This window comes from Phocoena phocoena, chromosome 19 (assembly GCF_963924675.1).
Source record: "Phocoena phocoena chromosome 19, mPhoPho1.1, whole genome shotgun sequence".
Taxonomy (NCBI): Eukaryota; Metazoa; Chordata; class Mammalia; order Artiodactyla; family Phocoenidae; genus Phocoena; species Phocoena phocoena.
The window spans coordinates 49,860,606-50,148,963 of NC_089237.1; the positions used below are offsets into that span (position 1 = coordinate 49,860,606).

At 42.0% G+C, this 288,358-nt stretch overlaps 9 protein-coding genes and 2 non-coding genes across 14 annotated transcripts in view; 8 read left to right on the top strand and 3 right to left on the bottom strand.

Moving 5' to 3' along the window:
- Positions 1–8,401: 8,401 nt before the first annotated feature.
- Positions 8,402–9,022, bottom strand: MIS12 (MIS12 kinetochore complex component). The gene has a single exon (XM_065897847.1). The coding sequence runs from the start codon at positions 9,020–9,022 to the stop codon at positions 8,402–8,404; it is 621 nt and encodes a 206-aa protein (XP_065753919.1).
- A 3,940-nt stretch (positions 9,023–12,962) lies between these two features.
- Positions 12,963–24,790, top strand: DERL2 (derlin 2). Of its 2 annotated transcripts, none has more exons than XM_065897306.1 (7): positions 12,963–13,332; positions 14,201–14,266; positions 16,633–16,706; positions 18,062–18,155; positions 19,091–19,286; positions 19,553–19,643; positions 24,287–24,790. In XM_065897306.1, exons 1-7 carry the CDS (start codon positions 13,240–13,242, stop codon positions 24,390–24,392), a joined length of 720 nt encoding a protein of 239 aa, XP_065753378.1. In that variant the 5' UTR covers positions 12,963–13,239; the 3' UTR covers positions 24,393–24,790. The 2 variants fall into 2 exon arrangements, with proteins under 2 accessions (XP_065753378.1, XP_065753379.1); XM_065897307.1 differs by having other exon boundaries at positions 13,240–13,332; positions 14,204–14,266; positions 24,287–24,392.
- A 5,222-nt stretch (positions 24,791–30,012) lies between these two features.
- DHX33 (DEAH-box helicase 33) lies at positions 30,013–51,904 on the top strand. Of its 2 annotated transcripts, XM_065897252.1 has the most exons (12): positions 30,013–30,301; positions 33,040–33,200; positions 34,082–34,309; positions 34,454–34,624; positions 37,985–38,170; positions 38,916–39,027; positions 40,183–40,342; positions 40,501–40,589; positions 43,708–43,835; positions 44,220–44,423; positions 46,087–46,173; positions 51,596–51,904. In XM_065897252.1, the coding sequence occupies exons 1-12, from the start codon at positions 30,013–30,015 to the stop codon at positions 51,902–51,904; spliced, it is 2,124 nt and encodes a 707-aa protein (XP_065753324.1). The 2 variants fall into 2 exon arrangements, with proteins under 2 accessions (XP_065753324.1, XP_065753325.1); XM_065897253.1 differs by lacking the exon at positions 33,040–33,200 and having other exon boundaries at positions 30,137–30,301.
- A 2,955-nt stretch (positions 51,905–54,859) lies between these two features.
- C1QBP (complement C1q binding protein) lies at positions 54,860–59,884 on the top strand. Its single transcript, XM_065896399.1, has 6 exons — positions 54,860–55,201; positions 55,815–55,965; positions 57,649–57,742; positions 58,906–59,001; positions 59,247–59,369; positions 59,504–59,884. The coding sequence occupies exons 1-6, from the start codon at positions 54,979–54,981 to the stop codon at positions 59,651–59,653; spliced, it is 837 nt and encodes a 278-aa protein (XP_065752471.1). The 5' UTR covers positions 54,860–54,978; the 3' UTR covers positions 59,654–59,884.
- Positions 59,885–59,947: 63 nt separating this feature from the next.
- On the bottom strand, positions 59,948–66,930 carry RPAIN (RPA interacting protein). Of its 2 annotated transcripts, XM_065896400.1 has the most exons (7): positions 66,828–66,930; positions 65,041–65,211; positions 63,957–64,017; positions 61,783–61,894; positions 61,570–61,633; positions 60,411–60,551; positions 59,948–60,095 (listed from the first exon to the last, which is right to left on the bottom strand). In XM_065896400.1, the coding sequence occupies exons 1-7, from the start codon at positions 66,906–66,908 to the stop codon at positions 60,066–60,068; spliced, it is 660 nt and encodes a 219-aa protein (XP_065752472.1). In that variant the 5' UTR covers positions 66,909–66,930; the 3' UTR covers positions 59,948–60,065. The 2 variants fall into 2 exon arrangements, with proteins under 2 accessions (XP_065752472.1, XP_065752473.1); XM_065896401.1 differs by lacking the exon at positions 60,411–60,551 and having other exon boundaries at positions 60,066–60,095; positions 66,828–66,908.
- Positions 66,931–67,739: 809 nt separating this feature from the next.
- Positions 67,740–97,503, top strand: NUP88 (nucleoporin 88). The gene is made up of 17 exons (XM_065896806.1): positions 67,740–68,030; positions 70,607–70,776; positions 71,539–71,664; positions 74,506–74,592; positions 77,322–77,498; positions 81,995–82,181; positions 82,674–82,821; positions 85,385–85,483; positions 91,310–91,400; positions 93,653–93,754; positions 95,229–95,387; positions 95,661–95,786; positions 95,890–95,955; positions 96,092–96,172; positions 96,432–96,558; positions 96,710–96,828; positions 97,264–97,503. The coding sequence occupies exons 1-17, from the start codon at positions 67,740–67,742 to the stop codon at positions 97,325–97,327; spliced, it is 2,220 nt and encodes a 739-aa protein (XP_065752878.1). The 3' UTR covers positions 97,328–97,503.
- Positions 97,504–99,497: 1,994 nt separating this feature from the next.
- On the bottom strand, positions 99,498–204,827 carry RABEP1 (rabaptin, RAB GTPase binding effector protein 1). Its single transcript, XM_065896572.1, has 18 exons — positions 204,591–204,827; positions 165,913–166,041; positions 145,213–145,416; positions 143,232–143,392; positions 139,921–140,040; positions 133,992–134,127; positions 130,758–130,936; positions 128,612–128,743; positions 123,544–124,011; positions 122,183–122,287; positions 120,270–120,386; positions 114,793–114,891; positions 111,087–111,227; positions 105,831–106,020; positions 105,154–105,209; positions 102,538–102,636; positions 101,224–101,340; positions 99,498–100,465 (listed from the first exon to the last, which is right to left on the bottom strand). Exons 1-18 carry the CDS (start codon positions 204,622–204,624, stop codon positions 100,364–100,366), a joined length of 2,589 nt encoding a protein of 862 aa, XP_065752644.1. The 5' UTR covers positions 204,625–204,827; the 3' UTR covers positions 99,498–100,363.
- Positions 178,931–179,065, top strand: LOC136139572 (small nucleolar RNA SNORA70). Its single transcript, XR_010657093.1, has one exon. It is a non-coding gene; the product is annotated as a small nucleolar RNA SNORA70 (small nucleolar RNA).
- A 40,844-nt stretch (positions 204,828–245,671) lies between the features above and the next one.
- LOC136139606 (U6atac minor spliceosomal RNA) lies at positions 245,672–245,797 on the top strand. The gene has a single exon (XR_010657126.1). It is a non-coding gene; the product is annotated as a U6atac minor spliceosomal RNA (small nuclear RNA).
- A 6,186-nt stretch (positions 245,798–251,983) lies between these two features.
- On the top strand, positions 251,984–271,045 carry SCIMP (SLP adaptor and CSK interacting membrane protein). The gene is made up of 6 exons (XM_065898052.1): positions 251,984–252,021; positions 252,823–252,913; positions 263,880–263,982; positions 265,998–266,061; positions 268,876–268,949; positions 270,870–271,045. The coding sequence occupies exons 1-6, from the start codon at positions 251,984–251,986 to the stop codon at positions 271,043–271,045; spliced, it is 546 nt and encodes a 181-aa protein (XP_065754124.1).
- Positions 271,046–285,582: 14,537 nt separating this feature from the next.
- Positions 285,583–288,358, top strand: part of ZNF594 (zinc finger protein 594) — a 10,806-nt gene continuing 8,030 nt past the window's right edge. Inside the window, exon 1 of the mRNA XM_065898054.1 lies at positions 285,583–285,651. Coding sequence (XP_065754126.1) covers positions 285,583–285,651 — 69 coding nt within the window. The remainder of the gene's footprint in view (positions 285,652–288,358) is intronic.

The following is a 288,358-nucleotide window of genomic DNA, read 5'->3' on the forward strand; positions in this document are numbered from 1 at the left end:
GATGGGCTCAGGGCTGAGGTGGGAGGGAAGGGAAAAGAAGGGCTCGGCATTTTGTGTCTGGAGACGCGCCGCACCCCCTTCATCTAGCTTTTGATGCTTCTTTTCTTCTCTGCTTGTCACTACCTTTGTCTAACTATCCATCAGTAGGAACGTCCAAAGCAGCTACCGCTAATGAAATAAGCACCTGGGGATTAGGGGCGGGAACACAGACAGACTCCAACGTTTAGAATCTCGCGGTGCGATTGAACCCCATTTATAATGAGGATAATGTCCTTGGACCCTACCGCTTTGTGAGGTGGGGGCACGCAGAGGAAGCCTGTCATTTTGTGTCTGGGGCGCGCACAGCGAGCCCAACCTCTGTTCTTTAAGGGATGAGCCAGACCTGGGGCCGCCGCCTTCCAGAGACAGGGCCCCGCGGGGTGGGGGTCGGCGCCCTGGCCTGGGATAAGCCGAAGCCCTGTGATGCTGCATCGCCCCCGGAGGAGCCAGGAGTGACCCCCGAGCTGGCGCAGTGCCCGGAGCGTGGGAACCGGCGGACCTGAGAGCGCAGGACACAGTGAGTTTGTCGGGGTAGCGCGCCACCTGCCCAGAGGCTTGAGCCCACCCAGACTGTGCGTTTCCCTGCCTTAGGGTTTGATGCCGCTACCGATGTCGGGCCGAGCCGAGACACAGCCGAAGGAGCTGTCCTGCCAGGAAGCCACAGTCTCGTCGTGTCCTGGACGGCTTGGGACCAACGGCTGTAGACCTCCAGAGACGCACGCCCAGAGCTTGCACGCTGCGCGGGATGAGGCGCTGGGGTCTACAGGGGGCTGTCATTGCTGTCTTTGGGGACCTGGGGGGGCTTCATCCTGGCCCAGAGCCCTTCCAGAGCTATGGGGCCCAAGATGAAGAAGGGGGTGAGGGAGTCTCTCATTGATAAGAATTCGTGCTAGGAAACTACCCAACCCCTAGGGGTTTGTCGTCTCATACCCAAAAGACCTAATACCAGAACGCACCTTGGCAGGCTATTTACCCACCTGCCATCTCTGTTTACACATGAATGTTAAATGTCAGAACATAACGCTCTAATACTGCATATACTTTACTTGGAAATATCTGTAATTATGGTACCTCTGATGGAATAAATGCTCCTTTTCCAGTCTCCTTTATATTCTGTTCTTTATTAATTTCCAACTATTCAGTGGGCCCACCAGACTTCCTAGTCTGCTCCAAGTTTCATCCCATAATCTTCACAACATCTCTACTGTCCCTCCGAAACAAATTTCATCCCATTATCCAGCATTCCAAGATACAGCATCTCTCTCCACTAAATAGCTATACAGGCCTCTAAATGACATCTTCTCCATATCACGTCCCGATAGCATACCAGTGTCCAGTTCTACTGTCCCCTAACAGCAGGTCTGTCACTATCCCATTGCGGCATTATTCACTGCCCCTCAGTATTTAGTCCCCACTTGCCTCCATTATCAGGACACTTCTGCCCCTGGACAGTCCTCCCACTGAGCTCTACAATTTGCACCCTAATTCACCCAGCTTGTATCTTTATAAGCTCAGTGTTTGCTAATGTCAGGGCCTTGTCATTTCCCAGTTCTGTTTTCCCATAATCCCATATCACTACATGCCTTAATATCTTGCCCCTTTATTTCAGTGCCAAAAGCATGACATCCACCATTTCCCAACGTCAGCCTGTGCTGTGCAGCCACACTTTACTACAATAATTTTCCCCCAATAAAAGGCACTATTCCCGGGCTTCCCTGGTGGCGCAGTGGTTGAGAGTCCGCCTGCCAATGCAGGGGACGCGGGTTCGTGCCCCGGTCCGGGAGGATCCCGCATGCTGCGGAGCGGCTGGGCCCGTGAGCCATGGCCTCTGAGCCTGCGCGTCCGGAGCCTGTGCTCCGCAGCGGGAGAGGCCACAACAGTGAGAGGCCTGCGTACAGCAAAAAAAAAAAAAAAAAGGCACTATTCCCCAGAATTAAGTCTCCAAGTTACCACAATATGTACCTCTCTCTGTTTTTCCAGTTTTCAATCTTGGATATTGGATTTTTACTGTCCTTTAATATTGACTAACCACTGAATCCCAATACGTGGCCCAGTGCTCTCCAAACATTTGGTCCCATTGTATCCCAGTCACACATCCCCTTTTTTTTTGTTTTTTTTGGCCGCACCACAGGGCATGTGGGATCTTAGTTTCCCACCTCACCCCCTGCAGTGGAAGCTTGGAGTCTTAACCACTGGACCGCCAGGGAAGTCCCTCACACAACCCCTCTTATCCCTCACACAGTCCTTCAGTGACTACTCAGGATATGATTCCCCAATATTTTGCCCTCAGTTAATCCCCTGATAGAACGCCCCCCCATTCCCAAAACCAAAGTTCCCTGTTCCTTGATATCTGACACATTGTTCCACAAATATCATGACTCTTTCTGTGCCACCAAATCTAGACCTCCATTTTCTTCCCCAAATTCCAATATCTGGTTCCCATGATTATACCATTATTAGATCCTATTGCTCTGCACTTTGAACATTGACTCCAATATTTTCCTAAATATCCAGCCCCATTTGATCCCTTTATTTCAGGATTCACTGTATTGTTCCTCAAATACTTGGATTATTACTGTCTCCCCAATATTGTGCTCCAGTCTTCCTTAACATTCACCTCGTCATTGCTATCCCTGATGTTAAGCTCACCCAAGCTCCAAAATCAACCTCTCTTCTCATACCCCCATATTCTCCCCTATTAGCCCTTACTTTTCCCCATACCTGTTTTTGTTGTTGTTGTTTTTAGGATGGCTACAATTTTTTTTTAATTTATTTTTGGCTGCTTTGGATCTTCATTGCTGCATGGGCTTTCTCTAGTTGTGGCGAGCAGGGGCCACCCTTCAGTGCAGTGTGTGGGCTTCTCATTGCGGTGGCTTCTCTTGTTGTGAAGAACGGGCTCTAGGCACGCGGGCTTCAGTAGTTGTGGCACACGGGCTCAGTAGTTGTGGCGCACGGGCTTAGTTGCTCCGCCACATGTGGGATCTTCCCAGACCAGGGCTCAAACCCGTGTCCCCTGCATTTAACCACTGCGCCACCAGGGAAGTTCCCTGCCCATCCTTCCCCCCCAGCCCCCATACCTTGACATTCCTGAAATACCTGAAATTCTCCATATCTCCTTGAAATTCCTGATTTCATTGAACTCCAATGCTTGGCCCATATTTTCTAACTAAATTAAATTTTCACTACCCTCACACCATCCATGTGTGTCTGACCTGGCCAATTTTCCTTTTCTATAGTTTAAGTGTCCCAGGATATTTGGTCACATATCCCCTCCACTGCCTCCCTATATAGAGCTCTCAATTGTTCCCCCGTTTCTGGAATTCCAATATATCCAAAATATCCAGCCTCTCCACGCAAGTACTAATGGACAGCCTTTCCAGAGTTTAACTATAAAAACAAAAGGGCACAATTTTTTTGGTCTTTGTGCCATGCTGCTCAAGAATCAAATTCTTTTTATTTATTTATGTTTTTGGCTGCGTTGGGTATTCTTTGCTGTGCGCGGGCTTTCTTTAGCTGCGGTGAGCGGGGGCTACTCTTTGTTGTGGTGCGCGGGCTTCTCACTGTGGTGGCTTCTCTTGTTGCAGAGCACGGGCTCTAGGCGCATAGGCTTCAGTAGTTGTGGCTCGCGGGCTCTAGAGCGCAAGCTCAGTAGCTGTGGCGCACGGGCTTAGTTGCTCCACGGCATGTGGGATCTTCCCGGACCAGGGCTCGAGCCCGTGTCCCCTGCATTGGCAGGCGGATTCTTAGCCACTGTGCCACCAGGGAAGCCCCAAGAATCAAATTCTTAAAAAAAAAAAAAAAGATCAAATTCTAGAGAGTCTTAGTGACCTAGCTAAGCTCACATGCCCACTTTTGGCCAGAAGGCAAAAGAAACATCTTAATAAGAAGCCCCCATGAAAACAGCACACTATAGGAAAGAGACAGCTTCCCAAAGGAAAACTGAAGTTATCAAGACCATGGATACTGGGCAGGCAAAAATAATAGACATCTAGTAAACTGACTTTTAGCAGATCACAAATGCTAAAGGGAGAAACAATTATTTTGGACATTTGTCCTATTATGTACTGGCTTCCCAAAGTGGCTACACCATTCTACCTTCCCACCACACTGTATGGTTCCAATTTCTCCACTTCTTTGCCAAAACTTACCTTTAAAAACAAAAGTTATAGTCGTCTTAGTGAGTATGAAGTGGTATCTCATTGTGCTTTTGATTTGCATTTCCCTGATGGCTAATGATGTTGGATTATCTTTTCATTTGCTTAGCCAAGTGTATATATTCTTTGAAGAAATGTCTATTCAGATCCTTTACCCATTTTTAAATCGGGCTGTTTGTCTTGAATTCTATGGGTTCTTTATATGTTCTAAACATGTCTATTATCAGATATAATTTGCAAAAATTTCCTCATTCTGTGGTTTGTCTTTTCACTTTCATGATGGTATCTTTGAAGTTCAAAAGTTTTTAATTTTGATGATGTCCATCTTACCTATTTTTTTCCTTTATTCCTTATGTTTTTGGTGTCATCTCTAAGAAACTGTTGCTTAATTCAAGAACACAAAGGTTTAAGCCTATGTTTTCTTCTAAGAGTTTTATAGTTTTAATGCTTATATTTAGCTCTCTGATCCATTTCTGAGTTTCATTTTTATACACGGTTTGAGTTAGAGATCCAATTTCAATCACCAATGGCCAATGATTTATGTAATGAAGCTTGCTTAAAACCCAAAAAGAGAGGGCTTGGAAAGCTTCCAGGTTGGGGAATCAGAATGTTTACATGTGCCACCATGCCAGACCCAAAGTCCACAGGGACAGAAGCTCCTTTGTTCAGGACCTTACCGTATATCTCTTCATCCGGTTCTTGACTCATATATCCTTTATAATAAAGCAGTAATCCAGTGAGTAAACGGGCTTCCTGAGTTCTGTGAGCTGCTCTAGAAAATTAATTGTACTCTAGGAGGGGGTCTTGGGAACCTCTGATTTATAGCCAGTCAGTCAGAAGCACAGGTAGCCTAGGCTTCTGATTGGCATCTGAAGTGGAGGACAGTCTTGTGGGACTGAACCCTTAATCTGTGCAATCTGATGCTATCTCCAGGTAGTGTCAGAATTGAGTTGAATTGCAGGACACTGACCTGGTGATGAAAAGTGCTTGGTGGTATGGGGAAACACCGTCCCCTTCCCAACATCAGAACTGAGTGCAGAATGTCTTAAATAGTATTTCCTTATAATTCTTTTTACTTCTGTAAGGGTGGTAGTGTGTCCACTCTTTACTTTCTATTAATACCATCCCAAACCCTGTCACTGCAGCAGCAGGATGAGAAAAGTCTATTTGGAAGTATACAGTGGGGAGCAGGCACGATAATGACGGAGAATAAATAAATGCAAGGGAAAGCTTGGGAATTGGCATCTAGGGAGACTGCTGTGTTTTTTTAAAATATTTATTTATTTGGCTGTGCCAGGTCTTGGTTGCCACACATGGAATCTTCGTTGTGGCATGTGAATTCTTAGTTGTAGCATGTGGGATCTAGTTCCCTGAGCAGGGACTGAACCCAGGCCCCCTGCACTGGGAGCACAGAGTCTTAGCCACTGGACCACCAGGGAAGTCCCGGGAAATTGAAGGTTTGATATTACAAAATCATAGGATCTAATGTAGAGGGAAGTAGGAAATTGGATAAGACTGATGCTGGATGGGAGATGAGGCAATGAAGCAGAGTGGGTAACCAAGTATTTGTTATCCTGATTTATTTCTGAAGTTTTGAGGGAGGAATTTAATTATTAGAGGACAATGGGGCCAAGTATATTAATTTATTCCTGCAGAGACACTACTATGACAAATAGTCACAGTATTAATATCCAACAAGTATTAAGCACTTACTCAACATGTAATGGACTCGAGTTCTAAATATTATGTATTTCACCCTTCTACCCAAGTCAGGTCCATATTTTAACCGTATCCAAACAAACCATATTATTGCATATATAATGAGGCCAAGCAGATCTCAGCTGTTGTTTCCTTAATAAGCAGCCTAGGGGGCTTCCTTGGTGGCGCAGTGGTTAAGAATCCACCTGCCAATGCCGGGGACACGAGTTCGAGCCCTGCTCCGGGAGGATCCCACATGCCGCAGAGCAACGAAGCCCGTATGCCACAACTACTGAGCCCGCGTGCCACAACTACTGAAGCCCACACGCCTAGAGCCCGTGCTCCGCAACAAGAGAAGCCACCGCAATGAGAATCCCGCGCACCGCAACAAAGAGTAGCCCCCGCTCGCCGCAACTAGAGAAAGCCGGCGTGCAGCAATGAAGACCCAATGCAGCCAAAAATAAATAAATTAAATAAATAAATTTAAAAAAATAAATAAGCAGCCTACATCATTATGAATACCTTAATTTCTAATTTCACTGGGTATGTTAGTTTCCTGCAGCTACTGTAACAAACTTAGTGACTTAGAACAGCAGCAATGTATTCTCTCACAGTTTTGGAAGCCAGAAATTTAAAAGAAGGGGGTCAGCAGGGCCACACTCCCTCTGGAGGCTCTAGGGAAGAACCTGTTCTTTGCCTCTTCCAGCTTACAGTGGCTCTTGGCATTCCTTGACTTGTGGCTGCATCACTCCAATCTCCCTCTGTGGTCACAAGGCCTGCTCCTTTTCTGTCTCAAATCTCCCTCTATAAAGTCACCTGTCATTGGATTTAGGGCCCAACCAGATAAATCAGGATGACTTCCGACTTCCTTATCTCCAGATCCTTAACATAATTTTACCTGTAAAACCATTTTTCCAAATAAGGCACAATCACAGATTCCAGGAATCAGGACATGGACATACCTTTTGGGGGATTACCATTCAACCCACTACACTAGGAGATTTTAAATAAGCTCCAAATGCAAAAATAAAAAATAAAAATAAATGATCATTTGGGTAAAAAGTCATACTGAAGGACGCATACCATGACATTATATACAGCAGAAAATCACAAATCAATGCTTTAAAAACATATATATTTAAGGTACAGGATTGGAAAAAAGGACTCTTTGATAATAAACATATTCCAGGTAAACACAGGCTTCCTAAACTGACGAATATTTAATTGCAAATATTAACACCCTAAGTTACACTTCTATATAAAGGAGAAACTCCAAATCCTGTTCTTTAGGAAGACGTGGAAGGCAAGTAATACCTTAAGAGCAACTATTGCTATCTCTCCCCTTTCCTTGGGTGATCTAACATTTTACATGGATTAGTTACAAAAGGAAATATTAGATTCCATTGAATTTAAGCACAAGACACAGCTAAAATTTATCACTGAGAGTACTAAATACTTGATGCTTATGAGTGTGAATAAATAATTAAATATTAGGTACAAGGCAGATTCCAAAACTAACTGAAGCATGAAAAAAAGGTATAAATACCTAATAGTCAGTTAATATAAATTTTGCTGTTGGATATGTTCCAAGCTTCCTTTTCTATGTCAGTGAAATCTGCTTCCTTTTTGTCCAATGTCTTCCATTGCTGGGCTCTAAGACAGTAAACTCTTTAACTTCACCAAGGCCTTGGTCATGGAAAGGATTTATTTTAGAAACAAAATAACTTCTTTCTTCTTTCTAAAGGTCATAGCTGTTTTTTCTGCTACTTGCTTCCTTCAACGAGTTATTAAAGTCCCCGTGTGAGAAAAGTTACTGGGCAAGAACAAGCAGTCTGTGTTGGCTGTCCCACAGTGCAGTGGCTGGTTAATAAAGAAGATGTCCGGGCTTCCCTGGTGGCGCAGTGGTTGAGAGTCCGCCTGCCGATGCAGCGGACACAGGTTCGTGCCCCGGTCCGGGAAGATCCCACATGCCACGGAGCGGCTGGGCCCGTGAGCCATGGCCGCTGAGCCTGCGCGTCCGGAGCCTGTGCTCCGCAACGGGAGAGGCCACAGCTGTGAGAGGCCCACGTACCACAAAAAATAATAATAATAATAAAAAAAATAAAGAAGATGTCCACTTAACCTTTTTCTCATTTGGTCTCATCCAAAGAGTAAGGCAAAAGGATCAAGGTTACAGAGGACTGATGACCAAGGTACAACTTTTACAAATATCTTTAAATGGCCAGGGAAAGCTTTACTTCTTCAGTCATGTCCCCAAATGAGTCGTTATTGAACCAAGAATCCCTTGCCACCCATTGGAGGCTGCTAGGCACAGATGCTTCAAAGATTAGTTCAAGGTAGTGCATAGATGCTTCAGGAGAGTGGACCAAAAGAGAGGAGGCCGTGGAATACAGGAAAGAGTGAACAAAGAAGACGCCCCCAAAGTACACAGTTCACTAGGATCAGAATGGTCATTGATATAAACCCCTTATCATTCCACATTCTGACAAACTCCTTTTATTATTTAGACATTAAGATATTTTCAGTCTTTTGCCTTCCTTTTCCACATTGTCTCTAATATTGTGTAGTTTTCTGGAGTTCTGGACCAGGAACAGCAAGCTCTCCCTAAAATCACTAGTCCCGTGGTCTCTGCCAACATTTTCAAGCTCATCAAACAAAGACAATGTCTGTTTGAGTTTGGCCTGAACAATTTTTTGCTCTTCTAATTCTGCAAGAAGGGCATGCTTAGTGCATAATTCAGTCTTATACTTCTCCTGTAACTGTTCAATTTCTTTTTGGAGAAGCTGGAATTCTTCCTCACTATAAGGATGCGTCTCCTGAGGTTTATCTTCCGGAAGCAAGACATTTGGGGGAATACGCAAAATCAACTGTAAAAACAGCTGCTCCATTTTGCCAAAAAGGTTATCAAAACGTCCTTTCATGAAGCAAAGAAACTTTTCCGTGCACTTACGAATCTGGACTGGGCTAATCGCACAGTCTGGGATGCCATCCAGCTTCTTCAGAATAACCTGTTCAACAGCCTGCATCACTTCAAATAGGTAGTCTTGAAATGCAATGTAGATCCTAAGCATGCAAGTTTGCGGTGTGAAGCCAAAGAACTGGGCCTCATAGGTCATCGGATCAACAGACATCTTGGCTTATTTTGCTTTGTTAATTTTGAATGTGAAAAATCTGCAAATGTAATAAGAAAAAATTTCATTTGTGTTCAAAAAAATCATCTGATGAAAGTAACAAGTGACATTACAGATAGCAAAGCAAACAAAAACAAAACAAAGAAGCAGACAAAAAAATAGGAAGTTTATGTTCCTTGATACCTGATGCTACTTCCAGCCTCACTCATCCGCAGCAGGATACAAACGCCGCCTCGCTGAGGCTCTTTCATCAGCCTGTAACCTCCCTCTTCCTCCTCATTGTCCATTTCCCTCACCTCTCAGTTACTGAGGCTTCTGGCCTATGGATCAGCCTTCGGAATTCTATCATCCCAGACAACTTTCAAGTTTACATGGATGATCTTACCAATGCCCTAGAGACTCAGTTTCTTGAGTTTCGATGATCTTCATCTCCACTCTTTTAGCCACATGGCGATTGGTATTTGTAACTTCTTTCCCCAGCTGCTCCTACTTTTTGACCACAACCTCATATGCTGGTCTTCCAACACTCATTCGCATATTTATATTATACCTTAATCGTCAAGACTTTCAGCCCTCTGATCTTCTTTTTCTAGCTCTCAGTCTCTCCCACCTCACTTCTTCCTCTCTCCATTTTAAGCTCCATGATCCATCACTTCAACGGCTCCCTTGCCAAGGTCCTCAACTCCCCTGTCCTTCCAACCTTGCCGTCTGAAAAATATCCCATTAGAAGCTGAGCAAGCCTGATGTTTTCTCAAGGGTCTGGGAGACATTCCTTTTAAATGTAAACATCTAGGAAAATAGCACTCTTATCTCCCTGTCACTGTGGGTGTTTAACCTAGGGACCTTTTTCTGAGCTGTAACCATATACTTGTCATAGAAATAAAAGTATTGATAGCTTCATTATTCCTGCAAAGTAATTAGCTAAAAAAAATGGCTACCTCGATTACCAGGTGAATTTAGGATGAACCTTATGAAATAATTTGAAGCAAGTGGTGCAGTCAAATCTTTTTATGGGACAAGATGCTGTTAATCTTGAGAACTTATGTAATGGCTAAAAACAGAATGGTTGTAATGGTTTAGCTGTATAAAATAGGGTAGAATTTCTTTCTGTCTTTGTCGTCTCATTCACAGATTACCTATAATGCATTGTAATCCAGATATGCTTATTCAGTAACTGCTTTCTCTTCTATGTCTTGTGGAGAGGATTCTGTGGATTAACAGGATTTTAATTTCAACACTACCCTATGCCTTCAGGATCAATTTCAAACTCTTTCATATGGCTTACAAGGACCTCCATCAACTGACCATTACTAACCACTCTGCCCTCCTTTTTAAGGACCTCACATATGCATAACTGAAGTGATAATACTTCCTATTTCATAGCACTCTATATTTGGTCCATGCTAGGTCCTCTCTTATTTATTTTCTTTCATCGCCCACAGGAACCTACTCCAGTGTTTTAATGTATGCCTTTTCAGTTCATCTTTAATTTTAATTCATCTTAAACAGGTTTTAGACATACAGTTGACCTTTGAACAACATGGGTTTGAACTGCCCAGGTCCAGTTATATGTGGATATTTTTCAGTAGTAAATACTAAAGTACTACATAACCCACAGTTGCTTGAAACTGTGAATGTAGAACTGCATATATGGAGAGCCAACTCTAAATTACACAAGGATTTTTGACTGCTGGGTGGACTGGCACCCCTAATCCCCACGTTGTTCAAGGGTCAACTGTATAGTCTTGAAAAATACAGTTTTCTTTATGTGTGGTTTGCTTTACATTATGTTTGCAATCACTTCATGTTATTACACTTCATTGTTATTTTACTTCATTGGTTCTTTTTTTATTTTTGGTTGCACTGGGTCTTCACTGCTGCGTGTGGCTTTCTCTAGTTGCAGCGAGCAGGGGCTACCCTTCGTTGACGTGCACAGGTTTCTCACTGAAGTGGCTTCTCTTGTTGTGGAGCTCGGGCTCTAGGCGTGTGGGCTTCAGTAGTTGTGGCTCATAGGCTCTAGAGTGCAGGCTCAGTAGTTGTGGCACATGGGCTTAGCTGCTCTGCGGCATGTGGGATCTTCCCGGACCAGGGATTGAACCTGTGTCCCTTGCATTGGCAGGTGGATTCTTAACCACTGTGCCTCCAGGGAAGCCCCACTTCATTGGTTCTAACTGAAGTATTCCATTAATTTTACCATATGCATATACCGTACTTCATGTGTCCACTGTCCATAGTTGCTGGGCCACAGAGTTTACTCATAGATAATTTCACTAAATACCACTAAAATGTTCTCCAGAACACTAGGGGTGGGAGTACAACTAGGCTGGTTTACCCTCCCATTTGCAGTATATGAGAATTTCTTTCTCATGTCTTTGCCTTCACTTGATATTACTCAAAATTCTTATTTTTGCCAATCTTGTAGAATTGTTTTACAGTGTTGCTTTTTGAAAACCAAAACCATCTAACCCCCACACAGGCTGGACACAGAGGACTGCAACTATCGACAGTCTCCTTGCCTCCCCAAACAGCTTACTGTTTACACTAGCATGACTCTACTATTCTAGGAGACCTGAGTAATATTTTCATTGTCCAAACGGCTTGATTGTTCATTATGAGCCCCCGGAAAGACTGATCAACTCTGAAATGCTAAGCACCAACAATCTGTACAGCAAGATTCTCTGAAACCCTTGCCTCAGCTGTTTCTACCAATGCTGGACTGCTTTTCATGAGCTCTACCCAATCCTAATCAAGCCTCCAAATTGAAAAATCCACCTTAAACCAAATTTGCGATTCTCAAACAACTCCAATCTTGCCTGTCATCCCTACAAGACATTGCCAAAGCTCCGTCAAGGTGTTTTGCTTACCAGGGTAGGCAAAACATTCAGCACTGATTTATCAATAGGCTGTGAGGGTGATGTTTGGGGTGCAGGTAAAAATATTTTCATGTGCGTTTCTCCAACTGCCAGTAAAGTTGAGCACCACTTGAAACGTATTAACTCTTAAGGTTTCTCCTTCTGTAAATTACCCATTCATATCCTTTTTAAAAACCACTCTCTCCAGCCTTTTACTTAATTCCTTCCTTATATACTACCAGACGAGGCCACTCCCTGTTCCAACAACCTTTAGTGCTTCCTTATAACCCACCGAATAAAGTATAATATTCTTAACTTTGCCTGCCATGATCTGACTACTCTTTGTTCCAACCAAACCAAGCTATGGCCTTTCCCTGTGATGTCTTTCCCTCAAGAGAAGATGCCGGGCCAAATATCTTCCAAGGGTCAGTTTAAATACACTTCCCTGGGGACCCACCCCCTCCTCTGAATTCCCATCAGGACTTCTCTTCTGGCACTGGCCAAGTCCTACTTTAGGATATTATTATCACGGGCCTATCTTCTCCGCAAGCCTTAGACTTCCTGAGGGCAGGATGAGTACGGTTTCTATAGATATTTACAGGTGAAACGCGGGAGGTGCCCAGGACACCTCAGCGAATAGAGCAACTAGAGCTCCAGAAACAACGGAGTAGGAACCACTTCCGGCCTGAGGACTGGCTCCCGGCAGGCCCCGCGCCCCCGCTGCATGCCGGAACCTTAAGGGTGGAGGTTCGCGGCCCACCGGAGACTTTGCTCCATCGGGCCGATGCAGGGCCCGGCGATGAGGCCTCAGCCAGTGCCACCCCTTCTCGCTCCTCTTCAGAGAAAATGCAGCCCCGTGGCACTTACCCAAGCGACCATGAGAGTGACGAATTCGACCAAACACCGGCTTCCCGCCACCTTCTTTAAACCACCGCCTGCTGCCAGAGATAGGCGGCACCACTAACTCCCTCAAATTCCGACCGCTAGCTGCCTTAGAGCGAGGGCAAGATGCTACCGCGCTCCTGATTGGCTGGCTGTCCGGGGGCAACCTATATTGCTGACGGAAAGGGGGCGAGCGAGAAAGCTAGCTGTGGCCTGCGGGGATTGGCGGAAGGAAGCGGTACTCACCCTCTTTCCCGTGACGTAGCTGGGTGGAGAAGCGAGGCTGGGCCGCCGCGGAGACACAACTCGTGATTGGCGAGTGTGCTTTCATTCGGGCTCTAGCGATTGGTGGCTGACCAACTGAGCAGCGCTGATTGGGCAGCAGTGTAAAGGGGAGGGCCCCGCCCTGATCCCGCCCCGCCGCTGGGACAGACTGGCGGAAGGGGAAGTGGGGGGGGTGGGGGGCCGGCGGCGGCGGGGAAGATGGCGTACCAGAGCCTCCGGTTGGAGTACCTGCAGATCCCACCGGTCAGCCGCGCCTACACCACCGCCTGCGTCCTCACCACCGCTGCTGTGGTGAGCAGCTACAGCGCCAGCTTCTCATTATCCGTGCTGGATATAACCGGGTCCTCAGGAAACTGGGGTTTGGGCCTCCGGGAAGCTCAGAGGGGTTGGTCTCAAGGGTGGGTGGAGGCGTACAGGGTTCACTTTGGGGTTCGGAGTGGCCTCGTGAGTGCTTACCCGGTGACCCTAGAAGGGAGTGCTGCTCCAAGAGGGCTGGGGGATCAGGACTGAGGGTCAGTTTTTGAGAAATAAAGGCAGGATCTGTACCAAGTCAGGGCTTGGGTGGGAGCCGCCCACCCAGGAAACGTGTCTGAGAACTCCTGCGGTGGCCAGATGATAATGTGGTGACTAGTGGAAGAAGGGTCCGCTTACTGGAGAAACGTAGATATTGAGGATAGAAAGCTGGAAGTTGTCGAGCGGAAAAGTCTTGAAATACAGAGAGTCTGTAATAGAGGTTGGCTGGAAGCACCCAGCCTTCACGGTGGCAGGGTATTGAGTCTTGGTTCTTTTGAGTGAATTCTGTTGCTTCACACAGTTGTTTCAGGTGGTGCCCATGTGTTGGACAGATTCGTAGCAGCTGCTCTTACTTGCCCTGTATCTAAGATATCACCACCTGCCTTCCATACCTTCACGTTACCCTTAACTATTGAAACATCAAGCAGACTTTTACTTTGTGTTAGGTATTGGGGAATACAAAGAATTGTATCAATTCTACACAATTCTTTACCATCCTTTTCCTCCAGCCTAAGAAGAAAGCCTTAAATGATTCAGTCTAAGTGACTGAGAGTGGGAAATTGCTGGCCCTATTAATCTTTTGTTGTAAATGATGATATTTTGTTTCTTGATTGACTTGCTTGAAGAAATTCTTTTTCTATTTCAGCAGTTGGAATTGATCACACCTTTTCAGTTGTACTTCAATCCCGAATTAATCTTTAAACACTTTCAAGTAAGTGGTCCATCACAACCGCCATTAATGCCTCAGTTTTTAAACTTGGTTTTCTTACATTTTAGTAGCTAATCCTGTCATATACTGTCTCAAAGAATTCAGTGGGAATACTTGATTATAAGGCGTATGGAGTTGGGGGGGCAGGGTACAAAGCAGTGATGCTTGCAGCCTGGAACTTTTAAGAGATTCTCAAGCTCCTCATCATGTACCAAATCAGAATCACCAAGTGTAGGAATTAAGAATCTGTATTTTATTTTTAAAGTTCCCTGCACGGTTTTGATTTGATGTGTCCAGTTCCTGTATTTAGGAATCACTGGTTCAAAGTTAATGTTACAGATTGAGAGGAGACTGATCAGCTGGCTGTCCAGGGAGAGTCTCACAGGATGCCCTTATTTTGTGCACTCACCACCATGTACCACACCTACCACCTTGGTGTTACTGTTATGGTCCTGTTCAGAAACTCAGTTCAGTTAGTGTTCTGATCCATCTTCCAGGGATCACATCATCCTAACAGAACTCCAGAAGACTGACATCGAAGACAACATGGCAGTGTATTAGATTACAGTGAGAGCTGGTCCTTTCCAGTAATTTGAGTGCTAAAAGAGAGATGTGTTTTCCTGTTCTAGAATGATCATATAGGTATAGTTGGAGTAAGAGAGAGACCCCAAAACCAGTAATTCTGTCTCTACACCTGCTGTTGCCTTTGTCCCAGATGTGTTTCATTCACTGTATACCCACTGAACTCCAGCTTGTCTTTCCAGATGCAGCTTTTGTGTAGCCTTCTCAGATTCATCCTCCCTTGTGTCCTTAGAGTATCTGTAAATACTTTTTTTATATCTCTCATCTCATACTTGCACTTATTTACATGCTTGTCTCCTCACTAGGTTGAGGACTCTAAAATCCTGGATGTAGTTAGTATGTAGTAAACAATCCTGAATTGTTTCAACTTTAATAGTTACAAATTCTTGGGGCTTCCCTGGTGGCGCAGTGGTTGAGAGTCTGCCTGCCGATGCAGGGGACACGGGTTCGTGCCCCGGTCCGGGAAGATCCCACATGCCGCGGAGCGGCTGGGCCCGTGAGCCATGGCCACTGAGCCTGCACGTCCGGAGCCTGTGCTCCACAACGGGAGAGGCCACAACAGTGAGAGGCCCGCGTACCAAAAAAAAAAAAAAGTTACCAATTCTTAAGAATTAAATGATGCATAAAGCAGACCTGTGGCCCTTATAACTGCATTCTTCCTCCTCTACTCACTTGGCCTTCGCTGGGAGCTATAGCTCCATCCAAACAAATGAGATTTGATTTTGCCTGGGGTTAAACTCTTGTTTTTTTGTTTTTGGGGGAGATTTTTTGGCCACCCATGTGGCATGCGGGATCTTAGTTCCCCAACTAGGGAATCAAACCCGCATCCTCTACAGTAGAAGCATGGAGTCTTAACCACTGGACCACCAAGGAAGCCCCTGAGGTTAAACGCTTGACACCAGTATCTGCAGTTGGAATTAGGATTTCTACGTTTGAGTTCAGTCTCCCTATACAAGCTGTGTGTCCTTGGGCAGGCCATTTTAAAATCATCCAGGTCTCTTACTTTCCTCCTATGTGAAATGGGGATGGTAGTGCCAACCTGCTCATCTCACAGGATAATTAAGATCACATGAGAGAACAGAATATTTTAAAACACTTTAAATGTTAAGTGTTCTGTCATTGTGAGTAGTTTTTATTGCAGGTGTGGATGGTTTGGGTGGGTAAGAGTATATCAGGGTTTGAAAATGAGTGTCTGTGTATCTACCAATTAGATACACAGATACACATTAGATACAATTAGACTCTAATTGTTAAAGTATTAGGTCTTTACTTACAGGGAGTTGGCTCTTTGTTCAGACTAGAACTTGAGTATTTGCTTTAGAATTACTCTTCACTCTGGATGTTTCTGACAACTGATATGGAAACATTTCTTAGCAATTGATATTAGATCCAGCAATTTTCCTTTCATATCTTGAGACTATTCATTAGATTGTGATACTACATATATGAAAGCACTATTCTGCAAATTAACCTAGTCTTTCCATCAAACTTTTCCCATAATTTGCCTGACCATATAGTATGGGTTTAAAAAAAAAAAAAGAATCACAATTTAAAGTTTTCTGTCCTACTATCCTTAGAAATTTCCTGGGGCAAGTGACATCTTTCACTGAAGCAGCACAAAAATTCAGTGTCAGATCGTGTACCTCCCTTTTGAGTTCAGACATAGTATCACCTATTCATGGCCTTCCAACCCTTGTAGTCATAGGATATCTCCTTCGTCTTAATATAAAAATGTTTTCGTATATTTTACTTAATCTATCTTTCTCTTGATTTTTTTCTTTTAACAGATATGGAGGCTAATCACCAATTTCTTATTTTTTGGGCCAGTTGGATTCAATTTTTTATTTAACATGATTTTTCTGTATCCTTTACTAAGTGGGGTTAGCATAAAAACTTTAGGTTTACTTAGGAAATACAATATTGTTTGAAACTATTAATCCTGTTATTTTTGTTACCATCTTAGCTGTAACTTCTGGCTACCGGTTCAGTGCAGTGATACACAGAATAGTTGGTCAGTTAGTAATGTTTTGAGGGTGTTTATAGGTCACTGTTTATTCGAATGGGAGGTATTTAACCGTAAAATGTTTACGTTTTTGCCCATAAGCCACTTACAGATCTGATCAAAGGAGAGCAGAAGTGATTTAATTGAGGCGTACTTACAAAATAACACTGACGGGCCCCAAGTGATAAAACACAACCTGGGAGTGGGTTCACGGGAGATGGAGAACTTGAGATCTCCTTGGATCTTGGTTGCTGGTTCCACTGGTTGGAAAGACAGTGCCGTGTCTCCTGGGCTCGCCATGTTCCAGTTCGTTGAAAGAGAGGAAGAGTTGTGCTCTGATCAGATGGTAGTTGGGGCCATTGAGCAGGGCATTTCTCCTGCACCCCGACCCTCTGGATTAAGAGGGGAGTTACAGCTCAGCTCATCTGCAGTAGACAAAGGGCCTTTTAGGGGTGACAGGATTCCTGCCCTAGGATGGATCCCTGTGTCTTCTGTATGGTGTATCATTCTGGTAAGTTTCTAATAATTAAATTTTTTCATTGTAATGCCTCCTTATTGACTGAGGTATAGCAATGCTTAACTCCCTGGCCTGAAAAAGCAGATTTTTCCATGAAGCTTCTTGATGGGGATTTCCTCCAAATTAGGTTGTGAAAAAGCAAGGATGGTGTAGATTATGGTGTGGCTGAACATGGGAAAGACAGTACAAATTTGAAAAGGTGTAGTTGGTGACGGGAAGCATGTTTATGTGGTGTCTGGCTTAGTTCCCCAATCAGGAACAGTTTTTGTAAAACATGGAGCCGGTCTTCTCTTCACCTTGCCTAAAATGCCTGGTAAAAGAGAGGCAACCATACTGCCACTCATAAATATTCTTATAGGAACAAAGGCTGACTTCTTACACATAAAGTGGAGTCCAAGTGTACTTAAGTGGTACATTAAATTTTACTTTCTTGGGCTTCCCTGGTGGCGCGGTGGTTGAGAGTCCGCCTGCCGATGCAGGGGACGCGGGTTCGTGCCCCGGTCCGGGAAGATCCCACATGCCACGGAGCGGCTGGGCCCGTGAGCCATGGCCGCTGAGCCTGTGCGTCCGGAGCCTGTGCTCCGCAACGGGAGAGGCCACAACAGTGAGAGGCCCGCGTACCGCAAAAAAAATTAAAAAAAAAAATTTACTTTCTTCATATTTGTGTGCTTAACATTTTCTTAACTTGGAACTTAAGATATCGTTACTGTCGAATGCTAGAAGAAGGCTCTTTCCGAGGTCGGACAGCAGACTTTGTATTTATGTTCCTTTTTGGTGGATTCTTAATGACTGTATCCTTCGACAAATAGAACAAATACAGGAAAATATTAAAGAACTCCCTCTCTCTTCCTAAAGCTTTTCATCTGTCTCCCAAAATTCACTAGATACTCGGAATGAACAGATAAAAGTAGACCCCCCAGATATTAGCTTCAGGCTCCTATTTATTTTACAGCGTACTTTATGTGGCAGCTTTTCTAAGCCTAGAGGTTGGACAGGATGCTTTTCTACTGTGAGCAAGTCAGAGGAACTGTTAACCCAGGTGGGTTACTATTAAGTATCTTAGATGTATTCTTGTTGATGGGTGTACTTTACTTTTAAGCTAAGTTGGTAAGACGTTTATTTGGTCAACATCAAAACTTTTTTTAAAATTTTTATTGGAGTATATTTGCTTTACAATGTTGTTAGTTTCTGCTGTACAGCAAAGTGAATCAGCTATACGTATACATATAGCCCCTCTTTTTTGGATTTCCTTCCCATTTTTTAGGTCACCACAGAGCATTGAGTAGAGTGCCCTTTGCTATACAATAGTTTCTTATTAGTTAAATAAATTACTTTTTTGAAAAAAGAATTGTCAACTGAGTACTGGACTTGAATGTAGCCCTGTCTGACAAGATGGTTTTGCTCCAGCTGGCTTGATTCATGTTTGTAAAGGTCCTCATGGTGATCACTGACCAAGGAATTAACACATACTCCAAAGAGGCAAGAACTTTATGAAAGCAGAATATTAATTTGAATTAGCAACACTTCAGATGATGTCACCTAAGCAGGTTTTTGCCTGATGGCTCTGGGTAATTATTTTCAGACTTCTTTTTTTTTTTTTCCTAAAGATGTAACTACTGCTCGCCTTTCCTAATTCAAATGTGTGTTAGAACACAATCCTTAGTTCCCTTGCCCAGTCTTCCCTATTATACTTAATGTTGCTGTTTTCCTTAATGCCAACCGCTAGCTTTTTGGTTTGTTTGTGAGCTTAGTTTTCTTGGGCCAGGCCTTTACAATAATGCTTGTCTACGTGTGGAGCCGAAGGAACCCGTATGTCCGCATGAACTTCTTCGGCCTTCTCAATTTCCAGGCCCCCTTTCTACCCTGGGTGCTCATGGGCTTTTCCTTGTTGTTGGGGAACTCAATCATTGTGGACCTCTTGGGTAAGATTCTTAGCACTACTTTTTCTGTTATTTTACTTGCAAACTTATTTTGTCACCATTTTTCATGTTAATCCTGCCTGGCCTTCATATACAGCTCTTATAGGATTATCTGATAGTTATATGCTCAAAGACTACAATATTAGTTTTCAAGATGTTAATAAGTATATTGACATTTCTTCCTAAAGAGAAGAAATTTTTGTTGGTAGAGCCTCCTGCCATCAAATTTCTAATCCTCTCCCTCATCCTTTATTTCTGGTTGACTCTAGGTATTGCAGTTGGACACATATATTTTTTCTTGGAAGATGTATTTCCCAATCAACCTGGTGGAATACGAATTTTGAAAACACCATCTATTCTGTGAGTATTTAACACCAGGTTACACGTTCCTTGCAGATAAACCGGGCCTCCCAGCACGCATCGTTCAGGCCAGTAAATATTTGGAGATTGAGCAATCTGGCTGCCGTTGAGGAGCAGTTGGATTGGGTAGGAACAGACCATGCCAGAGTTGTGGCAGGAGGCTCAAGGTGTCCTGAGGGTGATGTGGTAATTGCTGTCCCAGCTGACCACCAGCACTTCCTGTCCCAGGGAGGAGCCTGTTGGTTTCATGAAGGATGCTGTCTGAGTTTCGAGAGGTGAAGTAGCGAAATGGGCAAAACTGACTAGAGGGAGGTTTCTAAAGGTGGAATGTCTGGTCTTCCAAACAGGTGATAGAGATAAGCAGTGAAGTAGAGTGGAAATAGCTTTGGGCTGGAAACCAGGTACAGGCTGTTTGTTCTGCCAACCAGCCATGTGATTTTAAGCAAGTCCCTTCTGCTTTTTCACATCTCAGTTTCCTGAGGGTAGAGCTTTGATTTATAGGACCTCCTTCTATGCCAGAATTTTGTGTCCTTGGGACGTACTTCATTAAAAAGGGTTCACTTGAGGAATAAAATGTGAGTTTTTATTATTAAATGTTGATTGTAGAATAAGCAAAATCAAGAAAGTAAAATCCTGCATAATCCCACCATTTAGATATAACAGTGGCTACCACTGTTAACTTTTTAATATGTCTTCATGAGCCTTTTACTGTCTGTGTACTCTTTAAAAAATGCTATTTCATAAGCTTCTTTCTAATGTAATATATCATAATCATTTTTCCATCATAAATGTCCGACAGAACTGTAACAGCTGCATGATACCCCCGATACGAATGGAGCACGATTTACGAGTCTCTTAGGGATGGACACTGACATCCTTCTTGCTCTTCCTTCCATGATTGGAGTGGTGAACATTCCTGTAGCTACACATCCATATAGCATGTGTAGCAGCACATCCTTTGCACACATCCATGATTATTTTCAAAGGATAAATTCCTACAAGTAGAATAGCTGTTCAGTTTATTGCCAAACGGCCATGCAGAATGGATATTCAGGTTTACATTTCCACCAGCAACCTGTAAGTGTCCATTTCCCCACATCTTCATCAAATGTGGGAGAGCCCCATGACCCCCTTTAATGTGCACTTTCTGTAAACAAGGACAGTCTTTTACATAGTCAAAATCTGGAAATAAACATTAATTCTCAGACCCAATTCCACTTTTGGCAGTTGTCCTCAGAATATTCTTTATAGCAGAAGAATGCAGTTCAGATTCAGGTGTTTCACTTCGTTACCATGTCTCTTTAGTCTCCTTCAGTGTGGAGCAGTTCCTCAGCCTTACCTTGTCTTTCGTGACATTGATGTTTTTGAAGATTATAACCCCATTTTGTAGAATGTCTCTCAATTTGGGTTTGTCTGATGTTCCCTCACATTTAGGTTCAGGTTTTGCATCTGTGGCAGGAATATCAGAGAAGTGATACTGCGTTCTTCTGATTGCAGCCTATTGGCACAGGATTTCAATTGGTTGAATTTGCCAAAGTGGTGGTAATCACTTTGATTACTTGGTTAAGGTATCTGCAGGACTTCTCCACTACCAAAGTTACTTTTTTTCCCCTTTGTAATTAAGCGTTTTGTGGGGAGGTACTTTGAGACTACGTAAACATCCTTTTTCTTATCAAATTTCAATTCATTTATATCTGCAAGAATCCATGGTTTCATGTTTTATTCATGGATTATAATCCCTTATTATTGTTGTTTATTTTGATGCTTATATTGTCCCAGATTTGGCCAAGGGGAACCTCCTTAAACTGGCTTTGAAGTACTTTTCAACGTGCTCCCATCTTTTTTTTTTTTAAAAAAACAATTTATTACTTTCTGGCCTAGCAAGATATCCCAGGCTCATCTTGTGCTCTTCTTGACCCAGTTGTAGAATCAGCTATTTCTTTAAGAAGCCCTAGTTCCTTTTTAGTAGAGAATGGTATTTAGAAGCCAAGGTCTGGGCGGCAGATGTGCTTATTGCTTTTGGAGTATTACTACTCCCAAGTCCTCTCAGTGAACAGAGCAAGGCAATTATATACATATGCATATGAGTGTATATACATGTATGTTTTCAGATCTGTGTGTTTTTTAAACATGGGTTTATGCGGATACTCGCAGTTCTGGTACAACTCCACGTGATTCGTTCATTTTTTTTTCCTTTCTATATTTTTCCTCCAATATTTTATTATGAAAATTTCCAAACTTACAGAAAAGTGGAAAAAATTATACAGTCACATTTACCTACCACATAGATTCTACAATTAACAGTTTACTATTCTTGCTTTTTGTACATCTATCTGTCCCTCCATCCATCTTTCCATTCCAGTATACTTAATTCTCTAAATATTTTAGAATGTATATCACTAACTAGAATTCTTTTTTTAAATTAATTAATTAATTTATTTATTTAGTTGCACCAGGTCTTAGTTGCAGCAGGCGGGCTCCTTAGTTGTGGCATGTGAACTCTTAGTTGCAGCGTGCATGTGGGATCTAGTTCCCTGACCAAGGATCAAACCCGGGCTGCTTGCATTGGGAGTGTGGAGTCTTAACCACTGTGCCACCAGGGAAGTCCCTAACTAGAGTTCTTTGTTTATATGCAACAAAATACACAAATCGCAAGGGTTTCGACTAATGGGTTTTCATAAACGCACATACCTATGTAACCCAAACTCTTATCAAGAGAAAATTACCATTACCCAGAAAGTTCTCTCAAGCCCCTTTCCTGTCAACCTTGCCCCCTTCCCCCAAGAAACAATCACTATGCTGATTTTGTCGCTCCACAGATTAGTTTTGCATGTTCTACAGCTTCATGAGTGGAATCATATAGTATGTATATACTCCTTTGTATAAGGGCTCTTTCATTCAACATAATGTTTTTGAAACTCACATTGTTTTTCTTGTAACAGTAATTTGTTCCCTTTTTTGCTGAGTAGTTGTCTATTTTATGACAATCCACCCCTTTCCATATTTCCCCATTCTCACTGACAGTGAGAAACCCAATTCCTGTTATCATTAATGTTTTTACTTATTTAATTAATACCCCCATATGTAGCCAGTCTCTCATCACTGTGTCCCCCTGTTCCATATGGATGCCTTGCTCACCCTGCTCTACCTCACACTCCCTATGTCAGGCTGCCCTCTTATGGGGGTGCCCTCCTTACCCTACTCAGGCTCTTGACACCCTGCAGCAGGCCAGCTCCATGTGTGCATGTGTCAGTTGGGCTCTTGATTCCCTATGCAAGGCTGCTCCCCTAACCCCCACCCTGCTCTGGGCCACCATGGCTCCACCCCTCCCCACCCCCATCCCCCCCGCATGGACACCTGCTTTGTTCTGCCCTACCTAATGTTTGGGAAGTAGATGCGGGGGGGGGCCCTCAGTTTTTAACATGCTTTCCTTTAATTCTTGTGAGAGCAAACATTTTCATGTTTTTTAACCATTTGGATTTCCTTTTTGAATTGCTTGTTCAGCTCTTTATTTTTCTTTTAGTGCCTGTTTATTGTTAATTTGTAAGAATTAAAGGAGCTCGTATTGAAATATAGACGCTTTTTCTGACCCCAGTATAAAACAGGAGTTTTCAGATAATCTAATTTCATCAGCTGTGGGCAAGTACAATAAAAAACATGAATGCAAATAGAGGATGCTTCTTTAATGGTTAATTCTTTAAGGAAATTTTGAATGACCATATAGTAGTATTTTAAAAGTCTTTTGGACGTTTGCTATCCCTTCTTATGCTCCGTGTGATTTTTCTTGGAATAACTTGTTAGTTTTTTTTTAAAGTTTAATTACAATAAAGTATACATAAAATTTGTCATCTTATACATTTTGAGTGTACTGTTCAGTCGCATTAAGTACATTCACGTTGTGCTTCTATCAACACCTTCCATCCATAGAACTCTTCATATTACAAAAGTGAAACTCTGTATCCATTAAACATTAACTCCCCATTCCTTCTTTCCCCCGAGTCCTTGACAACCACCATTCTACTTTCTATCTCCATGAATTTGACAACTCTAGGTATCTCATATAATTGGAAACGTACAGTACTTGTCCTTTTCTGACTGGCTGATTTCACTTAGCACAGTGTCTTCAAGGTTCATCCATGTTGTAGCATGTGTCAGAATTTCCTTTCTTTTTAAGACTGAATAATATTCCATTGTATGTATATACCATTTTGTTTGTCTATTCATCTATCAGTGGATATTGGGTGATACCTTGGTTGTGGGGAGACATTCATGATCGATTTAGGGAAAGGTTACAAAACAGAAGTAGTGTCTAACTTTTGTAAAATTACATATATAAAAGTTCTGGAGGAATATTGAAAGTGTCAATACCTCTGGTGACTTAGGATGTTTTGCTCGTATATATTTCCTGTTTTCGCTACAATTACACGTGTTGCTTTTGTAGTAAAAATTAGTAAAGGAGGTAAAAGTTAATGTAAATGTGAAATAATTATGAATCCCTTCAAAATATGGTAACTGTTTCACTGGTAGGCAGACGTACTGCTTGTCCATTGGTGGAAACCTCATGGGATCTTTTTGATCTTGGAGAAGTATTGAGGACGTAAGATGACTCTGGGAATAAATTATATCTGTTGGCTGTCTTTTAGGAAGGCTATTTTTGATACACCAGATGAAGATCCAAATTACAATCCACTACCTGAAGAGCGGCCAGGAGGCTTTGCCTGGGGTGAGGGCCAGCGACTCGGTGGCTAAAGTGGCAGTGCCAATAACGAGACCCGGCTGGGAAGGACTCAGTGACATACCCATTGGGATTCTTTTATCCTTTGTGTTGCAAAAGTATGGACACTTTTGACAGCTTGACAAGATTTTGACTCCAGAAGCACTTTATGAAATGACACACTGATTAATCCAGAAGACATTTCCAGCAGTTTGCCAGTGGTTCCTCACTACACTGGTACTGAAAGTGTAATCTCTTGGAGCCAAACAACTGGAGAAAGAAATACCCTGCTGCCTCTAAGGAGCAAGTACCTGAGTACTTGAGTTCTGTGGTGACGGGCAGAGTTCTTCCTCTTCCTCCTCCTCTTTGATAGACGAGGCCATGGTGTAAGTGGAAGTTTCAGAGAGGACAAAATAAAACTGAATTCCATCTCGCTCTCTCTCTCTCACTGAATTAAAGCTTTTGTGTGTGATCTTTTAAATTATCACCATGTCTTCTAGCTCTCCTGCATAGGTCTGCACTCAGAGCAGTTTACGTGCCCGCTCTTCCTGTGTCTTCATGGCTTTCGACTGGATTTCATTTCAAGATTGGAAATACGTGGCTGAGACACCATGGCTGTGTACACAACTCACTAACCCAGAATGCCAGCTCCAGTGGGAAGATTTGTTTCTGTTGTCCAGATAGTTTGTTCTCCGTTTGGGTTTTACAAAACTTCAAGTTGTCAGACAGCGTGGTGGAGAAAAAGGGCAGGGTGGATCAAGTAGCAGCAGGAACTCTGTTGTAGGAGAGTCAGGTAGGCGTGAAGCTAACGTACCGTCTCATTTATTTACTCTGCATTTCTCTGCTCGGAAATATCCAGGGAAAGGCAGGTTATGGCCACATTTTTAGAAAACAACAGAAAGATCTTCTTTACACCTGGGAGACAGGTTAGAATGTTGACTCTAACTTGAGATGAGCGGGTACCAGTTAGGCAGGGATACATTTCTCCTGGGTCTTTGGCTGGCGAACATTTATCATTTGCTTCATGAAAAGCCAAGAAGCTTTCAGAGACAAGTACCTGGTTTACCTTCCCAACCAGGTAGAAACCAGACAGGTCCACAGAAGTTGGCACTTAAAGCCAGTGGTTCAATAAGGACTTACCCGATATGTTCGCTTCCTGGGGGCTCAGCAGGTTTACTATCGCACTGCCTAAGTAATGCAGAGAACTGGGAGAAATAGAATGAATACCCCCAGGAAAGAGATTAATTCAAATCATTCTAATAAATGGCATGCAGGCCCAGGAACATTTCCCAAATAGTTCCAGCTTGGCTAAGTGGTTGCTTTCTAGAGTGTGAGATGTCCCTCAGAAGGATGAACATGAGGTTTTGATTAAACATAATAAACATCTTAAATGGGAATTTGAAGATCATTTGCGAAGTGAAAAGTATTTTAATATCTTTAAATGGAATATACATAAGTAATGGAATTTAATATAAGTACTTTACATGCTGCTAGTCAGTAACTTTGATTGTCGCAATTTTATGGAACGTGGGTTAATGGGACTGCTTTTTTTCCTAAGTGGCTTTAAAAAAATCTTTAAATGCCAATCTTAGAATGTATAGTCCTTATGGGATTCTTAAATTTTGTCTTGTCTTTGTTAAAGAAAGCTTTTAATTAGAAGGTTGGTTTTGTTTTGTTTTTCATTGTTTTGGAGCTAGAAATAGGTTTCTCTAGTTAAATTTGTTCTCCCTTAGTTAACTTTGAGTTATCCAATTCATGGAATATCTGTGGTGAAATTTTAATCCTAAAATCTATTCACTGAGTGTTCATTTAAGTAAGGAATGTCTAAACATACTGATGACTGGGTAAAACAAGAAACATTTTGAGTTTATAGCCTAAACGCAGTCAGTTGTGGGATTTTGGTCTCTCCGATTTTATGGGATGAGAATTCCTAGTGGCAGGATGCCATGCTGTGCTACTACACTGTGTCCTATGCAGTTGGCATTCCAAGCACTGACCTCTTAATTTGAGTGGCCAGTCCCACTACCACCATCCCTGGCCTGGTGTTGCACATCCGGATACTTTGGCTCACCTGGACGTAAGGAAAAGTCCTCACTTCTTCCCCAGCTTACCTCTCAATCTTGGTTCTTCCAGAACACACTTCTTTTTCTTAATGCAAGTCAACTGAAAAGCGAGATTTGGTACATGGAATCTTGTGACCAATTTACCTGACATACATAGAATTTAAAAGATTCCTGAATTCCACCAGTAATACTGAAAAGCACACCTAAGGCATAGCTTTTTTGCTGTAGAAATACAGTATATGTTCATTTAAAAAAAAAAAAAATGGACGTGCAAATTGCATCTCCATAGGAGATACACTTCATACATTTTGCTGTTTCTTTCCACTATGGATTTCTCTTTGTTTCTCTCTTCCACTTGTTCTTTCTCTGTGTCACTGTAGTATGTCCTAGTATCTTTCATACCTCTTGTGTAGTCTCTAAGCAGAGAGCACCCAAGTCCTGGATTCTTGGTAATGAAACCCTCACTCTCTGGGGCCTATGAAATTAGGAAATATTGGCGCTATTGGCTTGTTGGGTAAAGGGCTTCCTAGAATTGTCATCTGTCCTTCATAGCCTGCATTTTATGTTGTGGCTGTGTTTTCCTTTGACAGGTAAGTGCCATCTGTGTTGCTAGTCATGATACTGCCATTGTTTTCAGTGTTCTGTAGGCTGTCCCCTAAGCTACTTATATATTTTACAAGTTTGCATTAAATTTGTTGAACTTTGTATAATCAAGTCACTTCTCTGCTCAGAAATGCACAGTAACTTCTTAGTAAGCCACCATATCAAATGCATACTTTGTCTTCCTCTGAACATTACTCCCACTTCTACCTAACAGGGACCTCAACTTAATTCTCTTCAGTTCTTCAAGGCCTTGCCCCATTCCTGGCTCCTCAAGCTACCTTGACTCTAGGGCCTATTTCATTGCCTCTGTTCTTTGAATCCCTATGACACTTTGTACAACATACTCTTAGACCAAATTATTGTATTGTTCTTAGTGGGTACATGTAAATTAGTCTTGTCTCCTTCATGAGAATGTAAAAGCTCCTTAAGAGCAGGAACCATGTCTTAAATTTTTGTATCCACCACAGTGCCTAGCATAGTGCTTGGCACATGGGTGCTGAATAAATACTTTGTTTATTGATCAGCAAACTATTATCTGGTATTTTTAATTATAGAGGGATTAATGTATGTGCATGCAAGCTTGTACCTAGTTGCTGAAGCTTATGACTGTCTCAAAGTGGGATGGAGCAAAACAACATGATCAACGGCAGGGGTTTGGTGGTCCGACCAGCCAGCCAACAACAATGACCACCAGCTGGTATGGTCATGGTAAGAACAGATAGTTAAATCCATGGACTATTGCAGAGCAGTTAAGAATGAGATGTGTCTGACAATTCACCTTTTAGAAGAAGAGCCCAGATATTTCTTGAATAGCTATTAGCTTATGACCATCTGCATATGAAAGCCACTTAACCACAAGAGACTCCTTTTGGAGGGACAGCAGATTTCAGACTAATATGAAGGATTGGGGGGAGGGGGCAATCAATGTGTGTAACACTGCTTAATGCCAATACAGGATTTTATTTTTCAACTCTGTTCCACTTAGCTTTGAAGCTGCAGAATAGTTGGGTCATTAGGCCAGAGATTATGAATGAATTACCTATGCATGTGGTTACTTTTGCCTGCACCATGGTTTTTGTGGGGGTTTTTGGTTTTTGAGCCAGTGTTTTAAACTGACAGATTTCCAATGAAAATCTTCATTTGGGGCTCTTCTTGAAAAAACAAAAAACTGGAAGATCTGGCAGTACCAGGCCTGCATGGCACCTGCTGCCGAGAGATAACTAGTGGCTGTTTCTAGAGACAGGGCACTTGCTCTATCAAGAGATTATTTCACTCATTTGTATTACCTACCTGGTACTCTTGTAATCATTTGGAGCATATGTCCCCTCCAATAGGTTACTCTGGAAAGCACACTGGGAAGAAGGACTGAGGTCTGTCTTTTACATACTCAGAATCCATAATTTGAGAGCTAACAGATTTTGCTATGGTCTGAATGTCTGTGTCCCCCCAAAATTCATGCTGAAATCCCAATGCCTGATGTGATGGTATTTAGGAAGTGACGCCTTTGGGAGGTGCTTAAGTCATGAAGTGGAAGCCTCATGAATGGGATTAATGCCTTATAAAATAGCTCCAGAGAGATTCCTAGCCCCTTCCATCACGTGAGGATGCAGCAAGAAGGCAGCAGCTATGAACCAGGAAGAGGGCCCTCACCAGAAAGTAACCATGCTGGCACCTCCAGAACTGCAAGCAATAACTTTCTGTTGTTGATAAACCACTCAGTCTGTGGTATCATAGCAGCCTGAAAAGACTAAGACAGTTGTTTCCATTTAATTTTGGGTTGACTTTCTAAATTAATACTTAGAAGGAAGTAGAATTTTGTCAGTTATTCTTAAATACGTATCTGCTATTAGTTCGACATGCACATTTTCAGTAAACCCTGGTCTCTATACTACCAGCAACTGGAGAAAAATTACCTCTGACCTGGAGGAAAGGGGAAGGAGGATTTTTAATAGGTTCATAAATAGGGCAAGTCTCATGGAAATGAACTTCAGAAGATGCCTGATGTCCTTCACATGGGTTGAAGCTTATGATGAATTCTCTGGAAATCACTTTTCCTGTATGCAGAGCAAACAGCTGCTTGCTGGTCTTTCTGTGGCGAATTAGCAAATTCTCTAAGAGCTTTGAATTTAGGAGGGGAAGGAGGAACTAATCATATCCTACTTTCCTGCTGGAGTTCTGAATCTTTTCATTGATTGGCGTGTGTATGATGGCGCTGGGAGCCCCGTAAAGAACTTGAGAGTCTGGCACGAATATTTTGGGAAAGGAAGGATAAAAGACAATTTTAGTTCCATCAGACTCCCTCTTTCCCTGCTTGTATTACAGGAGCAGACCATGTCCTTTGGGATAGCAACTTTCTGAGGAGAATGTATGATTGTCATAGACTATATATCTTTCTTTTTCTGTGACACAAGATGATCACCAGTATCCTTCTCAACATTCAGATTTTGTGACATCTGAATGACTCATCTCAGAGGCTCAGTTTCTTCATCTGTAAGTTGGGGATGATATCAGTATCTACTATATAACATCAGTTATTTGGAGGATTAAATAACCAATATTTGTGTGCACCTCATTAATTTTACAAAATTAAATACTTTACTTGAAGAGCGACTATTATTGTGGCAGAGGAAGGGAAACGCGTGTTTACTGGAAGGAAATACTGTTAGCAGGACAAGAAAACCATGGTTGTTATCCAAAGGACCCACGGAACCGTACACCCAGTCCTTCACTGTTGTCGCTCCGGACCTTTTTCCGGTTGTACCTCGGACCCTGCTCTCCCCGCCCTCGGGAAATGAAAGCCTGCTCACGCTGCCAGTGCATGCTGGGAGTTGGAGTCCCCTTTATAAAGGCTGCGGGTCGCGGTGATATCAGCGGCGTCGCTGGGAGCCACCAGCACGTGGCGGGAAGGGGCGGCGCGCGCTAGCTGTCGGCTCCCGGGAGCAGCAGGAGCTGCTTGCTTTCGCGCCTCCAGTCGTGTTGCCCTCCCGACATGCCCGAGGAGGCGGGCTTCCCGCCGGGCAAGAGATTCCGGCCGGGCGCCGGGCTTTTGAGGCGCGCCGGGTCCTGCCCTCACGGGCGGCGAGTGGTGATGCTGCTGACCGCGGGCGGCGGCGGCGGCGGAGGAGGAGGTGGCCGGAGGCAGCAGCCACCCCTGGCCCAGCCCTCGGTCAGCCCCTACCGTGAGGCCGTGGAGCTGCAGCGCCGGAGTCTGCCCATCTTCCAGGCGCGGGGGCAGCTGTTGGCCCAGCTCCGAAACCTGGACAGCGCCGTCCTCCTCGGTGGGTGGCCGCGCCGGCGCGTCCTTCCTCTCTCCCCGTTCGAGCTCCGCGAGAACAGCTTTTCTTAGGTGTTTCTCCCCGTCTTTCACTCGTTTCTACAACAAACCAGACTGCCTTTTCTGTTTGGGGCCAGGAGAGGGGCCTCGGAGTCAGACAAGCCCGTTCTGGAGGTGCTCACAGCCGGTGCGAGTGACTCGCGCCTTCGGCAAAGACTCGCCTTCTGTGCGGAAGGGTAGAGGGACGCAGCGGGAACTTTGGGAGCTTAGAAGAGTGGATCTGAGCCAGTCGGGGAGGGAAGCGTTGGACGCAGAGGAGAGAGCCTGCAGCATAAGAGACAAAGTGGAGGCGAGAGACGGTCCGGTCTGACGGAAGTAGCAGTTTCTGGTGCACGAATTAAGAGGCAGAGTTGAGGGCCGGGGACCAATTGCAAGGGGCTGTGATCCCCAACGTTTAAGTAAGAGGAGCTCCTGAAGGACCGAGAGGATGAGCCTCCAAAGAGGTGAAGGAGATCCAGGAGAGTTGATAACCTAAGGAACAGAGTTGTAAGAGGAAGGGAGTGAACAGATGCAGCAATGAAAATAGGGACCAGAAAATAGGGACCCAAAAAGTGCCCACTGGATTGGATGCGAAGTATCAATTGGAGATCGAGTTGAGCGCTGTTTCGGCAGAGCTCTGGGAGCTGATTTGTCACTGGGCTGAGAAATAGGTAGGAGGTGAGGGCGTGAAGGCAGTGGGAGCAGGCTTCTGTTTTGACAAAAAAGAGGGGGACCTAGAGGAACTTTCAGATATCATAGGTTCAGGGGAAGAACTCAGTAGAGAAGGAGGCTGAAGATGCAAAGCGGGCACTAATAGAGCAGAGACAGAGGGCATGGGGAACGGGGGCCCTTGGCAACAAGGGCTAGATGCAGAGCGGGCCTGGATATCCAAGAGGAGGATGGATATCCAAGAGGAGGATGGATATCCAAGAGGAGGATGGATATCCAAGAGGCTGGGGGGCTGGAGAAGGGAGGTAAGAATGGGGGTGACTGCAGAAAAGCTTGCAGGGGGAAGTGGCGAGAGATCACCTCTGAGGACTTCACTTTCCTGTGAAGAAGGCACGGGAGCTCTGATGAGGATGGGAATTACAGGGTCCTTGGGGAGGACGGGGACAAATGAAGGGCTGCAGAAACAAGGACAAGGATCAGCAGTGGTGCTCGTGCCCAGGTGCATTTAGCCCCACGGCAAACTCAGGTCAGTGTCAGCACAGTTGGGTTATTTTACTATAGCAACGCTCAGTTTCTTGGTGTAGGAGCAAAAAAGATGGACAGGGAGACATTGATCCCAGTTTGGATTTTGCCTGATGAACTCAGCAGGAGGAGTGTAGAATAATCAAATTCTTCGTCCATGATTCGTGTCCGGGTCAGGAAGGATGAGCAGTCAGAGAGGAGAAAATGGAAGAACCACGGGAATGTAGGACTCTGTGAGGTCAGGGCGGGGTACTGGTAACCGTGAGGGGAGGGTTGCACAGGTTTACAGTTCTTTGTTGTGACGGCACTAGGAAGGGAACACAGGAGGGTAGAAAATAAGGTTGGGTGCTTACTGTATGCAGGTGCTCAAGTACCTGGAAGACATGGACAGGCCATCTCTGCCCCCCAGGGGCCTCTGATATTGGAGGGGGACAGAAACGTTTAAATGCTTTCACACAGTGTAGGGTGATCAGTGATGGACGAGATGAACAAGGCCCTAAGGAACACAGAGGAGGCGGCGCAGCCCCTGGGGGGAGAGTTTGAGGTCTAACGCATCTTGTACAGTTTTGTCACGCAGGCAGCGTGAGGGCAGATGTTTCATAATAGTGTGGGCAAAGGCAGAGGGTTTAAAAGGAGGCGGCTGGCTGGGGAACGGTGAGGAGTTAGCTGTGGCTGCAGTGTAGGAGCAGATGTCTCTCTTCATGGCAGTGCATTTACATCTCGTTTATCCCTTTGAAAAGTAGGACATTTTTTTTTTTTTGCAGTACATGGGCCCCTCACTGTTGTGGCCTCTCCCATTGCAGAGCACAGGCTCAGCGAGCCCGCTCCGCGGCATGTGGGATCTTCCCTGACCGGGGCACGAACCCGTGTCCCCTGCATCGGCAGGCAGACTCTCAACCCCTGCGCCACTGGGGAAGCCCTGTAGAACATTTTTATATAACGTTTGTATTCCATTCTATGTTGTTACTATACTGGTTACTGTTGCTGACCACTTACATTGTTTCTAATTTTTGGCTGTCATGAACAAAGTTGACTAAAACTCTTTTGAAGCTGTATTTTTATACACGTCTTTATTTCCTTAGAATCAGTTCCTGCAAGTGGAATTGTGGGTCAGAGGATACAACATTTTAAAGATTTTCCTAGTATAATGTGGCCCTCCAAGAAACAATCTCAGTTAACATGCTGCTGGCAGTACATGTGGGTACACATTTTCCCGTGGCTTTATCAGCTTAGAGTATTTTCTTATCTTTTCCTTCTGACTTTGATCTGTTTTGTGAAGTATGTTTCAGTTTGCATTTTTTTAAAATTTTGATGTGGACCATTTTTTTTTTAGGCTGCATTGGGTCTTCCTTGAGGTGCTCGGGCTTCTCATTGCGGTGGCTTCTCTTGTTGCGGAGCACAGGCTGTAGGTGCGGGGGTGTCAGTAGTTGTGGCGTGCAGGCTCAGTAGTTGTGGCTCGTGGGCTCTGGGGCACGTCAGTTTGCATTTAAATGAGACTTTTTTCTTTCCTAGGGGAAACCGGCTCTGGGAAGACAACGCAGATCCCTCAGTACCTGTATGAAGGGGGGATTGGCCGCCAGGCCATCATTGCCGTGACCCAGCCTCGTCGAGTGGCTGCTATCTCTCTGGCTACCAGAGTCTCAGACGAGAAGAGAACCGAACTCGGGAAGCTGGTACCTAACTTCCTTCTTTACTGACAGTTCTTGATCCACTAACCCCCACTCCCGGCCCCCTGACTTATTTTTCTGAACAAGACTACTTATACATCTCAAGCTTCTTTCTTGCCACAATTGTTTCAGCCTCTCTCAGAGTTCTTTACCAGTTCCCAAGAGATCAGAGGGTCTGTCAGTCCCACTTGCTTTGCTTTCAAAATCTGTTGGCAACTTGGATAAATTAGCTGTTTTTTTCCTGAGCACTTTTTTTTTTTTTTGCGGTACGCGGGCCTCTCACTGTTATGGCCTCTCCCGTTGCGGAGCACAGGCTCCAGACGCACAGGCTCAGCGGCCATGGCTCACGGGCCCAGCCGCTCCACGGCATGTGGGATCTTCCCGGACCAGGGCACGAACCCGTGTCCCCTGCATCGGCAGGCGGACTCTCAACCACTGCGCCACCAGGGAAGCCCTTCCTGAGCACTTTCAAGGCTTCGGTAACATCTGCTAAGTCTTTTATCTACATATCTTTCTACAAACTTGTAAGCATTTTTCTAGTATATAGGTGGGTATTGAGAATGAGTCCCAGAACTGTATATAAGTCAGATTTATTCGTGTTTGTGTGGGTGTCTACCCATTTGACTTAAAAACATCTTGGACATCTTTTCATATGTGTACATAGCTTCACTTGAAACTATGAAGGAGCTGCGAGGAGGAGGCTAGTTTTAAATTCTTTGTAGTGTTTATCATCATTGCAGTTGAAGGCGTGTGTCCATTGCCTTGGGAGCAGGGCAGGGTCGGATTTGGTCCTGTTCGCTGCGATAGCACCAGTGCCCGGCACCGTGCTGGATACACTGGGTGCTGAACACACGTTTGCTGAGTGAATGAGTGATCTCTCCACACAGGTTGGCTACACGGTGCGCTTCGACGATGTCACCTCGGAGGACACCAAGATCAAGTTCCTGACGGATGGCATGCTTCTGCGCGAGGCCATTTCAGACTCCCTGCTTCGGAAGTACAGCTGCGTCATTTTGGATGAAGCCCATGAACGGACTGTCCACACGGATGTGCTCTTTGGGGTGGTGAAAGCTGCCCAGAAGAGGCGGAAGGAGCTGGGGAAGCTGCCTCTCAAAGTAGGTGCAGCCTGTGCTACTGAGGGACCCAGGGCAGTGGGCATGGGGGGGCGCGGGCCTCCTCGGCGGCCTTCAGGGCTCAGCAGGGGCACAGAAAGGCTGCTCCAAGCTTGTCCCCATCCTCCGCCCCTGTCTCGCACACAGGTGATTGTGATGTCGGCCACGATGGACGTGGACCTGTTCTCCCAGTATTTCAGCGGAGCCCCCGTCCTCTACCTGGAGGGCCGGCAGCACCCGATCCAGATTTTCTACACCAAGCAGCCCCAGCACGATTACCTGCACGCGGCCCTGGTCTCCGTCTTCCAGATCCACCAGGTAGGCACTGGGATGCAGATTCCTGGGAAGGCCTATTTGACCTCGAGCATTCAGCCTTGAAAAGAAAAGCTGCCGAACGAAACCATTTTGTGAGCTGTGTCCTGAAGTTGAATATGGAGTTCGTTTGCCATGTCCACATTTTTATCCTTTTTCTCAGTGTCTTTTTTTTTTTTTCTCTAAAAAACATAATTCAACCCTGACCAGCATCTTTCCTCAGCTGAGCCAGAAAACGTCCATATGTTAAAGCAGTGGCTTGCGAGCATATTTTGATTGGAACCCCCAGTAAGACACACATTTTATATTGCAACCCAGGACACAATGTGTAGAACTGAAGTGAGTCTTAGGAAACAGTCTCCTTTTACTACATGTGATGTCCTCTGGTATTTTCTGTCTCATTGGGAAAAAAAAAAAGTTGGTGTATTAACCAATAATGGGTTGCAATTTAGAGTTTTCTTTTTAAAAAAACAAAAAACTGTACAGAGAAACATTTCCATTTTTTTTTCATTTTATTAAACGTTTACTTAAAATTTCGAGTGATTAAATCTCATTTTTTTGTTTAATTTGTATGAAATCGACTGTTTTTACCTTTCCATTAACTTTCTGAAAAAATCTAGAAGCCAACTTTTGAAAGCTAATTTTTATTTTAAGCTCAGTGATGGGTGTATAGTTTAAAGCTTAAAAAGTCAGGTACTTAGTTCTAAAAAGCTCATAGGGCTTCCCTGGTGGCGCAGTGGTTGAGAGTCCGCCTGCCGATGCAGGGGACGTGGGTTCGTGCCCCAGTCCGGGAAGATCCCACATGCCGCGGAGTGGCTGGGCCCGTGAGCCATGGCCGGTGAGCGTGTGCGTCCGGAACCTGTGCTCCACAACGGGAGAGGCCACAACAGCGAGAGGCCCGCGTACCGCAAAAAAAAAAAAAAAAAAAAGCTACTATTAAAAAGCTCATAAAAGAACAGGAGCTGCTTTCACTTTCCCAGCCTGGATCCTGCTCTTGAAGGTACACCTTCAATTTCTTAACTGTTACCCTTGGATGTTACTTTCCTGTTTCTGAAACATCCTCTCAAAATGATTATATCAGGATGTCTTTTTTTTTTTTAAATTACTTATTTTTGGCTGCGTTCAGTCTTTTTTGCCACGTGCAGGCTTTCTCTAGTTGTGGCAAGCGGGGGCTACTCTTCATTGCAGTGTGCGGGCTTATTGAAGTGGCTTCTCTTGTTGTGGAGCGCGGGCACTAGGTGCACGGGCTTCAGTAGTTGTGTCTCGCAGGCTCTAGAGCGCAGGCTCAGTAGCTGTGGTGCACGGGCTTAGTTGCTCCGCAGCATGTGGGATCTTCCCGGACCAGGGCTTGAACCCGTGTTCCCTGCATTGGCAGGCAGATTCTTAACCACTGCGCCACCAGGGAAGCCCCAGGATGTCTTTTTAAATCAAGTGTCAGTCTTTACAATATGAAGACCCTACATTGTGCACCATCGCAGTGCCTTGTTCCTTGTTCCACACAGTCATACAAGTTTTCTATGTACGTACGGCCAATTTTTCCCCAAGGGTTCTAACATCTATCACGCGCCAATCATGAATACTTTTTATGTGTTGAAACACAATCCACTTTTTCCCGGGTCCTTTATTTATGCTGCTTTTCTGCTCCAAACAGGTTGCTCTCCTAGGCCTCCGCACAGCTGTCCTCTTGGCTCTTCCCTCTGCCACCCTCCTGTGTTGAATCCCACGACAGCACCCCGTGTCTGCCCAACCTCCTGGCCGCATCGGGTGGAGGAGGGGACTTGGGGGTTCAACCACACTGTACTCAGACTTCCAGCTGACACCTGGGTCCTCATGCCGGCACAAGCCCCCGAGGCTCGCTCTGATCCCGAGCCTTTGTGGCTTCTCCAGGGAAGTGGGCTCACCGCTTTCCCACCACCCCGTCTGCACGCTCCCCCGTCGGGACTCCCTCTGCCCGGCCAAGTCACTCACTTCCCGCCCCCCGTCTCTTTATCTTTCAAAAATGGGTTGAAACCCTGTCTTCCTGCGCTTATACCTTCACCGTCATTTTGATAGTATTTGGAGAAGGTCAGTCTGCCTTGTTTAGCTGCTAAAAGCAAACCTGACATGAGGATTTTTCATGAATAGTGCCTGCAGTGCCCTCAGGTTACATGATGGTTTTGATGAGTCCTCCCCTTGATGAAGCTTTGACTGTTGTAGATTTTATCCTGGGAATTCCCTGGCAGTCCAGTGGTTAGGACTCGGTGCTTTTTACTACCGGGGCCCGGGTTCAATCCCTGGTCAGGGAACTGAGATCCTACAAGCCACACCACCAAAAAAAATAATAATGATAAGATTTTATCCTTTCTGTGTGTGTGCACCTCTGAACGTTTGTCCTATTAATACCGGGCTAAAAAACGACATGCACACATATAAATACATAGATAATAAATATATGTATTCATACATAGACATATATATATAGACACATACACATGCACAGCATATAGGTAATTGTTAAACATTTTTCAATTATTTTGTCAAACAAGTACTCTACAAATTAATGTATCTGAACAGATGTCAAAGGAAGATTGGATCAGTGGGCGTGCAGTTAACGCTTACGTGTTCTTCCCTTTGCGAGGTGAAGGATCCAGTTAAGCCTGGGATCTCAATCCCTCGTCCACGTTCAGCGTGCTTTGGGGGTTTATGAAAGTACATTTGATGGCCTCATTCAATTAGGGCTCCTTTTCCAGCATGAGTGCTTCCAGCCATTTCGGTGGATCAGGATTTCCCCAAGTTGTCTCTTTTGTCAGCTCCATCTTTCAAGATGATTATGAAAGGAAGGCAGCTTCATGCAGATTTTAATTGCTTGCCTGATTGTGCTTTTCATGGCATTGTTCTCGCTGCAAAAGCAATCTGGCCATCTTTCTTCAAAATCTCCTTAATTCGTTTTTTTTTTTTTTTTTTTTTTTTTTTTTTTTTTTTGCGGTACGCGGGCCTCTCACCGCTGCGGCCTCTCCCCCTGCAGAGCACAGGCTCCGGATGCGCAGGCCCAGCGGCCATGGCTCACGGGCCCAGCCGCTCCGCGGCATGTGGGATCCCCCCGGACCGGGGCACGAACCCATGTCCCCCGCATCGGCAGGCGGACTCTCAACCACTGCGCCACCAGGGAAGCCCCTTAATTCGTTTTTAAACCTAGCTGGCTAACTCGAGTAAGTTGCAGCCGTGCATTCTCGGTGTGGGTTTTCTCCCAGGGGAGACACCGATGTTTAGGCTCATTTATGTCTCCAGAGTTAAGAAAAATAACTGGGAAAGTTCATCAGTGACCATTGTTCTGTGCAACCTGTGCTCCTGTCAAGGCCTAGTAATCCCACTCTCCCTTTTCTGTAGGAAGCCCCCTCCTCTCAGGACATCCTGGTGTTCCTCACTGGGCAGGAGGAGATCGAAGCCATGAGCAAGACCTGCCGGGACATTGCCAAACACCTCCCCGACGGCTGCCCCTCCATGCTGGTCCTTCCGCTCTATGCCTCCCTGCCCTACGCCCAGCAGCTGCGTGTCTTCCAGGGGGCCCCGAAGGTGAGTGCACCCCTTCTCCTGCCCAGCCCCATCCCTGGGTACCCAGCTGGATGCACCAGTGGGGCCTGTACTCCTGTCAGCAGGCTCCAGATAAGGTGTGTGGGACGGGATGTGCAGGGACCACACATGAACTGGAAAGACGCAGGAGGGTAATGCAGGGCTGCAGACACGACTGTCCCATGGTCAGAACAGGGAGACAGCTGTCCGGGGGTGAGGGAGAGGCAAAGGCAGAAGCCAGGGGCTCAGTGAGTGACTCTTCCAAGGTCCACCGTTAACAGAGCCTGTGTCCACAGTACGTTCCTTGGGTGCCCATGCTGTGCCAGGCACTGTGCCAGCACTTGACACATACTGTCTCTCATCCTCTCGAGAACCGCAAGGTGGGTCACCATCCCAGTTCCGAGGCCCCAAGGGGTGAAGTGACGGTTGCCCAAGGGGCACAGGAGGTAGCTGGCAGGGCCAGGACTCCAGCCCACATCTACCTGCTTCTGAATCTTGTGCCTCTCCCACCACATCTCATTGCCTCAAAATAAACTTTTAAGACTGAAACATTCCCCACACCCTACCCCGCCCCGCCCCGCCCCGCCCAATTTAGTGATCAGCCATTAATATTAATGACTGTCATAATAAAAAAGTCATCTCTTCTTGATCATGCGTGAGTTGTGACAATTCACGGTGAGGAATGTGTTTTAAAACTTCTGAATCATATGTGTGTCATATGGCTCTTTGGTTTTCTTCCTCCTTTTAGGGCTGTCGCAAAGTGATCATTTCAACCAACATCGCTGAAACCTCCATAACCATTACAGGAATAAAATATGTAGTTGACACGGGCATGGTTAAAGCAAAGAAGTATAACCCCGGTGAGAATTTGTAGCTCCTGATGTCTCTTCTCTGTGTAGTGAGCAGCCTGTGTCCCAGTTTCCCTCAGATGATTGTCTCATGTCCATAACTACCTGAGATTCGGGTGGCAGCACCACAGTCCAGCAGTCAGGGCCAGAAAGGCACGTGAGGCAGGAAAGAAGAGCCCAGAAGTGGCACACCTGGGGACAGATGGTCAGGGACCTGGGCAGAGGGCATGCAACCCCGTCAGAAGGTAGGCGAGGATGATGGCTCTCAGGCCAGGGACAGCCTGATACCACATCAGAGGCTTCTTCGGAAATGACATCTGAGCTAGGCTGGTTTGACCTCCAGTCTCCCAGGAAGGAAGCAGACCCCCCCAGGCTGGGGCGAGGCCCTAGCTGTTTCCTGAGTGTGTGCGGTGGGCAGCTTGCTTGAAGTCATTTTTATTCAGGTCTGTTTTCTACCTTGCTTTACTCCACAGAGGATTTGAGGCAGCTGAAATTATGGCTCCCGAACGTTTAATTGAAATGCACTGCTAAGCCTTCAAGGGTGCTGTCATTCATGTGTGTCTCTGGGGACCACGTATGTGAAAGGGCTTGGTTCTCCAGTGCCTGGCACAAAATACACCTTTATAAGAAAATCGGTCTCATTCACTCCTAGGCGTAACAGCATTACATTGTCTCTCTTTTATAATAGAGCAGGAGGGAGGATGCAACACACAGGGGACTGGAGGCATTTCATTTTGGGGTCATCGTTTGATGTGGGACCAACCATCCTGGTTTGCTGGAAACTGTCTCAGTTTTAGCACCGAGAGTCCCAAGTCCTGGGAGACCCCCTTAGTCCTGGGCAAACGGGGCTGTGGTCACCTGTGATCGAAGCCAAGGCCTCTGAGATCTACCCTCTTGGGTCCCTGCCCCAAGCACGAGGTCCTTCTGATGTTTTAGTCACAGGTTTCACACGGTGTTCACAGCAAAGGCCTTGCTTCACCACAGACCGGTCTGGTTTCGTGCTTTCTGACGCAGGCTGGAGCTCTTCTGGACTCGTGTGTCACAGAGAGAGTCCCCGTGTGTCACAGAGAGGGTCCCCGGCACTCTGAGCAGTGCCTCTCGTTGCCCACGCTGCAGAGTTTGTTCATGTGACGAGCAAAGCACTAACACAGGCCATTCTCCCACCAGACAGTGGCCTGGAGGTGTTAGCTGTGCAACGGGTGTCAAAGACCCAGGCCTGGCAACGCACAGGACGGGCTGGCAGAGAGGACAGTGGTATCTGTTACCGGCTCTACACGGAGGATGAGTTTGAGAAGTTTGAGAAGATGACGGTGCCAGAGATCCAAAGGCAGGCCCAAGGGGCTCCCACACCTGCCCTTTGTCCCAAGCCTCCTGTCCCTGTGGCCCATACCCTCCAACTGACTCTCCTTGGTGGGCGGCTCTTGCCTCGCCGGCTGGGGGGTCAGGAACACCTGCGTGAACCACCTGTGTCTCTCACACCTGCAGGTGTAACCTGGCGAGCGTGATGCTGCAGCTCCTCGCAATGAAAGTCCCAAACGTGCTCACCTTTGACTTCATGTCCAAACCATCTCCAGGTAAGTGGGGTCTTTGGGAAAGTGTACAAAATGGACAAAAACAACCAGTGGACTCCAAAAAAAACCAACCAGGTCTTCCAGCGGTCTCCTTTTGTTTAGTATAGTTTGGTGGATAACAACCTTAACTCTCAGAGAAGAAACTCAGAATCATGAAAGGAAAGATGCGGTGCCGTCAGCACCATCGCGGTACAGAATCGGCGGCTTCATGTAGGCATCACGGGCGGGTTCCGAGACCACAGGAACCAGTGAAGGTGGTCGAGGGGGTCCACAGGATACTGCAAACCTAACGAAATCGTACTTTTGCCAGCAAAAGCACTGAAAAGATTGTTTCTTTGCTTTTGACCGGAATTTGATGGGTCCCTGCCCTTCACTGATAATCTCTCCATGGTGAAAGAAAAAATAATGGGGAGTTTTAATGATGGTAGCTTAGTACTTGGCATCTCTTCAACATATACCATTTTCTTTTTTTTCCTCTCCTTTTTTTTTTTAAGTGAAGAAGCACAACTGGTTAAAAAAGTAAATAGTCGATGGGTGTACAGGGCCCCTCCGTGATCTCAGTTTCCCTCCTCTACAGCAACCACTGTGAACATTTCCCAGTGTCTTCTAGAGAAAATCTTTGCCAGTACATATAGTCTTTTATTCATTTATCATATGAATTTTATTTCATCAGTCCTTGGACACATGCATTCCATCCTCCTCCCAGACCGGGGTGCCTGCAGAAAGGGTTGTGATCGGGCATTTCCAGCCCCAGGTGCAACAGCACTTATGGGCCTTTCACTCAGCTTTCCAGCGCTTCTTCCAGAAACAGGCCAAGAGCAAAGGCACCAGCCTTCAAGACTGAGATCAACTTTGCTTTTTTTTTTTTTTTGGCTGCACAGCTTGCGGAATCTTGTTTCCCTGACTGGGGATCGAACCCCGGCCCTCCGCAGTGAGAGCGTGTAGTCCTAACCACTGGACCACCAGGGAATTCCATATAGTCTCTTTTTAAAACACAAATAGCAACACACATTGTGCACTGTTCTACACTTTTTTTTCTTTCTCTTGCTAAATCTCTACATACAAACGAGGCACATTCCTGTCAGGTGGAAATATCGAAGCCACACCTGTGCATCCGTTACCAGGGCTGCAAAGCCTCCAGAGGCTGCCACACTCCCCACCTCAAGTTAACCACCTCCCAGGTTTTGTCCGTGAATCCCTCGCTTTTCTTGAATATTTTATTCCATACACGTGCATTGTTTCGGTTGGCATGTTTATGCCTCGATTTCCCAGTGATCTTCCCTTTTCGTTCATCGTGTTTTGTAAGGTTTATGTCTGATGCATTTTCATTACTAAATACTGTTCTAGTCTATGAATAAACCAAAATGCATTTATCCTTCTCCTACTGATAGACATTGGCACATTGCTTTTTCTTTTTTTTTTTTGTCCCACGATCACTGTCCCCTGCCACTTTCCCCCCTTGGTGTCCATGTGTTTGTTCTCTGCACCTGTGCCTCTATTTCTGCCCTGCAAACCTGTTCATCTGTACCATTTTTCTAGATTCCACATATATGCGTTAATATACGATATTTGTTTTTCTCTTTCTGACTTACTTCGCTCTGTATGACAGTGTCTAGGTCCATCCATGTCTCTGCAAATGACCCAATTTCATTCCTTTTTATGGCTGAGTAATATTCCATTGTATATATGTACCACATCTTCTGTATCCATTCGTCTGGCATGGGCATTTAGGTTGCTTCCATGTCCTGGCTATTGTAAATAGTACTGCAATGAACATTGGGGTGCATGTGTCTTTTTGAATTATGGTTTTCTCAGGGTATATGCCCAGTAGTGGGGTTGCTGGGTTGTATGGTAGTTCTATTTTTAGTTTTTTAAGGAACCTGCATTCTGTTCTCCATAGTGGCTGTATCAATTTACATTCCCATCGACAGTGCAAGAGGGTTCCCTTTTCTCCACACCCTCTCCAGCATTTGTTGTTTGTAGATTTTCTGATGATGCCCATTCTAACTGGTGTGAGGTGATACCTCATTGTAGTTTTGATTTGCATTTCTGTAATAATTAGTGATGTTGAGCATCTTTTCATGTGCCTCTTGGCCATCTGTATGTCTTCTTTGGAGAAATGTCTATTTAGTTCTTCTGCCCATTTTTTTATTAGGTTGTTTGTTTTTTTAATATTGAGCTGCTTGAGCTGTTAATATATTTTAGAGATTAATCCTTTGTCCGTTGTTTCATTTGCAAATAGTTGCTCCCATTCTGAGGGTTGTCTTTTCGTCTTGTTTATAGTTTCCTTTGCTGTACAAAAGCTTTTAAGTGTCCCATTTGTTTATTTTTGGTTTTATTTCCATTACTGTAGGAGGTGGGTCAAAAAAGATCTTTCTGTGATTTATGTCAAAGAGTGTTCTTCCTATGTTTTCCTCTAAGTTTTATAATGTCTGGTCTTACGTTTAGGTCTCTAATCCATTTTGGGTTTATTTTTTGTGCATGGTGTTAGGGAGTGTTCTAATTTCATTCTTTTACATGTAGCTGTCCAGTTTTCCCAGCACACTTATTGAAGAGACTGTCTTCTCCATTGTATATCCTTGCGTCCTTTGTCATAGATTAGTTGACCATAGGTGTGTGGTACATTGCTTTTTTCACTTAATGTATTTTACAGATCATTCCCCTCTGTGTAGATATTTATTACATTCTTAGAATTGCATCTTTATTCTTTAATAGGCAATGCATTTTCATGGTTCAAATTTAAAAAGAATAAGATAGTAAATAGTGTCCTTCTCATCAGGGGCCTCTGAGGCACCTGGTATTTCCATTGTTGTGTGTGAGTGTCTGGAGATGCAGGTCCCTGTACGATGTCCGAGTATATCTGGGGGTGAAATTCATAGGTGTAACTTTGCTGGGTTTCAGATTTACACACATATTGCCAAATTGCAGGCCACTACTTAAAGAGAGTTGAGCTGAAGACAGTGTTGTGCCTAACAGCTTTGAAAAGCACCTCATGGGGACAGTGTGGCTGTGGTCTTCGCTGTGGTTTGACGTCGGCTTCTCAGAAGTGCCCTGAAGTAATGAACTAGCTCCAGCTTCGTCCTGTTCTGAATGTTCGACTCCTTTTTATGTCTTTCTTTAGATCACGTTCAGGCAGCCGTCGCCCAGCTGGAGCTGTTGGGTGCCCTTGAAAACAAAGACGGCCAGCTCACCCTGACTCCAATAGGAAGAAAGATGGCGGCTTTCCCGTTAGAACCCAAATTTGCCAAAGTAAATGATATCCTCTCCTCAGTCCCCTTTCTGTGTGTTATGGGTCAGCCATCCCAGAGGAGACTCCTTAACCCAGTGCTTCTAGATCAGTCTTCTCTTTTTCTCTTAAATAATTATTAACGCCTACTTATTAACGCCTAACTCTGACTTACGCTCAGTGTGGGATTCAAGCCATATTAAGTCATGAGCCCTACCCACATGGAATCACGCGGGGAAGGCAGCCCTCTGTTTTACAGAAAGTAAAATAACATACGTAGTCATGGTTTTAGAAACACCTGCCCCTTAAGGCCTTACAAGGGAAGCTGCAAAAGCAGTATATGGAAGTACTTTATTCAGAAGCCAGGAGAAAACTAGGCTTACACTGTTTTTAATTGTGATTTGCAGACCATCCTCCTGTCCCCCAAATTCCACTGCACGGAGGAGATACTGACCATCATCTCCCTGCTGTCAGTGGACAGCGTTCTCTACAACCCCCCCTCCCGGCGGGATGAAGTGCAGGCTGTGCGGAAGAAGTTCATATCCAGCGAGGGCGATCACATCACCCTGCTTAACATATACCGGGCCTTCAAGAACACAGGCGGAAACAAGGTAGGCCTTGTCTCTTTCCCCTTCTCAAACGATGCCTCCATTTGGGCCTGTGAATGGCAGATGTCATTTCAGAAATGTCTGTGCACAGGGAGGTTACCAGGGAAGGCATGATTCCCGTCTTACCCTCTGCTTATGTTTAACTCATACCTAACGCTGGCCAGTTCGTTAAGTATTTGTTGACCCAGTTTCTTAGCTACAAAATGATTTGTTTCCCCACCTGCCCCTAACTTTCTTCATAGCAGATTTTGCTTGTATTTCAGTTCCCTGGACCAAGATGGAAAATGGCAGTATTTTCTTTCACTTATCAGTAAAATAAAATAGAATAAAATCAGTCATGGTAAGGAGTTCCCTGGTGGCCCAGTGGTTAGGATTCTGGGCTCACTGCCAGGGCCCAGGTTCAATCCTTGGTCAGGGAACTGAGATCCCGCAAGCCGGGTGGCGCGGCCCACCAAAAAAAAAAAAAAAAAAAAAAATCAGTAATTGTGCTATAGCATGCATGCTTTATCTGTGCTTTAATGCAAAAAAAACCAAAAAAAATAGCCACCACCCAGTTTTAGTAGTTGTAAACATTTTGCTGTATTTGCCTCAATTTATTTTTAAGGAAATAAAATGATCTAGACACAACAAGAGCCCTGAGCTGCCCCTTTTGCAGTCCTTCCTCCCTTCTGTAACCCCTGTCAAGTCTGTCTGGGTCCTGGTGGGCAACCATGTGCTTTCACTTTGTATGCGCAGGCGTCGTATGCTGTAAATGCTTCTTCACACTACCTTTTTGCAACTTGTTTCCGTCTCCTCACCTGCAGTGCCCATCCCATCCAGGTCTCTTGTGCACAAGGGGGAGAGTTGCTCTGGGGTCGACACCCAGGAGTGGACCTGCCGGTCTTCGGGCAGCTGCATCAAGCTTTCCCGGCTGGCATGTGCGTCCACAGAGCTGTCAGCACCTCTTTATCCTCCCCGGAGTAGTGTAGAGGAGTTTCGATTTCCACCAGCCTCTCCAGCTCGTAGTTGAAATGACTTTTCATTTTTGCCACGTTGAGGGATGTGAAGTAGTATCTCAGTTATTTGAAACTGCACTGCCTTGATTCCTCAAGAGACCGAGAACCTTTGCTTAAGTTTATTGTCATTTGTAGTTAATCTTCTGTGAGTGGTCCATCCATGTCCTTTGTCGTTTTTCTGCTGGAGTATTGGTCATTTTCTCACTGATTTGTAGGAGTTTATTTATTTATTTTTTAATATATTCTGGAGGTAATCATTCTTTACTGGGTGTAGTGATGCAGATATCCCAGTCATTAGCTTTTTTCATCGTGACTTGACCTATGAAATTTTTTGGTTCTACTTTAGTTTAAATTTTTACTGTTTTCCTTTATGGTTCATGCTTTTTGCTATAAAGATATTTTCCTGTATTTATTTTTGGCAACTGAAGTTTTCCGTCTGAATTAGAACAGTGTTCTAAAAATTATGCTGGGACTTCCCTGGCGGTCCAGCAGTTAAGACTCCGTGCTTCCACTGCAGGGGGCACGGGTTCGATTCCTGGTTGGGGAGCTAAGATCCCGCATGCCGTGTGGTGCGGCCCCCAATTTCTTTTTAATTAAAAATAAAAATTGTGCTATGTTATTTTCTTTATAGAAATAAGAGGACTGTGATATCTCTTTTTTCTCCTATTCAGGATTGGTGCAAAGAGAATTTTGTCCACAGCAAGAATATGATGCTGGTAGCTGAAGTCAGATCACAGCTGAGGGATATCTGCCTAAAGGTATTCTTCCTCCTGGTGTTCACTGGGGGGCTAAGCTGTCACTTTTTTCTAGGTGAAAAATTTCAGGTTGCTTATTGCAAGTGATTGCAAAAAAACCTCTCATTGTAGGAAAATTTTTAAATAAGGAAGAAAGTAAAACTTACCCACAGCTCCACCTCTCCCCAGTTTGGTCTGTTTTTTCATAGCCCTGTTTTTATTTTATTTTATTTTATTTATTTATTTATTTTTTTTGGCGGTACGCGGGCCTCTCACTGCTGTGGCCTCTCCCGTTGCGGAGCACAGGCTCCGGACACGCAGGCTCAGCGGCCGTGGCTCACAGGCCCAGCCACTCCGCAGCATGTGAGATCTTCCCGGACCGGGGCACGAACCCATGTCCCCTGCATTGGCAGGTGGACTCCCAACCACTGCGCCACCAGGGAAGCCCATAGCCCTGTTTTTAAATGAATTTTTTACATCATTAGTTACACTGTATGTATAATTTATATTCAGCTTTTATAAACTTTAAAAGTGTTTTCCAATGTTATTAGAATTCTTCTTAAGGTTTGTTTTTTTAGTGGAAATATCTTTGTTATTTTTATTCAGATTACAAAAACCGTGCATAATTGTTACAGATTGATACATGCAGAAAATAGTGATATATAACGCAGAAAGTGTAAAAGTCTCCTTAATCCTGCCCCTCCAAAGATAAATAATAGTCTGGTGTAGGTCCTTCTAGAATTTTTTCCTGTATATGTATGTTTTTATATATGTGTGGGTATACACATATACGTGGATACATATATAAAATTTTCTCTTTTTTTCTTTATTTTAATAGATTTTTATTGGCGTATAATTGCTTCACAATACTGTGTTAGTTTCTGTTGTACACCAAAGTGGATCAGCCATATGCATACATATAACCCCATATCCTCTCCCTCTTGAGCCTCCCTCCCATCCTCTCTAACCCACCCCTCTAGGTCATTGCAAAGCACCAAGGTGATCTCCCTGTGCTATTCTGCTGCTTCCCACTAGCTGTCTATTTTACATCTGGTAGTGTAAATATGTCGATGCTACTCTAAATCACCCCAGCTTCCCCCTCCCACCCCATGTCCTCAAGTCCATTCTCTAGGTCTACATCTTTATTCCTGCCCTGCAGCTAGGTTCATCAGTACCATTTTTTTTAGATTCCATGTATATATGTTAGCATACGGTATTTTGTTTTTCTCTTTCTGACTTACTTCACTCTATGTGACAGACTCTAGGTCCATCCATCTCACTACAGATAACTCAATTTCATTTCTTTTATAGCTGAGTAATATTCCATTGTATATATCATACCACATCTTCTTATCCATTCATCTGTCGATGGACATTTAGGTTGGCTCTGTGTCCTGGCTATTGTAAATAGTGCTGCAATGAACATTGTGGTACATGTCTCTTTTTGAATTATGGTTTTCTCAGGGTATATGCCCAGTAGTGGGATTGCTGGGTCATATGGTAGTTCTATTTTTAGTTTTTTAAGGAAACTCCGTACTGTTTTCCATAGTGGTTGCATCAGTTTACATTCCCACCAACAGTGCAGAAGGGTTCCCTTTTCACCACACCCTTTCCAGCATTTATTGTTTCTAGATTTTTTGATGGCCATTCTAACCGGTGTGAGGTGATACCTCATTGTAGTTTTGATTTGCATTTCTCTAATAATTAGTGATGTTGAGCATCTTTTCATGTGTCTCTTGGCCATCTGTATGTCTTCCTTGGTGAAATGTCCATTTAGGTCTTCTGCCCTTTTTTTTTTTTTTAATTTATCTATTTATTTATTTTTGGCTGCATTGAGTCTTCGTTGCTGCGTGCGGGCTTTCTCTAGTTGCTGCGAGCGGGGGCTACTCTTCATGGCGGTGCGCAGGCTTCTCATTGCGGTGGCTTGTCTTTGTTGCAGAGCATAGGCTCTAGGCGCGTGGGCTCAGTAGTTGTGGCTTGCAGGCTCTAGAGTGCAGGCTCAGTAGTTGTGGTGCAGGGGCTTAGTTGCTCCACTGCATGTGGGATCTTCCCGGACCAGGGCTCAAACCCATATCCCCTGCATTGGCAGGTGGATTCTTTACCACTGAGCCACCAGGGAAGTCCTTCTGCCCATTTTTTAATTGGATTGTTTGGTTTTTTGATATTGAGCTCCATGAGCTGTTTGTATATTTTGGAGATTAATCCTTTGTTGTTTCATTTGAAAATATTTTCTCCCATTCTGAGGGTTGTCTTTTTGTCTTGTTTATGGTTTCCTTTGGTGTGCAAAAGCTTTTATGTTTAATTAAGTCCCATTTGTTTATTTTTGTTTTTATTTCCATTACTCTAGGAGGTACATCAAAAAAGATCTTGCTGTGATTTATGTCAAAGAGTTTTTTCCTATCTTTTCCTCTAAGAGTTTTATAGTGTCTGATATTACATTTAGGTCTTTTCCACTTGGAGTTTATTTTTGTGTATGGTGTTAGGGAGTGTTCTAATTTCATTCTTTTACATGTAGCTGTCCAGTTTTCCCATCACCACCTATTGAAGAGGCTATCTTTTCTCCATTTTATGTTCTTGCCTCCTTTGTCTTAAATTAGGTGACCATATGTGCGTGATTTTATCTCTGGGCTTTCTATCCTGTTCCATTGATATATATTTCTGTTTCTGTGCCAGTACCATACTGTCTTAATTACTGTAGCTTTGTGATATAGTTTGAACTCAGGGAGCCTGATTCCTCCAGCTCCATTTTTCTTTCTCAAGATTGCTTTGGCTATTCAGGGTCTTTTGTGTTTCCATACGAATTGTAAAATTTTTTGTTCTAATTCTGTGAAGAATGCCATTGGTAGTTCAATAGGGATTGCATTGAATATGTAGATTGCTTTGGGTAGTATAGTCATTTTCACGATATTTGTTCCTCCAATCCAAGAACGTGGTATATTTCTCCATCTGTTTATGTCATCTTTGATTTCTTTCATCAGTGTTTTATAGTTTTCTGAGTACAAGTCTTTCCCCTCCTTAGGCAGGTTTATTCCTGGGTATTTTATTCTTTTTGTTGCGATGGTAAATGGGATTGTTTCCTTAATTTCTCTCTCTGATTTTTTGTTGTTAGTGTATAGGAATGCCAGAGATTTCTGTGCATTAATTTTGCATCTTGCAACCTTACCAAATTCATTGATTAGTTGTAGTTTTCTGGTAGCATCTTTAGGATTTTCTATGTATAGTATCATGTCATCTGCAAACAGTGACAGTTTTACTTCTTCTTTTCCAATTTGTATTCCTTTTATTTCTTTTTCTTCCCTGATTGCCGTGGCTAGGACTTCCAAAACTATGTTGAATAAGAGTGGACATCGTTGTCTTGTTGCTGATCTTGGTGGAAATGCTTTCAGTTTTTCACCATTGAGTATGATGCTTGCTGTGGGTTTGTCATATATAGCCTTTATTATGCTGAGGTAGGTTCCCTCTATGCCCATTTTCTGGAGAGTTTTTGTCATAAACAGGTGTTGAATTTTGTCAAAAGCTTTTACTGTGTCTATTGAGATGATCATATGGTTTTTATTCCTTAATTTGTTAACGTGGTGTATCACATTGATTGATTTGCATATAGTGAAGAATCCTATGGGATGAAGCAAAAGCACTTCTAAGAGGGAAGTTTATAGCAATTCAATCTCACCTCAAGAAACAAGAAAAATCTCAAATAAGCAATCTAACCCTACACTTAAAACAACTAGAGAAAGGAGAACAAAGAAAACCCAAAGTCAGTAGAAGGAAAGAAATCATAACAATCAGAGGGGAAATAAATGAAATAAAAATGAAGAAAACAGGGCTTCCCTGGTGGCGCAGTGGTTGAGAGTCCACCTGCCGATGCAGGGGACACGGGTTCGTGCCCCGGTCCGGGAAGATCCCACATACCACGGAGCGGCTGGGCCCGTGAGCCATGGCTGCTGAGCCTGCGCATCCAGAGCCTGTGCTTCGCAATGGGAGAGGCCACAACAGTAAGAGGCCCGCGTACCGCAAAGAAAAAAAATGAAGAAAACAGTAGCAAAGATCAATAAAACTAAAAGCTGGTTCTTTGAGTAGATAAACAAAATTGATAAACCCTTAGCTAGATTCATCAAGAAAAAAAGGGAGAGGACACAAATCAATAAAATTAGAAATGAAAAAGGAGAAATCACAACTGACACCACAGAAATGCAAAGGATTACTATATGCCAATTGAAACTGTAATTAAAACTCTTCCAACAAACAAAAGTTCAGGACCAGATGGCTTCACAGGTGAATTCTATCGAACATTTAGAGAAGAGCTAACACCAGCCCTTCTCAAACTCTTCCAAAAAATTGCAGAGGGAGAAACACTCCCAAATTCATTCTACGAAGCCACCATCACCCTGATACCAAAACCAGACAAAGATATCACAAAAAAAGAAAATTATAATCCAATATCACTGATGAACACAGGTGCAAAAATCCTGAACAAAATACTAACAAACAGAATCCAACAACACATTCAAAGGATCATACACCATGATAAAATTTTCTTTTTAAAACAAAATGTATAACACTTTGTTTTGCAATTTGCTTTTTTCCACTTGGAGTACTTCTTGAATACTTTGTGTCTAGGCTGTCTTGCAGTGCTTGCATATGTCTATCTCGTTCTTCTTAGTGACTTCATAGCACTTCACTGTATTCACTACAGTTTATTTAGCCAAGCCCCTAATGGTGATGATTTAGGTTGTGCTGTAATGATCATCTTCCTACATAAATGTCTGTGCTCTGGTACACGTAGAATGAACTTTTAGATGGGGAGTTTAGATTTTCATAGACATTGCCAAATCATCAACCAACAAGTTTCCTACGCGCTTATATTCCCTCTTAGAGGACATAATGTTTATATATTCAATGGCTATGACGCGCCACATTTTACCTCAAAGGTGGGCTTGTCTGTGTTCGCGTTCTCCTGTGTTGAGCACTGAGAGAGTGTCTACTTTTTGCTGCTGTGAGCAACTCTGTGGTGACTGTCTTCATGTGTAAGGCGTCTTTTGAGACAGCCCGCGTCGCGGACCATCCGCACGTCCCTAGGGGACAGTTGTCACCCTTACCCAGGCCTGTGCCTGATGCCAGCGGCCCATTGTTAGCACTAGAGGGACTTCTCATAGTAGCGTGCTGTGTTCTGCATTATACCATTTTCGAACCCTTCTTGTACTTGAACAGCTCTCCTGCCACACCATCCCTTGGCTGCGTGAGTTCCCTCATTTTCTATTGACAGTAGACGTGGTGCTCCTCCAGCAGCGCTGATCTCAGGTGTCGCAGGCAGCCGCCCGGGTGTCAGCCTCCACCGTGGGCCCTGCACCCTGGACTGCGCTGGGGGCACGTGGCCCCACCCACCGCGGGTGGCGGCACAGTGCTCACGTCTGGGGTCTTCTCCATGTCTCGCTTCCTCCCAAACCAGATGTCCATGCCGATCCTGTCGTCGCGAGGGGACACAGAGAGCGTCCGCCGCTGCCTGGCGCACAGCCTCTTCATGAGCACCGCCGAGCTGCAGCCTGACGGGTCCTATGCCACCACGGACACCCACCAGCCCGTGGCCATCCACCCCTCGTCCGTCCTCTTCCACTGCAAGCCGGCCTGCGTCGTGTACACGGAGCTGCTCTTCACCAACAAGTGCTACATGCGCGACCTGTGCGTGGTGGACGCCGAGTGGCTGTACGAGGCTGCTCCCGACTTCTTCAGGAGGAAGCTGAGGGCCTCCAGGAACTGAGCCGCCCGGGGTGGGAGCTGGGCCGCAGCTGGCCTCGCCGCGGACTCTCAGGCCGGCACCCAGAGAGGCCGCGGTCGTATCGGGCGGATTATGCCCGGCCTCTGGGAGCTTGAAAGCATCTTTGTCTAAACTCCTCAGACTGAACCACACAGACATGCAGCGACCTTGGAGACTTCAAAATGATGCTTTCGGTTCTTGCTGGGCGACTTTGGGTGACTTAGTTAACTTCTGAGCCTCAGTTTCCCTATCTGCCAAGTGGGGGTGATAATAATAATACTTACAGGGTTGGGGTCATGAGGTTTAGAGCAAATGAAAGGAAAGTACCCAGAGCTGTGCCTGCCCACGATAAACACGCCGTGGATCGTGAGCCGTGGAGCTTGGTTGCTGTTACTGCTTTTCTACATGATGTGAATCAGGTACAACAAACCCCGCTGAGTTCCCAAGACTGAGGGGGATCATCTGGAAAGGGGACCACCAGATGTCACAGAGCTGTTGACCTTGGATCTATTTTAACTTCTATCTGCATATGGACTTTTATAACAGAAAACACAAGAGATGAACTTCTGTTTCAGGAGGGAGGTGCTTTGGGGCCGTAAACACTTGAGCCTAAGGTGCGTCTCTGAGCTGAGCTTACGGCATTTCTCCTCTGGCCCTGCGGTGGGCGGAGGTGAGAACACAGGCAGCTTTGGCTCATCCATCACCTCATCTAGTGTTTATGTTCTTTTATCTTATTTATTTCCTACGATCATTTTTTCCTTCTTAGGGACCTGGGGACAGCCTGGCTTTGCCACTCGCCCCTCTCTAGCCCTCATTTTCCATATTTGTCAGAGGGGATTAGAGGGTCTCCACAGTCTCTTCCTGTTTTCATATTTTGAGGAGGGAAAAGACACCAAAAGTCCTTCTTAGCTATTTAATTATCAAAAGCAGATAATCTTTCCCCAGAGAATGCTATGCCCTAGAAGACGCCAAGATTTAGCCCTTTTATTGTGCTTAATTGGTCAGAACACACATGTGCAGTATTTTTGGTTATTCCTTTACTTAATAGAGGCCTAGGATGTTTAGGGTTCAAAAGGTATTGGTAAAAGAAAATACAATTTTTAATGTTCAAAAGGTATTGGTAAAAGAAAATATTGTATTTTTAATAAAACGTTCATCATGCTGGTAAAAAATTGGGAGTGGGGTAATTTATTATGTCCCTCAGCAAATTATATAGAGGTATCCTCTGGGGCAAGTAAAATTTAGCTTTTACTCATTTATGTCCAGCTCAAGTACCTGAACCGTTTCAGGAAATGTATATTTTTTCTGAGCAGGAATAAGGGGTAAATAGAATCTATGTTTCTGTACAGAAATATATTTGTCACTAACATTCTGGTAGAGTTTTCATACAGTAGTTTTTTATTGGGCTTTTTAAAAAGTTAACTTTTAACATAGCTGCTCAGGGATTAAATCAGATTGGAAAAGCCGGTCTGACTCTCCGTATTACTACAAAGAAATACATGGTTGTTTACATTGAGCTGCAGGGGATAGATAAGTACACTTTAAACTTTCTTAAGAAAGTTAAATGTTTCACAGTGATGTTGCAATCTAACCTTGAGCTACTCTTTTCAATCCTACAATCTCCGGTGGTGTGCCACCTTTTTTCCAACCTGTGAAATCCATATCTAGGTGAATCACTAGCTCCCTTGAGCAGCTTCATGTAAATAGATGCACTCCAAGCAGATCACATGCCTCAGATGTTTGTCTTCTGCTTCTAGTAATCATGGAGTGTGAAACCCCCAGAGCAGCATAGATCTAAGAACTGTCAACACCCAGTTCTTGGTAAAAACCTTTGGTAAAGAGATGCCAGAATGGAGACAGGTTTTTGCTCTGTGGATAAGACGGATTATGTCCTGTGATGCATAAATCCATTTAATCCAGCTGTGAAGAAATGCTTAGAACTGTGGCAAGGCATCTAAGATACCATTCCTTGTGCATAGAAGGAAACACTGCACCTGTGGGGAAGCAAGAATTTTATGATATTTCATTTGATCAGAATATTATAACTTGCAGCAAAAAAAATCTAGTTGGTTCAGGTTTATGTTGTATTTTGAGAGTCTGTTCTTGTTCAAACAGAGATAGCTCTAAAGAAGCACTGGCTCTTGTATATAATGCTCAGATTTGCACATGACTATCAAATCCATTAAAAGTGAATCTTGTACATGTGTGAGGCTTCTTTCTTGGGTCTCCTTTCCCTTATTCACAGAATGCTGTTTAGAATATATTAAGTATATCTTATCTTTGCCACTTGATTTGGGAAGACTTACTTTCTTGCTACCTTATATATCTTATGTGTCCTGGTAAGGTAGGAACATTAGTTCTTAACCTAAATTTAATGTAAGCCGTGGCTTCTTGCTCCCAGAAAAATAATGTCCTATCAGAACCTGGGTGTAAGTTTGGAGGGTTGCAGGAGTTAACCAGGGCTCTTGCCTTTAGGAGCTCCGGGTCTGGTGGGGGTGAGGGTCAGCTGCCAGGTAAGCCAGCAGTGCCAGGAGGTTTCTGCTGAGAAAAGAATGAAGCACAGGGGCCGGGTCGCACAGGCATGAGTCTGTTTTTCAGGGAAGAGAGGAGGAAGTTCCAGGAAGGCCTCTTATGGGAGGTGATCCCGGAGGCTGGTCTTTGGGAGTTGGTGGTGGCAAGAGTGCATTCCACGAAGTCATAGAAAGCCTGGCCGTGCTTGAGAACAGTAGATGGAAATTTGGAGAGTGTAAGCAGCCACTGGAGAGAACGGATGCCGGCCAATTAAACAGCAAGCCTGGGACACCAGACTCAAGCCGAATCAGCTAAAGAAGTTCAGGAATCGGATTCCAGGCCTCCCCGGGAGGCCACACCGGAGGCCACCAGCAGAGGGCGCATTCCCGCCCGCTGTGCCTTCGGTCTGCAAAGCGGCGGCACGGAAGCACTTCCCGGGGAGGGAGCGGGGCTTCCGGCGGCGGCCCTAGATCTAGGGGGCGCAGTGGCGAAGAGTCGTCGCTCTTGCCGAGAGTTGTCTTTCGTATCCGCACGTGTCCGCCGCCGCCTCTGCCTCCGCTGCAGAAATGCTGCCGCTGCTGCGCTGCGTGCCCCGTGTCCTGTGCACCGCTGTCGCTGGCATCCGCGCCGCCGCGCCCTCCCTGCCGCTGCTGCAGCCCGCGTCTAGGCCGTGCGCCCGGCCCTTTGGGCTGCTGAGCGTGCGCGCGGGGTCGGTGCAGTTGCCCGGTCTCCTGCGGCCTTGGGGGCCCTGCGGCTGCGGCTGCGGCCGCGGCGGACTGCACACCGAAGGTAAGACTCGTGCACGTGGGCCGGGGGCGTGAGGGGCCAGGGCCTGGGTGGGGTGGGGAGTCCGGGACGAGGAAGTGTAGACCACGCGTGGACAGCCCGGAACCGCCCCTGAAGTCCAGAACATTCTCCCACTGATCGGCCACCAGCGGGTTAAACCCACGCGTGATCGCGTTTCCCGTCTTCCCCCACTTCTGTTTTACTCTGCGGGGAGAGATGCTGTAAAGCCCTGGAGGCCGACTGTATTCTCAGTCTCTCGAAAATGGAACTTTGCGAAAGCCCAAGGTCGCGGTTGGGAGTAGCGTGGTGTTGTCTGTTGGCAAGTGAAAGAGAGTAATGGCGAATTTTTCTTACTTTATTTTGAAACGTTTTAAGGAGTTCATTGTTGGGAATCACTTTACCAGAATGCGAGCTCAGCTTCCCACTGATAGCTTACAGCATTTTTACAGATGAGGAAACTGAGGCTTAATGGATATGAGTTGGGTTAAGTTCCCAGAGCCACCGTTAATAGCAGAAGTATTAGAAACAGCCCAAATACAGGTCTCTGGTTGTAGTAACCTGGGTCATTTCCCGTTTTAGACTGATTGGCTCTTTCTGTAACTTATTTCCATTGTAGGGGACAAAGCTTTTGTTCAATTCCTCAATGATGAGATTAAGGAGGAAAAGAAGATACAGAAGTATAAGTCTCTTCCCAAGATGTCTGGAGGTTGGGAGCTGGAGGTGAATGGGACAGAAGCCAAATTAGTGCAGAAAGTTGCTGGAGAAAGGTAAGTACCAGGGGCCTATGGACTCCAGGGAACCAAATCCATGACCCTGCAGGACCTGCCCTGACTTATCCACAAGAGCTTTTAGTTAAGGCAGGTACTTAACAGACATGTGGTTTCCGAGAGATCGTAGGATTCATTTGGATAATTTCGTAAGCTCCAGGTCGTTCATTCACTGCACACTTATGTGCTGTGGTAGTTCATACGGAGATGGTAAGCAAGTAGCACCGAAGCCAAGTCGCTGGGAGCCTACTGGACCAGTAGAGGCGTCAGTCACTTAAACCCTTGCTGGTGAGGGAGGGTATACCTTGCCTAAATCTATGCACGCAAATTCAGAAATTCTGACAGCACCGACAGAATCTCAGATTTGCAATGCTGACTTACTATACTACAGGCTCTGGCTGAGGAAAACAAAGCTCCTACTGTTTATAGTTGAGAAAGCAAGATAAGGGTGGGCTTGCCGTGTAGTAAGGGTCACGATGAGAAAGATGGGAAGACTTTGACCTGCGAAAGCTGTTTGTGATCTACCTTGAGTGAATTTTTGTATATGCTGTGAAGTAGGGTTCTGGGTTTTTTGTTTTGTTTTGGTGGTGTAGTGTTTTTCCCTTCATAGGTCAATCATGTATTCTGTATCGTGACCTAAACCACTTTCCTGGGGTAGGTCGTAGGCAGTTTGGGGCCATTATAAGTAATGTTCTAATGAACATAACTGCATTTCTGTGCCCAGGCGTCAGCTTGGTCCGCACTGTTGCAGATTAGACAGATTTTGTGGCTGAACCTCAAACCTCAAACCGGCAAGGCAGCCAGTTAGCACAGCTCCAGAGGGGAGTGGCTACAGTGCACTGTTGTCTGCAACCCAGCCGTGCTCGTTCCACATCTCTCAACTTTAGATTCAAATTTTGGAACGTGATACGTCAGGTGAAGGTTCTTGCAACTGAAGATCGTCATTAGTTGGTGTTTGTGGCCTGCTTTGTGATTATAAACTTCCCACAACTGCTCTGAGGAGTGAGCCTGTCCTGCAGCATGCTCTTTTATTTTTTTGGCGGTGCCCTGTGTGTCTTGCAGGATCCTAGTTCCCCATCCAGGGACTGAACCCAGGCCACGGCAGGGAAAGCGTTGAGTCCTAACCACCGGACCACCAGGGAGCTCCCCAGCAAGTGTTGCTCTTTGTGAGGCCCCCCTCCATGGGGCCGGGGCTGCTCCCCATCCTCAGCTGATGCCACAGCCCTCCAGCGCTCCTTCTTCCCTTCCTCTCGGGCAGATTTTCTTCTAATGGAGAAAAGCTTTTAAAGGAGGCTTCTGCCCCCTGCCCCCAGCTTCTCAGCTGCTCAGCACTGGAAGGTGCCCTGGAAAGACGAGGGTGGCAGTGTCAGTTGGCTGTGGCCAGGAGGTGGCCAGTGGACACAGGTTGGCAGTGAGCCCTGGATGCTGGCCTGGTGACAGGAGCCCACACATGACTGTTCGGCTGAGGAACAAGTGCCTAATTGACTTCCAGCAGCCAACACATAGTAGGCCCACGTCAGACCTGCTGAATCTATCTGTGGGTGGGATGCAGGCACCCGCATTTTGGAAGTTCTGCAGATCAGAGGTGCATTGTTTCAGCAGCGTCTTTAACTGTAGCAAGCCTCAGTATCTACTTCTCAGTTAAGAGGACATCCTCTGTTGTGTTTTCTCTTGCCTTTCTAGGGTCACCGTCACTTTCAACATTAACAACAGCATCCCACCCGCGTATGATGGGGAGGAGGGGCCCTCTGAAGGGCAGAAGGTTGAAGAACAGGAGGCAAGTCTGTAACACTGTGACCAGCCTGTGCCGCCGCCTTCCCACGGGCTGTTCTGGGGGCTTGCAGGAGGAGCATTGGTTTTTGTGTCGTTTAAATTCTCTTAGCACTAGGAGAGAAGGCGAAGGACAGCCATCCTCGGGCCTTTTCTTGTGGAGCACCAGAACTGTGTGGCCCCTTTTCTTTACCAGGGGCGAAGTAAATTGTTACCTTTAGGCTTAGGCTTTATAATTTGCCCTGTGTTCACTTAATAGGGAGGAATTGAAACTGTCTTAACCCTTCCCATGATCAGGGGGTAAATTATCATTTGGAGTGTTTCCAAGTGAGGAGTGCTCTCACACGTCCCAGGCTGGTGATAAACACCAGGCAGGGGCGTCAGAGACTTCACCTTAAGGTGCTGCCCTTCTTGCTTGGACCTGGATGGTGCTCAGTCTTCAGACATTTTAGGAAGCAGTGTGCCCAGCCTAGAAACCAGCCAGTGTGAGGGCCACAGGGTCCCCAGGCTTTCTGGCTGGGTTGGCATGGTATTGTCTCACGACCCAGCTCAGCTCCCTGGAGCGCTGGCCCAGCACTAGGACCGCCCCGCCCCCAACACACACACTGGCTGGCTCACCCTCAAAGCGGGGGTTGCTGTGCTTTAGCCAGAGGCACCAGCCTCTGGTCCTGGGCTGTAATAGAGGAAGATCCCGAAACAGCTGGGAAGGGATTTTGGAGCTTTAGGCCAGCTTTGTAGTGTATGGATGTAGAAAAAGGCCCAGGAAGATTTAAGTTAATTGGCACTCTCGCTGGGGCTGGAGTTCAGATTTCCTGATTCTAACCTTGTAGAATTAGGTTAGAACCTAGTACGTATTAGGTTCTAATATGTAACCTTGTATGTTCTTTAAACAAGTAGCGTGGCTAATACAAGTGAAATGCTGTACTAAATATATGATACTCTGCCATCCAAAACATAGTCTACAACTCTAGAAAGGATCCACAGGGTGGGTTCAGCCCAGTCTGTCTGAACAAGCTGGTACATGGCTTTAATACTCTGTGTTAAAAGATCCTAGGCTCCTTATTTGGGAACACCATAGCGTAGCAGTGGCCATCAGACCCCCTGAACTGAGACCTTCGGTCCAGACCCCTGCCAACAGAGACATTTACTGACTCGTTCTTGTTTCCCCAGCCTGAATTGACGTCCACTCCCAATTTTGTGGTTGAAGTTGTAAAGGATGGTAGCAACAAGGCCCTTGTGCTGGACTGTCACTTTCCAGAAGATGAGGTATGTAGAGTGGAGTGCTGGCAGCCCTGGGGACAAGGAGGGCCTCCGGGGACCTTCCTGGTCCCATTTAGCTGATCCTAACATTTTCTAGCTTAGACCAGCAAAACTGGGAAGACTGGGGTGGGGGTGGTGAGGGAGCAAGGTTAAAATCTGAGTTTCAAGCTATAAATAGTCCCTTTTCTTTGCACGAGTCTGGCTTGTCCTGGGAAACCTTTCAGTTTTCCCCAAATATTGTCTCTTGTCAGATTGGACAAGAAGAGGAGGACCAGAGTGACATTTTCTCCATCAAGGAAGTGAGCTTTCAGTCCACTGGCGATTCTGACTGGAAGGACACGAATTACACGCTCAGCACAGATTCCCTGGACTGGGTGAGTGCTCGATAAGGTGATGGTGCCCTTGGGCCTTGCAGGGGAGGGTCTAGTCCAAGGCCACACAAAGAAGCATCTTAATAAGTGTCTCGGGTGCCTTCTTTTTTTTTTTTAACCAATGTTTCTCCTTTTAGGGCTTATACGACCACCTAATGGATTTCCTTGCGGACCGAGGGGTGGACAACACTTTCGCTGATGAGTTGGTAGAGCTCAGCACAGCCTTGGAGCACCAGGAGTACATTACTTTTCTCGAAGACCTCAAAGGTTTTGTCAAAAGCCAATAGAGAAGACAAGCTGCCAAACACCTTAATTTGATGGCAGGCTTTGGCCAGTGAACAACACCTACTCTGAAGCCAGACCCACATGCTTTGAAATGGTTTTCATCCCAATATCATGGAAAATAATTCAATATTAACTTATTTCTGTTGCCTCTGATTTACCATTTATTCTCTACAAACCTGTTATTTCTAGATTTTTGTATAACAAAATGATGGACAATAAAATCTCCAAGGTGATTGGTCTTTTCTATTTCTACTCCTTCCCTTTCAACCAGCATTACGAAACACAAAGAGCAGAGAAAACTTTGAAACGTTTTAATACAAAATAAGTTATAAGTGAAAGATTTGTATTTACAAGGCCCCTTCTCAAGACAGAACTTGTTTCCAACCCAGTAGATCGTGTGCATCAGGGTTGGCTCTAGAGGATCACAGCCCAAGTATCACAAGCCTGAATTTAAATAGAAAAAAGTTAGCTTCAATTATATTCCAGTCACAAAAGCAATCTCAGTATGTGGTTAAAAGTGGCAACCAGTAATGACATTTATGCTGCTCCTTCCACGAGCTGGGCTGCCTCTGTCCCTCCCCTTTCGGGGAATGACTGGCCTTTTTAACTGAAGTGACTTCACTTTTCTATGCAAGTAAAGTTCCTCAGAGAATAAACTGCATTTTTAAACATTTACCTCTTTGTAAGCTATTTCTACCAGGGTGGGAATGAAACCAACCACCGACCCGCTTTTACCACTGGGTCCTGTGGGAGGCGTACCAGACAGCTCATGAGAAGACTGGGCTTTTCCTCTGTTCCTTCAGTGACCGAAAATGCCGGCATGTGGGGACAACATGCACCGTGCTCATTCACGCTGTCTTCTAAACAGGCGCGAAACTTCTGCTCTGTCACCTCTGGAGACTGAAAAACAGAAAAGTTAAACTACAGGCTAACCTTAGTCGTCTCATAGTCAACAGGCCGAAAATCCCGATTCCTCACACCATCCTGTAACTGGCTTGCTGTGATGCCCTGATCTCTCGGACCTTTAGAAACGCTCACGATCGTGCTGAGGGGATCTCTTAAATAACGTCCACCTGACCGCCTCTCCGATGGACCAGCGCTCTCCACTCCTGCCCTGAACACTGATTGATGCTCACCGCACCAGGAACGTCCAGGGCTGGGAGGCTTCCCAGCCAAGTGTATCCTTACCAAGAGCCAGTGCTGCTTGGTCCTACCTCTGTGCTAACTGAACTTGCTATTGTAACTGACTGACTTAATTATCTACTTTGTAAACCAATGAAATAAGAGAATGAAACAAAGTTATGTTTTTGTGATAAGTGGAATATTGAAGAAACAGTCAAAAAGATGAGTCCCTAAAAAGAAAAGGTGTTGAATTAGGTAAAAGATGGGGAGGAAAAATCCTGAAGTGCACTCAGCTTCTTGATGCACTTACAGAAACAAAACAGGAAATGCTAGACTATGCGCTTTAAGAGCAGTTTATAAGAAGCAAAAACAAAAAAAACCTCAGCTCTCCAATCAGCAGAGCCTCGCTCAAGGACTGGCAAATAAGTGTATATGTTTAAAACTTCCTATAAAATGTTTCATTTGTATAGCTTACCACTTCAACGAACTGGCAAACTTTTAGCCACATCATGTCAGGTAAGAGGGCTCCTATATTTTAAGACCACTGACACTTAAAATTCTGAATACAGCTGTGTCTTCATATATGGAAAAATTTTATGTAAATCAGATACAGGTGTTTCCAATTCTAAACTGGGCTTTCTATAAAGCTCTTAAGCAGCGGTACATTGATAAGTACCTCACGGATATGCTGTCTGTATTCTCACCATGGATGACTGCAAGCTACCAGTGTGAACTGAACATGAAGTTGGGAAGAGATGTGTGCAGAGGTGACACGATCTGTGTGAGGAACACTCACATGAGATGGGATGTACAGGCCACACTGACACATGACCACACCGCTTGCTATTCTCAGATTGTACCTGGAAGCAGAATTGGGATCCCAGAGCATTACGGCCAGCAGACCTGGATCCCCCAACCTTCCCAGATAATAGATTTGGGGGGAAATTCCACTCACCTTGGAGTGTGGGGTGGGAACAAATAATGCTGAAAAGGTTGTGAAAACTCTTACTTTGTACACACAGGACAGACGAGGGAGTTTGCTTCCCACTCAGCCAGCATGACGCTGAGACACTTTTCATCAAACTGCAAGCTCTTCTCGTACTCACTGATGATGGACTGTTCTGCAAGGCAAAGGACAGCCGGCGTGTTTCACCGCACGTCACCTGGGTCGCCCTGTCCTGAGTGCTAAGCTTCACTTTCAAAGGCACCATCCACACAAGAGAAAAATGCGGGCAAAATCACACAACCAATCACTAACTACTGCTCAGGCTTCATCTTGTTGGATCTTTCCCCTCCTGTCTGTCCTCTCCTTGTGAAGTGATGAGGCTAAGAGACAAAGAGACAACTTTCACACCCATCTCCAGAGGCCACAGGGGCAGAGATGAAGAGTGGCAGGGTCCCAGGGGTGGCTGGAGAACGCGGACGCTGACGGCTTCAGACGCCAGGCCCACCTGGCTGAGTCTAAGGTGAGCTGTTCGCCAGTGTCCACAGACTCAGGCTCTGGGTTGTTCAGAACGTGTGTAGCAAACATGCAACAAGCCCTAGTACTTAGTAGGCCTGGGGTACAAAGATGAAGAAGGCTGGTCCCTGCTCTTGATGAGCTCACCATCTAGGCTTCGGAGCAGGGGTCAGCAAACCACAGCCCACAGGCCATTCCAGCCCACCTAACGTTTTTAATTTTTAAAACATTTTTGGCCATGTCACAGGGCATGCAGGATCTTAGTTTCCCGACCAGGGATTGAACCCGTGCCCCTGCAGTGGAAGCATGGCGTCTTAACCACTGGACCGCCAGGGAAGTCCCCCACCTTCCATTTTTTAAGTAAAGTTGTAATGGAACAGCCACGCTCATTTGGTTTATGTGTGGGCTATAGCTGTTTTCACACTACAACAGCAGAACTAAGTAGCTGCAATAGTCTGAATGTTTACTATCTGGCCCCTCACAGAAAGTTTGCCAACCTCTATTCTAGAGGGTTCCTTATGACTGAGTATGGCAGAACACAGCAAATTCTTATCACTGCAGGTTTTTAAATTCAATATACCCCAAGAGAAATATTTAGTGAGTCCTGTGTTTCACCACTAAGATAGGTTTTGCAGGCGAGGGTAAAGAGAAAATCAATTAAAAAGAAAAAAAAGAATTAAAATCAAGGAATATACAGTCTAACTGGAGTCAACACACCAATCATAATAACTAACGTTTGCATAGCGCTATGTGTCAAATGCTGTTTTAAGTTCTTTATGTATATTAACTTCTTCACTACTACTTCCCTATTTTGAAGATGAAGAAACAGGCACAGGGAGATTAAGTGCTTTGCCCGGCGCCACACAAGTTAAAGTGGTAAAGCTGAGAAGTGAATCTTAGCAGTCTAGGCCAAGAGTTCACTCTCTTCTGTCTCACGCTACCTGGTAGGGGCATCATAAGGAGAGAACCATAGCATGGAAGGAGAGGTCTGAGCACAAGGTCTGGAAACAAGCTATTGTGTATTGAAAACTTCCTATATGCCAGGCACTGCTCGAAGTCTACACATATTATTTAAGCCTACAAATAGTTTTGTAGTTTTACAGAGTCGAGACTGTGATCTCTAACAGATGATAAAAACTAAGCCTAATCAAGATAGGGCTATGTGAGATAAATGACTTAATTATGTAAGGTGCTAAATTATGCACTCTGTGGTGCTACGATTCTGCAGGAAGGGGGCGCTCACAAGACCCTGGGGAGTCAGTCAAGAAAAGATACAAGAGAAGGTACTTAAATTAGGTAGCGCAAGAGATCTGATCATGCACTATCCTGTAAGGTGACAGGATTACTACTAATCTATTAACAGAGAGGTACTGTCGGATAGAATAGACACGGGAACTGGATTCACAACACTGATTTTACTTCCCAACTCCACCACCAGCTGTGCAACCTGTGTAAGACACCACTCTCTTCTGTCTCACGCTACCTGGTAGGGGCATCATAAGGAGAGAACCATAGCATGGAAGGAGAGGTCTGAGCACAAGGTCTGGAAACAATGACTATTATTATTGGGAAGACAGACAGCCAAGACCTTAGAGGAAAAACAGAGACTTCTAGACACTCGACTGAAGATGGAAATAATGAGTTAAAAACATTCTGTTCAGAAAAAAGCATCAGCATTAGAGCAGCTAGAGATATAGGCAGGAAGAACTATTCTTAGACTTCACCTTGATCAATCAGCTCCTGTTGGATTTCCTCCAGCACGGCCAGGTCCAGCGGCTCCTCCAACTGCAAGAGAAAGTAGGGTCAGCAGAGGTTTGAAGTTATGATCAGCTGACAAGACCCACAGTGATTCACACTTGGAGGCTGGCTTGAAGAACACAGATTTAACTGAGGAAATCAACCCAGTCCTTCTGTAGAATGTGCCGACAATGCGGTAATGTGGCCACGCTGAGAAAGGCATCAACAGATGATTAAACCAGCCAGTGACAAAATAATGGTACCACATTTGGGGGAGACGGTATAGGGTAGCAGCTAAGTATATGGCTCTGCTAAAGCTCTGTGACCATTAGAAAGTTCCTAACCTCTGTCAACCTCATTTCAGGCCTCTGTAAAGTGGGAATAAAAGCCACCTGAGAGGGTTATTGTACGCACTCACTGTGATTATGTAACTCAGACATTTGGCACAATGTGGGACACATAGAAGGCACCAAATAACGCCTCTTTATTACAGAGAGGCTCGATGTTCTCAAAGCAGTTTCCCACATGTTTCTTATACTGTCCTCACAATACCGACAACATTATCTTCTTCATCTTACAAATGGGAAAACCAGAGCTCAAAGAGGCAGAGTTAAGAGTCAACAGCAAAACCAGGATCAGAATTCCAGAACTACTGACTTCCAATCCAGTGCTCTTCCTGATACGTGGTAAATGGTCTCCTATCCACACCCAGTTCCTAACCCTGCCTGAGATTAGAACAAGAAAGTTCCTGGAGACCTTTTTAAAAAGAGAGATTCCTGGCTCAGGCCTACTGAATCAAAAGCTCCAGGGGTGCAGCCAATGAGTGAAATTTCTTTCTTTTCAGTTTCAGAAGTGATTATGATGCAATGATGCAGCAGGTCGACAGCCTGGTATTTATGAACCATTAATTAATCTAGAAGAGTCTAACGTTAAAGGTAGAAGAACCTGGGTGAGAGGCCGTTAGAATCCTGATTGGGGGCTGGAGGGTGGATGGGTTTAGAGGACTTGGGGAAATAGGCAGAGAGAGGACACTGGCATCCTTGGTGCTAAAAACACATATCCCAGCCTGACCTGAGCCAAGGCCTCTGGCCGGCTCTCCACTGACCGCAAAGCATTCCACTCTTCTTCCATCACCTCCTGCACTAGAAAGGTGTTCTGAGCTCCTCCTGACATACTGCCTCCAGCCTGGCGATATTTGTTTAGGAGCCTGTCCCGGCTGTTTCTCATTCTCTCCAGGCATCCCTTGGAAGAAGGAGAAAGAGGTGAGGGGGCAGAAAAGGCAATTCAGTCAAAAACAAACAAACAAAAAACACCTCTTAGATTAGTTGTTAAAACATTAAAGGAATTTTATAGACACAAAATTTCAACTCTAATCCCAACTATTGTTATTTTGGCACCTTCCTCTCCAGCCCTTATCCACGTGTAGATGGGTGAAATTACAATGCTTGGGTCACGTATTTCCAGATTGACATATTTCATAGTCTATCTTTAATGCTAGCTTGCTTAATGGTTGGGTGATAATAGCGCAGCATCCACCGTGCTAACAGGACACTTAGGTTGCTTCCTAATTCTTTTTTTTGTGTTTTGTTTTTGTTTTTAAATAAACTTATTTATTTAATTTATTTATTTTTGGCTGCATTGGGTCTTCGTTGCTGCACACTGGCTTTCTCTAGTTGTGGCGAGCGGGGGCTACTCTTCGTTGCGGTGCATGGGCTTCCCATTGTGGTGGCTTCTCTGGTTGCAGAGCATGGGCTCTAGGCACATGGGCTTCAGTAGTTGTGGCACGTGTGCTCAGTAGTTGTGTCTCAAGGGCTCTAGTGTGTAGGCTCAGTAGTTGTGGTCCACGGGCTTAGCTGCTCTGTGGCATCTTCCAGGACCAGGGCTTGAACCCATGTCCCCTGCAGTGGCAAGCGGATTCTTAACCACTGCGCCACCAGGAAGTCCCGCTTCCTAATTCTTGCTATTCTCGATATGATGCTGGTAGCCGCCATTCTGTACGATGTTTCTCAACTTCAGGCAATCTTGTCCCCTAGGGGACATGTGGCAATGACTGGAGACATTTTTGGTTGTCACAGCTCTAGCTGTAGGATTATTGACATCTAGTAAGTAGAGGCCAGGGAGGCTGCTAAACATTCTACAATCCTAGAACAGCACCCCAAAACAAAGAACTATCGTCTTCAAAATGTCAAGAACCAGGATTGAGAAATCCTGCTGTCGACAGTCATTTCTAGCATCAGATTATTTTCCTGGGATATATCCACTACTTCAGAGATTACTGGAAAGACAGGCCATAGTACTTACAGGAACCAGACTGAGCTCTGGATAGGTCAGAACTGACCGTAGGCTACAACCCTGCTAAGACTTAGTGACGGAGGCTCAGAAGAAATAGTTTGGAATAGGAAGAGAAATAATTTCCGGGATTAGAAATAATGTCTAATTATTCTATTCCTCTGTGGAATAGACATAACGTCTCTCTCACTTGCGGTGAGTGTACAAGGTGCCTCTCTGGTGTCCACCAACCCGACATCAGCGGGTGATGGTGGTGCCACCGTAGAGATGTAGCGGTGCGGTCGCGATCACACTTCACACTGAAAGCAAACCCGAGTCCAAAAGGAAGGCTTCCTGGGCCCGGGCCGGCCCGGGCAATGCCACACCCAAAGGCACAGAAACTCCAGGAAGTGGCCGGGCGGTGGCCGAGGCCCGGACCTACAGGCGAGAGGCTCAGGTTCCAGGTCCACCTCCACGGACACCTGCTTCACCCGGCTGGGCTGAGAGAAAAGCACGGAGGAGAGCGGTTGCCGGGACGGACTAGGGGAGTGACGACAGCCCGGCCAAGGCTTTCCAAACCCCACACTCACCTGCCTGAAAGCCTCTTTCCAAGGCGGCGAGCCCAGCAGTTTATACAGGGAGCGACGCCGAGACCCTGATCCCTCTGCCATCTCCTTTTCGCGGGAGTCGCCGCCAGAAGGCCCCGCCCCCGGGGCGCGTGCAGAATCCTGGGACTTGTAGTTCCTGGGTGCTGGTCGCACCAGATCGTAGGGAATTCTGGGAAGCGTTGTCCTTCCGGCCGGCCCCACTCGGAGACAGGCTTGGGCAATCCCAGAATGGGTGACTAAAGAAATGACGTTTATGGGCTTCTCTGGTGGCGCAGTGGTTGAGAGTCCGCCTGCCGATGCAGGGGACACGGGTTCGTGCCCCGGTCCGGGAGGGTCCCACATGCCGCGGAACGGCTGGGCCCGTGAGCCATGGCCGCTGAGCGTGTGCGTCCGGAGCCTGTGCTTCACTACAGGAGAGGCCACAACAGTGAGGGGCCCGCGTACCGCAAAAAAACAAACAAAAAGAAGTGACATTTGTGAGGTCTGCCCAACCTGGATTGGGGGAGGTAAGTTTTGAGGGAAGGTTTTAGATGTTTAGGTTTATCCAGGTGGAGGTGTCCAATAAGCAATTTGATACACAGGTCTCAGGCGGTTTACCCCCAGCTACTAGACTTCCCGCAACCCCAAAGCTTTCTCTAAGCAGGCACTGGCATGTTGAACTTCTCGTCCCGCCCCCTTTGGCTTCAGAATAGGCTTGACTGGTGATTGGCTTTGCTTTGGCAATGACGCTACCTGATGGGCTGGCCTCACCTTCGCCCCGCCCCTCCCCTAGCCCTGCTCGGGCTTCCGGGCTCCCTGCTCGATGACTGGCCGAAGCAGTGGACGGCTGGAAGCGAATTGGCTGCCCTCAGCGGCGGGCTGAGCAACTGGGCTGACGAGAGCTGTTGGGCCAAGATGGCGGCCGCCGAAGGAGCCGCCGGAGAAGGTGAGCTGTGGCAGGCCTGGCTCCCTGACCATGCCGTGTTCTTGCGGCTCCGGGAAGGACGGAAAAACCAGAGCCCAGCCTCAGCCGAGAAGCCGGCTTCTTCATCATTGCCTTCGCCGCCGCACTTGCTGACGAGAAACCTGGTCTTGGGCCTCGGCGGAGAGCTCTTCTTATGGGACGGAGAAGGCAGCTCCTTCTTAGTCGTGCGCCTTCGGGACCCCAGCGGCGCCGGTGAGGAGTCCTCCCTCTCCCAGTACCAGGTACGGCCAGGCTGATCTGGAAAATGACCCTCAGCTGGGATCTGAAGTAGCGTTTACGTCCCCTTCCCATCCTGGCTGTTTTTCGTCTGCTGGGAGGGGTGCTATGCGAGGGTGAGCAGACGTCCTTTTGGGGGGCGTCCAGCTGCGACTGGAAAAGTCATTTTCATCCGCTGTAGCGTGGCCGCAGAACCTTTTGAACCCTCTCTACGCATGTTTCACTCCTTCCGCATATGTTCGTTGACTCTGACACTGCGCCGGATACTGTTATAGGAACGCCTGCGCTCCAGATGCTTAAATTCGCGGGGTCTGGGAGGAAGGGAGAGACCATGGAGTAACAGTAAAACATCTGTGGCGCAGGTGCTCTGAAGAAAAACAAAGCAGGGGTAAGAGGCTTAAGAGTGTGGGTGCACTCGCTCTTTTTAGGAGGTTGGTCCCGAGAATCCGATGTCATGACGTCACGCTCATAAAATAATAGGGACAGTCCTAACTTTCTCTTGGGGTTGTTGAGAGCATTACGTCGGGTCGTTGATTTGAAAGCAACGAGCTTCGTGCCTGACATGGAGGAGGAATGCCGTTAGCTCTTTCAAAAAATTGGGCCATCTCCAGAGTTGAAAGGGATTTTTGCTGGCTTCTTGAGAAGCCAACAGCATGTGAAAGTAGGTGTGATCAGAAAGTACTACAGACTTCTTGTGGTTAAACATTGCTTTATGGAAGCGTTTATTTGTAATAAGCCGATTCGCGTCTTTTAAAGATTACAAAGTAAGAAAACTTGGCCCCCCTTCTAACATATGGCATACATATGTCGTGTGCCGTTGTTTGAGTCTTGCTGATGAAAAATGATTTGAATAAGGTGCTGGCATTGTTTTTGCAGTTTTGAAAACAGGTCACAAGCCCACAAACTACTGACTGTAAAATTTCAGCTTATAAGAGTAAGTGTTAGACGCTCGGCACACAGTATTAACAATAGCACGCTGTATTGCTATGCAGAATTTAGCACAGTCATGATTAAATTATTTATACTTGTTAATTTATTGTCTGACTTCTTTTCTGGAGTGCAAGCACCAAGGCAGGGGCTGTGTCCACCTTACTTAGTTTTGTATCCCCAGTACTTCAGTGTGCTTGGAACATACAGACCCTTAGTACATACTGATAACTGTCTGAATGACCTTCAGTCCTCCAAATGTCAAAAAGTCAGAGATAGACAAGGAAGCAGTTTAGCATGAATTGCAACTTTCAGTGAAACGAAAACATGAATAGTAACCTTAAAAACCAAACCAAAAAAAGCCCACATAAATTATGTGATTATCACAGGTGACCTAGGTAATTAGATTAGATTGTATGCATAACAGGAGAAAGGTGGTCTGATTTGAGGTAGATCATTAGAATCAAATAGGAAGAAGATTGAGAAGATGGGAAAAGAAGGGAAGAACCACTGACTGGAGAAAAAACAGTTTGATTAGAATCAGCAAAGGGCAGCTAAGAACAAAAACAAAGAAACTTCAGACTTACAGACATCAGGAACAATTGAAATCACATTATATTCAACAGTCTTGTCTAAAAAGATTTTGATTTAGGGTGATTCTCTATACGTAAGGATAAACAATACATTGGTAATCTCATGGTTTATTACTGAAAATAGAAAGAAAAGAAAATGGGAATTTGAGATGCTCATGAGAGAAGAAATAGAAGTACATTTTTTTTTTTTTTTGAGGGCATATGAGACAAACAGCTTAACAGAATCCCCTGAAAATATCACTGTTCAATGTCAAATCTGCTTCGGTAAAGCAGCATTTTAGTTGCAGAAGCTCTGGAAGCCATTCTCTATCTTATTGTACTATTTATAACAGTAATTATCATTTACTAGTACTTACGAGTTCTTCATTTGACTGGTCATTAATACATATATTGAGAGTTAGTTAGCAACATGCCATATACTATGCCAAAGATACAGAGAGGAAAGACACAGAGCTCAAGTAATTCTTAGTTGTGTGGGATGAGCAGGTAAAAGGATAATTAGAATGCAGGGTGATAAGTACTATTATAGAATTATCTAGGGTGTGCTATAGGAGTACAGAAAACATGCATTAGTTCCTGGCCACAAGGTCAGGGATATTTTCTTGGGGGGAAAGTGCATAGGAACTGAGTCTCCAAGAATGTTTTAGCCAGCTAAAAAAGAAAAATGAGGGCATTGCAGGAAGAATAGTTGTACAGAGACACAGAGACATAACAAAGTATGATGATTTCCCAGAAATACAAGTTAATCTGATTGGAGTATAAAGTACAAGTGGGGAATGGTGGAGATTTGACGCTGAAGTGGTAGTCTGGAGTTTGATTGTAAAAAGGGAATTATATGTAGTATTTGTCAAAGTAGGGAAACCTGGTGCATTTTATATAATATTCCAATCTAAATAGTTAAAAAATATTTCATCAGGTAATGGCTGAGGTGTTAGTACTTACCCAGAATGTTTCATTAAACTACAGTTATAGAAAACTAAAGTGGTACTGTGCTTTCAAGTAACTGCCGTATATATTTGCATTAAAATTAACTATTTTAACTAGTTTGCTTTAATTTTCAGAGATTGCTTTGCATAAATCCACCCCTGTTTGAAATCTATCAAGTCTTGTTAAGTCCAGCACAACATCATGTAGCACTTATAGGAATAAAAGGACTTATGATATTAGAATTACCTAAAAGGTGGGGGAAGAATTCTGAGTTTGAAGGTGGAAAATCAACAGTGAATTGTAGGTAAGTTGTATTTCCATTTAGTGTTTATCTGTATAATTTTGTAATACGTGCAAAAAATTGCTTAAGACCAGTGGTTCTTAAGGTATGTTTATGCCGCTTCTATTGAGACATCATACTCCAGGTGGTCTGCACACTGGCTTCTCGTGATAATAGTGTTTACAGTATATGTGGGGTTGTACTTTTATTCTGCCTAAATTATCACATTGCTGTCTCATTGGAAGTCAGGCTGTTTTTTCAAGTAGGTTGAAATAAGATGTTTTAAAAGCAGTTATTAACTGTGAGCCGGACAGTTTTCTCATAAGTGTAACTAAGTTTTATTTTTGTATTTTTTTCTTTTCCAATTAATCCTGAAAAATGAGAGTCTGAAAGATCTGAAAAGAATATAAGGTAGAAACCCATCTTTAGCTCCACAACTCATAGGTTGGCCCTCCTTAAAAATGTTTCCTTTTTAAATCTCTGTTTCCTCATTTCCACAATAGGAGTGATAATAGCTGCCCTTGTAGTTTCCTTACAAAGTTACTAAAAGGATCAAGTAAGATACTGTATCTAAAATCACTTGTAAAGTACAGTATAATATACTCTACAATTTAGAAAATATTTTAATTTTGATTCTTTGATGTTGGTTGGTAGATGCTTTAAATGCTGTCTCAGCAAGATTTATAAGAAAGGAATTTGAAGGAAAGAAGAGCAAAGAGTGTTAAGATAGGTTTTCCTTTAGAAGCTTTTTCATCCAGTTTTGGGAAATTGCTGTCTTTATTTTAGCACCACTCCCGTTGCTGAGAGATTTTTCACCAGTTCTACCTCTCTGACTCTAAAGCATGCTGCCTGGTATCCGAGTGAGATGCTGGACCCCCACATAGTGCTGTTAACATCAGACAATGTAATAAGGTACATTTTTTTCTTACAGCTTTGTGAGTAGGAAGATTCTCTTTCTGGTTGCCAGTTAATAGCTCAGAGTACCACTAAATGGGTCAGTAGATGTTGGAAAGCTTTATCTGATGGCTGTTGTTACCCATTCTCAATCGTGTAAGAATCGTCCAGCTGCCCTAACTTACGTGCCTTAATTACTGTTATTCCCTCTCAACTGGTCCTACCTCCAGTCTCTGCTTTCCCAATCTGACCTATTAAGATAATCTCCCTAAAACTGTTTTCACTGTGTCACTCTTTTGGAGGTAATGTAGCATAGGGGAAAGATAATTTAATTGGGAATTGAGAGATTTGAGTTCTTGTCCCAATGTCACTTCTGTCTTTGGGATGTTAAAAACTTGGGCACCTCAGTTTCCAGTTTGTCAAATGAGCAGGTTTCATCTGATCATTTACTAAAGCCCCTTCCAGGTTTTGCATTGTATGATTAAATGCCCTAATCCTACAGAGATCTCTATTATCAGTTAACTTTCTGGATCTGCCTTATGTAAAAAGTTTGTTGGGGAGACTGACTGATGTACAGATACCTGCAGTTTTATTTTTTCTAATGACTGCTTTGACTGTGCTCTACCAAATCTTTTACTGCTGAATGGTTGATCCTTTAAGGGCTTCTTACACAGATCTCATAGATTTCTGGTTACTTTTAGTTATTAAAACTTAGTCTGTTCAGTTTAAAACTCTGATCTCAAATCCACTTCAAAACTATATCCTGGTCCTATCACAGGTCAGACCTTGAGGGATCTGAAATGAGTGGAGAGGGCATGATCTGCTCTTTGACTCTTCTTTCTACCCAAGCACCTTGAGGTAGGGGGTGAAGTGTAAGGAGGCGAGCTGTTCCTCCTTCCTCTGGGTCTGACTCCTCAATGGTGGGGTAAAGAGAGTGTGCTAGCTGAGGCATACATCTTACCTAACTGGTTATCCATCAGTGAAGGGCAGGGGGCATATCCCTCCTGGTTTAATCTAGTTCCCTCAGGTGCTAGTGGCCTCCATTGATGTGATAGTCTCTGCACAGATTAGTGTGTGGTTTTTTCAGGGGCAGTGTTTGGCCTTCAGCTCCCTCCATCACTCAGGAGCTCTGCTTCCCATTGGCTCTACCAACTGTCCATGCCCTGAACCCTCTGTCAAGATGGAATATCGCTAAACTTGGTATCTCCTGCCTTCTCGACCTAACCGTTGTGGTTTTTCATATGGAGCCATGGTAACTGCCAAGGTCTTTTTCCCTGCCCTCCAAGGGCTACAGAACTGGGCATACTACACTATAGTCCTTTCTTATGTTGTCCCAGCCTACCTCCTTCAGAAATTTCCATATTTGGAGTAGATACCATAGAGTGTTCTCATGCCCCCAACCCTAGGATATGACATGTCAGAATCACCCAAGTATTCCCTTGCCTTGGTGGCCTGTAGTTTTTGACAATACATCTGGCATTCAGCTAGAAAATGAGATACCCGTTTCCCCTTATTACAGGTACCCCTAAATCTGGCTGGTTCTTTTAGGGCCTTTCCTACCCACCCATTTGGCTCTGCAGTTGGGGGTAAAGAAAGAAGGAGGACCCTCACATTCCAGACATCGTACCATACTCTTAAGGACTCTTGACACCTTCTGTCTTTTGTAAGCTGGAAAAGGAGATTGTGAGGAGATAGTGTAGGTCTAGGTCTTCCTCACATTAAGCCCTAAAGGAGGTATCTGGCCTCAGTTATTAAAGATTCCTTTTAAAATATTGGGTATTTAACACTTCTCTTTTCCTAAGCTTTGACCCTATTGACAGTTTCAGGGCAACAAGAAATTCCCACTCAGGGCCCTGTTGCATTTACTTTTCCTTTCACTGTTCTGCATTACAATTTATAGGACTTATTTGTATTTTGAAGTCAGTAATGCTTGTAGGCAGCTAGGAAGACCACAATGAATGGCGTGTTCAATTGGATCGAATTTTCATTAAAAACATTTATTAAATGACATTCTATTGATAATGGAACAAACTAAGTTTAAAAATTCTTTGTGGGATCAGACAAAATAAGTGATTAACTTGATAAAGACTTTAAGAGGGATTTGGATTTCTAATAATGATATTACTGGCCTTTAAAATTTTTTTTCTCCTTTTAACAATAGCCATATATGCTGTGAAAATTTATTATTATTATTATTTTAGCCACGCTGTGTGGCTTGCAGGATCTTAGTTCCCCGGCCAGGGATCGAACCCGGGTCCCTGGCAGTGAGAATGCAGAGTGCTAGCCACTGGACCACCAGGGAATTCCCCCCAAATTTATTTTAATTTAAAATGATTTTGGTAAAAAAAATTCTTTTAGTTTTATACTAACCTCTTGAGAAAGCAGGGAAGACATTGTGTCTTTATATAACACAAATATGTACAAATTGCAGGCTAAAAGTCACCCACAGTCCTACCAGCTGGCCAGTGAGAAATGGTTTCTTCCCTGATGAGATTGGGTTCCTCATAGGCAGAGACAGATGGGTATAACTGGAGGGAAGCTGGCAAACTTAGAGGCAGTAGTGAGATGACTAGACAAGGTGAATGTGGCTAAGGACTGAGGTGTGGTGGTTGGGGAAGGCTGATGAGGCATTTTGCTTAGAGTAGAGAACATTTCTTCATGCCCCGGGGAAACCTTCCTCTTATGTTGTTATGGAACAAATGAAGTAGGCTACTTTGTCAGTAACAGCAAGATCTTTGGCAGATGGTTGTGATGACTGGTAGGAAAATTCTTAGAAACTGACTAGATGGAAAGGAAAGAGGAACTTTGGGAAATGAAAAAGAATTTTAAGTACTGGCTTTCTTCTCTTTTGATTGCTAGGATTTACTCTCTACGTGAGCCCCAGATACCCACTAAGGTCATTGTACTTTCAGAAGCAGAAGAGGAAAGTCTAATACTCAATAAAGGGTAAGTTTTTATTTGTGTCATGAAATTTTTAAAAATTAGTTTATCGGGATTATAAATGCAATTTTAGCAGATTGCAAGATTTTCCAAAGGTGCCTTTAGCATGCTTTTGGTAATGTGAGACATAAGCAAAAATAGGCGATATGAATAGGTAACGAGAAGTTACAAATCTGAATGTCACTATAACTACTAACTTGGTCTTTTTTCAAGAAAGTTCAAAAATGTGAATAGCTGAAATTTATTCCCTGTTGTATCTTGAATAAGAGAATGAATTATAATATTGCAAAGTTACAGAAAAGGTGGAAGGTGAGAGTGTTGGGCTGGAGGCCTGCCAGCTGTTCACTCAGTGTGGATGGGCAGATTGCTGGACCCCCAGCACCTAGTACCCCAGAAGCTGGAGCAGAACGTAGAGAGCCCTTCTGATTCTCCTGTGACCCTGGCTTCTTTTGTGTTTTCTTACCCACTACAGGGGCAAGCTCCTGGCTACTTTGACCACTGACAGAATCACCCTTTGAACTTACAAACCCCATTCCTCTGGCCTCTTGATCAGTCTTTCCGGTGATTACCACACATGATCACCCACAGTGTGTGCATGTAGGGAGAAGCCTTTAGTAGCAATATTTCTGGAAGTTCCATTTAGTTCTTTTCATGTCTCCATGATGGTCATATCTAATAATCTTCTTTATTTTTGTTTTTCTAACTGTTATTCCTTTGAATATTTTATATACAGCTATTCTGTATGTGACAGTTTCAATACCTGAAGCCCTGGGGAGGTGGGGATCTAAATCGGTGTGTGTTCTTCCTCCTGCCCCATGATCATGGTCGCTTCTTCCTGTGATTGCTGATCTCTCGTTGTGAACTTATGTTTACTTGCTCTTAATGTTTTGAAATGTTGAGAGCCTGAGTTGGGGGTGTGTTCCTCCAGAGAGGAATTTCATCTGCTTCTGCTAGGAGTCAGAGGTTGCCACCAGCCTGGGGACCACTTTAATTCTCTTTAATAGTCCCACAACTGAAAGTTTCAGTCAAATGATTTTAATGTCTTATAGCACCAGCTGTTTAACCTCGCATCCAGCCATCTCCACAGTGGGGAAATACCTGCCTCTGCGAGTTGATAGATCCTGTTCTGGTGTCAGCAGTGAGTTTCCATTGCTTTCCAACCTCCTTTGCCAGGCACCCTGTCCAGATGAGAGGCCGTAGAGCAAACGCAGTAGTTAAGAGCTCTGGCTCTGGCGTCAACACCTGGTGGGTCCCAGTCTCAGCTCTGCCGCTTGTCAGCTGTGGCATCTGGGCAAATTATTCAGTTGCACTAAGCATCATTTCCATGACTGTATATTCCATGAATATGAAAAGTAGTGACCACTTAATTGGATTATTGTACAGAATAAATGAGATCATGCATAAAAAGTGCTTAGAATGGCACAAAGTACTCATTAATTGATACCTACTACCATTATTAGAAATATTACTATATTTATTAAGTTCCAGTTAAGTTTGGATGGCTTGGTATTTAAGTCTCTTTGAGATAACTGCTTTGTCTTTTTGTTTCCATTCGTTGTCTTAATTTTTTAGTTTAACTCAGGCAGTTCTTTTATTCTGGATTTTGGGATTCCTCATTTTTTGCCTCCTGAAACCATATACCTTTCCATGTGATAAAGAAACTAAGATATGGTATCTATAACAGCTTGGAATGATGCTGACTTTCTCAGCTATATGAAACTGTGGTTTTATTTTAACCATATTCATTAACCTTGTGTTAAACTGGAATCTTTTTGAATAACGAACTATACTAAATTTTAAAATACAAAAACAGCATGCTTTATCGTCTTTCCTGATTATAAAGGTAGTATAAATTTGTTGCGGAAAATTGGGAAAACTAATAAAAGTATTAAGAAGAAAATGAAATATTTTAAAATTTCCTGTAGTCTGTCCTCAGCATAGCAATCAGAGTGCTACTTTTCGGTATAAATGAGCTCACTCTGCTTCCCTGCTCTCCGCACTCCATTGATTTCTGCCCGCTGACTGCAGCCCTCCAGCTCAGTCCTCCCGCTGCCCAGGCTCTGAGCTCCAGCCACTCAGCCTCCTTGCCATTCCTCAGACACTCCTGCCACCGCCCTCCTTGGTCTTTGCCTGTGTCCTTCCTTCTGCCTGAACTGCTCCTTCTCTGCATGACCACAGACTCGCTCCCTTACTTCTTTCAAATCTTTGCTCAAATAGCACCTTATCAGAGTCTTCCCCAGATCACCTAAAGCAGCACCTCCATCAGTACTTTCTTCCCCTGCTTTATTTTTCTTCATAACGTCATATTCTGGCTCTGTGGACGTCTCTCTCGTTAGAGGGGGGTCTTTGTTCAAGTCACTGATGTTTCCCAGAACCACAGGCACTGAGTGCTTAGTAATATTTAGTAGATATTCGTGGACTGAATGCCTCCTACTGCTTAGAGATAACTGTTGATATCTTTATGTGTTTTCTTCCTGTTTCTTTTCTGTGTTTATGCATGTCTGTATGTGTGTATTTTTACTGTTTATGTGATTGTATATTTCAACTTTATATAATTTTATGGCCTACTTTCATTGAATTTTATGAGAATTTTCCAATGTTGTTTAACATTCTTCATAATCACAATTTTTTGTCTTATCACTCCATTGAATACAAATTCAATCCCCACCTGCTGTTATTGGACATTTTATTTCTGTTTTCGTTTCCAACCAGTTGGTTTTAAAATCTCTTTTCAGAAGGGCCTACACCGCATCTCTAGGAGAGACAGCAGTTGCATTTGACTTTGGGCCGTTGTCAGCAGTCCCGAAGAACATATTTGGACAAAAAGGCAAAGATGAAGTATTGGCTTACCCCCTGTACATCTTGTATGAGAACGGGGAGACTTTCCTTACATATGTTAGTCTGTTGCACAGGTAAGCTGAGGAGGTAACCCACCTGAAATGAAAGCCCAGCTTGTGCTCCAGTATAGATTGTCATGGTTGCACTTGGGGTCCATGTTTTTGAGTTTGTGGAAGTATTGCAGCCTTTCAAGGCTGGCTTGCATATTTTGAAGAGAAAGTTGATACAGATCATTTGACTTTTCATTTCCTCATCTTATTTGGGTAAGTTCTATAGAATTCGTGGATAATCACTTAAGATAAGACTGGATTTGTGTTCACAAAGGATAGTCAATCAAAAAAGTATTCACAGATGGTCCCCAACTTAGTCAGACTTACGATTTTACGATGGTGCAAAAACAGTATGCATTCAGTAGAAACTGTACTTTAAATTTTTAATTTTGATCTTTTCCTGTGCTAGTGATATTCAGTTGATACTGTCTTGTGATGCTGGGCAGTTAGCACAGCTTCCAGTCAGCCACACGGTCACAAGGGTAAACAACTGATATACTTACAGCCATTCTGTTTCTCACTTTCAGTACAGTATTCAATAACTTACATGAGATATTCAACACTTTATTATAAAATAGGCTTTGTGTTAGATGATTTTGCCCAACTGTAGGCTAATGTAAGTGTTCTGAGCACATTTAAGGTAGGCTAGGCTAAGCTATGATGTTTGGTAGGTAGGTTGTATTAAATGTATTTTCAACTTAAAATATTGTCAACTTAACAATGGGTTTATTGGGACGTAACCCCGCTGTAAGTCAAGGAAGATCTGTATCGTGTATCTTATGTGAACAAGGCACCATGGGGATGGTTAGACATGGTTATCTGGTATCTTATGTCCCAGTTGTGGGGAAAAGACATACATAACCATGGAAAGATAATGACTCGTACTGCATTAGTGGCGCATAATAAGAACGCAGAGGAAGGAGAGATGATTCTGACTGAAGAAGTTAAGGAAATTTTCATAGGGAAGGACTGATGTCATATGAGACTTAAGGCTTTAAAGCAGGATTAAATGAAGCATCAAGGAAGGGTAAGACCATTTTAGTCACAAAAGTAGCATGAAGTCAAGTATGAAAACAGGCAAGTGCAAATGTCGTTTAAGGTCCAATGATTAGACACTTGGGGCTAGAGCAGAAGATTCAGGTAGGGAGCGTCTCATGATAAAGCTGGAAGCTCCTGTCCAGGGAAAATGTGGAGGAGTTAAATACCTAGTTAAGGGATGTGGAGTCTTTTCTGTAGGAATAGGTTAGTAGGAAGCCAGTGATGGTTTCTAAACAGGAGAAGGATAAAACAATTAGTTAGGAAAGGGACTGGAGCAGAGAGACTTTTAAAGTAACTTCCAAATCTTAGTTTAAGGTCTGTAATAGTTTGAACTAGGGTGGTAATGCAAGGGAGAAATGAACATAGTACATACTACAAAGGAAGGATCAAGACTTTGTTGCTGGGCTTCCCTGGTGGCGCAGTGGTTGAGAGTCTGCCTGCCAATGCAGGGGACACAGGTTCGTGCCCTGGTCCAGGAAGATCCCACATGCGGCGGAGCGGCTGGGCCCGTGAGCCATGGCCGCTGAGCCTGTGCATCCGGAGCCTGTGCTCCGCAACTGGAGAGGCCACAACAGTGAGAGGCCCGCGTACCACAAAAAAAAAAAAAAAAAAAAAAAGACTTTGTTGCTGTTTGGATAAGGGAGTGAGCCATTAACAGAAATAATGAGGTCAGGAAGGGCAACTAATTTGGAAATATTCCATGGACATTTGGAAATACAGGACTAGAGAGAAAATACAGGTAAAATAAAGAAATAAGAATCATCTGTTATGGTGAGAGTTAGAGTCAATAGAGGATAAGAATTTTGGGAAAGTTTGTAACTAGAGAGGCATACGGCCCGAATCTGAACATTATAATTTATTTATTTATAAATCAACAGATATTTATTCAGGGCTCACTCTGTGGCAAAATATGGGAATACAAGGTTGAAGGCAGAGTCCTTGCTATGTGGTTTCTTGTCTACCAGAAAGGCCTATGACAAACCAAAACTGTAGTACAGCGTGATGTGCTGAAGGCGTCACAGGCTGCTCTGGGAGTGGGACAGAGTAAGTGCTCAGGCTGCCTGTCTTGGAGGACTCAGAAGATGGTAACACAGAAGCTTGGACCTGAAGGATTCACTAGGTAGAAATGGGAGTGGAAGTGAACCCAGGAGAGAGAAGAGAGGATGCAAAATGAAAAAGATAAATAAGAAAGATGAAAGAGCTTTATAGATGGCAGAATGATGAGGATTCGCTGTCAGTCCTGTTCTCCTGGACAGAAATGTTCTCTGCCTTTCACACATGGTCTGTCTTGGGAGGCTTTTGTGGTAACGTTATTACCCTCCCTTACCCTTCCTCCCCAGACTACTTGGCCCTTATTTGCCCACATTATCTACCTAGTAACCTTAGCCCACAACCTGAAAGTCATCTTCTACATCCTCTTAAATCCAGTCTGGTCCCAAAATTCTACTGATTTTACCATGAAAATGTCTTGAATGTATATACCCATCTCTCTATTCCCCTGTCCTTGCTTCAGACCCCATCATCTTCTGCCTGGATCATTCTTCTCTAACTAGTTGCCTTGAATCCCGTTTTGGTCCCCTCTTTGTTATCCTCCTCACTACCATCTGATTAATCTCAGTAAAGTGAAACTCTGTCACTCTTGATTTAAACCTCTAGTGACACACTGTCACCCAGCGGAGAGACTCTGAGCACGTTAACATGGCATACGAGACTGTCTGCTTCATAAGCCAGCCCAGCTACTGTTCTGTTGCCTTAGACTTTGCACTTCGCCTCCCATCATACCAAGCCAAGTTTCCTTCCTATTAATTCCTCGCCTTTCATTCCTCCAGGACTGGATATATGCTCCTCCCTAGCTTGGAATGCTCACCATCCCTTCCCAGAATATGCTGTTCCCATTGATCTTTTTTTTTTTTTTTTTTTTTTTCTTTTTTTGTACGTGGGCCTCTCACTGCTGTGGCCTCTCCCGTTGCGGAGCACAGGCTCCGGACGCGCAGGCCCAGCGGCCATGGCTCACAGGCCCAGCCTCTCTGCGGCATGTGGGATCCTCCCGGACCGGGGCATGAACCCGCGTCCCGTGCATTGGCAGGCGGACTCCCAACCACTGCGCCACCAGGGAAGCCCGATCTTACTTATTTTTGATACCTTTCTTACATATCTCACTTGCTTTGTACCTTTCAGTGTTGCTTTGTACCCTGTAAATCCTTGCATTGTTACAGATGTTATAGTAATTCTAGTTAAATGTCTGCTTCCCCAGCTAAACCATTACTTCCTTGGGGGTGTTATCTAGCACTCAGTAAGTGTATTTGTCTAATCCAATTAAATAGTGGGTCTGAAGATAAGCTGCACTTCAGAATAAAAGTTTTGGGAGTCATCAGAATACAGGTAATGGTTAAAACCAGGTATAGTTAATAGGCTCTTTTTTAAAAAAATAAATTTATTTACTTATTTATTTTTGGGTGTGTTGGGTCTTCATTGCTGTGCATGGGCTTTCTCTAGTTGTGGCGAGCAGGGGCTACTCTTCGTTGTGGTGCGCGGGCTTCTCATTGCAGTGGCTTCTCTTGTTGCAGAGCATGGGCTCTAGGCACGCGGGCTTCAGTAGTTGTGGCGCGTGGCCTCAGTAATTGTGGCTCACGGGCTCTAGAGCGCAGGCTCAGTAGTTGTGGCGCATGGGCTTAGTTACTTGCTCTGTGGCATGTGGGATCTTCCTGGACCAGGGCTCCAACCCGTGCCCCCTGCATTGGCAAGTGGATTCTTAACCACTGTGCCACCAGGGAAGTCCTGATATGCTCTTATATAAGTGTGTATTTTGAAAAGAGAAGAGGGTTTACAATGGAATCCGGGAGAGTGCAAATATTTAAGAGACAGAAATTAGGAAAGGGTATTAGAAAGGTGTGTTCAGAGAGGTAGGAAGAGAAAACTAGGAGAAAGAATGTACAGATGTTAAGGGTATTACAAAGCAATCATTGTTAACCAGTTATAAATGCTGCACCAGCTCGAGATAAGGGCCTTTTTTGCATTTAGCAACTAGAATCTCAATGGTGACCTTTGCCAGAGAGTAGCTTCTACTGGAGTGGTGAAGGCATAAACCACAGTAAATTTAGGGCAGGATCTTTCAAACTGCACTATTGACATTTTGAGCCGAATCATTCTTTGTTGTAGGGGACTGCCCTCTGGGGCAGTGTTTAGCAGCATCTCTGGCCTCTAGACACCAGTGGTCTCTCCCCCTCCTCGCAGTGGTGGCAACCAAAAATGTCGTCAGACACATGCCAGTGTCCCCTTGGGGGCAAAATTATGTCCAGTTGAGAAGTACCAAAGAGGTGGAAATTGAGTGGGAAAATGAAAAAGTGGAGACATTGGGAATACACTATATTTTGAATTAGTGTATGATAGCTGGGGAAAGAAAAGTCAAAAAAAGGTTTTAAGTGATGAGCATGGTTGTCTGCTATCAACATTTCCCAAGTATGTTTTCACTCTTTCTTTAGCCCTGGGAGTGTGGGAAAGCTGTTAGGCCCACTGCCCATGCATCCTGCAGCTGAAGATAACTATGGCTATGATGCTTGTGCTGTACTCTGCTTACCATGTGTCCCCAACATCTTGGTGATTGCTACTGAATCAGGAATGCTGTATCACTGTGTTGTGCTGGAAGGGGAAGAAGAAGATGACCAAACAGTAAGTCGGGCTGCTGTGGGCATATTTGTATCTCCAACACCAGGGATAGTTCCTGGACCAGTATGAATGTTTCGTATATGAGGAATTTTATAGTTTCTGTTTGGCACTTATGTGTATTTTGAAAACTTACTTAACACTTAAAAGTAATTGAAGCCCACTTTAAAAACTTAAATGGAAGGAAGTTAAAATGCACCCAGGTTACTTGGTCCAGCGACCTATATATTTCTTTCTGAACTCTATATTGCCACCTTTGGTGATAGGTATAAAGAACCTTTGAATCACTGAATTGGCTCTTCTCTAAACTTGTTTATTTACAATCTCCTAAAAGAAGAGAGGCCTTTTTTTCGCTTTTAAGAATAACAAGGCACTGCTGGAATCGAGGGTGGAATTAAGAGTTTGAAAGCGCCGTTTGATTCAACTTTCTGCCTGTTTTTAGTTGTGCATATCTCCAAAGCAGCAGGAAACACTAAAATTATAGTGCTTTGTTTTCAGTCAGAGAAGTCCTGGGATTCCAGGGCAGACCTCATTCCTTCTCTGTATGTGTTCGAGTGTGTGGAGTTGGAGCTTGCCCTGAAACTGGCATCCGGAGAGGACGAGCCCTTTGATTCTGACTTTTCTTGTCCAATCAAACTTCACAGAGGTAAAGTTTTCATTAAAATTAGTTCTTTTATTTCATTATATTTGTACTAAGATTATCACAGGGTATTCCTGTGTAATTTATTTTTTCTGTAGTTCCAGCCTTTAAAACGTTGACTGGGTTCTTTTGGCCTTTCAGTTACAACATTGCACTGTAGGTCCAAGAAAGACTAAGCAAATTCCCCAAGTTTTAGGATAGTGGTCTTCAGTCTGGATCCACTCAGATTTATAATAGTGACTTTTTCCTGGTCCAATCAAAAGGAGATTTCATGATTCAAATTCTTAAATGTATGTAAACTTTTAAAATAACTTTAAAAATAAAATTATACTGGTATTAAGGTATCTCTTTAAAATATCTTTCTTCATTTTAGAACATATTGTTATACCCAGGCCCATTTGAATATTTCCTTTTTTTCTTTTTTCCTTTTGCTTTAACTTACCTGGGTTGGCACCAGATCCTTCTGGCAACTTATATCTGTTCATCTAGGGAGCTCTTGGATAAACTGCTGAGACTATCAAAGAATGTGTTCTGTGTGTTGTCCTGACTCAGCATGGCTCAGTGGAAGGAGTTTGTAACTAGGAGTCTGGAGTGTCTTAGGTTTTCGTTATAGCTCTAACATTAATAGGCTCTGTAGTATCGGACATTTATTCAACTTCTCACATAAAGATAATAGGGATAACATCAGATGATCTCTAAGGTCCCTTCTGACATAAAAATCCTATAATCCTATTTGCCCCTCAACAGTTTCTCAGTCTCTTCTAGGATCTAGTCTTCCTCCCTGTGAGTAAACAAAAGCTCACTCAGTCTGGAATAATTGGGTGTACCTTTCATAGTTTTGGTCTCTCCAGTCCAGAGAAAGGGAGTTCAATCTTGTAGCAGCCTGACTTAATCTGCCTACAGTCCTATTAGCCAGTTTGCCTGGGTTTGGTAATAATGGCTTCAACTCTGTACTAAAGTGTAGTCAAAACATTTAAGGGCATAGTAGTCCTTATATAATAAACCAGCAAAGAGGATTCATTGGGCACGTCTAATTGAACAGGGTTTGGACAGATATAGTCTAAATATTAAGTCTCAGAACTCTGCTTTATATATGAGGAAATTGAGACCTAGTGAGGTAAAGTGACATAAACTAATTGGTTTCCTTATAAAGATACATGTTTTTGGGAAATCTTAATTGTAGGCTTTTTTATCTTGATTCTTTGAATAAGAGATAACATTTTCATTTGTGAAACTAATAAATTTTTGACTGATTCATATTTATACTTAAGGCATATTACAATACCTGAAACATACCCAGATTTTTAATGACATAAGTGAATGGCTACCATATAACTTGTCAGGGGTGTCTAGCAAATTTCCTACTTCAGTTACTAATGTTGCCTTTTTCATAACAGATTTCTGTCACATCCCAATATTAAGGTTTTTCTGTTGACTTCAGCACCACAGACACATTTTGAAAAGCCATTTTAAACACTGGGAGACCTAATGAGATGATTTGAGCCTTAAATTAAGTCTCAGGTGTGGGCAAATGAAAAGAAACTGTTTAGTACTTTATTGTCCAGAGAGATGATTACCATGGAGATTGCCAGGAGTTTGTTTTTTTTAACTTTTTATAGCATAATGCTATTTTCCGAGGTGTTATGCAGAACCCCAACATATAAAACAGATGAAAATACTATAACATTCACTTTACAACATTTACTTACTATAAAGTCAGCAGTAAGAGAGGCTGTTAGATGAAAGAAAAATTTGGTTTAGGGGCTTATGGATGACAGTTGCCATCTTAAATCAGCTTTAGTATAGACATTATTTCTGTATTTTGTTTTGGTTGTTTAATGTTTTAAAAATCGTGAGTCACAGAGATAAATATTTATAAATTAAGTATTCAAGAGTTCACCTTTTAGTTTCACAATAGTCTTACTGATAACTAGGACTCCATGGAAATACAGAAATTTTCATTAAAATTATGTAACAACTGCTCATAATTCTTGGTATAAATATAAATACAAAAATTCTATCTAAAACTTAAACAACTATCTGTAAGTCAACATTATCAAGACAAGTAAAACTTCACATTTCACACCTGACTTACCATCTATGACAGGACTGTTCACTAAGCAGCTGTGCTGAAGTCTTTCTAGTACCTGTGCTGTAGGAGTGCAGTAGCTTCAGCAGTTTCATGTAAGTAGATGCGTGCAAGCATAGGCTTCCTACAGAACTACAGCCTTTCTTACTCACCATTTTATTTTGAAGAACTGTAAATAAATGCACAGAGGTGGACAGAAAGGCGTAAGTGAGTTACCTGACAGCAGGTGTTAATGTTTGGTGAACTCTGTATTAATATTTAGAAAATAACGTATTTGAATTGTGTTTGTTAATTATACTTTTAAAATGTATTTGGAAACTGAAGTCAGATTTTTAAATTCCCAAACCCCTGACATAGCGCCACAGTATGAAGGTCCTGTAGACCTTGCATCACTTCCATCAACAGATATGTCTGCGGCCTGCTCAGGTGAACTCTGTTTTCTAATGGCTTCCTTTAGATCATTAATGATTCCATTTGCAGATCCCAAGTGTCCCTCAAGATACCACTGTACTCATGAAGCTGGTGTACATAGTGTTGGGCTAACTTGGATTCATAAACTTCACAGATTTCTTGGATCAGGTGAGTTTTTCACTTTTCAGTATGTTTCACAGATTCTATCAAAAAGTAGTTTGGAACAGAAAAATTATAGAGAAAATAAATGATACCAAAAGATAGTTCTTTGAAAAGATTAACAAAATTGACAAACCTATAGGTAAACTGACCAAGAAATAAAAAAGACTCAAATTAATTAGAAATGAAAGTGGGGATGTTCCTGCTGACCTTACAGAAATACAAGATATACCAAGAATAAAAGATGATAAGGGAATGTCAGGAACAACTGTATGCCAGTTAGATAATGCAGATGCAATGGACAGATTCCTAGAAAGACACAAATTACCAAAACTGACTCAAAAACAAATAGAAAATTTGAATAGACATATATATAACAAGTAAAGAGATTGAATCAGTAATCAAAAACTACCCAAAAAGAAAAGTTCAGAACAACATGGCTTCATATTTGAAGCATTAGTACCAATTCTTCATAAACTCTTACAAAAAATACAAAACACTTCCCTGATCACTCTATGAAGATAGTATTACCACAATACCAAAACCAGACAAGGACATCCAAGACAGGAAAACTAGAGACAAATATCTCTTATGAAAATGGACGTAAAAAATCCTCAACAGAATACTAGCAAACCAAACCCAGCAACATATAAAAAGGATTATACACCACCACTAAGTGGGATTTATCCGAGGGGTGCGAGATTGCTTTAACATTGAGAAATCAATTGATATATCAATATTATACCACATCAACAGAACAAAGGGGAGTTCCCTGGCAGTCCAGTGGTTAGGGCTCAGCGCTTTCACTGCCGGGGCCCGGGTTCTCAATCCCTGGGCCGGGAACTAAGATCCTGCAAGCCGCACGGCAGGGCCATCCCCACCCCCACCCCCCCCCAACAAAAAAAAAATAGAATAAAGGACAAAAACTATATGATCATCTCAACAGATACAGAAAAAGCATTTAGGAAAATCCAACAGCCTTTCATGTTAAAAACACTAAAAAAGAACTTCCTCAGACTGAAAAAGGGTATCTATGAAAAACCCACAGCTAATACTACACTTAACAGAAAAAGATCAAGTGCTTTCTGTACTAGAATATTGCAGCTGTAGTAAATTACTACAAACTTAGTGTCTTTAAACACCACAAATCTATTATCTTATAGTTCTGTAGGTTTGAAGTTCTAGAATGATCGCACTAGACAAAGCAGTGTTCCTTTCTGGAGGCTCTAAGGGAAAATCCATTTCCTAGCCTTTTCCAGCTTCTGCCTTCCTTTGCTTCTAGTCCCCTTCCTCCATCTTCAAAGCCAGCTATGTGGGACAAAGTTGAATCTTTCTCACCTTGTATAACCCTGACTTTCTTTTCTGCTTTCCTCTTTCGCTTTTTTTTTTTTAAATATTTATTTATTTTGGCTATGCCGGGTCTTAGTTGCAGGCACGTGGAATCTTCCTTGTGGCATGTGGGATCTTTAGTTGCAGCATGCGGACTTCTTAGTTGCGGCATGCGAACTCTCAGTTGCGGCATGCATGCGGGATCTAGTTCCCCGACCAGGGATCAAACCCAGGCCCCCTGCATTGGGAGCATTGAGTCTTACCCACTGGACCGCCAGGGAAGCCCCTCTCCTCTTTCACTTTTAAGGAAATTTGTGATAACACTGGGCCCACCCAGATAATCCAGGCTAATCTTCCTATTTCAAAGACATCTGATAGACAACTTTTAAAAAATTTATTTAATAATTAATTTATTTTTGGCTGTGTTGGGTCTCACTGCTGCGCACGGGCTTTCTCTAGTTGTGGCAAGTGGGGGCTACTCTTTGTTGCGGTGTGCGAGCTTCTCATTGCGGTGGCTTCTCTTATTGCGGAGCACAGGCTCTAGGCGCGCAGGCCTCAGTGGTTGCGGCACGCAGGCTCAGTAGCTGTGGCTCGCAGGCTCTAGAGCGCAGGCTCATTAGTTGTGGCGCACAGGCTTAGTTGCTCTGCAGCATGTGGGATCTTCCTGGACCAGGACTCGAACCTGTGTCCCGTGCATTGGCAGGCAGATTCTTAACCATTGGGCCACCAGGGAAGCCCTGATAGACAACTTTAATTCCATCTGCAATCGTTATTCCCCTTTACCATGTAGTCTAGCATATTATCCTGGTTCTAGGGATTAAAACACAGACATCTTTGGGGAGTCCATCGTTTTGCCTACTCCATTCCACCTGGGTCCCCTAAACATTCACATCTGACAAAATACATTGTCCCTATAGCCACACAAAGTTCATAATCTCATCTAAAAGCCCTGAGCTCAAAAGTACTGCAATGTAGGGCTTCCCTCGTGGCGCAGTGGTTGAGAGTCCACCTGCCGATGCAGGGGACACGGGTTCGTGCCCCGGTCCGGGGGGGATCCCACATGCCGTGGAGTGGCTGGGCCCGTGAGCCATGGCCGCTGAGCCTGCGCATCCGGAGCCTGTGCTCCGCAACGGGAGAGGCCGCAGCAGTGAGGGGCCCGCGTACCGCAAAAAAAAAAAGTACTGCAATGTCATCATCTAAATCATTTAAATCAATTATAGTTAGACTCTAAGTATAATCTACCCTGGGGCAAGATTACTCTCTATCTGTGGACCTATGAAACTAGAAAACAGTTGTCTGCTCCCAGAACACAATGTGGGGCAGGCATAGGTATCACTTACAGATACTCTAGTTCAAAAGGGGAGAAAATGGAATGGAAAAAGGAACCATAGGTTCCAAGAAATTTAAAAATCTAAATTCCACTGTGTTTTAAGGCCTGGGGATAATCCTCTGGGCTTGTAGCTCTGCCCTCTGAGTAATCTTTCATTTTTCAGGAAAGATTGTATTTGTTTGTAGTTGAGTAGTTTTATTAGCCTGTTTTCTGCCTATAGAATTTTGAGGGTGGAAGAGCCTTCTCTCATCCTCTGACCCTTTCAGTTCAAGCCAGTGGTATTTCTGTGGGTATAAAATTCTCAGGAACTGTTTGGGTCTCCTGTGTATATCATGAGGAGTCACTATAGCAGAGTTTCATCCACTATCTTCCCTATATAATCACACCTCTGTTTTTGGCTTCTGCTGAGACCTGAAGGATCTAAGTCATGCTCTTAATCTTGTCAAAGGGCCTTTTGTGTGACTGAATATTCTGAACTTTTGATCTTTCTGAGGTATTAGCAAAAGACTGAACAGTCACACCAGTGGCTTTTTCTCTAAAACATGTTTCCGGAAGGTGACTCTTAATTTTAGCATCTTTTGCCATCCACACAGGCTGAGAATTTCCTAGATCATCAAGTCCTTGTTCCATTTTGTTTAACAGTTCTTCCCTCAATTATATTTTCCTCACATTATACTGTAATCAGCAAGAAGAAATCAGACCACATGTTCAACACTTTGCTTAGAAATGTCTTCAGCTAAATGTCTGATTTAATTGTTATACAAGTTCTGCCTTCCACACTTTCCCCTTAAGATCAGGAACAAAAGGATGTCTGCTCTAGCTACTTCTATTCAACATTATAATGGGGGTTCTAGACAGGGAAATTAGCCAAGGAAAGAAAATAAAACGTATCCAGATGAGAAAGGAAGAAGTAAAACTATATTCTCCAATGACACGATCTTTTACACAGTTAATTATAGGGGCCCATTGAAAAACTATTTAAACTAATAAATGAGTTCAGAGAGGTTGCAGGATACAAGGTCAGTAAACACGTATCAGGTCTATTTCGGTGCACTAGCAGTGAACAATCTAAAAAGAAATTAAGAAAACTATTCCATTTACAATAGCATTAAAATGAATAAAATACTTAGGAATGAATTTAACAAAAGAAATGCAAAACACACTCTTAAAACTACAAAACAGGGAATTCCGTGCCATGGCAGTCCAGTGGTTAGGACTGTGTGCTTCCACTGCAGGGGGCACGGGTTCGATCCCTGGTTCGGGAACTAAGATCCTGCATGCTGCATGGGGTGGCCAATTGATTAATTAAGTAATTAAAAAAAAAACTATTAAACGTTTAAAGAAATAAGACCCTAAATAAATGAAAAACATCCCATGTGATCTTTGAGAAAGATAAACAGGAAGATCAAAAACATCTGATCCCATGGATCAGAAAACTTAATATTGTTAGATGGCAATACTCCCCAGATTGATATATAAATTCAGTGTAATTCCTATCAGTATCCTAGCTGGCTTCTTTGCAGAAATTGACAAGTTGATCCTAAAATTCATATGGAATTGCAAATGATCTAGAATAGCGAAAACAGTCTTGAGAAACAGGAACAAAGTTGGAGGACCCACACTTCCCAGCTTCAAAACTTACAAAGTTATTGTAATCAGGACAGCGTGATATTGGCATCAGGATACACATATAGGTCAATGAATAGAATTGAGAGTCCAGAAATATACCTTTACATTTACAGTAAGTTGGTTTCAACAAGGGTGCCGGAACAGTTAAATGGGGGAAAGAATACTCTTTGCAACAAATGGTGCTGGGACAAGTGTACATCTACATGCAAAAGAAAGAAATTGGACTATACCTCACACCATACACAAAAAATGAACTCAAAATTGATCAAAGACTAAAATATAAGAACTAAAACTATAGAACGCTTAGAAGGAAACACTAAAGACAACCCACAGAATGGGAGTAAATATTTCCAAATCATGTATCTGATAATGGACTTGTGTCTAGAGTATATAAAGAATTCTTAGAACTCAATAATAAAAGGATAACCCAATGTTTTAAACAGACAAAGGATTTTAATAGACATTGTTCCATTGATCATATACAAATAACTAATAAGCACATGAAAACATGTTCAGTCATGGAAATGAGATACCACAAAACCACAAGATACCACTTCACACCCACTAAAATGGCTAGTATTTAAAAAGACAATTACAAGTGTTGGAAAAAAATAGGGACACTCATGCACTGCTTATGGAAATGTAAAATGGTCCAGCCACTTTGGGAAAACAGTCTGGCAGTTCCTCAAATGATTAAACATAGAGTTACCATATGACCCAGCAGTTCTACTCCAGAGTATATACCCAAGAGAAATGAAAACATGTTCATACTTGGATAAAATTTCTAAACGAATGTTCATAGCAGCATTATTCATAATAGCCAAATAGCTAAGTGTCCATCAACTGATGATTAGATAAATAAAATGTGGTATGGCCATACAATGGAATATTATTCAACAACAGAAAGAGGAGGTACTGGTAACTGCTCCAACATGGATGAATCTTGAAAACATCATGCTAAGTGAAAGAAGCCAGTCACAGATAACTACATGTTGTGTGATTCCATTTATATAAAGTATCCAGAATAGGCAAGTCCACAGAGACAGAAAGTAGACTAGTGGTTGTTGCATAGGTCTGGGGCAATTGGCAGAAACTAGGGAGCGATTGCCAATGGGTATCATGGGGGTTTCTTTTTGGGTAACGAAAATATTCTAAATTTTTTGTGGTGATGGTTCAATTCTTTTAATATACTAAAAACCCACTGAATGGTACAGTTTAAATGGTTGAGCTGTGTGCTATTGTGAATTACGTTTCAAAAAGCTGTTATAAAAGTAAAATTGGTGTGGGTGAGGAAGAGAATGGAAGGGAATGATTTCTGGGACTGTTCTCCTGAATGAAACGTTTCTGCATTTCTGACCAAGGAAAATCCACTTTCCTTCTTGAGGCAGAAATCTAGACCCCTGCGGAAAGGAGATTTCTATGTCAGAGAGGCATAGCCTTTAAGAAGCAATGGTCTGAGACAAGAACTTAACCGCATTTAACTAATATCGTCAGCATTTTAATTTGGAGACTTTTGTTATTTAACTTATATATGTGTTCTTTTGTAGATGAAGAAGATAAGGACAGTTTACAGGAACTAGCTACAGAACAGAAATGCTTTGTAGAACACATTCTTTGTACGAAGCCATTGCCATGCAGGTAAGGACTTTCTCTCCCTTCTAAACACAGATAACAATAGTTGTTTCAGTAATTCAGGTATATATGTATATTACACTCCCATGCAGACATGATACTTCACCCCAAGAGTATCTGTGCATCAGAAGCTCTCCTCTGCCCACAGCCATTCCACGTTTTGTGTCCTCTGTCTGGGAGGTATATCCCCAGTCATAACCCCTGTCAGTCTTCACTTGCTGATTCTTTTCTGATCTTAATGTCAGTTCATAAAGGGCCCCCTTGATTTCCCAGAACCCCTTTGGGTTCTCCTATTATTCTTTTTCTTTGTAGCACATACTTAAATTGATATTTTTGTTTGTTTAATGTCTGTCACCACTACTAGAATATAAATGTTTCACGAAGGCAGAGACCATGTCTGTCTGTTTCATACTTTATACCATCGCCTTATGTCTGTACACTCAGTGTCTGACAGGGTGCCTAGTAGATACTCAGTAAATATTTGATTAATAGAAAAAAGGGAAACATCTAGAGTGACTCCCAGGTTTCTACCTGGGATAACGGTAGATGCGGTACCCTTCAGAAAAATTGGACGTAGGAGAAAGTGGATGTGGGAAGACTCAAGATGGGTTAATGGGGGCACTTGGAGTCTTCTGTTCCAAAGGACATCCAAGTGGAGGAGCCCGTAGGCAGTTGGACACGTAGGTCTGGGCTAGGACGGTATGGATGTGGGAATTATCAGCATGAAGGTTCCCCAGGAAAGGGCCTAGAGTAGAGGACACCTGAGTACAGAGTCTTGAGTAACACTTTCTTACAAGCAGTGAGTGGAGGGCGAGGAGCCCAGCCCAGGCAGGAAACAAGTAAAAGGCGGCCAGAGAGACTGAAGGAGAACCCGGGGGAAGGGTGCCAGGGAGGGGGCTGTTTCAGAGAGGAGGCAGGGGGAGCAGCATCAAATAAGTACAGCAGAGCAGTGAAGAGCGCTCAAGTGTCCAGATTTGGCAACATGGGGGTTCATCGAGAACCACGGAGAAACGCTTTTGTGGGTGGGAGCGAATAGCACAGGTGAAAAGTGAACGAGGAAAATAGATAATAAAATCTCATTTATAATATATACATATATATAGTATATTTCAAAAACAGGTAAAACTGTACTGCTTAGGAATGAATACATACATAGATAGGAAAGCCATGGAGCAAAACGAAAACATGAGTATCCTAAAAATCAAGTGGAAGGTTGTGATCAGGAGGTTCATACGGGAGGTCTCAGGCCCCCGTAGTGCTGTCATTCGTGGCCTGGATAGTGGCCTGGATTCGTGGCCTGGATAGAGTGTCTGTATGCACTCTTCTGTATGTAGATTTCACGCTAGAAATGCAGAAGAAAAATTTTTTCTAACCTCCCAGACTCCCTCACCACCATTCCCCTCCCCTGCAAAAAAGGCAAATGAGAGATGTGGAAGGAGAAATAATACTGCAGGCTACTGCTGAAAGACTGCTGGCTCTAAAGGGAAAGGAAGAGGCAATAGGTTAAGGAGAGCTTGAAACTACAGTGCAGAATGTTTTGAATGGAAGAGATGTCAGGTTGTTTATAAGCTGAGGGTAAATGGACAGTAGGGAGATTTTGTGATTGCAGAGCTGACGGAGCAAATCTCAGAAGACACGAGAGGAGATGGCGTCGACAGTCTGGGGCAGAAGTGAGCCGTGGGGGTGGGGTGAGCGTGTTGGCAGGAAAGACAGTTCCTGTCTGAGGTCCAGTTTTCACTTTCTTCAGTGAAGTAGACCAAGACTGAGAGGGAGCTGCGTGCTGTGCACAGTAGATTAAGTCCTGTGACATAGATGCTGGCCTGCACTGGATTTTTAAGGTGAGAAGGACACTATTCAGTCAACAGTTTCTGAGCACCTAATCTGGGTTGGGCGCTCGGCTAGGCATGCAGGGGTAGCTGGAGCTTATGTGCGAGTTGGGAGAAAGAGACAGAGACGTAAAGAGTTGGCTTCATCGTATCGTGCTAACTGCTGAGATTACAGTGAGCACCGTGAGGCTGTGGGTTCCCGTAAGTCAGGCGACGTCTGGCTGCTGAGTGACAGCTTGATTCAAACCCATCAGAGCTGTAAGTAATACAGGTTTCCAAGTCACCACCTCTGAGGTTACTGCACTGATACCATGTCCCACCCAACTGTCGACCCAGCCCTGAGAAGGCCACAAACCTCAGCCATATCGTTGCTTTTGGATCCACTGCTTTTTGCTATTTTGTAGTTTAACTATGGCTGTGTGTTTTTTTTAGGCAGCCAGCTCCAATCCGAGGATTCTGGATTGTCCCTGACATTCTGGGGCCTACGATGATCTGCATCACCAGTAACTACGAATGCCTCATAAGGCCTTTACTGTACGTCCCCCTTTGTATTCCCACGCAGCTCTTGTTAATTCTGAAAAATCTAAGCTGGGAAGATGTCCTTAGTAACCGGACTGAAGATTTATGCTTTGGCTTCTGACTTGAGGGTTGGAGGGAGGGTTATTTCTGTTGCTCCTGCCATCTCTGGAAGGATTTATTTAAGGCATAATTTCTGGCATCTCCTTTAGCTAGCGGAGAGTTAAGAACTTGACCCAAGTGTGGAAAGAATACTAAGATACTGAACTCCACCATTCATGTTAGATTTAATTTTTCTTTTTCTTTTTCTTTTTTTAACCACGCCACATGGCATGCGGGATCTTAGCTCCCGGACCAGGGATCGAACCCTCGCCCCCTGCAGTGGGAGCGCAGAGTCTTAACCACTGGACTGCCAGGGAGGTCCCTGATTTAATGATTTTAAACTTTTATGTGCCAGGCTCAGAAGTAAGCCTCCGGCAATCAGAGCAACCCTGCGCTAAGGACAGCACCGTTATCCTCATTTTGTAGAGGAGGGATCAGGGACAGAGAGGTTATGTACATTGGCCAGCGTCACAGGAAACACATAGAACTGGGCTGCAAAGACCAGGCTTTCTGACTTCAAAGTCCAGTTTCTCCATCTCTGCCAGCCTCATAGGGACATCACAGAATATGTAGACTCTGGAAGAAAGGTGGTATATAGCTGAACTCATAACCTTTGTTCCCCTTAAGGAACCCATATTAAGCTATAAGTACCATTTTCAACAGCTCTGGAAGGTCATTCTGAGTTTTATAAATGCAGGAATAGGAGTGTCTAACAAGCCACTGGAGTACTGGAACACTAGACCCCTTTCCCCCCAGTCTCTTGGTGTCATTTGAAGGCATGTGCTTCTAGATATTGACATAGTTCAAAACACTGGCATTAATTTACTGTCCTTAGAAGGATTTCCATACTCTTTGAGAAGTGACATCATTTGGAAAAGAAAATAATTCACTATCAATTTTGTGATATTTATACTACAAGAGACTAAAAACTAGCAAGACTGAACAAAAGTAATAAAATCACTACAAAAAACTGCCTTTTTGCCTGTTGCCTCAGCATGTTTTTAAAATCCTACCCTACCTTTAGTAAAATAAGACCTAGTCATACTAGGATACTTCAGAATAAAAACATGAATCCCAAAGGCAAAAAAAACTTCTAAATATTAGTTACCTAGATACCTTCAAATCATGTTTCCGCCAACTCTCTGAAATACAAGTTGTCTATAAAGTAATGTTATTAACAAACTCCCAGATTTGAATCATTGCAAAGTAAGTCATTGGCCATGCTGTTAAAGTTTGCAATCTTTCAGGCTTTCTGAAATTAACATTGAGAGTATTTGTAACACTTCATAGTTTCTTATATCCTCAGAATTCTGGATAAGTGTGATTTAGGTTTTCCTATACTTACAGCAAGTAACTCCATGGTAAATTTTATTTTTCTTTTATTTTGCAGAAGCACAGTCCATCCAGTGTCTCCTCCCCTGCTTTGTACCCGAGAGGATGTTGAAGTGGCAGAGTCTCCCCTCCGTATTCTGGCTGAAACCCCGGATTCCTTTGAAAAACATATTAGAAGCATTCTGCAACGTAGTGTTGCAAATCCAGCATTTTTGAAGTATGTAATTTAGGGCGTATCAGTTTTAAAAACTGGCTCCCTTCTCTGTTTTATAATTACTCTTCAGCTATTTCTTTTCATATACTTTTTACTATGTTGGAGTTGGAAGAAACACAGGGCATATTTAATCAGCTAGTGAGAATAGAGAGAGAATACACAGATACGGAAGCATTTGAGAAAGATAAACAGGAAGTGTAAAAAGACGTGAGTCTGTCTTCAGTTGTTTTACCCAGCTGAGCAAAGTAATGACAGAAACTTTTTTTTGTTTTTAAGATCATCTGAAAAAGATACGGCTCCTCCTCCCGAAGAATGCCTTCAGCTCATCAGCAGAGCCACCCAGGTGTTCAGAGAACAGTACATTCTTAAACAGGACCTGGCAAAGGAGGAGATTCAGCGGAGGTAGGATGGCCTCTGTTCACATACCAATCAGTCCTTGGCTGGAGCTGACACTGTATAATGGCGTAGACCTGGCTTTTGATTAAATTTCTTTTTGTTCTTGAAGGGTCAAATTGTTAAGTGACCAAAAAAAGAAACAACTAGAAGATCTCAATTATTGTCGAGAGGAAAGGTAAGTGCCAAGACAAGGGAGGAAAAAAATAGTTCAGCTAGACTGGAACTGTGTCTCACCCTAAGATACTGAACCACATTAGCTGGCTTCACCATCAAGGTGCACTCCTAGAGACGCTTGCTTTTTATGCCATTAGGAAAAGTCTGCGGGAAGTGGCCGAGCGCTTAGCTGACAAATATGAGGAAGCCAAGGAAAAACAAGAAGATATCATGACCAGGTCAGTGGGCTGTGTAACTGTATAACATTCAGTTCCCTACTCAGGTCAGGTACTACTAGTGTTATTAAGTTCTCGGGTGCTAGATACCCCTCTGAGGTGTGTTCTACGGAAGACAGTGCAGTGATGCTTTCCCCAAACCCATCCTGCGGAGGCCTCCTTCACAGACACCAGATTCCTAAATGAGGAGCTTTAGTTAGGACTGTGTTCCTCCTAGGGAGCTGAGATCTGAAGCTGAGATGTTTGCTTACCTCTTCCACAGGATGAAAAAAGTACTTCACAGTTTTCACTCTCAGCTCCCAGTTCTCTCTGACAGTGAGAGAGACATGAAGAAAGAATTACAGCTGATACCTGATCAACTTCGACATTTGGGCAATGCCATCAAACAGGTAGGAACGGACACAAGGTGGCTACCACTTTTTAAAGTGTTCCTTCTACAGAAAATAATTTTATAAAATGTAAAAAGAACAGACAAATAGATACTATGAAAATGTATAGCAAATCATAGCTAAAGTGTCTGTGTTCTGTTTGATACTCCAGGTTACTATGAAAAAAGACTATCAACAACGAAAGATGGAAAAGGTACTAAGTCCTCAGAAGCCCACCATTACTCTCAGCGCCTACCAGCGAAAATGCATTCAGTCCATCCTGAAGGAGGAGTAAGTACCACTCAGCTGTTAGTGTGAGGTAGTTTTTCCTTTGCAAAATGCCAAAATCAACCTTTCTTTGCCCAGATAAGACCACTTGACATTTGCGTGTCAAGTAATTACCAGGACAGGAAGTGTATGATGCTGATAGATAAGGACTTAAAAGTTGAGAAGGTTATAAAAAGGATGTCTTTCTTTATAATTTTGCTGTGTGGTCAAGGTATTCCCCAGTGAATATGTTCAAAAATATTTCCAGCAGTTCCACTACTATATTTGCTACCTCTAGCCTTAAACGAATTACCGTTACTATCCATCTGAAACCTTAAGCCGTTAATTCTAGCAGAGCACTTCTAAGATACTTCAGTATTACTGAGGTCTTACGAATCAATATTAATGGTTTATTCATTTGTTGTATTACCCAGAGTGAGTAACTTTATGATTTTACAGGGGTGAGCACATAAGAGAAATGGTGAAGCAAATTAACGATATCCGAAATCATGTAAACTTCTGACACCACCAGGAACAGATTCACACCTGAGATTAACACAAGTGAAGGCCTAAGCTCATTGTAAAACCAACAGGTAGCGTTATCTAATTTATAAAGAGGCATTTTAAAGGATGAACTTTGGTGTGGTTGTTCATCACTTTTTATACTTGTTTTATAATGACTGAATAAATGCTTTTATTTAAAAATTGAAATGTGGTTTACATACAATCTGCAGTATGTGACTGAATCAGCAAGGGCCTAGGATTGAAAAGGAAACAAGCGCCCAAGACTTTCAGCTGCATACTGCAGACCTCCGTGAACGCTACTGAGTTTTCTTGATATTTGAACAAGAATAAAAGCTGCATTTTAACGTAGCAGCACCAGAAATATGACTCTGAAGAGGGACAGAACCCTAGAACTCAAAGGAAAAGGCCACACAGTATACTAGACAGCAGCTTTTTTAATTTGAACACTTTCTTCTTAAGGACACGCCTTCAGTACAGTTAACAAATGGTTACACCTGAAATCTGCTCACAGCAGAACTCGGTATCCACAGTTGCAAGGCCACTGCTGGCTCACTTCCTCAACAGGCAGTATTTCCTTTCAGAGCTGAGTTCGGCTGCGCTCTGTGTCCCAATACATGTCACCGAGTGGGTATGAGGTGCACATGTAGGATCTCAAATGGAGAAACAAACAGCTTGGTATACAGTATATGATTTTGTCTTTTAGCATTAGGTAATATTTTTATACCTGCCAATGAGTTCTGAAAGGTAATACCGTACCTGCCTAGAAATGGCTGAATGACTGCCAATTAAAAGCCACATGGTAAGGTAGGTTACAGGTAAGAGGTAAATCAGGTTAGACATGCATGGGAACATGTGTACACAGACTGAATGCAAGCACAGGAACACTCGTGAAACCCAGCTGACCTTTTCTTTTGTCTCGAAGGGCTAAATACTACCTTCTAAATCAGTTTCCCACTTATAAAGAAAACCCAGTTTAAAGAAGTGTTTCATACCAGAAGTAGAGACTGTTAACAAAACCTAGTCTCAGTTTGAGTTTTTCTAGCGTATTTTTCTCAAAAAACTGGGTTACAGCAATTTGCATCTGCCACTGTAGAGACTGCTAACAGTTTCCTAATCATGAGTTTTATTGGCCCAGTACCATCTTATGGAGAAAAACATCAGCATCAGCAAGGTACCCAGTCTCAGCCAAGCAGTTCCCTGGGAGTTGTAGTTCAGTTCGTTCAGGAAGGTTATGAATTAATTATCCATCTTGATTTATGGTGCCAATTTTAATAATCTGAAACAAATCAGCTTGGAGTTTATCCAAGGGACTAGTCTGACACTAATACAATTTAAAGTGATTGCATTTTTGGAATTAATAAAATTCCCTGTAACTCAATGAGGATACATGTTTCCTTTAAAGGAAACAGAGTAGTACTTTATACAAAGGGACTTTAGACCAATTAAAATAATGTTTCATGCATGCAAGCCTACAGCACTATTTCCATAATTAGTGTTTACTTTCAAAATTCATAATCATGAATGTAAGACTACAGCAATAGCCCAAGGAATGAGGTATGTAGGCCTTACCTTGTCCTGTCCTATGGAAGACAGAAATAAAGATCTTTAGGGCTAGTCCATTATGACTTCATTTATAACAATTAAAGTTGTAGCTTTATGTGAGCCAAACAATCTACTCAATCCACTTAATTTCCATATGGTTCCTTCAAGTACTCTGCCGTTACACAACACCAATCAATCACAAAAATTTGAAAACAACAGTTTTACTTTTGAACCATCTGTATGATGAATTAAACGGTGTAGTCTTCCATTGGCTAACAGTACTGCAGGTAAACAGTGAATATAAATCCATCCTGTGCTTTCTGCAACACTTCATAAGGCTACGGCAAAGACAACCTGTTCACTGAAACTTTATCCACACAGGAAAGGAATCTAATCTCATAGAAATGACAAAGCAGATTTCCAGACTGATCAACTAACTGGGTTTTCCCCAACTTCACCACAAGCATTATCACGCTCCAGGTCTAAAATATAAAAGAAAAATACAAAATAGGTATCTGCCAAACCCAGTTATCACCACTTTTGTATGTGACACTTTTGAAACAAGTATGTACTCAGGCCCACTGACTCGAGTTGAAAATAAAATAAGCAGCAGACTTATGAATTTGTACTAGATGTTGTCAGACATAGCTTGTTTTATTAATATTTTTTCCACTGATCCAATAACTAAACTAAAACAGTTTTCAGAAGAGTAGACGGTGCCAGTTCACCTTGACCCTGGTACCTGTGAGTCCACGCAACTTACCCAGGTAGCAGGAAAAGTGCTTCCAAACAGTTTCTTGTGCTTTTCCTGTAACCTCAACTTCCAATAGCCCCAGCCAAGTTTGCAAGTCCTCATAATTAATTCGGTTCCAATTCCACTGAATTGGTTGTCTGCCACCGTCTTATGGTTCTCAGGCAAGTTTCAGTAGCATTTAAGGTCCTCCAATGCAAGATAAAATGGTTAAAAAAAAAAATACACTGAGCTAGGAAATACAGTCACTAGCCAGTGGGCTGCTCTCAAACTTCATATTTTAATATAAAATATTCATACGGCATACTCCACCTCTGTCTGCTAGCTGAATACTGTTACTGATGAACTCAAGACAACAGAAACAAATTCTCTCTTGCAACAGCTATGAACAGGAAATGCCATTTCAAACACTACTGGGACGGTGCTGAAGGGCAGGGAAATGTTGACTAAAGCAGGCAAGGAAACAGCACTTCCTCCATCACCAAATCTGATCCCACACTCCCTGGAATCAGGTCTGGAGTCTGGCTAGCGTTCCCCGTTGAAAGGTCTTTTTTACTGCAAATTACCCTGGCTGTTTGCTGCTCCATGCTGCACAGTCTCCCCACTAGAATTAAGCATTTCTCCAGTCTTCCTTTTTCTGTGTGTGACATCTTCTTCAGTTAAGAGTTAAATAATAATTAATGTTGCTCTAAAGATGAGTTAAAAACCCAAAGTGCAGGCTAGAGTCCTGCCATGAGGGTGTCATGTCTCAGGGAGCTGGTTAATGTCTGTCAGTTTGGTATCGTTCAGAATTGCCCGGATTCTCTCCAAGGAGTCTGCTTGCCGGATCCGCTCTAACTGCACCTAGAGAAATAATGCAGCGAGGTAAGTGCAGACGGCTCCTGCCTAGACCTTCTGGTTCACTCTGACTGGTTTAGCTGAAATGGAGATTAACTCAACAGAAACTACTCACTTCAAAGAAAAGAGGCAGCAAGAACAATTAAATCCAAAAAAACAATTCCCCAAAAAAGCCGCCATGTAACAGACCCAGTATAAGGTGCTGGGGCCATGGAGATGAATGAGACCTGATCCTTGACCTCTTGAGAACCCACAGTTCAGTTGGGGGAAAAGATCAAGCTTATATAGAGTTTTAGCACAATATACTAAATGTCACTATACCAGCTTGGGGACCTAGAGAGGGTTCCACAGGGAGGACAAAGCTAAGCAGGGCCCTGGAAGAAAGGAGCAAGGGGGCCATGCTTCCAGAGGGAACACAAGCTGTGGGCAAGGAACCACAAGTAGTTTTTAAAAATTAGAACATAGAATATAAAATGTAAGGCAGAGAGATGGACAAAACGAAGGGATAGGCCTGGCTGGGAAGAGTCTTACATGCTACGCTAAGGACTTTATATTTTACCCTTAAGGGCCAGCAAGGAAGAGGAAAAGGGTTTCCAGCTTAAATGACCAGGCCGGCATTTGGAGCTGGGGCAGGGGCAGCCATAATTTCCAATCCTCTAGCTATTGTCAGTGGGCCAGTCAGGGATTAGCAAATTCTCCTGGGTACCAAGAACCCCAAAAGTGCCTCCTCAGCGTTCTGTCCAGGGGTTCCCCAAATGCCTCACCTGAAGGGTCTGAGAAAGCTTTACAAAATCTCTCTGGACTTGTTCACTGACATCTAGTTCTGTCTGCAACCTCTGAGCTTTGTTCTTCTCTTCAAACATTAGTTGTTCAACAGTAACCTAAAAAAATACAAGTTTTGAATGAGGATTAATGCTGGAGAGCCATACGTCAAATCACTCAGGAAATCTAGGCACTTGTCGTTTCCTACTACTAGAGAGGAAAGGTGGGTGCCCATCATATTCCTGTATCCTGTTAGTCTCCCTTTGACTCTATCTTTACAGGGCAACGGTGCACACTGCCTAAGGTACTTGTTCTAGGTCCTAAAAGGAACTGAGTATGAGAGCCAAATTAAAAATGAATGAGGGCTTTCCTGGTGGCGCAGTGGTTGAGAGTCCGCCTGCCGATGCAGGGGACACGGGTTCGTGCCCTGGTCCGGGAAGATCCCACATGCCGCAGAGCAGCTAGGCCCGTGAGCCATGGCCACTGAGCCTGCGCATCCGGAGCCTGTGCTCCACAACGGGAGAGGCCACAACAGTGAGAGGCCCACGTACCGCAAAAAAAAAAAAAAAAAAAAAAAAATGAATGAAAGTGCCGCGCTCCACCCCTCACCCCCAGCAGCCTGGTGACAATGATTAATCATCAAAAAGCAGCTGCTGTAAGATCAGTAGCTGTCATAGCAACAGGACAGGATCTTTAGGGATTTCCTCTGACAACCACAACAGTCAAGCATCTGCCAGGAAAATTCTCAATGAATATGCCTTAGGCAGCCCCAGCTATCCCCCAGTCTTCCTTACAGGGAAACTCTTCAGGAGGACCCCCTGTGCAGGAGCCTTTCTAAAAACAGAGATCTATTAAATAACACATACACAACGTTTTTACACTTAAAGGTTAGATCACAGCCCACCAAAACCAAACTTCCCCCACAGTTAGCCCCATGCATTTTTATTCTAACAGGACTAATCAGAATTTAGGCAGCAAATATGGTTCAGTACAATATTTCATAAATCAATCGAATGGAATGGCACTTCCAAAGCAATGCTTCTGGCTATGGCAGTGCCAAGTTCGGTTCATGGCCTTTAGCTCAACGCCTAAAAAGCCAGTTAAGCCTGTGGCACAGACCTCCGGAGCTGGCAGTGTGCACATCTGACCCAACTCTGAGATGAAGTCGTTCCATTTTCTTTCTGCAAGCGGAGTCTTGCCAACTTTCAGAAGGTGCCACTATTTCAAAGCAGCAAGGCTTTGTTTTTTAAACAGTGAAGGTGTGATTCTACGTTCTTCACACTGCTTTTTTACGAAACTACCAACAAAAATGTCACCTTAGCAGCAGTTTCTTTCTTTAACTGTTCTTCCAAAGTGATCTTCATCTCCTGAAGGCTCTCAAGCTGTTGAGACTTCTCTCTTAATGTGGACTCCAACTGTGAAAAAGGGAAAAGCTGAAACACACAGAAACTCCCTACAGGTCACAGCACATCTGCCTGGAGGAGCCTGCAGCCTGGAGAAATGCACCCAAGCTCGCATCCTCCTAGGCCCTGGATACTGGCTATGCTTGGAATGCTCTTCTTACCCTTTGATATCTGTGGATCTTCTATTGATTCTTCAAGACCTACTCTTTCTCTAATTAAACATTTATTAGGCACCTCCTATGTTCTAAGGCCTGGGGATGGAAAAATCAGGAGAAACAGACATGTAAGTTAACTATGCCATGTGAACATGGATGAAGAAGCACTTAATTCTGCCAGAAAAGTTGGGAAGGGCTTCCTTGAAGAGATGACATCTGACCCTTAAAGGGTGGGAAGGGGGAGGCGGAGGGAGATACTCCAAAAAGAGGGAGTTGACGTATAAAAAAATGAGTTAAAGAACTGAGGTGAGCTCTTGCTACATTACAGCACAGAGTTCTGGGGCCCTGGAGGCTGAGGCTGGAGAGGCAGTGGTGAGGCAGGAGATCCCAGCTGGGCTATAGATAAAGGGAACTACTGAAGGGTTTTAAACCAGACTGCTCACAGTCAAGTTTATAATCACCTTGGTTTCAATATGAAAATGAAATTTGAAGGGGATCAATTTTGGAGGCAGGGAAAGAAGTTAGGCTGTTACAATGAGCCAGGTGAGCACTGAAGTCAACCCAAACAGTGGCAGAGGGAGTGGGAAAGGTGGGACACGTTGGAACGCTGGCGACTTTGCCAGCGTAACCTGACAGCACAGTGGGAGCCAAAGCCTGATTGTAGTGGGCTGAGGAGTGACTGGGAGGTCAGGCAGTGGAGATGACTCTTTCAAGAACTCTGGGTATAAAAGGAAGAAGGACTGGTAGCTGTAGAAAGAAGTACAATCCAAAGAGAAACTTTTCCCCTCTTACCAGGAGACCTCTGAGATTGGTTATGCATAATGGAAAAGACAAAGAGGCAGAATTCAAGGCCCACACTGGAAGGGGAAGATGGAGAGGATGCCAGGAAAAGATGTGACGGACCCAGTCAAAGCACATGTGCAGTGACACAAGACTAGTCAGAACAGGTCACCCTTTCCTCTGAAGAAGCGAGAAGGCTGGGAAGCAAAGCAGGAGAGCACGCGACCGAGGAGCTGAAGGTGGGCCCTGCTCACGACGGGGGCACAAGGCCGCCACGCGCTGTCACGAGGGGGCGCACTGAGCGGCGACTGAAACGTCCACTGTGAGGAATGGAAAGGAGAGGGGCTTCCCTGGTGGTACATGGTTGAGAATCTACCTGCCCATGCAGGGGACACGGGTTCGAGCCCTGGTCTGGGAAGATCCCACATGCCGCGAAGCAACTGGACCCGTGAGCCACAACTACTGAGCCTGCGCGTCTGGAGCCTGTGCTCCGCAACGAGAGGCCGCGACAGTGAGAGGCTCGCGTACCGCAATGAAGAGTGGCCCCCGCTCACCGCAACTAGAGAAAGTCCTCGCACAGAAACGATGACCCAACACAGCCATCCATCCATCCATCCGTCCATCCGTCCATCCGTCTGTCCGTCCGTCCATCCATCCATCCATCCATCCATCCATCCATCCATCCATCCATAAATAAACTATTAAAAAAGAGCAAATGAAAGGCTGCTGAGCAGCGCCCGGCAGCAAGCCCGCGTGGTGCCCCTCGTTCCAGCGGACCAGCAGCGGGGGGGCAGAGGCACAGAAGGTGGGCACCAGGATGAGTCCAGGGTCAGGCGGTGTCAAGTGGGGGTAGCACAAGAACAAGGAATCGGGGGTTTGCAGGAGTTAATGGGAGACTAGTTGAAAAGGCAAGCCATGTCAGATGCTGCTTAGAAGGAAAGAAAGAAGAAGTTGCTAAAACCAGCAGAAAAGGAAAAGTTTAAGGAACTGAAGGTCTGAATGAGGTACTCAGACAGATGAACCTACGGGATTAAGGGCTGGAAAGATGGTAGACAGGGGTCATGAGCCTGGAGTGAGATGTCAGAAGCGGGGCAAGGTGGAGGCAGGAGTGTGGCAAGGCAGGGCAGCACAGCAGCAAAGGTCATTGAGTCAATGAATAACGAGGCCAGTAAGCTAAATGGGGTCATCTACCAAAAGGTGTTCATGGTGTCTAAGAGAAGGAGACTCTAAGCCAACTAGAAAACATCACCTCCTGTTTGTAAAAGATTTTGTAGCTTTAAGTATCTAAGTATTTTGTAGCTTTAAGTATCTATCATGTCAAGACCACAGCTTGCCTGTCCTTCCACCACAGTGGAAGCTCCAGGCTGAGTCACATCTGAGTCTTCCCTGTACCTCCTCCAGTCCACACAGAGCAGGCTCTCATTAAATGGTCTCTACCATCATCACGGCCATATTCCACTGTATTTTTCCCAGGAGTTGCTTGAAGGCAGGGACTATGTCCTAACTATATTTCATTCCTTGAGTCTAGCACAGTAGGATTCAATAAATAAATACTGGCTGCTGACAGAATCAATTTGAAACTCATGAAACTCACCTGTCCTTTTTCTACTTTTATTCTTTCTAATTCAGCTTTTAGGCTAGAAATGGAAGCTAGGAGGAAAAAAGGAGGAGACATGTTAGCATTTATTATTTTGCATTTAAATGTTTTCTTAAAACACCCCTTTCCCCCATAAGCTCAATCTCATGCAATGAAAGTCAAATGCTGTACTGAACACAGTGGGCAGAATGGGGGTGAGGGACCAACATCCCTTTCTCAAAATTATCCCCAACCAATCAGCATCATAATCAAGCTCAGGAAAAGTGAGAGTCCACAGGAGAACACCAAGGCATAAACTGACTCTGCATCAAATACCTATACCTAGCTCGGGGGCAGGGCGGGGGGAGCTAATCCCAGCAGGAGTCTGTTAACACTTCTGAGTTCTGCAAGGAAATGCCACCCATCTACTCATATTCCCCAGTGTCTGGGTTCAAGTCCTGAATTTCCTATCTATTAGTAATTGCCAGAGAGGCCACCAGAGCCCCTAAAAAGATGAGTTTTGGGGTGTTTTTTTTAACTCCTAATCACTGGATATATCAACGTCTGGAGAAAGGGACTGAGTCCTTACTTAGTTCTTTCCTATACTTTGTTTTCTACATTCTAAGACTGTTATAACCAGAGAAAAAGTTTTATTTAGTGCCTTCAATTCTAAACTACATCACTTTTATCTTCACCTATTTCTTCCTTGCAGTTTTCTATTTCTAGCTGCAGAGTTTCTTCGAGGTTTTCTTTTAAACACTGTTCTGCTTGAATCTGCTCTTTCAGGAAAAGTATTTCAGCCTTCAGCTTTTCTTCCACGTGATCTGCTGCTGTCCGCACATTAATGATGTTCTCACGGTATTTTAATACCAACTCCCGGAGCGCCTAGTTTCAAGAAACAAATGGATATTGGGTTTATAAGGGTGAAAGAAAATAAACAAAAAAAGCTAAAGATTTTCTGCAACCAGAATTTCAGATGTTGTTTTAGACGGTTCAAAATTTAGGACTTTGAACTCCAACCCACTCTTGGCTTCAAGGGGCAGGTGTTATGCCATGTTATTATTCAGTATGTTAAAGAAATAGCATTACTAACTAGAAAATGTGTACGGTGAACTACATATTTTTCCCTCAAAACTGTTTCATAAATGGAAAAATTAAAATTTGAAGTGACTTACAATGTGGGATTCACTATGAATAGCTTAGACACTTCCACTATTACCTGCTTAAATTTGAAGGGAGTTAGTGAATGAGGACCAAAAAGACTGAAACTCAGAAGCAAGTATGAACTCCAAGAGGACAAAATGTACTTACTTATTCATTTATTCATTCAAACAAACACTTGTTGAACACCTACCACAAAAGCAAAGTACTGTTAGGCCAGAGGCAGGTATGGCAAAGAGAGGCTTTCTAAGGTGATCAGCTGTTTTTCTGTAATAAATTCAGTTTAAATCTTATTTTATTTTTTCCCTAAATTGTTGTTGTCTTCTTTTAAAATTCCTCCTCCACCCACCCCCGCAAATATCCTCCCAATTATATCCTAAAGCAACTCTAAAGTAAAAACTGGGATTCTTAGATAACTACCAAATGTATATATAAATTAAAGAACAGCAGGAAAAAAAAAGGCAGTTTTTCTTGAAAAACTGTATCAAGAAAAATTTCATAAGATTTATTACAGAATCAAGGTTTACAGGCTAGACTGGTTATAACCTTCAAGGATTCGTGGAATTTTTTTTAAATCTAGGTACAAAAAGTCCTTATAGAACATGGAAGAGAGGAACCTTTCCTGCCAAGTGAAAAGTTTAACAGAGGTGGGAAGTGGTATGCTGACAGCAAAAATAGACAGGTCCCCAACACTTTCTCCTTGATGAGATCAGTCACCAGTTCAGAAAGGAGAGAGAGCTCTCCAGAGTGTCAGTAACCTGAGCTGAGACCACAAGCTGGGGGAGGGCAGGGAAAGGAGAGGGAGAGCAAGGAGCTAATGGCAGGGTAGGCAACGGAGCCTGTGTAAATGAGCAAATAAAAACAAAAACTAAGAGTCATGTTAAAATCTATATGGGAAAAAAGAACGAGGTCCAAACAGTAGGGGTTGAATCATCAGGGCAGGATTAGGAAAAACTGTTACTTACAAAACTATAAATCTCTGTAATGTCTGACTTTTAAAAATTTAACAATTATAAATTTCTTTAAAAAAAAAAGAACAGAAGGATCTTACAGGAAATGTATTTTCTATTTCGTTTTGAGAGTTGCTCTATGAAACCTCATCTTTGCCTATACTGTTTGTAGTGTTTACTTGGGTTTAGCCTAAGATGATACTTTTCATGATGTTGAAAGGTTTTAAAATGTATGAGGGACTTCCCTGGTGGTGCAGTGGTTAAGATCCGCCTGCCAATGCAGGGGACACAGATTCGAGCCCTGGTCCAGGAAGATCCCACATGCCGCTGAGTAACTAAGCCCGTGAGCCACAACTACTGAGCCTGAGAGCTCCAGAGCCCGCAAGCCACAACTACTGAGCCCACGTGCCACAACTACTGAAGCCCGTGTGCCTAGAGCCCATGCTCCGCAACAAGAGAAGCCACCACAATAAGACCATGCACCGCAACGAGGAGTAGCCCCCACTCGCCGCAACTAGAGAAAGCCCGCGCACAGCAACAAAGACCCAACGCGGCCAAAGATAAATAAATTTGTAAAAAAAAAACCAAAAAAACGTATGAATATAAAGTCTGGAAAAAGTTAAGGAGATACTTATGAATGTCTCAGGAAACGTCTGGGTTTGCAGCCCTGATTCTCCCAACCACAAAAGAATGGAAGTGAGCAAATGCCATAAAAATTATCGGTAGACAGAAGGAGGCTGAGTGTGCTGTGCCCTAAGTGCTATATAGAAAAACAGATATCACAAGGAGCCAGCATGGTGACCCCCTTCAAATATTTAATTTCTGGTGCCCTCTCAATCTGGTCCTACAAGAATAATACAGACCTTCGATTTGGCAAAGGATTCTTAGATATGACACTGAAAGCATGAGCAACAGAAGAAAAAAATAAACTGGACTTTATCAAAATTAAAAACTTTTGTGCTTCAAAGGACACCATCAAGAAAATGAAAAAGAAAAAAAAATGAAAAAGACAATCCACAGAATGGGAGAAAATATCTGTAAATCATCTACCTGATAAGGGACTTGTATCTAGTATAAAGAACTCTTATAACTCAAAGAAATAAAAAGCAAATAACCCAATTTAAGAGTAAGCAGGGCTTCCCTGGTGGCGCAGTGGTTGAGAGTCTGCCTGCCGATGCAGGGGACATGAGTTCGTGCCCCGGTCCGGGAAGATCCCACATGCCACGAAGCGGCTGGGCCCGTGAGCCCTGGCCACTGAGCCTGCACGTCCGGAGCCTGTGCTCCGCAGTGGGAGAGGCCACAACAGTGAGAGGCCCGCGTACCGCAAAAAAAAAATAAAATAAAATAGTAAGCAAAGGATCTGAATAGACGTTTCTCCAAGGAAGATATAAAAATGGCCAATAAACACATGAAAAGATGCTCAATATCATTAACCATTAGGGAGATGCGAATCAAGAGTACAGTAAGATACCATTTCACACCCACCAGGATAGCTATAATCACAATGTGAGATAACGATGAGTGTTAGTGAGGTTGTAGAGAAATCCTCAAATGATAAAACAGGGTTCTCATATGACCCAGCAAGTCCACTCCTAGGTTTCTACCCAAGAGAAATGAAAACATATGTCCACACCAAAACCTATACATGAATGTTTATAGCAACATTATTCATAGTCCAAAGTGGAAACAACCCAAATATCTATCAACAGACAAATGGATAAACAAAATATCCATATAGTGGAGTATAATTTTTTGGTCATAAAAATCAAAGTAGTACTTATACATGGTATGACATGGATGAACATTGAAAACACTAAGATATGTGAAAGAAGCCAGACACAAAAGACCACAAATTGTATGATTCCATTCATAGGAAAGAAAGACAGGACAACCTATACACAGAAAGATTAGTAGTTGCTTAAGCCTTGGGGAGGAAGGGCTGAATAAAAGGTAAGGGGTTTGTCTTTGAGGTGATGAAAATACTGTGGTGAGGGCTACACATCTGAGAATATATTAAAAACCACTGTATTGTACACTTTAAATGGCTGAATTATTTGGTATGTGAATTACATCCCAATAAAGCCTGTATGTATGTATGTATGTATGTATGTATTTGTTTGTTTGCTTGCCACGTCACGTGGCTTGCGGGGGTCTTAGTTCCCTGACCAGGGATTGAACCTGAGCCCTCAGCAGTGAAAGTACAGAGTCCTAGCCACTGGACCGCCAGGGAATCCTTTTTTTTTTCTTCATCTTTATTGGAGTATAATTGCTTTACACTGTTGTGTCAGTTTCTGCTATACAACAAAGTGAAATCAGCCCTATGTATATACATATATTCCCATATCCCCTCCCTCCTGAGCCTCCCTCCCACCCTCCCTATCCCACCCCTCTAGGTCGTCACAAAGCATGGAGCTGACCTCCTTATGCTTCCCACTAGCCATCCATTTTACATTTGGTAGTGTATATATGTCAGTGCTAATCTCTCACTTCGTCCCAGCTTCCCCTTCCCACCGTGTCCTCAAGTCCGTTCTCTACATCTGTGTCTTTATTCCTGCCCTGCCACTAGGTTCATCAGTACCATTTTTTTGGATTCCATATATATGCGTTAGCGTAAGTATTTGTTTTTGTCTTTCTGACTTACTTCACTCAAATTGAAGTATAGCTGATTTATAATATTGTGTTAATATATGCTGTACAGCAAAGTGACTCAGTTATACATATATAAACATACATTCTTTTCCATTACGGTTAATCTCAAGATACTGAATATAGTTCCCTGTGCTATACAGTAGGTCCTTGTTGTTTATCCATTCTATATGCAATAGTTTGCATCTACTAACCCCAAACTCCCAGTCCATCCCTCCGCCACCCTCCCTCCCCCTTGGCAACCACAATTCTGTTCCCTATGTCTGTGAGTCTGTTTCATAAATTTGTGTCATATTTAGATTCCATATATAAGTGATATCATATGGAATTTCTCTTTCTGACTTAACTTCACTGAGTATGATAATCTCTAGTTGCATCCATGTTGCTGCAAATGGCATTATTTTGTTCTTTTTTATGGCTGAGTAGTATTCCATTGTATATTATGTACCACACCTTCTTTATCCATTCATCTTTTTTTTGGGGGGGGGGGCTGCATTGGGTCTTCGTTGCTGCACACAGGCTTTCTCTAGTTGTGGTGAGCGGGGGCTACTCGTCGTCGTGGTGCGTGGTCTTCTCATTGCGGTGGCTTCTCCTGTTGTGGAGCACGGGCTTTAGTAGTTGCAGCACACAGGCTCAGTAGTTGTGGCACACGGGTCCTAGAGCGTGCAGGCTTCAGTAGTTGTGGTGCACAGGCTTCAGTAGTTGTGGCACGCAGGCTCAGTAGTTGTGGCACATGGGCTTAGGTGGTCCACGGCATGCAGGTTTTCCCAGACTGGGGATTGAACCCACGCTCCCTGCATTGGCAGGTGGATTCTTAACCATCGCACCACCAGAGAAGCCCCCAATCATCTGCTGAGGGACATTTGGGTTGTTTCCATGTCTTGGCTATTATGAATAGTGCTGCTATGAACATAGGGGTGCATGTATCTTTTTGAATTATAGTTTTGTCTGGATATATGCCCAGGAGTGGGACTGCTGGATCATAAGGCAACTCTATTTAGTTTTCTGGGGAACCTCCATATTGTTTTCCATAGCGACTGCACCAACTTACATTCCCAACAACAATGTAGGAGGATTCCCTTTTCTCCACACCCTCTCCAGCATTTGTTATTTGTAGACTTTTTAAAAAAGAATTTGTAGCCATTTCAGAAAATGTACTTGTTTACATTTTTGATCTTACAGAAAATAAGTTACCTCTATAGTGTCTGGGAGAATGAAGTCTTCTGCTTGTTGTAATGACACATGCAAGCTATGCTTTCCCTGAAGACTGTCATTGTCTTTCTGTAACCTCACCAGCTCTTCTGAAACCTGTTCCCGTGACTGCATCAGCACTGCCTAAAATAGAAAAAGATACTAATCACAGCCAGAAAGGTAAATCCTATCTGCTGATAACTGCACCAGAGAAAAACAAAGGCCAAATGAAATAAGGGCTGAGGATGGACAGTACATGATAAAGCTCTGTAAGACTTAAAAAAAGCAGCTCAGAGATTTATTGGTTTACAGCCCTTACATATATTCAGGGGGACAGGAAATGAAGCAAGTATCTGAGCTTATTCTCCACTGTTTCTACCAACAGCTTAAAAGTAATGAATTTCTTCCCCCATATCCCTAGGACCAGCATCTCTAGCTCAATGGAAGAGGTGGACGTAATCAAGACATATCAAAAAAAGTGTGTACTCCAAGACAACTCCTATTTCCTCACAGCATGCGTTCCACAGGAGGCAGGGATAAACAAAAAGCAGTATCTTCATCTTTCATTACATATACATATGTTCAAGCTCAGGATCACTATGAATGGCCCAAGGACCCCAAATATTAGACGCCATCAAGAGGCTTTATGCTTAGGAAATGCAGGAGATTTGAGCGGCTCATTCTTAAAATGGAACACGTTCCTTCTTCCACTTGCTGATGTTTACAACAATTTTAGGTATTTCATATGAATTTATATCAATATAAAAGTCCATCTAATTTGAGTATAAGATAAAATTCTGCAAAAGTATTTCTGCTAATTTTTACTACTAACCATTGAACATATACATAAGTGTAGATTACTCCACATCCAACATTTGTTCAGCAGCTACTACTCTACACTAGGCGATTTGCTGCCCATGGAGAATACAGGGATAAAAGATAGACTTTGCCCTAGACAAGTACATGGTACAGTGGAGGGAAAGATAAGTAAACCAAAAATTACCCAACCATACTACGAGTGCTGTAACAGACAAGGGGTACAGCAGTGATAAAAGGACAAAGGGTACCTAATTAGTGGAGAGGGTTCAAGAACATTTCCCACAAAAGGTGACTGCTGCATCCTGAAGGACAAATAGACTGCTGGTAGGCAGGCAAGGTCATGCATAAGTTTTGGTTAATTCTGCTGGCTCTTACTTATTTCAGACCAGAATCAATCGTTGCTTTATGCTCACTTTCAACCCATTTACAACAAAATATTAGCATCCCACGACGTTTTGGATATAAAAGAAGGGAAAGAAGAATATGTTTATATTTGTTTATTTTTGTAAAGAGAAAAACAAGGATAAACCAAAAATAAATTTAAATGATCATGTATAGGAGTTGGTGGGAAGAGGGTGAAAGGGACAGGGAATGGAAGTGAAACTTCTGAGTGTTTATATACTTTTATAGTTCTGACTTATGAACAATGCTGCACGTTCAAAAAACAAAAAAGTCAATCAAAAAAGAAGAAAATCCAAAAATGTAATACATAGCTCCATTTGTTTCTGTTTGTATCAAATTGATAACCACAGAGAGAAAAATCATTTCAAGTAAATTTTGAACACAGCACCCAGACTGTAAACCTTTACCTGGCATAACATTCTAAGGGTAAAAAGAACTACAGGTGTCTCTTGGTATCCGCAGAGGACTGGTTCCAAGACACACTCCCATACCAAAAACTGAGATGCTCAAGTCACTTCCAGTCAGCCCTCTGTATCCACAGATGTGGAAACCGTGGATATGGAGGGCCAACAAAGAAATGCTGAACTTCACTTAGTAAGTTTGCTGTTGGCAGCAATATTAATGTAGTCATTCTAAAACGACTGTGATCGCCTTAACCAAGTGATCAAACTTAACATCACCAACAATGGAACCACCCATCATAACATGCCTCTTGTTATGAACTTTCCATTGAATCATTTCATCCATGTAGTATTCTTGCCAAAATGTCTAACTTGAACCATGTGGAAATAATCAGACAAATGCATTCTACAAGGCAAATGGTCTGGACGCTTCAAAAATGTTAATGTCATAAAAGCCAAAATCAAAAAGTGGGTGACTGTTCTAGATTAAAGGAGACTAAAGTGACATGACAACAAAATACAATACGTGATCCTTGACTAGTTCCTTGATCAAAAAGTAAAACCTCCACTCAAAAGCAATCAAGGACTTTCAGGGTCAATGGTTACATTTTAAGCATACAATAACAGTATTGTGATTATGCAGGAAAACTTCTTTGTTGTTAGGACATACATACTGAAATATTTAGGAGTGTCATTATGTCTACAACTTATTTCCAAATGGCTCAGAAAAATAAACAAATACATATGTAATATAACATACACATATATGAAAGAGAGAGACTGAGAAACAATTGCAAGCAGTAAAAATGTGGCAAAACCTAAGTGAAGATTTTATGAATGTTCACTCCATAAACAACTCTAAGTTTGAAATTTTTCAAAATAAATAGTTCGGGGGAAATATTAAGATCCCAACCACTACCATAGCTACTCTTCTTTGAAGGGGCCTAAGAAATTGAGTTTATCTTTCTCAGTGTAAGAACATTTAAAGGTAATTTCAAGAAAATGGTAAGATATTGAAGTTCACAAGACCTCAGCCTTAATTTCAACAATTCTTCAATGTCACCTGCAATGTTCATTTTAAGTGGAATCAACTTGAAAAATGTTTGCAAAAGCAGGTGAGTTTTAAAAGATGAGAAGGAAGATGAGAGGGGACGGGGATTGTAAGGAGGCTAAACACTATGAAACTTTGTCAGCATTTAACAGTGTCCTTGAGATCAACAATTATTATTTCATATTCTCTAATTAATGAAAAGATATGAAACTCTCTCTGGTCATTGATTAGAGTGAGATGTTTCTCAATAGACCAGGGCTAGTATTTAGGGATCAGCTCAAAGGCCATTCAGATACTGACCCAATGCCAATCAAAAACAAACCATTACCATACAACTTGGAGTTTGTTTTTCTGTCAACCCTGCAAGAGCTGGACAAGAGGCAACTCTGTAGGATCACCCCAGCAGGACCAACTCTGCTATAGTTTATGAAGGGCCATCAGATGCAGGGTTCCAACTTTGAGAAAAAGGAAGAGCAAGGCAAGTGGAGCCTGACTGCTGAGGAAGAGGCCCGAAGCTGGAGAACAATTCTGCAGAGGTTCCAGGCGGCTCTTATTAAGAAGCTCTCTGTTCCTGTTCCTCTCAAAATTGACAGCCTTCTGGAAGTTTTCCAGTGCCACAGCAGTTATGGTACATGTGTTATCGTAAACCCTATGAAATTACTGAGGTTGTTTTAAATATATTAGCTGTCCAGGAAAAGCACAGTGACTGCTCAAAAGCTGTACCTCCTAGGGCTTTGAGAGATTTCAACTTTTAGCTTGTATTTAGAGCTAAAAATTAAATGCTGGTCCATAGTTTATTTTATTTAGGTTTCTCAAATCAAAGAAAAATTAAGTTAAAGGTGATAATTTTTTTGGTCAAGAGGTAGGTTTAAAAAAAGAATAATGTCTTTACATAATCTTGTCCATTACTAACGTTCTGTAGGCTCTGGAGAACATAATGGTAACCACTTTGGCCAGGAAGATAAAGTCACATCAAAGATTATTTCAAGATAGAATATATTTAACATAGTTAATGTTTATTTAAATGTTAACTTACCATCTGTTCCTGAACATCCCTCTTTGCCTGGGAAAACCCCTGTTGTAACTCTTCAAGTAAGATCTCAGATGCTTGGGCTCTTAGGACAAGTGCAGAGATCTTGAAAGAAAAAAAAAATTCATACACAGAGAATTTAGTTAGGAATCTGGTTATTCTGAAACTAACTCTTCCATCTCCTGCTTATTTAATGTCCGGAACTGATTTTATTAGTTCATCAAACCCCACTCATCTATCATTCAACAGATATGTGTGCATCTACTGGGTACAAAGCCTCAGCCTTTCAGATGACACAAAGCAGTACCCAAAGTCCCCAGGGGTCATACGCTGCCATACATGAACAACAGCATTATATGCGTCTCTAGACATAGATACTAATCCATGTGACACAGTTATAAATATTATTCTTAAAGGAGCTAATTAAAAATCAATAAAAAATTTGAAACTCTGTCCACGTCCACAAAAAAACCCCAGTTTAAAGGATAAATGAATCTTCCTAACTAGCTTAACTAGCAGTATTCTAAGGTGGTTTACTTAAGAGCAAAAGACACATGATAAACTCTCTTGAATTAGTTTTAGTGTTCCTGACGAGGGGTTTATGTGAAAGTTGATGACTCATACATAAGAGTTATAAAATAAATCAAAATAAATTTGTTTAGACATTTAAAAAATGATTATTGTCAGAATTTTGTTTCCAGTAGTGGCAGAATAGGTGATGTGAACCAACCTTCCTGCCAATTAAGAAAACCAGACAAAAATATGAAAGACACCTACATGAAGGCATGGGAGAACAAGGCAGAAAAGAATCACAGAGCCAAGGACCAGAATGAAGACACATGGAGAACTGGGTGCAGCATCTGAACAGCTCTTCTCCAGAAGCATGTGCCAACTCCAAAAGAAGTAGAGGCAGCACTGAGAAGCTGAGCAGAGCGTCTGAAAACCCCAGCACAGGGTGGCAAAAGTTAAGAGTCCAAGACCCAATACACAAAGGGATCCCTGGTAAACACCCTGCACTTTGGACTGGGTCTCCAAAGGGACACACCCTATAGTAAGGGAAGAAGTTAAAATAATCCAACCTTCACAACTTCATATAATCTCAATTCCCATAAATGAATTAAGGTGATCCAGGATTGTTAGTACAACTAGTTGCCTGCCTCTCATAAGAAAAATGGCTTTATTTCAACAATTTTCACATATAATGTCTAGTACCTCAAGTTAAGAATGCATAAGGGAAGACTATGATAGGGACTTCCCTGGTGGCGCAGTGTTTAAGAAGCCACCTGCCAATGCAGGGGACACAGGTTTGAGCCCTGGTCTGGGAAGGTCCCACATGCCGCAAAGCAACTAAGCTCATGTGCCACAATTACTGAGTGTGTGCTCTAGAGCCTGCAAGCCACACTACTGTAGCCCGTGCTCCACAACAAGAAACCACTGCAATGAGAAGCCTGCGCAACACAACAAAGAGTAGCCCCCATCTGCTGCAACTAGAGAAAGCCCGTGCCCAGCAACGAAGACCCAACACAGCCAAAAATTAATTAAAAATAAATAAAAGACTATGATAAAAAACAAAACAGATAACAAAAAGAGAGCTACAATGAATCCAGATATGTTATTAGAAGCAGACTTTAAAATAACTGTATTTGATCTGTTCAGAAATTTAGAACCACCAGAGAAATGGAAACGATGAAAAATAACCAAATGGAAATAAACTTAAAAAATCAATTATCCAAATTAAAAATACAATGGATGAGTTTAACAGATTAGGCCTATTTGAAGAGAAAATTAGTGATATGAAGATAATAAACAAAGACAAAAACGATGGGAAATACAGAAGAGAGATTAAAGAAGCCATGCAGATGCAATGCGAACATCTAACATATACAAATATTTGAAGAAGTAACAGCCAATGGAAATAGCTGGTAGAGCTAAAAATATACCTGTGCAAAAACTCAAAAATTCCGTAATTTCACTACTATGTATACTCGAGAGAAATAAGTCCACATGTCCACTAAAAGACATGTACAAGAATGTTAAAAAATGTATTCATTCACAATATCCAAAAACCAGACACAATCCAAATATCTCTCAACTGTAGAATGGATAAATGAATTATGGTATACTCATGTTATAGAATATACACAGCATTAAAATCTAACTACTGAGACACAGAACAATATGGATAAGTCTCACAGACATAATGACCCAACAGACCAGATGCAAAAGGCTACATACTATATGATTCCATTTATATGAAGTCCAGCAACAAGCAATTCTAAAACATAGCGTTAACAGTTAGAATACTGGCTACCTCTAAGAACAGGCAGGTGGGGTATTTACTTATTAGTAAAGAACATGAGCGTATTAGAAATGTTCAGTATCTTGATGCAGATGATGATTTATTACCCTAGTAAAATTTTTCACACATTAAAATCCACCAAATTGTACACTTGAGATTTATGCACTTTGTGTTTATCTCAATAAAAACAAATTTTTAAAGAGACATATGGCTGAGAATATTCCAATCACGGTATAAGACATTAACTCAGAGATCCAAGAAACCCTGTGAACTCCAAACAGCAGAAATATGAAGAAAGACGCACCTAGGTATATAGCACAGTAAAACTGTTAATAACAAAAGCCAAAACGAACATCTTTACAACAGCCACGGAAAAAATAACATTTCACCTTCAAAGGAACAACAATAAGACTTACAGCTGACTTCTCATCAGAAACATGGAAGCCAGAAGCAATGGAATAAGAACTTCAAAGTGCTGAAAGAAAATATCATAAATACTCAGAATTCTATACCTGACCACAGAGTATCCTTTTTGAATGAAGGTGGAAAGAAAAAGATATGTCTAATAAACAAAAATATGAGAGAACGGAGACTTTTGGCACTGTCCAAGATGGACTAAGCCCACCAAGGCCATTCTCTCCCCTTATTACAACTAAAAACTCTGGAAAAAATACAAAAAGCAACTACCTGAGGACTCTAAAACATAAGCAAAAGCAGACAGTTTAGGGAGGGAAATCAAAACGGGAAGAAACAATTCATACTGCAGTTTACTACTTATTTGGGTTTTTTTCCCCTATTTTCTGCCAGCATGAATCTGAGAGCTGCCCCAGTTGTGAAGCCACAACAGATGCAGCAGCACAGGACAAACAACTGTTTTTCTGATCACAGGGCCACGACAGGGGACCCATGAGCTGACAAGTAGAGTGGTACTGAGAGAAAAGAGCTACAAAAAGGATCCCCTAATTCTGTGCATGAACCAGCACAAGTCTCACACTGACCCCTGAGCTATATACATACATGGACACGTCCAAAGGAGCACTGCAAAGGCTTTTAAAAATGAACTGACATTAGAACTACCTACTACAGAAGGCAAGACAGAACTTATGAACGAACCTAATCAGGTTAACAGAACTGAGAGTCTCACAATAAAATATTCATAATCTCCAAGATCAATCTAAAAGTACTTGACATAGAAAGAATCAGGAAAATGTGGCCAATTCTCAAGAGGAAAGAAAATCAACACATGCCAACTCCATGATGACCTAGGTTGGACTTACCAAAGACTTTAAAGTAGCTATTGTAACTATGCTGCCTGGTGTAAAGGTAAATACTGTTGAAACGAATGAAAACATAGTTCTCAGCAGAGAAAAACTTTTATAGTTTTTAGAAACTATATGTTTCTAAACTGTAAAGTTTCTAACTTTATGTTTCTTTTAAAGAAACAAATGAAAAATTTACTATAAATTACAGCACAGAATCTGGCACAAAAATAGGCAAATAGACTAATCAAATAAAAGAGTCCTCAAACTGACCCACACATGTACATTCACTTGATAGTTAACAAAGATGATCTTGCACAGCAGTGAGAAAAAGGTGACCTTTTCACTAAATGGTACAGGAACCGACTCTCCATATGAAAAAATAAAATAAAAATTTACCCATATCTACAGCTTATACATAAAAGTCAGTTCTAGATGGATTTTAGATATAAATATGAGTGGCTATAAACAATGAAGCTTCTACAAAACACATGAAAATATCTTCATATAACCCCAGGGTAAGAAAATATTCTTCTAAAAACCAGGATAAAAATCACTCATCATAAAGAAAAGATCAATAAATTTGACTACATTAAAATTAAGAACTTCTGTTCATCAAAAGACACCATTAAAATAATGAAAATCTAAGGTACTGAGTAGAAGACATTTGGGACACATCACCAAAAGGCTCTAATAAGATTATATAAAGAACTCCTATCAGAAAAGTGGGAAAAAAAAAAAAGACAACCCAATAAAATATCAAGCATAAGACTTGAAAAGTAATTTCAAACACACAAACAAGCACACACACACACACACACACACACACACACACACACACACACGATATCCCAATGGCTAACAGACATGAAAAATGCTAAATAACCTCAATGGTCGTAAGAGAAATGCAAACTAAGCCACCATGAAATGCCATTACACACCCACCAAAATGGCTATAATTAAAATAACACAAAATGAAGTCTGTCGAGACTGCAGACCCACAGGAATTCTTCTCATACATTGCTGGGGAGAGTATAAATTCATACAACCACTTTCTGGCACTATTATCTCCAAAAGTTGACATACATTTTGAACATTTTGACCCAGGCATTCCACTCCTAAGCACATACCCAGCAGCAACATGTGCAACAAGCTCTATACAGAAATTTCAAAGTAGAATTATTCATAATATCCCACAACTGGAAACAACCCAAATGCTCATAACATTAAGATGGATAAATTATATCCATACAATGGTACGAGTATACAACAATGAAAATAACAACTACCACACACATTTGTGAGTAGGAACCTCACAATGTTGAATGGAGGAAGACAAACACAATGAATGACTGTGTCATTCATTGAATAGGGACTATATGATTCATTTGTTAAAATAAGAAAGCAGACAAAGCTAATCTAATGGTGTTCGACATTAGGACTGTAATTACCTCTAGGGAGGAAGTAGTAAGTGGAGGGGGAAAGTGAGGGCTTCTGGGCTACTAGCTAATTTTCTATTACTCGATCTTGGTGGTTACACAGATGTTAGTTCAGATGTGTTTGGTACATCTGTATACGGTCACGTTTTTTCCTATGCATGGTATTTTTCAAAAAGTCAAAAAGAAGATAACTAGCATCTTTCTTGTCAGCAGGTTTCTTGTGCAGCAGAAAAACCTAATAAAAATCCAAGGGGAAAAGAGAACCAGAGCCTCCTGATATTTACTAACGAGTTATTGCAAAAGTTACTTTCCTTAAATCTGTAAAACAGACACCAGAGAAAGATCAGTTTGAGATATTCTTATCTGAGGGAAAACAGAACTCCCAGATCTTTAGGGCAAGAAAGAAACCTTACTAGGTTTTCAAAACGCTTGTATTTAAACAACTCAGTCATCTCCCAGGGGCCACATTCTAAAACCCTCACTTACCTGGTGACTTGAATCTTCAGTGCTCTGCTTTATGAAGTCTTCCAGCTCCTGTTTATCTCTCATTGTCTTCTCTAACTGGTCATTTGCTTGCCTTAGCATCACCTGTAGCTTTTTCACCTATGCAATTTTAAACGTCAATTAGAAAGAAGTACCAGAATTTTCATAAATTTAAAAAAAAATCCCTACCTCCAGAAAATTTTTTTAAACCTAATCTTTTTTCCTGAGAAACAAATTTGTCAATTTGGGAAAAAATTGAGATGAATTACCTCATTCGACAACTATACTGTGCTTTACAGTTAACAAAACATTTTTCATATCCATTATCTCATTTGAAAATATCTGCTTTTCCTCCTGGGTCTTCTAGGCTAGGGCACTGGCCTCCCTGACTCTATCTTCTGCTGCCAATCTATAATCCACTCTAACACAATAAATATTTCTAAAATGAAAGTCAAATCATATTATTTCCCTACTTAAAATCCTTAAATGCCTCCCAAAGTCTTCAGGGTAAAATTTAAATCCCTTCAGTCATCACACCCCTCCCTCCATAATCTCATCATGGCCTTCCCTTTGTAGCTTCCTCTCCCACTATTTTCCCCCCACTCTCTCTCCACTCTCTTTCTCTCTCTCTCTCACACAACCCCCCCTTATGCCCAGCCACATAAACTATTCATACTTCCTAGAACACACAATTTTCCTTCATAACTGTTCCTTTGTATACATTTCCTCTCCTTGAACACCCCTTCTCCACTTCTTTTCCTAATTAATTTTTACTCTAGCTCTAAAACAAACTTAGCTGAACTGTTACCTTCCCTAGTTAACAGCCCATAGTTAATTTAGATGCCTCTGCTCATCCTCTAGTTCTACTTGTACATGTACAGGAACAAACCATATTGAACTGATGGCTTGGATTGCAAGACTGAAAGCTCCCTATGGGCAGTACGGTGTTCTCTCTGTATCTGAATACTCAGAACCCAGCGAAGTGCCTGCACAGATGAAGCAAGAGTAAAATGTCTATTGACACGACTATGGAATCCAAGATACCCCATTCCTATACCACACTATCAGAGACCAACTACTGATATAGAGGCTTCACAAATAGCTTTAGAAATTTACCTCTAAGCCATCTAAAAAATAAAGCATATATAGAGAAAATTAACGCCAAAGGCATCTGAAATTTAATTAAACCATCATTCTAACCTGCTTAAGCTTATTTTGAAGACTAGGGTAACACTCTCCATAATAACCAAAGAACAATTTGGAAATATAAGAAAAAAGTTATTTTTTCCTTACATATACTTTCACAAGTTTACTCTCATGAAGTTCTACATCATTTCCTAAATGTTAGCAGGGAACCCATTATTAGGCACTGTATTTGGAAAGGTACTTGTCAGTTTCAGCATACCTAATCTACCAAATCTTAATTTCTGTGACCCTGCAAATTAAACTTACTTCAACAAATTTATGACAAGGATTAGGCAATAAGCAATGAAGAGTACAAACACTGATTAATGTAATATCCAATTAAGTTTTATCCAATTAGAAGCAACAGTCAACCCAACCCCTTATCTCCCTAAATCTCTGTATCATAAAGCACTTTCCAAGTGCATGCATTCCTGACAATAACACTTCTAGGCCTTGGGCAGAAGGAACAGGTTGGGAGAGGAGATATGCCAGCTGAGCTGACCTGTGTGGTATTGGGCAAGCTAATGAAGCAAAGACACACAAAAGCAAAAATTCTATAGTGTGCTCCCACTGGAAATGTAACTGATGTTGCACGTACCAGATTATTTCAGACTTAACAAGATGAATATACTTCATAAAGCAAATTGGGAGGGGTGAAGGGCAATTAATTCAACACCTCCAATGAAAACTACAACAGCTCACCAATTTCGCACACCCCAAAAGAAACTCACCTGGTCTCTTGTTTCAGCCTCTTGAATCTGAATTCCTTGTAACTGTTTTTCATAATTGGAACACATATCACAACGTCTACCAAGTTTATTTCCAGCATTATGTACCTGAAGGGCACCAAAATTACCTCTTATCAGGCAGAACAAAACAAGTCTACATCACATACTTGAGGAACACGTGCAGTCTTACCTATGTTACTCAAAGTAGAAAATGGAGTAAACAATTTATTCAGGGACTTATGGCAAGTAGTTACAATAGAGAGCTGGATTCTAAAAAATCGTAAGTCCAATATAAGTATGACAGGAAAACAAGGGACACAACTTTATCATCAAGAGGCTAAGGGCCACAAAACACCGCATTTGAGGGAAACACAAGGAAAGCAAAAGGTACTACACCATGGCACTCACAATTTAAATCAATACTACCCAACAAGGGAGGGGATGGGGAAGGGTGGAGTGCAAATTAACCATTTCACCAGCTCCAAGCACAAAGGAGGTATGAAACAATTAAATAGCACCTTCCCAAACGTTCTGCATGAGACCAAGGAGAACAGTTTCTTTCAGGCTTAATAAGCTGTACCACTTGCTAATCAACAGCTTCTTTAAAGAGAAGTAGCCCTGAGTAAAAGAAAGCACTGGAAGTCATGAAACCTGTATCCTAACCCAGGTTTTGCTACTAAGTCGAAGGGGAAACTTGAGCAACTCATTTGACCTTTCTGAGCCAGATAAGTTGGAGAAAATCATGCCCTGATTGTCTCATTATTATCAAGAAGCTCAAAGAGAAGAGGTCTGTGAAAAGGCTTTGTAATCTGTAAAGCACTATGCAAATACATATTTAAGTTTTTATCTCCTAATCCTACTTCTGAGCTTGCAAATATTATTAGGGGGAAAATTAACCTCATTAAAGGTTGCCTTCCCTTCTCTCCCATATTTTCCACCCCCTCCTTAAACTCATTCTAAGCATCAACTGCTGAAAAGCATTTGTACTTTAGACCTCAAGGAAAGATGAAAGAATATGCATCTTGGAATACACTGAGATTATAGAAAACTGCAAGGAAACCAAATTCGGGCTACACAAAGTTAGCTATGCTATTCAAGCAGATCGCTCCAACTTAAAGAGATGTGACTTCAGGTGGAGAAGTTCACACTTAACACAATCAGCTAGTCAGTTCCCTCCTCTGTCATAATCACCAGGAACAGCCAAAGCAGACAATGATAAGGGTCAGACAATATAGGTTAACACTCATTTGCTGGCAACAAGTGCGAGCATTGACTCCAGGGACCATCTCTTGAATGAACAATAAATCCAGAGCTACCCAGTATCCCTCAAAGTGAGCAGAGGAGAAGCCAGGAAGATAACTCACCTCTTTCTGCAGGAGATTCCATTCTGTCTCACTGACTAAGCGGTAACCACTGGGAGACACATAAGCACTTTCCATACCCTGTGTGACACTAGACAGGAGGGATGCTGTTTCTTCTTGTTCTGGTGTCATCGCCTTGATTGCTCTTTCCTGATCTTTGGTTAACATAAACCCACTTGGCATTTGCAGTGACCCAAGGGAGGCGGTATCAAAGTTCTCAGTCACCGAATCTGCTCCTACTAACGGTCCAAAATCTGATTCGTCCAGGTTCCCAGCAGATTTTGCTTTGTAGTTATAGCCTAAAGCTTTGGATTGCAGTGAGCCTGAGGTTCCCAAGCTGTCTGTAGACTGTGCTCTCCTGAGTCCATCTTTAAACATGTCATTGTCTGATTTACTGAATGGATCCCCGGATGGCAACAGTAAGTCTGCATCTAAAGAATGGACTGAACCATGGGTGCTATCTAAATGCTCCTGAAATGTGAAAAATACATTGCCAGTTAGACAATTCCTGATATTTTCAAAGAGAAAAACTACCATATTTTATAAAGTATTTTGCCACACGTTACACATGACAATCTTTAGTGTGCTGCCTTCATATATTCATTGAACAAACATTTATTGAGTGTCTTCTATATCCTGGGCACTAAACCAAGCACTCAGGATACAAATGTGAACAATCTCTGACTTCAAAATGCTTAGTTTCATGAAAAAAATAAACAAGTGAACCAAGTAAACAGGCTATTAGAATATCATATTCAATAAAATGACAGGCTACAGCTATGTACTGAATGCTCTGGGAGCTCAAGGAGAGGAATTCAGCCCAGACATAAGAATCAGGGAAGGTCTCCTGAAATTCAGTATTGGGTATATGGAACACGAGGTGCCTGCTGTATATCCAAGTACAGACGTCCACCCAATAGAGGGACAAAGAAGTCTTTAGATAAGAGACTTGGGAGTAACCACTATAAAGTAATAATTAAAGCCACGGCAGCAAATCAGAACACTTAGGATGAGTCTGGAGGATATGAAGAAAGCCAAGGGCAAGGCCCTGAGAAACATCAATTTTGTCCATTTTGGGGACGGACAGAGGAAGGAGTACCCAGAACAGAAGGGAAATGAGGATAATGTTGTACGCTAGAAACTAAGTTTCAAGCAAGGTGTAATCAACATGTTAAATAAGGCTGCATCAAGTGAAAGAAGCCAGACGCAAACGGTCACACACTGTAGGATTCCATCTCTATGAAATACCCAGAATAAGTAAATCCACAGGGACCAAAAACAAATTAGTGACTGCCAGAGGTTAAAGGGAAAGGAGAGTAGGGAGTGACTCCTTAGTGATATAAGGGGTCTCGTCTCTTTTGGGGGCAATGACAATCTTCTGAAACTAGACAGGTAATGGTTGCACAACATTGTAAATGTACTAAAGGCCACTGAATTGCACGTTTTAAATGGTTAATTTTTTGTTGTGTGAATTCCATTTCAATTCTTTTTTAATGTGGTGCGGCACACTCCCAAAGTCAAAACAGCACACCAGTACCATGCTAGCACAGTCTGTAGGAAAATCAGAAAGCAAGGAAAATGTAGCAAGTTTTTCTTGAAACCAAATTTATTCAATTTAAAGAACTGGCTTTTATTTTAAGATACTATCCTTTCTACGTTTTGTTGTTAAATGCCCTTCTTTTCATGAACTGGAAAAGACTAAAATACAGATTATTTTTCAATGTTTTAAAAATATCCTTACTTGGTATAATAAAAAGTTGACAACTTTTATGTTAATTCCTCCATTTACTTCTTTTTAAAGTTCTTTTTTAAGGTTTTTTAATCTGTGAAATTCCGATGGCTGAGGAACACAAATCTAGTATACACTGAGCTAGCTATGGCAAAGGTCCCAAATAAGCACCCTAATAAAAATTGGAGAGCGAGCATTCTGTTAGCTTATAAAGGAACACGACATCTAATGCTATCATATATTAACACAATGCTACTGTGACACCAAAGAAGGAAGGGGATAGGGGCAAGAAAGTTGTGAGGGACATTTAAAAAACACCAGACTACCATGCTGATAACAATACTTATAAGGAACATATACTTGTAGGGGTATGTAAACTGTTACACTGTTTCTGAAAGATGATTCAACAATATGTTTGCTTATGCTCTTAAACTCAGCAGTTCTCTTCCCAAGAACTTACATGAAGGGAGTAATCAGATAAATCCATGACTTTTATACAAAGAAGAATTATATATAATAGCATTATGGCATTACTCATAATAATGAAAATTTTTTTTACTAGTGAAAAATGAAACAATTGACTATCTGTTAGTGTGTTAATCATGCTTGTTTTCTATATTTTATGATGTTTATGAACTTCTGAAGGCCTTGCTGGCTGAGGAGAGACTGCCTCTTCCAAACTAGCTAATTCCTAGAAATAATAAACAACTTACCTATGAATATGTCTTTCACATCTAAATCAGCCAATCTCAAGTCGATACTCCCAACCAACTCCTTTATCTAACTCTTACACACCAAGCCAGTATTTCCCCTGCTCTAAATCAACCCAGGGCCAGGTACCAGAAAACTGAAGATAGACTCTATGCCCCAAAGCCCACTGGATTTATTCAAACTAGCCAGTCCTATGCTATTTACCCTGCCCTACCTTTCCCTCAAAACTCCCAATAATGGCTGTGGTCCATGCTTTCCCCTTACTCCTGCTTTTACTTCATGACCAACTCTGGTGCTTCTCCATGTGACTCTGCACAGTGTACCATGACTCTCATTTCTAGAGGGACTGTAACATTAAACTTTTTGTTCAATGGCATTAACCTCTCTATGTCACCACTTGGTCACCTTTATAAATTAAAACCTGGGCACAAATCAATTTGTAGGAGACTAAGGAATTATCGTACATTTACATGCTGAAATACTGTTAGTCATTAAATATAATTGTGGGGGAAAACACTTACTGATGTGCCAAAACCTTTAAAGACAGATTTAAGTGGGGGGAAAAAATGTACATAAAACATCATGTACAGTTACAATCTGTATTATGTTTTAAAAGTACAAATAGAAACACACATATGTTACCTTTGGAAATGGAAAAAGAGGGAAAGGAGAGGTACATACCAAAATGTTAGTGGTGGTATCTCTGGCTAGTAGAATTTATTAGTTATTTTTATTTTGTATGACTTTCTGTACTTTCCAAATTTTCCATAATGAATACATATTACTTTTGTGGTGAGAAAAGCATATTCTAAGCATTTAGGTTAAAGAAGATATAGGGTCCTACAAATTTTAAGTGGCTTTAGCAATATACCTAAGTCTCCAAAGCATTCCACATTAACTTTAAATCAACAGGCTAAAGTAAACTGTCACTGCCTCTCAATACAAAACAAGTACATTCAACATTCAAACTGCAAAACATCAGATCTGAAAGGCTATATTTCAATGTCAGAAAATGTTATGCACAATATACAGTATAAATCTGTTAAAACACTATTAAAAAATTTTAAGTGCTTCACTGTAAATCACAACAAATTTCCTTTTCCTGTTTTCCTGCTAAAATATATTTTTTTTAAGTTTGAAACTTTGCCAAACATTGCTGGATGCAGGACTGCGTGATATTTGGCAGTACGCAAAAATTGAGACATTCTCTTGGAAGTCTATTTAAAAAAAAAGACAAAGCAGAATCAGGGCAAGGTTCTCAGCGTATGAGCCAAGAGAAAGAATGTACAAAAACAATTACATCATACTTTTCAGTGTCCACTAGGATTTTTTTAAAGTATTTTTTCAATGTCAAATAATCCATAAACATGGAAATACGAGCCACCAGCAAGTAGATTTTACATGGCTCAGTGTAAATCTGCAAACTAAACAGAAACATAATACCTTTGAAAGTGAGAAAAGACCCTTATCCAATTTACCTGAAACTGGTTCACCAGGCAGGGAAAGGAGGTAGTTGGGGGGGGAGTAAGTATGAATCTCTAAACAGCAGGGACAGTATAAACAATGCATATGAGCATGGACAGCTAGTAGAAACGTCTGGCTGTGATGAAGTGGAGAGTATGCTAAGGCTGGAAGGGTCAATTCAACTCCAAAGGCCCTTGTATGGCAAGCTGGGGAACTTAGTTTTTACCCTAAAGTCAATTAACAGAAGCATTTCCTTCCCTGAAGAAGAGATATCAGCTTGAGTCTTGAAGGATGAATAGAAGAATTCCAGAACTCAGAAAGGCAGAGGGACGTAAGCATTCCAGGTAAAAGAACCAATGTGCAAGGCAGAGAGTATAGCACAAGATGAGCAATGTGGCTAAAAGAGAGTGCATATTATGAAGGGTCTTGACTGTCTGAGTGAGGAAGTTGCACTTAATTATGTACGTAATGGGAGTGAGTGGTGGTTCTGACTAGGGGAGTAGCCTGACTATAGCTGCACTTAAGAAAAATAAATCTGACAGTAATGCTGAGGGTACAGTGGAATGGGACAGGCTGAAGACAGAAAATGTAATGAGGAGGCCCTTGCCACATGTGGGTGAGAGGCGATGAGGCCACAGGAACACCACTTTACACTTTCCACCTCCAGGTCTCTCTACTCTGCCCATTCCCAATACCTGAAATGTTCTACCCTACTCCATCACAATCTGCCAAACCCCACACACTCTTCTCAGGGCTTAAGATCTAATACCTGATAATACTCAAATACAGGCCATAGAGAATTAAGTGTTTCAATACTTTAGATAAAATCTCTTTTAAACAAAAGCTCAAAGTATTAGAAACATTTATTCATATCAAAAAAGATTTTGCAGATATTATTTAAATTTTCTTCTAACGTTTTAATTTTGGAACTGCTAGAAAAAAGAACGTCTAATTGTTTCGCAGACCATGAGAGAAACTGCATGTTTCAAATTGTACTACCTATAATACTGTAAAAACAGTTGAAAATAAAGTATTATCACTTTATCTAATTTTCAGCTAGTAGCTACTACCCACTTCCCATATGAACAATGTAACTAACTGATGTATGAGAAGCTAAAAATGGTTAACACTGTGTATACGATGATTTTAATTATAGATTCATTATACCTCCTCATTTGATAACTGGGCTGAAGATTCTTCATGAGTTAAAGCACACACTACTGGTATTTTTATTTCTTCCTCAACATTTGTTTTCTTATGATCCTTTCTCTTACTAAGTCTTTGTTGTTCATCTTCCTCCTAAAAGTTAGGAAGAAAAAATACATATTACCCAGGTAATCTATACTTAATGATTCCCACAGTTCTTTAACCACTCAAAACAAATATACAAGTATACTACATGAAGGCAAAACAAAAGAGAGCAAATCACCCACCTCTTCTTCAAGTGATTTGAGAAAGAAAATTTACATAGAATGTTCCTTCGGCTTATTATGTAAAACAAATAGGAAAAAGTTACAGCATTACACATCCATTTGAAACATGTACAAACTTATATGAAATACCAATGAATGATTGAAGCTGATGTAATAATTCACTCAACAAAGATCAAAGATACCTTCAATGCCCCCCCGCAAAACACTCTAGTGGGGAGGGACAAATACACGATTACATCACTATATAAGCATGTACAAGGTTCTATAGGAGCGAAAACAAAAGATTTCATCTGAGGGAGCTAGAAAGGGGGGCCGAAAGAAGGTAACACTTGAGCTGGATCTTGAAGAATCAGTAAGATGAGTGCCAATTGTGTGAGAGGAGACAAGCAAGGGTTCCAGGGAGAAAAGAAGTATGTAAAAGGGAGAGGGGCAAGGAAGAGCAGGCATGTGGGGAATACTGAATAATCTCATGTGACTAAAAAAGGGCAGGCACATGAGTAGTGAGGTACATTGAGAAGGGGGTGGTGATTAAGTGCTTAGACTCTGGAATCAGAGATTAGTCAACCCTCAGATAGGCCATTAGTCCCTATCTCATATGGGAACTTTTGTTGTGTGTTTTTCTGTTTTGGGAACCACATGAGATAAAGCTTTACATATAAAGCCTTAGCACAACGCTGGCGCATAGGCCTTAAATGACCAGTTCTGGAATTTAGACTATTCTAATGGGAAGCAGGAAAAGCATGATTGTATCTGTACTTTAGAATCTAAATCCTCAAGTTGACTGTGTCTACACACAAGATGAATGAATCAATTAAGAGAAAAGAAATTTAAAAAGGAAGAAGCTTCTGAAAAACAAAATCTAACCTAAGTTACACAAGATAATTTAAAATATTTCTTACAGTACCTACAAAAGCTTCTACACAGCTATCCTAGGGAAATATTTGCACACATACACAACATAGTATAGGATATTAGCTGCAAAACTATTTGAAATGACAAAAAAAAAAAAGAAGAAGAAACCATCTAGATGCCCACTACAAAGAGATGGATTAAATCAAATATAGTACATCCATGTTACCAGCTAACAAGAATGAGATAGATCTCTAAAGTGAAAATATATCCAAGATGATGCTTATGAGAAAAATAAGCTACAGAATAAATACTTATACTATGATTTCAGTTGTATGGGGGGAAAAAAAAGAAAACTGAATATACACTTATAAACACATATAAGTGGTGTGGAATACTACCTTCCAAACTGATTATTCCTGATTACAAAAGGGGTTATTTCTGCGAAGGAAGTATGTGAGATGTCAAGGGAGATTTTCACTTTATCACTTTATTTTTTCACTTTGTATTTAAACCAAAATATTTTAACATGAGAATGTATTTATGTATTACTCATATAATTTAAATAATTGTTTTTTAAGATAAGGAGAAAACAGGATCCTGGGTATGCAGCCCTCTAGACACCTGCCTTTTCATATCACTCAGCCTCTCCATCCCCACCCATCACTGTCTAATAAGGCTTTTAGAGCAATGTCACAAAAGACATGGCCTGGATTAACACAATTCAGGAGCCCTAGGAGAACTGGACAGAACTGCAGAGAAAGATTTTCTCAGAAATATGCACTACTGCATCCTGCAGACTGAAGAGGATCATTTCTAAATCAGTTCTTCCCCTTCCCCCCAGACAAGGCCATTTCTAAAGTTGAAAAGCAAAATCCCTCAAATGTAGCTATTATGTTTTTTGAAATGGCATACATCAACTTTGTTTCAGGCTTAAGTCAATCTATAATATACATAAAGAAATATGATCATGTGTCGGGGTGGAGTGGTTTATTAACAAGGCAAACAAGTCCTACAAAACTGGTATTCACCTGATCTTTCTTCTTCAGTTCTTCAACTTGTCGGAGCTGTTCTGAAGTTAGCACAATTTCCATTCGCTGCATGTCCCTCATCAGCAAACGCTGAGATTCCAGGAACTGGTCATTGGCCTTCTGCCACGTGTGTTTCAACTGGTTGTGCTGCTGTCGCTCTTGCTCCAAGAGATGGCATACTGTTTAGGAATCCCCCAATCAAAAACACTGAATTTTAATGGCAGGCAATTTCTTTAACATAGGACTAACTAAACTAGACCTGACCAAAGGTCCACCCGGTCTGGGATTCTGCCTCTGACAAGAACCCAGGGGCAACCTGCCATAGGACAAGGCAGCTGTCCCCACACCACCTGTCTAAGCAGAGTCTCCCAAAGTGTGTTCCTAGGAAGAGCAACATGTGAAAAAAAGACTTCTGTGCTCAGTGAGTTTCAGAAACCTTGGGATAAAAACTTTTTTTTAAAGATTTCTTTACTGCAGGACTTTGAACTCAGGGTCTTAAGTATGTCTGTGTTCTCTTGTAAGCTGATATATAATACAATACCTCCCAAATTTATTTGACAAAAAAATCCTTTCCACAGTGCCACTCACGTAACAAATGTTCTAGGGAATACAATTTGGGAAACATTGCTCTAAAGGGAAAACAGATAGTAACCACTCCTAATTGTCTTTAATACACTCTGAATAAATCTTGTTATCCAGGAATCCTTCTTGAGTCCATTTAGTTTTGACCTCTCAGGATAAGTCAAAGAATCTTTGTAAATGCTTGTGTTACTGATATTCATCAGCTCAGCCATCTTCTTTGGGGAAAAAAAGAATAGATGGTATCATCTATCAGCCCATCTACCCAGTTACCCAAGCCAGAAACCTGAGAGACAACTCATACTTCTGACTTTTCCTCACCCAACACATTCAACTGTGACAGAGGCCTACTAATGCTACTTCCTGTGTGATATGACACTCCATCTTCTGCCTTCTGCCTTAGATTTAGGACTTAGACAACTACAACAGGAGTCTCTTCAGAACCCTTCCTGCCATTCGTCTGGCCCTCTGTATTCTATCCTCCACACTGCTGTAAAACTGAACTCTCTAGAAGGTAAAACATTACCACTCTCAAGCTTAAAACCCTTCAGAGAAGCCAGACACAAAAGGCCTCATACTATGTAATCCCATTTATACAGAAGTGCAGAATAGGCAAATCTATAGAGACAGAAAGTAGATTAGTGGTAGCCAGGGGCTGGGGGGAAGAAGAGAATAGGGAATGACGGGGAATGGGTACAAAATTTCTTTTTGGAGTAATGAAAATGTTCTGGAGGTAGGTAGTGCTGATGGTGTACAACTTTGTGAATATATTAAACATCACTGAACAGGTACCTTATCTCGGTAAAGCTGTTATTTAGGACAAGAAATATTTCTAAATCCTTCAGAGCCTCCTTATTACCAATACGATAAAATCCAGAATCCTTAGCATAAGGTCTCCAGGATCTGGCCCATGTCTACCTCTCCTGTCTCACATTTTGCTCCAATGCCTATTGCATTTTAATCTTGCTGAACTATATTTCTTACACCTTGTTATTATTGTAACACCTTGTTACACCACATGCAAATGGCCTTGAATGCCATGCTCCTCTCTGACGACCTGACAAACACCTACCTATCTTTCAAAACTCCAGTTAACAACCTCTTTTAAGAAGCCTATTCATGGCACCGTTGCCTCCTAACACACTTCCTAGCACATATGACATGAAACTGCACTGCACTTGGTTGCATATCTAATTTCCCCAATTTAGGCTCTAATTTACACTGCTGCTCAATTTTTAACTATCTTCTTTTCACGTAAATACTACTTTTTTGGTATGAATGTCTCAGTAGAAATTACTCTACCCCCTTACTCATTTTAGTGAAACTTCTCAGATACTTCTCCAGGTATATTAGGAAGGTCTGGTAGTCTTGCACTATTTCTGGAAGGGTTGGGACACATAGGTTAAACAGAAAGTCCTTTTTCTTCTGGACATCCTTTCAGAGTTTGAGTGTCTTTTTGACTGCAACAGCACTTTTGAAAAGCATTTCCTGAGAGCCAAAGACTCAAACACTAGATTACTTTAATAACATTTTATAAAATAATTCTGTAGGCTTATATAATTTCAACTTCCCACTATTTGGAATAATAACCTAACTCCTATGCAAACCTGAATTATTTATGGAAGAGCTATATTTTCCATGACCACAGTCCTAAATTTTCATATTAAAACATGTTACTAGTATAACCTGCAATGAATATAAGATTTCAAGAGGTCCATGCATTTAGATGAGGTAAAAATTTAGATCTTTATTTTCACTAACCTCTAACTGAAATTTATCATTTCCTTCAATTATAAAATATAGACAACAAACCACAGTAAGTATAACAATACCCATGACTTGGTCACTAACAGGAGTCATAGATACTTTTGTATCTCAGTACAGTTGTGGCAGATATCTTAATATATTATTTATGCTCATCATACTTCAAAATTACAGTAGTTATTAAACCTGGTACTAGACCTTGTTATTTAATGCATTGATAAAATAGCACATTTATTACTATAAGTTTGCAGTTATTTATATTTTGATAACTGTTTTATAACATAACTGCTATCTTTTATAATTCTATGTATTTTATGTATTAAAAACATTATTCTGAGAGGGCTTCACAAGACTGCCAAAGGAGTCTGTGACACGAAAAGGTTACGAATCTCGGGTATACAAGATTAACTAAAAGAATTAAAGACAAACATATATTTTAATGGGAAAGGATAAGCCTATCCCCTATCCTGAGAAAACAGGGTCAATTTCTGCATCACTCTGCTACCAGACTAGCGAAATCAAAATTATCTCTTATAAACAGGGGTGCTACTTAAGAACACTAGAATATACTATCTGCCCTCTCTGTCCCATTTTCACTTTTGCTAATTCACCTCCACCAAAATAGGTCTGAAGCAAAAGCAGTTTAAGCAGCAACTTTCTATTATCTTTCTGCCCAGAGTTTGTGCCCTATGAATTCTTACTGGGGTCCTGGAGGAAACAGAAACCATTAACAATCCAAATATCTTTTCAAACCAACTGCAAAGCTTAAACTGAATCACTAACATGTTGGATTGGCATTTTGGAACTTGTTACTGTTATTAATCAATATCACTTTTACTTACATAGTTCTCTTACAGACTGAGATTAAAAATATAAAGAATATATATTTACCTTCATGCAATTCTTTCCGAAGTTTCTCAGCATCTTCCTGTAAAACAGATTTCTGAGTATTCAAAACAGCCACGTACATCTCCAGATCAGTCCTACAAGACTTTTCAGCTTCCAGATAATGATTCAGTTCTTTAACCTGAAAAAGATGCAATTCGATTAAACTAAAATTTCCAACAGTGTCTACCTTAGGTATGGTGGTAAGTTCTGGAGGTGCCTTGAAAAAAGTTTACATTTATATTTATGTAAATTTAAATTTACCCCCAAATTAACATTTATAATTTTTAATTACAAAACAAACATATACTTACTAAAGAAAACTGGGAAAATAACATAATTGACAATAATTAATAGTAAGCATTATCCATAATCATCACCAGAGTAAATATACAATTGAGATTACACATGACAATTTTGTACCTTGCTTTTAATAACGTGGTTCCAATTTGTATTCCCAGAGCAACATACACATGTGCTCATTTTATCACATACTCAGTGAACCCAGGTTGTTGTTTTTTATTTTTTATTTTTGTTGTTTTTTTGTTTCTTTCTTTCTTTCTGTGGTACGCGGGCCTCTCACTGTTGTGGCCTCTCCCGTTGCGGAGCACAGGCTCCGGACGCACAGGCTCAGCAGCCATGGCTCACGGGCCCAGCTGCTCCGCGGCATGTGGGATCTTCCCGGACCGGGGAACGAACCTGTGTCCCCTGCATCAGCAGGCGGACTCTCAACCACTGCGCCACCAGGGAAGCCCCTTATTTTTGTTGTTTTTTAAACAGTATTTTCTAAAGATAAAAATGGTATCATACTCTTTCAAGTCTGCTTTTCTTTGATTTCTGGTAATTCCAAATGCCTTAAATTTACAAAAAGGAGACATTTTCATAGACATAAATTCATGTAAGGAAAAAAGAGGAAGCCATGATGGAAAAAACAACCTGTCTCATACTGTAATGAACATAAACTTGAAGCCAAGTGCAGAATACTTTTTAAAATCACATCTTTTTTTTTAATGTCTTATTTCTGTTGAACAATTAACTATAATTTTCAAATATTAACAATATAGTCTAATATCTGAAATAGTTCCAACCAAAATAAAATGCAATCTTGCCCCAGAAAGTGATTAAAAAAATCACTTGCTCTACCCTTCCTTACAAATTGCCCTTCCTAAATTGTGGCCATTTAAACTAACTTTCAACTTTTTCAAATGGTTATGTCTAATTTCACTTTCAAGGTTACATTTATGCCTTTTATCTTCCCATTTCTTCAACTTGAAATAGCTGGCTGATCTGTTTTCAGTTATCTTTACTCCTAGACCATTAATACAATACATTAGCACTGGTCATGGACTAAAATGATTATTTAAGCTGCCATCTGAGGCTTCACTGGAGGCTGTCAGACAACCAGAAACGTACTATACACTAACCAAGCGTGACAAAGTGCTGACTGTTGTCAGGCACTTTCCCTATCACCTGGAGAGGTGGTAATTCAGTTAATGATAAAGGAAAGTCAATATGTCAGATATAAAATGGTGGTATATAACCACTAACTCTATCAGCTATTACTTCTTAGAATAAATATTTGACTCTATAAATAATGAATTAATTTCTAACATTCAAAAGCTACTGAGCAGAACTCTGGGAAGATGGTGACAGTGAATGTGTGATACATGGATTTTCTTGAATTCCACACACCCTAACAACAGCACTAATAAGATAACAGAACTCAGAATACATGAACATCTACCAAAAAGAAAAAAAAGCGATAATTAGAGGGCGGGGACAAACCACTGAAAGCTATCTTTATGGAATTACATGGTATCAGCATCTGTGCAGGAGAAAGTAAAGGGAAGTAACAAGGGCCGGAGAACTCCCAAAATATTCAACAGGGATTCCAACTTCACAACAGCAGCTGAAAAGTGGGAAGAGTTTCACACACTCCAATCGTGGATAAACACAACAAATTTATCTTGTAAGACTTAAATCTGGTTAGAATAAAACGGCATTTGATTTTCACTTACATTTCCTTGATTTCTAGTGAGACTGAATATCTTTTCACATTCCTTAACTTCCTCTTTTGTGAACTGCTTGTTCATATTCTTTGCTTGTTTCTCTGTTGGGCCATTTGTCACTTATGGACATGGCAATTTTTATTAATTTTGGACACTAATTTTTTGTCAGGTATAGATAACTTTTAACAGTCTATAATTTTCTTTTCAACTTTTTGTGGTATCTTTTAATAAGGAAGTTTTATATTCTAATGTAGGCAAATTTGTCAATCTCTTCTTTCATAGTATTTTTACCTTATTTAAGAAATGTTTTTGTATCTCACATAACATATTCTCCTTTTTAAACATTTCACTGAAATTAATTTTTGAAAAGTGTGAGGTAGAAAGCTAACCTCACTTTAATCCATATTTATAACTTTTTTAAATAATCCATACTTTTCCCACTGACTTGTAATGCCACCTGTCAAATATCAAATTTCCATATATATATGGATATATTTCTGGGCTCTCTATTCTGTTCCACTGGTCCATTTGTTTATCTTTAAACCAGCAACAAACTATCTTAATTACAGTAGCTACAGTAACAGTAAAGCTACTGTAAGTCTTAATACTGGTAGGTAGGGCAAGTCTCCATACCTTGCTTTCTTCAAAATTTTGCTGGGTGTCGGGGCTTCCCTGCAGGTCCAATGGTTAAGAATCTGCCTGCCAATGCAGGGGACATGGGTTTGAGCCCTGGTCCGGGAAAATCCCACATGCCACGGAGCAACTAAGCCCGTATGCCACAACTACTGAGCCTGTGCTCTAGAGCCCACAAGCCACAACTACTGAGCCCGCGAGCCACAACTACTGAAGCCCACGCTCCTAGAGCCTGTGCGCCACAAGAGAAGCCACCGCAATGAGCAAGCCCGTGCACTGCAACGAGGAGTAGCCCCCCGCTCGCTGCAACTAGAGAAAGCCCGCGTGCAGCAATGAAGACCCAACACAGTCAAAAATAAATAAATTCAATTAATTAATTTAAAAAAATTTTGTTGGGTGTATTTCTGATCCTTTGTTTGTCCATATGAATTCTAGGATCTACTTATCGAGTTCCTTATTAAACCCTGCTGGATTTTGAGGGGAATTTTGAATTTACAGATTAATTTGGGGATATACTACTGCCTGCTTTACAATACAGTATTTTCTCACTCAGGAGCACACATGTATTCAAATTTTCATTTATAATGTGTTCCATAAAGATCTTACTCATTTTTATTTAGATATATTCTCAGGTAACTAATACAGGTTTTGTTTGTTTGTTTGCTATTGTGAACAGGAATTTTTCCCCATTGCATTTGTAAGTTGGATATTACTGGGGTACACAAACACTACAATTTTTGCATGTTGATCTTGCTGGAAACAACTTTCCTAATTGTATGTCTGAATATCCTCTTGCCTTCCTATACAAAAAATGAGTTTCACCACTTTCTTTCCAGTTATTATGCCTCATTTCTTTACCTTGGCTTATCTTATCACCTAGGAGCACATAAACAATCTGAGCAAAATCACTGAGCATGGGCCTCCTCATATGTTCCCATCATTAATGGTAAGGCTGCTAAACATTCATCATTAAGTATGATGTTTGCTGAAGGTTTGATAAATAGCCCTTTAATACGTTATTGGGTGTTTAAATTTATCAAATGCCTTTCTGAATCTAAGATGAATTTACTACTCTTCTCCTATAATCTTTTTATGTGGTACATAAAAATAATAGGTTTTCTGGTGATATACCATCCTAAATTCCTGGGAATATCCCTTTTTGATCATGATGTCTTTTTTGCTTTTTCTTTTCCTTTTTTTTAACTACACAGCTGAAAATTTTTGTTTCTGTATTCCTAAATGAGATAGATCTAAAATTTTCTTTTAATACCTTTTTGTGAGTTTGTTTGTAATGAAGTTATGTCTCATAAAATGAGTTGGAGAGCTTTCCCTCGTTTTCTGTTCTCTAACACAGTTTGTAAAATATAAGGATTATCTCTTTCCAAGAGCTTTGGAAAAACCTGTCTGCAAAACTAACTGAGTCTAATGTCTGTTGGAGGATAGGAGACAGGAGAAAAGGAGATTCTGACTATAAATTCACTTTCTTTAATAGTTACTAACTACATCGGCTCTCCTATTTTATCTTGAGACAATATTGGCTAATTATTTCCTATCAGAAATTTTTTCATTTCATCAACCTTACTTCATTTCAAACTTATTGCTGTGACATTGTCCATAGTATTTATTATTTTTAAGTCTCTACTGATTTGTAGTTATTTCCCTCTTTCATTTATAATGGTTTAAGTCTTTTTTCTTTTTTCCTAATTAGTCTTATCAGGTTTGCCTATCTTACTACTTTTTTCATTTTTTTCATTATATTCACAATTTTCCTTTGGCTTTTCTATTTCACTAATTTCTGCTCTTACCTGCATTATTTCCTTCCATTCATACTGTTTGTACTATTGTTCTATTTTTAGATTCTTGAGTAAAAAATTCAAATCACTCTAAATATTTTATAATTCTTTTTTCCATAAGAGTTAAATTTTTTTCATTTTCCAGACATTTCATCTCAATTTTATTGTAAATAATTTAATAACCTGTGGTCAGAGATTTGGATGTGTATTAACATCAAATCTTCAAAATCTGATGACATTTCCTTTGTGACATTATGAAAAGTATAATGTACCTAAAAATAACAATATTTATTCCATGCACTATCCTAAGTGCCTTATGTGTTAACTTATATAATCTTCATAACAGCCTTATGAAGGAGGTAGTATTATCCCCATTTTACGGTTGGGCAAACCAAAGCACAGTAAGATTAATTAATTTGCCCAAGGTCATCCACCTAATAAATGTTGAGCTCTTAACTACTATGCTCTACTAGTGTATGAAATATAATCTCTCTCTCACTCTCTTAGTGACAGGATTCTATGTCTATTACATCTAAATTATTAATCAAGTTGCTCAAAACCCCTATATCCCTACTAATATGTTTTTTCTGCTTGCACTATCATTTGCTAAAGGACAGTTTAAATCTCCTACTATAATTGTGAATGTCAATTTCCCCTCATAATTGTCACTTTTTAGTTCACATATTTCAAGGCTATGTAAGATGCATTCAAGTGCAAAACTGTCATATCTCACTGATGAATTATAAATTAGAAGGGGTCCCTCTTTATCTCTATTAATTCTGTTTTCCTTTCATCCTATCTGTTTCATATTACAATTGCTAAACCAAGTTTCTTTTGATTAGAATTTACAAGGCATTGCTTTAAGTCTCTTTTTTTTTCCAATCCTACTTTATCATTTTATTTTAGGTATACGTCTTATAAGCAATATAAATTTAGATTTTTAAAATCTAGTCTCTTTTAGTAGGTAATTATCACTTACTAGGATTATTGATACATGCCCATTTCTACACTCCTATATGTATTTCTACATTCCTATGTTGTGTTTCTGTTTACTACCTCTAAATTTTTTTTCTTTCTTTCCTACTTTAATTATTAAAATGTTTGACATCCCCTTGTATTTTTTCTGTTGCGTCTTTATAGCCAACAAATCCAGCCACACTATAGCTATGTCAAAGATCAATTCTGGGGCTGATGTCAGAAAACAAAGTCACCTTCGAAAACTTTATTTTCCTTCATAACAAAACAAGAGAGATCAGGTCTCATTTTGATAAGAAAATAAACACTGACTTTGTAACAAAGCAGCACAAGCATCACTACTGTCATTATTTTAAATATCCATAAGGAGAAATCATCTCCAAACATTTTCTTGCATTTTCAAGAAAGCAAGAGTCTTAAGATGCATAGTTTAAATTACAGTTTACCCCCTTAGTATTCTAATTTTGCTCATAGCATTAGGGCAAAACCTTGGTTTCAAGCAAATGGATTACAATGTTTCACAACCTTTGAGGCCTCCAGCTCTTTAATCTTGTCTTCAGCCTCTGTCAGTTTATCTTTCAAAGCTGCAATTTCCTTCTCCATAGGCATCACAACAGACCGAAGTTTTTCAGCATCCTCTTGGGCCTATGGTTAAAAAGAATTAAATGCTACAACTTATTGATTTATTGCTTTTCTAAAAAACTCTGACCTCTCCACTTATTAAAATTAGTATAATAAATTAGTCTAGCAGGCACTGTATTAGCACTCACAAAATTGAACCACGTCTAACTTTTAAATGCTGCATTACTTTGAATGTCAAGTCATAATTACAGCTTTCCCAAATATTCTGTTTAGAACTTGGGAATAAGTAGGAAAATGGATCCACTAAGACAAATTTGACTTTTTTTTTTTTAAGTGAAAGCAGGTTTATTTAGAGAGATACACATTCCACAGAGAGAATGCAGTCTGTCTCAGAAAGTGAAAGCAGCCACAAATTTGACTTTTTAATTAGTTGAGTAACTGAGTTGGAAAATATCTATATATAAAAGGAAATGCATATAATAAATAATTTTTATAATTCTGGTTACTAAATTAATGAAACCATAATCTCTTACAAATACTGAAAGGACTAATTAATTTTTTTAACATAAAAAATAGAACATTTCCTAAAATATTAGAAAATTATGTTTCTATAAAAGGGCTTCCATCTAATTATTTAAACAGGGTATTTATCATTTTACTTTTGATATCTACATGAAACAAACCCAAAAAATAACCCTTAAAACCATGCTGCTTTCCATCCTTCATTCTCAAAAACATGGATTAAAAGGAAACAACATCCATAAACTAGTAAGTTGGTAAGAAACTTAATTTTATTTTATATACACACACGTATATTCACACAGAAACAAAGGCAGACTCAAAAAGTTAGCTTTTTTCCTTCTAGTGAAAATGAAAATTAATCTTATTCACTGAATTTAAAACAGTCCAAGCTTCTCCTAAAGTGTTCATGATAGGGAAAATATTTTCTATGCCAAAATGTGAGTGGAGATTTAAAAAAAAAAAAAGATTATCTCTCAGAAAAGAGAGACACACTTTGTTTTCCAGTGCTTGCAAAGTCATTTCATCATTTATTTTATTTTGAACTAAGTCCTGTTTGGAAAAGACATGTGAGCTTAAAATATCTTCAGCCAAGGCTAATTTGGGACGCTTATAGAGGTCTGCTGATTAAAATCATCAGGGAAAAAAAAGGAGAGAAGAAGCAAAGAATTTAATACAGATTGAGTTATTTATTAATGCAACGATGACCTCACAATTCCAAGTGATGCATATCATAACAAAACTTTTAAAGATGATTTTTTTGAATAACAGAAAGGTCATTAAAAACAAGGAAAAGCTGAGACACTATCACAGCCAAGAGAAGCCTAAGAGACATGACTAAATGTAATGTGGTATCCTGGATGGGATTTTGGAACAGAAAAAAGGACTTGGGTAAAAACTAATGAAATCTGAATACAAAGAAAGGACTTTAGTTAACAATAATCAATACTGACTTATTAATTGTGACAAATGTACCATACTAACATTAAGACGTTAATAGGGGAAACTGGGAGTGGAGTATATGGGAACTGTGTAGTATCTTCACAATTTTTCTGTAAATCGAGAACTGTTCTAAAAAATAAAGTTAACTTTAAAAAATAAAAATTTTAAAAAGGATAAAAAGTGGCAGACTGCAGAAATTATGACTATGAATATATAAGAAGAATAAAAAAAAAAAAACTATCCTCATGTGAATGGTACTGTGGCTCTGAATAAAATGTCTAATGACAGCATCAACTATGAATTACTCGGAAACAACCTGACAGAATTGAAGGCTACCTACTTCGGCTAACTATGGTAGATGACTAAGTGACTAGTGATCATGAAGACATTGTCAGATCCTCATGAAGAAGCTGAATTACAATCTTTTCCTGAAATAAGACAATGTAACTAACTATTCCTCAAGGTTCAAGCTTTTGTTTTGGGTGTTGAGTTCTCATATGATTTTTATACTATAAAAAAAAAATTAAATAAACTTCTAAATATATAAAAGTAGTCCTTGTATGAACCAAGACTATGATTAATTCAACTGAAAAGAAAAATCAAACTCTAATTATTATTTTATATGTGATTTCAAATATATGTATGTATATAAATTAATAAATTAAAAGTTTCTGGGGCTTCCCTGGTGGCGCAGTGGTTGAGAGTTCGCCTGCCAATGCAGGGGACACGGGTTCGTGCCCCGGTCCAGGAAGATCCCACATGCCGCGGAGCGGCTAGGCCCGTGAGCCATGGCTGCTGAGCCTGCGTGTCCGGAGCCTGTGCTCCGCCACGGGAGAGGCCACAACAGTGAGTGGCCCACGTACCACAAAAAAAAAAAAAAAAAGTTTCTGTAATGGCCTACGTGGGGAAAGAATCTTAAAAAAGAAAAGAAAAAAGAGTGGATATATGTATATGTATAACTGATTCACTTTGCTGTACACCTAAAACTAACACAACATTGTAAATCAACTATACTCCAATAAAAATTTTTTTAATTAAAATAAAAAAATAAAGTAAAAGCTTACATAATCAAACTGGCCAAAAAGCTTTTTAAATTTTCTCAATGATAAAATATTTCATCTTATATTTAGTTGTTCTATGGTCAGGCATCTTACGGTAAAATGTTCAAGCATAATATGCAGTACATTCGTCCACAGGAACCAAGGTATACTGAGAAAGAAGGAAAACTAAAATCTGTTCTCAGGCTTCAGTTTAGACACAAACACCAAGCAACAACACTCATTCAACAAATATTTACTAAGCACCTACGCGCGAGACACTACTCTAAGCATTTAGGATACACAACAAATAAGACTTCTGCCCTCGTGAAGCTTGCATTCTAGTAAGGAGGAAAAGGCAGCAAACAGTACTAAACATAATAAATAGGTGAACTCTATGTACATTATAAGGAAATAAATGTTATGGAAAAAGAAAAATTAGAACAGGATAAGAGCAAGTTGTGGTAGGTGGGGGAGGGAGGTGGGCAGGCTGCAATGTTAAATGGGGTGGTCAGGATAGGCCTCATGAGGTGGAGGCAATTGGTCAAAGATTTGAAGATGAGGGGCTCAGCCAAACATATATCTGGGGGAAGGTCATCAAATTGTTTAGTACTATATTTAAGTCTGTGTCCAAATAATTTCTCTAACAGAAAACAAAAAAGTACAACTTCTATTACCATAATGATATTAGTTGAAGCATTACAACAAAAATATTTGGACTGAAATATTTCTACAGATGAATACATTCCTTCATACCTTTTTCATTTCATTTTCTAAATTTTCCTCCTCTTGACCTTCAGACAGCCTTCTCCTTAAATCAGCTATTTCCCTCTCTGCGGATTCTCGATACTGTGCCCACTGTGTCCGCTCCTGCTCCAGCCTAAGGTGGAACTGATGTTCATAGTCACGAACTGTTTCTACAAAACATCACCAAATATTTCTAAGCATTCTGGAAAAAATGTCCTGGCACACTAAAATTTTAGAAGTAGTTATATAAAGAATTTAAGCCTAGTTTCTGGAAATCTTTTAATTCACTAAAAACAAAAGCACTAAACTAACATTTCTAGTTCTTACTACAGGTAGAAATTTTGCTAAGGACCTTAAATCATCTCTAATCTTCACAATAAACCTGTGCCACATGTTATTTTACAGATGAGGAAAGCTCAGGAGAGGTTAAATACTCTGGCCAATATTTCATAACCAGAAAGAAACAGAGCTAGAATTCAAACCTAAGGCCAACTCTAAACCCTATGTTCTTAGATACAACACTATGACTCCTAAGACAAATATAACGTGTCACCCCAATACAACTATATGCCTGAAAGGGTGAGAAAAGGGATATATTTTCAGAATGTTTTTACTATAACCCAAGATTCTAACTTGAGACAAATTCTATAAAGTCTTTACAAAATGACTTTATCTTTAATACAATCTAAAAACATGTGATAAACACTGCTGGTTGTCCATTAATTTCCACTCTTTCTTCTTTCTTACTAACAAAACCCCAATTTTGTTTAGAAGTCAACGGCCAATTTTAAAACTAGAGTTTCTAGATGCCTTGGTAGTTATGTGTAATCAGAAACCTCTATAAAGTGTGTGTGGGGTTGTGGGGCAGGGGGAAATATGCTGGAGATTTCTAGAAAGTTTTTGCTTTACTCAGGCGGACTAGAGGAAGAGCAGTCATTTTTTTCAGCCACAAGGCAAAATGAAGTTGAAAACCACATGCTAAGGGTGAAGGAAAAGAAAAGCTGAAGGAGCCTAGGACAGTGATGACATCAGGAACCACTGTACCCAGCCCTAGGTTACCTACCTCTGGATTTCTCATGTGAAAAAAACGAACTCTTATTTGGGTAAGCTGTTATGGTCAGGAATGTAACATGAGGCTTAGAGTAATCCCTAGGTGATGGCCACAAACTCAGAAAACAGTGCTTGTCTTACCTGCCTTCTCACAGAGTACTAAGGCAAAAGTGACACATAACTGCGAAGACGGGAAAAAAAGTCATCACTATTTCACATTTATATTATTAACAAAACTAATTCTGGAAACCCAAAGATTCAGGGGGCAGCTTATTTCATTATCATTTTTTCAGAAATGCAGGAATTAATAAGCACTAGTGCTAAAAGTTGATAGAGACTAAACTACTACTCTTCCTTTGGACCAAGGGTCACCAGCTGGTAGCTCATAAAGCCTATTCTAACCCACAGGCCACTCTACCTCATAGACTGAATGAAGATTTCACATAAAAATCCAAATTTTTCTTTACAATGTAACATTATGGCAACACTGGCCTGGATGGGCAATAATTAGCTGGAACTAATAAGTGTAAATAGTAACTTCACTCTTTGCATGGGAGGTCTCTCCAGTTCTGCACACTTCCTGTGCCCACACACAGCTTCATTCATTGACATTACTGGCCTGCCTCTCCTATAAGAAAATCCATTATGAAGCCCTGCTTTAAACCTTATAATGAACTATAGTTTTCATTTAATGCAGTATCTCTGTAACACTCTCATCATAATTCTCCATTATTAAATTTGTTAAAGATACAGATGATATATCCATTGGCCTCCCTTTTATTTTGAATATGACAGTACATCTTGAAGATGGTAATACATAAAGCCACAAATGAAATGTAAATGAAACTCAGGATATATTTTAAGACCTTCTGAAAATGTTCTCAATCATCAGAATCAGTTATGTTAGAAAATCATAAAATAGATCTGTCTTTATCTTTACCTTTCATAACAGCCTGAAGTGAAGCAACTTCTTCTCTCCACTGTCTTTTCACTTCATCTATAGCTTCTTGCTTGGTATTCTCAGACACCGTGGCAATGGCCTTGATATTTTCCATCTCTGCTTGGGCTTCCCACAGCTGTGTCCGAAGATGTCCCAAATCATCTTGTGCAGCTTGTAAAACTGCATTTTGCCTCTTCAGATCCTCTAGGGAAAAAAAAGACTTTCCATTAATGAAAAGTTTACCTTTATCAGGCTGACATTCTAATGAAAAAATTAAGCATTACATTTTTATATGTTAACTTAGAAAATCATTTTAATAAAGGTAAGATTTACCGTATGCTGGGTATCACGAATCAATTATTAACGACCTAACCGAAGAGCGATTAAGGCCATATAGTTGTAGAACTAAATTTAGGCTCTTTCACCCACTGGCTAACTTATTTAACCTCTCTGGCCTCAGTTTCCACATCGACAAAATTAGAATAAAAATACCCACCTCAGAAAGTTGTTTTAATGATAAAACAAGTTATTGAAACACAATTCAAGAAATGGTTAATAAAAGAAAGCCAGAGTACATGGCAGATAACTAGGTCTAGGCTTTTTTAAAGTTGGGATTAATTTCTCGGCACCCCTTTACCATCTGTTAAATATTAAATTGATCTGATGTGCCTACTACATGATTTAAGCCTAAGTAGGATATCTGTTCGGCCAAACTGACTTCCAAAAAAGATGAACCTACCAACAGTATATAGGGGTGTGTCTGTTTTCTCACACCCTTACCAACAGTCACTATTTTCCATTTTTTTAAGTCCTTGCCAACATCATGGGTAGAAAATGGTGAGTTTTAAAATCTGTATTTCCCTATTAATAGAGAGGTTGAGTATCTTTTCATACATTTATTAGCGACCAGTATTTCCTCTTTGGTGATATCTTTTACCTGTGATTTCCAATGAATTGTTTTTCTTCTAATTTGGGAGAATATTTTATACATACTGGATATTAATACTATTTTATCTTACAAAACTGTTCCCAGTCTGCTGCTGTTTGTCTCAACTTCCTTGTTTTTTTTTTTTTGCGGTACGCGGGCCTCTCACTGTTGTGGCCTCTCCCGTTGTGGAGCACAGGCTCCGGACACACAGGCTCAGCGGCCATGGCTCACGGGCCTAGCCGCTCCGCGGAATGTGGGATCTTCCCGGACCGGGGCACGAACCTGTGTCCCCTGCATCGGCAGGCGGACTCTCAACCACTGCGCCACCAGGGAAGCCCTCAACTTCCTTTTTAAAAAATATTTATGCAGAAGAACTGTTCATCTTTGCAAAGTCATCAATTTCCTTTACGGAGCACAATAACTACCTCGACCAGCCATGAAAACAATTTAAGTTCTAACGCTACTACTAACAGCTGTGTAACTTTAATGGAATCACAAGGCCATCAAGCCAGAATAATGGCAACACTTTTCTGTATAAACTTCTAAGTACTTGAAAAACGTCAAATAGATAGTATCAATGAAAGAACTTTTAAAAGTTGTAAAGATATTCCTCATTATCAAACAATCACAGGAATTAACAATTTGGTAGTTCAAATAACAGGAAAAAACCTAGTCATACTAATTTTAAGTGAAGTCATTTAAGAAATCTTTACTCTCTCAACGTCAGTTTCACATCATTTTGTCCCCACTATTAAAATATTTTGAAACACTAGCCAGACAGTTATAAGCATTAGTTGCAGAAAGTAACTATCTAAAGTATCCTGAAGGCAAGATGGCTACCTAATAAATAGTGGTAGGTGTGTGACTGGGAATGACCCAGAAACTGAGTAAAGACATAAACATGTGAAACCACAAAAGTGTGTGTGTGTATCAGCTCTATATTCTAAGTGCTATTTCATAAAATGTGAAATAAAAGACAAAGCATTATTTCTGGAATACTTTATTAATTTCTGAGAAATTAATACAATTCTGTCAAGGCTCAAGTCTATATACTTAACACCTCCTCATGCTAATTATCCCTGCTACTTTTGACTTCTTGGAAATCTCCCAGAGCTATTCACTACCACATTGTCACCATGAAAAGAAAAACTGCAAATAAATAATAAACCTAAATACTAATTTTGGCATGCTTCCTCACAGTTAAAAGCAGTATAGAGATCCTGGAGGAAGAGTGGATCAAATTTTATTCCTGACTCACTTTATAAATATTTACATAAGACATAATATACATTATTTATTATACATGATATATAGTATATATGTTAAATATATGTATATGTGTATATTTAAACCAGGAAACAAATAGAACTTTAAAAAAATTTTGTAACAAAGCAATTCAAACATGGTAGCCAATAGTACAAATTATTATTAAAGAACAATTTTTTGTTTTTGCATATGTAATTATGAAGATTTACAAACTCAAAAGTTGAGAGCATTATATTACAACAATCTTCCACATACCTATCACCAATTATAATGATTTTGCCATTTATTTCAACTATTCTTTTTTAAAAGTAAGTCCCAGAAACTGTATTACAGTATCTAATGCACTACATATGCATCTCTGACAACATGGATATTTTCTTACATGTACACAGTGCCACTGTCACACCTAACTAATAATTGTTTGATATAATCTAATACTCAATCTTACTGAAATTTCCCCAATTGCCACTAAAATGTCTTCTTGAAGATTTGTTTGAATTAGGATCCAAACAAGACACTTCATTTGGTGATACTCATACTTTATAAAATACTTCACAGAAACAAATATAATAAAGAATTCTGTAATGGACACCTATTACCTATCACCTGGCTTAATAATTTTTAACATTATTGCTACATCAGCTTCAATTTCTTTTTAACCTTAAGAAATGAAACATTACAAATACACTACTTTCTTCAGAGTAACAACTATCAGGAATTTGGAGTTATCATTACCATGCATATTTTACACCTTTATGTTACAGGTTTTTAAACCTTAAGGCTCTCGTAGCATAGTATTCTTCTGCAATTACCTCACATCTATCAGTTTTTGAGATTGCTAATACATGCAACTACCTCATTCGTTAACTGCAATACCAGAGTACCAACAGATCAGCTATTATAGTTCAGGGGCATTCACGTGTGAGCTAGGAATCTACTTTTTCTATACAGATGTTCCCCTTGTTCTAAACTCTTGCCCCAGTCTTCCCATGTTTATAATGTCATCTATGTCATATATCAAATTTCCACATATATGTGGATCTGATTATGAAACCTCTATGCTATAAATATGGTCTATTTGTCTATTCTCATGCCAATACTATATTGTCTAGACTAGTATAGCATTATTTATAATATTTAGCATAATCTTGTGTATGTTTAAAATTTTCCATAGTAAATAATTTTAAAAGCCCATGATAGTTTTGAATAAAGTGGGGGGACTTGGCCTCCCAGATATCAAAAATTATTATAAGCCTCATGCACCAATCACTCAGATCCAGCAACCATACCCCCGCAGGCAATCTTGTCCCATCCACCAGTTTGCATTCTACAACTTATTGTTTTGAGATAAGTCACAGACATTTTTTTAAATTAATAAACCTTACTTTTTAGAGCAATGTTGGGTCCACAGCGAAACTGAGCAGAAAGTACAGAGTTCCCATAAACTCCCTGCCTCCCCACGCACAACCTCCTCTACTGCTGACATCCCCCACCACAGCAGTACCTCTGTCACCATCTCTGAACTTACAGTGACACATCCTTATTAGTCGCAGTCCAAAGTTTACATCAGGATAATGTATAATGATGTGTGTCCACCAATCTTATGCAGAGAAGTTTCACTCCCCTAAAAATCCTCTCTGCTTTGCTTAGTCATTCCTCCTATCCTCCTAACCCCTGGCAACCACTTAGCTTTTTCACTGTCTCGATAGTTTTGCCTTTTCCAGAAAGTCATACAGTTAGAATCACACAGATTCTTTTCAGATTGGCTTCTTTCACTTCATAATACACATCTGTTTCCTCTATGACTTTTCACGACTTGATAGCTCATTTCCTTTTCACACTGAATAATATTCCACTGTACCACAGTTCACCTGCTCATCTACTGAAGGACATCTTGGTTGCTTCCAAGTTTTGGCAATTATGAATAAAGTTGCTATAAACATCCATGTGCAGGTTTTTGCATGGACATACATTTTCAACTCATTCAGGTAAATACCAAGGATCAAAATTGCTGAATCATATGCTAAGAGTATATTTACTTTTGTAAGAAACTGCCAAACTGCCTTCCAAAGTGGCTGTACCATTTTGCATTCCCACCAGCAATGAATGAAAGTACCTGTTGCTCCACATCATCAGCAGCTTTTGGTGTTTTAGATTTGAGCCATTTTAATAGGTTTGTAGTGATTGCTCATTGTTTTAACGTATTCACAGACTGGTGCAACCATCACCACAATCAACTTTGGAACATTTTAATCACCCCAGAAAGAAATTCAATACTTTTTATCACCCCCCAACCCTCTAACCTGGCAGTCTTAGGCAACCACTAATCTACTTTCTATCCCTATCACCTATTCTGGACATTTCATATAAATGGAATCATACATACTTTGTGACTGGCTTTTGTCACTTACCATAGTTCTTTCAAGGTTCATCTATGTTGTACTCTGAGTATGTCATTCCTTTTTATGGAGGAATAACAAAAACAATTTGTTTATTCATGTATCAGTTGACAGATATTTGGTTGTTCGTCACTTTTTGACTACTATGAATAATGCTGCTATGAAAATTCACATAGAAATTTATGTATGGACATGTTTTCTTTTCTCTTGTATATACTTAGAAGTGGAACTGCTGGGTCAAATGGTAACTCTATGATTAACCATTTGAGGAAGTGAAAGGCTGTTTTACAAAGTTACTAGACCATTTAACATTCCTGTCAGCAATGTATGAGGGTTTTGATTTTCCACATCTTTGCCAACTCTTGTTATTAACTGACTTGGATATAGCCATCTTAATGGGTGTGAAGTGGCATCTCATTGTAATTTTGTGCTTCCCTGGCAGATAATGACACTGAGCATCTCAACATGTGCTTACTGACCATTTATGTATCTTCTCTGGATAAATGTCTATTCAGAACTGTTCACCATTTTTAATTGGGCTGTCTTTTATTATTGAATTGTAAGAGTTCTTTATATAAGCTAGATAAAAGTCCCTTATCTGATACAATATTTGCAAACTTTTCTCCCATTTGGTGGATTGTCTTTTCACTTTTTGGATAGTGCACTTGGGAGCACAAAATTTTTAATTTTTCACAAAGTCCAACTTATCTAATTTTTCATTGTTTGTTTCTGCTTGTAGTGTCACATCTAAGAAATCACTGCTGAATCCAAAGTCACAAAGATTTACCCCTACATTTTCTCCTAAGAGTTTTATAGCTTACTTTTTAAACCTAGGGTCCTTGACACTTTTGTAGATGCCGGAGATCCAATGTCCTTCTATAACATGTAGACATCCAGATGTCTCAATACACTTCATTTAAAAGATGATTCCTGCCCTGCTAAATTGTTTTGGCACCTTGCAGGAAATCAATTTTTCGTATATATTTCTGGATTCACAATTCTATTACATTGAATTACTCCTATCCTTATACCAGAACCACACACTATCTTGATTACTGTTGCTTTGTAGTAAGTTTTGTGATTCCTCCAACTTTGTTTTCCAAGAATATTTGGCTGTTCTGGATCCCTAGCATTTTCACACAAATTTTAGGGTCAAACTGTCAACTTCTACAAAGCAAGCAACTGAGATACTGAAAGACACTGCATTACATCTGTATATCAGGGGAGTATTGCTAATGCTAAATCTCTTGATGTATGAACATGGGATGTCTTTCCAGTTATTTAGACCTCTAAGTTTTTTTTCACCAGTGTTTTTGAACTTCCCAGAGTGTAAGTGTACAATAAGTACACTTGTTAAATTTCTTTATTATTCTTTTTTTTTTTTTTTGGCCACACCACACAGCATGTGGGATCTTCCCGGACCAGGGATTGAACCTGTGCCCCCTGCAGTGGTGCAGTGGAAGCGTGGACTCTTAACCACTGGACTGCCAGGGAAGTTCTATTATTCATTTTTGATGCTATTGTAACTGAAATTGTTTCCTTAATTTCATTTTCAGATTACTCGTTGCAAGTGTATGGAAATACAACTGGTTTTTGTATATTCATCTTGTATCCTGCAACCCTGCTGAATTCATGTATTACTACAAATGTTTTTTTTAGTGGATTCCCTATGATTTTCTATATAAAAGGTTATCTAAGAATAGAAATAGTTTTACTTCTCCCTTCCAATCTGGATTCCTTTTTATTCCCCCACCCGCCCCGTTTCCTTTTGGCCTAATTGCTCTGGATGAATAGAAGTGGTGAAAGTGGACATCACTGTCTTGTTCCAATCTTACGGAGAAAGCATTCAGTCTTTAACCATTAAGTGTGATAATGTTAGCTTCGGGCTTTTTGTAGATGCCCTTTATCAGGTTGAAGTTTCCTTCTGTTCCTAGTTCGGTTAGTGTTTTTATCATAAAAGGGTGTTGAATTTTGTCAAATGCCTTTTCTGTGTCTTCAGAGACGATCGTAAGTTTTTGTTTTTCATCCTATTAATGTGGTGCGTTACATTAACTGATTTTTCAGGTATTGAACCAACCTTGCATTGTTAGGAAAAATCCAATTTAGTCATGGTATATCATTCTTCTTATGTGTTGCTGAATTTCTTGCTAGTATTTTGCTGAGGATTTTTGCATCTATATCCATAAGGAATATTGGTCTGTAATTTTTTCGTTTTGTTTTTTGCTTGTGATGTCCATGTTGTTTTGATATAGGGTAATAATACTAGCTTCATAAAATGAGTATGGAAGTGCATCCTTCCTGTCTACTTTTTAGGAGAGTTTGAGAAGAATTAGTATTAATTCTTTGAACATATGGTAAAATTCACTACTTAAGCCATCTGAACCTAGGCTTTTCTTTTCATATTTTGTGGGTAGTTTTTAAATTACAAATTCAATCTCTTTATTTGCTATGGGTCTAATTCAGATTTTCTACTTCTTCAGTCGGTATCTGTATCTTTCTAGGAATTTGTCCACTTCCTCATTCACAGTATTCCCTTACACTTCTTTTTAATTTCTGTAAGGTCAGTAGTAATGGCCCTGTATTCATTTCTTGGTCAATCTAGCTAAAGATTTGTCAATTTGTTGGTCTTTCCAAAGAAAGCACTATCAGTTTCATTGATTTTCATCACTGATTTTTCTATTCTGTACTTCACTGATTTTTTACTTTAATCTTATTAATTCCTTCCTTCTACTTGCTGTAGGTTTCATTAACACTTTTTCCAGTGTCTTAAGGTGAAAGATTAGTGATTTGAAATATTTCATTTTTTATACAGGCATTTATAGTTACATATGTCTAAGGACTGATGTAGCTGCATCACATAAGGATTGGAATGGTATGTCTACAATTCCATTTATCTCAAAGCATTTTCTAATTTTCTTTGTGATTTCTCTTCCAGCTACTGACTACTCAGGAGTGTATTACCTAATTTCCACATATTTGTGAGTTTCCCAAATTTCATTCCATTGTGGTCAGAGAACAAACATTGTATTATCAATCCTTTTATACTCAAATCTACTTCCTTGTTGATCTTCTCCGTGGAATACTGAAAAATACAACTCTTATTGTCAAACTGTGTATCTCTCCCTTCATTTCTGTCAGTTTGCTTCCTGTATTGTGGGACTCTGTAGTTAGATGTGTAACTATTTTGTCTTCCTGATGGATCGGTCCTTTGTCACTATAAAATGTCATTCTTTACTACCATTTTTGGTTTAAAATCTATTTTCCCTGATATTAGTATGGTCTTTCCAGCTTTCTTATTGTTGCTGTAGGCAAAATACATTTTTTTCAGACTTTCACTTTCACTCTATTTGTATCTTTGAATCTAAAATGTATCAACTAGACAGCATATAGTTGGATCTTGTTTTATTAACCACTCTGAAACTCTCTGCCTTTTGTTTGGATTCTTTAATCCATTCACATTTAATACTATTAATGTCACAATATTGTTGGATTTAAGTTTGCAGCTTTTGTTTACTGTATCTTATGTCCTTTTGCTCCTGTTCTTCTTTCATTGCTTTCTTTTGACTTAAGTGAATAATTTCTAATGTAACATATTAATTCCTTTCAAAATTATTTCATTATATTTTCTTGTGTTATTTCTTTAGTGGTTGCTCTAAGGCTTACCATGTACATCTATTTTTTTTTAATATTTATTTATTTATTTAGGCTGCACCGGGTCTTAGTTGCAGCACATGGGATCTTCATTGTGGCATGCAAGATCTTTTTAGTTGCAGCATGTGGACCTCTTAGTGGCAGCATGCAAACTCTCAGCTGCAGCAGGCATGCGGGATCTAGTTCCCCGACCAGGGATTGAACCCGGGCCCCCTGCAATGGAAGCACAGAGTCTTACCCACTGGACCACCAGGTAAGTCCTATTACCATATACATCTTAATAGAATCTACTTCAGATTTGTATAACCCTAATACCCATGAAACATAGAAATGTTACTCCTCTATAGCTCTCTTCCCTTTTTCCATGTCTATACTATTATTGCTATTACACTGCCACCTATATATGTTATACACCCAATGATACACTGCTATACTTATTGCTTCATATAATTGTCTTTAAAAATCTGAGAAAAGAAAGGAGACCAAGTATATATTTATACCATCTATTATATCGCCCTTCTTATATACCATTTCTGGCTTTCTCCACTTGATCTTGTGGGTTGGAATTACTATCTGGTGTCATTTCCTTAGTCCAATATAGCTTTCCTCCCATCCAACTCCTTTGTGCTGATATTGGCAAATATACTAAATTTCCATATGCTATGGGCTCAATAAAGCAAATATAAATATATATGTATTTTATGTGTGTATATATATACATATAAAAAATACACAATTACCTTTACTGGGGACTCTGTTTTTCTCACATGAATTCAAATTACTGTCTATAATTACTTGCTTTCAACTGAAGAACTTCCTTTAGTATTTTTTATAAGGCAGTCTGCTAAGAAAAAAATTCTCTCCGTTTTTTGGGGTTTTGTTGTTGTTGTTGTTGTTGTTTTGTGGTATGCAGGCCTCTCACTGTTGTGGCCTCTCCTGTTGCAGAGCACAGGCTCTGGACGCGCATGCTCAGCAGCCATGGCTCATGGGCCCAGCCGCTCCACGGTATGTGGGACCTTCCCAAACCGGGGCACAAACCCATGTCCCCTGCATTGGCAGGCAGACTCTCAACCACTGTGCCACCAGGGAAGCCGTTTGTTTTTTTTTTTAATCTGAGAATATCTTTATTTCATCTTCATGTTAGAAAGATGCTTTTGCTATATATAGGCTTCTTGGTTAACAGTTTTTTTTTCCCCCCTTTGAGCATTAAATGTAATCCCACTGCCTTGCTTCCATTGTTTCTAATGAGAAGTCAGCTGTTAATCTTATGATGTGTCTCTGTGTGGATCTCTTTGCACACCTCTATACTACTTGGAGTTCAATGAGCTTCTTAGATGTGCAATTTACTGCTTTTCATCAAATTTGGAAATTTTTCATCCATTTCCTCTTCAATTATTTTTTCTTTTCCTCTCTTTTCTCTGTCTAGCACTCCCATTATGTGTTTACTGACATATTTAATGATGTCCCACATTTCTACAATGCTCTTCATTTTTCTCTTTTCTTTCTGTACTTCGGACTGGATAATCTTAACTGACCTATCTTTAAGTTAATAAATTCTTTCTTCTGCCAGTTCAAATCTACTGTTGAGCTCCTATAGTGAATTTTTCATTTTAGTTATTATAATTTTCAACCCCAGAATTTCCACTGGGTTCTTTGTTACAATTTCTCCTTATTGATATTCTCTATTTGATGAAACACTGTCACACTTTACTTCTTTAAGCATAGTTTTCTTCAGCTCTTTAAATGTACTTATGACTTCCTTGAAGTCTCTGTCTATTAAATCTGACATCTGGTCACCCTCACATGCACTGCATGTTTTTTTTCCTTTGTATAGGCCACAGTTTCTCCTAATTTTTTTTTGTTTGAAAACATTTTTGGTAATACACTGCAATAACTCTAGAACTGGTTCAGCCCTACTCCCTTACCAGCTTGTTACTGTTGTCTGCTGTTTAGTGGTTGACTGGATTTTAGTAAAGTCTATTTCTTCTCTCCCACTTCCTCCAACTCCTGCAGTGTAAAACCTCTGATGTTGCTCCTCAGAAGGTACAGATTTGGACATGTGCAGTCACTCTGGGATGACAACAGTTTTTGCAGGGCTCCCTTCTGAGTATCTCTTTCCCTGACCCACATCCGTCAAACTCTATACTTACCTGCTGGTGCTCTTCTGAGTGATATATCTGCTTTAGAAACAGGGCACTGAGTGGTGGGAGATGAAGTGGTAGCCTCTGATGTCCTTGGCTTGCTTCTCCCAGCATAGAACCTCCACCCAACAAACAAGTTAGAGCAAAGGCTATCAGGGCCCCAATATTCTCAGTATGTACCACCCAAGTTAGAGCCTGCATCCTAAGGAGTAGGGGTGAGAGGGAAGAAAAGAGTTCCAGATCTCTTCGCCACACTCAACTGATACTTATCCTCTACAAGTGGCTGGGGTGGGGGTCCTCAACTGTGAACTCAGGAGAGAGGGAAACCTGTGTTCCCAGCATCACCTGCCTGGAGTGCAGTTTCCATCACACCAGGCTGGGAGAGAAGAAGGAGGAAGTGGTTCATGGATCAAATGTCCCAGACTCTGTTTTTACCAAGATTTAACAGATTTTCTTGGGAAAATGTTTCATTTGCTATATGCCTTAGGACTACTTCTAGAGACTTTAAATGGTTGTTCTTAAAAATAATTTTCCCAAGTTTTGCTGGGCAGTGGGTCTGTGGAGCTCCTCATATTACCATTCTAGAAATGGACCTCTCAAACTTATCATTTACCCATAAATATTTCAGTATATAACCCTAAAAGATAAAGGCCATTTTTTAAAAGTATATGTAACATAAAATTTACCATTTTCATCATTTTTAAGTGTACAGTTCAGTGGTGTTAAGTTATTCACCTTGTTGTGCAACCAATCTCCAAAACTTGTCATCTTACAAAACTAAAACTATACCCACTAAACAGCAACTCCCTATTTCCCTGCCTCCTCTAAGCCCTTGGCAACCACATTCTACTTTCTTTCTCTAAGTTTAATTTTTCTAGGCACCTCATATAAATGGAATCATACTGTCTTTTTCTGACTGCCTTATTTCACTTTATAAGGACCATTTTCACACCTGAAAAAAATTAACAATACCTGAATATCATCAAACCAGTGTTGAAATTTCCACTTGTCTAATGTTTTTAAAACAGTTCAGCTCTTTGAATCAGAATCCAAAAACGTCCATATACTACAGCTAGTTGATATCTATCTTAAGTCTCTATTAATCTATAGGTTTCTCCCTCCATCTCTTTTCTCCTTGTACTTTATTTGTTGAGGAAACTAGGTTGTCTCATAGAACTTCGCACAGTCTGGATTTGCTAACTGCAAACCTATAAATATAGATGAACTTGTTCCTTTTTTCTTTGCATTTCCTATAAATTGGCAGTTACCTATAGTGGGTCACCATCTTCTTGAGCCTGTTCTTCTTTGTAAATCTGAAGACAGTCTGGAAGATCCAAAAGGGAATAAACTAGATTTTCACTGGAATTGCTCTCAACTTGTAGACTGAAGTGAAAGTTAGCATCTTTACAACACTAAGTCTTTCCACCTATGAACATGGTATCTCATTCCATTTATTCAGGCTTTCTTTTATGTCCTTTAACACTGTTTTATAACTTTCCTCTATAAAAGTTGTACACACCTTTGTTTAGACTTATTCCCAAGTGACTAAGGATTATGATTTTTACTTTTTTTAATTTACTTCAGGGTTGCTTTTTCTTCTTTTACTTCTCTAGTTACTGATATGGAGAAACATTATTGATTCTTCTATAGTGATCTTCATACCAACAATGCTGATAACTCTTTAGTTCTAATAGTGTGGATTCTCTTGGTTCCTCTATGTTGTTAATCATATGGATTCCACAGAGACAAAATTGTCATTAACTTCCCAAATTTTATAACTAATTTCCTTCTATTTTATTGCATTGGCTAGGAGGACCTACAGTATTAAAATGAATTAAAGTACTGACAATAGGTCTTCTTATCTTGTTTTATCATGAAGTATAATATATTCTATTAGTTTCTAATAGAAACAGAGAGGCCCCCTCAATTCCTCATTTGCTAGGAACTAGTATAAAGTCATATTACTAAAGTGTATTAACTTTTATTGAATGTGCTTTCTGGTTTTTCTCATTTGTTAATGCAGTGAGTTACATCAATAGATGTTGCAATGTTAAACTATCCTTGTGCTCCTAGTATGCATGGTCACGGTATATACTATGTTTTAATACTCCGCTGAAATCAATTTTTTAAAAACAATTTTTTAACTGCACCGCGTGGCGTGTGGGATCTTAGTTCTCTGACCAGGGATCGAACCCGCGCCCCCTGCACTGAAAGCACAGTGTCCTAACCACTGGACCACCAGGGAAGTCCCTGAAGTCAATTTTATTTAGGATTTTAAAGTCTATGGTCATAAACAAGACTGGTTTATTGGTACACTAGTATTACTGCTTCCGTTGTACTAATCCCACAAAATGAAGTGGATAGCTCTCTAGTTTTTTCTTGTTACTAACGCAGTATATAAAAGATAGGAACAAATTTTCCTTGAAGATTTTTTAAAATTTGCCTATAAAACTTATGCCTGTGACATCCTTTTGTGAGTAAGAATTCTGTTTATTGATTCCGTTTCTCTTATGGTTATGGTTTATTCAGTTTCTATTTGAGGTAATTCTGGTAACTCATATTTCCTAGAAAATTATTCATCTAAATTTACAATGTTTTTTGGCATAGACATACATGCACAATACTCCTATGTTTTCACATCTCTACTGTACCAGTAATTGTGTCTTTTTATTAGTTTTTTTAACCAAAAGATGTGGGGTTTTTTTAAGTTAAGTATAGTTGATTTACAATATTGTGTTAGTCTCAGGTATACAGCAAATTGATTCAGTTACATATTTTTTAATATTATTTTCCATTATAGGTTATTATAAGATATTGAATACAGTTCCCTGTTTTATATAGTAATTTCTTATTGTTTATCTATCTTATGTATAGTAGTTTGTTATCTGTTAATCCCATATGCCTAATGTATCCCTCCCCATCTCCCTTTCCCCTTTGATAACCTTAAGTGTGTTTTCTATGTCTGTGAATCTGTTTCTGTTTTGTATATAGATTCGTTTGTATTATTTTTTAGATTCTACATATAAGTGGTATCATATATTTGTCTTTCTCTAACCTACTTCTCTTAGTATGATATTATCTAGGCCCATCTATGTTGCTGCAAATGGCAATAGTTCATTCCTTTTTATGGCTGAATAGTATTCCATTGTGCACGCACGTGCGCGTGTGTATGTGTGTGTATCTCTATATATCACATCTTCTTAAACCAATCATCAGTTAATGGGCACTTGGGTTGTTTCCATGTCTTGGCTATTATAAATAGGGTTATCATATTAAGTGAAGTAAGTCAGATACATAAAGACAAACACTATGTGGTATTTGTAACACTATAAATCAACTATACTTAAATTTTTTTTTAATTTTTAAAAATATAGTGCTGCTGTGAACACTTGGATCTTTTCAAATTAGAGTTTTCATCCAAAACATGTGCTTTTGATTTTATTGAGCTTAACTCTTAACTTTGCTTTCTATTTCATTGATTTCTATTATTATTTTATTTCTTCTATTTCCTTTGGGTTCACTCTTTTTTCTAGCTTCTGGAGTTGAACATTTAGATCATTTAGTTTCAATTTCTCATGTTTTGTTTTGTTTTGTTTTTGTTTTTGTTTTTGTTTGTTTTGCGGTATACGGGCCTCTCCCGTTGTGGAGCACAGGCTCCGGATGCGCAGGCTCAGCGGCCATGGCTCACGGGCCCAACCGTTCCGCGGCATGTGGGATCTTCCCAGACCGGGGCACGAACCCGTGTCCCCTGCATCGGCAGGCAGACTCTCAACCACTGCGCCACCAGGGAAGCCCCTCTCATGTCTTTTAATAAATTAATTTTAATAAATGTTTTTAAAGTTATAAGCTTATTTTCAAAGTATTGTTTTAGCTGCATCCCACAAGTATATTCATTGTATTCTAAATATTTTGCAATCTTCATTATGACTTCCTCTTGAACTCATGAGCAACAGGAATGCACTCTTAGTTTCCAAACTTTAAAAAACATTTACATTGTTGCTTAAAATCTTTCTAACTGCAATAGGTAACAAAACATGGTAAGTAGCTTGACTTTTAAAATATGTTGAGTATTCCTTTGAGATATACACAATATTTTAAGTGCTCCTTATGAATATAAAAGGATGTATATTTTCAGTTTCTTGGGTACATCATTCCTAGGAGATCAAACTTTTTAAAATTCCGTTGCTCAAAGTTGTTGTATCTACCTACCGCTTGATCTAGCAATTGATATAATGTTAAACATCTCATATGTGTGCAGTTATCAACTTCTTGTAATTCTATCACCTTTTGTTTCTTTATGACATGCCATGGCTATTTTGTTAGGTAGAGACAAGTTCATGATTATTACATCCTCTTTGTAGACTGTTTCATTCATTGTGAAATACCCTTCTATGTCCCCGCAATGCTGTTTGCCATAAGTTCCAATTTTGTTATTATTGCCTCATTTGTCTTATTTTCTTCTTTTAAAAAATTAAAATGAACTCAGAAGTTTTTTGGTTTTGTTTTTTATAGTCAGATTTATTAGTTTCTATGGTTGGTACTGTTTCTTATATCCTATATGTTCCCTCTATGTTTACTTTTCTTGTAAATGTTATCTTTACTAGTTCTTCTGGTGATTTATGTGGGCGATAAATGCTCTCAGTTTTTATATGCCTGAAATATCTTATTTGCTCTCCCTCTTAAATAATTTAGCTGTACATAAAATTTTAGGTTGACAACTGCTTTTTCTCTGCACTCTGAAGATCTTATTTCATTGTCTCCAGGCATCTATTCTGCTTATGTGGTATCTCCTGTCAGCATAATTATTACTTCCCTCTGGTAGCTTTCAATATTTTCTTTTCATTCTTGAGGTTCCACGGTTTAAGATGCGTCAAAGTATGAATTTACTATTATTTACCCTACTTGGTACTCAGTATTTATGTTGAGGACTCACTACTGTTTCTTAATGCTTGAAAAAATCTCAGTTATTATCTCCTCAAATATTCTCTACTACTCCCTCCATTATCTTCTCCTGGAATTCTTTTGATGTGTGTTGGAGACTCAACTCATCCTCTGTGTCAATTGCTCTTTGATATTTCTCTGTCTCACTGGGAGGGAGAACTCCTCAATACCATTTTCTAATTTTTAAAATCTGTGTCTACCATTTAAACCATCTACTTACCTTATTTCAATTTATTTATTGTTTCCAAGATTTCTAATGGTTTTTAATTTTTTAAATATACTCTAATTTTATTTCCATATCTAAGTACCAACTTAAGGCATCTGAACCATAAATATCTTCCTAAACCTAGCTTTTAACTATTGCTCTGGTTAGTTAGCGTCAGAGCTTTATATATGTTATAACCATGTACAAAATCCTTTTGAACACCACTAGAAAATTCCACTGTCTTCTGGTGACTAACATGAGCTCTATTTCTACTATTCTCCTTCAAATTGAGAACTCTATGGCCTTTTGTTTGCTCCCTCGTGTAACAGGCTCTTACTCATTGCCCAAGATTGAGGATTTCCAAAACACAAACACTGTTGCAGTGCCAAGCTTTGTACTGAAATTGGTTAAAGCAGAAAGCTAAATCAAAAACATTTTTTTGAAAGCTAAATCTCTTTTTCAAGTTCAACAGAAAACCAACAAAACTTTCAGAAATATTTGTAACATTCCCAGTTGAAGAAGCTGGGAAAAGAATGGGTACTAAGGCAGGAACAGACAGTAAGAGGAGTCAAGAGGTAATAATCCCTTTTATTAGCACTCTTCATTACTATTTGCACTTATATTTCAGCCACTCTCCAAATAAATGAAAGCACAGCTATTACAACGCCAAAGCAAAAGCTATTCTTATTGGGAAAAACACCAGTATTTGGACTTCTGGGGTTACTGTGACCTGGTTTGCTGAAAGATAAAACAAAGACTACTGAACACATCAAAACCATGGCTTATACTGTTATCACCTGTGACAATCACAGAAGACTAGATATATACTTCATGCAATAATATAAGCTGCTGCTTTAGAGGACATCTTTCAATTTGTTTTTTATTATGATATAGGCAATCAGCCAAGCCATAAACTAAATCAACATTTACCTTTTACACACTGTGCAATTTCTTTAGAAATGACACCAAAAACTCTTAAAAAGGATCACAGTATTCCCTTTGAAATTTTGTAATAAGTTACCTCACCTGTTCTTTATGGCCAGTTTAAGTTCACTGAGAACTTCAGATAGTAAAGATACAATAGTACACATACAGATTATTTCTTGGGTCTAGCCGCAGTCAAAGCAATTTAACATAGCAGGCATGTTTTTGAACAAACCCATATGACAAGCTGCTTAGAGATATAAAACTGCAATTGATAATGTATTTCAGAAATGAGAGGTTCTTAGTCATTTTCATTTCTTCAGAATTTTACAGAAAAGTCCATTTATAATTTAAAAAAAGAAGATAAGGAAACCCTAGCATCTTTATTTGGGGATAGAGAAAAACAGAAAGCAAAATGAACAAACTTTGGACAAGATAAACTTGAATTTATTGGATAAGCAAAGACTGAAAGAAAAAAAGTGTAGAGAGGTTGATAAAGCGTCAGAATTATTGGTTGTGAGAAGTAAAGAGAAAAGAGAATGCCACTAGCTAGTATCACAGTGAGTTTGAATTGGTTATCAGAGGAAATACTGCCACGACCTCATACATACACACTAAAATGTATTACACTCACCCTGACAAGAACATACCATTGCACAGAGTTTAAAGTAGTATTTCATCAATTCAACGTTAAAACAAAATTTAAAAGGAAGATGTTAAAAAATTCACATGAACATACTGAAGAACTGGACAGAACTCATTTCTCAAGACAACAACATATATTCAAATAACAACGATAGTGTGCAAAATGTATTATCTACCCCAGTAGACTATACTTTCTTGAAGATGAAAACCATATTTCATTCATCCCAACCTCCACAGTGCCTTGCAGACTGCCACCATGCCTAGACAGGAACACCAGCTTTCCCATCTCCTTATCATCCTATGGAGGAACAAAATTAATAGGGAACAGCCAGCCCTCCTGCAACCCACAAGAAAACAGAATCCCATCCCACACTACAGTCAGTAAACCTTTCCAAGCCACGGGCTGAATTCTGTGAGGCCTAGGAATCTTCCAGCTTATTGAACAGTGGCTTTCAAACTGCTTTAACCATAATTCACAGCAAAACATATATTTTATCACACAACTCTATACATACGTGTGTATATGTAACTGAAACAAAAAATTTTGTTCAATTATACTTACTTAACCTTACCAAGTAAATAACGTGCTGTTACTTTCCACTGCATTTCTTTTTAAAACTTGCTGGTCACAACGCACTCAATTTTGCTATCCATCAAAGAGTTACAACATATAGTCTGAATAACACCACTTCAGGACAGTGGTCTTCAAAGTGGGGTACACCCGAGGGGGTACGTAAAGACTTTCCAAGGGATTCATAGGCACATGTTGTTTTAAAGGAATCAAACTCTAGATCCTCAACTTCCATAAATAATCTTTCCTAAAACAGAGAGCTATTTATGTGTAGATTCTCTTTGGCCACCTTCCTTTTCTTAACACCCTTCTCCCTACTTAACAAATGAAAGGCTTTCACCCATCCTGAGTTTTACTATGGTTCACTACCTTACTGTGTAAAAACTTCTCTGTGATATCAAACCAGAGGAACAATTTAAAATATCAATGTCAGTAACAAAAAAGTGAATGACTGGGCTTCCCTGGTGCCTCAGTGGTTAAGAATCCGCCTGCCAATGCAGGGGACACAGGTTCAAGCCCTGGTCCAGGAAGATCCCACATGCCGCAGAGCAACTAAGCCCGTGTCACAACTACTGAGCCTGCGCTCTAGAGCCCGCGAGCCACAACTACTGAGCCCACATGCCACAACTACTGAGGCCCACGCACTTAGAACCCGTGCTCCACAACAAGAGAAGCCACCGCAATGAGAAGCCTGCACACCGCAATGAAGAGTAGCCCGCGCTCGCCGCAACTAGAGAAAGCGCGCGTGCAGCAACAAAGACCCAACACAGCCAGAAATAAATGAATAAATAAACTTATTTTTAAAAAGTGAATGACTAATAACTGGGTAACGAATCTTTTGGCAGGTCATGTGGATTGCAAAGTCTATTTCAACAAAACTGAAAGAAGATCTGAGTTGTCAACCTACAGAATAAAAATATTTTTGAAGCTAGAGCACTATGTGATTTAACACGTAATTCAGAAAGAGTTAAGAGAATAACAGTCACTATTAAAAAAAAAAAACCCACTTCTATTTCTGTCTACTTATTTATGAGAGCAAGGGCTTATCTTTTTTTTTTTTGCCACACCGTGCAGCTTGTGGGATCTCAGTTCCCTGATCAGGGATTGAACCTGGGCCATAGCAGTGAAAGCCCAGAATCCTAACCACTAGGCCACCAGGGAACTCCCAACTTATATCCATTAAAAAAAAAAAAACTGAAACATACCTTTTTCTAGACATTAATAATATTCACCAGAGGTTAATGACTTAATTGGGAGGGAGAAGCAATATATCTCATAAGACCTGCATTTCCAATAATTTTTACAACTTAATAATTATTTTTTAAATGCGTACAATGTTTATGTAATCAATTGTCTACTTTAACTGTAATGATATCTCAATACAAAAGAAATTTACATGCATATTTTTATTGCAGAGACGTCTGACCAATTTTTTTAATGGCTTCCAAGCACAAAATATTACTTTAGGCCAGTGGTTCTCAAAGTGTGGCCCCTGAACCAACAATATCAGCATCACCTGGTAACTTTCTAGAAATGCAAATTCTAGGATCCCACAGACCTAGTGAATCAGAAACTCTGGGGGTGCGGCCCAGCAATCTTTGTTTTAACAAACCCTATAGGTAAAATTCTGAGGCACACTCAGGTCTGTGTGCTAAAAAACACTTTTTAGAATAAAATTCTGAGGGAGACATTAAAAAAAAAAACACACCTAACACAAGGAGGAGAAAAATGTAAAATTCCTAAAGAATTTATTCACGTATTTTTTATTAAATGGATGGTGACGGATATTAAATCACTATGATTGATTCCACTGGATATGTTTAAAAGCATGAGTTTTAATTTAAATTGTCAGTGTTAACAATACGATAGAATTTACATCCTTTGAATTTTTTACGTTTAAAATTAAAATTTTTTTAAGGTGTGAGGGATGTTTATAATCATTTTACAGACTATATAAACTTAAAAGTTGAAGGATCACTGGTCGAGAGTAGTGGTCCTCAAACTGTGGCCCTTGGACTGACCATACTGCAGTCGCCTACAAGTTTATTAGAAATGCAAATTCTCAGGCTCCAGCCCAACATACCGAGTTCCAACAAGTTCTCCAGGTGATTTTCATCCACTTTAAAGTTTGAGAGCTGCTGGCCTATACTAGAGCAGTGGTTCCCAAAATCTGGTGTGCATCTGAATTACCTGGTGAGCGTCTTAAAACACTGACTGCTAGCTAGACCCTAATCCCAGCGTGTCTGGCTCAATAAGTCTGGGGTAGGATCCAACATTTTGCATTTCTAACAAGTTTCCCAGGAGATAATAATGCTGATGCTGCTATTCCACAATCACACTTTGAGAATCACTCACTGGTCTAGAGGGCTGTGGAAATCATATCTATACTTTCCTATGTCAATACCCAAAATGTAAACCCTTTCCCTCATCCTTCAGAGTAGATCTCCCTCGTGATATGATCTCATACATTGGCCTTATACACTTTGCTTTTTTTTAAACAACTCACTATTACTTAATCTGTTTTCCTCAGTAGAGTTCAACTCCTATGAGTAAAAAAGCCACATGAATCTTGCCCCTTCTGTATACCCAGCACTTAGGCACAATGCCCACCTCATAGCAGGTATTAAACATATTAACTGATAATTAACATTTGTTGAATAAATTACATGAAATGTCAGTTTTACTATAACACAGCTAAGGCTATTATTAGAATGCCAACAGTCCTGATTTGCCCGGGGCTATCTCCCAAGTGCTAAGGGGACTGAAAGTCCTGTGTCCCAGGACTATCTAGCCTACCATCTTAAATATCATCAAGGGCAAAAGACAAAGGACTATCTGAATAACGCATTATTCAACTTGTTTTTCAATTTCGTTATTAACCCTAGCCTCTAAATAGGCTTCTATTATACTATGCAAGTAGAAATAAAATCAAGATTTATTCAATGATAAAATTAACATTGTACTACCAAGAAACTTGACATTTTAAGGCAGTTTTAGTATGGGGGTTAGGGGAAGACTTATAAACTTACCCTCTTTAGCCAAATACAACTCTTTAAATTTTGCTCTCTTTTGATTAAATTCTTGCTCAAGCTGCTGCTTTGCACGTAAAAATTCTGCATTAATTTTTTCCAATTCTGCTACCCGTTGCTGAAGAGAAACTGGAAAGAAAAATACTAGTTAACAAGTAATAACTTTTATTCATAAATTAAGTTACAAGAATAAATTAGTATTGTGGCTACACATTTCTGTAATGAAACAAGTGGTCAACCTTCTTCCAAAGATCTAATATATTCTAGGAAATTCTAATTTTTCAAAAAAGACACTTCTCCTAGACTTAATACACACATTGTGAGTGAATCATGTAAAGTGAAACAGCACATATATGGAGAATCGCATAAGGCAAATTTCCCAAAAGAAAGCTTCTAAGTTCCTTTGTATAACTGACAGAATGTCAATCCACTTACAGAATTGTTAAATTTTGGATTATTTGGGCTATTTACCCCACAAATGAACCCACTACCAATCTTGCTAGCTTCTGTCTCTCTCAAGTGTTATGAGCAAAATCTAAAGGGCACCCTGATTAGGACAGCCATACCAGCCTGAACTACTCTACCAATTTCAAGATGATTCATTACCATTATACTGAAATCATAATCAAGAAACCTTTCATATAGAAAGGATACAGAATCATACATTCTGTATGAACTCTCAATGACTGGGAGATTATCTGGTTTTTAGATTAACTTGATTGTGGTATGGCAGGGATTGGGACACATTTTTACTTTAGGGGCTCTATAATTTGGCCACAGCTAATTATATAAACACCTATTCTGACCAAACCCAGAGGGTCTTTTGGTTCAAGCAAGGAGAGGGAAATTCAGGAGTCCAAACCCCTGACCTCCTCCTTTTCCCCAACAGCAACCTAGCCACAAAGCTATGACCCTAATCGCTCCAGGGGATACTTATCAGTACTAACACCTCTGCCTGATTACCTAGGTCAGCAGAGGTCTCAGTTCCCTACAACGAGCCACCCCCAGATAATCATGATTTACTAAAATTTTAACCATGATCTGAGATTATCTCTGAAGGTCTTCCCCCCACAACCTATTACTCAATTTAATTGAGATTATAATTTTATAACACACAGAAAAAAGACTGGAAAAAATGCACCAATGATTTGTCTATGAGAAATAGAATTATGGCTCATTAATTTCTTCCATGTGCTTTTCAAAGCTCTCTACAACTCCTTTGATAATAAACAATTAACTAAAACCACTATTTGCTCATTCCCATGACATCTTCAAACTAGCTTCACTACAGATCTAACAGCATCGATGCAATCCATGGCAAAAAAAGGAAATGACAGCTGCTTTGAGTTCCATGTCATTAAAGGTAAGGAGTCATTTTGAGGAGCAAACATCTAGGATCTTTAGGTCAAAGCAAAGAATGACATCTGGTCATCTGAACATGTGCTAACCTTCGGAGAAAGACAAGGATGGAGAATCCACTGGAAGGAGGAAACGTGCAGTTATTTCATATTTACCATTTGAAATCATGAAGGAAATGGGTTCTCTGTGCTATTTACTTGTCTTGGTATTTTTATTGTCCAATTCCAATTGTTAAATAAATTAAGCAAATTTTCCACTTAACATTTTAAAGTTACTGGTACCTACTGATTAATACATGGGTTAAGGAAGGGCACTGGAAAATAAAGAAGAAAAAGCAGGATCCCTCTGTTCTTACTTTTCCCTAACAACTACATTCCCACCCACTACTACCTTCTACTAAAACACACTCACATACACACACACACAAAATGTCCATACCTTTCAACATTATATTTATATTTAGGAGCGAAGGCTAATGAATCAATAAAAACTAAAATGCAGCCTTTAAAATTACAGCCAATAAAGATTAAGCGTGTTTCCACTACTCCCAACGCTGTCCTGGCTCTGACCCACAGTTCAGGCGCCATCCACACCCACAGGTCTGGCTGCCTCTCTCACGATTCAGAACAAATTTCAATTCCAGGAGTCATGATCCCATTGAGGATACACCAAGTAACTCCCTTATTTGTTTTCTTAATAAAAAAACTTAAAATCCCCCCCCCAGTTTTTTTTAAATCCACCTCAAGTACTTCTAACATACTGCAACTCTACAACACAAAGGCCAAAACAACTGCTTTTTACAAGAATGCCTCTACTGCTATATGTAGAAAAATCAATTCACCTTGCATAAGACAGTTAGAAAGTTTACAAACAGGCATATCCTATATCATAATGCATGAGCAACCAACCACAAATCAAACTGAAAACAGATCTCATCACACAAAATACTTTATTATTTTTCTAACATGGTGACGAGCAGCTCACAATAACTAGCTAATAGTTCATGTAAAAACCACTTAGCCTGGCATATAGAAAAAAAAGGACGTTAGCTGTAAACTAGTGAGATTTACTGATATTAAATGAGTAAGGAGAGACTTCCATGGTGGTCCAGAGGTTAAGACTCCACTCTCCCAATGCAGGGGGCCAGGATTCGATCCCTGCTCAGGGAACTAGATCCCACGTGCCACAGCTAAAGATCCCGTGTGCCACAATTAAGACCTGGTGCAGCCAAATAAATAAATAAAATTTTTTTTTTTAATGAGTAAGGGAAAACAGCAGAGTGATCAACTGGCTTTGACAAAAGACCAGAAGTCACTTCTAGCCTCATGATTCTGACTCAGTTCCATGCTTAGACTTCCAGCTCATATCCTTCCCTACTACCTTGTATCAACATGGATGAACTGTTAACACCAACTTCAACAATATTAAGCCTGCTGTAACTCACAGCTGACAGCTATTAGTATAACAGCCTTTGTTAAACATTCCACACATTCCGTATATTGCTACCTTCGTTTGAGTAATAAAAAAAGGAGGGACACTATGTTATGCAATGGCTTCCTTTTTTTTTTTTTCTTCCCCCCTCCACCCCCATACGCGGGCCTCTCACTGTTGTGGCCTCTCCCATTGCGGAGCACAGGCTCCGGACGCGCAGGCTCAGCGGTCATGGCTCACGGGCCCAGCCGCTCCGCGGCATGCGGGATCTTCCCGGACCGGGTCACGAACCCATGTTCCCTGCATCGGCAGGCGGACTCTCAACCACTGCGCCACCAAGGAAGCCCTGCAATGGCTTCTTTTAATGCTTGATATCCAAAGGGAAAAATTATTACATCATTTATTCAAAATGTCTGCATTGGTGGTATAGGGGTGAGCATAGGTGCCTTCCAAAATGTCTGAATTAAGCAATACAGAAAGGAAAGAATAATATGGCAAATAAATGAAGGAAATATTCAATAATTCTTAGGTATATCTCCTTCCCTAATTTTGATATGAATGGGAGAATATGTAATAACTTAAAAATATCTTTAAGCCTCAAGCTGTGTCCTACTATTACATTCCTCTAAGAGTGTACTAAATTTGATGAGACACTATCAATGGGAAAAGAAAAAAATACTAGTAGTCTAGATCAAATACTACTACAATCAGAATCTTTTTGTTTAAAAATGTTCCAAGAAAACACCTATTTCAAGGAAGAAAGCGTAACTCCAGTGGAACAAAAGAATCTGAACAGTTCCTGAAACTCAGAAGTCTTAACCTGTGTATCACTGGCTTTTAAAATGAAACTGTTGGGCTTCCCTGGTGGCACAGTGCTTGAGAGTCTGCCTGCCGATGCAGGGGACACGGGTTCGTGCCCCGGTCCAGGAAGATCCCACATGCCGCGGAGCGGCTGGGCCCGTGAGCCATGGCCGCTGAGCCTGCGCGTCCGGAGCTCCGCAACGGGAGAGGCCACAACAGTGAGAGGCCCGCGTATCGCAAACAAAACAAAAACAAAAACAAAGTAAAATGAAACTGTTAAGTATGGTAGGTACGTACACCCATCCAATGGAATAATATCAAGTCAGAAAAATTACATTAAAAAAGACATAAAATTAGATATAATATGATCTTTGGAAAATATATGTATTAAAAAAAGACTGGCAAGAATATGCCAAATTATATTCAGAGTGGTTGCCTTTCTGAATCAAAGCATAATTAAAAGGATAAATTAGGGACTTCCCTGGTGGTGCAGTGGTTAAGAAGCTGCCTGCCAATGCAGGGGACACGGGTTCCATCCCTGCTCCAGGAAGATCCCACATGCCACAGAGCAACTTAAGCCCATGCGCCACAACTACTGAGCTTGCCCTCTAGAGCCCATGAACCACAACTACTGAAGCCCGTGCGTCTAGAGCCCATGCCCCACAATGAGAATAGCCACCGCAATGAGAAGCCCGTGCACTGCAACGAAGAGTAGCCCCCGTTCGTCGCAACCAGAGAAAAAGCCCGCAAGCAGCCACGAAGATTCAACGCAGCCAAAAATAATTTTTTTAAAAAGGGATATATTACATTGATTGGGCTTAACTTAAAAGATAATAAGGTGCTTCATCTTTTTTTTTAGTTTTACTGATTATAATTTTATCTTATTAATCCATCTCAATCTCTTTGCTCATAAAAAGTGCACATAACTTACTTCAGTGGTCTTAAAATATTTTAACACACTATATAGTCATTTTTTAAAACTACACTTACATTTTCCCAGGACAAACAATTTGCTAAAACAGATAAATTTTCTAAAAAAATAATCTCTTCTGTTTCAGAAGTGGCCTTCCAGCTAGGAAACTACCTTCTCCCTGTACTCTGAAAACTAATCATGTCCAGCCTCTTTGAGGAATTACTAAAAATGATTATAATTTGCAGTAAATCTACCCACTGAATTGTGCTTTGTTTAGAGAATATTAAGTAAATCCACAATTACTTAGCATGCCTCAAGAAGGAAGGGGAAAAGAGAAAGTAAAGTAAAGCAGTCCACAAGCAGGTAACTGGGTTAACATTACCAATCACTTCACAATATTAGAGGAAACAGATATGGCACTTGGGAATCAACTTTTTCCATAATACTAAAGATAATCATAAATTCTTTAGTGTAATAGAAAGTTGTCAATTCACTTCATATAATCCTCCAAACTCTGACTTTAGCAACTTTAAGAAACTGCATCCTTTTACCTTGTCCATTTACTCAGATGAACCATTCTGAAACAAAAAACATCTGGTGATGAAGTTTACACAAAACATCTTCTTAGCCTTCATTATGTGAACCAAAGTGAAAATCCTTATTTTCTTTATTCTTTTTTGCAACTCTCTTAAATAAGTATGCGTCATAATATTTCAGATAAAAGATAATAATACTTTTTAAATAATGGGTTTCAAATAAGAAAGTCAATTATTTCTCATGTAAAGATTAGGTGTTTATGTAAACGACTTGAAAATGTTGTTATAAATCTAGGAAAAATATTAAATGAAGAACTGGCACCAAATTTTAATCCAGGTGGAAAATGAGATAATGAAAAACTAATTAAGAAGTCTTCAAAAGGGCAAAAGCAGAATTAAGGATGGAAAAGACTGATTTGGGAGAGGGGTAGCAGGGGTGGCAAGGATAAAGGTGGGAAGAATCAAAAGACACAAGAACATTTTCTAATTTTCAGCCTCCCTAGAGATGTTAATGATCAAAATTAACTAATAACCTCTAGACATTTGCAGTGTGGAATTTTCTGGGTCTAATTTTTAGTTTACATTATTGAGTGGGAATAATTAGGATCATAGTGTTGCAAGGATTTTAGAGATTATTCTAGTCCAGTGTATTTCAAACTAAATGTCAATCCATTAGTGAGTTGTTACATCAATTTAGTGATTAGCCATCTGCCTTTTATTTATTTATTTATTATTTATTTTATTTATTTGGGGGGGGCTGCATTGGGTCTTCGTTGCTGAGCACGGGCTTTCTCTAGTTGCGGCGAGCAGGGGCTGCTCTTCGTTGCGGTGCGCAGGCTCCTCATTGCTGTGGCTTCTCGTTGCGGAGCACGGGCTCTAGGTGCCCAGGCTTCAGTAATTGCGGCACGCGGGCTTAGTAGTTGTAGCACACAGGCTTAGCTGCTCCACGGCATGTGGGATCTTCCTGGGCCAGGGCTCGAACCCGTGTCCCCTGCATTGGCAGGTGGCTTCTTAAGCACTGTACCACCAGAGAAGCCCCAGCAGTCTGCCTTTTTTTTTTTTTGCGGTACACGGGCCTCTCCCATTGCGGAGCACAGGCTCCGGACTCGCAGGCTCAGCGGCCATGGCTCACGGGCCTAGCCGCTCCGCGGCATGTGGGATCTTCCCAGACCGGGGCACGAACCCATGTCCCCTGCATCGGCAGGCGGACTCTCAACCACTGCACCACCAGGGAAGCCCCAGTCTGCCTTTTAAAGTTAATAAAATATAATAGGAAATATCAGCAACACATTTAATATGGGTATGTGTTATTTCATAACTGGGTTGCAATGGAAAAAGTGTTTCTTACTGTGGAGAGAGGTTAAAATAGTTTGAAAACCACCAATTCCTAACTCATGTAGGAATCCATTTCGATAACAACACAGACATGTGATCATATGGCTTACACATGAACATAAATCTAATAACTCAGTTCACTGCCTCATGGGGTAGCCAATTCCACCATTAAGAGATTTTAGATTATCCTTCCCCCTTTACTTGGACAACTGGTCATCTGTTATAAATATCTGTTTTTAGTAACAGGACCCTAAATCATCTTCCTGAGAGATCTTAGTTTTGGCCTACAGAATTAGCAAGGAAAATTTCTAATATCTAACATCTATACTTGCCCTCTCCTTTCTTCTCCAGATGAAACATCTCCTAACCCTTTAATAACTTCTAAATTCTTCATTATCTCAGTTGCTCTCTCTGAACACTACAGTTAGTCAAAATTCTACATAAAATAGGACACACTGATCCTAACTCAATACCAGCTTAGTAGAAACATTATATCTGGGGGCTATATGCTTAATAATGTACTGTAAATTTACCCTAGTTTTTTTTGGCCATGACTTCACATTGTCATTGTTAGCCCAGAAGATTAATGTTAATCTAACACTGTTCTTAAATCCTTTTCACTTAAACTTAAGCCAAGGCTTCCTCCAACCTATACTAGTGCAGTTCAGCCATACTGCAGAGTTTTGTTTGAAAACAAAGTTTTAAGTTAAAGCTAGAGATAGAGAGCCCTTTGGTGCATCACCCGAGATCTCAGGAGAGGTTGATACTGATATATTAGATTGCTCTGTTAGTTACAAATTCATTCCAACCATTCTCAGTATCAAATCACATTTCATCTTATCCATGATTTCATACCAGTATAGTCAAATGCCTTATTAAAATTCAAAAATAAGCCATCTACAATTTCAGACTCAGAGAGGCTTGTGCTTCAACCCAAACCCAAGCACTTTCATTATATGAACTGGGGAAAACAAGTTTAACCTTTTCAAGATTTCATTAAAATAAAGATGATACCCATTTTGCAGAGTATCACATGCAATGAGGATTAAATATACCATCATATAAAAGCAACTCACATATAAGAGGCACTCAAATGATAGTTACTATCAACAACTTCAGAATTTAAATAATTTCAGGTTGACAACTGTCCTTAAAAAAAATGGAGATGTACATTAGGCTCAACTTGTTCTAGAGATTCTTCCTATTGATAACTACAAAATCATTTTATTTTCTAAAATGTTCATAAATCACTTACTTAATAATCAATTCCTTTTTAAGTGTTCCAGAAATTGTATTTAAGCGAAGTTATCAATTAAGACAAGCAGGTAAACAAAGTTTTGAAAAAAGTCAAAAAAACAGAGAAAAGAAGCAACTGTGAGCAAAAGAATGGGGATTTCAGGGAATGTTCAGTAGATAAACAATGCAGTATAAACTATATTCCAGGCTCTATTCCTATATTTTTAAAGGCTATAAAGCTATATTCCACCATATACTCCCATATGGAATATATATTGACAATGTGAACCATGCAAAGTCTGAAACAAATAAAGATAACTTGAAAATTAACTATACACACTACTATATATTAAATAGATAACCAACAAAGACCTACTGTATAGCACAGTGAACTATACTCAATATTTTGTAATAACCTATAAAGGAAAAGAATCTGAAAAAGAATATATGCACACACACACACATAACTGAATCACTGTGCTGTATACGTGAAACTAACACGACACTGTAAATCAACTGTACTTCAATTTTTAAAAAAAGCTAACTATATGGTTGAAATAAACTATGGACATTTTTGAATACTGGTCAAGATATACAATACAGTTCAACCACAATTACATTCATTTTACCAGATAATTTTTAAATCACCTAAATTTCTGATTACATTTAGCCCAATTACCATAACTGTCAAAAGCCTGTGTTCAACAGCTGATATAAATATGCATGGATAAAAATGGATAGTTACCTATTCAATTTGTACAAACTGGTATTATTCTACTTCTCAACTATTTCAAATACCAAATGCCAAGCCAGATGAAAAAGCATGATTGTGTCATTTGCAGAGACATGGATGAACCTAGAGACTGTCATACAGAGTGAAGTCAGTCAGAAAAACAAATATCGTATATTAACACATATGTGGTATCTAGAAAAATGGTATAGATGATCTTATTTGCAAAGCAGAAATAGAGACACAGAGGTAGAGAATAAACATATGCATACAAAGGGGAAGGGCAGGGGGTCTGGGATGAATTGGAAGACTGGGATTGACATATATACACTATTGATACTATGTATAAAATAGATAACTGGCGCTTCCCTGGTGGCGCAGTGGTTGAGAGTCTGCCTGCCGATGCAGGGGATGAGGGTTCGTGCCCCAGTCCGGGAAGATCCCACATGCCGTGGAGCAGCTGGGCCCGTGAGCCATGGCCGCTGAGCCTGCGCGTCCGGAGCCTGTGCTCCACACGGGAGAGGCCACAAGAGTGAGAGGCCCGCATACCGCAAAAAAAAAAAAAATAGATAACTAATGAGAACCTACTGTATAGCACAGGAAGTTCTACTCAATGCTCTGTGGTGACCTAAATGGGAAGGAAATCCAAAAAAGAGGGGATATATGTATATGTATAGCTGATTCACTTTGCTGTACAGCAGACACTAACACAACATTGTAAAGCAACTATACTCCAATAAAAATTAAACAAAAAAAAACTGGACAAAAAAAAGAAAAAGCATGACTCTCACTGGACTGATAAGCAGATATCAGTCTGCTTATATTATTATCAGATAATATTGGATATTTAAATATTTTAGAGCCCCACTTACAAGACAAAGAAAGCTATTCAAAACTTAAATATCTTAAGTTTAAAACTTAAAGAAGGCTTACTTAAGGAAACAGCCAAAAGAATTCAGTTTTCTGAATAACTGAATGCCTGTTAACTCTACTGGCATTCACAAGTAGAACTACATCATGCCACTTCAGGACCTGGCTTGGAACTCTGAGAATTCACTATCAGTGAAGTTGCATTTAATCCTTACTTTGTGCTTGAATTAACCAACTGTCAGTAAGGTTGCTGGTGGGAATGCAAAATAGTACCACCACTTTGGAAAACAGTTTGGCTGTTCCTTACAAACACACACCTACCATATGATACCGAAATCCAACAAATGAAAAGATATTTCCACACAAAGATTTGTACACAAATGCTCGCAGCAGCTTTACTTATAATAGCCAAAAATTGGAAATAACCCAAATGCCCACTATAAATGGACCAATAATAGTGTATCCATACAATGGAATATTAGACAGCAACAAAAAGGAATGCATTACTAATCACACAACATGGCTAAATCTCAATAACATCATGCTCAGTGAAAGAAATCAGATACAAAAAGTATGATCCCACTTATATGAAATTCTAGAAAAGGCAAAACTATAATGACAGAAAGCAGATCAGCATTTGCCCAGAAGTGGGGGGAGGAATTTAACCACAAAGTGTCATGAAAGAACTTTCTGGGGTAAAACGTTCTATAAAACAATTATGGTGATGGTTACAAACTATATAGGTTTGTGAAAACTCATGAATCTATATAGTTAAAACTAGTAAATTTTAGCATAAATTATTTTTTAATCAGCTTTATTGTGGTATGTGTTTACAATCACAAGAATAAATTAGTGCTTGGTAACAGCCTAAATGCTATCCTCATAGCCAGTTTTATTATCCTCATAGCACTTATCACTATCTGAAGTTATTTCTCTAAATATCTGACTGTTTAAATATTGCTCCATACTCAAGCAGACCCTCAGTGAAAACTGAGACTTTATGTATTCTGCTCGTTGCTACATTTCTAACACCTAGAACTGTGGCTAGCACATGGAAGGTGTTCAATAAACATTTACTAAATAAATAAGTAAATGAAAAAGTGAGCTGGAATAACTAAAACCCACTGATGAAGAGGAACTTAAGTCAGGATTTTAAAAGATAGCAAAGATCTAAAGAAGCAAAGGACAGAAGAGTATTCAACTGGGAACAATCAAAGGCAAAGGGAGCAAGACAGTAATGCATATCTGTCTAGGAGCCAGCAAGCAAACATCTCTGACACAGGGGAAACTGCGACTTTCCCCACTTTGCACGTAAGTCCCAATGAGTTACTTCTTGTCTTTCCAATATGGTAGCCACTAGCTACATGAGTCTACTGAACACCTGAAATGTGGCTATCTAAATTAAGATACGTGTTAAGTATGAAATATATATGGAATTTTGAAGACTTTAGCACAAAAAAAATTTTATTATCTCATTAATACTTTCTATAGTGATCACATGTAGAAACTGTAACATCTGGAATATACTGGGTAAATAAAATACATTATTAATCTCCACAGAAAGTTATACACAAATGTTCAGAGAAGCATTATTCATAATAGCTAAAAAAAGGAAACCCAAATGTCAATCAACTGATGAATGGATAAACAAAATTTGGTATATTCAGACAACGGACTATTATATGTCCAAAAAAGGAATGAAGTACTGACAAGTTACAAGATGGATGAGCCTTGAAAACATTATGTTAAGTGAAAGAAGCCAGACACCAAAGGCTACATATTGTATGATTCCATTTATATGTAATGTCCAGAGAAGGAAAATCCATAGCAACTAAAAGATTAGTGGTTTTGAGTTAAAACCACTAATTAATTAATGGTTTTAATTAAATTAAATGGTTTTAATGGTTTTAATTTAATTAAAATTATTTTGCTATATGAATTAAATCTCAATAAAGCTGTTGTTTTTTTTAATTTATTTCACCTGTTTCTCTATTTGGAAGTGTTTGTTTTGATTTTTTTTACTTTTTGAATGTGGCTGCTAGAAAAAACTTAAGTTACACCCTTTGGCTCACATTACATCTCTACTGGACAGCACTGTTCTAGAGAGCTTATGGTGGGGGGTGATACCCTGTATATTTTGAGCTCTCAGTTTTACCTCTATTTTTCTTACACTCTCCATTTTTCCCAATTTGCCAGCCTGCTTCAAGTATCACCATACTTCAGGGCCAACTTATACACTAAGATCAGTCATCTTAAAACACTAGATTCCCTTCTCCCCTGTGCTTTTACAGTTAGCACAGTGTTACTCTACTATAGTATGCAGACTGTTACTGGTCTAATAAGATAAGGAGTTTGTGTAAGAACATAAAATCAACTAAGACCCTAAGCACATTGCTCGGTTCATCGGACATTTTCTGATGAAGGAAGCAGTACACTAATTTACATTCTGGCGCAAGTTCTTTCTCCCCTTGCAGAGCACTGCTGTAGTAGACAACTGTCATATCCATGGCTGCCCCATCATTTTTTAGTCTTTCTACATTTAAAGACATTCCATTTTATGAGTTTCAGCTCTCCAAAACAGAATTCAAACACAAATTCCCACTCTCGCTTGAAACCAGAATGCAAGCATGTCACCTAAGGCTCTCCAATCAGACACACACAAATGCAACTTCAGTTCAGAATTGAGCAGTGTAAAGAAACAAGGTTCCATTCTTGCTGCTGTAAGGCTTTCAGTAGCTTCCCAGTGGTTAGTCCAGTTCCTGAAGCAGAAACACCATCAGTGAAAGTAGCAATAGCAACTGTATTAAAATGGAGCTTCATATGCTCCTCGGCACCAGAGAAAACAGTCTTTCCTGTCAGGCCAGTTCTGTGGCAGCTTTTAGCCAGAGACAGCAGTGATTCTCAAAGTGTGCTTCTGAGACCAAAGAATCACTATCACCTGGGAACATGTTAAAAGTGCAAATTCTCAGACCCCATCCCAGACCGTCTTGATTCAGAAATTCTGGGTGTGGGGCCCAGAAATGTGCTTTAATAAGCTCTTGAGATGCATGCTAGAGTTTGAGAACCAATGGCCTACAATCTATGTCTCCCTGCTTTCTCAATGACTCTGTAAACTACTTCACATCTTCTCAAAAATTCCTTTTATGCTTAAACCAGACAAAATGTTTTGTTTGCAACAAAAAACACTAAGTGAAACATACCATATTGTCACTCCCATCACCATTCTCTTAAAAACTGCTCATAGAATGCTAGACACTGATTAAAAGAAAAAATCCACAAAGGTTAACATTGGTTAGAAGATAGAAAAAACTCTAGAAAATCTGCTTATAATCAACCCTGTTGATTTATTTCATGACAGTACGTGGAGGCACATACTGACTTCCTTCCGAAGGATACCAGTATGGAAAGGCCAGGGAGGGAGGGAAAGAAACTTCAGTTTCTTGAAACTGTAACAAACACTACCCAGCAGGGGTGATCAAGGCTAGCATCAACACAGATAACACTGATAAGCCACGCTGATAGTATGCATCCTTGATATGATGCAACAAAAGTGGCACTTTACCTGTGTGGTCTTCTCCCCAAAACCCACAATCCCAGTCTATACATGAGAAAAACATCAGCCAGATCCCAACTGACGGACAGTCTAAAAATACTGGATCAGTGCTTCTTAAAACTGACTAGGTCATCAAAAAGTCAGAGAAACTGTCACAGTCCAGAGGAGCCAAAGTACACATGGCGACTAAATGTAATGTGGTGTCTAGATAGTATCTAGAAACAGAAAAAGTTTGTTAAGAAAAAACTAAGGCTTTGCAGCCAATTAAGCCAACCATGCTCTTTTCTCCGTGGGGGCCCGGTGTGCAATGGCTGCAAACAGCAGCCTCCTCCGTAATGTATGCAGCCTGTTGCCTGTATGGGTTGCCCTAAGAGATCCTGGAAACAGCCCTTTCCAGTGAACGTTCGTGACTGGTGTGCTGTCCCCAATCTAGGCTCCAGACAGGTATGCATGGTGCCTTTGGAAAGCCCCAGGGCACAGTGGCCAGGGTCCACATAGGCCAAGTCATAATGTCCACCCACACCAAGCTGCAGAACAAGGAGCATGTGACTGAGGCCCTACGCAGGGCCAAGCTGAAGTGCTCTGGCTGCCAGAAGATCCACATCTCCAAGAAGTGGGGATTTACTAAGTTTAATACAGATGAATTTGAAAATATGGTGGCAGAAAAGTGGCTCATCCCAGATGGCTGTGGGGTCAAATACACCCCTAATCGTGGCCCCTGGACAAATAGCGGGCCCTGGACTCGAGAGCCTTGGCACTGTCCCCTCCTTACTCACGCCCACGAATAAATTCTACTTTTCTGCCAAAAAAGAAAAAGCTAAGGAAATCTGAATAAAGCAGGGACTTCAGTTAAGAGTAATGTGTCAATATTAGTTCATTAATTTTGACAAATGTACTATACTAATACATCATGTTTTTAACAAGGGATCCTGGATGTGCAGTATATGAAAAGTCTGTCCTATCTTTCCAACTTTTCCATAAGTCTAAAACCATTTTAAAATAAAGTTTTTTTTTAAAGCTATTGGCTAAACTCTGAATCGTTTACAAATTCAAATAAATAAATACCTTTACTAAAGCTGTTACCAGAGGTCTGGCACTGTTCACCACGCATCAAAGAGCAACTAGCCCTCCACACACCATCCCCACCACACTGCTCCACCTCCAAAAGAGCCTTCAAGCTTAATAGAAATGAAAACCTCATGCATTCGAATGCTTACCTGAGTAGACTTCCCTTCCCATCTGACTTACTATTATACTCTATAAGATCCAATTTTATCTCCTAACAAACTTAGTTTTGCTTAGAGTCAGAGAACAAAGGATATAGAGAAAGCAGAGTTTAGAGATTAGTGCAGTTCGTTGAAAAGCCCCATAGGTGAGAAACAAATCCCACAGACTGGATGACTGGGTCACAGAGAAAAAATAAAAAATAAAACAATGACTAAAACTGAACTGGAATTTGGTTACATTTAAAGTAAAAGCAAACAAACCTAATTTTAAAAAATTCAGCAGCACTGGGGAAGTCACCAGTATATAGCTTGGTCCCAAAACTAATGTTCATACTAAGTCATTGATAAAAGATTCAGTGATATCCAGTGTACTCTGTTTAAGAAAACAAGGTAAAAGTGTAATTTATTTCAGAAAAATTGCTAAGAAAAATACATGCTATGCCCCTAGCACCTAGAATGTGGTCTCTAAATACTGTTTCCCACAAAAAGTAACAGGGTTCCTTGGAAAAAACTCTGATTCCCGGCCTGGGGCAGGAAGTATACAAGATAAACCTGGAACATCTTGGCACCTACTGGGGTTTTATCAAACGACTTCCCTTTGTAACAAAGGAGTCGACTTAAAGGATTTAATGGCCAAAGATGAGATAATCTGAGCGTCAGTGTGGTAGGCTGAACCAACCCTTCCCCTCAGATGTATTAATTTCCTAATCACCAAACGTATAAATATTACCTTATACGGTAAAAGATATAATTAAGTTAAGGATCTTGAAAAGAGTAGTTTATCCTGGACTATCCAGTGGGCCATAAATGCAATCATATCTACCCTTATAAGAAACAGCAGTTCCTCAGCAGACACAAAGAGGACTATGTAATGTGATAACAGAAGCAGAAACTGGAGTGAGGAAGCCAAGGAATGCCAGCAGCCACCAGAAGCAGGAAGAGGCAAGGAACAGATGCTCCCCTAGAACCTCTGGAAGGAGTACAAACCTGCTGACACTTGATTTCAGCCCAGTGATACTGATTCTGGACGTCTGGCCTCCTCAACTGTGAGAGAATAAACTTCTGTTGTTTTAAGCCACCCAGTTATGGTAATTTGTTGGAGCAGCCATAGTAAACTAATATAATCAGTAACTACAATGAAGTAAAACATATACATTTTTTTTTTTTTTTTGCTGTACGCGGGCCTCTCACTGTTGTGGCCTCTCCCGTTGCGGAGCACAGGCTCCGGATGCGCAGGCTCAGCGGCCATGGCTCACGGGCCCAGCCGCTCCGTGGCATATGGGATCTTCCCGGACCGGGGCACGAACCCGTGTCCCCTGCATCGGCAGGCGGACTCTCAACCACTGCGCCACCAGGGAAGCCCAAAACATATACATTATTTAAATCCATGTGTTCTTGATGATATACGAAGGAAAAAAAACCCCTGATTAGTTACCTTTGAAGGGTTCTAGACAACCAAGTCATTATTTTGAAAACTGGTAACCAAAGAGAAAAGTAGTAAGCATTTATTCTCCATTTCCTACACCATAAGGTAGCAAAATATACAAGGAGAATTTTTCTTTACAGAACTATTCCAGCTAATAACTTGCTATTTTACAAATCCTAATGAATGGAGAAATCTAGGCAATGATCAACAGTCCTAACATCTCAAAGAGACAACCAGACATTATGAGCCTCCTGATAGAGGTACACTCTACCACTTTGAAATATTCTTTTAAAAAGCAAAACAAACCACAAAAAAATATAACACATAAAACCATATTTCAAACAAACAAAAACCTGGACCTAATCACTACTTTAGATCAAACTACCAATTTAGAGCAAACACAGAAGGCACAAGAATATGGAGACCAACACAACATGGATGCAATTAGGAAATTCCAGGTGTGAACAATCTACAGGGTGGATTTCTTCAACAGACAAATTGTAAGGGAAAAAAACAGGACACACCAACCAATCTTAAGGATAGCTTTTATTTTGGATCCTGATTTGAACAGTTTTTTTTTTTTAAGTTGAGACAACTGAGGAAATTTCAACACTGACTAGATATTCAGAAACACTAAAGAATTAGTTACTGTTTTTAGGTGATATAGTAGTATTGCATTTTATGTTTACATACATACTAAAATGTTTCCAAATGAAATCATCTAATGTCTGAGTTTTGCTATTAAAAAATCCAGGAGGGGGGACCTCCCTGGTGGTACAGTGGTTAAGAATCTGCCTGCCAATGGAGAGGAGCCGTGTCCCACGTGCCACAGATCTTCCCGGACCAGAGATTGAACACGGGTCCCCTCCATTGGCAGGCAGATTCTTAACCACTGCAATGGAGGGGACCCGTGTTCAATCCCTGGTCTGGGAAGATTCCACATGCCACAGAGCAGCTAAGCCTGTAAGCCACAACTACTGGAGCCCGCAAGCCACAACTACTGAAGCCCGCACGCCTAGAGCCCGTGCTCCACAACAAGAGAAGCCACCGCAATGAGAAGCCCGTGCACCGCAATGAAGAGTAGCCCCTGCTCAACCAACTAGAGAAAGCCCACGTGCAGTAACGAAGACCCAATGCAGCCAAAAGTAAATAAATTAATTAATTAAAAAACAAAAAAACAACAACAAAAAAAATCCAGGAGGGAAGGTGGGGAGGGCTATAGGTGAAACAAGACCCGCCATGCATTGGTAATCATCATACACAGAGAGAGGGTGGTGGGTCTACATACTAAACTCTTTACTTTTCAAGTGTTTAAAAAATTCCATATAAAAGACTAAGTTTGCTTTTTTTTTTTTAAAGTCTTACCATTTCTGTGTTTGAGGGCTTAAGTCTAAATCAGCTGAAAAATAATGTACCCGTAAAACCATCCCTCCACCATTCCATATAAAGGGGCATTATACATATTCACACATACAATTCACAGTGGAGAACTATTAATTAAAAATTTAATTACTTCTGGTTACCAAATTCCTTTAATATAAAATGAAAATTTGCTCAGAATATTCTGAAGATTTTTTTTCGAAGATTTTTTTTTTTTATCGTTTACATAGGAACAAGTCAAGCCTAACACAACATATGATACCTCTTGGAACCATGTTTGATTATACTGTAAAACAAATCAAATTCCCTATGTACATACTGTCCTTCATTGTAACATGGAAAACCTAAAATGTAGATGTAATTTCTTATCTCCCTACACTTGTGTTATAAAAAGGCTACAATATAACCATACAGCTGATATTAGAAGTTATTTATCAGAAAAGAAGTTCTTCATAAATAAATAATAAAAAGACAAGCATTTTATTTTATTTATAAGGGAAGTTGAATGCATTATTTATGAGCCTTTCAGAAATATCAAAGTCATACATAGAAAGGCATCAGAATTTTGATAAATAGTTATCCTAAGTGTGGATGAAGAAGATTAATTATATGTCCCTGAAGGGGAAATGAGAAACCAGTAGGTAAAAAAATTTCCAGGAGAGAGCACTGATGTTAATGACATGGGGAGGAGGGTGAGGGGGTGTCTCTCAAAGCTAGAAAAAAGAATTAAATAACAGGAGCTAACAGTTAAGTATCCCCTATTCATCAGGTATTATATGGGAAGCCGTACAGCATAATAGTTGAAAGCACAGGCTCTGGAATTAATGCTTGAATCCCCGCTCTGCCACTTATAAACTGGTTCCTTCTCTCTACCTGTAAAAATGGGGACTAGAATAGTACTACCTTCTAGGGTTGTAGCAAGGATTATATAATTTACATATAGCTCTTAGGCAAGTTATTTTATACACTGGCTCATTAAATTTTCAAAACAAACCATAAAATAGGCATACCATCCCCAGTTATAGGTGAGAAAACATTCTGAGAAATTAAGTAAAATGCCTATTGTTGCACCGCTAGGAAGTGGCAGAGCTGGGTTCAAACACTGACCTGCCATGGCCTAGAAAGATTTCCCTGTGACTGTAAGTATTTAATAGTGATTAATATAGGACTTATAAACAAGTGTAATACCACCTTCTAGGGGTGGCTCTTTTATTTAGTTACACGTTAATTTACATGTTGAAATATATATACTTAATTATAAGTTCTTGTCCTTCACACAAAAGGCATTATACTGTTAGGGTTTGTTTTTTTTAAGTCATTTGTATAACTTTATCAGAATGGTAACAGTGCATTCTAAAGCATTTTGTTATAAACCAGTGGTTCTCAACTGGAGGTGATTTTGCTTCCCAGAGGATATTTGGCAATGTCTGGAGACATTTTTGGTTGTCACAACCGGGGGTGGGGTCGGGGGGCGGGGGTGCGTGGGTAAGGGTACTGGCATCTAGTGGGTAGGGGCCAAAGATGCTGCTTATTTAACATCCTACAATGTACAGGACAGTCATACACAACAAAGAATAATACAGTGCAAAATGTCAATAGTGACAAAGGTAAGAAATCTGTTATAAACTGATAGGAAGGGTTGAGAACTTCAGATACAAAGTGACACACTAGAAGACAGGTAAAAAGTCCCTTCCAAAAGGAATCCATAAACAAAACGAAAAGACAACCTATGGAATGGGAGTAAATATTTGCAAACAATACAACTGACAAGGGCTTAGTTTCCAAAATATACAAACAGCTCATGCAACTCAACAACAAAAAACGAACAACCCAATCGAAAAATGGGCAAAAGAACTAAATAGTTATTTCTCCAAAGAAGACATACAGATGGCCAAAAGGCACATGAAAATATGCTCAACATCACTAATTATTAGAGAAACACGAATCAAACCTACAATGAGGTACCATCTCACACTGGTCAGAATAGCCATCATTAAAAAGTCTACAAATAACAAATGCTGGAGAGGGTGTGGAGAAAAGGGAACCCTCCTACTGTTGGGGGGAATGTAAGTTGGTGCGGCCACTACGGAAAACAGTATGGAGGTTCCTCAAAAAACTAAAAACATCAGGGGCTTCCCTGGTGGTGCAGTGGTTAAGAATCCGCCCGCCAATGTAGGGGTCATGGGTTCAAGCCCTGGTCCAGGAAGATCCCACATGCCGTGGAGCAACTAAGCCCATGTGCCACAACTACTGAGACTGCGCTCTAGAGCCCACAAGCCACAACTACTGGAGCCCGCAAGCCACAACTACTGAAGCCCGCACGCCTAGAGCCCGTGCTCCACAACAAGAGAAGCCACCGCAATGAGAAGCCCGTGCACCGCAATGAAGAGTAGCCCCTGCTCAACCAACTAGAGAAAGCCCACGTGCAGTAACGAAGACCCAATGCAGCCAAAAGTAAATAAATTAATTAATTAAAAAACAAAAAAACAACAACAAAAAAAATCCAGGAGGGAAGGTGGGGAGGGCTATAGGTGAAACAAGACCCGCCATGCATTGGTAATCATCATACACAGAGAGAGGGTGGTGGGTCTACATACTAAACTCTTTACTTTTCAAGTGTTTAAAAAATTCCATATAAAAGACTAAGTTTGCTTTTTTTTTTTTAAAGTCTTACCATTTCTGTGTTTGAGGGCTTAAGTCTAAATCAGCTGAAAAATAATGTACCCGTAAAACCATCCCTCCACCATTCCATATAAAGGGGCATTATACATATTCACACATACAATTCACAGTGGAGAACTATTAATTAAAAATTTAATTACTTCTGGTTACCAAATTCCTTTAATATAAAATGAAAATTTGCTCAGAATATTCTGAAGATTTTTTTTCGAAGATTTTTTTTTTTTATCGTTTACATAGGAACAAGTCAAGCCTAACACAACATATGATACCTCTTGGAACCATGTTTGATTATACTGTAAAACAAATCAAATTCCCTATGTACATACTGTCCTTCATTGTAACATGGAAAACCTAAAATGTAGATGTAATTTCTTATCTCCCTACACTTGTGTTATAAAAAGGCTACAATATAACCATACAGCTGATATTAGAAGTTATTTATCAGAAAAGAAGTTCTTCATAAATAAATAATAAAAAGACAAGCATTTTATTTATAAGGGAAGTTGAATGCATTATTTATGAGCCTTTCAGAAATATCAAAGTCATACATAGAAAGGCATCAGAATTTTGATAAATAGTTATCCTAAGTGTGGATGAAGAAGATTAATTATATGTCCCTGAAGGGGAAATGAGAAACCAGTAGGTAAAAAAATTTCCAGGAGAGAGCACTGATGTTAATGACATGGGGAGGAGGGTGAGGGGGTGTCTCTCAAAGCTAGAAAAAAGAATTAAATAACAGGAGCTAACAGTTAAGTATCCCCTATTCATCAGGTATTATATGGGAAGCCGTACAGCATAATAGTTGAAAGCACAGGCTCTGGAATTAATGCTTGAATCCCCGCTCTGCCACTTATAAACTGGTTCCTTCTCTCTACCTGTAAAAATGGGGACTAGAATAGTACTACCTTCTAGGGTTGTAGCAAGGATTATATAATTTACATATAGCTCTTAGGCAAGTTATTTTATACACTGGCTCATTAAATTTTCAAAACAAACCATAAAATAGGCATACCATCCCCAGTTATAGGTGAGAAAACATTCTGAGAAATTAAGTAAAATGCCTATTGTTGCACCGCTAGGAAGTGGCAGAGCTGGGTTCAAACACTGACCTGCCATGGCCTAGAAAGATTTCCCTGTGACTGTAAGTATTTAATAGTGATTAATATAGGACTTATAAACAAGTGTAATACCACCTTCTAGGGGTGGCTCTTTTATTTAGTTACACGTTAATTTACATGTTGAAATATATATACTTAATTATAAGTTCTTGTCCTTCACACAAAAGGCATTATACTGTTAGGGTTTGTTTTTTTTAAGTCATTTGTATAACTTTATCAGAATGGTAACAGTGCATTCTAAAGCATTTTGTTATAAACCAGTGGTTCTCAACTGGAGGTGATTTTGCTTCCCAGAGGATATTTGGCAATGTCTGGAGACATTTTTGGTTGTCACAACCGGGGGTGGGGTCGGGGGGCGGGGGTGCGTGGGTAAGGGTACTGGCATCTAGTGGGTAGGGGCCAAAGATGCTGCTTATTTAACATCCTACAATGTACAGGACAGTCATACACAACAAAGAATAATACAGTGCAAAATGTCAATAGTGACAAAGGTAAGAAATCTGTTATAAACTGATAGGAAGGGTTGAGAACTTCAGATACAAAGTGACACACTAGAAGACAGGTAAAAAGTCCCTTCCAAAAGGAATCCATAAACAAAACGAAAAGACAACCTATGGAATGGGAGTAAATATTTGCAAACAATACAACTGACAAGGGCTTAGTTTCCAAAATATACAAACAGCTCATGCAACTCAACAACAAAAAACGAACAACCCAATCGAAAAATGGGCAAAAGAACTAAATAGTTATTTCTCCAAAGAAGACATACAGATGGCCAAAAGGCACATGAAAATATGCTCAACATCACTAATTATTAGAGAAACACGAATCAAACCTACAATGAGGTACCATCTCACACTGGTCAGAATAGCCATCATTAAAAAGTCTACAAATAACAAATGCTGGAGAGGGTGTGGAGAAAAGGGAACCCTCCTACTGTTGGGGGGAATGTAAGTTGGTGCGGCCACTACGGAAAACAGTATGGAGGTTCCTCAAAAAACTAAAAACATCAGGGGCTTCCCTGGTGGCGCAGTGGTTAAGAATCCGCCCGCCAATGTAGGGGTCATGGGTTCAAGCCCTGGTCCAGGAAGATCCCATATGCCGTGGAGCAACTAAGCCCATGTGCCACAACTACTGAGACTGCGCTCTAGAGCCCACAAGCCACAACTACTGAGCCCGCATGCCACAACTACCGAAGGCTGTGAGCCTAGAGCCTGTGCTCCGCAACAAGCCACTGCAATGAGAAGCCCACTCACTGCCACTAAAGAAAGCCCACGTGCAGCAACAAAGACCCAAAAATAAAATAGATAAATTAATTAATTAAATAAAAACAAAGCTTTCATATGATCCAGCAATCCCACTCCTGGGCATATATCCAGACAAAACTAAAATTCAAAAAAATACATACACCCCTATGCTCATAGCAGCACTTTTCACAATAGCCAAGGCATGGAAACAACCTAAATGTCCATCAACAGATGAATGGACCAAGATGTGGTACATATACAATGGAATACTACTCAGCCATTAACAAAAATGAAATAATGCTATTTGCAGCAACATGGATGCAACTATAGATTATCATGCTAAGTGAAGTTAAGTCAGAAAGAGAAAGACAAATACCATATGATATCACTTACACATGGAATCTAAAACATGACACAAATGAACTTACCTATGAAACAGAAACAGACTCACAGACATAGAGGACAGACTTGTGGTTGCCAAGGGGAAGCAGGGTGGGAGATGCATGGATTGGGAGTTTGGGGTTAGCAGATGCAAACTATCATATATAGAACTGATAAACAACAAGGTCCCACTGTAGAGTACAAGGAACTATATTCAATATCCTGTGATAAACCATAATGGGGGACTTCCCTGGTGGCACAATGGTTAAGACTCTGTGCTCCCAATGCAGGGGCCCGGGTTTGATCCCTGGTCAGGGAACTAGATCCCATACGCATGCCACAACTAAGAGTTCGCATGCCACAGCTAAGGAGCCCATGTGTGGCAACTAAGGAGCTGGCGAGCCACAACTAAAGAGCCCGCCTACCACAACTAAGACCCAATGCAACCAAATAAATAAATAAATATTTTTTAAAAAACCATAATGGGAAAGAATATGAAAAAGAATATATATATATGAATCACTTTGCTGTATAGCAGAAATTGACACAACACTGTAAATCAACTATACTTCAATTAAAAAAAAAAGTCCCTTCTAATCCTAAAATTCTGTCCCCTTACCATACCTGATTAAAACAAATCCAGGGTATGTTTCAAGACAGATAACTATGTAGTAATCGACAGCAAAAGTCTTAAAATTCTGTATACTTTTCAACAAAGCAATTTCACTGCCAAAAATATATCCTAAAGAAGTAATAATGATGAGTATGCATGAAGATTTAATTGCAGGAACTCCCTGGTGGCGCTGTGGTTAAGAATCCGCCTGCCAATGCAGGGGACACGGGATCGATCCCTGGTCCAGGAAGATCCCACATGCCACAGAGCAACTAAGCCCACATGCTGCAACTACTGAAACTCACACCCCCAGAGCCCATGCTCCGCAACAAGAGAAAGCACCACAAATGAGAAACCTGTGCACCTCAGTGAAAGAGTAGCCCCTGCTCACCGCAACTAGAGAAAGCCCACGTGCAGCAACGAAGACCCAACACAGCCAAAAAAAAAAAAGATTTAATTACAAGAATGTTGACTTCTTTAAAGCATCAGAATTCCAAAACGTCAGAAACAAGCAAATGTCTAACAACAGAAAAATGACCCCCCAAATTATGAGGTATCTATACAAGTTTCAAGATGAAACCTTTTCGAAAGAGACCGTAACAAATTCTATCAAATCTACAAGGAATAAATATATCCTATGCTATTTAAACTGTCTTCAGCATAATAAAAGATGGAATGTCTCCAAATTTATTTTACTAGACTAGTATAATCAAGGCACCAAAACTCAAGGTAGTACCAAAATGTAAAACTATAGGCCAATCTCAGTTATGAATGTAATTTTGCAAAAAAAAAAAAAGTTAAAACATTAGCAAACCTAATCTAGATACATACCAGAACAATCCATCACAAACAAGCTGAGTTTACCTCAGGTATACAAAATCTGTCCCAACATTAGGAAATCCATTAATCAATTCTGTTAGAGATCAAAAAGACCTGAAATAATCTCAATGAATTACAAAGAAAAGGAAAAAAAGTAAAGCAATGAAAAAGCAAACAGCTATGAGAAACAAAGAATGCCCAATATATGGATGATCCATGTGCCTAAAACAGAAAACCCAACAAAGAGAACTAAGAAAATACTAAAAGAAAAAAGAAAAAAAAACACTAAAAGATTTAAAGGAATAAATACTCCCAAGATGAAATCAGAAGTGAATCTGCAAGTAAAAAATAATAAAGATGTGAGCAAACAGGCTCACACTGGAGGAAAACAGAAAATAGAAGGAGGACTTCCCTGGTGATCCAGCAGTTAAGACTGTGCTCCCAATGCAGGGCGCCCAGGTTTGAGCCCTGGTCAGGGAACTAGATCCGCATGCCACAACTAAAGATCCTGTGTGACACAACTAAAGATCCCACATGCTGCAACTAAGACCCAGCGCAGCCAAATAAATAAATATTTTTTAAAAAGAAAGAAAAAAAATAGAAGGAACTTGGACATCCTTGAACAACTGAACCAACCTTGGAATGCTTTACTTCTAAACTTGTTACACACAAAAAAACCCTTTACTTGTTTAAGCCACTAGGGATTGGATTTCCAATTGCTACGAGAGGTATTCCTGATACAAAAGAATACATCAAAATGTATATATATCAGAAGTATCAAAATTTAAATGTACATAAATCCTTATTAGTTGTTTCAAAGGTTATTAAGATAAGTATTTGCATAAATATTTAGAGATATATGTAGCAGGATGTTTACTACAGTGTTAACTGCAATGGGAAAAAAAATTTAAATATATACCAAGAGAGACCTAGTTAATCATGTTATGGAATCCATACAATGGATTACTATGCAGTCATTAACAATAACATTACTTAATTTAAGTGGAAACAACACCCTATAAAAATATTAGAATTTTCATTGAACTTTTAAAAGAGTTTTTTTCATATATTTTAATATACATATAGTGACTTCCCTGGTGGCCCAGTGGTAAAGAATCCACCTTCCAATGCAGGGGACGTGAGTTCAATCCCTGGTCGGGGAGCTAGGATCCCACACACCGTGGGGCAACTAAGCTCACGTGCCACAACTACTGAGCTCACACACCTTCGCTAGAGAGCCCATGTGCCACAAACTACAGAGCCCACATGCTAGAGAGCCCACGCACAACTAGAGAAGAGAAAACCCACACGCCACAACTAGAGAAGCCTGCATGCTGCAACGAAAGATCCCGCATACCTCAACGAAGATCCCGCATGCTGCAGCTAAGACCCAATGCAACCCAAAAAATAAAAAATAAATAATTAATATACATATAAAAACCCTGGAAAGATAACATATCAATAAGTGAATGGATATTATCTTTGGGTAATTTTTTTAGGCTTTTCTGCATTTTCTAAATTGTTTACAATAGGTAGTATTAACTTTATCTAAAATTATAAAATAACTGCTTACAGAAAACGAATGACTTAATAAAAGATGTGGAAGTCCTAACCTGACAAACAGCTCATACAGAAACAACTTAAAAATTCAAATGATATTGAAAAAAAAAAAAGGCCAACAATTTCAGAAAAAAACGAATAAAGTATAAGTGGATATCTAATTGATACTGAGATAAAGCAGGTCTTTGAAGGTATCAAAGCATTATCAAGTTTGTTCAAAAGAATTCTTAGGCTTCTCTATACCATGCATTAGCAATAAGAGAAAGAATAAACTTGGACAATATCTGTAACAAATAAAAGACAAAGGCCAATGTCCATGAAATAAAGATATTTATAAATTAATAAGAAAATGGCAAAGGACATGAAGAGGCAATGCACAAAGAAAACAAATGGTCAATACATTTTTTAAAGCCTAATCACACCCACCAAAATGGTATCTTATTGCTGTTATAGGTTGCATTTAGAAACTTAAAACAGCAATAAGATACCACTTTGCCTATGCTACTGGTAATAATTAAGTCTATACTTAATGTTAACAAGGGTGAGGTGACACTAAAAGACATTAGCACTAATGGTAGAAATGTAAACTAGAACGAGATATCTGGAAAGCAATTTAGCAATATATAAATATATCAAAACCTCATATTTTTTGATCCAGAACTCTCTGGGAAATAATCAAAGATGACATCAAAGACTAATGTCCAAAGATGTCTCCTGTAGAATTATTTACTAATAGCAAGATCTTACAAATAATCAAATAGGCAGTAATAGGAAAATAATTATTTTTATAACTTAATGTATAACAAATATATGATAAATTAGACTTTTAAAACCAACGTTTTTTGAAAAGCTTACAACACAGAAATATTTTACATCATAATTAAAATAAAAATAGCAGAATACAAAACCACATGTGCAATATGATCAACTGGTTAAAAATTTTATTTGTTGATATAAAACATGGCCAGAAATACACGAAAATGACAAAATATTCCAAAGGATAGAATTTTAAGTCCAGTTTTCTTTATACTTTCTTTGTACTTTATGGTTTAAAAAGCACACACACACACACACAACTTGGGTTTTTGTTTTAACTTTGCCCCTTTTTTAATGATCTGAGAGTTTACTTAAATAAAACTAACCTGAGAGATAGTGGGTGGAATTTAAATAGTCATGGGAACCTGGATCCTGAGCAATTTACTAAACTTTCATTTCCTCATTGTGAAATAGGGATAATACCAACCTTAAAGAATTCAGAGGATTAAATAATTAATGCACTTAAAGTGCTTTATGGCACTCTAAAGATGCTTGTTAAAGATACACCTTTCTCCTTAGTTTATAACTAAATCAATGAGGGTTTTTTTAAGGTCTTTTTTTTGGCAGGGGGAAGGGTGCAGTAGAGGGGAGCATGGTGGGCAGACTTAATGTGATCATTCCAAATTTTATCTGAATGAGTAAATACCTAAGAATAGTTCAGGAAAATTCTAGAAAATAAATAATGAAGGGTTCCTGGCTCTTTAAAATACTAAAACATTAGAAAGTAGGGAAAAAAGTCATTTTAACTATGGGTATAACACCAGAACAGATAAATCAATCAAACACAATATTATTCAGAAACGGACTCAGGTATTCCTGGATATTTAGCATATAATAAATGGTGGCATTTCAAAGTCAATTGAGAAAAATGGATTAATCACTACATGGTGCAATAATATCTGGCTAGCCATTTGAAAATAAACAGTAGTAAAAGCTAGATTCCTATCTCAGCCTTTACATCAAAATAAATTCCAAAGGGATCAAACATTTACAAGTAAATACTAGAAGGTAACATAGACAAAGAGGTAGAAGGAAACCTAGAAGCCATTAAGGAAAAAACTGATAAAACCCATATGCCAAAACATCTCAAAATTAAAAAACAAAATGGGGGAAATTTTTGCTACATTTGCTACACACATGATAAAGAGGTCAACTTCCCCATATGCAAATAATTTCTTAAATCAAGGAGCTATAAGTTCTCTTATACCCTGATGGTGAGCCTGTAAATTGTCCAACCTTTCTGAAAAAGAATTTGACATTTGCCATTAAATTTTTAAATGTTTACTTATTTATTTTGGCTGCGGCGGGTCTTAGTTGCAGCACACGAGATCTTTAGTTATGGCATTTGGACTCTTGGTTGAGGCATGCATGCAGGATCTAGTTCCCTGAGCAGGTATCGAAGCCAGACCCCCTACACTGGGAGAGTGGAGTCTTAGCCACTGGACCACCAGAGAAGTCCTGCCATTAAATTTTTAAACGTTCATATTCTTTGACTCAGTGATTTTGGTTCAAGGAACTTATAACACAAAAACACTCACATGAGCCTGTGAAGACAGGTACAAGGATATTAGCTGAAGTTTTATAATAACGGCACAAATATTCATCAATGGGGACTTACTTTAAAAAATTATAGTGTATCTGTATTACACAGCCACAAAAATGATCTATTTCAAAAATGATGACATTATCTATATCAAAAACAAAGTAAAGAAAAAGGAAGGTTGAGAAGAGCATATATAGCAGGATTCCACTTTTAAATCATCAGAATACACATTTCTTTTTAAAAAACCAGAAAAATATCTACCAGACCCTTATCAGTGTTTATCTCTGAGGGGTGAGCTTATGAGCTTATATGGACTTTTCCCTTCATATTATACACTTATAAATTTTTGACAAACATTTGTTATTTTTGACACAAAAAATCTTTTAATTAAGAAATTTAAAAATCACATCCATGAAAGAATACACAAATATATAAATGGAACAGAACGGTGAGCCTAGGAATAGATCCACGAATATAGTAGACTGATCTGTGACAAAGAAGGACAGGCAATACAATGGAGAAATGACAGTCTTTTCAACAAATGATGGTGCTGGAACAACTGGATATCCACATGCAAAAATGAAAGAAAAAAATCTAGCTACAGACTTTACACCCTTTACAAAAAAAAAACTCAAAATGAGTCACAGACCTAAATGTAAAATGCAAAACTATGAAACTCCTAAAGTGAAACGTAGTAGAAAATCTAGATGACCTTGGGTTATGGCAATGACTTTTTAGATACTGCACCAAAGGCATGATCTATGAAAGAAATAATTATAAGTTGGATTTCATTAAATTTAAAACTTCTGTTTGTGAAAAACACTGTCAAGGGCAAAGACAAGCCACAGATTTGGAGAAAATACTTGCAAAAGACATATCTGATAAAGTCCAGTTATCCAAAATATACAATGCACTCTTAAAACTGAACAATAAGAAAATTAACAACCTCATTAAAAGTTAAGCAAAAATTCTGAACAGACACCTCACAAAAGAAGATATACAGATAGTGAATAACCTCAACATCATCTGTCTTTAGGGAACTGCAAATTAAAACAATGAGATACCACTACACATCTACTCTAATGGCTAAAATCCAAAACACAGACACTTGCCGAATGCTGGAAAAAGTGGAACAACAGGAATGCTCATTTGTGGCTGGTGGGAATGCAAAATGGTACAGCCACTTCAACATACTCTTACCATATAATCCAGCAATCACACTCCTTAATATTTAGCCAAATGAGTGGAAAACTTAGATCCACACAGAAATCTGCATTATAGTAATTTACTCATAACTACTAAAACTTGGAAGCAATCATGAGGTCCTTCAATAACTGAATAACTGGTACATCTAGACAATGAAATATTAATCAGTACTAAAAAAAGAAATGGGCTACCAAGCCACAAAAAGACATGAAGAAATCTTAAATGTATATTACTAAGTGAAAGAAGCCAATATGAAAAAGGCTACATAGCTGTATGATTCCAACTATATAACATTCTGGAAAAGGGAGAAACCATGGAGACAGTAAAAAGATCAGTGTTTACCAAGCATTCAGGGGAAAAGAGGGATGAGGAGGTAGAACACGGCATTTCTAAGGCAGTGAAACTGTTCTATATGATATTACAATGGTCAATGGATAGATGCATTGCATGTTTGTCCAAACCCACAGAATGTACAACACCAAGAGTGAACACTAATGTAAGTGATGGACTTTCGACGATAATGATGTGCAGGTTCATCGATTGTTTAAAAATGTACCACACTGGTGTGGAATGTTGATGTTCGGGGAGTCTGACAGGGAGGGGGTATAAGGAAACTCTCTGTACTTTCTGTTCAATTTTGCTATGAAAATAAAACTACTCTAATTTAAAAAAATACACAACACAGTGCAAGGCATAGAACACCTCAATAAATCACAGCTTCCATTTTATTAAGAACTCATATGATACAGAGAAATAAAACAAATTTGAGGGAACGTTAGCATACATCAAAAAGCGTTGAGAGTTTTGATCAAAAAAGAACATCTTTGCTGTTTGTTGCACGAGTCACATAGATTCCATGTCTGGAATATTCCACCAATATTAGGGACACCATTTTAGGAAGAGCACTAGCAAACTACATGGTATTAGAACATCTGGCTAGCCAAGCAAAACAAGCTGCAAAGAATGGAGAGGGTACAGAACCCTCACATGAGGAACTGCCAAGATGGAAGCAAGCTCTTTAAATATCTGAAGACCCTTTGTGTGGAAGAGAAAATAGACTAATTTTGACTCATTCACGAGGCCAGAACCATGGTGTAGAAGTTGTAGGGAAGTGATTTCAGCCCAACAAAGTTAACAATTTACTAATACAGTTACCACAAAAAGTGGCCATGCTCTAGGAAGACTGGATTTCATCTGTCAGGAGTAAATGCAGAACAAATTTTTGCAATAGAGATGGATCTAACCTGTTAATGGCCCTTCTGTAACTGTCTACTGAGGCTTACTAGGTTCACAATAAAATGAAAGACAGAAGTAGTGTCAGGTAGACCCTATTCCATAGTCGCTAAGAAAGCTGGGAATATAAGATCTAGATGGCGGCGGAGGAGGGAGGCCAGGTGGGCAGCAGCAGTTTATTTATAAATAATAAATATAGCAGGAGCTTAGAGAAAGCAATCAAGTAGACATCAATTTGGGACTAAATGGTAACTATCAAGTTTGTATTGATTTTTCATACACTTAACCAATGGAATAGTAACCCACATCATGGTTCCCCCACCCCCACCCCATTGGACTTCCCACAATAAGGACCCAATCATACCCTGTACTTATTCTAACAGCCTTTCTCAACCCAGGTTCCATGACAGAGTTAAATCCTAATGCCCAAGGTATTCAATGTACATAATGAATTAACTTCTCTCCTGTGCATCTAAAATGGTACTGGTTATATCACCTTTAGGATAACTGGGAACATAGCCAAATTATTTTCTGTGTTCTGTGCTTAAGATGAGGAACCCAGCCAAGTATAAACAATCTCATCTGTAATAAAGGTTGCAAAACAACAACTTCCATGAGGACAGGCACCTTGTCTACCCTGTTCGTAGTTCATACTCAAATCATATATGTTGAATAAATGAATAAAAGAATGGAGACTACACTTATATTTAGTCAGTTTCTCTTCTACCTCAAGAGTTTTCTCTACCTTTCTTTCTCACACATCCTTTCCTTTTTCCCTTCTGTTTTGGAGGATGAGATCCCTGTCTCTCCTCCTGACACTCAAGCTCTTGATGTGTCTTATCTGCTCTTAATTCCTCAGAGATCTAGTCCATATGTATTTTCTCCTTGATAACTTCAGGTTCTCCCTTCTCAGGGGCAGTTCCTCCAGCATCTACAATTATTGAAAAATAAATAATTATCAAGGAAGTCTCAGGACCTCCCTGGTGGTCCAGTGGTTAAGACTCCAAGCTCCCAATGCAGGGGGCCACGATTCGATCACTGGTCATGGAATTGGATCCCGCATGCCACAACTAAGAGCCCACATGCCACAACTAAAAAATCCCACATGCGGCAACCAAGATCCCACGTGCCGCAACGAACACCCAGCACAGCCAAATAAGTAAATAAATTTTTTTTTTTTTTTTTTTTTTTGCTGTATGCGGGCCTCTCACTGTTGTGGCTTCTCCCGTTGCGGAGCACAGGCTCCGGACACGCAGGCTCAGCGGCCATGGCTCACGGGTCCAGCCGCTCTGCGGCATGTGGGATCCTCCCGGACCGGGGCACGAACCCGTGTCCCCTGCATCGGCAGGCGGACTCCCAACCACTGTGCCACCAGGGAATGCCCAATAAATATTTTAAAAAAAGAAAAAGTCTCATGCGTTCTGACTGTAATCAAGTTACATCCATTCTATAATTCCTTTTTAGCAATGTCATAATGACGCAGCTAGAGAAAGTTCATTCTACATAAACAGAAGCAGTAACCAGAAGACAGGTGACAACCCCACTCCACTACTAAATTCTACTTTTGGCTCTGCTACAATGCACGTCACTTCTGCTTCTTTAGTCCTTAATTTCCTCATCTCTAAAATGATCTCTAAATGATCATCTCTAAAATGATCTCTAAAATTTTAGAGATCTCTAAAATCTCTCTAGTCTTTAAGATTCTTTTCAGGGATATGTCTCTATATCTACTACTCTCTATAGGTTAAATACTTCTGCAGTGAGTAAAAGTAATGGTGAGGCAAATTTCCAGTTAATTAAAGGATAACCAAAACATTAGAACTAGTCAAAACTAGGATGTCGTGAGTTCCTTCTCTCTCCAGAGGCATTCAAACAGAAATTAGTCTACCACTTGGAAGAGATTCAAGTATCTAATGAGAAAACTGAACAAAGGCACCTTCCTTCATAGCTCTCCCTGTTCTACTTGTAGTAAGTTTCTCCTGTGATCCAACAGAGAACTATCTACTATCACTAGGCACCTGCTCATTTCACATTAGTGTGCCTAAGGCCCATTCCCTCCACTAGATCATAAAATTCCTGAAATCAGAACTATATCTCGTTCATTTCCACAGCCCTTCCACATTACCTGGCACAGCTGTCCTACACAAAAATAAACAGAATTGTTTACTAAATATTCCTATGAAGACTAAACTCAATGTAATGACTGATTACACAAAAAGAGCACATGAAATTTCACTGAATAAAAACCTAGTATATGATGTACTCAAGATATTTTAGAAATCAGAGCCCTTAAGAGTCAAAGGCAGTTCCATCCACAGGTAGTCAGGTAAGACATACAAATTAAAGGATTATTACACAATCCCAGGCTACTGTGTGCTGGGACAGACTGTGTTAGTTAGTCTGTGTTAGTGAGACTGTGTTAGTCAGACTGTGGGGTAAGCTCAGGGCTTTTGTGTTTCTGATCAAGTTTAGTAGTTGGGAGATTTATCAAGTAATAATAAACAAACCAAATATATGGATTATTGAATAAATGGTATTAAAACAATTGGCTTGGGCTTCCCTGGTGGCACAGTGGCTAAGAATCCACCTGCCAATGCAGGGGACACGGGTTCGAGCTCTGATCCGGGAAGATCCCACATGCCGCGGAGGAACTAAGCCCGTACACCACAACTACTGAGCCTGCGCTCTAGAGCCCGCGAGCCACAACTACTGAAGCCGGAGTGCCTAGAGCCCGTTTTCCACAACGAGAAGCCACCTCAATGAGGAGCCCGCGCACCGCAACGAAGAGTAGCCCCCACTCGCCTCAACCAGAGAAAACCCGTGCGCAGCAACGAAGACCCAACATGGCCAAAAATAAATAAATAAAATAAATTTTTTTTTTTTTAAATTGGCTTTATCCACTTGGAAGAAAAATAAAGTTAGAACACTATATCACATCAAAAATAAATTCCGATGCAGGCAGCTTCCCCCAGCAAGCCAGAAAGCAGCTTTCCAGGAAGTTCTACAGACGTGGTCCCTCAATGATCACTGCCCTTCAGAGGGCCACAGCTGTACCCTCTCCAACAAAGTCTGGATTTCAGTTCTGGGAGCAGCCTCTTGAAGATTTGTTCCTTCCCTAGGTGCTCTGCCTTAGCCTTGAGGCAGTAGCTGCTCCCTGTATCTACTATTCCTGTATTCTTTAGGGTTTTTTTTTTTTCTCTTAGGTAATCTCCTGTTTAGTTAATAATTCTTTATATTAAACTTTACCTGTTAAATTTAAAAATAAATTCCAGATGGTCTAAAGTACTAAATATATGAGATGAAACTATGAAAGTGGTGAAAATGAGATGTTTTCATTGTTGCTGGGGTTTTTTTGGTTGTTTTTTGTTTTTTTAATAAAAAGAGGTCTTCCTAAGAACCCAGAAACCATTAATTTTTTAAAATGGTCAAAGGACTTCCCTGGTGGCACAGTGGTTAAGACTCCATGCTCCCAATGCAGGGGGCCCGGGTTCAATCCCTGGCCGAGGAACTAGATCCCATATGCATGCCACAACTAAGGAGCCCATGAGCTGCAACTAAGGAGCCCACATGCCACAGCTAAGACCTGGAACAACCAAATAAAAATAAATATTTTTTTAAAAAGTGATCAGGTCTACATAAAAATTAAAGCTTTCTGCACAACAAAAGAAAAAATAAATATATATAATTACTATCAGGAAAGTACAAATTAAAAAGCCATCATTTTACCTACTTGATTAAAACCGTTGAGTGGCTTCCCTTGGAGCTCTAACACTAAAGCCCACTCAGGCCAGCCTATACCTATTTGACCCTCTCATCATCTCTACCCAGGCACACTGACCTTTCTTCAGTCATCTTACTCATCCTGCTTCTTCCAAAAAGGGACTCCTGCTCATCCACTGGATCTCAGCTCTAGGACCACTTCCTCAGAAACCTTTCCTGGACTAACTAAATGGGTCAAATTCCTCAATTACAGCATTGTGTACCTCTCACAGCTGCTCAGCCCAAAAACCTCCTAATGATCCTTGACTACCTCTCTCTTTTGCATCCCATACCTAATCCAAATCCTGTTGGCCATGCCTTCGAAATATAACCTCCACCAATGCACCCTGGTCTCAGCCTCATCATCTCTTTCCTGGATTAATGCCTCCCTTGCCTTCCTTTACTCTACTGCCAATCTACCAACCAGAGTGGTTTTTTTTTTTTTTTAATGTTATGTCAGATCACATCACTCCTCTCCTCAAAACATTTTTAATGATTCCCCATAGTGAAAGCCAATCTTTGCAATGCTTCTAGAGCCCAGAAGACCTGCCACCACCCCATTACCTTTCACCTCATATTCTACTACTCTCTTCTCCCTTCCTCTCCCACTTCCTTCCACCCACTGCCCCAATAATTTCATTCTAGCCACACTGACCTCCATGCCATCCCTCAAACATGCCACACACATTCCTTCCCTAAAGCATTTGCAAGAATTGATCCCTATGTCTGGAACACTCTTCCTCCAGATATCCTCATATTACCTCTTCTATCACCTTCAAGTCTCTGGTCAAATGTCATCTATGCAATAAGGCTACTCTGACCACCCTATTTAAAACCAGCCTATCCCCATTCCTTTTACCCTGCTCTATTTTTTTTTTCCATAGCACTTATCACCTAACAATCCATATGTTTTGCTTATGTTTGTTGTTTAATATCTGTTTCTCCCACTCTAGGGCAGGGTTATTTATTATCTGTGTTGCCCACTGATGTATTCCAAATATCTAGAATTGTGCCTGGCCAGTATTACACGCTCATATTTGTTGAGCAGTTTTGTACTTGTCTGTGGGATTATCTAATTAACGGCCTTCTGATTCACTACCTAGGAACAGGGACTGGGTTTGGGTTTCTTCGTCATTTTATTTCCTAGGGCCTAGCATAAGGCTTGGCCTAGACTAGGCACACAAACATTTGTTAACTGAAGAATACCTTTTTTTTTTTTTTTGTCTATCAGAAGATACAAATTTAAAACAACTGACATTATCCAGGGTTTGTAAAAGTGTAGAGGAAATCCATCCTCTCATATACTATTGGCAGGTATGTAAATTGATACTTTTTGAGAGTAAGCTAGCAATGGTTATTAAAATTTAATCCACTCAGAGCTCATGCCCTTTAATTCACAGTCTTACAGAAGTAAAAGCAAAAGTACCTGAAAAATATGTACAAGAATATTTATTACAGAACTGCTTATAATGAAAAAATTAAAACATCAATAAAGATACAGGCAAATAAATCATGTGTGGTACATGTGTATGACAGAATATTCTTTAACAAGAATGAGGTCGATCTATAACATTGAACTGGAAAGTAGTCCACGATCTAGTAAACAGATCGAGGGCTCTGGCATCAGGTGACCTGGATTTGAATCCTGGCTCCCCTCACTTCTAGCTATGTAACTCTAGGCACTTTCAACTTCTCTGTGCTTCAGTTTCCTCATCAATAAAACAGGAACAATATTATAATAGTACCCACCTCACTGATAAGAAGATTTCCTGAAATAATGCATGCAGTGTCTATAGCATATTATATGGCCACATAACCATTTACAAGTATATGATAATTATAGCTAACACTTATAAGCAAAATAGACAAGTTACAGACCTATGTATGTAAAGCACGTCCATTTCAGGGGGAAAAGGTAGCATGTCTGTGTTAACTATAGAAAAAATCAAGAAGGATAGAAAACTTAATACTGGTTTCCTTTGGGAGATGGGAGGAGACACACTTCTTAATAGCCATACTTTTTTAATGGAAGGATTTTAGAACACAGTGTTTTTAAATAAAAAAGAAATGAAGTAAAATCAGAGCAAATGCTTCTAAGATAGAGTTTAACTTAGATTTAAAAATATTAAAATTTTAAAAATTTTACATTCTATATAGTCTTTGAATTATCAAGGTAAAATGAAATAATAAGCTGAAATTTTTTTGACTATTAAAGTTACCTTTGTTCTAAACGAGTAAACTAAGATGCATGATCAAAAAAATAGTTTTCAAAAAACTTACAAAAGAAAAAATTAAAGAGAATTAAAAGAAAATTATTACATTTTACCCTGTCGATTTACACACAAATGAATTCTTTTCTTAATCTACGATATCTCCATGAAAAATAAACCTATGTCAAAGAAGAAAAAGAAAACAATGTCAACGTAAAATAAAACTGCCTCTAAAATGGGATACCTGGGAATTCCCTGGAGGTCCAGTGGTTAGGACTCTGCGCTCTAACTGCCGAGGGCCTGGGTTCAATCCCTGGTCAGGGAACTAAGAGCACACAAGCCACGCAGCGCAGCCAAATAAATAAATAAAATGGGATAAAAGCTAGATTAAAGTCAAAAAGTAAAGTTATCTTTTACTGCCAGTTTAACTCAAAAGAATTCTGCAATTGTTTGGTGTTTTTGTTTTTTTTGCGGTACTCGGGCCTCTCACTGTTGTGGCCTCTCCCGTTGCGGAGCACAGGCTCCAGAGGCGCAGGCTCAGCGACCATGGCTCACGGGCCCAGCCGCTATGCGGCATGTGGGATCTTCCCGGACCGGGGCACAAACCCGTGTCCCCTGCATCGGCAGGCGGACCCGTGTCCCCTGCATCGGCAGGCGGACTCTCAACCACTGCGCCACCAGGGAAGCCCCTGTTTTTGTTTTTTTTTAATATCAGCAGGGCTAGGAAATTCAAGCATGCTTAAAGCTGAAGTGTTAAGAAGTGATCTATGTTAAGTTCAGCCAAAGAGAAAAATTAAATCCCCAAGATGAACTTCTAAGAAGACACTGATACAAAGCGTTCAAATACACCGAATTCTCTCTCCTTCTGTAAACAGTAGCTGTGGCTGCTCATTTACTACATTAACTGAAAATAAATACTGCAATCTATGCAAACTAAATCTCATCCCACGGTCACAGGATTTGAAAAACAGGGAATAAACCTGTACTAAGAATACAAGATTTCCTAAAGCTAATTTTTCCTAGCCTCTTTCAAGTGCTTAGTCACTTCTGCCTATTTACAAGGAAGACCATTTCACGTCTAGAAAGAGGCAGGGAATTTTGATTCCAGACTGTCATGTCACCTGAGCCGTCCTAGACGTTTGTTTCCATGCAACTCAAGAGAAGGCAGCTGCCAGCTAAGCATACCTACCACTCCAGATCAGAACCAGAAGCCACTGGGGCTCTCTCTATTCTGCCTCTGTCTGCAAAAACAAAGAGGTGTTTGTGGAAACGGGAAGTAGTTTTCTTCCCTGACACCAAATGCAAAAGGTGAGGATTAAAATGTAGCCTGAAAACATCCCTGTTTCCTCTAACAGTCCACCAGAAATGCCTCCCTTCTGTTCTACTGAAACAGAAACAGCAACCAGATTCTTACACAACTCCAGATGTGGGTACCAGACATGTCTCCTTAGGCAACTAACAAAACCTAAAACTAGAGGCAAAAAGGCTTTGGAACACACTTCCAAGAAAGCAGCTAGCATTAAAATCTGATAACATTGTTTCAGGTTCCTCAAAGGCAACAAAAGAGAGTAAGGTCTTCATGAAAGATTATTTTAAGAGACAATCCTAGGCAAAGGCAGGTTTTTAAGCACCTACCATGGGCCCAGCACCAAATCCCGACATTCCACTCACACAAGATTCTAAGCACACACGCTGATTACAGAAATACACCTGAAAGAACTCTCTTGCCCAGATACAGCAGTACCTTGCCAAGGACCAGGCACAGTCTTTCCAAACATAACTCCAGGTAGTAAAACCTGGAACCACGTGGTCAATCTCCGAAGCAGAGCTTAAGCCAATTTCCCAGAAGGTCATGAAGGACTGACAACCACCTGGGACTAATTAGGATGGGGCTCTTTTTCCTTCCTTGGATATAAGTGCTATAAAAGACACGCTTCCTTGACTTCACCATTCTCCTCATTATTTCCAAAAAACGCCTTAATAATACTAACCGGTTTACATAATACATGTTGCCTCCTTTCTAAGTAAAATATAAAGGCTCGAATTAACCTCTTTTCATGAGAATACTCAAGTTCAAAAAGGCTAAGAAACCTGCATAGTGCTTGTTAGTGAAGGCTCCAGGTCCTGCAGACGCCCAGGCCCCAGCACTTACCATTAAGCCACAATGCCTCTCAAGGAACGCTACTAAATCCAGCAACTGATCCCAACCAGTTTCACGCCACAAAACTGAGCTCAAAGCGCTCAGTGGCATGGATGGGGGGCGGGGCGTGGGGAGGGCACATCACCACTACCTAAGCAATTTTTTTTTTTCTTTAACGAATATAGCACATGTTCCTGATTTCCATCCTCCCCACGGGCAGAACCCACGTGCCGGCCCCACCGCTACCCACAGCAGCTCCCTCTCCACGCTCCCCAGCTTCTGCCTGGTCCCCAGCAGCCCCCTCACGCCCCTCCCTCCACCCCCACCCTAGCCAGGGCTAAAGCCGGCACCTCCCGCCCCCTCCCCAGCGACGGCCGCCCAGGCCCCCGCACCGCCCTCGCGCGCAGCCGGCGCCGTAACCTGCGCGCTCCCGCCTCCGCCCGGCAGGGTCACCCCCGGGGCCTGCGCGCGCCCTTCCCGCCGCCCGGAGGTCTCCCCGCGACGCCGGCGCCGGGCAGGCCGCGCCCGCCGCGCCTGCCATGGTGGGCGACTCACCGTCAGGCTGAGGAGCCGGGCCCGGCTGCGCCATGGCCGGGCGGCCGGCCTCGGGGAGCGGGGATGGGCGGGGAAGCGGCGTCCCGGGCTCCCACAGGCTCAGCTGGCGGAGGAGGCGTCGACCGAGCCGCCGCCGCCGCCGCCCAGGGAGGAACCGCTAAGGCTGGAGCCGCCGGCGCCGCCACAGCCGCGGGCAGAGACGGACCCGAGCGCCGACCTCCGCCTCCTCATCCTGACAGCGGGAAATAAGCAGCGCGCAGGCGCGGGGGGATGGGGCGGCACGTGACGTCCCCCTGAGGGAAGGGGCGGGGCTTCGCGAAGGGTTGGGGAGCGCGGCGCGAGTGGAGGCTGAAGGAGGAGCGGGGCGGGCTGTGGGAGCGCGGCGGGTAGGGTGGGGTGGAGGAGGGGGAGGCTGAATAGGGAAGGAGGGGGAGAGGGAAGAGAAGGAGAGTGGCGGCGGGGAAGGCCCGGCCTTGTGCAGGGGCCGCTCCGGGCCCTCCACCCCAGCACAGAGGCAAAGAAAGAATACTAATGAAAAGAAGGGCGAGAGAGTAGGCTAGTAGTGGCTGGCAAATCCAGCCACTGTCTGTAGTAGCTGTGTGACCTTGGGCGAGTCACTTAACCTCTTTGAACCTCACAGCCTTCGTCTGCAATAATGGCTATTAAAAGTTTAAATGAAGTGAAGTGTGCGGAACTATGTCTGACGTCCTTTCCATTAAGCACCTATATAGGATGTGACTTTTAAGTTCCAGGTACCGTGATAGGTGCTGGGGATACTGCCAGACACAGTTCCTGCACCCGTGAGGGGAGAGGGGAGATAGGCAGACAATACCGCCCTTACACCTGTGCATAGGCACCATATATTAGAGGCGCACCTCTACCCCAGCTCTGTCCACATTCCTTCCACAGGTTCTAGGGGACATGCCCACATGGTGTCTGTGTCTCTCCTTCAGGACCAAGTTCTGGGAACTTGTGACCCCAGAATTCCCTCCCCAAATGGCTGGGCTCTTCCCAGGTCCATCTTCTCTAAGGCAGAGTCTGTGGATCCCTAGAAGTGGCTAAGGGGCAGCTGTGTTTGGGGCAGGGGGCACATCACTTGGACATTTGAGCTTCTGTGTACACAGATCCCTAGTGCAGGAGAGAGAGACGGAAAAAGATGGCAGGTGGGCCAGGGCCAGCGCTCCCACCAGCACCTCATTCAAATGCATAAACCTGAGGAGTCCAGGAATTCTAAATTTGAACCTGGTCTTCCATGTCATTAAAGATGCATATTTGTCAAGATAGAATAGAATATATTAAGATTAACAGTTGGAGTGATTTATAATTTTAAATAATTTAGGTAGACGTGTTGCATCTGTTTGTACTTTTGCCCCAAACCCTGCTAACATTAGGGAAGGACCTATATACAAACTTGAGTTTTTTAAGCAGTTAATATATTCGAATGGCCGGTATGCCTTTTATAGAGCAAGCAGGGTGGCTTCCCCAATCCCCCATTAAATGACTTTCCTGGATAAGCAGATCCATGCTGAACATGGAGACCTTTGTCCAGGATAGGACAGCCCAGTGCACCCTCTCTCTGGTGATGACCAACACAAGGCAGGAACCATAAAGATAGCAGATGTGGATGCCCTCCACAAAAGGGGCTCCTCCTAGTGAGCAAGAGGCATGTTTATTGCCATTGATAATCTGGGACTTGAAGCCAGGCCCTCAAGATCAAGGTCACTCAGAAAGGATCAGGTTGCTGATCTAAACACATAGAGCTCCCCATGCAAAGGAGGTGGTTGAAAAAGCAATTTGGAATTCACATAGGAGCACGCAGGGGTTATGTACATTTTCATATTTTTAGGTAAACTCTAAGACCCAGGAATTCCACCCCCTAGGCATATGTTTTAAAGAAAATTAGTGTGTGCTCAAAGCCTTTATTAAGTGTAAAAGATATGATTCTTATATTTTGAAAGAAATTGGGAGATAAGATTTAAAGACATGTAATGATTGCTTATCAATTACATTGTACATGTGCCATAGGAGACACAAGAATATCTAAGGTGGCATAGTTTATAATACAATAAATAAATAACCCAAGTGTTCATCAACAGAATAGATAAATAAATTTTAAAATATTCATACAATGGAATATGCTACAGCAATAATAATGAACAAACTACAGCTACATATTCAATGGAGTTGAACCTCACAAACATAACTTTGAGAAAAAGAATTAAATTATAAAATAATACATACAGCATGATTCCATTTATATAAAGTTCCAAAACAGGCAAAACTAAACCTCATGCACACATACTTGGTAAACTATAAAGATGGAAAGAGAACCACCATCACAGAAGCCATGACAGTGATTCCTGAACCAGGGAGGGAAGTGCATGGGATAAAGGATAGTACCTAAAAGCCTATCTTCTATGGTGCTGACAATATCATATTTCTTAACCTGGGTCCATTTAAACTAATTGTAAACCTGGGAAGCTGATGTCGTTTAGGTGAGAAAGATTTGGGAATATTTGCCACTTACAAACTTAAAATGAGCAAATTCGATGCAACTGCTGAAAAGCACTCATTCCGGGCTTCATTAATAGAGCTACAGAGACTCTTGGTAGAATTCACCATTGGAAAAAAAGAAAAAAAAAGAGTCACAGTGTGTAAATTACAGGAGGTGATGCCTGTCCTGCACTTTGCCCTGATTAGGTCACATCAGCAGTGCTAGCTGTGTTTGTTCTGGGCACCATTATACGCTGCCGGCTGGTGTGGGCAGAGTCCCAGGGAATGAAGAATCTGAAAATTATTCTCTGATGGAAATATCAGGCAAAAGTACTCTGGGGGTAAAAAAAAATTAAAAATGACTTGGGCTGTGAAGACTGTCCTCAAATCCTGGAGGTCAGTGGGTACTAAAGAAGAACTTTTTCTCAGAGTTGACCAGAGAGAAGGGGCTACCTTTCAGGAAATGAGATCCCTGTCACTGCAAGTGTACAATTAAAGCTGGCTAACAAAAAAAAAAAAAAAAAGCTGGCTAACAATTGGTCAGAGGTGGTATAGAAGGATTCCTGCTACATCTGGGGAACTAGACTAGATCATCTTTACAGTCATTTCCAGCCTCACGATTCTATAATACTAATGACCATAATAAGTTTGCTGCATTTTAAAGTTTACTAGGCACTTTCTCATTTATTATTTCATTTTACTCCTCACAAGAACCCAGAAGGTGGACAGTAGGCACAGAGTAGATAAACCAAATTTTCCTGGATAAATTCCATGTCAAAATTCTATCCTGTGGTTTCTAGCTAGTGCAGGCATAGCTATCAGACCAGGTGTCCCAACTTGGCAATCAGCTGATAGTACACAGGAGTGTTGGGGTTCTCTCTCTCGAGGACCCAGATCCTCAAGGGCAGAAAGGGACCAAAGAGTAGGGTTATGGCACCATACTTCTCTGACTTTCAATAATAGGTAACTTCAGTGCAGGTGGTGGGGGAAGGACAAGACTCAAGGGGCCTCTACCCCAGGGGCCCTGTCTCCCCACAGGCACATGGAGACTTGGAAAGTCCCAACCTGGATGCTGGCTTCCTCACTAAGAGTTCCCCAGGAAGAGTCCACCAGGGACAGACACCATTATATCCTCAGCCACAATCCCCCAGCCTGGTCGCTCTCTCACTGATTATCCCCTTTTGGTACTAGCTTGTAATACTGCAAGAACAGGATCCTCATCAATTGATAGAGACATACAGGAATAGTCATACTATATCTACAGCATGTCAGTGTCAGGCAGTAGCTTTGAACCCAAAGTGGTGATTAGATGTAAAATGAAATTTTAGCTGACATAGAAAGCAGACAATGAGGGAATTCCCTGGCAGTCCAAAGGTTAGGACTCCACACTCTCACTGCCGAGGGCCCAGGTTCAATCCCTAGTCGGGGAATTAAGATCCCACAGCCACACAGCATGGCAAAAAAAAAAAAAAAAAAAAAAAAAAGCCGAGCTCCCCTTCTAGGATCTGGAGTGGGAAGACGGTGATCAGTGATCATCGCTGCAACTGGTCTTTCCCCCAATCCCTCTCCCAACTGAGAAACATATGGGAGAGTGCCACAAACAGAAGGATGACTTCTCTCTCATACTCTCATGAGATGCAGGTTGATGTCCAGGGAAGAGGTCCAGGCATAGAATCAGAAGACCTGGAATTCTGGCACAGATTAGCTGTTGACCCAGAACACTTTTTTTTTTTTTTTGATGTGGACCATTTTTAAAGTCTTTTTTGAATTTGTTACAATATTGCTTCTGTTTTATGTTTTGGCCATGAGGCATGTGGGATCTTAGCTCCCCAACTAGGGATCGAACCCACACCCCCTGCACTGGAAGGTGAAGTCTTATCCACTGGACCACCAGGGAACACATTATTTAACCTCTTCGAGCCCTTGTTCACTTATCTCTAAAATGGGGATAGTAGACCAGCCTTATGGCACATCAGCAGGGCTAAAGAGATAAAGCACCTAACCCCTAACATATATATATGGTAGTTGCTCTGTAAATGTCTACTTCCTATTCTCCTTCTCTCCTTTCCTTCCTTTTTTTCCTAGATCAGTAGTTTCCATCCTGGGGAAGACAGGTCCCTGGAACTTAGAATTCAGTCCCTGAAGGTATTCCTAGAGATCTGGGGCAGAAATTTCCAATATTTTCAAAGCCTAACAGAACTGTCCCATTCATACTAGATAATGTCCCAAGACTAAAATGTGAAGTTTCTTTGCTTTGCACAGAAATTATATCACATTGCTTATCTCATGCTGACTAGCAGTTCTTATTCCAGTTCTATATTAACTGGTGATTAATAATGTAGAGGGATTGGGACTTCCCTAGTGGTCCAGTGGTTAAGAATCCACCTTCCGATGCAGGGGACGCGGGTTCGATCCCTGGTCAGGGAACTAAGATCCCACGGACTGCAGGGCAACTTGAGCCCTCGCACTCTGGAGCCTGAGCGCCACAACTAGAGAGAAGCCCGCACGCTGCAACAAAAGATTTTGCATGCCACAACAAAAATCCCGTGTGCCGCAATTAAGACCTGACGCAGCCAAATAAATACCAAAAAAAAAAAATTAATAATACAGAGGGATCCATTTATTTAATGTATGTATTTTGCTAGATAGACAAGTATGTTTAGATCTGGTAGTTACTCCCTTCTCTCAGAATTCATCTGTGATAACATTGACCGCACAGTGGCATAATTGCCTGGAAATAAAAATGGCTAACATTTACTAGTGTATACCATGTGCCAGGCACTGGACAAAGTGCTTTACTTTGGATCAACTCGTTTAATCCTCTAAACTGGCAGGAACAGTTGTCAAGTCATTTTATAGATGGTGGGACCAAACAGGTTACATAATGCGTCTAAAGTCATAGAGCAGTAAGTGATAGAGCTGGAAATCAGACCCAGATTGTCTGGTCCAGTGCCCAGGTGGGTAACTCCCAAGCTCTGTTGCCAACTAGCTATGTGTCTCTTCCTCCCATTGGGGGAAGATGTCAACTCCCAGAAAATAGGGACAGTCATTTATTTCATGTATATCTAGAGCCTAACAAAAGAAGTGCTCAATAAATACCTATTGGATGAATGAGTGAATTGATGGATGAACAAATGAATAACAATAGGAATATATGGAGCAAATAATGAAGAATCCTTGATGGTGAGATGGTCTAGTCTGCAGATTAAACCTGTGTGATTCAATTCTATTTGATCACCATTCATCTTCTTCTCACTTCTCATTGGCTTACAGACCATATTTTAACCATCAATAATAATAATAATACCCACCACTTAACTGAGCACCTACTATGTGCTAGAGATTCTACCTGTGTTCTCTCCTCGATCCTCATAACACCCCTTTGCAATAGGTTCCATTTATTATCCTAGAACTCAGAGAGGTTAAATGACGTGTCCATGTCACACAGTAACTGGAAGAACTAGAATTCAAATCCAAGTCTGTCTCACTCCAAAGTGTATGCCTTTTTGCTGTCAGTGCTGGCTAACCGTGTCTATCAGATATCAGCAAATACCCCTACATTTCTATGTTATTATCAACTGAATGCATTTTTAGAATTTTCAATGATATCTCCAAAAGTTATGCTTCTTTTTATTTCTCGTTTATTTTTTTCAGATTACTGGATTAAAATTCTAGTTATAATTTTTCAAAGATGCAGATAAAGCAAAGGTAATCCCTCAACCTCTCCTCCTCCCAACACTCACGCAATCCCACACCCCTCTCCAGGGCAAACTACTGTTACCAGCTTTGTATGAATCCTTTCGGACATTTTTTTATGCATCTATGAACATGCAGAAACATGTACCTCTGTTTTATCTTCCTCACATAGATATGATCATATTGTACATTTATTCTGAACTTGCCTTTTTCCTCAACAGTATAGTCAATACCTATGGCTTTACTTCATTCTTTTTAACTCCCACATAGTTTTCCATTTTGGTAAATGGTTAGGTTAAAGTTTTTCATTGCTTACAAGCAATGCTGCAAGGAGCATGCATACCTATCTAGGCACTTATATGAGTGATTTTTCAGGAGACTTACCTACCTCCTTAGAATTACTAGATCAAAAGTCATGAACACTTTTTCATTTAATAGATATTGACAAATTACTCTCAAAAAGTACCACACCAATGATATACCAACAGTGTATGAACACATTTGTTTCTGTACATCTGTGCCAACACTGGTTTTTATCAATCTTCTTTATATCTGCTAATCTGATGGACAAAAGATTATAGTATATTAATGTCATTTTATTTTTTATTTTTTTAAATAAATTTATTTATTTTGGCAGCATTGGGTCTTTGTTGTTGCATGCGGGCTTTCCCTGGTTGCAGTGGCTTCTCTTGTTGCAGAGCACAGGCTCTAGGCACGCAGGCTTCAGTAGTTGTGGCACACGGGCTCAGTAGTTGTGGCTCACGGGCTTAGTTGCTCCATGGCATGTGGGATCTTCCCGGACCAGGGCTTGAACCCATGTCTCCTGCATTGGCAGTCAGATTCTTAACCACTGCACCACCAGGGAAGCCCCTGGCAGGTGGATTCTTAACCATTGCACCACCAGGGAAGTCCCTAATGTCATTTTAATAAGCATTTCCCTGAATATCAGTGAGGTTAGGAATCTTTTCATATTTACTAGCTGTTTGTATTTCATCTACAATAAATTTTATATATCTTTTGCCCATTTGTCATTGGCTGTTTGTCTTTTATTATTGATTTGCAGGTGCTCTTAAGTGTTCTGGATAGTAATTTTTTGTATGTTTTATATGGTGTATTTTCTTCCAGTTTGTTATTTATTTGTCTTTTAATTTTAATAACACTAATCATGTTATTTACTTACAGAAGTTTTACATTTTAATGGTCAACCTATATATCTTTTCAGAGCTTCTGGATTTTTTATCTTGTCCAAGAAGGCTTTTCTCACCTCCAAATTCATAAATGTATTCTCAATAGTTTTCCAATATTTCTCTAATATTTTTATAGTTTTGGTTTTTCTTTTTTTTCTAGTCTTTATTGAATTTGTTACAATATTGTTTCTGTTTTATGTTTTGGTTTTTTGGCTGCAAGGCGCATGGGATCTTAGCTCCCCAACCAGGGATCGAACCCGCACCTCCTGCATTGGAAGGCGAAGTCTTAAGCACTGGACCACCAGGGAAGTCCCTAGTTTCGGTTTTTCATGTTTAGTTTTTTAATCTACTAGGAATAACTTTTTATATCATAAGAGGTAGGGGATCTGACTTAATTTTTTCAGATAAATAGGCAACTGTACCCAAATCATTATTTCCCTACCTTTATTGTTGATAAATTTCTATAAATATATTAACCAGACTTATCGTTGTTGCAAGAGGGTAAAAAAACTTCAAATAGGTTTTATAAAAGACAGGGAATTTGATTGCTTATATAACTGAAATGTCCAGAGCAGCAACTGGTTTTGGAAGAAGTTTCAAATAAAACTAACTAGAGCAATAGAGGATGAGGCTACTTTGGAGGAGACCTGAGTGGGAAGATGGAGGCAGCCATAGGAAGATGAGGAGAGGAAGAATATTCTTGCAAAAAGAGGAGAAAAGTATAAAAGTCTTAAGAGTGTAACAAACTTGTAACATTCAGGAGACAAAAGAAAGCCATGATGAGTGGAGCAAGGTGAATGAAGGCCAGAGTGGTGGGAAACACCTGGAGAGGTAGGCAAGGGTCAAATCCTGTAAGACACTGAAGCCACAACAAGGATTGAATTCTATTCTATTTTATTCCTTCTACTGTGGGAATCCACTGGAGAGTTTTAAAGAGAAGAGCTACAGGATTTGATTTACACTCTTAAAAGAGCTCTTCCTGGGGACTTCCCTGGTGGTCCAGTGGGTAAGACTCTGCGCTCCCAGTGCAGGGGGCCCGGGTTTAATATCTGGTCAGGGAACTAGATCCCACATGCCACAACTAAGAGTCTGCATGCCACAACTAAGAAGTCCACCTGCTGCAACTAAGAAGTCCACATGCCGGGCTTCCCTGGTGGCGCAGTGGTTGAGAGTCTGCCTGCCGATGCAGGGGACACGGGTTCGTGCCCCGGTCTGGGAAGATCCCACATGCCGCGTAGCGGCTGGGCCCGTGAGCCATGGCTGCTGTGCCTGCGCGTTCGGAGCCTGTGCTCCGCAACGGGAGAGGCCACAACAGTGAGAAGCCCGCATACCGGAAAAAAAAAAAAAAAAAAGAAGTCCACATGCCAAAACTAAAAGATCCCGCGTGCCACAACAAAGATCCCGCATACCACAACTAAGACCCGGCACAGCCAAAATTAATTAATTAATTAATTAATTAAAATGGAAAAGTTTAAAAAAAAAAAGAGATCATCCTGCTCACAATTTGGGAAAATGGATTATGGGGGAGGGGAGAGATAAAGATGGAAGTGGGGAGGACTGCTAGGAAGTGCTGCCATAGTCAGAGAGATAAATGATGGTGGCTTGGTCGGGGTTATATCAGAGAAGATACAGAAAAATGGTCAGATGTTGGGTATTGAGATATATTTATTTATTGAAGTGAGGATTTACTGAGGGGGAAAATATAGAGTTCTGTTTTTCCCATGGTACATGTGAGATGCCTATTGGTTATCTGAGTGGAAGTGTGAAGTAGACAGTTGGAAAAAAAAAAGTAAATAGTTGGATATGCAAATTTGGAGCTCAGGCATGAGCATATGGTTTAGGAGTCACCAGTTTACATGATATTTATAGTCAATAGCTAGAATATATAAAGAGCTCTGTAAAAATCTAGAAAAACAAGCCCAAATGGGCAAAGGACGTGGCAGTTCATTAAAAAAGACATAGAGGGCTTCCCTGGTGGCGCAGTGGTTGGGAGTCTGCCTGCCGATGCAGGGGACGCGGGTTCGTGCCCCGGTCGGGTAAGATCCCACATGCCGCGGAGCGGCTGGTCACGTAAGCCATGGCCGCTGAGCCTGCGCGTCCGGAGCCTGTGCTCCACGACGGGAGAGGCCACGGCAGAGAGACGCCCGCGTACCGCAAAAACAAACAAACAAATAAAAAAGACATAGAAAGTTCTTTAAACATATCAAAAGATGTTCAACTTCACTCAAAGTAGAATTCAAAATGAAACTATAGAGATACTGTTTATCACTCATTGACTGACAAAAATTCAAGAGGTTGACTGACAACCTACCCTTTTAGTGAGGCTGTGAGGAAAATAGGCACTGTCTTACACTGCTGTTGGAAGAACAAAACGGAACAAATGCTATGGAAGGAAAATTTGGCAATATTTAACAAAACTGTATATTCATAGGCATTTACCTCGACTCAGTAATCCCTTTTAAAGGAATTTACCCCGGGGATACATCTGCAAAAAATAAAACAACAAATGCACAAGGTTATTAATTGTGGCATTATTTTTAATATCAAAACATTAAAAACAACCCAAATGCCACCTACATAAGAAACTTGTTGAATTAAAGATAGTACAGCTACACAATTGAGTACTACATAGCCATAAAAGAGAATGAAGAGTTCTAAGTACTAGTATGAAGAGAATGCCAAGATATAGTGTTAAGTGAAAAAAAAAGCAGAGTTCAAAAGTATAGTATGGTATATTTTGTTAAGAAAAAAGTGGGGAAATAAGCCTATATTGTCTATATTTCCTAATTTTTATTACAGTGTTATTGAGAAATCATATAATGTAAAATTCACCCTTTTAAAGTACACGTTTCCTGGTTTTTAGTATATTCATGAAGATATGCAATCATCACCACAACCAACTTTAGAACATTTTCATTAACACCAAAAGAAACCCTTTGCTCATCACAATCACTCCCTATCCCCCTTTTCCCGCAGCTCCTGGCAAACATTTATCTATTTTCCATGAATATGGATTTATAGGCATTTCATATAAATGGAATTGTACAGCATGTTATCTTTTGGTTCTGGCTTTGTTCACTAAGCATAACATTTCCAAGATTCATCCGTCTTGTAACACGTATCCATATTTGGTTTCCTTTTGTGGCCAAATAATATTCCACTGTATGCATACACCACATTTTGTTTATCCATTTATCAGTTGAGGGACATGTGGGTGATTTCCATACAACACTGCTGTAATATACATGTACAAATTGTGTGGACACATGTTTTCATTTCACTTGTGTAACTGAATTGCTGGCTCATATGGCCACTCTATCTCTAGAATTTTGAGGAACTGTCAAGCTGTCTTCCAAAGTGGCCACACCATTTTATAGTTCTACCAGCACTGTATGAGGGTTCCAAATTCCCTACATCTTTGCCAACACTTGTTGATTGTCTACATTTTTTATTTTAGCTATCCTAGTGAGTGTGAAGTGGTACCACATAGAGGTTTGGAATTGCATTCCCCTGACAGCTAATAACGTTGAATATCTTTTCATGTGCTTATTGCTATTCTTTATTTCTTTGTGTGGATTTGAGTCTTTCATTTCAGCCTGAAAGGCTCCCTTTAGTATTGTTTTTAGGGCAAGTCCGCTAGCAATGAATTCTATTGGTTTTTGTTTATATGGGAAGGTCTTAATTTCTCCTTCATTTTGAAGGATAATTTTGCTGGATATGGAAATGCTTGTTGACAATCTTTTTCCTTCAGCACTTTGAATATGTCATCCCACTGCCTTCTGGTCTCCATGGTTTCTGATGAGAAGTCAGCTGTTAATGTTATTATTTTCTTTTATGTGATGAGTCACTTTCCTCTGGCTGCTTTCAAGATATGCTCGTTTGTTTTTGTTTTCAACAGTTTGATGCAGCTAGGTATGCATCACTTATCACTTGAGCATATCATACTTGGAATTAGTTGAGTTTCCTGAACGTGCAAATGAATGTTTTTCATCAGATTCGGGAATTTTTCTGCTATTATTTCTTTATTCTTTTTCTCTCTCCTCTCCTTCTGGGACTCCCATTATTCATAAGTTAGTATGCTCGACCATGTGTGTCCCACAGGTCTCTTAGGCTCTGTTCATTTTTCTTCATTCTTTTGTCTTTCTGTTTCTCAGACTGGATGATATCAAATGACCTGTTTTCAAGTTTGCTGATTCTTTCTTCCGGCTCAAATCTTCTGTTTAGCACCCTCTAGTGAATTTTTCATTTCAGTTATTATACTTTTCAACTCCTGAATTTCTACTTGGTCCCCTTTTATAATTTCCATTTCTTTACTGATATTCTCTATTTGGTGCAGCATTGTTCTCATACTTTAATTGAGTTTTTTAGATATGGTTTCCTTTAGTTCTTTGAACACATTTATAATAGCTGATTTAAAATCTTTATCTAGGGCTTCCCTGGTGGCACAGTGGTTGAGAGTCCGCCTGCCGATGCAGGGGACACGGGTTCGTGCCCCGGTCTGGGAAGATCCCATGTGCCGCGTAGCGGCTGGGCCCGTGAGCCATGGCCACTGTGCCTGCGCGTCGGAGCCTGTGCTCCGCAACGGGAGAGGCCGCAACAGTGAGAGGCCCGCGTACCACAAAAAAATAAATTAAAAATAAAATAAAATAAAATCTTTATCTAGTAAGTCCAATGTCTGGACTTTCACAGGGACAGGTCTTATTGACTGCTTTTTTTTCCTGTGTATGGGCCATTCTTTTATGTCCAGAAATGAATGATGCCTCATTATGAATCATAATTTTTTTCTTGAAAACTGAACATATTAAATAATATAATGTGGCAACTCTGGAAATCAGATTCCCAACTCCCCAGAATTTATTGTTGTTCCAGTTTGTCATTAATGCTGTTGCTATTTGTTGTTTAACGACTCTCCTGGAATAATTCTGTAAAGTCTGTATTTCTGGTCTATGCAGCCACTGAAGTCTCTACTCAATTAGTTTAACAATCAGCTAATAATTGGACAGAGATTCCCAGCCTTTGCCAAGGGGCTCTGTATGTGCGTTTGGTCATGACATCAATGCTTCAGCAGGTAGTTTACAACTCTGCCTTATCCTTCACTTCCTGCTTGTGCAGAGCCTCAAGATTGGCCAGAAGTGATAGGTTGCGGCCTCTCAGGTCTTTCTTGGACATGTGCACAGCCCTGCACATGCAGGTTTCCTTCTAGAGTTCCAAGAATAAGTCAGATATTATCAAAGCCCTCTATGGACATCTCATTCCCCAGCTTTTCCTTTCAAGTTCTTTGGTCAGCCCCTTGTTAGCCCCAACTGGTATTACCACCTCTGGCAGCTGTGATGTTAAACAATTACTGCTGATTTTTTTTTTTTTTGACAGATCCCCTGGTGATAGGGCTGTTTGCATGGAGTGAGCTCTGAGTCAGTTCAAATAAAAACAAGCCCTAAGAGTGGAGATTCTTAGAGAGCTACCAGACAGATCAGATAGTGATAGTTCTCTAACTTGGGGATTTTGCAGGGAGATTCAAACCTACTCTGTCCCCTCCAGGAGCTTCTAGGCTGCTTGTTTTCATAGCTACTAGTTTCATGTCTACTGCAAAGCTAAGGAGAAGGGGAGGAGAATAGGGTAAGTTAAAATTCCAGAAAGCTTTCTGTTCTTACCTAGTTTTAGCTGTTTTTCTTGAATAAAACCTTCTCAAATTTTAGCAAGCCTTTGGTTAATTTCCAGAGCTCTGAAAAAGTTGATTTTCACCTTTTTGCCCGTGTTTTTGTTGCTCTAATGGAGGACCAGATTTTCAGAGACCTTTATTACGCCTTTCTGGAAATACTTCTATCTGTATTAATTTTTTCACAAAAGGAAGGGATAAACCACAGGCTAATAAAAATCATTATTGGGGAGTAATCCGCAAACAATTTTGGATATATTATAGGGTAGAACAAATGCACAAGTATGTATTGCTTTCATTGAGAACTAGGATTCTCACTGTGCGAGAAGGAAGTTACAAATATAGAAGGACAGAGATCTAGTGGTATTTGTTGAATTTGAATTGGTGGTGTTAGGATTTTTTCAAATGCATATGTTTTTCAAGAGTTCATGATTTTTGCTCTGTCAACTGAAAGGGCTTAGAAGCAATGATACTCTAGTAGCAATGAACATATCTCACACCCAGTTCTTGGTTCTGAACACTATGCCCCATTAAAAAAATTTTTTTAAAAAGGAATATTTGGAGAAACAGATGATTCCAGGGCAGGGGCTGGGAAAGTAGAAGGTGAGCCTGGGACGTATTTTGTGCCAGAAAGCAAAGAAGACTAAGAAGGCTAAGAAAAAGGGTGGGGGAGGAAAGAAATAAGTGAGAGAGACGAAGAGGTTCAAACTTCCGGTTGCAAAGTAAATGAGTCATGGGTATGAGATGTACAGTGTGGAGAATGTGGCCAATAACTATGAAAAGTCAAAATTAAAATAATAAAGCATCTTTTTTTAAAAAAAGAAGACTAAAGAAAGCTCAAAGACTAAGGGAAATGTCAAAAGGACATAGGAGACAGCTTAAAGTGACTCCCATTGGCCAAATTAGTGGCAATTTGCGCACCGAAATGCGTTAACGATGATAATTGTTTATAATATGTTAATTAAATTTTCCATTAGTCCATAGCAATAGTAAAATGAAGAAAAATAGAAATGAAAAGCTCTTCTTTACAGAAGGATCCCAGCTAAAAATCATAGAAGGAATGATAGAATAAAAGAAAACAACCATTCTGAAATCCCCCATGTAATAGTTGGTTCCGGCAAGGATTATCAATGGATGCTAAATTATTGGGTAAAATATTTGGAGGCAATAGAATATTCACAAGATCTCCAAGTATCACCCCAAACTACAAACTATCCCTTTGTAGTTTTTATTAACTGCAAAGCGGGAAAGGTAGCTTTTCAGTTGAGAGATTCAGCAGTCTCCCCTCTAACCAAAGGATCAGACTTAGGGACCACCAAGAGGGACAATTTGACAAGAAGTGCCTCCTGATGAGATTTACTAAAAAGCCACAACATCATCTGTGTAGGTTTCTCACCAAAAAAGTGTCAAACCTGAACCTAACCATAAGTAAACAATCAGATAAATCTGGACCAGGGTTTCTCAACCTTGGCACTACTGACAATTTAGGATGCTAATTCTTTCTTGTGGGAACTGCTCTGTGCATTGTAGGATGTTTAGAAGCATCCCTGTCCCCTACCCACTACATTCCAGTAGCACCTTGCTATAGATTGAATGTTCGTGCCCCCCACCACAAAGTTCATACGTTGATATCCTAATCCCCAAAGTGATAGCATTAGGAGGTGGGACCTTTGGGAGGTGATTAGGTTGTGAAGGTAGAGGCTTCATGAATGGAATTAGTATCCTTATAAAAGAGGTCCAACCCGGGTGCAATCCCTGGTCAGGGAACTAAAATCCCACAAGCCACATGGATTTAAAAAAAAAAAAAAGAAGAAGAAGAAGCCCAAGAAATCTCCCTTCCTCCTTTCACCATGTGAGATTATAGCAAAAAAAAAAGTCTATGAACCAGGAAGTGGGCCTTCACCAGACACGAACCTGCTGGCACCTCGATCTTGGAATTCCCAGCCTCTAGAACTGTGATAAATAAATTTCTGTTGTTTATAAACCACCCAGTCTATGCTATTTTGTTATAGCAGCTCAAAAGGATTAAGATACACCTCCCAAGTTGTGACAGTCAAAAACGTCTCCAGACATTGCCAATTTTCCCATGGGGGTAAAAATCACCCAAGCTGAGAAACACTGATCTAGAATGCATTCTGCAAGAGAGGGCTCTTCCAAAAAGTCAACAATGGCAGGCGGGTAGGGGAGAGGCAGGGAAGGGGGTGTCTATTTTACTATGAAAGAGACTAGAGATACTGAAATGGAGCAGGGCCCTATGGTCCTATGCCCCACCATGTCCTCAGCCTGCCTTTTGTCTGTGGAAAAACTTTAGCCAAAGAATGAGTTTAACCAGAGAAGGGAGAAAATGCAGAAGCAAAGAAAAGTAGTCCAACAAGACTAAGTAATAATAGTTTAGTCATTGAGCATAGTCAAGGTTCTTTAGTTTCTACTCAAGGGCTATAGATAATATTCTTAGCCGCATCCTGTGAGCTGTCTTACAGATTCTGAAACCCCCAGCAGGTGGAAGAAGTTAACTACACGATGACCAGACTGTAGCTATGACATAAGCTCCCACAATTCCAAGAATTGGGCTCAAGGAAATGGGAACAAACCGATCATGGAACTGAAGATTAGCTGTACCTAAAACAATCAAGATGACTCTGGTCAGACCACCGATGATCAATTTCAAGATGACTGTCAGAGCTGACTGTGCTGTTTCTGCATGTAGCCCCCTCCCTCCATCTATAAAAGCTCTTGCCCCCTGATTGTTGTGGCTGGTGCGGGGCGGGGGGCGGAGGGTTGGCCTTTGGACAGGTGTCTGCCCTCCACCCTCCCACTCCCTCAGTTGCCAGCATCTGAAATAAAGCAAACTTTCCTTTCCACCAGGCTGACCTCTTTAATGGCTTTTGAGCAGCGAGCAGATGGACCCCACTTTCGGTCACAATATTAATGACCACATGTAATAGGTAAATCTTGATTGGATCTTGGACTTAAAGGAAAAACTTCTATAAAAGTTATATATCAGAGATTTGGGGGAACTTTGAATATGCACTGCATATTAGGTGATATTTATTCTTAATTTTCTTAGATGTAATGATAGTACTATAGTTACGTAGGAAAATCTTTATTCCAATCTAGGGGTATGCATGCTAAAATATTTAAGGGAGAAGTATCATGTTGATTGAAACTTGCTTCCAAATGGTTCAGCAAAAAAATAAAGTGTGTGGGGCAGGGAGAGAGGTGAGGGAGAGAGGAAGAGAGAGAGTTCACACATAAATGTTGGCAAAATGTTAGCAACTGATGGGCCTCATGGAAGAGTTCATAGTTACTATTCCTCCAACTTTTATTTATTTATTTATTTATTTTAAATTTATTTATTTTTGGCTGCATCCAGTCTTAGTTGCCACACAGGCTCTTCGTTAGTTGTGGCACACGGGCTCAGTAGTTGTGGCGCATGGGCTTAGTTGCTCCACGGCATGTGGGATCTTCCCAGACCAGGGCTTGAACCCATGTCCCCTGCATTGGAAGGTGGATTCTTAACTACTGGACCACCAGGGAAGTCCCTTAACTTTTAATTAAGCTTGAAATTTTTCAAAATAACAAGTTGAGTGGAAATATGGTAAAATTCATGGAGAAACAAAATAGGTTCAGGAAAAAACGGAAAGGATTCCTCTCATCTCTGGTAGAGCTGCCCTGTAAGAAATATTAAGGGACTTCCATGATGGCTCAGTGGTTAAGAATCCGCCTGCCAATGCAGGGAACACGAGTTCAAGCCCTGGTCTTGGAACATCCCACACGCGGTGGAGCAACTAAGCCCGTGTGCCACAACTACTGAAGCCTGTGCACTCTAGGGCCTGTGCTCTGCAACAAGAGAAGCCACTGCAGGGCTTACCTGGTGGCGCAGTGGTTGTGACTCCGCCTGCCGATGCAGGGGACACAGATTCGTGCCCCATTCCGGGAGGATCCCACATGACACGGAGCGGCTGGGCCCGTGAGCCACGGCAGCTGAGCCTGCGTGTCCGGAGCCTGTGCTCCGCAACGGGAGAGGCCCCAACAGTGAGAGGCCCGCATACCGCGAAAAAAAAAGAGAAGCCACTGCAATGAGAAACACCCGTACCGCAACGAGGAGTAGGCCCCGTTCACTGCAACTAGAGAAAGCCTGCACGCAGCAACTAAGACCCAATGCAGGCAAAAATAAAATAAATTTTTTTTTTTTTTTTTTTGCAGTACGCGGGCCTCTCACCGTTGTGGCCTCTCCCGCTGCGGAGCACAGGCTCCAGACGTGCAGGCTCAGCGGCCATGGCTCACAGGCCCAGCCGCTCCGCGGCATGTGGGATCCTCCCGGACCGGGCCACGAACCCGTGTCCCCTGCATCGGCAGGCGGACTCTCAACCACTGCGCCACTAGGGAAGCCCAAAATAAATAATTTTTAAAAAAAGAAATATTAAATACTCATGAATGCTTCGTGGTTTATTCCAGTCATTTTTCTGTGTTTCATTTGTATAGTTTCGATTACTATGTTTTCAAGTTCAATAATCATTTCTTCTCCAGTCTAATCCATCATTAATCCTACCCAGTATGTTTTTCATTTCACACATTGCAGTTTTCATCCCTGGAAGTCCAATTTGGGTCTTTTTAAACATTTTCTGTCTTTACTTAACATGTGCAATATTTACTCTAGCTTTTTTTTTTAATTTATTTATTTATTTATGACTGTTTTAGGTCTTCATTGCTGCACGTGGGCTTTCTAGTTGCGGCGAGCGGGGACTACTCAGTGTTGCAGTGCACAGGCCTCTCATTAAGGTGGCTTCTCTCGTTATGGAGCACAGGCTCTAGATGTGTGGGTTTCAGTAGTCGTGGCACATGGGCTCAGTAGTCGTGGCTCAAGGGCTCTAGAGCGCAGGCTCAGTAGTTGTGGTGCACGGGCTTAGTTGCTCCGTGACATGTGGGATCTCCCCAGACCAGGGCTTAAACCCGTCTCCCCTGCATTGGCAGGCGGATTCTTAACCACTGTGTCACCAGGGAAGCCCACTCTAGCTTCTTAAACTTAGGGAATATAGTTACAGTAATTGTTAACTTTCCTGGTTTACAAAATTCTATCTTCTGTGTCCCATCTGGACTGGTTTTGATTAATTGATTATTTTCTCCCTTTTATGGATCATAATATCTTCCTTTTTTGCATGCTGATAATTTTTTTTTTTTTGCGGTACGCGGGCCTCTCACTGCTGTGGCCTCTTCCGTTGCGGAGCACAGGCTCCGGACGCGCAGGCTCAGCGGCCATGGCTCACGGGCCCAGCCGCTCCGCGACACGTGGGATCTTCCCGGACTGGGGCACGAACCCGCGTCCCCTGCATCGGCAGGCGGACTCTCAACCACTGCGCCACCAGGGAAGCCCTGATAATTTTTTATTAGACTTTATTAATTTTATCTTGTTGGATGCTGTATATTTTTGAATTCCCATAAATACTCTTGAGCTTTAAAAAAAAAATTAGGTAAAGAGACTGGAAAAATCACTGAGGGAGAGAATTAGATGGAGGAGAGGAGACTACGAAGGAGAGGAGTCCTGGGGAAACAAAGCAGGTTGAGAAGGAGGAGAAAAACCAGTGTGAAGTCCTGGAAGCTCAAGAAAAAAGTGTTTTAAAAAGGACAGAGTGTTCAACAGTATCCCATGCTGCTGAGAAGTTCAATAAGATGCCAACAGAAAAATCCAACAAACAAACATGGGCTTTGGCAAGAAGTAGGTCATTGGTGACCTTGATAAAATAGTGAGGACAGAGCCTGACTGAAGTAGTTTGCAGAAAACTGGATTTGAGGAAGAGTGAGAGCAAGGATAGACATTTCTGATGATGAGGTTTGTTTAAGAAAAAGGACAGAGACACGAGGCAGAAGTTGGAAGGGGACATGGGGTTGGAGCAGGTTTTTGTTTTGCTTAGCATGATTTTGAAGATAGGGCATGTGAATACACGTCTCCGTGTCAGTGGGAACGATCCAGTAGACTGTGAAAAAGGGGAGAGTTCAAGAGCAAAGGAGTTGAGTAGGTGAGAGGGGGTAGGAGCCAGAGGACAAAGGGGAAGGGTTTGGGTTGGTGGGAAGAGAAGATAGCGCTCCTCTAATGGGTCTGTTCTCTCGAGGGATCACTGAGCAGAGACACTGCTGGGCTGAGGGGGAGTAGCCGCAGACTCGAGGAGAGAAATATGAGATAGTGTGTCAGAAAGCAGAAAAATGAATGTGCTAAGAAACTAAAGCAGAATAGTCTGGCAGCGTTGCAAACTCATTTGATCGAGTGGCCATACGTTGAAAGTGAGTTCAATCAATATGGGGAGGTGATGCTCTCACAACATGCACTTGTTTGGGCACAGGTGCAAAGTAAGAGGAGAGTTGAAGTTAACCAGTTATGATGGACTTTATATTTTCTAGTGGGGACTTCCCTGGTGGCGCAGTGGTTAAGAACTCACCTGCCAATGCAGGGGACACGGGTTCAAGCCCTGGTCTTGGAAGATCCTACATGCGGTGGAGCAACTAAGCCGGTGTGCCACAACTACTGAAGCCCGCGCACCTAGAGCCCATTCTTCACAACAAGAGAAGCCACCACAATGAGAAGCTGGTGCACCACAACAAAGAGTAGCCCCCGCTCACCGCAACTAGAAAAAGCCCCCACACGGCGACAAAGACCCAACGCAGCCAAAAAATAATTAATTAATTAATTAATTAATTTTAAAAAACATGTGATTATATATTTTGTAATGACTGCTCAGAATCTGAACCCCTTTCCTATATCGGAATCCTATTACTATATTTGGAAGCCTTTTCCCCATCTTAACGGTCTTGGTGAATGGTATACCCTTCTCCCAGCATAGAAGCTGAAACTGCCAGATACTTAGTTTCCCAGTCTCCTTTGCAGATGGGACTGAGCACATGACCTAGGTACAGCCAATCAAATGCCCTGTCCTGAATTTCAAATTGGGAGCTAAGGAATAAACAGAGACCGTGGAGCATCATCACTGACAGTAACAGAGATGGTGGCAGCAACATCCAGCTTCTGGCATCAGCAGTGGCAACAGTACCAGTGGTAGCCTCCAGTTCCCAGTGCCATCAGCAATGTCACTGCACATTTACCCCTCTGGGATGGCAGCAGAGGTGCCCTCTCCAGACTGGTTCTACGCCAAAATTTTGGTTGTGGGTCTTAGCACATAACCTCAAACCTGGTTCTCCGGCCCTCCCAGCAACTCTTTGAGCCAATCAACGTGTATGCAACACAAATTACTTCATTTATAAAATAGTACATTAATTATCATAAAACCATTAAGTTCATTGGCGGATTAAGGGAGCAAATTCAGTTTCCTATAGCAAGCATATTCTGTGGCCTAAATGAACAAATACAATCTGGCATAATAAATATACTTTACAAGTTTTATCGTTATCCCAAGGCTTGTGGTTAAAGGTTACATTCCTGTTAGATTAAACAGAAACAAAAAAACTCTTATACTCAAATAGATGACTATCTTATGGAAAGTCTTTAGTTCCTTCTTTTTAAATACCAGTAAGCACATTGCAAAGAACTGTTATGATGACAAGGAAGCAAGCATGTACAGTTTAATCATAAATTAGATCTTTGATGACACCTGGCTGGTCCCCAACAGTGCTAACTTTTTCTTCCTTCTCTTGCTAAGATGGCAATAACCAGCACAGCACCTGCATTCTCAAATAATTTTGGCAAAAATATATTTCCTTTTCAGCCTCCCCTCAAATACCCTTGTGACCAATTATTTCTTTTGATTTTAACTAAGGCTAGATTCAAGTTTTCTGTTTTATAATTTTGACTATATGTTTCTAGCAATTGTACCTTTTGTGTCTTATTTTGGTCTCATTACATTGGCTAAAACTCTCAAATCATTATTAAGTAGTAGAGGTGAGATGATTGTGGCTATTTTTTCAATCATGCAGGCGACCAGTGTAAATCAATTCTCCAGCGTAGCTGTAACTCCAGACTTTGGGAGGGGGTAAGATGGGAATCTGATGTGTATATCTCAGTCTAATCTCTCATTTTACTTTTCGTGGCTCTTTATTTTTCCTTCTGCCTACGGTAATGCCACTTTTCCTTTTTTTCTCTATTTTTTTGGCTGCATTGGGTCTTAGTCGCAGCATGTAGGATCTTCCGTTGTGGTGCGCAGGCTTCTCTCCAGTCGTGGCCTGCAGGTTTTTTCTCTCTCTAGTTGTGGCGCACGGGTTCCAGAGCTCATGGGCTCTGTAGTTTGCGGCATGCGGGCTTAGTTGTCCCGCGGCATGTGGGATCTGAGTCCCAGACCAGGGATCGAATCCGCGTCCTCTGCATTGGAAGGGGGATTCTTTACCACTGGACCACCAGGGAAGTCTTGTTTGCTTCCCAGATCTCCTACATCCGTTTTTCTGTTAATCCTCATTTTGCAAATGAGGAATGGGAGCCTCCAAGAGTTTGAGTCTGAAGACACACAGTTAATTAGTGACTGCCAAGTTTATGCTCAGATTTTTGTGACAACAAGTCCAATCCCTTTTCTGGGTATTCCACAGCTGCTGAATTCTTTGAGTTTGGTTTTTGTTCTAATTTAAGTTCCTAGAAGATAGTAATTGTATTTTTCTATGTTTATATAACGTAAATCACTTAGCCAATGAGGACAGACCTTCAATTAAATTCAATAATAAAACTAGTTAAGAAAAAGGTTTTGATTGAGTTTTGAAAAACACTGATGCTTTGTAGAATAACTTTTTCTCACTTCTACAAAAATGTGTATTTTGGTAAAAGATTCAAATATCATAAAAATGAACAGCTAAGACTGTAAGAATGCTCTAAAACCATCATATCTTCCAGAGAAATGGGAATATGCTTTACACGCTGCTCAGCAAGATGCCTTTAATTTAACATATATTGGGAACTTCCCTGGTGGTCCAGTGGGTAAGACTCTGAGCTCCCAATGCAGGGGGCCCGGGTTCGATCCTTGGTTGGGGAACTAGATCCCACATGCATGCTGCAACTAAGGATCCCACATATGCTGCAGTTAAACATGCCGCAATGAAGATCCCGCCTGCTGCAGCTAAGACCCAGAGTGACCTAAATAAATAAATAAATAAAATTTTTAATTTAACATATATTGGACATTTTCTCATTTCAGTAGTTATGGGTCTAACTCATTTTTGTAACATTTTAATATATGCATAATAATTTTTTTATCCATTACCCCGTTGATGAATATTTGACTTGCTTCAATTTAAACCAATGCTGCAGTAATGAATAGTAGCTTCATAAACAGAGCTTTGGCCAGTGAATCTCAATAAACTAGATCCCTGTGAGTGAGGTGTATTTAAAAAGCGGGGGTGTTTTTAAAAATATTTTTCATACAAATTGCCAATTTTTTCTCCAAAAATATTTTGCCAACTTACATTTCCACCAACAGTGTATATACGAGTACCCATTTCCCCACACCCTCATCACCACTGTTTATTACCAGTCTTTTAAATTCTTGGCAATCTGATAAGTAAAAAATGATACAAAGTTCTATTTTGCATTTCTCTTGTTACTGGTTTATTCGGAAGTTAACTGCTCATTTTTATTTCTATTCTGCAATTGCCTATTCATATCTTTTTATCTATCTTTATCACTGAATAATATTTTATTGAATGGATGTACCACAGTTTGTTTATACATTCTGCCTGAGTTTCTTTAATTGGTTTGTCTTTTTATTAATAGGAGCTCTCCACATATTATAGATAGTAATCCTGTGTCTCTTTTTACGTGTTACAAATATTTTTTCCCAGACTCACGCTTATCTTTCAACTTTAGAATGTCTACCCTTGTATGGAAGATTTTGTTTCTTAATATATAGAGAGTCAGGCTGGTAAATATTTTCCATATGGCTTCTAGTCTTTATAAATTTGTTCTGTATTCTGCAGTTCAATTAAATTGAGCTCAGTCTTAAATCGTGAGTAGAAGTTAGGCAAGTAAAGGCAAGGAAGAGCATTCCAGATGGAGAGACCAGAAAGGCAAGCCCACAGAGATGTGCCATTGGCTCACTTCCCTAGGCTGGCTTCCTTCCAGATTGCTTCATTTCTGCCCCAGGGCCATGTGACTGTCAGTGCTGGGCTCCAAGTACCCTGCTGTGGAACTGCAGGGCAGAGAAACAGAAGGAAAATGACTTAGCTTGAGTCTTAGATCTGCCCTCACTGGGTGGATTACCTTGGCCAAGTCACCAAGACATACCAGAATGGTTTTATGTCACATATCCGTTCATTAATCCATCCATCCATCCAATATTTAAAGAGTGACTATTGCCTACCAAGCTCTGTTTTAGGTACTGAGGATACCCTGATGAAAGAGACAATGTTCCTGCTGTCACAGAGCTCACTGTCTAGCAGAGAAGATACGATATATAAGCAAATAAACTAAAAGGCAATTTCACTCAATGACAAGTGCTATTTTTAAAAACAGCATGAGGTTACAGTGGGAACGTGTAGCATGGTGGAAGGCTGGAACAGGGTGAGGATGCTACTTAGGGTGGTTGGGGAAATTTTCTCTGAGGAGGTGATATTTGAACTAAGAAAGGAATGATGGGCTTCCCTGGTGGCACCTGGGTTAAGAATCTGCCTGCCAATGCAGGGGACACGGGTTCGAGCCCTGGTCCAGGAAGATCCCACATGCCACGGAGCAACTAGGCCCGTGCGCCACAACTACCGAGCCTGCGCTCTAGAGCCTGTGCTCCACAACAAGAGAAGCCACCGCAATGAGAAGCCCGAGCGCCGCAACGAAGAGTAGCCCCCGCTCACCGCAAGTAGAGAAAGCCCAAGCGCAGCAACAAAGACCCAACGCAGCCAAAAATAAACAAATAAATAAATAAACAAATGAAAGGAACGATGAGAGGGACTCAGCCATGTAAAATGCTGGAGGGACCAGCAAGTATGTAGACCCTGAAAAGAAGAAAACCTTGGCACAGGACCAGAAAGAAGACCAGAGTGACTGGAGCTTCGTAAAGGACGGGGAGCTGCAGGACATGTGGTTGGAGAGCTTGGGGTCATGTTCCAGAGAGGCCTTTCATCCCAGTTTTCCTATTGCCTGGCCCCTTTAAAGTTTGTCCGGCCTTTTTCACTCTCAACAGTGTTTGGGTTTGGACAACAAATAATACAGTTGCCGTTACTTGAGGGCCACAGTGAAGGATTTGGATATTTTCTCAATGCAGTGAGAAGCCATTGGAGGGTTTTCAGCAGGAGAATCAAGGACCCCTTTAGGGAATGGATATTTCCTGTAGGGTACATCAGAGCTTTCTCCTCTTTTGAAACAAGAAAGAACAGCTGCTATGGACCTGGCTTCTATTTACAGGGATCTTCAAACTGATCTGAGTGTGACTTTGTATCAAACCTAAAAAGTTTGAAATACATCACACATGGCTAACATATGCAACTTGGCCCTGGCTTCTTGGTGCATAGATAAGATCCCCACAAGTCCGGCAGGATACACCAGGTGCCCTGGCAGAAGTGGGGAGGGGACTTCCCTGCTGGCGCAGTGGTTTAGACTCCGCCTGTCAATGCAGGGCACACAGGCTCCATCCCTGGTCTGGGAAGCTCCCATATGCCAGAGCACCCAAGCCCATGTGCCACAACTATTGAGCCCGCGAGCCCGAGCTTGCGAGCCGCACAACTATTGAAGCCCGCGCGCCTGAAGCCCATGCTCCGCAACAAGAGAAGCCACCGCAATAAGAAGCCCGCGCACCGCAACGAAGAGTAGCCCCCGCTCGCCGCAACTAGAGAAACCCGCGCTCAGCAACGAAGACCCAACGCAGCAGAAAAGATATAAATAAATAAAAACTTTAAAAAAAAATAAATAAACTATACTCGAATAAAATATTTATTTATTTTTGGCTGTGTTGGGTCTTTGTCTCTGCGCGTGGGCTTTCTCTAGTTGCGGCGAGTGGGGGCCGCTCTTCATCGCGGTGCGCGGGCCTCTCACTGTCGCGGCCTCTCTTGTTGCGGAGCACAGGCTCCAGACATGCAGGCTCAGTAGTTCTGGCTCATGGGCCTAGTTGCTCCGCGGCATGTGGGATCTTCCCAGACCAGGGCTCGAACCCGTGTCCCCTACATTGGCTGGCGGATTCTTAACCACTGCGCCACCAGGGAAGCCCTCGAATAAAATATGTAAAGAAGTGGGCAAGCCCACCTGCAGCTTCTGGGGGCCGGGGGGAGGGGGAGCACAGTGGCAACTACAATCTTTGCTTCCAGCTTATTGTGATATGTTGCAGCTTAAGTGGGCCCAGTGAAACAGGTTTTCTGATATTATCCACTTTGCACTAAACCAGCTCTCCAAGACTGGACACGTGCCTTGCAAAGATACACAGATTGGAGATAAACCAATTAAACAAGTACAAGCTCCAAACAAGGAAACAGCAGACCCAATGCCTCTCCTACTCCTGGCGGAAGTCCTTCTACAGCCATGTTATGAAGCGAAAACAACGATCAACTCATCAGATCTGACAAAAATCTGGCAAATGAGCAAGAGAGAGAGAAATTACCAAAAAGGATATTTGAAATACATGTTTATATCCACGATAATTAATGCCTTTGACCCTGAGTGTATGGTCAGTTTTGAAAAAATAATAACAGTAGTTTGAGTAATTATAAATAACTGGAATAATTGGTAGCATGTGCTCAAAGATGTGTTGTTGTTAATGGTAGAATCACCTAAATCTGGAGATCATTTCATGAGAGCAAATTTCTCAGTAGATCCAGGACTGTTCTTAATCCCTCAGCACAATGTCTGGCCCAAAATAGGTGCCCCCAAAAAATATGTGTTCAAAGATATTTGATGGAGGAGAATCAGTTTCCTGCCTATAAAATGGGGATGATCATACCTGCCCTTCCTAGGGCCCTGGGGCTGATGTCCAGATCAAATTCTACCCACTTCATGTCTCTCCTCTTATTCTCACCGCAAGTGCCCAGCTCAGGCCTCACCTCTGACACCTGGTATGCCTGCATCACCTCCTTGCTGATTTCCCCACCTCCCCCCAACCTACTTACCTCCATTCCACTCTGACTCTGAATGATCCTTCCAACATGCCTAAAACCTTGGGTGGCTCCCTGCTGCTAGCTGGATACAACCTACATTTCATACAAGGCCTTCAAGAACAGGATCCCAGCTTTGCCTCACCTCACCTCACCTCACCTCGTCTCAACACCTCATCCCATCTCACCAAGCGCCCAATAGCCAAACTATCAGTACGTATAGTTCCTTGAAGGTATCTCCAAGGTCATTGGTCCCACCTCACACATTTCTCTCCGTTTATTCCTTCTAACCCTTTGGATTGAGTCTAAATAGGATCTCTTCCAGCAAACTTTCCCTGACTCATCCCCTCCTAGATCTGGGCTGAAGACCAGGCCTCTTAGGGCCCTTATCATACTGTTTGCTGTTTCTGGGTTTGTTTTTTGGTCTCCACTTCTTGAAAGCAGGATGTAGGTCCACAACCAGAGCTTCAAAGAAGAGGCTTCAATGAATATTTGCTGCAAGGATAACTAGATGAAAGAATGAAACACTTGGTTTGGGGAGGGTGTTCAGACAGCGTTTACTATTAGGATGTCAGTCGAAGGCTTCCTGCAGATTCCCCACTGGGGAGGATGAACCTTGCAGGAATCCATCCCTTAGGGATGTTAGTCACTCTTCAAGGCTCTTCACCTTGCCTCGAGGTTTGAGTTCGACCCCCACCTTTCTCTGGACCACGCTATCTTCTACACTCACACCTGCTCTTTCCCTCCCTGTCATCGGATTGCAAACTTGTGCCCTAAGCGCTCTCCCTGCAGCAAGAGCCTGGATCTGCAGGCTTGGGGAAGGCTCACGTCTTGGTCTTTTGCCCTGAACACACACAGCGAATGAGCCAGCCAGGAAGACAGCCACAGTTATATTTAGATTTCTGTCACCTGATGGGGTCATCCATTAATCAGGGCACAGTGGCAGCTGTGGCATTTGGGGAGTAAACTGAGGTGGGACGGGGGGCAGTGAGGAAGGGGGCAGGAAGTCTGGGCATTGACCCAGGATTCATTCAAGCAAGACGTAGGGCAGAAATGAAAATGTGTGGCTTACATGAAAGCTGGAAAGATGGAGGTCAGACCCAAGAGGGACCAGGACTTGAGGGAGAAATCAGTGCCTGGCTTAGGCAGGGGAAAGGCAGCGCCTGGGAGATCAGTAGGAAGAGTGGCTCAGTTGATCGGCTCCTTCACTGCCCTGGAGGGCAGGATCTCGGGCCCCTTCCTGCCGGGTGAGCTGTGGCTGAGTGAGTGTCTGACAGGCAGTAACGTCCAGCTGCGGTCAGCAGAGAGAGCTGCGGTCACCGGATGCCATCCATGAGGGAGAAACCGGAAAGAAGCAGACATGCAGGATTTTTTTTTTCAAGTCCCAGAGGCCTTCCTTGCCCAGATTTGGTTTATTAAATGACTGCCCTGGGAGCCAGGGAATGAGCCCTAAATCATCATTGACCCAGTTGCTTCTCCTTCCTTTTATCTTTAGAATCCATCCCCACCCCTCTGGTGGGGCCTTTACTGTACAAGGATCTCCTGCCCTGGCTTTGCCCCCTCCGGGCTATTCCAGACCCTGCCCACAAGGGTTGGCTTCCTACAACCAAAGTCCATCTGAAACACTCAATGCTGCCCATCACCTCAGGGTCACCCACACTCCTCAGTCTGGCTTTCAAAGTCCACCATGTTCTGACACTCAGCCTTCCCCCCAGATTTTTCTTTTCGCAACAGCTTACCTGAGGTATTAGTGACATAAAAGAGACTGCATGTTTAAAGTGTACAATTTGGGGAATTCCCAGGCAGTCCAGTGGTTAGGACTCAGCGCTTTCACTGCTGAGGGCCCAGCTTCAATCGCTGGTGGGGGAACTAAGATCCCACAAGCCTCACAGCGCGGTCAAAAAAAAAAGTGTACAATTTGGTTAAGTTTTGACATATACACAAATATATATCCCAGAAACCAACATCAGAATCAAAATAATGAATATATTTATCACCCCCCAAAATTTCTCATGTCCTTTTTCATCCCTTCTTCCCACTTCTCCCCCCATCCCCACACAACAACCGCTGATACACTTTCTGTCACTGTAGAATAGCTTGCAATTGTGGGTGTCTTATGCATAAATGGACTCAGTACACACTCCTTCTTGTCTGGAGTCTTTCACTCAGCACAAATATTCTGAGAGTCATCCCTGCCGTAGCATAGATCAACAGGGCATTTCTGTTTATTGCTGAGTTTAATACCTTCCATAGTATGAATGTACTGCAATTTGTTTACCCATTTACCTGTGGACAAACATTTGGGTTGCCCGCAGTTTTTGACTCTCAAATAAAGCAGCTCTGAGCGCTTGTGTACAAATCTTCGCCTGGACATATACTTTCATTCCTCTCAGGTAAATACCTAGGGGATTCATGCAGGGAGGGGGCGTCATAGGGTAAGTACATGTTTAACTTTTTCAGAAACTACCAAACTGTTTTCCAAAGTGGTTGCTTCATTTTACGTTCCCACCAGCAGTGTACGAGAGTTCCAGATCGACCACGTCCTCACCAAGACTTGAATGGTGAGTGTTTTTCATTGTTGTCATTCTGATAGGTGTGTAGGTATCTCATTGAGATTTTAATTTGCATTTCCCTAACCACTAAAGATGTTGGAGATGTTTTCAATTGTTTAGTTGCCATGTGTATATCTTCTTTGATGAAGTGTCTGTTCAAATATTATTTACCCCATTTTAATAAATTTATTTATTTTTTATTTATTGAATTTTGGCTGCATTGGGTCTTCGTTGCTGTGCACGAGCTTTCTCTAGTTGCGGCAAGTGGGGGCTACTCTTCGTTGCCGTGCGCGGGCTTCTCATTGCGGTGGCTTCTCTTGTTGCGGAGCACGGGCTCTAGGCGCTCGGGCTTCAGTAATTGCAGCATGCGGGCTCAGTAGTTGTGGCACATGGGCTTAGTTGCTCCACGGCATGCAGGATCTTCCCAGACCAGGGCTCGAACCCGTGTCCCGTGCATTGGCAGGTGGATTCTTAACCACTGCACCACCAGGGAAGTCCCCCATTTTTAAATTGGATTGTTTGTTTTCTTATCATTAAGTCTTGAGAGTCCTTTATATATTCTGTATTCAAGTCTTTATGAGATATATGATTTTCAAATATTGTCTTCCAGTGTCTGGCTTATCTTTTTATTATCTCAACACTATCCTTTGAAGAGAAGTTTATAATTTTGATGAAGCCCAATTTATTGATTTTTTTTTCTTTTATGGATAGTGCTTTTGATGTAGTATCTAAGAAATCTTTGCTAAACCTAAGGTCAGAGAGATTTTTCTCCCATGTTTCCTCTAGAAGTTGTATAATTTTAAGTTTTACATTTAGTTCTATGATTCATTCTGAGTGTTTTGGTTTTGCTTTGTTTGTTTTGGTTTTAGGTTGTTTTGTTTTGTTTTGTTTGCCTATGGATGTCCCATGGTTTCAGCACTATTTTTTGAAAAGACTATTCTTTCTTTCTCCACTGAATTGCCTTTGTACCGTTGTTGAAAATCAATTGACCGTATATGTGTACATCTATTTCTGAACACTCTATTCTGTTCCATGACCTATTTAAGGAATTGAAAAACTACCCTTTCTCCAGTGAATTGCCTTTGCATCTTGTTAAAAAACAACTGACCATATACATGCAAGTCTATTTCTTGACTCTGTATTCTGTTCCACAGATCTGTTTGTTATTTGACGTATTTGTACTGATAACACATTGTTTTTATTACTCGAGATTTATAATGTCTTGAATCAGGTAGTATTAAGTATTCCAACTTTGTTCTTCTTCTTCTGTGTTATTTTGGCCATTCTACATCCTTTGCATTACCATATAAATTTTAGAATCAGCTTGTTCTACTAAAAAAGTCCACTGAGATTTTGATTGGAACCATGTTGATTTTGTAGATCCATTTGTGGAGAATTGACACTTACCAATATTGAGTCTTTTGACCCATGAATATAATATAGCTCTCTATTTAGGATTTCTTTCAATTTTTCTGTAGTCTTCAATGTGCAGGTCTTACATGTCCTTGGTCCTTATCAGATGTCTCCTCAAGTATTTAATACTTTTATGGTGTTTTGGAAATTTTCAATATCTGATTGATCATTGCTATAATATAAAAATACGATTTAGTTTTGTATTGTATTCTACAACATTATTAAACTCACTTATTAATTCTAGCATTTGTTTTGTCATTCTATAGAATTCTAGGTTGATAGGGGTTTTTTTTGTTGTTTTTTTGTTTTGTTTTGTTTTGTTTACTTTTAGTACTTTTAAAATGTTTCTCCCTATCTTTTAGGTCACCTTGATTCCAACGAGAAGATTGCTGAAATATGTGTTTCTCTAGCTGTATTGCGTCCTTTTTTCCTCTGGCTGCTTTTAGATTATCTCTTTATTGCTAGTTTAAATTGTGATGTACTTTGGTGTCGTTTTCTTCATTTTTCTTGTGCTTTTGGTTCATTGAGCTTCTTGGATCTGTGGGTTTATAGTTTTCATCAAATTTGAAAAAAATGGTGCCTATTATTTCTTTGAATATTTTTTCTGCACCTCCTCCTTTTAGGACTCGTGTATATTAGCCTTCTTGAAGTTATCTCACACTCGATGTTCCTTTACTTTTAGCCTTTTTTCCTTCTTGCTTCTTTGTGGATAGTTTCTCTTACTGTAACAAGTTCACCAATCTTGTCTTCCGCAGTGTCTAATCTGCTGTAAATGCCATTCAGTGTATTTTTCATCTCAAGAAGTTTGATTTGAATCATATATATCTTCTACATTTCTACTTAACATGCTCTTGTCCACTAATTCCATCATCTCTGTCATTTCTGGGTCTGTTTTGATTGGTTGATGCTTCTTCCCATTATGAATTGTAGTTTCCTGATTCATTGAATGCTTGGTCATTTTTCATCAAGGGATGTTATTTTATTTTCCATTATGGTTTATTATAGGATATTGAATATATTTCCCTGTGTTATACAGTAGGACCTTGTTGTTTACCTGTTTTATATGTAACAGTTTGAATCTGCTAATTCCAAAATTCCAGTCCATCCCTCCTCCATCCCCCCTCTCCCTTGGCAACTACAAGTCTGTTTTCTATGTCTGTGAGTCTGTTTCTGTTTCGTGGATAAGTTCATTTGTGTCATATTTTAGATTCCAAATGTAGGTGATATCATATGAAATTTGCCTTTCTCTTTCTGACTTACTTCCCTTAGCAGGATAATCTCTAGGTCCATCCATGTTGCTCCAAAAGGCATTATTTCATACTTTTTTATGGCTGAGTAGTATTCCATTGTATATATATATATATATATATATATATATATATATATACACCACATCTTTATTTTTTCATTAATTAATTTCTTTATTTTTGGCTGCGTTGGGTCTTCATTGCCACACGCGGGCTTTCTCTAGTTGTGGTGAATGGGGGCTACCCTTCATTGCGGTGCACGGGCTTCTCATTGCGGTGGCTTCTCTTGTTGCAGAGCACGGGCTCTAGAGCGCAGGCTCAGCAGTTGTGGTGCACGGGCTTAGTTGCTCTGTGGCACGTGGGATCTTCCCGGACCAGTGCTTGAACCTGTGTCCCCTGCATTGGCAGGCAGATTCTCAACCACTGCGCCAGCAGGGAAGCCCTGAACCAATGAATTTTTAATGGGTGGAATTTCAAACTTTGTGGAAAGTGAATTGAAACAATAGAAAAAATAAGAGCAGTGTGTGGTGAGGAGGATAGGAGAGAGAGTTCTGATCAGGATCTTCTTTTCCTGTCTGGGTTCTCATTTCTCCAGGCAGTATCTGCTTTCCTCTGCTCCTCCCGTGAGCCCAAAGACTAGAAATTCCCATGGTTTCTGTGCTGCCACGGGAGCAGGTTGGGTTGGGTTCTGCCAAACTCCTCTGTAAGTGTGAGAACCTCTTACCTGGTTTAACAATTAGCCAGTGTAGTGGTGAGTGGCGCCATCTGGTGGTAGAGATGAGACTGTTTCCAGACTTTCAGCAATTTATCATTTCCATTGAGAATCCCAGGAAGAGGCTGGATGGAGGAAGAGGAAGGGTTTAGCCAGACCAGCCAGGATTTAATTTCTTTTTCTTTTTTTTTTTTCGGTTCGCGGGCCTCTCACTGTTGTGGCCTCTCCCGTTGCGGAGCACAGGCTCCGGACGCACAGGCTCAGCGGCCATGGCTCACGGGCCCAGCCGCTCCGTGGCATGTGGGATCTTCCCGGACCGGGGCACGAACCCGTGTCCCCTGCATCGGCAGGCGGACTCTCAACCACTGCGCCACCAGGGAAGCCCGGATTTAATTTCTTGAGAATCTCTTCAGTTCAGTGGGTGCTGACGTGGTTCCTTCCCCCCACTCAGCTTTGGGGGTGCCAGGGCAGCAATCACAAACAGAGTTCCCTATGTTGTGTTCATAGGGACTCCTGACTGTTCCATGCCCACAGGCAGGAATTCCCTCACATTCTCAAAATTCCACCTTTAGGGGTAACCTTGCCCTTCCCACTTCTGGAAGGCACACCCCTCCATTCAGGCCCGGGCCTCAGGGCCAGTCTGGCATGGAGAACACCCAAGGCTGCACCTGGTCTGAGAGGTCCAGCCTTGGTCAGACTGCCTGTGTGGCCCTAGTGCCATTCCCCTGCAGCTTTGCCTTCATTTCAACACTGCGGGTCTCCTGCCCATGAAGGCTCTGGGGTCCAGCCTTGCTTTGCGGTTTCCCCTTCCTGGCTGTCGCTGAAGCAAACCCTCAGCTCTTTTTTTTTTTGCGGTACGCGGGCCTCTCAGTGTTGTGGCCTCTCCCGTTGCGGAGCACAGGCTCCGGATGCGCAGGCTCAGCGGCCATGGCTCACGGGCCTAGCCGCTCCGCGGCATGTGGGATCTTCCCGGACCGGGGCACGAACCCATGTCCCCTGCATCGGCAGGCGGACTCTCAACCACTGCACCACCAGGGAAGCCCAAACCCTCAGCTCTTTGACATCAGAGTTTCACTGCAAAATTCAGCGGTGTCCCAGGCAATGGGTAACAACTTAACAACTGAAGTTCTAGTATCTTCCAGAAGTATGTGGACTTTTTTCTCTACTCCTGAGGCCCTTCTTCTCTCAGAAGCTCCACTGATCTGCTCTTCTTTTTAATTCCTTCGCCTCTCAAGTAGAGAAAAAAATTGTTTCAGTGGGAAACTATGCACTGTCTAAACTCTAGAGGCCATCCCTGTTCTGATCCCAGTTCTCTGTAAAGTGTAGAGATAATTGATAGCAAGACAAAAATAATTCATATCTACGGATATGGAAATTCTGTCCTATCCTGTAGAGGTTGGAACGACTTTCCTCCCACCTGACCCTCTCTATGGAAAAACCAGTTTGGCTCACATTTGCACATTTATTTCAACACTCTTAATCTATAAATCTGTCCTTTGGATGTTCTTTTAAACCTACTCTAACATCTGCCTGGTTGCCTCATTGATTTATTAGTAGAATAAAAACTTGAACAGGTGCTCAGTTTTATATCTGCATGAGATTCATGATTTTATCTTTCATTGAAAATCATCTTTTAACACTAAAATGGGTAGGCCCTGCACCCAGAAAAGCCCAGATCTCTGGCACTGAGACCTGGAGGGGTACCCTATCAGGGGGAACAACCAGGGTGACCTGTTTCGCCTTCAATTGCCCTCTGGCCTCTGGTGGAGATCTCACTTCTGTGGTGATCTTGTCTTGAAGACAAAGCTTCTGGAGTCGTGGGAGGAGGCTTGTCTTGAAGGTTTCTGTGTAGTTTTGCCCTAAAACAGTTCCAGAGCCTGGCTTGCCAGGTAAAATGGTTGGCTTTTGACGGTTTTAACATTCTTTAGCGTTTTTCAAGAAAAAGTTGCTACCAGGGGCTGGGGGGGAGGGGGAATGGGGAGTTTGAAACCAAGCAGGACCCTATGGGGCTCCTGGGCACAAAAGCCTTTCAAACAGTTGCTAATCAGGGAAGGGAGGGGATGCAGAGACAAGGGAGGAGCAGCCAGGAAACAATGGTGCAGCCTTGGGGCAGGGTCCTGGGTCCTCCCCAAGGGATACTCTTAACAATATCTTTGAGCTCTTTTTTTTTTTTTTCCTTTGAGCTCTTTACAGAACTAAAACCCCCAACAAATGGAAGATGTTAGCATTCTTCATTCCTGAGAAGACCACCTGAGGGCAGATTAAAAGAACCAGAGAAGCTCATCAAGAGACTACCTGAGAACAGATTAAAGGAATGCAGGCCCTGCACACACCCTGATCCTTATCAGCAAACCCACCCTTGAACCATTGCTATAAAACTTAAAACTCGGGCTTCCCTGGTGGCGCAGTGGTTGAGAGTCCGCCTGCCGATGCAGGGGGCGCGGGTTCGTGCCCCGGTCTGGGAGGATCCCGCGTGCCGCGGAGCGGCTGGGCCCGTGAGCCATGGCCGCTGGGCCTGCGCGTCCGGAGCCTGTCCTCCGCAACGGGAGAGGCCGCAGCGGTGAGAGGCCCGCGTAACGCATAAAAAAAAAAAAAAAAAAAAAAAAAAAAAACTTAAAACTCCTCACCAAATCCTCCCGGGTTGGGACGTACAGTTTTTCAGGGCACGAGCCACTGTGTCCCCCTTTGCCTCACAAAGCAATAAAGCTATTCTTTTCTACTTCATGCAAAACTCTGTCTCCGAGATTTGGTTCGGCACCAGTGCACAGAGGCTGAGTTTTCGGCATCAAGTTCATGTTTAACAGGGACAGAGTTTCACTCTGAGATGATGAGAAAGTTCTGGAGCAGGATGGTGGTGATGGTTGCACGACAGTGTAAATGTACTTAATGTCACTGAACTGTCACTTTAAAATGGTTAAAAATTTTTATGTTATTTACATTTTATCTAAATCTAAAAAAAAAAAAGGAAAGAGTTGCTAATTTGAATACTTTTCTGGGTGGGTTCCTGTGGGTAAAGCTGAAATTGGACAAGATTTCACAGCTTCTGAACTTCGGTGTATGTGCATGTGTGATTTTTAAAAATAAACCTTCCTCCTCCCACCAAACCCCCTTAGTTCTCAACCAAACAACAAACAACAGCTGAGAGCCACCATCTAGAAGGTTCTGTGGAACAGAATGGAGGAGGTAAAAAGAAGGAGCTGACAGTGTGAGGGGGAGACATCTGTCTGGGTGATGCTTGCTGCTGTTCTGACAGGATTGTTTGGGTAGCAAATAACCTTGAAACCATCCTTGAACTGGCTTAGACATAAACAAGAAGGCTTGGTAGGATTCTGGAGATGCTGGAGGAGTATTAGTTTCCTGTTGCTGCTGTACCAAATTACCACAAATTTAGTGGCTTAAAACAACACAAATTTAATCTCTTACAGTTCTGGACGTAGGTGTCTAGAATGGGTTGGCAGGGTGGTTCCTTCTGGACGCTCTCAGGGAGAATTTTTTCCTTGCCTTTTTTTGCTCCTAGGGGTTGCTGGCCTTCCTTGGCTCGTGACCCTTCTTCTATCACTCCACCCTCTTGCTTCCATGGCCCTTTCTCCTACCACTGACTCTGACCTTCCTGCCTCCCTCTTGGGAAGACCTGTGTGATTGCACTGGGCCCACCTGGATAACCCAGGATCATCTCTCAATCTCAAAATCCTTAACTTAGTCCTCTTACTGTGTAAAGAACATATTCACACGTTCTGGGGATTGGGACGTCTTCATTCAGCTTACTGTAGACGGCTTAGTGAGGCTCATGTGGACGTGCCTGGACATCCCCATCAGGGCAGGAATGCTCAGTGATCCTGAACTGGATGTACCCAGATGTGCCTGTTACATTGCTAAACATACACCCCATATTCCTCCACACAGCCTGCCTGGGGAGGGGTGTCTCTGGCTCCTTCTGGGCTTCCTGTGTGCTTTGTACCACCCTTTCATGCTTGCTCCTTGGGATGTTGTGACAAAGGTCTTTCTAGTCATTATTATGCCCTTTCTGTGCCCCTTCGATACATCTCTATGTCCATATCCTTGAAACTAAGTAAACCATTCATCTTCATGTGCTGATGTGTAGCCCAAGGACTGGGGAATATGTGAAGGATCTCATACAATTAGATCTTTGAAGAGTTAAAGGACCAAGCCTTGGGAAGGGAAGGAAGGCCACTGGGCCTTAGGGACAACTGAGCCAGGGATGCAAATGCTACCAGGACATAAAAGAATGGATGAAGAAATGGAAAGACAGATGTGTGACAGCTGCAACTCTGTTTCTCTGTGTGTGGTTGCTTATTCCTCTCTCGTTGCAGATCCACCTACAACTCCTGAACCTCACATTCCAGTGGAGGAAGATTGCTTCTCTCTCTGGTCCAGTTTCCAAAGTCCCAGGGAAGTGCTGTGATTGGCTCACCTTGTACGGCAGATGCTGTTGGTGCCCCGCCCCCAGCCCTCTGCTTGGCACTCACAGTTCCCCTGCAGACCCAACAAGCTTCCTGCCCACAGCTTGTGACTCTTGGCCTGGCCTTTCTCTGGCCACCAGAGTGAGCTCTGCCTCAGGCTGGAAATGCTGGGAAGTTAATCTTGGGTAGTTCAAGTCTAGGAGACCAGCTCTCAACCGATGGCTCACTGAACTTGGTAGACACCTGAGCTCCCTTGCCCCCTGGGTAGGAAATGTCTACAGTGCTCCCCACATGGTTCCCAGCAGGACTGAGTCCCAGTTACTCACAGTGGAAACCACTCTTTGCTGTTCCCTGTGTTAACTTCTTTCCCTCCCCCCATCTCACTTTCCCATGCCCCGTTGGTGCCTCCAGATAAACTACTTGCACTCAAATACTTACTCAGGGTCTGCTTCTGGGGCATCTTAATCTAAGACACCTTGTGCCAGGTGCTCACCCCTGGACCAAACAATCATGGCAGAGGGGGACACTTTCCAAAAGAAAGGGTAGTTAGTCACAAAAGAAGGGGTGAAGGCCTGGGAAGACAAATAGGCATCCACTATAGCTGTGATAGAGAGATGGACAGGTACAATGTTTGCACAAAGTGGGGAGTTATCTTTTCCCCCTGGAGGCATGGGGGCGGCGGTGGGGTGGGGTGCGGACCTGGCTTTCCCCAGAGTGAGTGTCCAGAAAATGACGGGGCAGAAGCTGCAAACCTATTCTGACCTGGCCTCCTAAGTTACGCAACCTCACTTTCACTACATGCTGTGGCTGACACATGAGTCACTAAGGTCACCCAGTTTCAAGTAGAGGGGACAGAGACCCCTTCTCAGTGGGAGGAGTGTCAAAGAATCTGTGGTCGGGCTTCCCTGGTGGCGCAGTGGTTGGGAGTCCGCCTGCCGATGCAGGGGACACGGGTTCGTGTCCCGGTCCGGGAAGATCCCACATGCCGCGGAGCAGCTGGGCCCGTGAGCCATGGCCGCTGAGCCTGCATGTCCGGAGCCTGTGCTCCGCAACGGGAGAGGCCACAGCAGTGAGAGGCCCGTGAACCCCCCCCCAAAGAAAAAGATTCTGTGGTCATATTTTAAAACCACTGCAAAGTATATCTAGGGGAGGATGCCTGGCAGAGAGATAACCACGTTGAATTGACAGGACACATACAATTTCTAGGTATTATTAACAGAGCAGGACCAACTTGAGCCCCAGTCAGAGTGGAGTGGTAGCAGGGCTCATGAACTAGCATTTGGGAATCAAGAAAAGGAGTAAAGTTCAAGGGTGAGAACTGAAATCACTGCTGTCTCCACATAGCTGTCCCAGGGGAGCATCCATTCCCTTGCCTCTTTCAGCTCCTACAGGCCACCTGCTTTCCTGGGCTCAGGCCCTTCCTCCATCACTCCAACCTCTTCCTTGCATGGTCATATCTCCTACTGTTGACTCTGGCCCCCTGCCTCCCTCTTGGAAGGACCCTGGTGATTACCTGGGGCCCACCTAGATCATCCAGGGTACTCTCGCCACCTCCAAGTCCTTAACTTAACCACATCTGCAAAGTTCCTTTGCCCATATAAGGCAACATATTCAAGGGTTCTCTCATGGGGCTCTTCGCCTCTAGAAATGGGAAGAAGTGGGCAGGGACCCCTTTCATTTGCCCCCTGCCCACCACACCCCCCAAAAGCTACACTTTGACCTTCCATCTGGGCCGGGAAGATCTCCCCTCAGTGACCTCAGGGAAGGCATGGGGGCTGGGGAGAAGGTGCAAGGCCTGCATGGCTGTTGTTGTTGGGGGAGAACAGAGCAACACGGTGGGCTTCAAGACGACTCCCCGCTCCACCCACATGCTCTGGCCTCCCATACCCCGGTAAGAGCCCTTTAAAGAGTTGTTCTTGTTTTTGTGACTTACAAACGTATCCAAACATCCTCAGACAATGGAAAGAAGACAATTTCAATCTCTAAGGATCCCACCAACTCAAGAGGGAGCCACTGTTATACTGGGGTACATCTCTCTTGACTTAGATTTAAGTGCACAAGTTTACAAGGGCAATACACATGCTGCTTTATAATCTGCTTCATTCATGCAATATGGTGTGATTGCTTATCTATGGCCATAAATATAGAATTACATCTCCATTTCTACTGGTTTCATACTATTGTATAGAATAACATTTTTAACCAATACACAACTGACTACTAGATTGCTTCTAATTTTTCACTATTATAAACAATACTATCCTGAACCTCTTTGCTTTTCGTTTAGGTATCTCCTGAGAGTACATTTCTAAATATGGGATTGCTGAGTCACAGGTACGTTCATTTTACATTTGGATACTATTATGGGTTAAACTGTGTTCCTCAAAAAGTTATGCCAGGGAATTCCCTGGCGGTGCAGTGGTTAGGACTCCACGCTTTCACTGCCGAGGGCGCAGGTTCAATCTCTGGTCAGGGACTAAGAATCCCACAAGCCGCGTGGCGAGGCCCCCTACAAAAAAAGTATGTCAATTTCCTAACCCCTAACATCTGTGAATGACCTAATTTGGAAATAGGGTCTTTGCAGATGATCAAGTTAAGGTGAGGTCGTTAGGTTGGATCCTAAACCAATATGACTGGTGTCCTGATATAAAGGAGAAATTTGGACACAGACACTGACACACAGAAAGAGAAGACAATGTGAAGATGGCCATGGGATGACAAAGGCAGAGATTGGATGGATGCATCTGTAAGCCAAGGATTGCCAGGCATCACCAGAAGCTGGAAGAGGCAAGGAAACGTTCTACCCAGAATCTCAGAGGAAGCGTGGTCCTGCTGACACCTTGATTTTGGACTTCTAGCCTCCAGAACTATGAGACAATAAATTTCTTTTTTTTTTTTGGTTGTTTTTTTTTGCGGTACGCGGGCCTCTCACTGTTGCGGCCTCTCCCGTTGCAGAGCACAGGCTCCGGATGCGCAGGCTCAGCGGCCATGGCTCACGGGCCCAGCCGCTCTGCCGCATGTGGGATCTTCCCGGACCGGGACACGAGCCCGTGTCCCCTGCATCGGCAGGCGGACTCTCAACCACTGCACCACCAGGGAAGCCCCAATAAATTTCATTTTAAGCCACCAGTTTGTGATACTTTGTTACAGCATTCCTTGAAAACTAATACGGATGCATGTTGCCAAACTGCCCTTCGGAAAGGCTGTACTGGTTTAAATTCTCATCATAATAAACTATGGTTGTATACATTTCTTCTATTATTGGTGAGATGTAATCATTTTTCATATGTTTGCCAACTATTTGTATTTCTTCCATGAATTGCCTTTTGCCCATTTTTCTATTGACATGTTTATTTTACATCTTATTAGCTTATAAAAGACATTTTTCAAGTAGAAACATCGATCCTTCCCTATTTATGTAACAAATATCTTTTCCTGTTCAGTCATCTGTCTGGTTTCTCTTATCCTTCAGAAACCTTTTAAGAATATAATCCAATTTATCACTTTTCTTTTATGGCTTCTGGCTTTGTAGCAAACTTAGAAAGTCTTTCCCCGCTCTTGATAATTTTAAAAGGAAAATGATCCATATTTTCTTCTGGCACTCCTATAAGTTCATGTTTTCAAGTTAAGTCTTTGCTGGAACACCCTGGAATGTGTTCTCCTAGGAGAAGTGAGATTGGAATCTAGCTAGGTAGTTTTTCAAAGTGGCTAGCCAGTACCATGAAATGAATAATGCTTCTCTCCCGTGATAATTTGAAATGCCACCGTTATATCCTAAATTCCCAAGCGTCAGGACTCTCTATTGTGAGAGCGTGTGTCACTGGCACAGTTATCTGGACTGTAATAATCTACCCACTTGTCTTTATCCCCACTAGACTGTAAGTCACCAGAAGATGGGAACTAGGTCTGTTCACCATTGTACTCAGTGCCCGGCACATAAGAGACGCTCGATAGATATTTGGTCCGATAAATGAGTACTAACACATGGTGTCATGCAGCATCATTGCTGCTTTTCTCCGGAGGTCCTATCCCCCACCCCCGAGCACAGATGCACAATCACCTCTCATCTCACGTGGAGGATGTGCACACGGAGGTGCAACCTCAGAGGCAGTTAGACAACTCAAGGGAGGCCCCTGCTCCAGTGACCAACACTTGTTTGCATTTCAGGCTGGGTGAGTTCCCAAGAAAGCTACCCGAGAGGCAGGGTACATGCAGCAAGGCCTTGCGCAGATTGTTTAGTCACTGCATGGACTGGACAATGTTTATAAGTCTTCATGGGAAAACACTAGAGTCTAGTCCAAAGTAAGAACTGTTGCTTTTTTTTTTCCCCATTCTCTCAGTCTAAGGTAGTTTGAGGGACTTCCCTGGTGGCGCAGTGGATAAGAATCCGCCTGCCAGCGCAGGGGACACGGGTTTGATCCCTGGTCTGAGAAGATCCCACATGCCTCGGAGCAACTAAGCCCGTGCACCACAACTACTGAAGCCCACACGCCTAGGGCCCGTGCTGCAACAAGAGAAGCCACCGCAATGAGAAACCCGCACACCGCAACGAAGAGTAGCCTCCACTCACCGCAGCTAGAGAAAGCCACCGTGAAGCAATAAAGACCCAACACAGCCAAAAATAAATTAAAAACTAAATCTTTAAGGTAGTTTGATACTTTGAACCATAGGGTGATGAAGTTGTTGGCCTCAATAAGAATGTAGGGTGTTGTATGAAAGGAGAGAAGGTTAGCACTCCCCTTGACAAGGATGGAAGAGGCCTTCAGGCCTAACAACACACATACGGTTAAGGCATTGCCACTTACTTCGTGGCATCTAACCACTGTTAAAAAAAAAAAAAAAAAAGAATGTAGGAAGGAGAAGGGGTTAAAACCATGAATAAAAGAGTTTTTCCATCCAAGTCATGCCACCCTGTTTCAGGACACCAGCATCCTGGTTCAGTGGAAAAAGCCACTCAAGTTGTATTTGGGGGGGATCTCACTCAAATCTGAGTTTGCCAAATTGAGTGCTTTTTCCACTGTACCAGGTTGCCCAACTATGCCCTATGGTTCAAGGTATCAAACACTATTAAGCTTCGGGGCCTCCACCCTTCAGTGACCACTCCTTCCAAGGTGCCAGTTGACACCACGAGGGCTTGCTTCCACAATGAGAGCTTCCACCCATTGGTTCTGATTCTGTTTTGATGCCACACAATACAAGTGGAAACTTCTTCCCTGTGTCAGCACTTAAGCAATCAGAAGGCAGAAATCACAGCCTCTAGATACGTTATTTCTGTCCATATGACCCCATACATACTTGACCTCAGTTGTTGCTCATGGCAGAGGTTAACTGACACTTGTGAAGTGGTACAAGGGGTAAGACCTTCATTTTATACATGGCTTGGATGCCTTAGGGAGAAGAAACAACACAGCAGAAGCTGTGTGCTACCTGGAAAGATGTTGACAAGGACACTGAATCGTGGGGCGAGGAATGGATTAGATTCCCTTCTGAGTCTCCTCTAGTCTGATGGTCTCCGGTTCTATGGCTTTAAGTGGTGAACATCTTATCTGTCCACCCTGACCTCCAAGGTATGGTCCAGCCTGACCAAAATAAGAACTATTGCTTACTACCGAGCCCACATGCCACAACTACTGAAGCCCACGCACCTAGAGCCCGTGCGGCAACAAGAGAAGCCACCGCAATGAGAAGCTGGCGCACCGCAACAAAGAGTAGCCCCTGCTCGCCACAACTAGAGAAAGCCTGCGCACAGCAACAAAGACCCAATGCACTAAAAATAAATTAATTAATTAAAAAAAAAACTGTTGCTTTTTTTTTCCCTTTCTTTCAGTTTAAGGTAGTTTGATACTTTGAACCACAGGGTGAAGCTGAATCCTGAGGAGAGGAAAGCTCCACAGATGACCACCAGAGGGTGCCTCGACCCCTGCAGGGATGTCTTTAGCTACCCAGGCCAGCAGGCAGCATTTCAGATGTGCGCAAGGAAGTCCAAACAGACCACCCCGACTTGCTGTCCTCCTCCTGTTGTGGGAAGACAGTGGTGGAGCCAGGGGAAGAGTGTGGACGGCAAGGAAGTGGGTAGGTCCAAATGACCTGGTGGGGGCCCTAAACTTTGCTTTCAGCCTCCCTCTGCCAACACGTTCACTCCCCACCAGACACACAATCCCCTGCTGCTGTCCAAACACTCTGGGTTTGTCTCTCCATATTATCTCCACTTGGTGAGCTCCTACACATCCTTCAAGGCCCAGTTCGAATGCCCTCTCAGCCCTCCCATTTTGTGCTCCCATGGCACCAGTATTCATTGCTTTCAATAGTAATTAGTTATGTGCCCTTCCGTCCTGAAGAACATGGGTTCCCCCAGGGACAACTTGCTCAGCTCTGAGCAGAGACACGTGAGCATAGGGCCTGGCACAAAGCGAAGGGCACTGAACCTCGCCAGCATTATAATATGTTTCCACCTTCTTCCTACACCTTGAGAGGCTTCCCTGAGGACAGGCACTAGGTCTGATTCTTCTCTCTGGCCCTCATACCACCCAGCACAGGACATGGCAAAGTAGGCCCTCAACTTTGCTAGAATGAAGTTGCCTCCTTTGGAGTATGTAACTCACTTCTTTTCCCTGTAGACTACTTGGCTCCTTTTTTCAGTCGACACGTATCTATCAGGCGTTTTCTGTTGTGCCCAGGACCGTGCTGGGTGCCTGGGTTGCGGAGGATAGCTGAGGAGGTGCCCTGTCCCAGCTGCGGAGAGCAGACAATAATGGAAGAGTGATTTATGGTACAATCTCTGAAGCACCTTCATGCTTATCAAACTCTTTTATTTTACAAACAAGGAAACTGAGGCTCAGGGAGGGGAGGGGTTCACATAGGAAGTTGTTGGCAGACTGAGTCTGGCATTTGGATCTCCTAACAGCCCCACTCGGACGTGCTGTGACAAGTGCATTGTGCGAAGCAGTAGGTTTATCAAGTTCACTGCATCACAGCTGAACACAGCCGTCCCGAAGCCTTAGCAAAATCGCTTATTGGATGAGTCAGTGAAACACAAACCAAGGAGTGACCACCTTGGTAGCAGAAGATGACTCGTACCCACAGAAGCACTTATTCACTTCTCAAAAGATCATTGACGATTTGCTCTTAGAGAGGTTTTTGAGCTGCTAAGCTTTGGATCGACCCTAATAAGAAAGAACCTAGCCTTTGCAAATGGACAGATCTGGGTTGAAGGTCCTTCCCGGGCTGTGCCGTGTTGATTCATGATGTAACCTCCCAGAGCCTCGATATTCTCACCTGTAAAATGGAGACAATAATCTTCCAGGAGGTAAGTGAAGATGGGGTGAGATAAGGGCACCGGTTTCGGGCCCTAGTCCCCAGCAGCTGCTCCCTAATGGGATTTATCAGTTCTGTGGCGAGCAGCCAATTGTGTGCGTCCCCTCCCAATGCCAAGTCCAGCGACTCCTGTTGGTAGCTTGAAATCGGCCTCCGTGGGGATATTTACATCATGGAAATGAGCAAACACTACAAACCAGGAATCTTTCTGTCTCCCGAGAGCCTGTTGTTAAACGTTTACCAGACATCCCAGGGTATCATCATTATGGCTGAGAATAATCATAACTTGTTCACCCCGGGCAGACACAATGCACGCCAGCTTGGCTCTTTTTACTGACCTGACCACTCATTTCAGTCAGCACAGTCAAGTCCACCAAACGGTCGGTTGGCTTCCCCACCGTCGGCCCCCATTTCAGAGGTGGTGCTGTGGGAAGGCAACTGAGTCCAGGGGTCCACTGGATCCATTTCTTGATGCAGGCTGTCACACACCCTCAGAAACAGGAGGCTCCCCTCGCCTCCCCGAGCAGAAGCTGGGTCAGCAGTGCCAGGGCTCCCGGGGCTTGTGAGAGCTGTTTTCTTTGTGGGACGGCGTTGGTACACGTGAACTGGTTTCTCACCCAGGTCTGTCTCTGAGCCACACGTAAACTGGTTTCTCACCCAGGTCTGTCTCTGAGCCTGGGTGGGAGTCAGGCTCCTTTAGCTTTTCTGGAGCTCTGGGCTGCTCAGGGCAGGCTCATCTGTGGGGACCACCCCACCCTAACCCCCTCCACCCTGGGGCCTGATCCCTCCACCCCAGGACGGTCCGCCAGTGGGACTTACAGGAGCACAGGGGCAGCAAGAAGATTCTGGAAGGCCTCAGGAGTCAGCTTTCTTGGAAGAGGGATTGGTTGCCTGGTGACGGTGCCTGGGCCTCTCCCCGGTTGGCTGAGCAGAAAGGGGAAGTGTGGTCAGGCTGGCACTCATGGCTCAGGTGGGTGGAAAGCCTGTGGGCGAGGAACCACTTCTCCCCAGCTGCGCTGGCCATGACTCAGAGCACTGCTGGTCCCTCAGCCACTCACAGCTGGACCTCCTGCAACTTAGTAAGCACCTGGGCCTGTGTCAGTGCGAGTGACCACCTGGGCTTGGGCTGAGGGATTGTAGCCTGGGGCCTTGGTATGACCGCTGGGTGGGGCTGGAGAAACACTGGCCTTGAAGAGCCCACCCTGCTGGTGGCTGGCTGGGTGACCTCGGGATCACTTCACCTCCTTGGGCCTCCATCTCCTTGTGTGTATGGTGGGGCCATGAAGAGGCCTACTTCTCAGGATGAAATGACATAATGACCGAGAGTGAGAGGTGTGTACTGCGAGAGGGTTGTTATCGTTCTCTGGATTCTGATGGCGAGTTGGGGTAACTGACCTGTGAGAGGACACTAATTGGTCTGTGCTGGAGGCGGGGTAGGAGTTGAGGCATTGACTGTGTGAACTTTGGGCTACATCTTGAAACCCGTGGATGAACACCACCAGCCTTGGTGTCTTTGTCACTGTGTCTCTGGCATTCAGGGATTTATCTTTAAGGCGTCTTGCCTTTCAGAGGCCACAAGGTCAAGGTGTGTTGGGCTGGGGTCAGATCTCAATGGAGCAGTCTGCTCTTGACCCCTGGAAAAAATTACTGCGGAGGAGACCTGGGCTCGGCTTTGTCCTTTTCACTTCCACCTTCTCATGCATCAGTTGTCCCTACAGCCACTCCCTTTCCTGGTCCCTTTGCATGGGTAGACCTCTGAGGAAGCGTCAAAAGTGGGGATTGTTGAGCCTGGAGAATACAAAGCCTGGGAGCTTCTTTTTAATTTTTTTTTTTTAGCATCTTTTTTTCCCTTTCTGAAAATTAGAAAACAGCCGAGCAATAGGGGAAACAATGACCCCAAATCCCACCACCTCACAATAATCCCAGTAAAGAGTTTGCTGTCTTGCCTGCCAAGTCTTTTTTTTCTCAGGTGTAGCTGTTTTGGAAAGTTATCTATGTTTTATTTTGATGTAAGTACATTCTAGACATAGAAATACAGGCGTCATCGCTGTCATCAGGCACCAGCATCCCTGACCCCCTCCATCTACTTAACATGACACCAGCATTCCTGCCAAAGAGCCCCCGAGCGACCGGTTCAAGTTTCCCTCCGCATTCTTAGAGCCAAGCAAATAAGAGAAAGTAAGCAACAGCAAGAGGCGATTTGGTTGGACCCAGGAAAGGACTCCTGGGTTGTAGAAATTCTGGGATAAACTTACTAAGAAGCCTGAATGATCTGCAGCTCTGGAAGGCTCACATCACGTAGAACATCTCAAAGATACTAGAATATCAACCTATTCGGGAGCAGGGAGCAGAAGCTCTTATAAAACGTGATACCTAAATTTTTGAAACTGTGTTTGCTTTATGCCTCACAGCAAGGCTGGGTGGCAGGGAAAGAAAGAAGGATCCTACTCTCACACACTAAACAATCAAAATTCGCTTTTCTGTGCTTTCTCCCAGTCGTCTCCAGCCACATCCTCCAGTAATGTTATAAGATGGAGGGAAGCCCATTTTCAAATGTATTACTATTTTCTTTCCAAAAAAATTTTTAAAAATTCAATGTAGGGACTTCCCTGGTGGCGCAGTGGTTAAGAATCCGCCTGCCAATGCAGGGGCCATGGGTTCGAGCCCTGGTCTGGGAAGATCCCACATGCCACGGAGCAACTAAGCCTGTGCACCACAACTACTGAGCCTGCGCTCTAGAGCCTGCGAGCCACAACTACTGAGCCCGTGTGCCACAACTACTGAAGCCCATGAGCCTAGAGCCTGTGCTCCACAGCAAGAGAAGCCACTGCAGTGAGAAGCCCACGCACTGCAACGAAGAGTAGCCCCTGCTCACCGCAACTAGAGAAAGCCCGCATGCAGCAATGAAGACCCAAGACAGACAAAAATTAAATAAATAAATAAATAAATTTATAAAAATCAATGTATAGGGCTTCCCTGGTGGTGCAGTGGTTAAGAATCTGCCTACCAATGTAGGGGACATGGGTTTGCTCCCTGGTCCTGGAAGATCCCACATGCCACGGAGCACCTAAGCCCGTGTGCCACAACTACTGAGCCTGCGCTCTAGAGCCCGTGCTCCACAACAAGAGAAGCCACCGTAATGAGAAGCCCGTGCACTGCATCGAACAGTAGCCCCTGCTCTCCGCAATTAGAGAAAGCCTGTGCACAGCAACGAAGACCCAACGCAGCCAAAAATAAATTAATTAAATAATTAAAAAAAAAAGAAGAAATCATTGTATAGTACCACTGGCCCTGTGGGAGGGTCCGTTTCACTACAACTTTGCCAGGATAGGATTTTGTGATTATCCTTCGTTTTTTGCTAGCAAAGAGATGTAGTTTCTAACTGTGGCCAGGGGAGCAATAAACTATGATGGGTGAATGTGTCAATATTTCAGTGTGAAACAGAGTCAAGCCCTGTAATGAAATAAACCAGATGACAAGATTAATCTGAGAGCTGGTGTGATAAGCTGTCATACTGAAGGCCGCATGTGCAAAAAAGGATGTTTGGCTTGCCTTCTCCTTCTTAGTTCTCTAGGCCTTATATTTAGCCTTTCACAGAAATGGAAGGATAGAGAGAGGGAGAAGAGAGGCTGAACTCCTTTTACTACACTGCCCTGCCCTTCCGCAGCCACAGCTGGATTTTAAGTGGCCATCAACTATCCACATGGCCATTTCTGGTGCTGACAACAGTGAAGTGGCCAGGTGGGAACTTGGCCTTACCGAGCCTGGGAAGTGACAGTCTGGGAACAAGAGGCGAACTTGGGCAAGCACTGCTCAAGCTGACTTGCAAGTGTAGCCTCAGTATTATCTACAATCTCCCAGACACTTGAGATCTAGGTGGAGAGCAGCTCAAACCCTCATTCCATGCCCTGCGAAGTCCAAAGCCCTCCTACAGATTTCTGTGGGCTCCCCAGGAGGCCTCTACTTTCCCATGGCCAGCCCAGCTCCGAGCCCCTGTGGGTGAGCCTCTGTTCCATACTGCACTGACCCAGGGATGAAACTCAGTCATTCCCTCACTCCCCACATCACCAGAACAAAACTGTGTACCAACGCATTGGGAGATGCAGTAGACTTTACTAAAGATTGGATGAGGGCCATAGGGGAAGTTTCTAATGCAGCAATGCAAACCACTGCAAACTGACATAATCCAGCCCTGTTCTTAAAATGCCATTGACCCGGGCTTCCCTGGTGGCGCAGTGGTTGAGAGTCTGCCTGCCGATGCAGGGGACATGGGTTCGTGCCCCAGTCCAGGAAGATCCCACATGCCGCAGAGCGGCTGGGCCCGTGAGCCATGGCCACTGACCCTGCACGTCTGAAGCCTGTGCTCCGCAACGGGAGAGGCTGCAACAGTGAGAGGCTCGTGTACTGCAAAAAAAAAAAAAAAAAAAAAATGCCATTGGCCCTTTGGCCACTCCATTCCTGATCATCTTCCACCAGATGCTTCTCCCACTTTCCAACCATCCAACTGGCTCCCCTTCCTCTCCTCCTCCCATTTTCCCCCAGAACTCCAGACCCCCACCTGCCCCAGTACCCAGAGGAATTCAACAGTCTCCATCCAGTTCCTACCAGCAAACTTCATTCCCTGCCCAGCCAGGTAAGTGCTTGAAAGGCAGCTCATTCTATGTTTTATTTTTATTTTTTGATGATGTATAGTTATCAATAAAGTGCCTAGGTCTTAAACGTACCGTTCAGTACATCTGACAATTGCATAACAAGATGTAAACATTTCCATCCCCTTGTGCCCTTTCCAACCAGATCCTTTCTGCCCCCATTGAAACCACTATTCTGATTTCTATCAGTAGTTTAGTCTGTTCTTGAACTTCATACACAGAGACTCATACAGGTTGCACTCTTTCAAATGTGGCTTCTTTCACTTACTGTAATGTTGTCAGGATTCATCTATGCTGCTGTGTGTATCAGGAATTCATTTTTTTAAATTTCTGGGTAGCATTTCATTGTATGACTATACCAGCTTATTTATCCATTCTGCTGTGGAATTCCATTCTGTTTTTACACAGTGTTACAATGTTTGAGCTGACACCAGTAGGTATAGTAATGCCCAGATGGTAACCCTAAGAATTTGAGCGTGAGCAGGAGGGTCGAGTGGGGGATTTTCAACTGGGGGGAAAAATTAGAAAGGGGGGGAAGCTGAAATTAATTTTAATAATACATTTTTCTTAACCCACTATATCCAAAATATTATCATTTCAACATGTAATTGAGATAAGCATTTATTAATGAGATTTTTAAAATAATTTTATTTATTTTTTTATACAGCAGGTTCTTTATTAGTAAGATCTTTTATGTTCTTCTTTCTGTACCAAATATTTGAAATCCAGTGTGTATTTTTTTATTTATTTATTTATATTAATTTTTAATTTAAAAAAATTTTTTTTATTTTCTTTATTTTTTTTATTGTTTTTTTACCAGTGTGTATTTCACACTTATAGCACATCCCGGCCTTGACTAGCCATCTAGCCAGTGCTCAGTGGAATAGCCTCACAGGGCCAGTGGCTGCTGTCTTGGACAGTGCAGGCCTCGGGCAGAGGGATTTGTGTCCAAGTCCATGAAGCCCTTAATGGCAGGGAGTGAGGAGCTGGATTCATATTCAGGTCTCCCCATCTTCCTGCTAAGCTGTTTACAAGTCTGCCTCTTCCCACAGAGACTTCTTCCAACTCCAACTTTCTGAAATTCTAATTCACCCCCAACACATGCATTCTACCCACACCTTTTGGGACTCATGGCTATTTCAGATCATTTCTTTTTCATGAGAAAAACTCGAGTTTTTTTAATACACAGGGCGTGACCATTTTGAAATAAATTGAGGGGTTTACACTCAGGACTTTTTCTCATGAAATGGGCTAGTATAGGTGAGAAAATGTTAGTTGGAGTGCATTGCGTGTCCTAAAGACATTTTGAGAAACATGTTTTTGGTTTTTGGGTTTTTTTTTCTTTTTGGCTGTGTTGGGTCTTCGTTGCTGTGCGCGGGCTTTCTCTAGTTGTGGCGAGTGGGGGCTACTCTTCGTGGCAGTGCTCAGGCTTCTCATTGCGGTGGCTTCTCTTGTTGCAGAGAACAGGCCCTAGGCACACGGGCTTCAGTAGTTATGGCATGCAGCCTCAGTAGTTGTGGCACGCAGGCTCAGTAGTTGTGGCACGTGGGCTCAGTAGTTGTGGTGCACGGGATTAGTTGCTCGCAGCATGTGGGATCTTCCTGGGCCAGGGATTGAACTCATGTTCCCCGCATTGGCAGGCGGATTCTTAACCACTGCGCCACCAGGGAAGCCCTTAAATGCGTTTTATTTATGTGAATATATGTGTAGCTGTCACACTGTAAATTCTACATCTTAGAGGAACCTGGTTAAAGGAAAAAAAAAAAGCAGATTCCTGAATAAACCCAAAGTCTCCAGAATTCCCTGTGATGGACAGTGAATGTGATTTCTGTCACTGAGTCCCCGGAAATGCCTTTTGGGGAAGTGAGAGTCAGAGCTGGGGGGGTGGTTTGCTTTTAGCCTGCTCTTCTACCCTGACACTACCCAGAATCCAGTGCCTTAGGCTACTGGAGGACAAGCAGAGACAAGAAAGAAGCTGTCACTCCACCCTGCAACGTCTGCCTGGCCTCTGCTTCCCAGCCAGCTGCTTGACGCCCACCGCCAAAGGCAGGAGGAGAGCAGGGAGCCTGCCCAAGGTCGCGTGTCCAGGTGAGGTGCTTTAGAATCAGGAGGCCCAGTACTCGAATTTCAGACCCTGGATCCAAACTGCCTACTGCTCTGCATCATTAGAGGGGAAGTCTGCCAACGGTGGAGGAAAGAGGGGAAGAGGCCGGGGCCTCAGTCATTCAGTCGCATAGAAGAGAGGCTGAACTCCTTTTCTCAGATACGTATGGTGCACCTACTGCGCTCCAGGTGATGTTCTAGGCACTAGAAAGAGTGGAAAAGGAAGCAGCCAGGCCCTTGCTCTCCTGGAGCTCACAGGCCAGTGTGGGAGACAGACAACGAACATCAAATAAGCCAACAGACAGCTGTTACAGTAAGAGTAGGCAGGCTCAGATGGAGGAAAAATGCATTTAGCATATCGATCATAACATATTGCGGGGAGGCAGGGATGTCTGCCCCTCCCCCAACCCGGCACCCCGCCAGTTGACTCTTCCTAATTCAGAGAGAATGGGAGCTTTCGGTATGAGCTTTCAGCTTCCTGCCCCCAACCCAGTCTGGTTCCCCTGAGCAGCACAGCCCTCTCTCCACCCTTGCTCCCTTTTAAAAGTGGATTCTTCCATCTGGGTCCCTGAAGGTAGCTCCTGCTCTCTCTTCTATCCCTGTATCTCATTTTGTCCTCTTTCCTGACACCTTCATAGTATATAAACACTGACTCTCTGCATTTTAAACAAACAAGCTCACTTTCCTCCCTTCTTGAAATTCAGGCTTCCCTTGTCTTCTGGGCTTTCATCAGGCTGACCAGAGCTCCCTTTAAGCTGTTATCAGAGGAGGGAATGAGATGCAGAGTCTGTCATGAGGACAGGATGATTGAGGAGAAAGCAGGGGAGAGAGTGCAGGACACTAGCTCTGGAGTGGGGAGCATCTGTGAAGCAGGGAGGGGCCCGACAACAGGGTCTTCCTGGGTCTTGTTAGTCCGGCAGGAATTTCATTCCTATGTCATATTCGGTTATGACTATCCTCTAAGGACTCTGGATAGGATTTAGGATGCCCCTGCTCCTGCCAGCGCCCTGGGGAAATCCTGAGGCTCCACTGAAGTCATTCATACCCTAGTAAAAATCAGTTCCTCTTCCTCAGTGTCTGGCACACCCAGGCAAATGGGAAGTGGGGAGAGGAGGTAGTGTGGAACTTTGCTCTGAAGAGAGTGACTTAATGATGGAATTCCTGTGACAAGCAAACAGGAGAGGTCTTTGGGTTCAAGGAGTCTTTTTTTTTTTAAATTAATTTATTTAATTTTTGGCTGCATTGGGTCTTCATTGCTACCTGCGGGCTCTCCTCTGGTTGTGGCGAGCGGGGGCTACTCTTTGTCTTGGTGCACGGGCTTCTCATTGTGGTGGCTTCTCTTGTTACGGAGCATGGGCTTTAGGCGCGTGGGCTTCAGTAGTTGTGGCATGCAGCCTCAGTAGTTGTGGCTCGCGGGCTACAGAGCTTAGGCTCAGTAGTTGTGGCGCAGGGGCTTAGCTGCTCCGCAGCATGTGGGATCTTCCCAGACCAGGGGTCGAACCCGTGTCCCCTGCATTGGCAGGCAGATTCTTAACCACTGCACCACCAGGGAAGCCCAAGGAGTCTTTTTCAGTGCTTTCACTCTACTCGACTGCTGTTGCTACTGCCTATGAATGTTGCAGGGAACAAGCCTCCAGCTTCCTCACCTGCCCCAGCTGGGGGCTCTGCAGGCTGGCTGGATGCTGTGTTCCTCCCCGAGGTCTGAGAACCAGTTGGAGTGTTTGTTAACAATGCTGATTCCCGAGTCCCACAATAGACCTACAAATCAGAACTGGGAGTAGATAGAGTAGGGACATAGGACTCTGGTATCTGCATTTTAATACATTTCCCAAAGGTCTGGCTTGGTGGTCACAACTTAGAGCCCTGGGTTTGGCTTCTGATTTTTCCACTTACTAGATCTGCAACCTTAGGCAAGTTAATTGAGCTCTTCTAAGTTTCTATTCTCTTATCTGTAAAATGGGATTATAATTATGACCTGCCTTATAGAGTGGTTGAACTCATGGTAAAGTAGCACATAACGTGCGTTACTTTTCTAAAATGCATTTTCATATTGAGGTTCTTATGATTTGGAATAAGTCACAGCTAAAAGCTGAGGTCTTGCCAATATTGGAATTTCTTGACCGAGGGCCCTGCTTTCAGTTCTGTTATGGTAAAATGGGGGTGATAAGAACACCCCGCAACACCAGGTTATAATAAGGATTAAATGATAACATGTATGTCACTGGTTCTCGACATTGGCCTCCCATTAGAATCATCTGGAGAACTTTACTAAAACAAACAAACAAAATCCCAATGGCCAGGCCGCAGGTTGGGAACTTCCAATGTTCCTCAAGTTCTTGTCCCAGCTCTGGGGCCACACTGGATCCTACCCTCTTCTGGTCTATATTGTACCATGGGCCCCCACTCTGGCTCACAGGGCCCTGCCTTATCTCTGAGTCCAAGTCCGGCCTTGAGAACCTTCGTATGACCTCAGACTTTTTTGGGGGGCGGAGCGTGGCCAGAGCTGGTCCAGCCCTGAACCATAGGTCAGCAGGTCCCAGGCCATGGGAGGGTGAGGACCTGAGTCCACAGTACAGGTGAGGTGTCCTGGCTGCCGGGAGGAGGTCAGGGAGCTGCAGGGCCTGACCTCAGTCTTGTCAACTTGGGGAGCATCTGGTGGACGCCATAAATGGAAGAAGGGAAGAGTAAGAGAACTACGGGAGCTGCTTTTAGTTATTAGCTGTCAAGGGCCTTGGTGTGTCAGACCCCAGGGCAAGAGCTGGGGGTGTTCTTATTACCCCCATTTTACAGATAAAAAGAGAGAATTCAGAGAGATTAAGCAATTTGCTAAAGGCAACACAGCTAGTCTAAGACTAGATTTAACTAGTCTAGTTAATTAGACTAGTCTAAGTCTAGATTGACTAATCTAAGATTGTAGCTCAGCTCTGTCTGATGCCAAAGTTTGTGCTCTTTTTACTCTGCCAGGCTGACACCAAGCTGATAAATGTTTCTTTTCATAAGAGACCCCTGTCTGTCCCTAGCCTTGTGGCAGGTCTCCACTGCTTCTTCACTGGGTCAGCAACAACGGGCGCTCTGTGGTGGACTTCTGGTCAAAGATGGCAGAATTATCACTGACCTTTTTTCCTTCTGGAGACATCAGTAGAGGCCAAAAAAATGAAATTTTAAAATGTATAAACCCATGGAACAACTTTAACTAGAATCTTATTGCCATATGAGGATGAAGTGGTTCGTGTGGTGCCCCACTCACCCCAAGATGTCCACATCCCAATTCCTGCAACCTGTGAATATGTCACATGTTTACATGGCAAAGGGGAACTAAGGTTGTAAGTGCAATTGAGGTTGCTAATCAGCTGACCTGGAGATGGGGTGATGATCCTGGATTATCCAGGTGAGCCTAATGTAATCACAAGAGTTCTTGTAAGTGGGAGAAGGAGGCAAGGGGAGGTCACACGTGGCCAGGGGAGAACTGTTAGAGAGATGCAACATTGCTGGCTTTGAATATGGAGGCAGGGGCCATTAGCCAAGAAACACAAGTGGCCTCCAGAAGCTGAAACGAGCAAGGAAACAGCTTCTCTAGTGGAGCCTCCAGGAGGGACCCAACCCTGCCCATAGTTTAATTTTAGCCCAGGGGCATCATGCTGGCCTTCTGTCCTCCAGAGCTATAAGATAATACTTTTGTGTTGTTTTAAGCCACTGCATCTGTGGTATTTGTTAGAGCAGCCATAGCAAACAAATACATTTTGTTTCTAATGACCACTGCTGCCTGGGATCCCGCCTCCCCCAGTGACGTTTCAGTCCAATTCCAAAACTTTTAAGTTACTTTTGATTACTAAGCAGACTCATTTAAAAATTTAGTCATGCTCATTTAAAATCTTCCGTCTTGGGACTTCCCAATGGTCCAGCAGTTAAGACTCCACGCTCCCAATGCAGGGGGCCCAGGTTCGATCCCTGGTCAGGGAACTAGATCCCACATGCTGCAGCTAAGTGCCCACGTGCCATAACTAGGACCCAGTGCAGCCAAATAAATAAAAATGAAAACTTCCCTCTTATCTTTGACTCAAAGCTCCCCCCTTTGCCCAAGGAGGGGAGTAGAGAGAAGAGTGAGGGCTGTCTCAGCTCCTTAGCTTCCCCACATCTACTTCCCTGGTATGAGATTGAGGAGGAAAGACGGGGACAGACAGTTTTCCCCAGGAAGTCTCCCCTCACTGGACCATTGCTGCCGATCAAGTTTGTGGTGTTGGGTGGAGACTCAACCACTGGCCCTTGAGAGGTCCCTTGTGGTCCCTTGAGAGACTCAGCTGCATCTTTGGGCTGGCTGCCAGCATCCTCTCATGCAAACACCTCTTTGCCCCATGCTTCAGTAGCTCTCAGGAGGTCTGTACCCCACAACCTTATCTACTCCAGGCCTGGCAACACAGGTGGGATTCAGCTTCCATACCTTTACAGGACCTGAACTTGACCATACAGCTGTGACACACTCCCCACTGGCTGTACTCCCTGCCATCTCTTCCCAGAGCTCTTGTCCCCTCTCTGGGGACACCCTGGCTATTAAACTAGCCTGGTAGTCCAGAGAACATCTAACTGGGAACAGGATGTGTTTCTCGTGGGCCCCCTCTCTCAGCTGCATTCTTCCAAGAAGACAAGCTCTTCTTGGTTCTGTTGAAAAGGCCTCTGTCAGCAGTCCATGGGGAAGAGTGCTATTTCTCTGATCGTAGATTGTGGGGAACTTGGGACTTTCATTCTCAGCTGTGGGCCCTGATCATTCATTCTAGGGAATCCCTTGGGCCCTCACCCCACCATATCACTACCACATCAGTGCTTTTTTCAAAGTAAGGTATCTTGACCCCCATTTGGCCTTTCCTTGATGATTTGGAGGCATCATGACTAACATCAACAGAGGAAGGCCCTGTGACACAGAGAGAAAGCGTTCTGCCCTCCCTCCTACCTGGGGCAGGTCATTTCACCTCTGTCTCAGGCCCCTGTCTAGAAAAGGCTATGGTGGTGAGGATGAAATGAGGTGAGCAATGAGAAAGCTCTTGCAGAATGCTTGGTGCACCGAACACTTGCGAAACACCTGATGGCAATTCAAATCCATTCGATTTGTAAGAAAAAAACTGCAGAATGCTTACCATTCTGCATAGTTCTGAAAAGTGACCCATTGCTTCACTTTTTGACATCATCCTACTTCCTCTTTCTTCCCCAAGAATCTGATGAGAATAAAATTTCTTTGAACTTGAAATCTGAACAATGGGAAGCTACGCTATATGGTTAACTGGTCCTTTTTTCAATGTTATCAAAGTAAATGCAAAAGTTAAAAAAATCAAGGAATTCAGAGGGTTTATAGTGAAAAGTCACAGCTGCCTGGTCTCCCACTTCCCTCCTCCCGTCCAGTCATACTCTTCAGGTGCACAGCTTTTAACTCTATGTCTGGTTTCTATAGCTCTAAAGAGTATGTTTATGTTTCTTGTTGGAGAAATCCTTCAAGAGTAAAAGAAAAAGACGAAAAGATAGAAAATATGAGGGAGTAAAAGAAAAAGACGAAGAGATAGAAAATATGAGGGGAAAATTAGACGAAGAACGAGGAGACATTTAAATAAGAGAAAAGAGAATGAGTATCCATCAACAGATGAATGGATAAAGATGATGTGATATATATACACAACGGAATATTACTCAGCCATAAAAATGAATGAAATATCACCATTTGCAGCAACATGAGTGGACCTAGAGATTATCATACTGAGTGAAGGAAGTCATACAGAGAAAGACAAATATTATATGATATCACTTATATGCGGAATCTAAAAAAATAATACAAATGAACTTATTTACAAAACAAAAACAAACTCACAGACATAGAAAACAAACTTATGGCTACCAAAGGGGAAGGAGGAGAGGGATAAATTAGAAGTATGGGATTAACAGATACATACTACTATATATAAAGTAGATAAACAACAAGGATTTACTGTATAGCACAGGGAACTATATTCAACATCTTCTAATAGCCTATAATGGAAAAGAATATGAAAAAGAATGTATGTATATATATATAACTGAATCACTTTGCTGTATACCTGAAACTAACACAGTATTATAAATCAACTATAGTTCAATAAAAATAAATAAATAAGATAAGGAGAAAATGGAGGGAAGAAATTTCTGTCCATCTGTCTATCTATCCATCCATCCATCTCCATCCATCCATCATTCCATGTATCTATGTATCTTTTTTTTTTTTGTGGTACGCGGGCCTCTCACTGCTGTGGCCTCTCCCGTTGCAGAGCACAGGCTCCGGACGCGCAGGCCCAGCAGCCATGGCTCACGGGTCCAGGCGCTCCGCGGCACGTGGGATCTTCCCGGACCGGGGCACAAACCTGTGTCCCCTGCATCGGCAGGCAGACTCTCACCCACTGCGCCACCAGGGAAGCCCTCTATATATCTATTTATCTAACTGGTTCCCTAGAGCTAAAGAAGGTGAGATTCCAATTTAGGTTTGAAGAACAAAGAGGCTGCCTTCTGATATGTGGCATCTTCTTAAGTCCAGTGCCCTTTGACCACACTGGGCTCTGCACAACCAAATTTCACAGACCCGTGCTGAGAGCCAAGGTTCCATTCTCCATGGTCTTCCTTTTTCCCTTTGGTCTTCTTCCTCTCTTCCTTTCTTTTGTGCACCCTGAGAAGGTGATCTACAAGAAAACATCTGCTGAGTGCATGCTTTGTGGGGGTGATACCCCCAGTAGATGACACTTCACTCCCTTAAGAGTGAATCCCCAGCACGTCTACCAACATCAATAAATGACAAAAACATAATGTTGAACAAAAAGTAAGCTGCAGAATCATGTTTATAGAAGAGTACTAGTTACACGTGATTGGTTTGCCACATATAACTTTCTGAATAGCCAAAGAACATTATATTGATCAAGCCAAACCTTCACAAAAGAAATGATGTTTGCAACTAAAAATCCAAATCGTTATATAACAACTTAATAAATGAAAACACTATGCCAGGAATACAAACACATGTTTAACTAGTAAGCCAAGTCATTAGGTCTTTGTAGTAATAATGGCTTTAGCAGCAGCCTAATTTGGCCCCTGTTCCTTGGCCCCCTGCCTGGATCCCCACTGATGTTGTTAATAATAGCTCAAAAGCATGAATCAGAAATGGCAGTACATGAACATGCATGGGTGAGTTTCCATTGGCTAAATGGTGACACAGGAAGGTGATTCTCATTTAACCAGGACATGTCTGGATATGTCCCAGGCCTCGAGAATCTTTTTTTTTTTTTTTGTCTGTGTTGGGTCTTCGTTGCTATGCGCGGGCTTTCTCTAGTTGCGGCGAGTGGGGCCTGCTCTTTGTTGCGGTGCGCGGGCTTCTCATTGCAGTGGCTTCTCCTGTTGCGGAGCACGGGCTCTAGGTGCCCGGGCTTCAGTAGTTGTGGCTCGTGGGCTCAGTAGTTGTGGCTCGCGGTCTCTAGAGCGCAGGCTCAGTAGTTGTGGCACACGAGCTTAGTTGTTCCGCGGCACGTGGGATCTTCCCAGACCAGGGCTCGAACCCATGTCCCCTGCATTGGCAGGCGGATTCTTAACCACTGCACCACCAGGGAAGCCCCAAGAATCATTTTTATTTTAACATCCACATGAACTAGCAAAGTGTCCATTCCACAGATGAGCGGAGCCCAGCCCCACCTCCAGGTCTCCCTGAATTCCTGGAGGTCACTCCTAGGAGTCTATCCTGCAGCCTGCTCCCCACCGTCACTTGGAGCCTGGCAGCTGCTGTTCTACTTGCCCGTGTGTCACCCGTGGCTTGAAAAACCACTGCACACATGTCATTTCTCCCCAGGTTCTGTTCATACAAGCTTCTGTTGTCCAATTTTATTGAAGATTTGATGGGAAAAGACAATCACAGCACAGCATTTTACAGGCAACAATTGAAGACTGAATATTAGATGTAACTTTCCTACAAACGCATGGGTCATTTTCCACCAAGGGGACTTTCTACTGATGCTCCAACTTTCTGCTCTCTTCTTTTTTTTTTCCTAGCTTTATTGAGATGTAATTGACACATAACATTACATAACTTAAAGGTGTACTACCTGTTGATTTGATACATTTACATATTGTATAATGATTACCCCCACAGTGTTATAGCCAACACCTCCATCACATCACACAATTACTCTTTCTTTCTTGTGGGGAGAACATTTAAGACCTACTCTCTTCGTGACCTCTCCCTCTGCTCTGACTCTCTTCCCAGACTCTCCTCCTCTCTAGTCAGTCAGGCTTTAGCCCCCAAGTTCCTGTTACCAATTCAGTTTGCTTTGCATCTTTACCTTCTCCCTCTGACCGTGCCTCACTCAAAGAGACCCATCAAGGTTATTTTTCTAACCCCCACCTCAAAAAACAAAAAAGCTCTCAAAATTCTATCTCCCCTTTTATGAATTAAGTCTATGTTGCCCCTTCAATATAAAAACAACTGCAGAGAGCTATTGCTTTAACTGGCATTTCCCTTCCTGCTGCATGTTTAACAGTATGAGAAAGAACAGTGAATATGTCTACAGTTTCTAGAGTAACTAATAAGTACATGTCTTACCTCTAATCTTCGTAAATTCCCTGCAAGGTAGTAGACAATATCACTCCCATGTTTCAGATGAGGACACTGAGGCTTGGAGAAGGTTAAGTCACTTGCCTGAGGTCTCCCAGCTGCTAATCCGCAGGGTTTGACTGTGAACCAGTGCCTGCCTGGCCCCTAAGCAGATGCAGCTGCACGACATGGGAGATAACTGCCCCCACCACCCCAGGAAGCCTTTCACTCATGCCTCATTCCTCTCTCTCCATTCTTCTCAGGATCCCACGGCAATGGATTGGTGGAGGGACAATTTCTGGATCATCTTGGCTGTGGCCATCATCTTTGTCTGCGTGGGCCTGAGCATCTTCCTGTTCTGTGTCTGTAGGTGTCTGTTTAGACAAGGTAATGACCATCTCATTTGGGCAGGTGGAGGTAGGGGAGGGGAGAGGTGGTTATCAGCGTATTAGGACTTCTTCAGGGCAAAAGATTAGTTCTGGGCCTGTATAGGCTGAACTCTGGATTTAGCATCATGTATTCTGGGTTTGAGTCCTAGCCCTGCCACTAATTTGTGTCTCTGGGCCTCAGTTTCCCCCTCTGCATAGTGAAGGGAGGGAGGTTACCTAATCTCCAAGAACTCTTCCAGCTCCATCGGTTTGGGTGAAAGCAGAATCTGTTTCAGGGCACACTGTGCACTAATGCTATCTCTCTTCAGTGTGGCTGCCAATCACAGCATCCTACCTCTGGGACTTGAAAGGGAGTACAAGTCCATGGAATGTCAAAAACTGTCTTGATTCCAAACACGTCAAGTTGTATACATGTTGCATACATGAAATACGTACAGCTTTTTGTATGGCAATCATTCCCCAATAAAGTGGTCTAAAAAAATGTCTTGAGGCATGAAAAATGGATTCATTCCATGATCAACATGTTTGACCACTATGATTGCCTACTCTAAGACCATACTCTGAATTTTCTGGTATTACATCTGCCTCGGATAGAGGTTCTTAGCATTCTTGGACATAAATAAGCAGCTTATTGGTGGATAAATGTAACTTTAGATGATCTACAAGTGGGTTTCTACTTTACCATTCATCTCCAGAAACATGAAACCCTTGATTCAATGGTGTGTTTTCTTGAGATCCTATCCCTTTACATAATGACCTAGGCCTGGAGTATACCTGGGGATGGTAAATACACTGAGAGGTACAGCCATCTTGCCCTGGGGCAACCTGGGCAGGCACCCCTCCATGATCAAGGCACTGTCCTCCCATTGCATCTGGGCACAGCCTCAGAATCCTGCGGAACCAGTGCTGAAAGGTCAGGGCTGTTCAAGAAGTGAAAACTTTTTGTCATTCTTCTCAATCTCTTTTTAGAGATAAGAAAATTAAGGTTCAGAGACAGGCAGATCCTTGGTTGAGGTCTCCTAGGAATTGGTAGCAGAGTTGGAACCAGAACGCAGGTTCACTGGGCTGCCTGTTCAATGTCCTTTCCCCTCCACCCCTTGATGGTAATTAGTCTTTTTTAATACAAAAAGTATATTCTAGCCCTTATTGTTCTCTATACATTTTTTAAACATTTCATTTTTAGATATGGACAAAAATATGATCCTGAACAAAATCTTTACCTATTCTCTTTTAACTTGACCCACTCCTATTAACAAGCAGGTTATAATTAATAATAACTTACAGGTCCAGCATATCACAGTTTACAAACTGCTTTTCCCATTCTTTATCTCATTTCCTCCCAACCATACTTTTGGCTATTCACTCGACCAGTATTTCTGAATGCCAGCTATGTGCTAGGTAGCTATAGTACTAGGCAATGAGGAAACAGGCACAGCCCACAATGGATAGTGCCTAGACTCTGTGGTCAGATGGCCTGGGTAAAATTCTGGCTCTAGGACTTCCCTGGTGGTCCAGTGGTTAAGAATCCACCTGCCATTGCAGGGGACACAGGTTTGATCCCTGTTCCGGGAAGATCCCACATGCTGTGGGCAACTAAGCCCACGAGCCACAACTACTGAGCCCACATGCTGCAACTACTGAAGCCTGTGCGCCTAGAGCCTGTGCTCCGCCAAAAGAGAAGCCACCACGAAGAGAAGCCCACGCACTACAACAAAGAGTAGCTCCCCCTTGTCGCAACTAGAGAAAGCCCGCATGCAGCAACGAAGACCCAGCGCAGCCAAAATAAAATAAAATAAAACAAAATATAACTACATCTATAAAAAAAAATTCTGGCTCTATCACTTATGAGCTCTGTGTCCCTAAGTCTGTTTGCTCTGGATGGTTCTTCTCCCACATGTCCTGAACCTGCTGGGTCTCTGATCTCTTCTAAACTCTAAAAATCACAACTTTTGATAATTCTTCCTAAATGAATATGCTTATTTGTTTCCTTAGGCAAGAAATGCGAAATTGCCAAGCCCTTGAAACAAAAGCAGAGAGATGAAGAAACGATGTATGAGTAAGTGGGGGGGAACACTTCTTTTTAATTTCAAGAACCACCTGTTCACTTCCATTCTTGCGCCCGTGCTAAGAACGTGTGCCTTAAATTCCAGGGAAATATTGTGTCTGCCAACTCTCCCCACTGTAAGGGAAGAGACCTCAGGGCTCTGGGGGTGCAGGGCACCACCTGGCTCTCTCTGCTCTCCAAGTCCTCCCAAGTCTCGTCTAGTTTGATAGAGGTCACAGGTCGGGCGCTGTGTTCTGGGCCCACCACTCAGGGTTATGTTTACCCTTCTTTTCTTTAGCTGGATTACAAGTAGAGTCTTCTAAAAGCTATTGTGCTGAATAAAAATATGCCATTCGCGTTACTTTTGTATTTTCTGATATCTTTGAGGCTTTGTGATTGCTATCTCTGTGGGGGGGGTGGTCCCCAAGACCAACTTTAGGCTGGATTATTTGCTAGAAGGACTCACAGGACCCAGAAAAGGTTATAGGTTATCACAGCGAAAGGATACTGATTAAACTCAGCAAAGGAAAAGGCACATAAGGTGGAGTCCAGGGCAGTTGTCCTCTTCCAGGGGAATCACACAGACTGCTCTTAATTCTCCCAACACTGATGTGTGACAGCATGTGTGAAGCATTGCCAACCAGAGAAGCTCACCCAAGCCTTGGTTTCTAGGGTTTTTAATCAGGGCAAGTCACAAAGGCAAGGAGCGCCTGCATGACCTACTTTAGCTAATTCAGTCTCCTGAGGCCAAACTGATACAGAAAGACACAGGGCCCCTGGCAAACACAGCAGGCATTCACCATCAGTCACATTGTTAGCATAAACTATCTGGCTAGCCCAAGGCCCCTTAATACAAAGACACTCTTATCAGGCAGGATATTCCAAGGGTTTAGAGATTATCTCCCAGAAGCTGGTCAAGGGCCAGTCCTTTCTTTAAAACGTAGGCACAGGGAATTCGATGGCGGTCCAGTGGTTGGGACTCTGCGCTTTCACTGCCGAGGGCCTGGATTCAATCTCTGGTCAGGGAACTAAGATCCTGCAAGCCACATGGTGTGGCCAAAAAAATTTTTAAGTAAAAATTAAAATAAATAAATAATGTTTCTTAAAAATACGAATAAATTAAAAAACAAAAATATAAAGTCATTCTAAAGTGACTTTCGTTGGGGCTCAAGGGATTCAGCAAATAATAGATCTCTTCCCCTCCAATTCTGATCCCCTTGAGGAGTCAGACAAATGTATCCTGCAGTTAGGTAATGAAAGTATTGCCTTTATTGAGGATAAAACTGACATTGCAGAATGTGGCTCTTCTCCATGGCCAAGTTTGCTTCCTAATTCAAAACCAGGCAAACTTTCCTGCATGGTACATAGGCAGCCCTGGACAGCCTCAGGTCTCCCCTACAGGGCAGGGCCCTTTCTCTGAATGGCAAAGACTCAAGCAGAATATATACTTTAGGCAGTCAGGCCGGCTCTAGAAGAGAAAGTGGGAGAAGCTAGATTTTTCCCCAAGTCAGGTAAATGTCCCTCCTCTCCCGGGAAGAGCCACGGAGGGGTGGAGTGAGGTCACTGATGGCGCTCTAGCCACATGTCCCCTTCTCCACTCACCCCAGCAACGCTTCTGCATTCCAGGGGACTTAAGCACATACAGGAGGCCAAAACTCAGCTCAGAAGAATCTAGTACCAGTTTGGAAATCAGAGTACACAGAGGGGATGGGGGGGTCTGGGTAAGGAAGCTTTCTTGGAATCTATCTTTTTATTAAAACTTCTTACTGAAGTATAATATAAACAGAAAAGTACACATGGTAAGGGTACAACTCAATGAATTTCCACAAACTGAACAGAGCCGGTAGGTGACACCCAGATCAAGAAACAAAATTACCAGCTCCTCAGCCCCATATATTCCCTTTCAGCCATTAAACCCCAAGGATAACCACTACCTGAAATAGTATAGGCTCGTTTTTCCTTGTTTTTTATGCTTCATATACATGGAATTAGAGAGTATGTGTTATTGGTGTTTAGCTTCTTCTGCTCAGCCTTTTTTTGTGAGATTCATTGTGTGTAGTCGTAGATTGTTCCTTTTTTTTTTTTTTTTTTTTTTTTTTTTGCGGTACGCAGGCCTCTCACTGCTGTGGCCTCTCCTGTCACGGAGCACAGGCTCCGGACGCGCAGACTCAGCGGCCATGGCTCACGGGCCCAGCCGTGCCACGGCATGTGGGATCTTCCCGGACCGGGGCACGAACCCGTGTCCCCTACATCGGCAGGCGGACTCTCAACCACTGCGCCACCAGGGAAGCCCTAGATTGTTCATTCTTACTGCCATAGGGTATTCCACTGTGGGAGTGAACCATGATGAATTTATCCATTCTACTGCTGATGGGCATTTGGGTAGCGTGCAGTTTGGGGCTGTTATGAATAACGCTGCGATGAACATTCTATAACGTATCTTTTGGTGATATATACCCAGTATTGCTGTCACATGGTGTGTGTACATTTAGCGTTAGGAGTACATTTGTTTTTCAAATCAAAATACACCTGGTGCTTACCTCCCCCTTCGAATCCAGCTCAGATGAACACAGGAAGATGACCTCTAAGTTATAGTACTTCAACTCCCTTCCCTCAAATCCAGCTGGTCCCTGGGCTAAAGGAAATGGTTTCTTTAGAGTGCCAGTTACAAATGGGATACAAGACCTAGAAAGGGAAGGAAATGCTTCCAGTTTTCAGGGACCAAGATTTGAATGTTCAACTCTATCCACTTTCCTTGACGTTTTCTTTTAAATCAGTAGGCGTGATCAAAACCAAACACTGACTCCTCTTCTTCCTCTCTTCCAGGAATGTTACCAATCAATTCTCAGTTCAATTACCCCCTCTGCCACCCAGGGGTGTGCTTTCTCCAGAAGTTGCCTGTGAGTGTATTTTGCTGATAACAGTCTCATTCAGGGTAGAATAATAAATTTATCTTGGTGTTTAGTCAGCTTGGGCTGCCCATAAGACAATAACATGGACAATGTGGCTTAAACAACAGTAATTTTCTCACAGTTCTGGAGGCTAGAAGTCCAAGATCAAGGTGCCAGCCAATCTGGTTTCTGGTGAGGACTCTTCCAGGCTTGGAGATGGCTGCCTTCTCCCTGTGTCCTCACATGGAGGGGAGAGAGCTCTCTGGTGTCTCTTCTTATAAGGACATATATATATAATACTATTGGATCAGGGCCACACCCTTATGACCTTATTTAACCTTAATTACTTCCTTAGAGGCCCCATCTCTAAATACAACCACACTGGTGGTTAGAGCTTCACCATATGAATTTTGTGGGGACACACACATTCAGTCTATAACACTGGAATTTGCAGATGGCAGCAACCTGTTTTTTTTTTTTTTTTTAACATCTTCATTGGGGTACAATTGCTCCACAATGGTGCGTTAGTTTCTGCTCTACAACAAAGTGAATCAGCTATACATAGCAACCTGTTTTAAAGAGATGAACTAAGTTTTAAGGGGGCAGAATAAGTACCAATGCTTCCAGTATTCAATGTGTGAGTTCATATTCAAATTCCAGCCTGCAGCATGGGTATAAAGGAACACTGGGCCTCTCAGATATCCTATCAGAAAAACTCTGCCTGGTTCCCTTGACTGGAGTGTTCTTCCTTAAGCTGTATACAGAGCTGGCTTTACCACACCTTTCAGGTGTCAGTCCAAATGTCAGCACCTCAGAGAGGCCATTCCTGACCATCCTATATAAAGAAATCCTGCTAATTCTCCTTATGAGGCTTATGGCAATAATCCTAAATGGGCTTATTTAGTTATCCTTCATTTGTTCATTATCTATCTCCTCTATTATAATATAAACTCTAGGAAATAGGTGCCTTTCTTGTCTTGTTCACCACTGTTTACCCACCACTAAGAACAGTGCCTGGAGCTTAGTAGATAATGGATGAAAATGTTTTAACTGAATGGATAAATAATAATATTAGCTAACATTTATTGATCAGGCCCTGTGTGTCAGGTCCCATGCTAGGCACTTTATAGGTACTATCTCATTTAATCCTCTCAACACCTCTATGAGGCAGGTACATTATTATGTCCCTCTGACAGAAGAGGACACTGAGGCACAGAGAAGTTAAGCGACCTACTCATGGCCACACAGCTAGTGACTTCTGGACCCTGAAGATGAACTTGGATCTAACTGCAGAACTTTGTGTGAAATGAAATGGTGCTTGTTTTTCAGGTTCTCTTAGGAAAAGATGAGATTGGGGTGAGGCAGTTCCAGGCCCCACCAAAGGTGGGGCTGAGCTGTTTCACTATCTTTTTCCTACCACTTTAGTCCATTTGCTATGTACCCATCCTCCACTAATTCCACCTTTTGAAAACACCACTGCCCACCTCCTTCTTAGCAGAGGGATTGTGGACATGAGCAATTATAGATAGTTATGGAAAGCACTGTAAGTCACTGTGAGGGATGTGCCCAAAAGGAAATACGGTTTGTATCACTTCCTTATGAGAATTAGATCTATAAACACAACACTACTCATTTGGCTACTAGCTCTGGTCAGCTTCTTGTCTAATCTTGTTTCATGGTTCCTACTGCAGTGCAGTCAGGCAAAGAGACACGGGAGTCAAGATGTCTGACCACTATTTGCCACTTACTCACTTGGGTGAGCCTGAGACTGTGTCATGTCTGGGCTTTAGTTTTCTCTGTAAAATGGGGATCTGGTCCACCAAGAAGTGGGAGGATCACCGAAACCCATGAAAATCATGCAGAGCCACTTGGTCAAAAATATATAAACACACAATAGCTTTGCATTTAATACCTTTTTGTGTATTCTAGCCCCACAGGAAACCCCAAGTCGGCCACCAGCTGCATACTCCTCAGTACCTAAAGTTAGAAATAAGAAGACAATGGCCGTCCCAAGCTATATTGAGCCTGACGATGACTATGATGACGTTGATAACCCTGCACATATGGAAAACCATCATCTTGAAACAACCGCTTCTTCTTTTTGACAAGCAGAAGAGGGTTCGTTCACACAGCTTATTTTAAACCGTCAAGAATGGTCGAACTTCAGTAGGTATCCAGGTCCGAAAGCCAGTGGTAATGGTACCAGCTCTGTAAGATAAGCACTTCCTGAATCGTAGATGAAGAAGCATCAGTGATCAGATAATCGCAGCCAGAGGAAAGACGCCCACGCTCAGCTCTGAGGAGTCAGTCCTTGAGCTTCTGCTGAGTGAGGTTCCAGGCGGGGGACCACTGGGTTCCGCCGTCCCCACCCGTGAGGAGACACTCAGTTCCCGGCACTCTTCCCCTGTTTGTGTGGTTCCAAGTGATCTTAAAACTTGGCGTTTGATTGTACAGAGCCTCCCAGGCTCCTATCCCCAGCACAGCCCTCACCAAGCACATGTCTTGCCCCCCCACGCCCCATCTCCCACACTGAGCGGCTACGGGTGGTAGTTACAGCTAAGCGCTCTTGTGCGCAAGCCACCCGTCACACCTTGTGTGTCCTTCAAGGGTGGGGGAGTGTTTTTGTTCTTGTGGACCCTCCCCACCTACACAATCCCAAACCCCAGGGCCTCTCTATGACGTCAGCCAAACTGACCACAGAGACCCAAGTTCCCAGCCAGGGTTTTTCCGCTGCTTGCCAGCCGCAGCATCACAATCAACAAAGAACAGAAGTCACCTTCCAGACCACAGGACAGAAGTCACCCATAGAGGTGTTCATTTTGTATATTGGGGGAGCTACAGGGAAAGTAGGTTTCCCCAGGAAAAATCATGGGGAACAGGAAAGAAAGGGGTGATTACGTGGCAGATTCAAGATGAGAGTTCAGGGGGCTAAACACCCTCCTCCGATATTTTCATTACTGTTTCCTCCCTTGTGTAGAGTTCAAGGCAAACAGCGTCAAGCCCCTCCCTGCCAGATCCCTGTCCCCAAGCGGCTGGGAGGCAGAAACTCCGATACAATATGCTCGGGGAGCTGGGCTGTTGTCCTGTTAAACAAGTGTCCTAAGGGGTCGCCAAGGCCCATGTCAGCTTTGGAGGCCCTGAACATCATCGGTCCCTTCAGGTTCATCTGCTAGAGCCCGAGGACTTGACACTTCTTTCTAACCAAACTCACAAGATGCTGACTTCTAAGCGACCCCTGGGAAATCCAGCTAACAGGCTTGCAGGGAGAGCACCATGAATGGTGAAAAGGTGACCCTTGGACTGAGCTCCTCCTCAAGAGATGGAAAGTATGTTCCTGCCATATTTAAGCTTCCGCCCTCAACCACTGCAGGAGCAGTGGGGACGTGTCCTTCCTCCCCAGTTCTCTCTTTCTAGACTCCAAGGAAACTACCAGCGTCTTATAATACCTCCTTTGAGGCCAGTGGTTCTCTAACTATGGCCTTAGGGAACTCTGGTATTCCGTGAGCCAAAGAGAGGACTCGTTTCTTAAATTACAGAAAAAAAAAAAAAAAGGCTAAAGGATAGAAGGGTTTCACATGTATGCTTTCCCCTTGTAAATTGTCTGTAAACCATCCACATCTATGCCAAAAGTTAAAAGTAAATACCAGATACATGTTAATTCCTTCTTGGTTTCTGGCCACCACCATCACCTGGTTCTCCTCCTGCCTGACTGGCCTGTCTCCGCCTTATTTGCGAGCCTGCCTCCTCTGAAGCCTCTCTTCAATGCCAGTCTTTCTCAGGGTCCTGTCCCTGTCCCCACCCTCATCTCGCTCCACACATTCATGAGTGACCTCACTGACACCCAGGGGCTCAGTTTCCCCTCTATTATGAAGACTTCTAGTCGCAGGCTCCAGCTGCGCTCTCTCCTCAGTTCCAGACCAAGTCGCCCCCAGGACATCTCCAGATGCCTCTCCCATAGGCCCCGCACAGTCAACATACGTTGAAAAGAACTGATTACCTATCCCCACTTCCAAACTTCTGGTGCTCTGCTATCTTCTTCATTGTTGAAGTCAGAAACTAGCATATGTCTGGAGTCCTTCTCTCCAGTGTTCCCCACTTTCTGTTGATTGTGCCTCTCAAGTAGCTCTCTGATCAGTCCATGTTCTCCTTGGATGTTCCTAGGTCATTGCCAGCGTTTGCCAATGGAACTTCAACAGCCTCCCAATTGGTCTCCTGCCCCTGGCGTCTCACCCTCCAATCCCCTTTCTACATGGCAGCCAGTGACTTTCTTAAGTGAACGTCTGACCACTTCATTCCCCTGCTTAAATCTCTTCTTTACACATTATCATCAGAAAAAGCCCAAACTCCTTAACTCTTGGGTTACAAGATTTGTCAGGCTCTGGTCACTGGTTATCTCCTGCCAATGCTCTCCTTTCCCACCACCTTGCAACTGCACTCCACCAGCTTTTTGCTCCATCCACTTAAAATGACTTTGTCCGTGGCCTCTCTTGCCCCTGCGACTATGCACAGTACTGTCCCTTTGGTCTGGAACATTCTTCCCCACCTTATGATCCTTCCCATCTCTGCTTAGAGCCTTACCTCACCACCCCGAATTTGGGTTTAGTGCCCTCTTAGAGGCTCCCCTCTCATAACATTAGCTGTAGCTACCTGTTTACCTGTCTTTTCTCTCCACCAGACTGAAAGCAACATGAGGACAGGGGCTGTGTCTCTCTTTTCCCCACTGTTTCTCTGTTCCTAGCACAGTGCCCAGGAACATTGTAGATGCTCAATAAATATGCTGAATGATGATCAACTGAATGAATGAATGAACTCCCCTGGGATCCCACTGCTCCCCCTGTACTTGGCCCTAAAGAAACACTTCTGGCTCTGCATTATAATTGCCTAGTTACTCTTCCATCCTCCTTCCTAATCTGGGGGTTCTTTGGGGTGGAAGCTATCTGGCTCACTGCTATATTCCCAGTGTCCATCTCAAACCCTGGTACATAGTAGGCACTTAATAAATATTTATTGAATGTTTATCATTAATGGAAAACCTACCAGTTTGACAAAAACAAATTATTTTTCTCTGGGTGTGTGTACCTTGGTTGAGATTTTTTATAGGGCACCTATAATAAAACCATGTTTTCTGCCAACAAAGTTGTTTCCAGTTTGGATGATATAATTAGATTTATCAGGATTTCACAGGATCTTTCTTTTTTTTTTTTTTTTTTTGCGTTACGCGGGCCTCTCAATGCTGTGGCCTCTCCCGCCGCAGAGCACAGGCTCCGGACGCGCAGGCCCAGCGGCCATGGCTCACGGGCCCAGCCGCTCCGCGGCATGTGGGATCTTCCCGGACCGGGGCACGAACCCGCGTCCCCTGCATTGGCAGGCGGACTCTCAACCACTGCGCCACCAGGGAAGCCCCGGATCTTTCTTTTTTAATATTTATTTAGTTATTTATTTGGTTGCACCAGGTCTTAGTTGCATCACACAGGCTCCTTAGTTGCGGCTCCAGGGCTCCTTATTTGTGGCTCGCCGGCTCCTTAGTTGTGGCATGTTCTTAGTTGTGTCATGCATGTGGGATCTAGTTCCCCGACTAGGGATTGAACCCGTTTTTTTTTTTTTAAATAAATTTATTTATTTTTATTTTTGGCCACGTTGGGTCTTTGTTGCTGTGCATGGGCTTTCTCTAGTTGCGGCGAGCAGGAGCTACTCTTCATCCCGGTGCGCAGGCTTCTAATTGCGGTGGCTTCTCTTGTTTCAGAGCATGGGCTCTAGGCCACGCGGGCTTCAGTAGTTGTGGCACACGGGCTCAGTAGTTGTGGCTCGCAGGCTGTAGACCATAGGCTCGGTAGTTGCAGCACACGGGCTTAGTTGCTCCGTGGCATGTGGGATCTTCCCGAACCAGGGCTGCATTGGCAGGCGGATTCTTAACCACTGCGCCACCAGGGAAGACCCTGCCCAGGAGTTTTGGCTTTTGTTTAATGCCTTGTCATAATTATTAATAGCACCCGATTTCACTCTCAAAAATGTCCTGGTTGGGGCTTCCCTGGTGGCGCAGTGGTTGGGAGTCCGCCTGCCGATGCAGGGGACACGGGTTCGTGCCCCGGTCCGGGAAGATCCCACATGCTGTGAAGCGAGCTGGGCCCGTGAGCCATGGCCGCTGAGCCTGCGCGTCCAGAGCCTATGCTCCACAACAGGAGAGGCCACAACAGTGAGAGGCCCGTGTACCGCAAAAAAAAAGAAAAAAAAAAAAAAGTGTCCTGGCTTGGATGGTAAATTATACATTCACTCTACTTATTCATGATCAGGTCAGTGTCTGCCCTCAACAGAGTGAGTGTTAAAAAGACATCTTTCAAATGAATGTGCAACCCTCCCTAGGTCTCATTTTCTTCTATCCGAAAAATAGCTGAATTAGATGATTTCTAAGTTCTTTACTGCTTGCAGTCATTCAAACAAAATCAGTAATCCAAAAGTCTAAAACCAGCAGATTTAGTTTATCTTCCCCTCGAAAGGACACGTCACATAGAATTACACCTTCAAACATATTCACACCTGGATCAACAACTCTAGAGACCATTACCTGCTGTGAGTCTGGCTATTGACACAAATAGATACAGCAGATCTTCTTCTCAGCTGAAGACACAGTACCCTCAGGTAGCCGCACTAGTAGCTGGATAATCTCCTAACAACAGACAAAAAACCAATTTCCATTTGCTCTTGTGATGTGCATTGCATCAACAGTATTATTACTGCTCAGACATGTCTCCTGAGTTGTGCTTCAGTTTCTAACCTAGCCCATCCACCTTCTCTGTATGCTCTGTCATGGCCGTGTGGCAGAATGAAATCCCACCTAGGTTAACTCTTGGTTGCTGAAAACCTTCCACCATAAATAGACAGGTAGGTAGCAGTTGACTGTGGTCACAGTGCATTTTACTAGAGTGGAGTGTACAAATCACTACCTGCAAAACCATTGTAAGAAAGAGCCAATTAATATTGTTGCATCTTGGTCCTTCAACTGTAAAAGTCAGTTTGTATATTTACCCACATCTCATTGCCAAAATTTAAGGCAGTTAAAGTATTAGATCAAGGGCTTCCCTGGTGGCGCAGTGGTTGAGAGTCCGCCTGCTGATGCAGGGGTCATGGGTTCGTGCCCCGGTCTGGGAAGATCCCACATGCTGCGGAGCGGCTGGGCCCGTGAGCCATGGCCGCTGGGCCTGCACGTCTGGAGCCTGTGCTCCACAACGGGAGAGGCCACAACAGTGAGAGGCCTGTGTACTGCAAAAAAAAAAAAAAAAAAAAAAAAAAAAGTATTAGATCAACTATGCTTGTACAATTTGAATATTTTACATCAAAAAAGCACCCTGAATTGCTTAAAATAAACTCTCACAAGATGACCCATGAACTAACAGCTTTTGAATTATTACTTTTCTAATATTAGATGCCTCAGCATTTTTTTTACAAATTGAGTGTCAGTGGAATATGGCTTAGGTTTTAACTAAATCTGCAGAAGGTAGTATTTAAGAAAATTGAAATTCCCCTGATGGTAAAAAAAAAAAAAAAAAAGGTTTATTTGCATAACTTGTACACATCTACCTCCCATGAGGTGCCAAACAAAAATAAATTTTCAATACTTTTAATGTTGGCACTCTACAACACTATTCTCAGTGGCCAAGAAAAGCTTCTTCCTCTAAGTACACTAAACATAAAATTACCCTGAATCTCTCACTGTTGTTCAGAAAAAATATTCAATATTTCATATATCAAATCTCTATTGTATCATTAGCCTAGCTCAATAACAATTCTATAATTCTTTACAGTTTCATATTTGCCTGAAAACAAAAACAACAACTGTATACGGATTTTTTTAAAAGGTCAGCTTTAGCCACTTTGGAGAGCAATTTGGCAACATCTAGCAAAACTGAAATTGTGGACATCCTATATGACCCAGCAACCCTACTTCAAAATACACACCCTAGAACGGTGGCTTTTGAACTTTTTGGTACCAGGTCTCCCTCATACTCTTAAAAGTGACTGAGGGGGCTTCCCTGGTGGTGCAGTGGTTGAGAGTCCGCCTGCCGATGCAGGGGACACGGGTTCGTGCCCCGGTCCGGGAAGATCCCACATGCCGCGGAGCGGCTGGGCCCGTGAGCCATGGCCGCTGGGCCTGTGTGTCCGGAGCCTGTGCTCCACAACAGGAGAGGCCCCAACAGTGAGAGGCCCGCGCAAAATAAATAAATAAAATGACTGAGGACACCAAAGAGATTCCATTTATGCAGAAGATACCTATTGATATTTACCTTATTGGAAAGTAAAAGCGAGAAAGACTTCAGATACTTATGAATTCATTTAAAATAACAATTCTTTCATATTAATGTAAATAAAATTTAATTAAAATAATTACATTTTCCCAAACCAAGAAAAAATTAGTGAGAAGAGTGGCATTGTGTTATGTTTTTTGTGAATCTCTTTAATGTCTGGCTTAATAAAAAATATCCAGATTCTCATATCTGATTCTTTAGTCAGTGTGTTGCAAATCAACATCATGTATCCTCTGGAAGGCTCCATGGTACATTCATGAGACAGCAAGCATGAGTGAGGGCAAATAACATCTTAATATTATTTATAAAGATAGTTTCGCTCTCTTGGGCTTCCCTGGTGGTGCAGTGGTTAAGAATCCACCTGCCAATGCCGGGAACACGGGTTTGAGCCCTGGCCCAGGAAGATCCCACATGCCGCGGAGCAACTAAGCCCGTGCGCCACAACTACTGAGCCTGTGCTCTAGAGCCTGCGAGCTGCAACTACTGAAGCCCATACACCTAGAGCCCGTGCTTCACAGCAAGAGAAGCCACTGCAATGGGAAGCCCATGCACTGCAACGAAGAGTAGCCCCCGCTCACCGCAACTAGAGAAAGCCCGTATGCAGCAACAAAGACCCAACACAGCCAAAAATAAATTCAAAAAAAAAAAAAAAAGATAGTTTCGCTCTCATGGCTCAGAGCACACTTTGAGAACCACTGCCCAAGAGAAACTCAAGAACATGTATAAAAATGTCCTTTCTAGTACTGTTTGTTGTAATATGAAAGTGGAACTTACATATCTGTCCATCTGCAGGGGACTACAAGGTCCATGGGGGCTGCACTATTGCTGCTTTACTCACCCCCGTATTTCCAGTGACACACATGGTGGGTGCTCAGTAAGTATTTGTGTAAGGAGTGAAGGAAGTGACAGAGATACTGAGGGAGAAAGTGCAAATATTATCTGTGCCCTCCTCAGTGAAAGCACTCAGTCCTAACCGCGGTACTTGCTTTAAAATTTAACTGTACTGTATTTCGTGGACATTTTTCACCGATGTAGACTTTTAGTTCACAGGGTAGGAATAGCCAAAAGCCATATGATTCTTGTAGGAGACTAGGAGGCTTTCTATTGTCTAAAAATAAAAGTGTATTTAAGGTGTTTTAATCTGTTAATAACCACGGGCTGCAAACTACTGCCACCTACTGGTGCATTAAGAAGTCCACACGTTATGGGCAAAATCGCCTTTGCTGTTAAGAAAAAAATAACTGAATATTTTGCCCAGATTTTGTTTGGAGGTATTCTGTAATTCAGACAGAAAATTGAATTATTTACTTAAATATCTTTTCAGAAATGAGACAATTAATGTAGATCTCTTTGTTACCCCTGTAATTTGCATGTACATTGGAGGAATTTCTTAAGATAATTTAGATAAATTTGTTAACATTTCTCAGACCAAACAGCAAAATCAATGGTTAAAACAAATTAATAGATTATTGTCTTCACTTAAAGATATCTTCCTTTCTCTCCTCTTTTCTTGCTTTTACTTGGTCTCTGATTTACATAGTGAGAGATTCTTTTAAACTGCATGCAGAAAAAAAAACAGCAGTCCATAGTAACGGCCCAATAAACGTTTGCTCATGATAAAGAAAACACAAACATCCATGGCCTTTTTTCCTTTTTAAATAAATTTATTTATTTATTTTTGGCTGCGTTGGGTCTTCGTCACTGTGCAGGGGCTTTCTCTAGTTATGGCGAGCGGGGGCTACTCTTCCTTGTGCGCAGGCTTCTCATTGCGGTGGCTTCTCTTGTTGCAAAGCACAGGCTCTAGGCGTCCGGCCTTCAGTAGTTGTGGCTCATGGGCTCTAGAGTGCAGACTCAGTAGTTGTGGTGCATGGGCTTAGTTGTTCCGTGGCATGTGGGATCTTCCCAGACCAGGGCTCGAACCCATGTGCCCTGCATTGGCAGGCAGATTCTTAACCGCTGTCCCACCAAGGAAGTCCCATGGCCTTTTTTCAATACCCATTTTTGTTCACTTTTGTATCCTCAATGGCTAGCACATAAGGGATCTCAATAAATATTGTGGAAGGAAGGTGGGGAGGGAAGGAGAGAAGATGAAAGGGAGGAAGGAAGGTTGATTATGCTCAAAAAAAGAGATAGAAGGCTATAATCTCCAGAGTGTCTTCCATCTCTATGATTCTTGAACGTTAGTAACTATGTCAAAGAAGTCATGGTGAATTACGAAGATTTCAAAGGCAACCAAAAATCATTCCAATATAGGGATTCAGGGGTCCTTACCCTTCATCACCAACAAAACAACCCTGCCCCAAAGATGATAACCAGGGAGTCCTAATTTTTCAAATACTCACTATCTAAATATCCACAGTTATGAATCTGGGTAGGGAAAATTCGTCAAAACAGGAAAATATTCACCCAACTTCCAGTTAGTCCCCTTGCAAACATCCCTCCTGACTTAATATCCATGTCTGTTCCCACCTATCTAGTTAACATCTTGTCCCTCAGGTGATTTAAACATTGTATAATAAAATTAAAATACTGTACAATGAAAATTTATTACAAAGTAAAATTACAAATCTTCCAACAAAAGAAGAAGCATTGGGCTTCCCTGGTGGCGCAGTGGTTGAGAGTCCGCCTGCCGACGCAGGGGACACGGGTTCGTGCCCTGGTCCTGGAGGATCCCACATGCCGCGGAGCGGCTGGGCCCGTGAACCATGGCCGCTGAGCATGCGCGTCCGGAGCCTGTGCGCCGCAACGGGAGAGGTCGCAACAGTGAGAGGCCCGCATACCGCAAAACCAAAACCAAAACCAAAACAAAACAAACAAAAGAAGAAGCATTGCACAAAGTACATAAGAGTGATGGGGGAAATGACTTGAATCACAAGGAACACCACTGACGAATGAGAATATGGCAAAGAAAATTGATACAAAGAAAATTACATGATAGTGACAGGTGCTTCACATTCTGGTTATCTATTGCTGCTTAACAAATCGTGCCCAAATTCTGGCTTAAAACAACAACCACCTCTCATTCTCTCTCGCAGTTTCTATGGTCAGGAATTCATAAGGGGTTAGGCTGGTCTGGGTAGTTCCCGCTCCAGGTCTTTCATGCAGGTGCAGTGGGATGGTGGCTCCCCCATCTCACACCCAGGTACCCTGCCCTGTTGAACCCCTAATAGGTCTCTGTTACCCTTAGGATAAAGCCAAGAAGCCTACATGTGGCTTTCCAGACATTCTGTGGCCCAATCTTTCCAAGCTCATCTCATTCTCACCATCCACTCACTGGCTTCCAGCTTCTCAGACACTGCCACAGGGCCTTATATAGATAGTTCCTGCTGCCTGTAATGCTCTCCCCTGCAGTCTCCCATAGTAGACATCTGCTACTTTGCCTGTCTTAAGAACTGTCTCATTTTTCTGGTAAAAACAAAAAGAAACCAAAAAACTGATTTTCTTTCCATCCCCCGATGGGTCTAGCAGTAACATGGCTCCCTTTCCCTATCCCAACGTGTAATCCAAGCTGATCCATCAAAGTACCTTATCTACTGGATACAGTGATTGATCCAGTGCTGGACATGTGATCCAAGCAGAACCTATCAGAGTCCTTTTTCTGTAAGTTCTATAGATGCCCTTCTGCAATCCTGGGCACTGAAACCTATCTCCATGTGGGGGGAAAAATCTATGAAGTTAACAGAGAGAAAAGTGAAATCAAGAAATGGAGAGGGCTTCCCTGGTGGCGCAGTGGTTGAGAGTCCGCCTGCCGATGCAGGGGACACGGGTTCGTGCCCCGGTCCGGGAAGATCCCACATGCCGCGGAGCGTCTGGGCCCGTGGGCCGTGGCCGCTGAGCCTGCGTGTCCGGAGCCTGTGCTCCGCAACGGGAGAGGCCACAGCAGTGAGAGGCCCGCGTACTGCAAAAAAAAAAAACAAAAAGAAATGGAGAGAGAGAAAAGAGTCCTGATGACAGTGCTTAAATCCTTGAATTCTGGCCTTTGTGGAAGCCAACACCCTGGACTTTCCTGTCACTTATGTTTAAGTAGAGGTGGGTTTCTGTTACTTTCTTGTCCTTCATCTGCCTAACTCTTCAGGAAGACCCTGATTCCAGGAAGCTTTCACAGACCTTCCTGTGTACGTCAAATCTTCTTTTATAAACACTTACAGCACTTTGTACTCTCCAGAATAGCACTCACTACAGTTAACATTTTATATTTATTCATGGAATTGTTTAAATATCTCCTCTTCATGACCTTAAGTTCCACGATACAGCCTGGGTTTGCTCAACATTCATCGCATCACCAGCGTCTGGCAGAGAGCGAGCACGCCATACGTATTTGTAGAGCAAATGAATTACATAATGAATTCACACTGCTGACAGGCGCAGCATGTTAAACCCAGATGAGATCAGACAGTTTTTTGTTCTTTTTAAAAAACGACTAAAAAGCCAAAGCAAACCACCCTCAACAACTTTACATTTCGCAACAAAAATGTAGCTACTGTTCTTCCCTCTCTCCTCCATTTTCATTCTTCTGGCTTAAGCAGATTTTGGTTCTTAAAACAAAACAAAAAAACACACTATTTTGTTCTTTTAAAATTAATATAAGAAATACAAAAAAACATTCAGGGTTACAATTTTTTTCTGAAAAAAGAAGAGTAAATGAAGAGAGGACTACTCCTACCAGATTTTAAAACATATTTAAAAGCTCACAATAATTATAACAGTTTATTATCAAAGCAGAGAGAGAGAAACAGATAAGCAGACAGAAAGTACCTCAAATACATAACCAAGTACATGTGTGAATTTAGTTAATGATAAAAACAGCATTTAAAAATCAGTGAGGAGGGACCTCCTGGTGGCACAGTGGTTAAGAATCCACCTGCCAACTTAGGGGACACAGGTTTGAGCCCTGGCCCGGGAAGATCCCACATGCCGCGGAGCAACTAAGCCCTTGTGCCACAACTACTGAGCCTGCGCTCTAGAGCCTGCGAGCCACAACTACTGAGCCTGTGTGCCTACAGCCCGTGCTCTGCAACAAGAGAAGCCACCGCAATGAGAAGCCAAAGCCACCTCAATGAGAAGCCCGTGCACCACAAGGAAGAGTAGCTCCCGCTCCTAGCAACTAGAGAAAGCCCACAGCCAGCAACAAAGACACAGTGCAGCCAAAAATAGATAAAATTAAAATAAACAAAAATCAGTGAGGAAAAGTAGGATAATCCATTAAATTGGACTCAGAGAGGTTAGGTAATTTGCCCAAAGTCACATAGTCCATAAATGGTGGGTCAGCGATTCTGTCTGACTTTCTGAGTGTCTTGATGTTCTCACTTCAGAACTTGCCCTTTTAAACATTTCGCTATCCTTGTTTATCTCTGTACTACCAAGCCTTTGAGAGGGCACTGCAAACAGAAGGCATCAATGAATGAGACCACAAAAGCACGCAGGGAAAAAACAAAATTAAAAATTAGAACAAAAGCGTTGTTATCTGACAGGGTCCCCCACCCAGACCGACTGGCCAGAAGCCAGCCGTGGGCGAGTCTAGGACCCCCCGGAGGACTTGCGTCTCGGTGGTGGCCTCGCACACTTTACTTGGCGCCTGCAGGTGCACCAACCTGCGCGGCGCTGGACCCTCAGGACTCTGCTCGCGCGAGACCGAGAGAACGACGCCGAACCTGCGCAGGGAAGACCCTTGAGCGGGTGGGAGGAGGCTTGGGGGCGCGCCCGCGGATTGACGGGCACAGCCGGGTCCGGCGTCTGGGCGGGGGACGGCCGCCTGGGGGAGCACGCCGGAAGTGGCCGGCCGCTGCGGGCAAGATGTACAGGGTGGTGGCGCCGCGCCCGAGGGAGGAGCTGGGGCTGAGCGCTGGCGGCCGTGCAGGGGGCCACGGTCAAGCGGGAGGCTAGGGGTGGCCTGGAGGTGAGACCCCGCTGCGATCGCAGAACTGGGGGCCCCGGCGCCTGGGTCCCCTGGGGAAGCGGGGTGGAGAGCAGATCTTCGGAGGTGGGCGCTGACCCCTCATTTCTCCGAACGGGGAGAGGCTGCGGCCTCCGGGACTTAGGTGCCGGGTGCGCGCGGCCAGGCCCTCTATGCCCTTGGTCCTCTCCTGGTTCTCGGCGTACCCCGCCCATCTCCATACACACCACACACCCCCTACCCCCCGCGTCGCGTCCCCCTTTTCCAGTCTGTTCCAGTTCCCTCCTGTGAGTACTGCAAACCGCATCTCCCCCAGGCCCAGAATCAAACCCCGGGCATGAATTGACCCTGTTCCTTGCACAATGCCGTGTCAGGCGCGCAGAACGCTCCAGGAGTAACTGACAGACCCTTTGGGAAGACTAGACTGAACCACAGGAATGAACTGTATGGTTCAGACATGTTGTAATACGTCACCTAAAATGTTCGTACTGTTGGGAGTTCGGAGGAGGGAGGGATTTGGGCTGGTCTCTTCTTTGTAAACGTCTACATCTTCTTTTAGGGGTAGCTTCTAAAGTCATTTTCTTTGGGAAGCCTTCCAGGATTGCCACCTCCCTCCCTCCCTCTTTAAGCTTTTCATCTTTTTTTAGCTTGTTTGGCTAACCCTTACTACCTGGTTCCGTGTGTGTCTGTTTATCTAAGTCTTCCAGGCCCCTAGGCAGGGACTCCATCTTGTGTAGCATCAACTAATGCATGCACATGAATATGAATTAAAAGGATTGAAATAGTTAGAAGGTACTAACTAAGGTGAGCCTGAAACAGTGGGAGGAATTTGTGTAAGTCAGAGGTTGTAAAAGTATGGCCCCTGGGCCAGAGTAGACTGTAGACACTTTTTTTTTTTTTTTGGCCGCTCCCTGCAGCTTCTGGGGATCTTAGTTCCCTAACCAGGGATTGAACCCCGCCACCGCAGTGAAAGCGCAGAGTCCTAACTAACCACTGGACTGCCAGGGAATTCCCTGTAGACACATTTTCCTGACTCATGCTGTTTGTTTTTACTTGAATTAGTGGCCAACATTTTAAAATCAGAAAATTTCTTTCACGACCACTCACTCAAGAATCTGGATTTTCAGCATCTCTTGGACAATCAGAAGATGTGGCCAAATAGGGCACACATGTCTGCATGGTGCAATTGGGAGGAACTGAGTAGCAGCTCCCTCCTTTAGACTCAGTACAAAATTTGCAGATCCCCAGTCCCCAGTAATCATTGCCTCCCGGACACTGCAGCAAAGTATCAGTTGTCATTTATCACCTTGTTTGCTTCACCCATTCTGATTAACTGCCTGGCCTCTTGCTGCATTTGATATTGATGTAGATGAAGGAGAGTAGGAAGGACATCACAAGTAGGAGAGTCATGGGCAAAGGGACAGAATGGGAAGAAGCCTAGTATATGGGAATTTAGGGAGAATCCGAGAGCATAGGTTTGCTCTTTCATGAATCATAGAATGGGGCTATTGTTATGGGTTGAATTTGTCCCCCAACAAGGATATGTTGAGGTCTTAGCCCCCAGTGCCTCAGAATGTGACCTTATTTGGAAACAGAGTCATTGCAGATGTAACTAGGTAAGATGAGGTCATACTGGAGTAGAATGGGCCCCTAATTCAATATGACTAGTGTCCTTATAAGAAGATGGCCAGGTGAAGAGACAGAGACAGCGAGAATGCCATGGGAAGGTGGAGGCAGAGGCTGAAGTACTGCATCTACAAAGCAAGGAACACAAGGATTGCCAGATGTCACCAGAAGCTAGGAGAGAGGCATGGAACAGTTATCCCTAGGAGCCTGCAGAAGGAAGCCACCCAGCCAACACCTTCATTTCAGACTTCAAACCTCCAGAACTGTGAGAGAATAAATTCCTGTTGTTTTAAGTCACCCAGTTTGTGGTATTTTGTCATGGCAGCCCTAGGATATATTACAGTTCTGTGAGTCAAAAAGAAGCTATTATTTCCTTTAATGGATGATAGAAAAGTCACGGTAGATTTTTTTTTTTTTTTTTGCGGTACGCTGGCCTCTCACTGTTGTGGCCTCTCCCGTTGCGGAGCACAGGCTCCGGACGCGCAGGCTTAGCGGCCATGGCTCACGGGCCCAGCCGCTCTGAGGCATGTGGGATCTTCCCGGACCGGGGCACAAACCTGTGTCTCCTGCATCGGCAGGCGGACTCTCAACCACTGCGCCACCAGGGAAGCCCCATGGTAGATTATTGATCATTGGTGTCAGCAGTGCTTTAGAAAATTATTTCATCCGACAGTGTTATCAGCATTGATTGGAGCCAGAAAACGTTTAGAGATTTTACGAGAACCCAAGCATGGGGTGAGAAGGTTCTAGGTTAAGATGGAGTTGGAACAGTTTTCAGAGTTAGTAGGTACGGATAGAAGGGATAGAGAGAGAGGGGTCCAAGATGACTTGCCTCCCAGAGCGCTGCTTCTCAGATTGTAGCAAGCTGAGAATCACCTGGAGCGTGAGCTGGGTAAGCACAGATTGCTGGGCCCCTCCCACACAGACTGACTCAGTAGGTCTGGGTGGTGCTTGAGAATTTGCATTTCACCGGGCTCCTCGGTGAGGCTACTGTGGCCGGTGTGTGGATCACATTTTAGGTGGCAGTAACCAGAAAATGTAAGACTTATAAATGTATACACATCTAACAGCAGAACTGCAAAGTATATGAAGCAAAAATTGACAGAACTGAAAGGAGAAACAGATAATTCTACAATAGTACAGGCATACCTCAATTTATTGTGTTTTGCTTTATTGTGCTTCATGGATATTGCATTTTTTACAAATTGAAGCTTTGCGGCAAGCCTGCGTTGAGCGTGTCTATCAGTGTCACTTTTCCAACACCACTTGCTCACTTCATGTTTGTGTCACATTTTGGCAATTCTTGCAATATTTCAAGCTATTTCATTATGATTATATTTGTTATGGTGACTGGTGATCTTTGAGGTTACTGTTGAAAAAAGGTAATGACTAACTAAAGACTCAGATGATGGTTAGAATTTTTTAGCAGTAAAGTATTTTTAATTAAAAACAAAACAAAACTACTGCATTTCTGGCTTAGAAAGCCCTAGAATACAAGCCCCATTAGGGGCTTCTTCACCAGAGTATCCCAGGGCCTAGAACAGTGCCTGGACACTATAGGCTCATGTTAAATATTTGTTCAATGAAAACTGGTCATTTGGGCAGAAACAGATAGTAAGAAGGGGGAATACATTTAGAAGCAAAATGTTGAGTTCATTTTCATGCATTTGATCCTTCTTGACTGTCAATAAGACGTTGGACTGGAGATGCATTGTGAATATAGACTACAATGTAGGTGAGGAATAGAGGAGTTTTAAATTTATGGTTCATTCTGGACAAAGGTGATCACTGAAGTCAGAGGTGGTATGGTCATTGAGATACTGAATATAAAAGGAGAGGACTAGAAGGAAGGAAAAGCTGAAAGGGTAAAGACAATAAAAAAAGTAGAGTGGGTGGAGTATCATGCATTATGGAAGCCAAGGGAGAAAAGAATTTCAGGGATTAGTCAAGGGAAAAAGGGAAGAGAGTTAACCTACTATTCATTTATTCAATGATTTTTTTAAAAATAAATTTATTTATTTATTTACTTATGGCTGCGTTGGGTCTTTGTTGCTATGCGCAGGCTTTCTCTAGTTGCGGTGAGCAGGGGCTACTCTCTGTTGCGGTGCGCAGGCTTCTCATTGCGGTGGCTTCTCTTGTTGCGGAGCATGGGCTCTAGGCATGCGGGCTTCAGTAGTTGTGGCTTGTGGGCTCTAGAGCTCAGGCTCAGTAGTTGTGGCGCACGGGCTTAGTTGCTCCGCAGCATGTGGGATCTTCATGGACCAGGACTCGAACCCATGTCCCCTGCACTGGCAGGCGGATTCTTAACCACTGTGCCACCAGGAAAGCCCCTATTCAATGATTTTTAATTGAGCACCCACTATGGTCCAGGTACTGTTCCAACACTGTACAGAACAAAGACCCCCATCCCCACAGAGCTTACACTCTTGGGAGGCTTACACTGTAGAGGTGTGTGGCTTTATATACATTGGGGTGGGTTTTTTTTGGGGGGGGGGTTTTGTTGTTGTTGTTTGTTTTTGCCATGCCGCGTGGCTTGCGGATCTTAGCTCCCCAGCCCAGGCCACGGCAGTGGAAGTGCCGAGTGCTAACCACTGGACCACCAGGGAAATCCCGGGGTGGGTTTTTAAAAATGTGTACAGTAACACTTTGGAATCAGTGGTATTTCTGCTTTACATTTGCAGAAATGATAGTTGGGGGAGATTAAGAAGCTAATTCTAAGAATTCTAATTTGGTTCTGCTTGCTTCCAAAGCCCTGTTGTGTTCAGAACTCTAAGCTGCCTCCGAGCTGTAATCACCACTTTTCTGCTTTAGATACTAATTATATGCTGATGGTTCCAAAATCTGTGTGTCCATTCTAGATTTTCCTCCTGGGTTCCTGACCCACTGATTCATTGGCTTCTCAGAAGTTTTCTCCTGGATGCCACACAGGTACGTCAAATATAATGTGTCTGAAGTGGAATTCACCACCTCCTCCCCCTCACCGCCACTCTTTCGGTCCCACTACCCAGCTTAGGCAGTTGTCCGAGCTAGAAACTTGGGTGTCATCCTTAATGCTTTCTGTTTTCCCTCACACCTTCCATTCAGGACAGCACCGATTCTCCCTGTTTTTGCTTCTTTAATATACTTTAAAATGTCTCCAGTCCCAGTAACTCACTGTCAGTGATGAGGCCCTCACTGTCTCCATCATAGATTCTGCTGTAGTTTCCTAAGCAATATCCCAGCTTTCAGCCTTGCACCCTTTAGTCTGTTCTCCATAAAGCTGTCAGAGCAGTCTTTTAAAAAGATAAATCTAATTATGTCATTCTCCTGCTTTAACCCCCTCCGGGGTTCCCCACTGCCTTCAGGAGAAAGTCCAAGCTTCTTAGCGTGGGATACATGGCCCTCTGTGGTTTGACCGCTGCTTCCCCAGCTTCATCGTTTACTGTCTGTATTCTGGGCTTCAGTCATATGGTGCATCCATGAACACATCATAGCTTCTCTCACCTCCTGTCCTTTGTACATGCTTCAGCCTCAATCTGAAAAGCTCTTCCTTCTTCTTTTAGTCTAGTTATCTCAAATTGTCTTTCAGGCCTCACCTTAGAAGCTGCTTCCTTCAGGAA

Coding starts and splice junctions, on each gene's coding strand:
- DHX33 (XM_065897252.1), top strand. CDS start 30,013: ATGCCCGAGGAGGCGGGCTTCCCGCCGGGCAAGAGATTCCGGCCGGGC. Junction 30,302..33,039: donor GGACAGCGCCGTCCTCCTCG/GTGGGTGGCCGC, acceptor TTTCTTTCCTAG/GGGAAACCGGCTCTGGGAAG. Junction 33,201..34,081: donor GAACCGAACTCGGGAAGCTG/GTACCTAACTTC, acceptor CTCTCCACACAG/GTTGGCTACACGGTGCGCTT.
- RPAIN (XM_065896400.1), bottom strand. CDS start 66,908: ATGGCAGAGGGATCAGGGTCTCGGCGTCGCTCCCTGTATAAACTGCTG. Junction 64,018..65,040: donor GGCCAGAGGCCTTGGCTCAG/GTCAGGCTGGGA, acceptor TTTCTCTTGCAG/TTGGAGGAGCCGCTGGACCT. Junction 60,552..61,569: donor GCCTGTACATCCCATCTCAT/GTGAGTGTTCCT, acceptor TCTGTTTTTCAG/TCTCCAGAGGTGACAGAGCA.
- C1QBP (XM_065896399.1), top strand. CDS start 54,979: ATGCTGCCGCTGCTGCGCTGCGTGCCCCGTGTCCTGTGCACCGCTGTC. Junction 55,202..55,814: donor CGGCGGACTGCACACCGAAG/GTAAGACTCGTG, acceptor TTTCCATTGTAG/GGGACAAAGCTTTTGTTCAA. Junction 59,002..59,246: donor GTCACTTTCCAGAAGATGAG/GTATGTAGAGTG, acceptor GTCTCTTGTCAG/ATTGGACAAGAAGAGGAGGA.
- SCIMP (XM_065898052.1), top strand. CDS start 251,984: ATGGCCATTTCTGGTGCTGACAACAGTGAAGTGGCCAG. Junction 266,062..268,875: donor GATGAAGAAACGATGTATGA/GTAAGTGGGGGG, acceptor CCTCTCTTCCAG/GAATGTTACCAATCAATTCT. Junction 268,950..270,869: donor GCTTTCTCCAGAAGTTGCCT/GTGAGTGTATTT, acceptor TGTGTATTCTAG/CCCCACAGGAAACCCCAAGT.
- NUP88 (XM_065896806.1), top strand. CDS start 67,740: ATGGCGGCCGCCGAAGGAGCCGCCGGAGAAGGTGAGCTGTGGCAGGCC. Junction 71,665..74,505: donor ACATCAGACAATGTAATAAG/GTACATTTTTTT, acceptor TTTGATTGCTAG/GATTTACTCTCTACGTGAGC. Junction 77,499..81,994: donor TATGTTAGTCTGTTGCACAG/GTAAGCTGAGGA, acceptor CTCTTTCTTTAG/CCCTGGGAGTGTGGGAAAGC.
- DERL2 (XM_065897306.1), top strand. CDS start 13,240: ATGGCGTACCAGAGCCTCCGGTTGGAGTACCTGCAGATCCCACCGGTC. Junction 14,267..16,632: donor TAATCTTTAAACACTTTCAA/GTAAGTGGTCCA, acceptor TTCTTTTAACAG/ATATGGAGGCTAATCACCAA. Junction 19,644..24,286: donor TTGAAAACACCATCTATTCT/GTGAGTATTTAA, acceptor GCTGTCTTTTAG/GAAGGCTATTTTTGATACAC.
- MIS12 (XM_065897847.1), bottom strand. CDS start 9,022: ATGTCTGTTGATCCGATGACCTATGAGGCCCAGTTCTTTGGCTTCACA.
- RABEP1 (XM_065896572.1), bottom strand. CDS start 204,624: ATGGCGCAGCCGGGCCCGGCTCCTCAGCCTGACG. Junction 143,393..145,212: donor ACTTCAGGCTGTTATGAAAG/GTAAAGATAAAG, acceptor GATGTTTTGTAG/AAACAGTTCGTGACTATGAA. Junction 114,892..120,269: donor CTGAAGATTCAAGTCACCAG/GTAAGTGAGGGT, acceptor TTTTCTTTCAAG/ATCTCTGCACTTGTCCTAAG.